This window comes from Trichosurus vulpecula, chromosome 6 (assembly GCF_011100635.1).
Source record: "Trichosurus vulpecula isolate mTriVul1 chromosome 6, mTriVul1.pri, whole genome shotgun sequence".
NCBI lineage: Eukaryota > Metazoa > Chordata > Mammalia > Diprotodontia > Phalangeridae > Trichosurus > Trichosurus vulpecula.
The window spans coordinates 203,871,770-204,160,127 of NC_050578.1; the positions used below are offsets into that span (position 1 = coordinate 203,871,770).

At 39.5% G+C, this 288,358-nt stretch overlaps 4 protein-coding genes across 5 annotated transcripts; 2 read left to right on the forward strand and 2 right to left on the reverse strand.

Moving 5' to 3' along the window:
- Positions 1-31,580: 31,580 nt before the first annotated feature.
- On the forward strand, positions 31,581-148,303 carry TBC1D14 (TBC1 domain family member 14). 2 transcript variants are annotated; one of them, XM_036763056.1, is made up of 14 exons: positions 31,582-31,927; positions 45,119-45,854; positions 79,208-79,328; positions 99,464-99,582; positions 101,055-101,137; positions 102,979-103,096; positions 105,118-105,224; positions 112,078-112,158; positions 113,574-113,668; positions 115,573-115,644; positions 116,401-116,529; positions 119,645-119,754; positions 139,894-140,152; positions 145,489-148,303. In XM_036763056.1, exons 1-14 carry the CDS (start codon positions 31,888-31,890, stop codon positions 145,552-145,554), a joined length of 2,136 nt encoding a protein of 711 aa, XP_036618951.1. In that variant the 5' UTR covers positions 31,582-31,887; the 3' UTR covers positions 145,555-148,303. The 2 variants fall into 2 exon arrangements, with proteins under 2 accessions (XP_036618952.1, XP_036618951.1); XM_036763057.1 differs by lacking the exon at positions 115,573-115,644 and having other exon boundaries at positions 31,581-31,927; positions 145,489-145,842.
- Positions 148,304-152,893: 4,590 nt separating this feature from the next.
- CCDC96 (coiled-coil domain containing 96) lies at positions 152,894-154,459 on the reverse strand. The gene has a single exon (XM_036765078.1). It carries the CDS (start codon positions 154,457-154,459, stop codon positions 152,894-152,896), a length of 1,566 nt encoding a protein of 521 aa, XP_036620973.1.
- Positions 154,460-154,692: 233 nt separating this feature from the next.
- Positions 154,693-174,096, forward strand: TADA2B (transcriptional adaptor 2B). Its single transcript, XM_036764530.1, has 2 exons — positions 154,693-155,477; positions 169,471-174,096. Exons 1-2 carry the CDS (start codon positions 154,947-154,949, stop codon positions 170,461-170,463), a joined length of 1,524 nt encoding a protein of 507 aa, XP_036620425.1. The 5' UTR covers positions 154,693-154,946; the 3' UTR covers positions 170,464-174,096.
- Positions 174,097-176,740: 2,644 nt separating this feature from the next.
- Positions 176,741-197,454, reverse strand: GRPEL1 (GrpE like 1, mitochondrial). The gene is made up of 4 exons (XM_036764818.1): positions 197,349-197,454; positions 192,086-192,248; positions 191,061-191,142; positions 176,741-178,134 (listed from the first exon to the last, which is right to left on the reverse strand). Exons 1-4 carry the CDS (start codon positions 197,408-197,410, stop codon positions 177,788-177,790), a joined length of 654 nt encoding a protein of 217 aa, XP_036620713.1. The 5' UTR covers positions 197,411-197,454; the 3' UTR covers positions 176,741-177,787.
- Positions 197,455-288,358: the final 90,904 nt, after the last annotated feature.

The window sequence follows — 288,358 nt, forward strand, 5'->3', positions numbered from 1 at the left end:
TGGGCTGGAAAAGACAGAGCATTCATCTTAATAGTATAGAGAATCATGTAGGGAATTGATACCCCAAATAAGGAATATAGTAAAAGTGCCTTGGTGCCCATGATAAATTCATATTATCAAGTCCAGACAAACTCTATAACAATGAAACCAGATATCTTTGAGATAACCAGATATGTTTGAGAGAACTTAAGGGTGTTATTCAGATATGACAGCATTGGAGAACGTAATGTCTCAGTTTTTAGTGCAAGGAAGAGACTGGAATCTACAAACTAGACCAGTGAATGTAGTAAAAATCCAGGAAAGGGAATGGCTGCCTCAGAGCAGAGCTTCAAGAACAGGTCCAACCAAAACGCTCTTTTGTTTTTTAACAGAATTACTATACTGGCAAATCAGGAAAAGGCTGTAGATAGTTTATCAAATGCTTCACCAAAATTTAAGTAGTCCATGCTATTCTTTTTTTTTCTTTTTTGGAGGGGGGAAGGCAGGGCAATTGGGATTAAGTGACTTGCCCAAGGTCACACAGCTAGTAAGTATTTCAAGTGTCTGAGGCTGGATTTGAACTCAGGTCCTCCTGACTCCAGGCCAGTGCTCTACTCACTGTGCCACCTAGCTGCCCCAGTCCATCCTATTCTTAAAGAAGAGGAGGGACAAGAATATAATTTAGGTGGATCTGGAACAGACTGGCCTGACCCAAAGAGTAATCATTACTCATGACTCCTCAAAAGGTCTCCTGTGTTGTGTTCTCAAGGATCCAAGTGTGACCCTTTATCATGGCCTCTAATACTAAAATCTTTTTAAGCTCTCCTATATCTCTTCCTTTTAATAGCCAGTCTCTTTGTTTAACATTTTTATCAATGTCTTAAGAAGGGATAAATGATATGCTTATCAGAGAGCATCCCTAGGAGGAGTTAAGCCACTCAGCCTTAGGACCATGCTTCTTTACTCACCACCTGCCATTTGCCCTACCATAGCGGCTGCAGCTCCTTCACTCTCTTAAACCAGACCTCCAGGGACCTTTCTTAGGATAAGCTAAGCCTGAGCTAAGCCTAAGGCTCTTGGCTTCTGTTCTGGGACCACTGCTTCTTCACTGACCTGCTGCTGCTTTACCCTCCAAATCTAACTTTCAGAGGCTGTGGGCCCACAAGAACTAAACCACTCAATTCTAAACTTCCCTCCCTGGCCACCATTCTTCTTTATGGCTTGGAATTCAGAAGACCTAAGTTCAAATCTGAACTCAGATACTTCCCAGCTGTGTGACTTTGGGCAAGTCCCTTAACCCTATTTGCCTCAGTTTCCTCATCTGTAAAATAAACTGGAAAGAGATATAGTAAAGCACTCCAGTATCTTTGCCCAAATGGGGTCATGAAGAGTCAGACATGATTGAAAGGACTGAACAACAAAAATTGAGATGACCATGTGGTTTCTTATATTTTGATTTTTAATATAATTAACTATATTGTTTCTCTAAAGCTGAACCATTTTTGCATCCCTGGAATAAACTTGGCCATAATAAATGATTTCTTTCCTAAATTATCTTAATCTGTTTCACAGTATTTTGCTTAAAACTTTTGATTCGATGTTCACTAATGATATTGGCCTATAGTTTTCTTTCTGTGTTTTACCTTTCCCTGATTTGGGTGTTAGGACTATATTGGTCTCATAAAAGGATACTGAAAACATGTTTTCTTTCTCAATTTTTTAAAACAATTTCTGAAGTATGGGTATTAACTGTTCTTTAAAAGTTTGGTAGAATTCTCCTCTGAATCCATCAGAACCAGGATTTTTATTTCCTTTGGTAGTCCTTTCACAGTTAGATGTGTTTCCTTTTCTCAGGTTGAGTTATTTAAGATTTCTATCTGGTCTTATGGTAATTTTAGTATTTTATGTTTTTAAAGGTCTATTTCTTTTGTGTTCTCAGTTTTGTTAGCATATAACTGTGATGTCCTGCTTATTATTTTTTTCATTTTTTGGTATCATTTCACATTGCTCATTTGCTATTTTATTGATCTGATTTTCTGTTCTTTTCTTTTTGATCAGATTAGCTAAGATTTTATTGATTTCATTAATATTTTCAAAGAACCAGCTTTTATTTTTGTCACTTCTATGGCTTTTTGTTTCCATCTATTTCCCTTCTTATTTTTAATATCTCTTCTTTTGTGCTTATTTTAGGGTTTTTTTGGCTTTCTAATTTTTTAAATTCAAATTCAGTTCATCAATATTTTTTCTATTTTAATGTGTTTGTAAAGATATGATTTCCCTCCTTAAGGACTGCTTTAGCCCCATCCCAAAAATTTTTCTATGTTGTTTGGTCATTATCATTTTGAATGGTTCTCTTCATTCTATTCATTCATTCTATGATTTATTTTTTGACCCACTCATTACTTAGGTTTTGAATGTTAAGTTCCCATTAGAGTCTGATCTTTTATTTGTGATCTCTGAACCAATTACTATTGTGTTGCGGTCTGTAAAGGATGTATTAATTATTTCTGACTTTTTACATTTATTTGTAATATGTCTATCCCCTGCTACATGGTCATTTTTTGTAAAAGTCCCATGTGGTAAAGTGATATATGTATATTCTTTTATTGTTCCATTTAGAAGACATAAGAAGTCTTTTAAACTCTAGTTTCTTTTTTAAGCATAATATAGTTTTATTTATTCCTTTTTTAAATTTTTTTGTTGTTTTTGCTTTCTCAGATAACATAATTTAAACACCTGCTTATTAGATTCATTTGATACATAGTAAATTTCTTTTCAACCTCTCAATTTCATTTTGTGTATAACTTTTAAAATATATATATATATATATACATATATATATATATATTTCTTGTAAGCCATAGATTGTAGGGTTTTGCTTTCTTATCCAATCTGTCACTTATTTTATTGCACTGTTTAATCCATTCACATTTAAAGTCATGAGTTAGGTTTATATTTTCCTCCATCTGTCTCTATTATTGTTTTATTTTTCAAGTTGTTTTTTCCTCTCTTTTGCTGTAAACACAGTAGTATGTTCCTTCATTTACTTTACATTAATCCTTTTTTAAGTTGGCCCTATTCCCACTGGCCTTCTTCCCCTCACCTCTGATATCCTCCTCTGGTTTGGTATCCCTTTCTTTTTGGAGTTTTGCTTATTAGTTCCTTTTTCTCTCCCGCTTTTATCTAGTTGTATGTCTTCCCTCTTTTTTTTCTCTAAGTCAAGTAGATTCCTCCTTTTCCTCCCCTTAGTTTTTTTTTTTTTTCTCATTTTTGTGCCTCTTTCCAAGATAACTATTCTAGGCTCTCCCCTCTAGGTGGTTTTTGCCACTGCCTTCTACAGCTTGCCCCATGAATATCCCTTTTCCATTGTGCCTCACTCTAAGAACAATTCCAATTCCAGTTATTGTAGGGGTAAGACACTGCCCTGTGGTAGTGCCCCTCCACCATCTCTGATCTATGCCTTTTTTTCCCCCTACATTTGCCTAGAAATCTCCTTCTGTCCATGCTTTCTTACTCCTCCAGGTACCAGTTGCCCCCAGGGGTTCCAATTCTCCTCTTCCAAAAACAAGTAGATTTTTCAAATACCAAATCTCCCTCCCCACCACACCCCCACCTCGCCTTCATCCCCCTACCCCATCCTCATTCAGAGTAAGATCCTATCTCTCTTCACTGAGCATCTTTCTTCACTCATAGGAGCATTCATCAATGGGATGCCCTCCCACCACTGAAACAAGACCTCCTTCCTTCTTTTTAATCTTTACTCCTGCCTCTTCCCTTACTCTCCCATAATCTCTTCTCCTTCTTAGATTTTAGGGGTTACCTTCCTCATTTGTAGCCCTTGATTTGACTGTGGCATATCACACATTCCTCTCTCTGCTTTCCTCTCCCTAACCCCGCCCCTTCATGTACCCTCCTATGTTGTGATGTAGTCCTATATAAAAACCTTAATTCACCTGTAGGCAGAGTATCACCAGATTCTGTCCATAATGCCCCAGACCTTTCTCTTCACTGTTACCTCAACCAAATTTCCACCTGCACCCTGTCTCCATATAAATATATGTATATATACATATATATATCTATATCTATATATATATATATTTAGAAAGCAGTTTCTTACTTCTTACTCTCTGTTGTCACTCTGTTGCTGTCCTTTAGCTGCTGCATTTATTTAATTCCTCTAGCCTTTCCTTTGTTTGGAATGTTGACGAAGCAAATCTCTTCAGTTCTGATTTTCTTCCTAAAAATGTTTCAAACACCTTTTTATTATTGAACATCCATCTTTTTATGCATGGTTAAGCTGAGATCTGCAGAGTTGATCACTCTGGGCTATATCCTGAGCACCATTGCTCTTTGGAATACTTTATTCCATTCCCTCCTATGTTTTATGGTGAGTGCAAAATAGTCTTCTATAATTTGAATTTCCTTTCCTATGAATATGAAGGTCTTCACTCAGTCACTTGTAGAACTTACTGTTTTTTAATTGAAGTATTAAATTTAACAACTATGTGTCTTGATGTTTGCAGCCTTGGGTTTCTTTGTGGAGGCGATCTATGAATTCTTTCCATTGGTCTTTCATTTTCTATGTTTAAAAGGTCTGGGCAGTTTTATTTTATTATTTCCTTCAATATGTTGTTAAGGTTTTTTGTCCTGTCATGTCCTGTCTCCTGGGAGACTTCTGATTCTTAGGATGTCTTTGTGCATCCTCAAGATCAATATTTTTTGCTTGCATAGTGAGCATATTTTCTTTCAATGTTGTTGGGTTTTTTTGGCTTCTGTTCTTCCAGATTGTCCTTTATTTCTGTATATTTGCATTACCAATATGTTTTTTTCTCTTCTTTGCTCCTTTGGTGAGATTTGTCATTGCAGATTTCAGTTTCTGTCTTCTACCCATTATTTTGCTGTACAGGACATAAATTCTGCTCTCACAATCTCATTCTTTTGAGCCACTCAGGAGTAGCCTATTGTGGTTCCATGTTCTCATGTCCCACAATGTCCTCTGTCTCATCAAGAATTAGATCATTTTTCTTTTTGTTTTTTTTTCAATATTCATAGATGCCTGAACTCATCATTTACTGCATCTGGAAGCCATATTTCCTTAGGTTGTTAATGTTTTTTCCTATTGATTTGTCTGCTTCTGTTCAAGGTCTCTTACTTTTCTTCTTCTGAAATCTTTGGTAATTTTAGGCTCTCCCCTCACATCCTCTGATGTTCCCATATTCACTTTCTGACTGTCCCCTTTGATTAGCCTCCTTGAACGCTAGGCAATTCCTGGTTCACCAACTTAGGTCTCTGCCTCAGGTGACCTTTGGGTGATCAGAACTGGCTCCAACTAGATGCTGGGCTCTTTTTCTTGGGTACCACACAGTCCTTCCCCACAAATTCACATACACACACACACACACACACACACACACGTCCCTCTGTTCCTCAGTTCTCTGGCCTGGCACTAGAAGTGCAGAGCTTTGCAGCACTGTTCACCCCAGTACTGGCAGTTCAAAGGTTGGCAGTGCTGATGCTGAAGGCTTTTGTTCCTAAAGGGCTGTGGCTAACATGGCTGGCCTGCAGCCAGCCTGGAGCTAGGGTCTCCACGGCTCTGGAAAAAGGGAGGTGGAGGGACCAGATTGGAGGGGTGAATTTTGTTGTAAGCCTGAGTCACATCCTTGGTTCTGCCAGTACAGCCTCACTACCTGTGTTGTGGAGGTGGGAGAGGTACTGAGTGAGCTCCAGGTCAGCGAGTATCAATTCATTGGTTTGAAGTTGTTGTTTTCTTTAACCTTATTTTGGCTTCTGGGGGTCCTAGACCATGGAGACAGCTGAAGTTACTTTATCCTTGGTACATAATTTCTGTTTTGCAGAGGTTTGAGAGGCCATGGGGGCTCAGAAAATGTCTAGTCCACCATTTTCTTGCTCATGTGACCTGGAAATCTGAAACTTCTTGTATGCAATATCTCTCTCCCATTGCAATGTGAGCTCCTTGAGAGAAGAGATTGCCTTCACAGTTCTATTTTTATCCCCAGCTCTTTCCACAAAGTAAGCACTTGGTAAATATTTTTACATTCATTCATTCATTTAATCCATCCCTTACAAAACTACCAAATCTACATTCCCAAAGCCCAGGTGTGACATGTCATTGCCCTGCCCACAAAGCCCCAGTGGCTCCTAAACTCCACTGTTCAACATTCACAGCCTTTCACAATCTGACTTTAGTCAGCCTCCTCAGACTCATTACAGATTATGCCCTCCATGAATTCTACCCTTCCTCACATGCAACATTCAGTCTCCCAACTCTTGCAGTCTCTCCTCACTTCCCCCTCTCAGACAACCCAGCTTCATTCAAAGTTAAGTTCCAATGCCATCTCCTACATGAAACTTTTCCCAATTCCCTCAGCGGCAGTTACATCCTTACAATTATTTTGTTGCCTTTTGTTCCAAACTTGTGACTTCATTGGTTTAGGAAATGTCTCATGAGAAGCTTCCAGTCTGAGAGAATTATGTTAGGCACTGAGGTTAAGTGACTTGCCCCTCATCACACATCAAATCCATGACAGGCGGGATGAACCCAGGCCTTCCTAACTAGGAGACCAGCTGTACATTATATTCACTTTGAATAAATCTTGTATTTTTTTATAAGCTTCTTGAGGGCAAGGCTTGTTTTGTTTCTGTCCTTAAACACCCTGACCCACAGAATATAATTAGGAATCATATTCAATCTCAGTAGCTAGTAGTTTCCAGGTTCACTCTCTTCCTCTTTTTGAAAATTGGGAGTGGCCTTTCCAGTAATTGTCAGAACCACTATTTGACACGGTACCAGAAAGGCTAGCTAGAGCAATAAGAAGAGAAAAAAAGAAATTGAGAGAATAAGCAGAGGCAAAGAAGAAACAAAATTATCACTTTTTGCAGATATGATGGTGTACTTAGAAAACCCTATAAAGTCAACTAAAAATGAATTTAATCCATAATTAGCAAAGTTGCAGGGTATAAAATAAACCCATGTGAATCATCAGCATTTTGATGTTACCAACAAAACTCAACACAAAGAGATAGAAGGGAAATGCCACTGAAGATAACTACAGAATGTATAAAATACTTGAGAGTCTATCCACTAAGACACACACAAGAACTATATAGATACAAGTCTAAAATACTTTTATAGAAATAAAGACAAACCTTAAATAATTGGAAGAAGAATAATTGCTCATGGATAGGCTGAGCTAACATAATAAAAATTACAATATTACCTAACCTAATTTACTCATTCAGTGCCATACCAAACAACCTACCAACAGATTACTTTGATAATATAGAGCCAGAAAAATAAATTCATCAAGAAGAGCAAAAAAATTAAGAATATCAAAGAAAATAAGTGGGGGGTGGGAAAGAAGAGGACCACGCAATTGTTGTTCCATCATTTCAGTCATGTCTGACTCTTTGTGACCTCCACTTGGGGTTTTCTTGGAAAAAATACTGGCATGGTTTGCCATTTCCTTCTCCAGCTCATTTTCCAGATGAGGAAACTGAGGTATACATGGTTAAGTGACTTGCCCAGGGTCACACAGCTACTAAGTATCTGAAACCAGATTTAAACTCACAAAGATGAGTCTTCCTGATTCCAAGCGAGGCCCTCTATCCACTGCACCACTTGGCTGCTTCTGGACCTAGCAGTACCAGCTATCAAACTATACAAACAAGGCAATAATCATCAAAATATTTTGGTACTGGTTAATAAATAGAGATCAATCAGTGGAACAAATAACATACACAACCTACAAAAGCAAATGAACCTAATAGTCTTGTATTTGATAAACTCAAAGATCCCAGTTACTGGGGTAAGAACTCACTACTTGACAAAAGCAGCTGGAGTAGGGAAAGATTGTTAGTAGGGAGAATAGTTAGGAGTTTAATACAGTAGTTGAGTAGATTGGAAACGAGGGCCTAAACTCAGATTTCCCCAAATACAAGTAATACCTTCCGTCCAGAACCTTCTGAGAAGGAAGGGGAAGGCGAACCTATAAGAACAAGATGTTCCCAGCAAAGAAGGCTCTAGAAAAAGGAGGAAATTTATAAGCAGTAGTTGGGTACTCAGAGGAAATGCCCAGCTTGATATTAGTTTTCTTTTTTATTAACTCCTAAGAAGAATAAAGCACAGTGAATTTATAAATGAGGGTGGAGGAGCATTCTGGTGAAAAAGTCCAGCAAATTTATAGGAGGCAGGGGACTCTGCAGTATAGAACCTGGGGGAAAAATGTATATAAACATCATAGATCACAGCACCAAAGCAGAAGTGGTATCTGGGAAGGAAGGAAATGAACTCTGAGGGGTGTGTAACATGATACAACAGCAAGGGCTATTTTGAGCTGTGTACCCAAAGGCCCCTTGTTACAGAGCCCTCCCTCCTATGAGGTCTGCCTCCTCTCTCCCTCTAATGGAGGACCAAAAAAGCTGTCTCTTCTTTTACACTCCATGAGGTTTTGGTGATAAAAAACACTACAAACCTTAGAGCACTGCAGAAATGTAAACCCTAACTTTTTTTTAATTTCCACTATATTCCTACCCTGTAAGACTTAAAAAAAATCCAGAAGGGACTTGTCTGCCAATGTGAACAGCAGACTCCCTTAAAAATTATCTCCCCTACTTCCATCAAATTTCTCCCTCCCTAGACTTTCCTGACCATGGGGGACAGTTTCCAGAAGCACTTTGAATTGGGTACTAGGAGGGAAGTATTAGCTTGATTCAGTTCTGAGAATATTTCCTTTTTATTCCAAACTCAACAAAAACCAAATTAAGTGAGCATTTCCATATACAAAGTAGAAAAGAAAAATGAAATTGTACATGAAACTATATTATGTGCAGTTTACTTTTTGTTTTAAGCATGTAATAAATTTATCATGTAACTGAAAGGTGTCCTGTGTCTTGACTTCTTTCTGGCCTTCCTTCTGTATGTCTTTTCCCCCTAAAAATGCTTCAGTGACCCTCTTTTCTTTCTTTTTGGATTGCTTTTTGTTTGTTTTTTGGACAATTCTCTATCTACTGGCTCTCCTCCCTCAAGCTCCCATGGGGAAGCTAGGAATAAAACCTTGTAAAACATAGTCATAGTCAACCAAAGCATATTCTAAAAGCTAAAACTAAGCACAAACTAAAAGCATAACAAAACACATTCCCACATTGGACACGTCCAAAATGTAGGTTTCATTCTGCACCATGAATCTACCACGCCTCTGTCAGGAGGTGGATGGCATGCTTCATCATGGTGCTTCTGGAATTGTGGTTGGTCATAATATTGATCAGAGATCTTAAATCTTTCAAAGTTCCTTTTCTTTACAATGTTGTTCTTAATATATAAGTTGTTCTCCTGGTTCTGCTGCCTTCATTCTGCATCAATTTATACAGTCTTATCAGGATTCTCTAAAACCATCCCTTTCATCATTTCTTATGTCCCACTAATACTCTATTACATTTATATACCATAATTTGTTCAGCCACTCTCCAGTTGATAGTCACCTTCTTAGTTTCAAGTTCCTTTCCATAACAAAAAGAGCTACTATAAATCTTTTTTTTGTACACATCGGTCCTTTTCCTCTTCCTAAAGTTGGTTTAATAAAATTGGTCTAATGTTCTTGAGGAAAAACAAGTGGACTTTGAGGACTTAATTTCAAATCCCAGCTCTTCCACTTACCAACTGTATAACTTTGGCAAGTCATTTCCTCTCTCTAAACCCATTTCCTCATCTGCAAAATGAGAATAACATTTTATTGCTTGTGTCACACAGAGCTATTGTGAAAGAAGTATTTTATGAGTCTTAAAGTGCAACTTAAATGATCATTACTATTCCTATATTAGATCCTATCTATGATACTGTGGTCCAATTTAAAAAATATATACAGCAGTGGTCTCATGGTCAATAATAACTTATATGTGTAATCCAAGTAAGACAAATTCCCACAGGGGTCCTGTCCAAAATAAAAGTCTCAGTCTATACTCTGAGTCTATCATCTCTCTTTGCCAGAAAGTGAATAGTATGTTTCATTATGAATCCTCTGTAATTGTGGTTGGTCATTGCATTGGTCAGAGTTCCTAAGTCTTTCACAGTTTTTTGTCTTTATACTACTGTTGCCATGTATAAATTATTCTGGTCCTGCTGACTTTGCTCTGCATAACCAGTCTTCCCAGATTTCTTTGAAGTCATACCCTTAATAATTTCTTACAGCATGATAGTATCCTTGTCCTCTTGCCCACATATGCCATAACTTGTTCAGATATTCCCCAGGTCTTGAGCACCACCTCCATTTCCAATTCTTTGCCACTACAAAAAGAGCTCCTGTGAATATTTTTTGCACATATAGGTCCTTATTATCTTTCTCTGATTTCTTTGGGGTATGGGCTGGTGCCACATTAATCATGAGCCACAAAGCAGATTGAAGAAAAGTGAAGCCTCCTTTCTGTCATTTGAGATTCTGAAGTGCACACGTTCTCCAATGTCTGATATTTGAAGGGCTATCTCATGAAGAGAGATTAGACTTGTCCTACTTAGCACCAGAGAGCAGTACTAGAAGCTACAGGGAGTCCAATTTTAGCTTAAAACACTGAAAAACTTCCAAACAGATTTGTCTAATAATGGAATGGGCTGTTTGTGGAGGCAACCAGCTCTGGAGGTCAAGATGACCCTTTTAACAAGGGTGCTTTGGAGGAGGTTCCTGTTTCCATCCTGGATTGGATTTGATCTTGAGCTCCCTTCTAATTCTGAGGTTCTATGATGCTGTCAGATGTATTTCCAGTTGAGAGATCAGGAAAGGCTTGGTAATTGAGAGAGGTGAGGGAGTGAGGGGGTGGCACAGAGCCAAGATGGTAGAGGTAGCTACCCAGCCAAACTCTCCCAATATTCCCCTCCAACTTTAAAAGAACACATCAAATCAAATTCTGGAGAAGAATAGCCAACAAAATATGGAGTAAGACATTTTTCAAGCCCAAGACAACTTAGGATGTCAACAGGAGAGATCTGCAACATTGGGGTAGGGGCTGGCCCAGACTGTATGTGGTGGTGGTGGTGGGCCTTGGAGGCTGAGACAGCAGCAGGTTTGGGAGCTCTCAGCCCAGAGAAGGTAAGGGCTCAGGAGGGGATCCTTTGCTGGTACTGGATGCAGGACCTGGCATGGATTGGCAGCTCCATTGCCCTTCTGGATCACAAGTTCCAGGGTGGAAAGCAGCACTTGTGGTCAGTCGCAAGGCAGCAAGAGAGTTGGTCATAGTTCTAGGGCCTAGTAGAGCACTAGCACTTGTGGCTGCAGGACAGCAAGGGCCCTTTATGGGTAAAGACCAAAGAGCAGACCAGGAGAAGCAGTGACCACACCCCTCCCCAGGTCACACACCTTAGAAGCACCAAAAACTTACAGACACTTCCCCAGAAGTAGTTGTGAAAACAGCTGCATGAAAGTGCCTGAATTTTGGGCAGTGCCATGCCACTCAAACTACCAAAAAATTATTTTATAAAAACAACAAAATTCATCTGGAAGAACAAAAGGTCCAGAATATCAAGAGAATTAATGAAAAGAAATTGTATTATAAAGCAGCAGTTATCAAAAGTACTTGGTACTGGCTAAAAAATAGAGTGGTGGATCAGTAGAATAGGTTAGGTACACAAGACACAATAGTCAATGACCATAGTAATCTACCGTTTGATAAATCCAAAGACTCCAGCTTCTGGGATAAGAACTCACTATTTAATAAAAACTGCTGGGAAAAATGGAAAATAGTATGGCAGAAACTAGGCATAGATCAACATCTTACACGCTACACCAAGATAAAGTCAAAATGGGTACATGGTTTAGATATTTAGATATAAAGGCTGATACTATAAGCAAACTAGGAGAGCAAGTTTACCTCTCAGATCTATGGATAAAGGAAGAATTTATGACCAAACAAGAGATAGAGAACATTATGAAATGCAAAACGGATGATTTTGATTACATTAAATTGAAAAGTTTTTGCACCAACAAAGCCAATGCAACTAAGATGAGAAGGGAAGCAGAAAGCTGAGAAACAATTTTTATAGCCAATGTCTCTGATAAAGGCCTCATTTCTAAAATATATAGAGAACTGAGTAAAATTTGTAAGAATACGAGTCATTCCCCAATTGATAAATGGTCAAAAGATATGAACAGACAGTTTTCAGATAAAGAAATTAATGCTATCCATAGTCATATGAAAAAATACTCTAAATTACTATTGATTAGAGAAATGCAAATCAAAACAACTCTGAGGTACTACATCACACCTATCAGATTGGCTAACATGACAAAACAGGTAAATGATAAATGTTGGAGAAGAGGTGGGAAAATCAGAACACTAATGCATTGCTGGTAGAGTTGTGAACTGATCCAACCATTCTGGAGGGCAATTTGGAACTATGCCCAAAGGGCTATAAAACTGTGCATATGTACCCTTTGACCCAGCAATTCTCCTTCTATATCTGTATCCCAAAGAGATCATAAAAATGGGAAAAGGACCCACATGTACAAAATATTTATAGCAACTCTTTTTGTGGTGGCCAAGAATTGGAAATTGAGGGGATGCCCATCAATTGGGGAATGGCTGAACAAGTTGTGGTATATAAATGTAATGTAATACTATTATGCTATAAGAAATGATGAGCAGGTGGACTTCAGAAAAATCTGGAAAGACTTATGTGAACTGATGCTGAGTGAAGTGAGCAGAACCAGGAAGACATTATACACAGTAAAAGCCACATTGTGCAATGACTGACTTTGATAGACTTGGCTCTTATCAGCAATGCAAGGATCTAAGACAACTCCAAAAGATTCATGATGGAAAATGCTGTCCACATCCAGAGAAAGAACTACGGAGTCTGAATGCAGATCAAAACATACTATTTCATCTCTTTTTTTCTTTTCTTGCTTTGTTTTGTTTCTTCTTTCTTATAGTTCCTCCCATTGGTTCTAATGCTTCTTTACAATATAACTAATATAAAAATATATTTTATATGAATGTATATAGAAAGCCTGTATCAGATTGCACACCCTCCTGGGGAGGGGAGGAGGAAGAGGGGAGGGAAGGGGAGAAAATTGAAAACTCAAAAGCTTATGGAAGTGAATATTGAAAACTAAAAATAATTAAAATTTTAAAAAAATAAAAGACCTATGAATGAAGGAATGAATGGAGCATTTATTAAGCACTTACTCTTTGCAAAGCACTATGCTGAGCACTAGGGATGTAAATAGACAAGTAAGACGGTCCCTAATCTCAAGGAGCTCACATCTAACGGAGGCAAGACAGTATGCATAGTAGAACCTATATGCCATCTTGTGGGGTAGGGGGAGGAAATTTGGGACTCAAAAACTTGTGGAATTGAGTGTTGTAAACTAAAAATAAAAATAAAAAATTTGGTTTCAAGTAAAATTAAGATGCAAAAGTTCCAAAGTCTTTAGGGTGCAGTGGCAAAGCAGATGTTAATGCTTCTTTGTTAACATCATTTCCACTAATAAAATCCTATCAGTCTCTGCTATAGCACCATTTGACTGTGCCAAGGGCTATGATGGCAGGAATTTTCCTTTTTTAATCTTTGGTAGGTGTGGCTGCAGCACCTTCAGGCACAGTTGCCAGGCTACATCTCTTCAGGGGTGGCTTTCCAGGATGATGGCTGGGGGCCCTTGGCTGCAAGCATCAATGTGCCTGAGCTCTTGGGTTCAGAGTTCAAGGTCTGTGTCTACAAAGGTGGTTGGACTTGCCCAATGCATGCTACCTCCTAACTCTCCCTCAGGGTGCTTTGAAAGCTTCAACTTTCCTATTTTTCTGAAGCTACTTTCAAAGTGCATGGGCACTGCCTTGATGATCTGGTCATGAGACAGGAAAAGGGTGACTGGGAGTTTTTTAAAATGTAGAATGGGAGATCAGCCAGAACAACTTTGCACTCTAAAAGCATGTCTTCTGATAACAGCCTGGCTATGGTATATGTGGTGATCTTTCACTGGACAAATGGGTTTGACCTTGTGCTGAGCAGAAAATTCTAGTGTTACTTTGAAAGACTTTTCCCATGTTAATCATAAGTCACAATATAGGATAAAGGGGATGAAAGCTGCCATACCCCTTCTCTGTCCTTTTGGCATTTCTAAAGTTTTTTCGCTTCATACCCCAGCCAAATTTCATCTCTTTATTCCATTAACTAAGAGAATGGACCATCTGTTATTCATGCCAGATAACTGCAGTGGCTGTGTGTGTGTGTGTGTGTGTGTGTGTGTGTGTGTGTGTATGTCTGTGTCTGTGTGTGTATGTGTCTGTGTGAAAGAGAGAGACAGAGACACAGAAACAGAGCATAGCATAACAGGTAGAGGGATGTTCTTAGAGTCAGGAAGACTGTGATTCAAGTTTTGCCTGTGACATATTCTAGCTTCGTGACCATGACAAGCCACTTCGTAGTACTCCAGGCAATCCCCTAAAAGTGTAAGTTGCAGATGGATGGTGTGTCTACAACTGGAAAACATAAGAGAACTGCTTCTGGGAGAACTGTGATGAGGTTTAAGAGAAGTGCTCCAGGAAGAAAAGAGATAAGTACTTATTAAGCATCTACTGTGTGCCTTTTTAAAAAATATTTTTAAATTTTGTAACTCAGTCATTCCTCTAAAATGAATACAGAGGAATATATAGTATAAATATAAATATAATATAATATAAATATAGAGGAATAAAATTCCTCTATAAAATAAATATTATCTTATTTGGTCTTTACAACATCCCTGGAAGGCAGATAGATGCTATTATTAGCCACATTTTACAACTGAGGAAACTAAGGCAGGCAGCAGGTAAGTGACTTGCCCAGGGTCACACAGCTAATGAGGGTCCAAGGCTGGATTTGAACTTAGGTCTTCTGAATCTAGGCCAAGCGCTCTATTCATTGTGCAACCCAGCCCTCTATCCATTATGCTATGGTCTGTCTGTCTTTCTCTCTGTATCTCTCTATCTGTCCATCTAGTTGCCTCCTTTGGGGAGATTATGGAACATGAGAGCATGCATGTTTGTAAAGGGTTCTGGTGGGCTAACTGCACAGTTGGGAAGAGGCTTTTTGATTAGATGTGTAGCCAGAATTATGGGCCTCTCCAAAGGGGCCCAAATCATCTTCAGCCATCTCTTCCCCTCATTGTCTTCAGGCATATTCTAAAGGTATGAAGATGTCCTGGGAGAGGTCACGCTGTTATAGAAAAGGCCATGGTGCCTTCTTGACTTTTTGGTTATGTTTTTTCCATTCTAGGTTCAGGGAGTGTGGAGATTGAGCATGAGAGTGAGCCACTAGAATCTTATGGTCGGAATTCAGACTGGGTGTTGCATCCAGCCCAGCATCAGTACCCTTAGAAGCAGGTAGCCCCACCTAGCCAAAGGTCTGGTATGATGCTGCCTTTGAACTTGAGCTTGGTGGGACCAAGACTATGTAGGCAATGAGTCTATTTCCCTAGAGACTAAGATGGTGTAAAGAAAAGTGTGCCTTCGAGGTATTAGGGCTAATACTGGTATATTTGCTTTTGCTATATCTTTGAAGTAAATATCCCTTTCCTAAAAAGCTAATTGATGTTAAATGGAATAGAGATGCTAATCATTTGGCCCCTAACAAATATGGGGAATATGGCCAGTGGGGCTCAAGCTGAATGCAGAAATAAGAGATACCTGCAAACACCTCAAGGAATCCTAGAACCCTGAAGGGTGACATAGCCTAGTTGGCTGTAAGATAGTGGGGTCAAGGCATTTTCTTCAGTTTCAGTTGTGTCCAACTCTTCATGACCCCATTTGGAATTTTCCTGGCAAAGACACTGGAGTGGTTTGTAATTTCCTTCTCCAGCTTGTTTTATAGATAAAGAAACTGAGGCAAACAGGGTTAAGTGACTTGCCTAGGATCACACAGCTAGTAGGTGTCAAGAGACCAGATTTGAACTCAGGAAGCTGAGTCTTCCTGATTTTAGGCCTGACTATCAATTGCACCACCTAGCTACCCCAAATAAAGGTGAATGTACAACAAAAAACAAAAATCAATTAAAAAATAAGCAAGTCTATCAAAACCCAGGTTTGTAACTAGTTACCTGTGCGACCTTGGGCAAATAGCTCCCCCTCCCCCACTCCAAGCCTCAGTTCTTTGGACCAAGTGATCTTTAGGGTCCCTTCTATCTCCATCATTCAGTGTCTTATCTTCTATGTTCTAATTCAATTCAAGAAACACAAAGCACAAACTGCATGCAAAGTACTGTAGCATACCTTTGGGAACAAAACCAAGAAAACAGTCTTTCCTCTCAAGATGAACTGGGGAATACAACATATTGTAAGTAAGCTAAAGATAAGTAAGTATAAACCAATTTGAAGAGGGAGAATACTCCCAACAGGACTAGTAAGGAAAAATTCCTGGAGTAGATGGATCTAGGCTGAACCTTGAAAGATGATAAGGATGAAGCAAGAGTAGGATAGCCTATAAGGGCATAGAGATGGAAGATAAGGTTGAACAAATGAAAAGCATTTGTTAAGTGCTTACTATGTGTCAGACACAGGGCTAAGTGTGGAGAATGAAAAAAAAGGTCCATGTCTTCAAAAAGCTTACATTTTAATAGCAAAAACAACCCCAACATAGGAATATTAGTCAGGGTTGGGATGTTTTGGTCAGGTGATCAGGGATGGTGAGTGGAATTCATTCATTCATTCATACTTTCTAGGAATGGTAGTGTTATTTACTTACTGTTTTTAGAGGTAGAGATGGTGCTAAGTCTGGGTTAGGCTACATATTGAGAACCCTTATCAATAAGTAGACCAGGGTCTTGGGACTGGAGCTCTGGATTTCTAATCGAGGCAGAAGGTGGAACAAAGTGGCATGGAATGAAGAAGCACAGAGCAGAAGGTCTGGCTCTGGCTATGTACCAAAAACCCTCAGCAACAGGAGCCAAGTTCAGGGGAAAGCAATAGTACAGTTTGGGTGAAACATGGAATGCATGTAGGGAAGTAATGTGCAATAAGGCTGAAAGGGTCTCATATTGCAGAGATTTTTAAGTGCCAAGCTGAGGAGTTTATATTTTAAGGTCCCTTCTATCTATAACACTGTATGTTCTAGGATCCCCTCCAATTCTTAATTCTGTGATCTAGGTTCTAAGGTCCCTTTTACTGACAACATTCCATGTTCTAGAACATACATAGAATCTATGATATTCTATATTCTATAGAATTCTATAGAATGTTGTCTCTTCTAACCCTGAAATTTTGGGGTCTGTGTTCTAAGGCCTTTTTTAGATGAGACATTCTATCTTCTAATGTCCTTTTCAGTTCTAACATTCTGTTATAAAGTTGCTTTTAGCTCTGATATTCTGTATTATAAGGTCTCTTTTGGCTCTGACATTCTATATTCTTTTTTTTTTTTTGCTTTTTGGCAGGGCAATTGGGGTTAAGTGACTTGCCCAAGGTCACACAGCTAGTACAAGTGTCAAGTGTCTGAGGCCGGATTTGAACTCAGGTCCTCCTGACTCCAGGGCCAGTGCTCTACTCACTGCGCCACCTAGCTGCCCCTCATTCTATATTCTAAGACACCTTCCAGTCCTAAGAATTTACATTCTAAGGTTCCTCTGACATTCTGCTCTAGAATCTCTGCTAGATCTGATATTGAATATTCTAAAGGTCCTTCTAGTCTGAACATGCTATGGTTCTATGATTCCATCTTAAAGTGCCATTCTGAATGGCAAAGGCAATCAATACATGCTACAGCAGCTCAGAAGTTCCCCTGAAATCAAAATATGTTGAGTGACATGCTCCCTTACCACACATGGGGCCTGAAGGATAATACTGGGGCAGGGGAGGGGGGAGTAGTTCTTTCTCCTCATAAAAGTTAACCTAAAGGAATTGATTCTTTTTAATAGTTTCTGTTTTAAGATTGCCTAATTTTTCCCTTGTCTCCCTTCCTTTCCCCATCCCAGAGAGCCATCTATAAAAAGAATATTTGATATTGATTCTTAAAGGTACAGAAGTAAATTATAGCGTTAAAGTCTGCCATACTTCTTTTGGAATGGCCTGGGTAGCAATAGCCCCAAGCTTGGTTTGAAGAGTGCAAGATACTTCCTTTGGAAGAACATCGTCTTTAGGAAATGAGTAAAGGCCTAGTAAAGGTTTGCAGTGACTCTGCAGAAATATAGTTCAGTAGCAGGGGAAACCTCTGGTGAAAGAGGTTTCCTGTGTGGCAGCCTCTGGCTTTCTAGATAGCCTAGGATCCAAGAAAGAGTAGATAAGAAGTATGTGGAGAGGAGGGCAGACTAGCAAGGGGTTACTTTTTAGAGCTAGACAAAGTAATATCAAAATTCATTTGTAGAAACAAAAGGTCTAGGATCTCAAAGGAAATCATGAGGGAAAAAAGTAGGAAGGAATAGCACTTCCAGACTTACAACAATATTATAAATCAATAGTGATAAAATTAATTTGGTACTAGTTTAAAGAAATAGAAAAGTACATCAGTGTAGCAGACTAAATAAATAAGGAACAGAAGAAATCAAAAAACTGTAAAAACAGTATTTGATAAATCCAGGACCATAAAATTAACAGGGGAAAAAACCTTTAAAAAAAAGTGCAAGAGATGCTAGGAAAACTGGAAAGGAGTTTGGCAGAAATTAGATGTAGATCAATATCTTACTTTATATATCACAATAAATTTAAAATAGATTTATAACCTGAAAATAAAAGGTAATATTAAAAACATTAGAAAAGAATGAGATTAGATTATGAGGGGTGGGGGTGAGGGAGGGTGGTAGAGAAGGCAATAAGCAATTAAGTGCCTACTATGTGCCAGGCATTGTGCTAAGAGCCTTATAAATATTTTTTCACTTAATTCTCATAACAACCCTTAGATAGAGCTTGAGGTGATAATTTGAGCCTGGAAAGGAAGGAATTTTGAGCTTGGGCAGACCCAAAGAAATTTGAGCCTGAAGGTAATGGGGAGCAACAGGATTTGATTGACCAAGACATTGACATATTTAGACTTGCACTTTGGGAAATTTAATTTGATATGGAGGATGCACTGGAGTGCAGTGATACTTGAAGTAGAGAGACCAACCTGCAGGGGTTGCAAGAGTCCTGGAGTGAGGTGATGAGGACCCATACCAGAGTGATGGCCAGATCAGAGGAGAGAAGGGGGAATATTGGAGAGATGTTACAAAGATAGAAACAATAGAACTTGGCAACGGACTAGATGTGAGGGGTGAGAGAGTGAGAAGTCAAGATGGCACCTAGGTTGGGAGTCTGGGTGACTGGGAGGATTGGTGGTACTCCAATAACAGTGAAGTTAGGAAGAGGGCAGGATTTGGGGTGAAAGAGAGTGAATTCAGTTTTGGACATGTTGAGTTTAAGATATCTACAGGACATCCAGTATGAAATGTCCAATAGGTAGTTGGAAATGAGAGCGTATGTCAGGAGAGAGATTAGACAAACTCTAGAAGCCTTAGCTGTTATTTAGATGAAGCGTTCTTAACTTTTAACATCTTGATAACTGTATCTCAACATAATTGGCTTCCTTTGTAACGAATGCTGTGTGTTTTATTTTATGCATTTAAAAACATCATTCTGGTCCATAGGTTTCACCAAGGTGACAAATGGGTACATGGGACATATAAAAATGGTTAACTTCTGACTTTTCTCTGCAAACACCAAGCGGAAGGAGGAGAGAGGGATTCTAATTTATAGTAGAGTGGAAATAAAATTGGAATCAGACTGCTTGTGTCATTTTAGTCAAGTCACTTCTCCCTCTGGGGAGAAAATATTCTAGTTTTCTTTTGTCTACAGGGTGCAGATAGCTAAAGGCAGATGGGGAGCACCCATGCCCATCCTCTGCACTGAGCTGGGCCCATCATACTTGGCAGAGACTAAAGAGCTGTCCAGGTGAGATTCACCCTAGAGTGTGTGTGTGTGTGTGTGTGTGTGTGTGTGTGTGTGTGTGTGTGTGTGTGTGTGTGTGTGGGGCGGGGGTCGGGGGGAGTGCTCACTCACTCACCTGGGCAGTGCTGAGGGCTGTGGGGGAGGGGAGAAGGTATACTGTGGTAATGAGATGGACACCAGGAATGCCCATGCCTTTCCTCTGCACTGGACTTGGCCCATCATACTTGGCTGAGGCTAAAGAATTGTCCAGGTGGTTCAGACTAAAGTATAATTGGTGCTTGTCAATATAGGAGCCCTGGCACGAGGGGTGCTCAGTCTTTCTCCTCATAGCTGAGCCTCCTTCAGCTTCGGACCACCTTCATGGGCTCCAGCTAGAGATCTATCTCTCCAGAAATCCTTCCTGGACACTGAGGCCCACATTGGTTTCTTCTTACCTACTCCTCTCCCTCAGAAGATGGCCCCTTGAGCCAAACTTGAAGAAATCTAGGGATTCCAAAAGGTGGAAGTGAGGAAGGAGAGCATTCCAGCCAGGGGGCACAACCAGGACAAAAGCATGGAGATGGGATACAGAGCATCCTGTGTAAAGAACAGCAAGAAAGCCTGGCCCTCAGAGTGCCGGGAGATAAGTAACTTGCATGATAATAACTTTCCATCTTTTATTTCATTTTGTTAATTCTTATTATTTAGGGCTATTTCTCCTAATTAGGAGGTTGTTGAGTTGGCTTAAATCTATCCCATGGGATGTGAAAATTTACTTAAGGCCTCAAACATTCCCCAGATAAGAAGCCAAAAAAAGAGTCAAGGTTTACCAAGTAATTTGACTGGTGGAGGATTTATGAACACAATTATGTAGGCATGTAAATCTCCTCTCTCAATCAGTCCATCACAAACTTTCTAAATGTAGCTTAATCAGTAACCTGACAGGCCTTGGGGACTTTTACTTCCACACCTCCCATAGCTTCAATATTTGTCAAGAGGCCAATCCCTTCCCACTTAGCCTTCTGTAGCCCTTGAGATTTGAAAATCTGAGAAGAATAAGAGAATGTGTCATTTAAAAAAACTTTCAGAACAGTACCAGCTCAGTAGAGAAGAGTCCTAAATTTGGAGTCCAAGGCCCTGGGTTCAAATCCTGTCATTGCTACTTACCACCTATGTGACCTTGGACAAATCCCTTCTCTCTGGGTTCCATTTTTCTCATCTGTAAAATTAGGTAGGTTGGTTTAAATGGCCTCTGAGGTCCCTTCCACTTCTAAATCTATGATCCCTCTGCATTGTCCTCTTGGTAATGGGTATTTCCTCTTTCTCCCTTACCATGCGTAGACTTAGGCTGGTAATTATGATATTGTATTCTTAAATCAAAACAATTTCAGAGACTACCATTTCAATTATATCCATACATTCCCTTGGCTGCTTTTTTTTAGTAGCTTGGCTGGTCCTTAGGCCTTTTTTCTAAGTCAGATGACCTCTAAACTCCTTCCAGCCTGAAATCTATGATTTACTATAACCAGGGGAAAGAGCAGGCTTTTGGCTCGGATCAGCCTTCAGGTGCCTCATTGCTACAGTAGGTTTTCTTTCTTTCTTTTTAAAAATACATCATATTGATATTTTTTGTTATTACATCTCCTAAATTTCTCCCTTCATTTCTCTCTCTTTCACTCCTTTTTCAGGGAGCCAACCTATAAAACAAGAATTCTTAAAAGAAAAAAGAGAAAGAAGAGAGAAAAACCAGCAAAACTAATCTGAATATGTATAAAATGTTCCATACTCATAGAACTGCCACCTCTGCAAAAGAATAGAAGGAGATGTCTTCTCATGCCCCTTCTTTGGGATGTATACACACATACAAACACATATACATTCTTCGTAATTTTCCAATATTATTTTTAAAATTATTTTGTGGATTTGGGTTTTCTTTTCCTATTTACCCTGTTGTTGTCCCCTTGCCTTTTCTGATTCTCCCAGTGCTTTCTCCTTCTACAAATTATTTTGTATTTACAGTACTTATCTGTGTAAATGTTGTAAAGACTCCACCCCTTAACACAATGTAAGCTCCTTGGGGACAGGTAATATTTTGAACCTGGCAGTGTAATCTACATATAGTAGGGGCTTAATAAATGTTTATTGAATTGAATTACAAGGCATTCTTAGGGAAAGTCATCTTCTGGAGCCTCCTGTTGGTATAGAATGAGCATATTTCATAAGATCTGCTTGATGGTATTCACTGCTACTGAGGTAACAGGTCTCTTGGCCCAGTTTCTTTTTTGTGCCTTAAAGAGGCCTGCTATCTCTTCAGTCCCGCTGGGCATCTCTAGAAAGAACCTTGAACATATGTAGCAAGAAACTAGTTTTTCCAGCACACTATACAATCATTGCTGTAACAGCCTGGGGGCTTCTTCTCTAAAATTACAATTTAACCACATCTTTTATTTTTCACCTTCTTGCCTGCCCCTTAGAATGCCCTTCAAAATCCTCCCTATATTCCCAGGCTCGCTTTAAATGCTTCTTCCTTCTTAAAGCTGATTCCCCGGAGCTGGAATTGATCTCAGCTACAGGTGAATTCCAAAATCCATTACCTGTACTTGTACCCAACTTTGGATTGACTCAGATTCACAGACTCAGTATTATTCTTTCCTCCCCGCCCCCTCCCCCACTTCACATAGACACTAAGTTGTCAAATCATGTCATTTCTACCTCCACAATATCTCTCTTAGATATTTCCTCTCCGCTCACAGAGCACCCACTCACTTCAGGACCTCATCAGATTTCATCTGGGCCCCTGCAATAGCCTTCTAACTGAGCTTCCTACTTCCGGTCTTTCCCACTCAATTCATCTTGTTTTGTCCTTCATTCTTGAAGAGGAAGGACCATGACATCAGGGAGATGATGCCACGATATGCAAATGAACTGGATTTAAGTGAGGGAGGGCTGTACAAAGTCAGAGCTGTGAAAGTGAGCTTCCTAAACATAGATCTGAGCATGTCACATACTTCCTCTTCAATAACCTTCACCAGTCCTATTATCTATAGGACCGAATATAAACTTTGGCAACGTGGCCTTCTCTTGTCTTTCCAGTCTTTCTACATGTGACTCTCCTCACCTAGGCGATCCAGGTAGATAGAAGGCTGGGCCTGGAGTCAGGAAGACCTGAGTTTACTAACTGTGAGACCTTGGGCAAACCACTTAACTTCTGTCTGCCTCAGTTCCCTTAACTGTAAAATGGGGATAAAAATAGCACCACTTCCCAGTGATGTTGTGAGGATCAAATTACATAATATTTGTAAAGTACTCAGCACAGTTCCTGGCACATAGTAGGTGCTTAATAAATGTTTCCTTACTTCTTCCTTTCCTCCCTCCCTCTCTTCCTTCCTTCCTATTTTTCCTTCCTTTCTTCCTTTTCGACTTCCTTCTCTCTCTTCTTCTCTCCCTTCCTTCCTGCCTTTTTTCCTTCCTTCCCTCCCCCCTCCTTCCTTCCTCCTTTCTTTCCTTCCTTCCTTCCCATTCACATACTCTATAATTCAGTTATATTGGCCTACTTTCCTTTTTTCTAACATTCCATCTCCAATGTCCATGCTTTTTCACTGGCTGTTACTAATACCTGCTCTTCCTTTATACCTCCACCCCCTAAAATTCCTAGCTTCCTTCATGCCTCAGGTCACATGCTGCTTGCAGCAGAAGGCATTTCCCAGTGCCTCCCACCCATTGGCCTTCATATGCCTTCCCCTCTAAAAGTTAGCTATATCTTGTATATTTCAATTTATGAACTTATTGTCTCCCTTGGTAGAACTTAAGATTCCTGAGATCATGGACTGTTTCTGCTTTTTCTTTGTATCTTCATTGTCTGGGATACAAAGCCTTGCACAGAGTAGGACTTAATAAATGCTTACTAACTGATTCATGTAATTACCTTCCCTAAGAGGGAAGTTACTCTCACCTACTCTCACTGGGAACTAGAGCCTTGATATCTTCTGGCAGAGTGACAGGTTCGTTCAGCCCAAGATTTTGTTTTTGTTTTTGCATGCTAGTGTGTGTGCTCTTATCTGGGTGCCCTTGAACCTTTCCTTACCTCACCCTGGGTTTCCTTCGGCCTTCTGTAGAAATAGGTCCTCTATCCCTAGATTCCTAGGAGTTGCCAGGCCTCAGTTTCCTCCAGTTAGGCCAGAGGGCACCTTATACAAATGATTTTTAAAGTCAACAACCATAAGTTAAATGCAGTGAGTGTATATTACTAAGGTACCTTTGTTTGATGTATATACATCACTTGGTATGATCCATAACTACAATGGAAAGAAATCTTGGTGCTGGTGGTCTTTCTGTGGTAAAATGGGATTTTAAAATGCTAGAAACCACGGGAAATTTAGTTTATAGATGTATAATAACGTAGAAGCTTGTACTTTGGTCTCGGGTACTAGATGACAGATTACTTGGTGGTTGGATAAAATCAGGCCAAGTTACAACAAAAAGGATTCTCAGTCAGCCTTGGAAAGGAGTGCTATAGCATAGTATTCATTTACCTGAAGTTTTTCCTATGTCTAGCAAAGGTCTTAGGAGAACTCTACAAGGTCATCCACATATTCTTATCTAGAATATAAAAAGCAAACTGTAATGATTTCCTGATGGTTTTCCAGTTAAAGGTCATTCCAGATTAAAACTGTCTACTACTCTGAATCACAGAATCTTAGACGTAGCAGGGACCTATTCTCCAAATGCCGCTAGCCTTTTAGTCAAAGTTCTTATATAGAACATGTTTAGCTCTATTTCCGTGGGCTGAAGTTAAAAATATAGTACAGCTGCTAACCAACATTTTATGTAGAAAAAACTTTAGCTTATGAAGATCAAAACCAGGGTGTGCTAGTAAATTTTAACAGTCAGCTCTCAAAAAACTCAACATACTTTTAATTTTAATCTACATTATCTCAGTTACTTTCTTAAGTCTAAACAATCAACAAAACAACAAATCAAGCACTGATAGAGCTTGCCGATTTCCTAGGTATAAATGCTTACGTTGAAAATTCAACAGTTTCTATGACAAGCTGGCTCCAGCATACAACTGGCAGAACACATTATTATTTACTCATAATGGCGAGGTGATCATATAGGTTGCATATTGCAAAGCATCCTCACATCACAGAACCTGCTCAATGAGATAGATAACATGGACAAGTAGAAAGAGCTTTGGAGTCACTTTCTATCTTGACCTTGGTTAAGTCCTTTAGCCTCCCTTGGCCTGATGAGATGTCTTCTGAGATCCTTTCCAGCTCTAATCCTGTGAACCGTCAAAGGAGTTTGGCATAAGTACCCACTGAGGAAAAACCAAGTGGCTGAAGAAGACCTGTTGTCCAGGCTATGAAATTTAGTTGTGTAGAGAGCCTAGAGAAGTTCCATCAAGCTTTATATGAAATAGAGGGCTGGCCAATGAGAGCCCAGCCCTAATACGTGCCTGGAAATAGGCTCACTAAACACCCATCAGACATATCCTGTACATTCTCTTAAGGACAATGCTTGCATTGGCCAGTTCTGCATTATCTATATATTTTGGCAGATGGAGAACAAAATGAAGCAATAATTGAATGGCAGGAGGATATTGTGAGCTAAATTGTCTTTGGGAAATTACGTGCTATTTTTAGTGACCCTTAGCTTCTTCCTGAAATGTCTTCGTTTTTAACATCAATTTTTTTTCCGGTGATGCTATATGTCTCTGATGCATGGTAGGCCACCATCTCTGAAGAATCAAAATCACAGATTAAAGGACAAAAAGAAGCCAAATGGGCAAGAGTGAGCTGCAGCACTTGGTCAACAAAAAACTGTGAGGAAAAGGTGATATAAATGATATCGTTGAAGAAATACACAGTAAGAGCAGAAAAGGAAATGAGCTGGTCATACAGTAAGAGTAAATGGTAACTAATGGACAGTCCTTGTGCTTCATTTCTACCAACCCAACATGAAGGTATCCAGAGGAATGGTCCTTCCTGCAGAGGATTCATGGGAGGATACACAGAATGAGGCTTGATAATTTCTCCTCCGGTGGCAGAAGAACCTATATCAAAGATCTCATTGGTCCATCTAAGTATGGAAATAATTATTAGCTATTTCCAAAAGTCTTCCTCTAATGGCTCACCATGGTACAGAAGTGACCCTGGCTTCTCAAAGGCCAGGCACTAACTTGGACAGAGGAGGGTTAGCAATAGACTGTGTCATGCCTGTCATCCATGAATGAAAATAGCTTTGTTAGAAGAGTTATCTCACCAGATGGTGGCCATCAAGTGATGAAATGTAGGTAATTAAGGCCACAGGAGCTCATCAAAATCAACTACTGTAGAATGCAGAGTTTGCATTCTATGACAGGGGAGGGAGAACTCACATCCTCAGAAATCATGGATTTTGGGGATATTGAAGTAGAGCTATTTGATTTTAAATTATGCAAATCAACAATATTTGTGAACTGTTAATGATTAAGTGGTACTTGAGTCTAACCATGACTGGCACCTGGAGGCTCTGGAGGGGATTGGATTGCAGAATGACAAAGCAGAAGCACCTTCCCACTGAGCTATCCTTGGAGGAGTAGAATTTATGGCAAAAATCACACTATGTGGTCTCTCTCTTTTCTTTTGGCTCAGCATCCGTAGTGAGCTCAGGATTAAATGCATACTATGATGTAGTGATAAGAATAATGGATCTGAAGTTAAAAGGACTTTTGAACCTGAGATCTGCCACACTCTGTGTGACTTTAGCTAAGTCATTTCAATTCTCTAGGCGTCTTTCTTCATCTGTAAAGGGAAAATAATGACGCTTACATTACTTCCCCTTATCTTTTATCTATTTGCATACAAGAACTTGGGATCACTGCTTCATTTTTTTCTTCCCCCCCTTTCCCAGTTCTCCACCTATCCCCATTATAGGTTTGCTGGGTTGGGTCCTCACATTGATATATACCTCTGGGACTCTCTTTAAGGAAGTTTGGGGCCTCCTCTTTCCAATGTCTCCCCACTGTTTCCTCATCTACAAAATTAGGAGGTTAGAGCAGATGATGTCTGAGGTCCCTTCCAGCTTCTAGACCTAGGATTTGGTTTTTATAGTGAATTGGTTGTTACCGGGATCAAATAAAAGTCTATGTAAAGCATTTTGCAAACATCGAAATCTCTCTATAAATGTCTTATCTTTTCTTGCTTCAACTCCAAATTATAAAGTCCATCAAGACTCCTAGGTAATTTTTTCCTTGTGTTTATCCTCCAGCTCCTATGAGCCAGGTTTGAAGCAGTGGTTATCTTCCCTAGCAAAACTTGGACCACACCCTTCTTTTCCCCACCCAGGTCTTTTTTCCCCCCCTCTGGCCCCATTAATTGTCTGAATCAACAGCAGGTGTCCTACAACTGAGGCTCATTGCTTTTGATGCCAAAGCTTTTGAACTGAACATAATTTAATTTTTCCCCTTGATTCAGATAATCTATATGAATAAGTATTATGTACACTTTGAGGCTCCTGAGGTATGCAGGTAATTATCTTGATGCTAGATGGCTCCTGAATGCTTTAAATTTTCTTTTGTACAAGCCTCACTTTTAGGAGTGACTTGGTTCTTTAAGAAATTGTTAACTTAATAATTATGAATGCAAATATCCAAAGAAAATAAAAATCACACGTAAAACAAAATCTGAACTGTCTGTAATTTGTTTTAAAAATGTTTAACTTTCTTAAATCAGAAAACATCTCTCAAAAACTCATTTATATACATTATCAGATTTTGCTGCTTTTTTACATAAATATAGTCGTGCATATTACTCTGATCCTAGAAGTCTTCATCAATTCATTTCTTTTCATATTTCCTCATGTGCTTCATATTTTTTTAATGGTACAATAATATTCCATTATGTTGATATCTTATTATCTGTATGACTGAGTGAGTCTCCTTCCCCTCTGTTGGTCTTCATTTCCTCATCTAAATGCGGGACTTGGACTGCATCTCACAGAAGCTCCTTCCCACACAAACATCCTGTGACTCTATACATACGACACTTTGCTTAGTTATTCCCCACATTTTGGACACATGAGTTTCTTTCACTTTTCTTGGTCCTCACCAATCAAGCTGCTATGACTTGTTAATATAAAGCCAGATTGTACCAGTTCACAGGGCTGCCAGCAGAGGAAGAATGTGCTGGTTTCCCCAGAATCTCACCAACGTTGAATTTTATAATCTTAAACCGTCATCTGACCAGGCTAGCTGATCCTGAGGAAGATCAGGGTGGTGGATTCTCTACTTCCCAACTTAGAGAAAATGTAACCTGTACCAGTGAAGGGAGTACCCACTACGAAGAAACCTCTAAGTGGCCAAGTACAGTAACTACCTCTGCTGCTTTGAATGGCTGTAAGGTTACGCCTCAGAGTTGTTTCACTTTGTGTTTCCTTTATTTTTTTTGAGGGGCAGGGGGTCTGGACCTGTAATTTCACCCAAGGTGAAAATTCTCTTCATGAAAACTCCCAGCATGAATGTCTGTAATGTATAATCTTGGGAAAGTTGCCTGGGGCAGCAAAAACAAGTAATTTGCCCAGGATCACAGAGCTAGAAGCATAACCTGATCTCATAGCTTCTTGACTCTCTCTTTCTCTCTGCCTGGTTTTCCTCTTATTATTGGAGAGCTTGAAGAATTTCAAATGCTCAGTAATAAATCATGTTTTTTTTGAGACAAATGTCACTTCTTGTCATCAGTGTATCTTCTTTTAGAATTCTTTTCCCCTGGATCCTCTCCACCCCTCAATAATCTGCTACAAATTTGGAAAACAGAATGCCTTGCTTGTTAGCATTGTAGATAAATTAAGAGTCAGTAAGTAGTGAGGGAGGGAAGAAAGATTCCTGCTGGAAATAAAGGCACATGGGTTTTATGACAGTAATTTTAGCCACTTTGAGGTTTTTCCTGCATCCTCTATGTGTGTGCATACACACATGCACATATACACTTAGTCTCTCTATATACATACATATATGTACACACACACACTTTATTAATTTAACTGCAAAAATGAAAATCTAAGTATCGTGTTCTAAAAATTAGGACTCTCCAGCCCATGACTAATGGGTGAGTTGGGGAATATACTAAAGTTTTTTTTTTAAACCATACCTGTGATTTTATTGGTTATAGGGAGCTGCTGGTGAAGAATTCCCTTTACCAATGCAGAGCAGCACTAGTTCTACAATTTGAGGGCTGAGAGAGTTTTCTGGGCACTAGGAGGTTAAATGACTTGCCAGGGTCCCTGAGTCCATGTCAGAGGAAGGACTTCAACCTAGGACTTCCTGACTCTCAGGCCATCTCTAACGACTACCCTAAAGTTGAGGCAGAAGAATTTCTCTTGCAGATAGACAGATAAAGCAATTACTGAGAACTGACTATATGCCAGGTGAGAACTGTGCTATGCATTGAGGATACAAATACAAGACAGTCAAAGACGTCAGAGAGCTTCTATTATTAATGGAGGGCAGACAACACATAAAGGGAGGTGGCAAGAGGTTGGGGCTTACTGAATGGTTTAGAGCCAGGGGCTGAGAAGTGTGGTGGATACCTAGTTCCAGGTAAGAAAAAAGAGAAAATTCAATGTTTAGTAGAAAGAAAACTCAAATTTCTATTGTACTATATGGTTTACAAAAAAACTTTTGTACAAGGACCTTGTGAGGTAAGGAATGTTTGTATAGGTCCCTCCCCACCGTTTTATAGATATGGAAGCTGAGGCTCTGAGCTAGGGAGTGACTTTTTAAAGTTCCTTTGGGCTTTAGGTTCGGGCATTTTTAATGTGGGACCCATCAACTTGTTTTTCAAAATTAAAAAAAAATTTTTTTGGTAACTGTAATTACAATTCGTTTACTTTGTAATTCTATGTGCTTTATTTTATGCATTTAAAAACATAATTCTGAGAAGGTCCATGGGTTTTACCACCCTGACAAGAGTCCATGACCAACTCCGCGCGTCCCCTCCCCCCCATCCATGATCTTTAAGGACTTTTTCAGCTCTAAGTCCTATAAAAGAGGTAATGATTGTATGACATTCCTATGCTCTCCAGTAACCTCAGCCCTTTTAAGTTTAGGAAACAGTTTCCTACCAAAAGCCGGGTGAATAGTGCAAGAATGAAAAAAAAACAAAACAAAAACTTAGGAGCCGAAGAACAGTGTCTTCAAATATTTAAAGGCTGTCATGTGGAAGGAATTGGGATTAGATTTATCCTGCTTGGACCTAGAGGGCAGAGCACTTTGTAAGGGGCCCGAGAAGTCGAAGGGATTTTTGTGTTGAGATAAAACTCTAGCTTTGTGATACAATGCGGGAACGTGGCGCTCCCTTAATAAATGTTCTTTCCTTTTATTTCTATCTGTCATCTATCTCTGTACCATTTACCTTCCTGTCTAGTTATGTGTCTTCATCTGTCCTCTATCTATCCGTCTCTCTCTCCATCTCTATGTCCATCTATGTACTATCCACCTACCTGTCCATCTCTTTCTATCCGTCTCTATCTCCATCTGTCCATCTCTATCAACTTATACCTACCTGCGCTGGCTTGTATATATCTTATTTGCGTGCTTTCTTCCCATTAGACCTGTAACTCTGTATACACTTACGATACTATAGACACTTGTTTTGTGGCTAACACTGTGAGCTCCCAGAGTGCAGGCGGCGATTAGCACAGCGCCGGGCACCTAGTAGGCGCTTAATAAATGCTTCCTGATTGATGGTGAATGGGTTTCTTCTGGAGGACGTGGAAGCCTTCAGTGGACGGCTGCATTACCATTTTGGGGGTGTTTGTGGAGATACAGTAGAAAGGATCCCTGGTTAGGGAAAGTTGGAAGAGGTCCTGTGATTCCATCATCATCCCTATTTTACAGAAAAGGACATTGAGGCTCAGGGAGATGAGCTATACAAATAATTATAGTAGCCAGCATTCAAAACCACAACCGCTGTGTCTCTCATCCACCTTCTCCTTCCCCAAGGGCCAGCAAATCACGCTTGGGACTGCACAGGCTCACGCTCCCCTAGCTTAGGTGAACACGATCGATGCACTCGGCGCTGCGACTCCCCTCGCCTGGGCTCGCGCTCCCCTCTCGCACACCTTCCCCTCCTTCCCCCTCCCCCGCCTCGGGCGCTCAAGATGGCTGCGGGTGGAAACGTTCAGGTAAGCAAGGGGGCGGGGAACGCGTCGTCGCCCGCCTCCTGCAGGCCCGGGCGGCGCAGGGGCTCAGCAAGGGGGGAGGGGCGGGTCAGCCGCACCGCCTTCTTCCGCGCGGGTTTTAGCGCTTCGCGGTTCCTAGAGGCGCAGTCGGCCTTCCGCGCCGCGCTGGCGCAGGATTCTGGGGGGCGGGGCGAGGGAGGAGAGAGGGTGGGGAAAAGGGAGGGAGAGGAAAAGTCACTGCCCGCGGCGTGTTAGGGCGGGGCCAGAGGCAGTCCTCGCCCCTAAGCTGGCGGACCAGTGAGAAACGTTCCCACCGAGCAGGGGCGGGGGAGAGGCGTTCTGGGAAGAGCCGCGGAGGGAGGAGTGCTTGGTTGAGGTAGCGGCTGCAGCTGCGGCCGCGGGGGTAGGAGGGAGCGGACGGAGCCGGAGAGCTCGGGGCTGTTCCTGGAACCCCCGCGGGCTGCGGGGAGGGCGCACCTGCCTAGGCGCTTCCTTCTCCTGCTCCGCGGAAGCCCGGCGGGCAGCTGCTCCTGCTCCACCCCTTCTTCCTCTTCCCCCCCACCCTCCCCCTCCCGCGTTCCCTCTCTCTCCCACTCTCTTTTAAAATTCCCTAAGAAGTTGCTCGGGGCTCGCCCCCAGCCCTTGGAGGATGGTGGCGGAGCAGCCTCGGGGTCCGGCCGGAGGGTGAGGGACGGGGGAGGCGGGCCGGCCGCCCCTAGCGGGCCCGGAGAGGGAGAAGAGAATGGCCTCACCTCCCGGCTTCAGCCGCTGCCTCTGCGGCCGCCTCCGCCACCTGCTGCCGCCACCGCCGCCGCCGCCGCCGCTTCCCGGCCCTGGTAGCCACAGCAACAGCCGCTAGAGGAGGGAGCCCGGAGGCTGATGGCCGAGCTGGAGGGCAGCGCGGGGCCCGGCTTCCCAGGTAAAGAGCCCCCGCGCCCGCCGGGACGCTGCCCCGGGACCCTTCGTTGATTCTTTTATCGAAAAAGTTTGTTTTCCCCCCAAACCGAGATGGGAGAGCGGGCTGCAGCGGCGGGCGCTGGAGTCAGACAAGCGTGGCATTGGAAGGTGGCATGGGCAGTAGACCAGGGATCCTCGATGCCTCCTCAGGAGGAATCCCCCATGAGCTGGATAGCTTGGAAAGTGGCTTGGTGAACAGACTCCCCCCCCCCACCCCCCCATAGAGATAGAAGGAATCACAAGATAAACAGGACGGTTTGGAAAGTAATATGTGCAGTAGAGCAGGGTAAAACGACATATTTAGCAGACTTCACCTCCTCCTTCCCCCCTTGATAGAGAGAGGGCCAGAAGCAATCCCAGACAGGCGGATCAGCCTGGAAAGTGACGCCTTGAGTAGACCAGGGTTCATAGATGGAACGCCAGGAAGAATCCCAGATGAGCAGGATAGCTTGAAAAGTGATGTGGTGAACAGATCCCCTTCCTCCTCCTCGAAAGGGATAGAAGGAATCCCAGATGATCAGGATAGCTTGGAAATTGACATGGTGAACAGATCTTTCCTTCCCTCTTCCTCCTTGACAAGAGAGATAGAAGGAATCCCAAATGAACAAGATAGCTCAAAAAATGACATGGTGAACGGATCTTTCCTTCCCCTTCTCCCCCCCCCCCCACCTCATAAAGAAAGAGGAATCTTAGATGGACAGGATAGCTTGGAAGGTGATATGGGCAATAGACCCCGCTGTTGACCACGAAGGAAGGCCAGAAGGAATCCTGGATAAGCAGGATAGCTTAATTAAATAAATTACTGCCATTCTTCCCCTTAGAGGGGAAAAACCCAAAGGAACCCTAGACAGGGAGGACAGCATGTGACATGTTGAATAGACCAAGGTTCATAGAAAGTAAGCCAGAAGAAAACCTAGCCCTAGACAAATAAGGTAGTTTGGAAAGTGATATGTTGAGTAGACAAGTTCATAGATAGAAGGCCAGAAGGAATCTCACATAAGCAGGATAGCTAGGAAAAAAATAACATGGTGAATAGACATCCCCACCCACCCACCACCTCCCTTGACAGAGAAAGAAGGCCAGAAGGAATCCCAGATAAGCAGGACAGCTTCTGATATGTTGATTAAACAAGGGTTCATAGAACCTAGACAAAAAGGGCAGCTTGCAAACTGGCATGTTGAATACAGTTTATCCTTGACCTGACAGAAAATGAAGGCCAGAAGGAAACCCAGACAGGCAGAACAGGGTGGAAATTGACATGATCAATTTATTATAATCTTAACAAGGAAAGCAAAAGCAAATCTAATAGAGATTCATTCTTTCCTGTACAGTCCTCTCCTTCTAATCTACATTGTGTATGTAGGTGCTCATTTTTATCTAGTATTTGTAAACCAGATAAAAATATGATTTATTTTCAAAGTAAAAAAATACATAAAATTGGAAGAAAAAGACCTTAATTCACATTCCACCCACGTACAAGCTGGGTGACCTTGGGCAAGTGGCAACATCCATGGGCCTCACATTTCTGTCTGTAAAATGATGTTATCAGACATAATGGTCTCTAAGGTCCTTTCCAGGTCTAAATCTCTAATGCTATAAAATGAGCAGTTTGTTAGAACCCTCTTTTATCCTGAAGCCCGCTCCAATGACTTGTGTTCCAGTTTCCCAAGTCTGCCCAAATGGAAGGGTTCATTAGCTACAATAAAACATTACTTTGGATTCTTCCCTCCTCCAATTTTAAGTCTCTAATAAAGTTGTGCCCTTCATTTGCATTACATTTTCATTATGCTAATAGGATTTGTTAAGCAAATGGTATAAATAGATTTGGGGAATATTTAGCCTTCTTTGGAAAATGTTGCTGAAACTTTAAAAGCTATTTGAGAACTTCCTCATTAACACATAATAGTTTCAGGAGCAAGGATTCTTATGTCACTCTTAACAGAGGTTCTTACCCTGTAGTCCGTGAACTTAAAAAAAAGTTACTTTGTTATCTGTATTTCAATATAATTGGTTTGTTTTGTAATCCTGTGTATTTTATGCATTTAAAACTATTACTGTGAGAAGGGTCCATGTGCATCAGACTGCCAGAGGGGCCACATAAAAGATTAAGAACTCTTCCTCTAGAACTTCAGCTTGGTAAATTAGCAAACTGCTTATCCAATAGAAAACAAGTAATCTACAACTTCCATTCTAAAATATAAATCCAAAGACAGCAGAACCGAAAAAAATCTATGTAGGAATTTACTTCTTAAATCTAGAAAGTGCATATTTGGATTAGAAAGCAGGTTTAGCATAGACGGTGGGGGCATTTCCATATCTAGACTGGGTAAAGGGAAGTTTTATGTGTTGAGTTTTTCTGTAATGTGAATTATCTGGATAATTATCTCAGTTTTTCATTTAATTGATTTGTACTTTGGTGGTAAGACTTGAATTTTCTTCGTGTTCTGTGTAAGGAAAAGATTGTAAAACATTTCCAGGGTTCTTAAGGCTTACAAAAATGTATGTGCGTTTTCAGAATAGTGTTAAAATCACAGAATTTGACAATTGGGAAGGAACTCAGTGGTCATTTCTCTCAACCCATACTCAAAAGGAATCCACAGTATAAACCAGTCAAGATCTTCCAGCCTGTACTTAAAAACCTTTCAGGAAGGAGAACCTCCTTTTTCAACCTTTGGCCCTTGAAACCCTATCCAGTGATTTCTCCTTCCCCGCCCCCACCAACTGATATCGGAGCTTGGCTTTGGTTTCAGAACTTTTATTTTACATATTTACCGAAATCTGGTTTATGGCATTTTATGGAGCTGGAAACTGAGATGTTACCTTTAGGTTAAATTATTTGTTTGGCACAGGAAACATACCAGGTCCAGGGTAGACCTGGGATTAATCCTTTGACTCTAGAGTCTTAGAATTGGCAGGGATCTCAGAGGCTCTTTCGTCTACTTCCTGCTTGAATAAGAATTCCCTCTATAACGTACTTGACAAGTATCCAGCCTTTATTTGGAGCTCTTTAGTAAGAGGAAAACCACTCTTCTGAGGCAACCTGCTCCACTTTGACATAGCTCTAATTGTTAGGAGGTTTTGCTCTCATATCAAACCTAAATTTGCTTCTTTGTAACTTAAAGCTAGTGCTCCTGGTTTACCTAGGGCAGAAATTCTTAAACTTGTTTGTGTCATGGTCCACTTTGACATTCTGGTGAATTCTCTTTAGAATAATTTTAAAAAATTCATAACTGAAGGAAATGCTAAACTAGAGGTTAGTAAAAATAAAGCTGTAGTTTTCCTATCCAAATTCACTGACCTCCTGAAATATGCATTAGAGCCAAGCAGAAGAAATGAAATTCCTTCTCCATATAAAAGCCCTTTGAATACTTGAAGACAGCTCCCAGTATGTCAATAATCACTTATTATGTGTCTCCTCTGTGCTAAGTTAGCCCCGTGCTAGGTGCTTGAGAGTCAAAACTAGGCAGTGCCTGATCTCTAAGGTGCTCACAGTCTTATGAGGAGAAAACATGATAATAACTATGTACAAACAAGGTACAGACAGGATAATTTGGAAATAATCAATGAAGGGAAAGCCCTAGACTTAGCAACTTGAAGGAGGTCCAGACATCAGGGTGCAGAGATGAGGAGAGAGAACATTACAGTCATGGTAGGCACCTAGGGGAAATGCCTGGAGTATTTGAGGAATGGCAAGGAGACCAGTGTGACTTCGTGGCAGAGTTCATGGGGGGCAGGGGGAGGAGGTGTGTGTATGAAAGTGTGGAAAGGTGGGAGAGAGCAGGTGATGAAGGGCTCTGAACATCAAGCAGAGGATTTTATATTTGATCTTGGAGGTCCTAGGGAGCTGCTGGGGTTTATTGAGTAGGGGGGTATATCTTGGTCAGACCTGCACTTTAGGAAGATCATTTTGACAACTCAGTACAAGTTGGACTGGAGTGGGGAGAGACTTATAGCAGGGAGACCAACCAGAAGGTTGTTTCAACAGTCCAGTTGTGAGGGGATCGAGGCCCTGGACTAGGATGGTGGCAGTGCCAGAGGAGAGAAGGGGGCATACCTGAGATGTTACCAGGGTGAAATTGACAGGCCTCGGCAACTATTGGATGTGGAGAGGAAGAGAGAGTGAGGGGTTAAGGATGACACCTAGATTGGGAGCCTGGGAAGATAGTAGTACAGTAATAGGTAAGTCAGGAAGAGGGTAGGGGTTTGGGGGACAGATCATGAGTTAATTTTGAACATACTGAGTTTAAGATGTTTCTAGATATCCAGTTTGAGATGTCTAATATGTTGTTGAAGATTCAAGATTGGAGGTCAGCAGAGAGGTTAGGGCTGGATAAAGAGAGTTCAGAATCATCAGCATAGAGATGATAATTTAATGGGAGCTGATGATATCACCAAGTGATTTAGTACAGTAAGAGAAGAGAGCTCAGGATAGAGCCCTGTGGGTATCCACTATCAATGGGCATGACCTGAATGAAGATCCAGCAAAAGAGTGGTCAAAGAGGGAAGAGAAGGGCTAGGAAAGAGGAGTGTCGAAAATGAAGAGAATATCAAGGAAGAGCAGATGATTGACAGTGTTAAAGGCTGCAGAGAGGACAAGAAGGATGAGGCTTGAGGAAAGTCAGCAGTTAAGAATTGATCATTAGTAACTTTGGACAGAGTAGATGTGTTTGAACAATGAGTTTGGAAGTCAGATTGTTGTAGTTAAGAAGAGAGTGAGAGGAAAGGAAGTGGAGGTAGCTATTATTCACCACCTTTTCAAGGAGGTTTGTCACAAAAGGAAGAAAACATGTAGGACAATAACTAGCTCAAATGGATGGGTGGATGGATGAGGGTTCTCTCAAGTCTTCACATCTCCAGGCTAAGCATTTCCAGTATCTTCTACTGATCTACTTGTGACATGTATCATCGGTTTAGGCCTAGGAAAAAGCCTTAGAGGCTGTGTAGTAGATTCTCTTTAAGCCACAAATATTTATTAAGCCACTATGTGCCAAGCACTATAGTAGGAGATGGTGATATAGTAATAGAAAAGTAACAGTTCTTGTTCTCAAGGAGCATATATTCTACCATCAAGATACATTTTCACAGAAAAGTAAGTGCAGTATTTATACAAAACAAATTTACAGTGATTTTGAGGTGGTACTGAGGACTGGAGAAACTTAAGAAAAGCCTCTTGAAGGAGGTGGCTCTTGAGCTGAGCCTTGCAGGGGTCTGGGAGCTCCAAAAGGACAGGTGAGGAGGGAGAAAATTCTAGGAATGGAGGACAGCTATGGGGGCAGCTAGATGCTGCAGTGAGTAGAGTTAGGAGGACCTGTGTTCAAATCTAGCCTCACACACTTACTAGTTGTGTGACTCTGGGCAAGTCACTTAACTCTGATTGCCTCTTTTAAGAAAAAAAGAAGAAAGAAAGGGGGAAAAAGCACAGTAATAAGAGATAGAATGTTGTATACTAGCAACACCAAGAAGTTCAATTTGACTGGAGTGTAGAATGAGAGGGAATAATAGGCTGGAGCCAGATTGTGAAAGAGCTCTAAAAATGCCAATTGTGGAGTTGGCATTTTATCCTAGAGGAAATGGTAAGCCCTGTAAGATTTTTTTTTAAAGCAAAGGCATGACATCATCAGATGGAGATATGAGGAAAATAAATTTGGCTGCTATGGGAAGGATGATTTGGAAAAGGGTGAGACTGGAGGTCTGGCAACCGATTAGGAGGCTATTGTAGTAGTTCTGGTGACAGGTGATGAGAGCCTGGATTGGTATAGTTGTGGTGTGAGTGAAGAGAAGGGAACAAATGTAAAAGATATTGAGAAAGTGGAATTGACAGACTCGGTAACTTATTAGATGTGGGCATTAGTGGGAATGAAGAATCGAAGATGACTCAGTTGAGATTGGATAAGAAATTTATCATGGAACCAGTGAGCATGCTTGTGTGATTTCATCTGTGTTAAGCAGGATATGAGTAGAAGCAGAGAAGACAAGGTTTAGGGAATAATCCACAGTTTTGGTCAGGAAAGACATGACCAGCCATTGGACAGAGAGGATTAAAGGGTCTAGCACAGTGTAAAGATGAGCTGGTTTAACTAAAGGGTTGAGATTTTGAAGATTTAAAAGACAGGACAGAGTTGATGATCTAGGAAAACAAGAGGAGGTGAAGTGGTTGGATGTTGCATTGAGGACAGGAGGGATCAGAAGGACAGGAGCTTATGGTCTGATGTAGGAATGTCAATTTCAGGGTTCTGGAGGTTAACCCCTTGTAGATTATGATGATGATGAGATCAGGTGTATGGTGATCCCTTTGTGTGGCTAGCATGGAGGAAAGGTGCAGATTGGGAGTTGAGTAAGTTAATAAATTGGGCAGGAAGGGAATTTTTATAGATTAGGAAACTAGGACTCAAAAAGATTGTTTTTGCTCATGGTCATGTAGTCAGTCAGTAAACATTACTAAGCACCTACCGTGTGCCACATACGGTGCTAGTAAGTACTGGGGGATACAAAGAAAGGCAAAGACAGTCCCTGCTCTTGAACTCACAGTCTAATGGGGGAGACAGCATGCTAACACAAACTATGTAAAGGATTAATTGGGAATAATTGACAGAGGAAAGGCAGTAAATACAGGGGTGGGGAACTTGCACCCTCGAGGACACGTGTGGTCTTCTAGGTCCTTGGATGCAACCTTTTGATTGAATCCAAGTTTTACAGAACAAATCCTTTTATTAAGGGGATTTGTTCTGTGAAGTTTGGATTCAGTAAAAGGGCCACACTTGAGGACCTAGAGGGCCACAAGTTCCCTACCTCTGTGTCTCTAGAATTAAGAGACATCAGGAACACAGGTAGTAAGTGAAAGGTAGGTTGCAAACTCATCTCCTTTGACTCTCAATCCAGTATTCTTTTTGCTATGCCGTGCTGTCTGTTCAGTAGTTTCATATTTTCGTTGCACTCTCTTGGATGTTTTCTGGCTTAGTAATGTCATTTCTAAAATAGAACCTCCACAGTTTAACACCATACTCAAGATGTGGTCTGATCAGGGTAGAATACAGGAAGAAAATCCCTCCATTAGTTCTGAGTAATTTACTTTTCCTAAAACAGTCCAAGATTGCATCGTGTTTCTTGGCTGCCATATCATGAAAAGAAGCATGGTGTAGTGCATGGCGAGCTGGCCTTGGAGTTCAAATGTTGTTTCTGGCATATACTGATTATATTTTGGGCAAGTGACTTAACCTCTGTGGGCTCTAGGTTTTCCTCTAAGAATAGAAGTTGAAAAGACAGTGATGGTGTGCATTGGTCAAGGAAATTTCCTCACCCTTAAATTCCTTATACCAGTGAAATCACAAGTCCAGTTTCTCTCCTATATCCCATAACGTTCTTCTAGTCTTAACCCACAAATCCCCTGGACAAGAGGTTCTTAACCTTTTTTGCTACATGGACCCCTCTGGCAATCTGGTGAAACCTGTGGACCCCTTCTCAGAATTATGTTTTTAAATTCATAAAATAAAATATACAGAGATTACAAAAGATATAAATGACATTGAAATTACAATGCAATTTCCTGCCCTGGCCTCCCTTCCCCCCCCCCCAAGGTTTATTGATGCCTTGAAATCTAACTTTACATTCTCTGGTTGAGGACTCTTTACTATGTCCACGAGAAGTCATTCAGCCTTTGCTTAAAGACTTTGAGCCATTAGGAAGTCACTGGGCTTGAAGAGCTGAGGGCCTAGCTGTTTTTCCTTAGGTTGAGCTGAAACCTGGTTGCTTCTAATTTCTGTTTACTGATCTTAGTTCTACCTTTTGGGGCCAAGAGGAAGTCTTATTTTTCTGGATTTGACTAAGGTTATTTACTTTTTTTCTGGCCATTAATTAGCAGTTTTGAAAGAAGATATCCTCTGAGTCAAGATGATGATTGACAGTTATGGAAAGAAATGCAGGTAGACATGCAGTATTTTGCCCTTTGAAGGCTTTGCTTTTATAGTCTTGTGTAGAAGCTTTTTTTAACCTGGAAATTTTTATTAACAGAAAATTAGGCATTGATATAATTTACATTTATCAAAGATTGATGTCTTATCTCCAATATTTACTTCGTTGACAGCATTGCTAGCTGCTGGGTAGACAGAAAGGTGATACACAGTAATTACTTTTGAGGAGCAAAGGAGTAAATAATAATTTTGAACTATAAGGTTTTTCATCATCATCTTGTGAGTAAAAACTCTGTTGGACATATAGGATTGTCAGGAGATAACTAGTTTAGGTACAATAGACTGTTTACATGTGTACAGTATGTCTTAAGCCAACTTGGCTGTAACTTCCTTGGAGCAGTCACTGAATCTTCTTCGTTTTCCATAAGGTATTCCTTATAGTAGGTAGAGCAGCATTTTGTTTGTAGTAGGTACTCAGTGAATGTTTCTTGAATGAATGGACATTTTCAAAGGATTGTCTATATTGCTGTTATCTGTAACATTGGAAATTGGTTTTGTTTTGAGAAGCACAGTTGTAGGGTGAAAAGAACATTGAACCTTAAGTCTGAAGACAAGGTTGTAAAGTCCTATCTTTTTTTGTTGTTGATTAGTCTTGTCCAACTCTTTGTGACCCCTTTTGGAGTTTTTTGGCAAAGATACTGGAGTGGTTTGTCATTTCCTTCTCCAGCTCATTTTACAGATAAGGAAACACAGAGCTAGTAAATGTCTGAGGTTGGATTTGAACTCAAGTCCTTCTCACTCCAGGCCAGGTACTCTATCCACTGTATTACTTAGATGCAGAGTTCTGACTTTGCCACTTATTTACCATGTGACTTGGGCCAGTGTCTCCTCTTCCATAGATCAGGGATAAAAATGCTTATATTACTTAGCTGATTTCAAATCAAGTCAACATATTTATTAAATGCTTATTGTATACAAAGTACAAGACAAAGTCAGATATGACATGAACCCTGTTAATGAGAAGCTTCCATCCTAACAATGAAGACAGATAACTATACAGGTATCTCAATCTCCCTCACGAGATATTTGTAAAGTGCTTAGCACATTGCCTGGCCCATAGCTGGCATTAAAAAGTTTTCATTTTCTTTCCTTCCATCTTTAAATCAAAGGTAAGATTTGGGGAAAAGTGCCCTGAGAAATCTTAGGAGGGAGAGATCTCCTTCGTTGAGGAATGAGGGAAGTAGAGAAAGGTCAGAGAAGGCTTTACAGAAGTGGCATCTGAGTTGAGACTTAAAGGAAAGGAGAGATTCTAATATCCTGAGATATGAGGAAGAGCCTTGAAAACCTAGGCAGAGGAGTATTTGGATTGATTGTGTTAGAAAATAGGGAGTCACTGTGAGTTCTTAGAAATATCAATACAGGTATAGCATTCAAGGCACTTAGGGTTGGGAAAGACTGAGTGTAAGGAGACTAGGCAGGAAGAACTCTATAAGGTAAGAGTGAGGTAATGAAGGGCTGAGTTGACGATATGTTGGTAGAAATGGAGAAGAGGGAATTAGAGAGGTATTTGAAGGTAAGAGATGACTGCAATCAGTGACAGAGTCAAAGGTAACTCCAAAATTTCAAACCTGGGAGTGCCTTCATTTGAACTCTTAGTACTTTGTACCTGTCTTAGGTACTTTTAGGTACTTAGGTACTTTTTACATGCTACTTACATGTCTACTATTTACTTTTCTGGTCTCCCTGTTCCTCTTCTGTACCCCTACCCGCTATTCTCACGTCACTGTGACCTACCCAGTGCACTTAGTAGGATACTGGTTCAAATTGTAGTTATGCATATCTTCTACTACAGTGGTTCTCCAAGTGTGGTGCAGGAAACCCTTTCAGGACTATTTTCATAATAATTCTAAGACATTTTAATTTCTAATACAATAAATATTGATAGCTGTAATATACATAAACAAAAGCTCTTTTGGTGATCCTCACTAATTCCTAAGAAGAGCATAAAGAGATTCCCCAAAATTTGAGAACTGCTGTTCTACTAGATTCTGATCCACTTCTGGAAGGTGGTACTATGTTTCAATGCCCTTCAGACTTCCCTCAGCCCTTCATCTGTAGTAGATGCTCAGTAAGTATATTTCAATGTTATATTGTTACTGTTCATCTTTATATCACAGTTTCTTGCCCTTCCCTTCCAGATTAAACTCTCCCTTATGACAAAGAAGAAACAATTAAACAAAACTATCTGACACAGTGTGTCTGACAGTGCCTAGGGTATTTTGTCTTCCTAGTTCCCCATCTCTGCCATTAAGGAGGAAGTCTATGTGAAGCCCTCACTGGTTTTTCTGTTACTTAGAATTCAGCTTCTACTTAAGTGGTCTTTTCATTTAGAGTGTAGACATAACATATTTTTCTCTTGATTCATTTTGTTTCACTTTATACTATTCCATACAGTTCTTTCCATGTTTCTACATATTTTTCATCACTTCTTATTGCATGGTAATATTCCATGACATTCATATACCATAGTTTTTTTGGTCATTCCTTAATCAGTGGACACTCATTTTGTTGCCAGTTCTCTATTACTGAATAGATTACTGCTATGATTATTTTGCATTTGTTAGACTTTTGTTTCTGTTTCTTATTTCGTTGTTGTACGTCTGGTAAAAGGGTATGGATAACTTAGTTACTTTTCTTGAATAGCTCAATAAATGTTGGTTGAATCATGAGCGATACTAAGAATGGTGATACAATTAATAGAAATAGGATAGTTGAAAAGTTAAATTAGCTTGGCAGAGGAAGATCAGTAATTTGTTTAGTTTCAGATGAAAGCATTGTTTCATTGTTTTTCATTTCATCTTAGCAGTCATTTTAAAAGCACCTCTATTATGTGCAAAACTAGCTAGTTGAGAAGATGTGGGGGCTTATGGAAAGATATCTAAGAGGTAGTGCCTTTCCTCATGAAATCTGTAATTTAGTAGGGGGAAAAATCAAATGCCTCAAATCAAATTGCCGTGACACAAATATTTTTATACCTTAATACTTAAAAGATCTGTGATCTTATCATTCCATCTTCTTTCATATTGTAACATCTCTATGGCTTAGTGGATGGGCTTCATGAGTTGGTGTGGTGACAAAAATTCATCATCACTCACTCAGCTTGTGGTGATTATTTGCCTCTCTCAGCTGTGGCCAGCTGGCTCTTGGAGGATAGACACAGGTCACTGGAAGTAAACTGGAAGTCTTTGTACCTTGGTGGAACTTGTACTCCATTGACTCAGTCTTTAAGCCCATATATCCATACCATAATGAAAGACTGGAGTAGGACTACAACCCCTTCTATAGAGGCATAATAGCTCCCTATTTCCTACCATGGCAGTACTCAAATCTCAGGTTATCAAGGACCTCTTGTATTGGATGCACCCCTGGATTGGGAGTCAGGAAGATGTGGGTTCCAGTGCTGCTTCTGACCCTTCCTACTAGGTGACCTTGGACAAATCATTTAATCTCTCTCAGCTTTAGTCTCCTTATCTATAAAGTAGTGACAGAAGAACACTTTTTCTCACAGGATTATTGTGAGGATCAAATGAGATAACATTATTCAATTTTAAAAGTGCTCTGCCCCATACCCAGTCTATAATTTCCCATTTCTACCAAACCTACGCTGATCAGACTGGTTTTCACACTATTCCATGAATACAAGATTGTTGAACTGGATGATTTCTAAGATCCCCTCTAGCCCTGAGTTGCTGATTTATGATCACATATCTTTATAATAATATTTTGTACTTATCAACTTTGAGTATTCTCTTGTGGGCTAAGCAGTGCTTATTACCGTGACTCATTCCTATAAGCTCTAATTTCTTTCACTCACTTTTTTCTCACTTTCCATATTTTTTATTTATTCCCTATCCCATAATTTCTCTCATATGAATCTCTCAAATTTCCCTGCATATACCATTATTTAAAAAATTATTTTCAATTCTAAGTTTTCTTTCTTTCTCCATCTCTCTATCCCTCAGCTTGAGAAGGCAGGAAATATGATGCCCATTATACACATCAAGTCACATAAAACATATTTTCCTTAGCCATGTTTGAAAAAAACAAAAAAATAAGGGGGAAAATGCTTCAATCTGCACTTTGAGACCATCAGTTCTTTATTTGGAGTTGGATAGCATTTTACATCATAAGTCATTTAGAGTTATGGTGGATTATTGTATTGATCAGGATTACTAATCTTTCACAGTTAATTATCTTTACAATATTTCTCTTCATTTTGTATCAGTTCATATAAGTTCTTCCAGGTGTTTTTTGAAACAATCCACCTCATTAATTCTTACAGCACAATAGTATACCCATCTCATTCATATACTACAACTTGTTAAGCCATTCCCCAGTTTAGCATCCTTTCACCTTTTTGTCACCATTAAAATAGCCTGTATATACCTTTAAAATATGACCTCCTGAATTGGAAATAGCTTTTCAGAAGTTATGACAAGGAATGATTGAAAAAACATTTATTAATTGCTTACTCTGTGCCCAGGACTGTGGTAAATGCTGGAGATGCAAGTACAAAAGTAGAGACAAGTTCTTGCTTCCAATCTGCTATTAATTTAATAGAAGTAGGCAGCACATATAGGAGAATGGTGGCTTGGGAGGGGTTTTTAATTTGAAAAGGTACAGAGATATCGATTGAAGCTGTAGATAGTAGGTTGACGCACTCTTTCCATTAGCAGTGACAGTATTTAATTGATTATGGTTCTAGAACTGGGAAGGGGGAGGAAGGTGGAGCATCTTAAAAGCAGCTAGAGAAAAGATAGTCTGGGAATCAAGTCCAATATGGCTGGAGCTGACCAGGAGAGGCCCTCACCAGTCAGGATGGTGGGGGCTGTAGAGTGAGAATTCCAAAACTTAACAAATTGAAATCATCTAGAATGTGTCTGGTCCAGCTGGCAAAGTGATTGCTAAGGAAATAGCCAGGGAGTAAAAACGTCTAATTTGACTAGTCTCAAATGTATTAGTAATGTGGTATTCTGTTGGTAATGCATTTCAGTCTGGCCATACATTTGGGGAGGAGGGGATATATGTTGGTGATTTATCTTGTAGTCCAAATCAAGGGGTTGGGTATGCAGGGTTTTGTGTGGAATAGGAATGATTAGGAGAGGAAGAAATGGGGTTTTGTAATTAGAGGGTAAGGTACTGTGTCTGTTCACATCTTATTTCTTTAACCTTACTCTTTTATCTAGTTACTTCTTGGACCAAGATGACCGACGGGAATCTTTCCACTTCAACAAATGGCTTCAGCTCGATGAAAGTTCTGGACGAGAGGTCAGGCAATCATGTTCAGAATCTTCAATGTTTGAATGTAAAGACCCCTAGATCCCTTTCATTGTCTGATTATAAACCTAAGTTGAAACTCAGTGATTTAGATGATAGACATAGCCTTAAATCAGTGGATTCAGGCATTCCAACCCTGGAAATAGGGGACCCAGAACCTGTCCACTGCAGCGTGTTAAATGTTAAAAGAAAACCATCTGAGCCAGAAATTGTCCCTGATCGAACTTTTCAGAGTGCAGGCACGCTCCCACCGTATGTACCTCCTCTTTCCACAAACACTGAGCAGGAACATCGTGTACGGAAGTCTTCTACTTTCCCAAGAACTGGATATGACACAGTGAAGCTCTACAGTCCCACCTCTAAGGTTCTGACTCGAAGTGATGATATCTCTGTATGCAGTGTATCAAGTCTCAGCACCGAACTGTCCACAACCTTATCTGTTAGTAATGAAGATATCTTAGACTTGGTGGTCACCAGTAATTCGAGTGCAATTGTGACTCTTGAGAATGATGAAGCTCATTTTTCAGATATTACATTAAACTCTTCAAAAGAAATCAGTGATCAAAACCTTCATGCCTGTGGCGTAGAAACAGAAGTGGATAGCAAATTGAAAATATTGGGACCATTGACTAACTTCTTTACAAGGTACTGTAACTTTGTGATACTTCATAGGTTTTTTCAAAACAAAGCTAGGGTTAGTAGTGAACTTAAGCTGCTTAAATATCATTCCTGAAAATAGATGAGTTTGTCCTTTTATGTCAGAAGAGGTAAACACCACTTTTACATGTCTGAGTTTTGCTTTGCTTGTACATAGCGATGCCTCAGTTATCAAGTGTTGGTAAAGAAGCTAATTAATGAAGTTTCTTCTTAGGTAAAGTTTATCACTTTAGGTAACAAAACAATTCTTAAGGAAATCTTTCTAAAATGCATTATATACTTCCTCACTTCATTAAAAGGGATAAATTGAACATAGGTTAACCTTCTTTATAGTCCAGTGTATTGAGAGTAGGTGGGCCTCTTGGTTACTGCACTAAGGGACCCATGGCTGCTAGTGGTACTGTGGATTTCTCTATTACTGTCTGCTATACCCACATCATGTATCATATTGTCCTTCACTGTCATGGCTTTCATCTTCTTTCTCATAGAATTAGGACAAATTTGAAGCTAGTTTAATCAATAACCTTAATTCTGCCAGCCAACCCCATGGCTGACCTGCTCCTGCAGTGTTAAACTTTTTGGCTATTTTTCCTCAGTGCTTAGAGGGCTTTTTCTTTTTTTCAATAGAATTATTGAATTTTATAGCTCAAAAGGACTTCAGAGATGTAATTCAACTCTCTTGTTTTACTGATGAAGGAAATGAGGCCCAAAGAAATTCAGTGATTCTGGGCTATATTCCATGAGATTCAGTTCAGTTAAAGCTTCATGATGGGTTGAATGGGGTTTGCTCTATTTTCTTTATTCTTATTTATAGAAGCAAACTATCACTGTGGTATCTTGGATACAAGAATGTCTGTTGTCTTAATTTTATTATTAGTTATTGCCATAAAATATAATTGAGCAAAGGAGAAACAGGTTTTGAAGTATTGGTTGTATATTTATCTTATTAAGATAATAAGTCACTTAATGTAAATTCTTCAATTAATATTTATACTGTTGTTACTTATAGAATTAAAAACACACAATAGTTTCACTGCTGGTTTTAGTCTGCATATTGCAAGGTTGAGATACTAACATTAGAGCAGTTCTCCCCTTTAAAAGGAAATGGCAGCAATAGGATCATATTACAGTAATAAAACAACAACCCAGTCTTTTTTTAAAATGTAATTTATTTATTTATTTTTAGTTTTCAACATTCACTTCCATAGGATTTTGAGTTTTAAATTTCCTCCCGCTCCCTCTCCTCCCCCCTCCCCAAGACAGTGTGAGGTCTAATATAGGCTTTACTTATACATTCATATTAAACATATTATCACATTGGTCATGATGTAAAGAAGAATTAGAACTAACGGGAGGAACCACGAGAAAGAAGAAGCAAAACAAAACAACAAAAGAAGAGGAGAGCAAATAGTCTGCTTTCATCTGCATTCAGACTCCATATTTCTTTCTCTGGATGTGGATGGCATTTTCCATCATAAGTCTTTTGGAGTTGTCTTAGATCCTTGCATTGCTGAGCAGAGTCTATCAAAGTCAGTCATTGCACAGTGTGGCTGTTACTATGTACGATGTTCTCCTGGTTCTGCTCACTTCACTCAGCATCAGTTCATATAAGTCTTTCCAGGTTTTTCTGGTCTGCCAGCTTATCGTTTCTTATAGCACAATAGTATTCCATTACATTCATATACCACAACTTGTTCAGCCATTCTTCAATTGTTGGGCATACCCTCAATTTTCCAATTCTTTGTCACCACAAAAAGCTACTATAAATATCTTTGTACATGTGGGTCCTTTTCTCTTTTTTATGATCTCTTTGGGATACAGCCCTAGAAATGGTATCGCTGCACCAAAGGGTATGCACAATTTTATAGCCCTTTGGGCATCGTTCCAGATTGCTCTCTAGAATGGTTGGATCAGTTCACAACTCCACCAGCAGTGCATTAGTGTTCCGATTTTCCTACTGCTTCTGCAACATTGATCATTTTCCTGTTTTGTCATGTTAGCCAATCTGATAGGTGTGATGTGGTACCACAGAATTGTTTTGATTTGCATTTCTCTAATCAATAGTGATTTAGAGCATTTTTTCATGAGACTATGGATAGCTTTAATTTCTTCCTCTGAAAACTGCCAGCCTTTTTTTTTTTAAGAAGGTTATTTCTTTTATTATCTATCTTGGAATCCTAGAGTGTTGAGATAGAAGGAGCTTCAAGAACATCTGTTCCAAATGTTTACAGACTTAAAATTGGAGGGCGATATAATTTTACCCCTCTTTTGACTTATGTGGAATCTGAAGCCCGGGGAGGGGCATAAGGTGACTTGCCTAAAGTCATACAAGTTGTAAGTATATGAGCTGGGACTTGAACCCACCTTCTTATTTTACGGAGGCCAGGACAAATTAAATGACTGGCCCAAGGGGTCACAGTTGATGGCGGGGCTGGAATTGTACTAAGATTTAAGAGTCTCAGGTGTGACTATTTTTTCTATTACATTATAAAGCATTCCTCTACTTAAAGGAGTCCTTTTCCAAACTCTTAGTCTTCAGACTTGTACACCTTGCCCTTGCAGGAATGTTCTACATTATTGGTGTACCTTATGATTACATTTCATGTTGAGAGGAAATCTACTAGTAACTTAAAAACAAAACAAACTATAACAACAAACCAGGCTTAGACTAGCCTAGGAGAAGAGAAGCTTGAAATGTAAAAAAAAAGTATAGAATTCAGGGGCTAGAAATTACACTTTTCTGTAGAGTTAGGGCTTGAGTAGTAGTGACTAACAAGGAGTGAGTGGACAACATGCACTGTCTAGGCTAAGAGTGGTGGGATAAAGGTAAGAAATGAGCATCGTTACAGCCCTGAACTGGCTTTTTCTGAACTATGCTGGAACTCCTACAATATTGCATTCACTACTTCAAGACTTAAAGCAGCGTTTCCCAAACAGTGTTCTTTGGAACCTGAGTATGATACGTATGGGGATCTGTCAGAATTTCGGTGCTGCTGATCATTTTTCCTTCTAAGACATTGCAGGCAGTGTTGTTGTTTGTCCTTAGTGCTCAGAGAGGATCAAAATGACATCATGATGTCAGGCTCCAGGTACAGTGTGTCTGATGCTGGCTGGTCAGATCAATATAGGCTTGGAAGGTTCTACCAAAGGTTGGGCATAGATAGTCCATATGAACATTTGGAGTGGAGATGTCTCTAAATTGGAGTGTCTCATGTTTCTTTTGACCTGCTGCAGTTTTGCTTTGCTCATAGAGCACACTGCCTTCTTTGATACAGGCACACCATGCTGGAGGGTCTTGTGCAAATGTCTCTCAGGTCTCACAATCAATTCCAAAGTTCTTCACAGAGACTTTGAGAGTGTCCTTGTGTCACTTCTTCTGACCACCGTATGAGCACCTGCCTTTTGTGAGTCCTCCATAAAATAATCTCTTGGCCAGTTTTTGGCATTTGAACAAAGTGGCCAGCCCATTGGAGTTGACCTCTCTGCAGTAGAGTTTTAATGTTTGGCAGTTCACCTTGAGAAAGGACCTTAGTGTCTGGAACCTTATCCTGCCATATAACCTGAAAGATTTCAATCAGCTTTTGTGTGATCATTTTCACAAAAGTTTTTGAACATGTTTTTGTGTTTCAACTGCAGGATGGGATCCCTGCTTGCTGTGGTAAGCAGGCTAGGGTTAGGTGAAGGAGACAATTTTTAGGGCACCTTTTCTAGCTCCTTCCTCAGGCCAGGAGGTAAGAAGTTTGATCCTTAAAAAGGCTACTCAGACATCCAGGGGGCTGCCAAATCCCATTGCTCCTTCAGTCCAGTGAAAAGAGGACTGAGTGGCCTGGGCCACCTTTGCCCAGGGTTGTAACTACAGTTCCTGGTGTATCTGCACCTGCTGCTTCCTCAGTAGCCCTTTGCCACAGGCCTTTGAGGCAGGTAAAATAAGACAGTAAAATAATAAAATGATAAAATGATTAAATAGTAAAATAATGTAGTAAAATAGAAAAAATGGTACGGGTGATCCCTTTTGACTCATATTTAAATTAGATTCAAGTGAGGCAGAATTGCTTGAAGTCATCAGCCTTACTCTCTTCTAGAGTCATCAGAGCCCAGAGCCAAGACAAAAGTGAAGACAATTGACAATGACTCTGGATGTGGACCTGGTTTCTTTGGTGTCTGACCAAACTCTAAGCGCTCCATGGCACCTGCTTCCTCTGCCTTCATGGCCTGTTGAAACATTTTGTTTGAAACATCTGCCTGTTCCACTAGGGAAATCTTCAGATGCTTGCGGTAGATACCCCAGTAACTCAGTGATGGGTTTGAGGTTCACTGGTTACTGTCAGCCTGGTTTGGCCCATCTGCCAAGATGGTTTACCAGGATGTAGCTGCTGTGTGGCCACTGCCCATGCCGCAGCTTCTTGGAGCCACACGAGAGAGCTGGGTGGCAGTAGACACCAGAGGTGGATGAGCAACCCCCCAACCAGAGATACAAGTCCTCTCTCGAACACCCCATACACCCCAGGGTTGGAATTATATAATCAAAAAAGATGTGTAATGATTTTTGGGCATAAGAATAGGTGTAATTGCCTCTATTTTGCTTCAAAGTGTCACAGCTATCCTTTTTATATTCTGGGGATCATGTGCTCCACGCCCCTAGGGCAGTTCAGTCTTTTTCCAAGTCCCAAAGTATCTCATGGCCAATTACTCTTGGAAACACTGACAAAGAGTGAGTGACTTAAAGCTGATTACATTGACTATAAATTTATACTATATAACTTTAGTTGGATCCTCACTGAGCTTGGCAGTCTTATGTTCCCATTGATTCGCTTTCTTAGTTCTTACAGTGACTGTTATAAACCTTTTCCTTTCTTCAAACCTCCAAGAACAACTGACCTAACTTCCTTGTTTCATTGAAAAGATTGAGAGCATTCAGAGGAACTACCTCACTGACCTTTGTACTTAGAACTTCTTGGCATCACCATTTCTAAATTCCCTCACATGTGCCCCTAATGCCATTTTCTTCCGCTTCCTTTAAGACCTTGCCATACATAGAAATCTGTCTTGCCCTACAAGAAAGTAAGGGGAAAAGGGAAAAGGCCAGGGGAGTGGGGTGACAGAAGGAAGGGCTGACAGGGGAATGAGGCGATCAGAATATATGCCATTTTGGAGTGGGGGGGAGGGTAGAAATGGGGAGAAAATTTGTAACTCATAATCTTATGGAAATCAGTGTTGAAAACTAAAATATTAAGTAATAAAATATGAAAAAAAATTAAAAAAAGACCTTGCCATAGCAATCATCCCTACTTTCTCATGTACTTTTAGTGTTTCTGCTCTTTTTCTTTTGCCTACAAATGTGCTTTGTTATCTTCAAGCCTACACAGTCCTTCCTTTGACTCTTTTATTCTATCTGGCTACCATCTCCCCCAATCCTTCCAACTATTAGACTGTCTTCTGGGAGCTTCCTCTCTTCCCTCCCCTGCCCCAACCAGATGAAAACATTTCTGGGTACAACTGTACTCCTACTATTGAATTCCTGTCCTACTTAAATGCCATTTTTAGGAAGATTTCCCATATAATTGACCATGCCAATGACCTTTTCTCCCTTTGGATGTTGTCATATAACACTTTGTCTGTACCTGCCTTCTACAGTTAGGTTTTATGGATATTTGAGTTTATCATTTCTCTCTTCTACACTGTAAGTTCTGTGAGGCAGGGACAATGTTTTATCTGAAATTTATATCTCCCTTGGCATTTAGTATAATGCTTAGCACATAGTAGACTTTGCATACTCCAAATTGCTTTCCAGAATAATCAGACCACTTTGTAGCTCCACTAACAGTGCATTGGTTTGCCTCTCTTTTTTACAACCCTTCCAACATTGACTATTTCTATTTTTTACTATCTTTGCCAACTTGCTGGATGTGAGGTAAAACCTCAGAGTAGTTTTGATTTATATGTTTCCCATTTGGATCATTCTTTAATATATTGTTTAATTTAATTAAATTTAATTAATTTAATTAGGTTAATTAATTAATTTAATATATTGTTAGTATTTGCAATTCTTATGAGAACTTGTCCTCTGTTTTAATTTGTATTTCTCTAGTCAATAGTGATTTAGAACATTTTTTCATATCACTATAGATAGCTTTGCTTTCTTTGTCTGAAAACTGCCTGTTTATATCCTTTGACCATTTATCAATTGGGGAATGACTTGTATTCTTACAAATTTGACTCAATTCTCTATATATTTGAGAAATTAGGCTTTTATCAAAAATACTTGCTGTAAAAACTCTTTTCCAGCTTTCTGCTTTCCTTCTAATCTTGGTTGCATTGGTTTTGTTTATACAAAGACTTTTTCATTTAATATAATCAAATTTATCAGTTTTACATCTCATAATTCTGTCTCTTGTTTGGTCATAAATTCTTCTATTATCCACAGATCTGACAGGTAAACTATTCCATGGTTTCCTGATTTGCTTATGGTATCACCTTTTACGTCTAAATCATGTACCCAATTTGACCATGTCTTGATGTATGGTGTGAGATGTTGGTCTATACCTAGGCTCTTTTCTTTTTTTAAATTCAATTTTATTTTATTTTCAGTTCTAAATTTTCTCCTTCTCCCCACTTCTTCACCCACTATGAAGGTAAGAAAAACAAAATTATATAGTTGTGCAACATCATGGACATTACCCATGTCCAAAAAAGAAAGAGAAGAAAATACCTTTCCCTCTGTGCTTTGAGTCTGTCAGCTCTCTATCTGGAGGTGGATCGCATATTTCTTGTTTTAAATGATATTCTATTATTGTTCTCAATTACATGTAAAAACCATTTTAACATTGCTTTTTAAAAACTTTGAGTTCTCAGTTCTTTCCCTCCCTCTTTTCCATCTTCTCCCTCCCTAAGATAGTAAGCAATTTTGATACAGGTTATATGTGTGTAAAGTCATGTAAACATATATATTTCCATATTAGCCATGTTGTGAAAGAAAACGCAAACCAAAAAAAAAAAGCCCTACCATAAAAAAGTGAAAAATAGTATACTTTGATCTGCATTCAGACTCCATCAGTTTTTCTCTGGATGTGAATAGCATTTTTCATCAGGAGTCCTTTGGAATTGTCTTGGATTATTGTATTGCTGAGAAGAGCTAAGTCATTCGCAGTTGATTATCATACTGTGTACAATGTTCTCCTGCTTCTGATCATTTCACTTTGCATCAGTTCATGTAAATCTCTCCAGACTTTTCTTTTTTTAAAACAATTTTAGCTTTTATTTGGTATTTTGTTTTTCCCCAGTTGCATGTAAAAACAATTTTTAACATTTGTTTTTAAAACTTTTGAGTTCCAGATTCTTTCCCCTCCACTCTCCCCACCTTCCCCTTCATTAAGAAGGCAAGCAATTCAATATATGTTATTATACCTAGTTTCTGCCAAATATTTTCAGTTTTCCTAGCAGTAAGTTCTTGTCTCAAACGCTTGGATCTTTGGGTTTATCAAACACTAGATTACTATGATTATTTAATGTTATGTCTTATGTACTTAATCTATTTCACTGATCCACCACTGTTTCTTAGCCAGTACCAGATGGTTTTGATGATTACCGCTTCTTTAATACAGCTTCAGATCTAGTATGGCTAGACCACCTTCCTTCACATTTTTTTCCATTAATTCACTTGATAATCTTGAGCTTTTGTTCTTCCAGATGAATTTTGTTATTATTTTTTCTAGCTCTGTAAGATAATTTTTTGGTAGTTTGGTACGGCAGAGCTATCAGTCTTAAAATCACTGCCCCTCATACACACTGGGACATACATGTAATCTTTTTTGTTTAAGGGCTTTTGTTTTCTAAGCTAAAAAGTAAACCAAGTTTAATATCTTTGAATATAACATTTACCTTTAGAATAAAAAGGGAAAATTGTACAAGGAAAAAAATATATATATATTTACATAAGCATTATTTATATACATATATAGAGATGCCTTCTGGTAATTTTTAAAAATATTAAGCTTTTAATTTTCTATGCCTCATCTTGTGTGATAATAGAAATGACATTGATACTGATTATAATCATTTTACAAAGATGTTTAAATAATATAAATTGTCAGAAAAAGAGCCCAGAAAGCACCTCGGCAAACATCTGAGTTGCTAAATGAAGAGATGACTGCCAAAGCAGCAGTAGATTAGAATACCTCATTCATAAAATCTTACAAAGAGGAACAACAGATAGCCATAAGCCATATGATCTCATAAGGAAAAAAAAGCAGTAGAGAATAAAACCGTTTTAAACAGCACTTGGGAAGAAATCAACTAAGCAACATCAGCCCAAGGGCATTTAAGAGTGAAGGAGACAACAAAAAGAATTTTTAAAAATAGTAAAAAATTATTATAGCACTGTTTATGCTGTCTAGGACAGTGGAATCATTACCTGTGAACCCTAACATTGTTTAAATTTGTTTAGGGGGAGGAAAAGACTATAAAGAGAAAAGAGGAAAGTGGCCAGTTTCACCAAAGTGCATATTGAGCTGATCCATGTAGGAGGTGACATAGTTCTGTGGGCATTGAAGGCTAGAGATACAAGGTACCTGAAAGAGAACAGAAATATATCAAAGGAATGGGAAAAAAAATTCAGGCCTTATTAATACCAAAATGAGTCAGCCAAGAGAACCTAGTAACTGTAGACCTTCCTATTCTTCAATTTTTACTAAATCTTAATAAGAATGATCTAAACATGTATCAAAGGCATCCCTAATTGAGGGTATAAAGGAACAAGCAGGCTTTCGCAAGCAATAAACAACAATAACCATGTTTTTAACAATTCACATTTGAAATAAAGCTATAGGGAATATAAAAACCCATTTGGCTAATTGTTTGTTGATTATGAAAAAGCATTTGATTGGGAAGAACAAAACTCACCTTAAAGGATCTCTTTTTAACAGGGTATCTCCCATTTGGGCAGCTAGGTGGTGCCCTGGGCTTGAAATCAGGAAGATTCATCTTTATGGGGCTCAAATCCATCCTCAGACACTAGTAGCTCTGTGATCTTGGGCATGTCACTTAACTATGTTTGTCCCAGTTTCTCAGCTGTAAAAATGAGCTGGAAAAGGAAATAGCAAAACATTCCATTATCTTTGCCCAGAAAACCCCAAATGGGGTTGTGAAGAATCACAAAGACTCGGGCATGACACCAACATCTCCCATTCATATATCACAATCATTCAAGATTTCCTTAAAAATAAAACTACAGACACAACCTAGTTCTATGACCCTCTGATGATAAACGCCAAGCAAAGCATAAAACAGGAAGATATGTTAGCCAGAGGTGTTTAGCCCTGTCATGTGGGTGATCTAGCAGAATCCATGTTGAAGAGATTTCCTGTTGATGGTGAGTTTCTTCATATGCTCCTGTTTGCAGATTTCATTAAGCCCCTAAACATTGCAGACCCTCCTGCAAGAGCTCTATAATAACTCAAAAGTTTGGCTTATCAGCATGGGAAAAATCAAAAGGATAAAGTTGTCTGTTGCCCAGACTGCAACATGTATCTGAATATGCAACCTTTGGAGCTTTTCTGTCTCTTATGGTATATGTCTGGGGCAGGCAGTAAGTACATCTTGAAAATAATTTGGGCCCAGAATTAAAGAAGGGGAGAGTCAGCTAGATTGCTTTCAGGAAAACTGAAATGTCACTTGAATGATCCTAAGCTTCCTGTGAAAGCAGGGGCCTGTCTTTTTAATATCAACATTCTACCAGTATTACTGTAAAAAGGAAAAAAAAATAGAACAAGTCAGCAAAACCATCCAAAACATCTACTTTGTATGGTGGCAGGCACAGCATTCTATGCCTGTAGTCTGCTTCTTTGACAAAAGAAAAGAGCTTCATTTTCTCTTCTCTGAGACCAGCTTAGGCCAGGAACATTACACTATATTCAGTTTAATCTGTTTCCTTTACATTGTTTTAGTATTGTGAATTTTATTTTACTCTACGTTTATTTGTATAAATCTCAGTGTGTTTCTCTGAATGCATTATAGTTATTTCTTGCTGCACAATAATATTCTTACATTTGTGTACTATGATTTGTTTAGCCATTCACCAAATGGGCGCCTATATTGTTTCTGGTTTTTTTTTGCTGTGACAAAAAAATGCTGCTATGAATACTTTCATACACACACACAACATATATATGTATGTGTGTATGTGTATATGTGTATGTATGTGTGTGTATATATGTATATACGTGTGTGTGTGTGTGTGTGTGTGTGTGTGTGTGTGTGTACAGCCTTTCTTCCTGCCTTTGATTTCCTTGAAATACATGGCTGCAGGGGCAGCTAGGTGGCGCAGTGAGTAGAGAGCGCTGGCCATGGAGTCAGGAGGACCTGAGTTCAAATGTGGCCTCAGACACTTGACACATTCACTAGCTCTGTGACCTTGGGCAAGTCACTTAACCCCAACTGCCCTGCCTTCCCCTCTCTAAAAATTAAAAAAAAAATTAGAAAAATACATGGCTGCCAGTGGTATTTCAGGGCAAAAGGATATGGACATTTTAGTCACTTGTTGCATAATTCCAAACAAGTGATTTACGCAACAATGTATTAGATTACTAGATGCCAGTGTTCTTCAAGCTCATTAAACATTGCCTCTTTTTAGCCTTTGTCATCTTTGCCAAATTTCTGGGTATGAGGTATAACCTAAGTTGTCTTGATTTGTTTTTCTATTATTAGACATGATATAGAGCAATATTTCATATAATTGTCCATAGTTGCAATTCTTTTGAGAACTGTTTTTTCATCTTTTGATCATTTGTCAAGTAATGAATGCCTCTTGGTCTTATAGTTAGTTGTACATATTCCCTCTATATCCTAGGTATCAGACCTTTCTCAGAAATAGTGCTAGGCTCTCTTTTCTCTTTTTGTCATAACTTTATTGATGTAAGCATTTTTCAATTTCTTGTCATTAAAATTGCCTATTTTATCATCGACTTCCTCTGTAAATTGTTTGGTTAAGAACTTTCCTCTTAGTCATAGCTACGAAAGGTGCCTCCTTTCATTTTCCTCCATTTTTTTAATGATATGATCTTTTACACATTCATCCATTTGGAATTCACTGTGGAATGTTGACCTAAATTGTTTTTCTTTTTCCTTTTCGGGTCTTTTCAATCATTCTTGTGAAATAGAGGGTTTTTACTCAAGTACTTTATATTCTTGGGTTATAATATTTTTTAAAATTTTTGCTTATCTAGTTTTTTTTTCGAATCTTCTTTTCCATATTTTAACTAGTACCAAATAGTTTTAATGGTTACTACTTTATAATATGGTTTGAATTCTGAAAGTGCTACCCTTCTGTCCTTCCTAATTTGTGTTCAGTTTCATTTCTAGACCTTTTGTTCCTCCAAATTATTGCTATTACTTTGAGAGAAAACCCTGTGTAGTGGGTAAAGAGGTGGACTTGGAGCCAGGAAAACCTGGATTCAAGTCCCACCTCTGACAGATACCGGCTTTGTTACCTTGGGCTAGTTACTTGACCTCTTGGTGCTCTAGGTAACTCTAAGCCAGTAAGGTGCAAAGAAGCTGTTCATCATTGGTAGGTGGAGTTTCCTGACTCGGGAGATCCTTGTTCCAGTAAAGTCATGCACAGGGCCATGCTGTAGGCCCTCTCTGTTTGCATAGTTCTATACAGTAACTGATTGCTATAGCACTAATTGTGTAAATTAATTAAGGTAATATAATTTTTATTATACTGGCCAAGTCTTTACTGTGAATAATGACCATACGTCTAATTGTTTATTTTTTTTCTAGAGTATTTTGTATTTATGTAACTCCTGAGTGTGTCTTAGTAGATCATCTCTGTTATTTTATACATTTTGAAGTTACTTTGAATGAAATTTCTCTTTTCTCTTATTTCTTAAGGGATATTTAAAATCTGTCCCTAGTCAGCAGGGCATTCTTGCTGTAATAGTACGGATATAATTTATTCAGCCATAGGCCCTAGGTTTTGTGAGAGAGTCCCAATTTCAACAAAAAAAGCTTTTGAAGAATATGGTTACCATAAATGTCGTAGATCTGGGAGATGGTTTTTAAATGTAGGTAGATCACTGACTCTTTCTATAGTTAGGAAATCTTGTGAGACTATGGAATGTATAATTTTATTTAAAAAACACTTTTCATACTGCTATTCTTGTCCAACTTTTTGTTCTGAATATAATAAAAACTTCAAAAAAAGAAAGAACATTCCACATACAGCGTAGAACAAGAGAAGATTATTTGTCAAACACAAATCTGTTTTTCTATATATATATATATATACACATACATGCATACATACATACATACATATGCACACACACTTGCCCAACTCTTGGCACATTTTCATCTATTCTGGGTTCTGTTACCCTTTGCAGTCAGATAATTATATATTATTAATTTTTAAACATTTTATCAATTTATCAACATGCTTTTGCCTCTGTAACTATAGGAACTTTTTCCTATTTTGGTGTCCTGTAGGTTTAATCATCTTAATGACTCTTTACTCTGCTCCTTACTATTTGTATGACCTTGAAGGAGTACCTTGACTTCACTGGGCTTCATTTTCCTCACCTGTAAACATGAAAGAGTCAGAGTAGATAACCTCTGAGGCCTCTGCTAGCCTTGATCTATCAGACTATGATACATTTGAGGCTTTACGGGATTTAGTTCTGGCCTTTGGTTTTCTCTCAAGATTTAGAAACACTTTAAAAAATATGTTGATGAAAGAAGAGAAATACCATTTTTATTCAATTCCTTTCCTCTCTCATGTTATTTGGAAACATATTGGTTGGCCTGGAAGTTGGACAAATATTTGTTATTTTGGTATTTTTTAAAGGAGAGCCCCCATTCAGGCTTTCAGTAAGAGCAGAATGCTGTGAGGTAACTAGCTTATGATATTTGGTGAGCTTCCTGGGATTTTTAAACTTCAGTTGTTTGTAGACTAGGAATCATATTCTCCTGTCTGAAGGCTGAGAATGGACGAGATGATCTGTTGTGGTTCATTCTAATTTTAGAATTGATGATTCTTTTGTCTTTCTTGAATATTTTTGATTTTAAACCCTGATCCTTAGATATTTAGCAAGATGAATATCTTCAGTAATATTTGCTAATCTCTGCTTTTAGTATACATACTTATAAATAATGTAGATTGCAACAACAAATGATCTACCTCCTGTGTACGTCAAGTAGGCTGGGTTTATATCTCAGAGCAGAGCCTTAGCTGTTCATTGTCTGAGTGGTTCTGAGTTTGCTGTGACTCAGTTTCCTCATCAGTAAAATGAAGGCTTTGAGAATACAAGTGTGGTACGAAGATTGGATCTGAAATCAGAGGTTTTGGTTTAAAATCTTGACTCTGACCTTATGTGCGACCTTGGGTAAATCAGCTAACATCTCTAGGCCTCATTTCTTCATCTGTAAAATGAGAGAATTTAATTTAGATGATCTCTAAGGGCTATTTCAACTCAAAGCCCATGATCCTGACTAGATGGTCTCTTAGCTCCCTTTCACCTCTAAATCTGTGACCTTAAAAAGAAGCTGGACTATATCCTTGGCTATTACACTTTTTATAGTGCTTTTTATTTTGACTAGAGAAAGTTTCTATCCCCTCCCTTCTTCACCCTCTAATAAATCTGCTTAGTTATAAGCATGTTTGACATCACTTGTAGAACTTCTTCCCCTTTTATTTTGATTTTTAAAATTTTTAAGCAGGGGAAAGGATGAATTGAGCATAGACACTTTCATTGTTCTTATCCATACTTAGGGAAGAATGAGTTCAGAAATGACACAATAATTGCATTTGGGTCTCCTCAGGGGTTTGCCATCCTGCAGCCATCTCTTCAGCTTACAGGAAGGCTGGTTTCAACCAGACTTTGTGTATAAGATAGCAAAGGAGGGAGTGAGAAGAGCCTGTGTGTGTATTGGAAGGGCACTGTTTACCTTTAGGATTTCCTTTCCTTTCAGATTTCAGAAGTTTTCATTGGATTTCCTTTGGTAGGAGAACTCAGCAGGTCCCTAAGTTCCAGCTCACTGCTTGAATCTCCCCACAGAGTAAGTGGTTCAAGAGCAGGTCAAGTATCTCTGCTTTGGTTGTTCAGAAGTTACAGGAAAGAGATAAGGGGGAAGAGTAGTGTTGATGAGCTATGCCGGTTTTCATTGTGAAAATGACAAAATGCAGTATACCAGGACCTAACTTTGGGCAGCATGCAGTGATGATCTGGGTTCTGTAACAGAATTCTGCTGTACTAATTTTTTCTCTCTCTGATTATGATGGGTTGACTACTTAGAAAAAAGTATCCTGAAACTGTGCTAAGGGAAAAGTTGCCCTGACTTAAAAATTGATTGGTTTCAATGTATCTGAATAGTTCCTATTGACATGAAAGGAAATAATTGTAATTGAATGTTGACTACATATGTCTATATGCATTTATATGTATTAGAAGTACTAGTATTTACATAAAATGAACTTTAATGATTTATTTGAAGATCTGGATAGTAATCAGAACATCTAAAATTTAAAGAGATTGTCAGAAGATTAACTATACTAGTCAACGTCTAGACTTCTTTCCTAGCAAGATAAACTGGTTTATTAAAGTAATTTTATTATCTTTTCTAATTATAGGTTTTATAGAAATTCCCAAAAAAGTTAATATTAAATCAGTATGAATTTATAGGGTCTATCAAAGAAATTAGAAGTAGATTAATATTTTACCCTTTTTTGTTTCTAGTATTGAGAGTATAGTATGCTATTCTTTTTTTCTTCTTCTAGGCAGTGTAACTTGGCTTCCCATTTGTATAGGATTATTCTGATTATTCACTTAACCATTAAAGAAGGTCATGTACTCACCAGCAATTTTGCTGCTTGTTTCCCCCTTGTCCAGTAGGACAAGAGCAATTGGAGAATAGCTAGCAATTACTTCTTTTTAGTAAAATGAGTGTGGTAAAATTATATAGCCATTTTCCTTCTCTCTCCTGTCTTTGATTTTCTTACAAAAACACCTTTAAATGTGAGTTTCTTAGGAGTTTGGGAACACAGGGAGAGAGCTTACTTAGTCAGTGCCCATCTCATTTCTTGGCAGACCTGTCAGATCATGTAGTAATGATTGAAATTTCAGTGACATGCCAGTTGAGGAAAAATTGAAGTCTTATTTCAGGATCAGTTAAATAATTACATTTTACCATTGTAAGACTCTCTACAAACAATCAAATTTTGCTGTTATTACTAGTGGAAAAGTTTTGTAACTTGCTATGGATTTAGAACAAATCAGTCAATTTAGTGATATACTTATGTTAAAGTTATGAATTGCTTTTATGAATGTGACTTAATGGACAAGAATTATTCTTCCTGTACACAGCACAATGTATTTTTTTGGAAATTGAAAATTTAAATACATCACTGTGGGTGTAATTTCCTCCATCAGATATCCCAGTTTCTTTCTGTTAAGTGCAAACAGCTTTCCTTTAAGTTTAGGTTGCATTTAACAACATATAAAATGTCAGATTTTTTTTTACTAATGTATAAAAATCCATATTGACATTGTTAAAGTTGTCCTACCAGATTTATCCCTAGAACTCTTTGAGTTTATATCCATGAGTTCAGAATGCATTTTTGTTTCTGACCAAAATGAACCTGTGTTTATGAGTAAGTTTCAGTGGGTGTGTACAGCCCTACCTGACTTTTGGCTCAACCCCTCCCTTTGATTAATGTAAAGTAAGCGCCAGTCCTCTCTATTTACGCTGAGGAAGAGGCTAGTTTAGTCAACTGTCAACAGTTTAACTTTCAGGCAGTTTTATGAAACGACAGCTTTAAACTCAAGCAGCTCATCTTTCTTTGGACGGTAATCCTGAAGGAGTTGGCAAGAATGTCTAACTCAGAGTGCAAGATTACAGGCAGCTGGCTTTTTATATCTGCGTTGTTACAGTAGAAACTATGGCTGTCTCACCTTTATTCCTGTTAATGGACAGGTTTGTTGTCTCAAACTTAAATACCGCTTTGGTTTTTTGAACTTCTTTGGTAATTGGTAATCTGTTTAGACAGAGGATTATAAAATAAGTTTTCAAATTTAGCTTAAGATCATGGGGAAAATGCTTGAATGGGTTGAATGTAACATTATTGTATGAACCTTTAAAAAAATCTTTTTTTTTAATAGGTATAACTGTTGTGTTGCTTGTGCTTAATAAAGGGTGTAAGGTCTTTTCGTTGTGAGCTGCTTACTTGCTAATTTTTAAAATAGATTTTTCTCCCCGGGGGACTTTCCAGCTCTTCAGTAGTTGTTTGTGAGAAACTGTGGATTCCTACAGATGTGATTGAATAGGGTAGTAAAACCTTTCTCTCCCTCATTGCTCCACGTTTCCCTTGGAAAAGGTAAACCTCATTACAGAAACTATTTATTTAGAGAATACTGGCTTCGATTTTCTCTTTTCCTGAAAGTAGATCTTTATTTCCTTCTTCCCCTCTCCAGGTAAGTGTGTAGGAAGATAGTAAGGATTACAAGTATCTCTGGGGACTGGATTCCAGATTCCAGAAGGTGCTGGGAAGTACCGGAGACTTATTACCCTTATTTTCCACCCCACCCCTGTCTCCCATAGACTTTATTTTTTACCTTGGGTGAAAGTTGGTAGCATTGATTTGGAAGCAGTCTGTCAAATAGGCTTCTTGGGAAATACTTTAAAAATATTGTATTTTGCCTTACCCCGCCAAAACAAATTGAAAAATTAAGCAGTTAAATCAGAAAAGAGGATTTTAATTTTTCCCTTAGAGAACAGAAGAGTTCTCAGGTGAGATTTGGAGTTAGATTTAAGGAACTAAGTTCTAAGGAATTTTAAGCTGTTTTTCACTTGTCCCACGTCTCATTTGCATGGACATTTTTTGCTGCCTTGAGTGCAAAGGAGAAAAGGTCAAAGGAATCTCAAGTCAATGATTAAAATATTATTATCAAGTGAGTTTAAATATGTCATATGTTTTAGAGTAGGCGTTTGGAGCATTTCTTTGTTAATGATCTTTGGAAACTATAACTTCTCAACTCCCCAAGTCACCGGCATTTTGGTGACTTGTGAAACCTGTTTATCCAGATATGGAGATTACTAATACTTTAGTTTAACCCTTCCTTCTGTGACTTCTTTATTTTGTTGTACTGTAGTGATAGTGAGAAAATCCTCAAACAAGTAGAAAGGCTGTAGCTTCACTGTTTAGAAGCACCTGAAGTTTTCAACTTTTTTTTACTTTTAATGATAGCAATACTTGGAGAATGTTCCTTAAGCCTCTGTTTCCTTACTTGTAAAAGGAGAGGATTGGAGACTTGATGACTTAATGTTCTTCCTCCCTCTAGATCTGGGATCCTAGGAATCTAGGAACTCCTGTGAGGATGTGTGTTTGATTTGGTTATTTTTTTTGTATTGATACTGAGCATCTGATAAAATAGTTGTGACTGATTTACTTTATGTGCAGCTTGTGATTTGCTTACAATGGATCAATCAGGGGACAAACAAATGCAGCAACTTTTTATTAGTCTGTTGGACTACTTAGATAGTTTGGTGATCTTGTGAATACAGTCACTTCCCTCAGTGGAACAGATCAGAACAAGCTCTAGCCTTCTCTGCTTGTGATTCTCATCCTGTCTTGCTACATATTCAACATGGAGGACTTTCCAGTGTGATGGAGGCCTGATGCAGCAGCACCCTCATGTTCAGACTCTGATGAGCCCTTGGTGCTCTTCCTGCATGGCACACTCTATCTTTCATTCTGCTTCTGATGTACAAATCATTGTTAATAATTGACAGTAGCATAATTATATTTGTATGCTATATTTTTTCCTTAAGGCTATCCCCAGAAATGGTGAGATATTTGGCAGTGCATTCTTTTGAGATCTGTTGTTGCTTCCCATTATGAGAGTGTAGCATATTTACTAACCAGAATTGACATTCTAGTACGTGTGGCTTTCATTTTTACCTAAACAACCAATGGTTTATCATGCCTCATGTTCACCTTCCTGATGGGTTGTTTGTGGTTTTATTTGATCCAGCATGTAAGTCATGTGGTCCAGCTGTGGTCTAGCATCCTGACTATGTGACCTCTCTCGTGTTATTCCCACAAGAGTGCCTCCAGCGCTTCATCCACTTCTGGCAAAACTAGAGAATATTTGTAAAGTGTCTTCTGTATTCCACTGGCTGGGCTAGGCCTGAGGATTCAGAGGAAAAAAGTGAGTCAGCTTTCTAAGAGCTAACATTCTACTGGGAAGAAATGACATATGCAAAGGTTAAGTACACAAAAAATCAATGCAAAACAAATGGGAGAGCATTACGACTTTGTTAATAAGGAAAGGCCTCTCCTGCTATGTGGCGCCTGAGCCGGGCCTGGAAGGGAACTAGGGATTCTAAGAGCCAGAGATGAGGAAGAAGAGTATTCTAGGAATGAGGTGTGGCCTTGGGCAAGTGCCAGTGGCGGACTTTGGGTAGACCAGTTGGATTGTAATGTAGAGAGCCTCTAAGGGGATTCATCTGAAATCAGCCTCAAAAGATAGGTTGGAATAGGTGGTGAAAGTCATTCAGTGCCAAATTGAAGGAAAGAAACAAGCATTTATTAAACACCTACTATGCTCTAGTCTCTGTGCTAAGTGCTTTATATCACATTTGAGCCTTACAATAACCCAGGAAGACAGGGGCTCTTATCTCTATTTTACAGAGCATGAAACTAAGGCAGATTAAGTCACTTGCCCAGGGTCACACAGTGTCTAAAGCTGGATTTTAATTTCGGGTCTTCCAGACTCTAGGCCCAGTGCTGTATCTGCTGTACGCCCTAATTGCCTCAGGTAGAGAAAGGCCATTACCTGGTAAGGTAGCCTGTTTTTCTTTCGGACATCTCTAATTGTTCAAAAGTTTCGCTGTTGCCCATCGAGCTTCAATCATCTCTTTTTCGTCTTCTACCCATTGTACCTAGTTTCGCTCTCTGAGTCTAAGGAAAACAAATATAATCTTTCTAGAGGCAGTTGGGTAGTGCAGTAGATAGAGTGCTAAGCCTGGGGTCAGAAAGCCCTGAGTTGGAATCTGGCCTCAGATACTTAGTAGCTGTGTGAACCTGGGCAGGTCACTTAGTCTCTGCCTCAGTTTTCCTCAACTGTAAAATGGGGTAATAACAGCATCTACCTTGCAGGGTTGTTGTGAGGATCAAATGAGATAATGTGTTTGTAAAGTGCTTACCACAGTGCCTGGCACATAGTAGGTGCTTAATAAATGCTCATTCTGATCCTCCTTTCCCCTCCTTCTGTGTAATAGCCCTTTAGATCCTGAAGATAGCTCTCATATTTTACCACCCACTTTTCTTTTCCAGGCCCCATATCCTCAGTTTCTTCAGCCATTCTTTACATGACATGAGCCCAAGACCCTTCACTATCCTGATTGCCTTCCCATAAGTACTCTCTGGCTTATCAGTGTTCTTCATAAAATGTTTTCCCTCCACCATAGGTCTTTGGTGGCTCCATAGGAAGATATTGGCCATTGTTATTTTCGTTGCATATGGAGTGACCGCATTCGGCTTCAGCTTCAGGTGAAAAATACCGTACTTTACTGCAGTTTCAGGATTTGTATGCTTGAATTTGAAGGACTGGAACTTGAAGGACTACTTCAACTTATTCTCCTTTACCCCACAGGACATCAATAGGAGCATTAAGTCAAGTCAAGTCAGTGACCATTAAGTGTCTCCTCTGTGCCAGGCACTGTGCTAAGTGCTGGGGATACAGAGAAAGGCAAAAACAGCCCCTGATCTTAAGGAGCTCAGAACCTACTGGGGGGAAGCAATGTGCAAGTAACTTCGTACAATCAAGTTACAAACGGGATAAATTGGAGATGATCTCAGAGGGAAGATTAAGGAGAGCTGAGAAAAGCTTCTTGCAGCAGGGGGGACTTACCAGAAACTCGAGGAAGCCAGAGAAGCCGGGAGGCAGACACGAGGAGAGAGAGTTCCAGACATGGGAGACAGCAAATGAAAGAGTGCCCAGTGTCAGGAAATGGACCGTGGTGTTTGTGGAACAGCAAGATGAAACAACATTTTCACTGGATCAGAGAGAGTATGTGGAGGGAAACAAGGTATAAGAAGATTGGAAAGGTAGGAAGGGGCCAGGTTATGAAGGGTGCTAAAAGCTAGAGGATAATGTATTTGATGCTGGATGGAAATAGGGAGCTGCAGTTGTTTATTGAGTTGGGTAGTGATATAGAAATGTGCTTTTTAGGAAAGTCATTGTGATAGCTGAGTGGAGAACGGACTGAAATGGGGAGAAGCTTGAGACAGGGAGATCAACCACCAAGGTATTGTAGTTGCTTGTGAGGTTTGAGGAGATAAGGGCCTGTACCAGGGTGATGGGTGTATCAGAGGAGAAGAAAAGGCATAAGGGAGAGGTGGTACAAAGATGGAAATGATAGGACTTGGGAACTGATTGGATGGGGAGGAGGGGGGACTCAGTGAGAGAGAGTTAGAAGTCAAGAATGACTCCTAGATTATAAACCTGGATGACTGGGAAGACGGTACTCTCAACAACACTAGGGATGTCAGGAAAATGGGAAGGTTTTGGGGAAAAGATAATGAGTTCCACCCATGGAGGGAAATTGGGAAAAGGAATATTCAAACTTGATGTTAGAAAAAAAACAGCCTAACAATTAGAGCTATCCCAAAATGGAATGGTCTGCCTCCAAAAGTAGTAGGTTCTGCCGAAGTTCTCTTAAGGCCTTCAAGCGAAGGCTGGATGATTGCTTGTGTGCTTTCTGGGGATGACTCTTCTTCAGATGCAGGTAGGTCTAGCCTCCGAGGTCCTTTCCAACTGAAATTCTGTGATTCTGTAGTTAGTGGCTAATAAGTGTAAATGTCTCCAAATTTCAAAGACAAATGTGAGTGTAGATTATTTATATGATTTTCTACAATATCAGGTAATTGTAAAGGACCACAGAGTAGTTCAACCTGTACCTTTTTTTTTAAAATAGTTCAGAGATTTTATTCTAATAGCTTTAATTATGGTGCTTGTTTGTCGAAATGAAAACTGAAAACAAGTATACAAAACAGTCGATTACTAATTTGTGTATTGAAAGCAGTAACAGTTTCCACAACACCAAACAAACCAGTTCTGAGTTTTTCCCGAGATAAAGTTTAACAGCTCCAGCTTCTTCAGTGTTTATCAAAATACAAAAGAAAAAAAAGTAAGGATCTTTTTTTTCAGATGGCACATCTGACCCTTGTACTAATGAGGGGTAGTAAAGGACATTTCACAAATATACAGATAGGGGGATTGTTCCAAAACAGGACCGAATACTTCTAGAATGGAATGACTCCCCAAGCTCTCATGCTCAATTTATTTTCTTTCAAAACCTAGACACAATGGAGAAATGCGTGGTGTTCCTGACTGTGTTTCTGAAACATCTCCAGCCAAGCTTTGGGGCTAACGCAGACTGTGCTTACTGTGGAGAGGTTTCAAACAGGAGCACCACACACACACTTGACCAAAATCAAAAGGCTGGTTTTCTGTTGTCCAAATATGTCAGAAAGCTCTTCTCAATGTTTGTGACCAGCCATGATTGTGTCCTTCCTTAGAGTTATTCGAGTGTGATGGAGAACTAATCACAGCCTGACCTGAACTGCAAGGGGGAAACATCTAGTTATAAATGGTTTATGATTGAAGGTCTAATGCTCTCAATGTGCAGCCTGCTCTGAACCACAGCCTTGAAGCTCTTTTCCTAATGAGTGTCCATGTGAGCACAAACTTCCCATTGCATTGGTTTCACAGCCTCCACAAAGATGACCTCTAGTGATGGGGAGAGCATCACCTCCCAGGGCAGCCCATTCCATTTTGGTAATCTTAATGGTTTTCCTTACATTGAACCAGAATCTGCCAGTCTACATCTTCTACCCACTCTTCCCGGCTTTGCCTTCTGAGGTCAAACAGAACAAGATGATGGCCTTTCAGATTCCTGAAGTCAGAGATCAAGTTCCCCACACTGAGTCTTCTATAGGTTAAGCATTTCTATTTCTTTCATATGACCTGCATATGATGTGATCTCTGTCTTCATTAACATCCTTGGTGACCCTCCCTTGCATTGTGCCTGTCATTGTACCAAAAATGTGCCTAGAATTGGAGAAAGACAAAGTAATAATAGTGATGGCTGACATTTATTTAGAGTTTGTAAGGCTTATAACATGATTTTATATGAATTTCTAATTTGAGTTTCATAATAATCTTATGAATTAGGTGCTGCTGTCACCCTCATTTTATAGTTGAAGAAAGTTAAGCATGGGGGGGGGGGGTTACGTGATTTACCAGGGTTGCATAGTTAGTGTTTAAAGCTGGATTCAAACCCAGGTCTTTCTGTTTCCAGATTCCATTCTATCTACTGTGCATATTGTTTCAGACATGATGTTCTTTCTTTTTTAAAAATTTTTTATTTATTCATTCATTCATTCATTTATTTGTTTATTTATTTATTTATTTGCAGGGGGAAAGGCAGGGCAATTGGGGTTAAGTGACTTGCCCAAGGTCACACAGCTAGTGAATGTGTTAAGTGTCGGAGGCTGGATTTGAACTCAGGTACTCCTGACTCTGCTGTACTCACTGTACTACCTAGCTGCCCCCCATGATGTTCTTTCAGTGTAACCACAGCTTTTAGTTAGTTTTCTTAGCACAAGCAATTGATCTAGTCATGTGTTTGGGATTAGCCACATGGGAAAGGTACAAGTAAAAGATATTTTTCTGGATCCCTTAAAATTGACTCAACATTTTGTACCTTCATCTGTCATTTATTAATTATCACAGTTATTTGACAAACACAAAGTGATTTCTTTTGTAACTAAATTTGCAAGTAAAATAAGATCTTGAAGTGCTGTTCAGTAATTTCAAATTCTTCATGGTGTCTAGTCTTCCTAGTTACTTTCTGGTGCAGTTCTTCAGCTTTTTCTTGTACTTCTATCACTATAGTGCCTGTATTCTTCATGAAAAGTATTTAAGAGTGGGACAGTGTGAAGATGGCGGCTAGAAAGCAGGGACTTGCGTGAACTCCCCACCACATCCCTCCAAAAACCTATAAAAAATGTCTCTGAACAAATTCTAGAACTGCAGAACCCACAAAATAGCAGAGGATCCAGCCCAGGACAGCCTGGATGGTCACTAGATGAGGTCTATCGTGCATGGAGTGGTGGGGAGCAGAGCTCAGCGTGGGAGGCAGCAGGACCAGCCAGACCAGGAGCCAGGCAGAACAGGCCCTAGCACCCTGAATCAGTGAGCTGTGGCAGTTACCAGACTTCTCAACCCACAAACACCAAAGACAACAGAGAAGGTTAGTGGGAAAAGCTGCGGGGGGTGGGGGAGGGGACAGAGTTCACAGTTTGGCCACTGCCCCATGGGCAGCGGGGGAGGTACAGCTACAGAATTACAGCTGCAGTTACTTCCGGCTCCAGGCCCACGTGGTTGGAGGAATTAAGTGGCAGATCAGAGCAGGAGTGCAGAGCCTGCTGAAGATTTGCGTCAGGTCCGGGTTGGTCGTTCTTGAGGAAGGAGGAGTGCTGGGGTGGCAGAGCTGGCTGTATAGAAATAGCTCTGAAATCAACGGCACATCCCCTCAAGCTTGGAACAAAGTACTCTTTGCTCTACAAGCAGTTATACTCCGATGAACAACTCAAGGGTCAAGTAAGTTGGCTGGGAACATGGCCAGGCAGCGAAAATGCACCCAGATTCAGTCTCAGACTTTGGAATCTTTCTTTGGTGACAAAGAAGACCAAAACATACAGCCTGAAGGAGTCAACAAAGTGCAAGAGCCTACAACAAAAGCCTCCAAGAAAAACATGAACTGGTCTGAGGCCATGGGAAGAGCTCAAAAAGGAGTTGGAAAAGCAAGTTAGAGAAGTAGAGGAAAAATTGGGAAGAGAAATGAGAATGATGCGAGAAAACCGTGAAAAACAAGTCAATGACTTGCTAAAGGAGACCCCCCCAAAAAACTGAAAAAAATATTGAAGAAAACAACACTTTAAAAAATAGACTAACTCAAATGGCAAAAGAGCTCCAAAAAGCCAACGAGGAGAAGAATGCCTTGAAAGGCAGAATTAGCTAAATGGAAAAGGAGGTCAAAAAGACCACTGAAGAAAATACTACCTTAAAAATGAGATTGGAGCAAGTGGAAGCTAGTGACTGTATGAGAAATCAAGATATTATAAAACAGAACCAAAGGGATGAAAAAATGGAAGACAATGTGAAATATCTCATTGGAAAAACCACTGACCTGGAAAATAGATCCAGGAGAGATAATTTAAAAATTATTGGACTACCTGAAAGCCATGATCAAAAAAAGAGCCTAGATATTATCTTTCAAGAAGTTATCAAGGAGAATTGCCCTGATATTCTAGAACCAGAGGGTAAAATAGAAATTGAAAGAATCCACCGATCGCCTCCTCAAATAGATCCCAAAAAGAAAACTCCTAGGAACATTGTCGCCAAATTCCAGAGCTCCCAGGTCAAGGAGAAAATACTGCAAGCAGCCAGACAGAAACAATTTGAATATTGTGGAAAAACAATCAGGATAACACAGGATCTGGCAGCTTCCACATTAAGGGACCAAAGGGCTTGGAATACGATATTCCGGAGATCAATGGAGTTAGGATTAAAACCAAGAATCACCTACCCAGCAAAACTGAGTATCATGCTCCAAGGTAAAATATGGATTTTCAATAAAATAGAGGACTTTCAAGCTTTCTCAGTGAAAAGACCAGAGCTGAATAGAAAATTTGAGTTTCAAACACAAGAATCAAGAGAAGCATGAAAAGGTAAACAAGAAAGAGAAATCATAAGGGACTTACTAGAGTTGAACTGTTTTGTTTACATTCCTACATAGAAAGATGATGTGTATGATTCATGAGACCTCAATATCATGGTAGCTGAAAGGAATATGCATATATATGTGTATACATATATATACACATATGTGTGTGTCTATGTATGTATATATGTAGGTATATATATGTGTATATATATATATATACGCAAAGGGCACAGGGTGAGTTGAATATGAAAGGATGATATCTAAAAAAATAAAATCAATTTAATGGATAAGAGAGGAATATATTGAGAGAGGGAGAAAGGGAGAGATAGAATGGGGTAAATTATCTCGCATAAAAGTGGCAAGAAAAAGTGGTTCTGTAGGAAGGGAAGAGGGGGCAGGTGAGGGGGAATGAGTAAATCTTACTCTCATCAGATTTGACCTGAGGAGGGAATACCATACACATTCAATTGGGTATCTTACCCCACAGGAAAGAAGGAGGAAGAAGATAAAAAAGTGGGGACGATAGAAGGGAGGGCAGACGGGGGAGGAGGTAATCAAAAACAAACACTTTCAAAAAGGGACAGGGTCAAGGGAGAAAATTTAATAAAGGGGGATAGGTTAGGAAGAAGCAAAACATAGTTAATCTTTCAGGACATGAGTATTGTGGAAGGGTTTTGCATAATGATATGCATGTGAATTGCTTGCCTTCTTAGGGAGGGTGGGTGGGGAGGGAAGAGGGGAGAGAATTTGGAACTCAAAGTTTTAAAAACAGAGGTTCAAAAACAACAACAACAAAAAAAGTTTTTGCATGCAACTAGCAAAGAAGATACACAGGCAATGGGGTATAGAAATTTATCTTGCCCTACAAGAGAAAAAGGGAAAGGGAGATGGGAGGGGAGTGGGGTGACAGAAGGGAGGGCTGACTGGGGAACAGAGCAACCAGAATATATGCCATCTTGGAGTGGGGGGAGGGTAGAAATGGGGAAAAATTTTGTAATTCAAACCTTTGTGAAAATCAATGCTGAAAACTAAATATATGAAATAAATTTTAAAAAAATTAAAAAATAATTTCTTGAAAGATGAAAAAAAAAGTGGAACAGTGAGAGAGCATTGGCTTTATACTAGATGGCTTCCCTATGTTATCATTGCTGCTAAGTTCAAGTATTCTACATTCTGTGGTCATAGAAGAAAATTGGTGCAAAATACCGGCTGTCCTTGACAGAATTTTTTTTTAAATCTAGAATTAGAGAAAGACAAAGTAATAATAGTAATGGCTGACATTTATTTAGAGTTTGTAAGGCTTATAACATGATTTTATATAAGTTTCTAATTTGATCTTCGTAATAATCTTATGTGAATTAGGTGCTGCTGTCATCCTCATTTTATAGTTGAAGAAAGTTAAGCTTGGTGGAGGGGGTTACATGATTTACCAGGGTTGCTTTGTGTTAACAGAAAATATCTTAATTTTGTATTTCCTTCAGCAGCACACTGTATGGCAATAAATGCTGAATATCATTACCCTGGCTCTTTTCAGGTATCAAGTCACTTTTAAAAAACATCACCACCTCCTCTTTCCATTTGTTTAGTTTTCAGATTTTCCATTTACTTACTGGTACCTTAATTTTGTCTAGCCATTATTACTATTGTTGGAGCCCAACAGCCTTATAAGCTTTCTGTTTGTACATATTCTTGATTTCCTTAGTCTCAGTGGTGACTTCTGTCCTGAAACAAAATTTAGGATTTACTATGGTGAGTTAGCTGCTATAGCTTTCATTTCTGGGTAGAAAACAGGCAAGAAAGATTCCTCAGGACTGGACTTTGACTTAAGATCATAACCTGTTGACACCATGGGCCCGATCTTGAACTGCACTGAACAATCATTTCAGAAAAATAGCTATCTTCTCTATTCTTACAAGATCCTCGGAGATTTCTCAATCTTCCCTTGACAAAAACCTTTCATTCTTTTACCTCCCAAAATTTTACACAATTCACTTGTGTACTCTGGATGCTTTTATTACCTTGCATTATCACATGACTTTTTCACAGATGTGTTCAGCCTTCCAAATTAAAACATAATCTTCTGAATGGCAGAAACTGTTATCTTAAATTTCTTATGTATCTCATTAAATAATCTAGCACATTTTATGCAGATAATTGGGTCCTAAGAAATGCATGTTAAATGCATGAATTTTGTTGTTGTTGCTTTTCTTTGAACTCTCAGGAATCTTTTTTAGATAGAGCCTTGTATGTTTTTCTGATGATTTGACCAATGAGTAAACTGGGAATATAACATAGTTTGGGAAGGCGGTTCTTTTGTTTTGTATGTTAGGGGAGATTTTCTTCCGCAAGGGTACTAGCTATTGAAATACTATTGAAGTTTATTGAGTGATTATAATCTGAGTTCTAGAGCACAGAATTTTTCCTGGCTTTCCTAGGATGAAATCCTCAGGAGGAGACATCAACTTTGACATTTTAAATTGTTTTTTGTGCAGAACCATTTTTCTATAGTAACTGGCATCGTTTATTTAAAAAATTTTAAAATAAATGATCTGGCATGTTTTAAGTGCCTATTCATTAAGATGGAAATATATTTAAAATACTTTTAATATCTATGTATTTTAAAATTTTTAGATATAAACTTTAAAGAAGTAAAATTTTAGTTTTTCTTCTTTCAACATGAGAGCATTGTTTATATGAGAAGTTATTTTAGGACTTTTCTTTATATTTGCTGTCTTTAATAGAAGAGTCAAATCTCATCAGAGGAATGTATATTAAAACAGCTCTGGAGTACTGTCTTACTTACATCCATCAGATTGTCAAAGTTGACAAAAGAAGGAAAATGACGGGTGCAGAGAGGCCTGTGGTAAAACGAACATTAATGCTGTGTTGATGAATTGCAAACTGGTCTAGTTGTTCTGGGAAATAATTAGGGATTATGCCCCCAGAGTATTAAACTCTGCATATACTTTGACCCAAAGATATTGCTACTAGGTCCAAACCCCAAAGAGATCAAAGAAAAGGGACCCACATGTACATTTTTGTGATTGCAAATAATTGAAACTGAGGGGGTGCCCATCACTTGGGGAGTGTCTGAATAAGTTAACATGTATGAGTGTAAGAGAATACAATTGCTCCTTAAGAAATGATGAAAGGGATACTTCGCGAGAAATCTAGGAATACTTTTGGTGACCCAGTGCACAATGAAGTGAACAAAACCAAGATGATTTTTTTTACAATAACAGTGACATTGTAAAGACAAAAAATTTTGAAAGATTGAGGTATTCTAATGAACAGAATGATCAACTGGGTTCTCAGTTCGGGGTACTCAGGATGAGACGAGGGCGAAGACTGAATCCCGTATGTCATTTGGGGCATGGCCAGTGTGGGAATTTGTCCTGCTTGACTGTACACATTTGTGAGGGATTTTGGTTTTTGTTTTTCTTTTTTCTTTTCATAGTGGAGGATGGGAGATAGAAGGGAAAGAATATGGGTTTGAATTAAAAAAAATATTTGCAGCAAATTCCTTGGATAAAACTTCCGTATTGGAGATATTTAAGGAAGTGATTCAAGCATAGAAAAACAAGAGCCATTCCCCAAAAGATAGTCAAAGGATATGAGCAAACATTTCCCAAAGGAAGAAATCTAAATTCTCAATAACCATGTGAAAAAAGCCTAACAACCTCAAAATAATTAATAAGAAATGCAAATTAACAGTTCTCAGGTTCTATTTCATGGTCATCAGATGGCAAAGATGACAAAAAGGGGAAGTGACAATCATCAAAGAGACTATAGGAGAACAGATACACCATTGCTTTTTTGGGGCAACTGTGAAGTGGTCCAGCCCTTCTGGAAATCAATTTGGATCTAAACTCCAAGTGATTAAATTGTGCTTCCTCTTAAACCCGGTGATATAACTACTAGTCCTGTTCCCCAAAGAGATCAGAGGAGGAGGAAAATGAATTATCTATCTATCTATCTATCTATCTATCTATCTATCTATCTATATACATGTATACTTGTATATATTTGTGTGTACACACACATATATATATAACACTTATACACATATATGTATACATACATGTGTTTATAAATATAGCGATACTGTGTTGTGGCTTAGAATTGGAAACTAAGGGGGTGTTCATCAGTTGGGGAATTCTTGAATATATGAATGTGATGGAATACTTTTGTGTCATGAAAAATGACAAGGGATGAATTTGGAGAAACCTGGGAAGACTTGTATGAATTGATCCAGCATGAAAAGAAAAAAAGAATAATTCATTTCACTAAAACATTGTAAAGTAAAACAACTTTGAAAAATGTGAGTATTCTGATCAATTCAGTGACCCATCATGACCACGGTGAATCACATAGGTTATCAGTAGCGTGGCAACTTCAGCAGCCTGAGACAGGGTTAAATGACTTGCGCGGGGTCACATAGCTACAAAGTGTCTGCGGTGATGTCTTCCTGACTGCAGGCCTAGCATTCTGTACCACCCCCAAAATACACAGATGAGAAGGAAAGAGAGGCAAGTGGGACATCTTTGAAACTTAACAAAGATTTATCGTTCTTTTAAAAAGTGTAAGCTCTGTTAATAGAGATTCGTAGTTCATGTACAACTCCCCCACCCCTTTTTTTTATTGTGTCTACAGAAGTGCTCATGCTTATGTCTGTCAAGTTCATAATAACAAAAACTTTTTTTTATTATCTTCAGTGACTCCATATTGCCTGTAGAGTCCCATCTAAAGCCCGCTGTTTGGTATTTCAGACTCTTTCTCACTTGGCTTCACGCTGCCTTTCTACATTTTTCACACGACTCTCATGCACTCTCTAACCCAGGCTTTCTTACCATTGCTCGTGCATCTTTGTGCCTTTGCATTGGCTATCCCTTGTGCTCAGAATGCTCATCTTTACCTTGTGAAATCCCTAATAGAAGCAATAATATCAACAGCCAGCACTCATGTAGCACTTTAAAGTTTGAAAAATGTATTACATGTTATCGCATCTCATCCCTTTCTTCCCTTCTCTCCTAAACAACCCTGTGAGGGTGGTGATATTATAATTATCCTTATTTTACAGATGAGGAAACTGAGGCCAAAAGTTTGTCATTTTCTCAGGGTTACAGAGCTGGTAGGTGTCTGAGGCAGAATTTGAACTCACGTCTTTATGACTCCATTCCAGTGTCCTATCTGCTGCATCATGTAGCTGTGTAGTGGGTTTCAAGATTGATTTAAAGCATCACTGTGTTACAGGCCTTTTCTGATTCCCTCTAGTACCATTAGTACCCTTCTCAAATCACCTAGTTTCTATTTTGTCTGTACTTTTATTTGCCTTTATATGTTTGGCTATAATAAAATGAAAGATACTTGAGGGCAAGGACTGTTTTATTTTTGTCTTTGTATTCCTGGCATCTAGTACAGTAACTGGCACTTAGTAGGCACTTAATAAATGTTTATTGATGTATGGTTACTATTCCCAAAACTTCCATTTAACCAGTATTTATTGGGCATGTGCAATGTATTGAACTAGGTGGAGTGGTATATAAAGTTGAATAAAACTCAGTTGGCATTTGACCAATCAAGTCTTCTCTGTGCCAGGCGCTCTGCTAGGGGCTGGGGACATAGATACCAAGAAAGAAACAATCCCTTCTAGCACGGAACTTCTATCTTAATGGGGAACACAGTAAGTGCATAATAAGATATGCAGAATAAGTATAATGAGGATACAAAGGCATAAAATACAGTGTTGTTTGGGAAGGGGGGAGCAGTAGAATTGGGGGTCATTAGGGAGAGCTTGAAAAGAATCTTGAAGATTGTGTGGATTCTGTGAGTCACTCAGGTTAGGAGCAGGCTCAGTCTTAGCATGGTGGATAGCCAATTCTTGAGGGCCTGGAGATAAGAAACTGGTGAGGAATAGCATGACAACAAACATACATTAAACACCTGCTCTGTGCTAGACACTGTGTCAAGTGATGGGGTTGCAGAGGAGAGTCAAAAAATAGGCCCTAACCTCAAGGTGTTCACAGTCTCACTGGGGAGATCATATACAAACAAGATATATGGGGCACCTCAAAAGTCTTAATGGGACTTAAGCTGATTAGAGTTCTTAAGTCTCTGAAGTTGTTTGTCCTTGGTATTTAATTATTACATAAATTATACTTCTGATTCTGCTCACTTCAGTCTGCATCAGGTCATAAAACTTTTCCAGGTTTCTCTGAAACCATCCCTTTTGTAATTTCTTACGGTACAATAGTATTATACCTTTACTCATATGCCATAATTTGTTCAGCCATTCTCAATTGATTGGGTACTCCCTTAGATTCTGGTTCTTGGCCAGTACAAAAAAAAAAGCAGCTACAAGCGTTTTTTGGTACATATAATAATTTTCCTTTCTTATTTCTGGGTCAAAGGGTATATACAGTTTAGCAACCTTTTGAGCATAGTTCCAAATTACTTTTGTTCATAGCTCCATCAAAAGTGCATTAACGAGTCTGTCTGTAGCCCTTCTAACTTTTGTCATTTTCCTTTCTTATCATCTTTTCTAATCTGATGGGTGTAGGTAAGAACCTCAGAATTGCTTTATTAGGCATTTTTCTAATAATTAGTGATTTGGAGCATTTTTTCATAAGGCCATTCTTGGCTGTCTTCTTCAGAGAACTGACTGTTCACATCCTTTGTCCATTTATCAATTAGGGAATGGTGTAAGAGTCGATTTTAACTTATCTCACTCTTCAAGCAACCCCTCTCTCTAGCAATTGTTAAGATTCAACAATTTCCTGAATATATTTTTAATGATTTGCAGTCTTTGTTACAACTGCTTTCTCTTTTCTTTTTCTCTTTGCTACCCCAATAATTCAGGCTCTCATTACATGTCTTCTGGACAATTAGCATAGCTTTCTAACCTATCTCCCCACCTCCATGTCTTCCCTCCCTCTCTCCTCTTACTACCAGATTTAATCTTCTTTTAAAGTCTTGTTTTATTCGCATCCCTCCACTGTTCAGCTTTCCTTGGGGAAGAGAATTAACATTGCCACCATATGAAGTTCTAACTAATTTCTTGTCCACTCTGTGGAATTGGCTTGTGATAGAGAGAATAGAGTGGAAGATGAAGCTTTCTATTTGATTGTTTTTTTTTAAATGAGTTGGAAGATAATTTAAAGGGCTTCTGTGTCAGCCTCCTCATTTTACAGGTAAGGACACAGGTAGTCTGGGTCTCTGTGTCCTTACCTGTAAAATGAGGAGGCTGACACAATCTATCTATCTATATATATATATATAATATATATAATATTATAATAATATTATATATAATGTACATTATATATAATATTATTATAATATTATATATTATATTATATATAATATATAATATTATTAATATATAATATGTATTAATTATATAGCAAGTGTTTGTGTTATGTTTACAAATAAGTTTTGCATAGTACCAGATGAACACTTTAAAAACTGCTTATTGGGATTGTTTCAATCCCTATAGGATTGAAGGGAAAAAATGGAACCAGAGCAAGGAAAAAAGGAGGTGGGCCTTTTATCTTCAGTAATTTTGAAAGTCTTCCTCAAGGCTTTTCCTCTTGTTTTCAACCTAGCCAGCCTCAAACTTATTCTAAGAATCATTTGAAGTTTTAAACTGAACTCCAGCATCTTTTAACTCTTAGAAGTCAACAAGTTGGGTTACTGGGGAAAAAAAAACCCCAACAAAACAAAGCCTCAGTTCATTTTTTTGTAAATTTAAATAGAAATTGCCTGCAGCAACTATTCCGGTAAATTATTTCTGGAATATATTCAAAGAGGTTGGGAAGATGAAGTGGATGCATTTGTTTTATTTTTCCATAGAAATTGTCAAAATAGGGCCACATATTATGGTAATTTTATATCGAGAGTGGAGATAATTTGTTTGTTTATTTAGGTATTTTGGTTATTTCTTATTTCCACTGAAGAAGATCTCATTTAGAAATACCCTTAGCAGTACCTCCCTCTTGTGCTTGAAAAATTGCCAAGAAATATGCATTAATCTTGCTAGAAGTGTTACTTATGATAAATTCCAGAGACAGAATTAACTAAGTATAACATTTTCCTAGAATAAATGATAGGGTAGTATAATTAATGCCCTAGAATTAAATAATGCTTATTTTTGTTTGAATATTACTTTTCTGTGCATACAACTACATTTAATTTTATATATATTTTATTATAAACTTAATAACTATCAGCCATAAAGATCAATTTTACAAAATAAGTGTACAAATCTTACATGACTGAGTATGGTAGAGTCTTATGAGTTAATAAAAAAGGAAAAAAAAAGCCTTTTCTTTGTCCTCTTCCCAGTGCATTTGCAGTTATACTTTTAGCTTTGTTTTTTCTGTTTTGTTTTTTTTGGGGGGGGGGTTGCATTTAAGTTTAAAAATTGATTTCAATGTATAGTAGTACTTGTATAATTCTGCATAGTATGCTGTCTTTATGATGGAGGAAAGAGAGCTGTCACTTCAGTGTTCGTAGTCAGTGCCTAATAATTTCCTACTCTTTATATTTTATTTTTGTAGGAATTTGTTTGCTAGAAAGCAAAATGCAAGACTTGACCCACATGGTGATTTGGGATGGAAGCTATTTGGGAAAGTACCACTTCGAGAGAATTCTCAGAAAGATTCTAGGAAAACACAACAGGTATGTCTGCTAGACTAAAACACAAAACTGCCTGTGATGAAGACAGTGTATTTATAAAGCTCGAACAAGTAATACAGCATTGCATAAATAATTGCATGCTAAGTTCTTTAAAAAATTAAATATATGTTTAGGGTGTGGGTGGCCTTACTTTAACTTCTTTTCCATTTCTCGTTATGGAAGCTTTCTATCATGAACTTCCTCTAGATACAAGCTTCTCTGTTTGTCATTTAAAGCTGCTCACAATCTAAACTGTCTTGCTAAACTCTGGAGATTCTCTGTTCAGTCAGAACTGTGTATTTGTTATACCTAGGCCATGATACTCCATCTCCTCCTGCCTTTGTGTCAGCAATGTTCTCTGTTCTCCCCCCTGCTTCATGGAGTCTTTCTCTATTGAAAGCTCATCTCGGGTTTCCCTTACTGCATGAAGCTTTTCTTGATTCCCCCAGTTTATGCTAAATTACTTTGAAATGCTTTTGAATTACTGTTGACTTACTTGAGGGCATGTTGTGCTCTCCTCTTTCCCACCTATCATGTACGCTCTTTGAGGGCAAGGACTTTTTTGTGTTTGTACCTACAAGTGGCTAGCTCAGTGCCTTGCACATAGAAGGTGTTTAACACTAGACAGACCAGAGCTTATGAATACCTCAGACAATATAGCTGCGTCAGTTGACACTACATTTGTTTTATTCATTAAGCCAAGAAAAGAGAGTAGGATTAAGATTTTATTTCAGAGTAAAATTATATCTTTGTATGATCTGACAAGCTTGGCCCTTCTACTGTTAATGAGTGTTTGTTAAATTGTGTTGAATTTTGTTACATTGTTAAATATAATTTATTTCGCCTTTCATCAACTATTGGATGTTTAGATTATTTCTAGGTCTTTGTATTTGCAAGATATGTTGGCATATCTCCCTCTATATGTTATACACACATGTGACATACATATATGTATCACTCTCTCTCTCTCTAGCTTTTTGTCTCTCTTTCTGTCTCTCTCTGCCACATGGCACAGGCATTGTATTGGGAATCAGAGGTCCTGGGTCTGAGGCCTCACTCAGTTATTCCTTGTATAAACTTTGATAAATCTCTTTACCTACCTAGGCCTCAGTTTTGTCAGTGGTTAAAAATGAAAGGAAGGGGTTGGATTAGACAACTCCTGTGCTCCACATCTCTCATCCTGTAATCTTTTTTTCTTTCTAACACCCAGGGTTATTGAAAATAATGGGACTCTTGGGTCAAAAGCATATTTTTCTTCAGGCTTCTTAATATTGCTTGAATTATTTTCTTTCCTATTTATCCTTTTTCTTCAAGACATGAAAATGAATTTCGATCTTTAACTTAAAGGTAACACACAACTGATGAAGATAGCTAATTACGTAGTAATACAGTATTGCAGTGAAAGAAGACCATCTGGTTTGAAGTGTTAGTAAGAACAGAATGTAATTATATACCTGCATTAGTCATACAATCCTGTTCATGACCTAGTTTGTCTTGCTTTGTTTCCTCTTTTGCCTTCTATGTCTTGAGTTAGTAGGGACAGAGGAAGAAAGTTAGTTTGGTGCTTTTAAATTTCAGCGGTACAGATGCATTTTCATCTACTATGAAAGCGTAACTTAAAAGCTTAGTAAACACATGTGCTTTTCTCCTTGCATTGTTCATGCTCATTATTCACAAAACTTTGGAGCCTTTTGTACTTCCGTGGAGCAGGTGGAAACCTATAAGAATAACAATTTGAACTAATTTGGTGACATTAGTTGGTGTGAATGCCTCTTGTAGAAAGTGTAGGAGACAGGGCGAAGTCTGCTTGTTAGCACGGGACCTTTGAGCCACAACTTATCCCCTCTTTGGAGTATTTCCTCCTCTGTAGGTCAGATGGTCACAGAGGTCTTTTCCATTGCCCCCATTGCACAGTAAGAGGGAAGAGAAGAACAACTTAGTTTGTCCCAAATGGTGATTGGAAGGAATAGGGCCAGTGAGTATTAAAGCCCCTCGCCTTTTAGCATACTCATCTGAGAATGTAGATAGCAGTTTTGTTTAATGATATGGTTGGAACCAATCATCGATGTTATAAGAAATAATCTCTTTTACATTGTAACTTAAGTTATTATAGAAATTGCAAGGTCACTCAGGGCACTGGAATTTCAAGTTGAGGTACGGTCTGAGGGCTAAAGGTCAACCCCGACCCCTTGTAGTTAGTCTCAAAACTTGGGCAAGTCTCTTCTCGACCTCTTTGGGCCTCAGTTTGCTCAATGGAAAAAAGAGGGGGTTGGACTCCTGGCCCTGAGGTCCCTTCCAGCTCTAGAGCCAAGATCCTATGGTGAAGGTAGAGATCATTTAGTAAAGTAGATTTTTATTGTCTGCGCCAAGCAGATGTCATTCATGCTGCTCACTTTGAATCATGAAAAATGCTCTTTTTCACTAATTTAGTAGTCATTTACTCTTTTGTAAGACCAAGGGTATAGCTAAAAAGCAAGGACACCTTGTTTTGAATCATGTTTTGTCTAGTTTTATAAAATTAATATAGCGAATTCTTTCAGGGTAAGTAATTTTTCTGATTTTTTAGAGTAATAGTTTCAAGAATATGAAGCCCACATACTGATAATGTTAATTATGCTCTTAACATGTGCAAACAGAAGTGAACCAGATACTTAATCAGACTTTTATCATGTATAATATATGTGTGTAGTTTTCTTAGAAATATGAGAATTTTTTAGTGCATGTTTAACTGTTTGGGGAAATATTTAATATAAATGAGAAATAAGTAGAACAGATTTTTTGTGGGATCCTCTTTGAAGATTCAGTTTATCATCTTCATTATGTAATAATGGATCTATTTAAGCTAATTTAAGCTGTAAATTGGGCAGTGTCTTGATGCCTGAAGAATTGTTTTGAGATGCTATATAGTGTTTAATTGACTTAATAACTCCCTTTAAGTTTTGTAAAGTTCTTTCCTTCCAACACTACTAAATAGAAATTATAAATGTGTTTTATCAACATAACAAAGATCAGTGCCTACCATCTTCTTAAATAAAATAAATGCTGAGGAAAGAGAGGTTTTTTTCTGGCTTGATTGAGAACAGGGAGGTAACATATGATATAGTGTAAAGAGTACCACCTTTGGAATTAGAAGCCTTGAGTTCATATCCTGAAGGTGCTTATTTTAAAAAAAGTGTGACCTTGGACAAAGTCATTTAACCCCTTCAAGTATGTTACTTCAACTGTAAAAGAAGGGTTTAAATTAGATGATCTCTAAGGTATCTCTAATGTGTCATCTGTGGAGGCTTTTCAGCTGGGGAGGGCAAATATTATGCTTCTTACCTGAAGCTCACAGAATGGTGCAGGGCCACTAGCCAAGAAAGTGGTAGAGCCAGAATTTGAAATTGGGCTTTCTAAATCTGATTCCAGGGTTCTCTCCATTACTCTGCCTTACCTTCCAGTGTTAGAATAGAATTAAAGAATTTTTGAATTGGAAGGGACCCTAAAGATCATATAGGCCAACCCTTTCAGCTCCAGAAAGCTTAAGTAACAATATTTAAGGTCATTAAGTAAAAATGGAGCTAGGGCTGAACTTTAGGTCTCCTGACTCCCAAGTTGATAGATTTGAGGAGATGGCCTTTTGTGCTGTCCTTAAGGACAGAGTAAATGTTCAGGGTCTTTCCTACAAGTATCTCCAGTGTCACCTAAATACATGCTGTTAATGAAACATAACTTTTATATACATGTTGGATCTGTGACCTAGAACTGGCTGAGTTTCAGCCAAAACTTAGAACATGACTTTTTCTCAAGTTAGAGACTCCTTATATTTTCTGTGCAGTTTCTAACTGGTCATGGCCTTAGATGGCAAGCCACATCGTTGAGACTGTAATTGATATGTGTAGTCTGAAACTGAACCTCGTGGTTTTATAATGGTAACTGTATTTATGCATCTTTCTAAGAAACAAAAAGGAAGTTTTCCTTCTTTTTGTTTCCTTTTGGCAATTTACTATATTTATTTACGCCCCCCCCCTCCAAAAAAAGAAGTCTTTCCCATATTAAATGCAGTGGAATCTTTTGGGATCTGAGTGATCTAATCTAACTAAATCATTCATGACTAATGATGCGTGGACATCCTGTAGCGTTTTGTTTTGTACCTCTCTGGTCCATTTATGGTGAAAGTGTTGAGTATTAAATCTGCGGTTTTAAACTCAATGAGAGCTGACAGATTTTCATCTAAATTTTGTATCTTTTTTAGTGATTGAATTGAATTGAATTTAACCCTTCTTAGGGTCTGTTGTAACATCGGAGCCCCGATGGCAGGATAGCATAGGATTAGCATAGAGTGATAGAATTTCAGAGTAGGAAGGGAGTGTGCAAGTCCTCCCGTACAGCTCCTCCTTGAAGCAGGGGCCCCCTCCTCCAACATGTGGAGATCCTTATTCCACTTGAAGAACTCTGCTGATTTGGAATGCCCTCCTAGATTTGCTCTGATATTTAAAGCTAGGTGGCTTTCAGCCTCAATATTTTTTTTTCCATTTGGCAAAATAGGCAGGATTGTTGTGAATGTCGGAATATGTATTATAAACCTTAACATATTTAGAGATGTGAGTCGTTCTTATGGAGCTTGGTGTAGTGAAAAGAACTCTCTACTTGAGTTTAGCGCCCTGGGTTCATATCCCAGCTCCAGCCCTTAAAAGATTTGTGACCCTGAGGAAGTGATTTCACTTCAGAACCCTGGTTTCACCAACTGGGAAATGAGAGTGCACTCACGTATTTACCTCATAGAGTTTACATGAGAATAGTGCTATATAATACCTCTCCAAGCAACTTTGTACTTTTGGACACTTCTAATTGTTGGGTTTTTTCTTAACTATTATCTTTGTAATTTTAGTTAGTGTGTGCGTAATGAACACTCCATGACTGAAAAACAAATTTGAGTTTGAAATGTATTTTTCTATTTTCTTGCTTCCTTTTGTATGAGTATATTATCTAGTATAAAGTCAGACCACTAGTTGGCTGTTGGCCAGTGTTTAGTTTGAGCACATTTAAAAAGTAGTTCATATTTGTATATTATTTTGCTGTTCGCTGAGTTCTCAAAAGCCTTGCATTCAAGATAGGGTGATGGTAAATACAATAGTGATCTGTATAGAGGCCAACAACCTAAAATGAAGTCTCTTTGAAAGGGAAAAAAATAGAAATATGTAGCAAAAATAATAGATTACATGCTGTACTCATGTTTTACACAGATCAGATCTGGAGAAATGGTTTATGTTCATACCAATATAGCAGTACTCCTGTTTTACAGATGAGAAAACTGAGGTTCAGAGAGGTTGTATCTTTCTCACAACTACAATGCTAAGTAATGATGAAACTGAGATTCATAATGAGGTATTCTGATTGCCAAGTCTAGTGTTCTTTCTGTTACACCCTACTGCTAAAGTTACTCTCAAGTGTGTTCTTCTCTGATCTTAATACTCTAAGGACGGAGAAAAGAGTATTCGATTTAGCAGTTAAGAGATTGTTGGTAACCTCGGAGCATACCTTCAGTTTGCTGAATGGCAGGTTGGGAAACCAGATGACAAGTGGTTGAGAAGTGAGCGGAAAGTCAGAAGGCTATTTGGATATTGGAAAATATTAGTTGAATGTGTTTTTAAAAATAGGGAGTGGACAGCTTTTTCTAGGGGTTTGATGCTGAAAGAGAAGATATAGAGGATGGTAGCTTGAGGGCCTGATTATGGAAAGATTTTTTTTTAAGAAAGGGGGTTGTAGGTGGTAGGAAATGAACTAGTGGATAAGGAAGAGTGAAGACTGGAACAGGGGAGGCATGCGTGAGATGTGAAGGAGCAGTATCACGGGCAGAGGTGTTGGCTTTTGCGAAAGAGAAGGGTCACCTCTTCTTCAGAGACTCTACCAAGGAAAGAGAGGGTGGGGGATGATGTTGAAGGGAGGGCTTGAGGTATGGTGTGGGGGAGAAGAGGACGTTCATTATGGATGACCTCTTATTTTATCAGCACAACAGGAGACAATGTCCTCTGCTGCCAGGGAAGGGGAAGAGGTAGCCTGAATGGGCTTGAGAAGGGAGAAGTTTGCAACAGCTGTTGTGCATGGTCCAATAAAGTGTTGGTCAGGGCGGCACAATGGAAGGGTAATAGTACAGCTGGGAGGGCCCTGCTGAGATGAATTAGTTGACTGGATCGATGTGATCTTGTGATTTCTCCTGGGAGTTTTTGGCCACACGTTAGTAGGACTTGCGAAGGCACAAGATGGAGGCAACGTAGGTTTGGTGTTTGGCAAGTCCTGAGTAGGGACAGGACAAAGGAACAAGTTACAATTGAACTGGCTCACTGTAGGAAGACACTTGGAAGGTAGGAGAGAGAGACCTGTCCAGGCATGATGGACTAAGAGAGCAAAGGAGGATTGGAGCGGCTGGAGGGCCTTGTGAGGAAGAAGAAGAAGAATAAATTTAGGAGGAGTGCGTCAGAGGGAGAGGTAGGTCTAACAATAGGAAGTCCAGCAGAGGAACCTCAGTCTTTCATTGTGAGGTCAAACAGTGGAAGGGAAGGGCAGAGCAGGTTAGGCGCTCAGTAGGCACAGGGCTGAGGTGGATGGGGAACAAGGATTTGAGAATAATTGTAGCAGGGACAGTTGGTGCCTAGGCTGCTTGCCATTCCGAGTCACTAGATAGAGAGGTGAGCGGAGCATTTGTTTAGCACTTACAATGTGCTAAGCCCAAGGATGAAGAGAAGAGGGGAGTTCACTAGTACTAAATCTTCTTGGCCTTCCCTGTAAGCTATGGCACCCTGGTTCATTGGTAACAGAGGGCTGATTTTCTTACTCTCCCTGGTGGTTCAGGCTCTAAGTAGGTTCTGGATGGTAAAAGGCCCAATATCTGGAGCCCTCAATGGCGGAGATTTTAGAAGTAATCTTGTTCCAATCTCTCATAGGTGAGGAATATAAGGCAAAGAGAGCCTGAGAGACTTACTAGACCTGTGGTCAGAAAGACCTGACTTCAAATGTGGCCTCAGACATATAGTAGCTGTGTGACCTTGGGCAAGTCACTTAATCTCTGACTGCCTCAGTTTCCTTCTTGGTAAAATAGGGATAATAACAGCACCTACCTCAAAGGTTGTTAAAAGGTTCAAATGATATAATATTTGTAAAAGCTTAGCATAGTGCCTGGCACATAGGAAATGCTATGGAAATCCTTATTCCATCATTCTACTTACTCAAGATCACAAATCCTTAGTTCTGGAGTTGGAATTCTAATGCAGGGCTTTTGATTCCAAATTCATTGTTCTTCCCACTACACTGTCCCCACTCTACAGTACTGTTAAAAGGTAAGAATTAATGACTATAGATCTTGCTTTCAACAATTCTTATGAGGTGCTTACTATGTGTTAGCCCCATGCCTGGCAAAGACATAGTAAGCACTTAATCAATGCTTGTTGACTGATTGTGAATCAAAAATTTTTAGTCCCTCTTAAAGAAGGTCTTGATTTCAGTTGGCCTACAAATGGTTTGTGGTTTGTAGTGGATTCTGAATGCAAAATGGGTCAGTAGTTCAATGATCGCCAAATTTAAAAAAAGCTAATGTGATTCTAGGCAATATTAGGAGAAGGAATAGTAGCACTAAAGGTGTAGGAAGGTGACACACATTTTCAGACAAGACCATTGTGTGTAGATTTGTTTGTTTTGTTATACTTATTTATTATAAGGAAAGGATTTTTTTTTGTAGAGGGAGAAGAGAGAGTTATGTGGAGGACTGGGGCAGGGGAATACCAAAAAAAAGAAGAGTGACTGAATCATTTTTAAAAAATACAGAGGAAAACAGATGGAGCTCTGAAGGGATCACTGACAAGTAAGGTAGTGTTGAGACTACTGTGTTAAAATGGATATACTGATGACGTACGCAAAGTATCACTGGAGGCTGGGGGAGAGATGGTATTCGTGGCAGTGTCTCCTCGATTTTTACTGGGTGGGTGACTGAGTCCAGCTGAATTGGGAATGGCAGAGCTCAAGGTTTTCACTGGTGTGAAATGACTGAAGACAGTCCTATGGTGGTTGGAGCTGGTGGTGTTGGGAAGAAGAGCTTGGTGATTCAGCTCATCTAGAATCATGTTGTAGATGAGCATGATCCCACACTAGAGGACTCTTGGAGAAAGCATGTAGTTATTCATGGTGAAGCCTGCTTCTTGGTGTGCTTGGGTGTACAGCTGGAATGGAGTAGTACAGTACCATGAGAGATCAGTATCTGAAGACAGATGAAGGCTTTCTCTGTAAGTTCTGCAAAGTATTTGCAGAATTCAAATGCAAATCATAACATTTAAGGTAGCAGATTAAATGAATGAAAGACCCAGGTGATGTGTCTGTGGTGCCAGTTGGAAATAGGTGTGATTTGCCAACAAGGACAAGTTGACACAAAATAGTTCATGAACTAGCCAAGAGCTATGAGATTCCCTTCATTGAAACCTAAGATACTTTTTACATGCTGGCAAGAAAAATACTGAATGAAAAAACTCAATGGTGATGCTTATGGGATTCAAGGTCCTGTTGGTCTTTCATAAGCATTAATGTAACAAGGTAGAGTTTGAAACTTCATTGTTAGAAAAGAGGCACTTTTTGAGCTGCACTGGAGCTCACCTGGCTTACCTGGAGAAGAAATATTAATACTCCCTTCTTTAGTCTCACCTTTCCAACTCTCAGTGGTAGATTAGTGTGACCTTCTTTGTCTTTACTCAGAATAACTACCTTCTCACTTTACACTTTGACCAGAGAAATGCACACCTCTCTCTGGGTCATAATCGACAGTTCAGAAATCAGGTGCGCATAATTCAGGTTATTTTTCATTTGAATGCATCTCTTTGTACTTAAATACGTTGAGACTTATCTACAATTTTTCTGCCCCTTTCAGTTGACCAAACATTTAGTTGGTTTCCATTTGGGCATTTGTCTGGATACAAGAGTTTACTCTTGTACACTGTACTCCTGAGCCACAGTTACCTCCTCTATCCCCCTTTTAATTGCTGGCTCTGAGTTTAAAAAAAATAGATTGTTAGTGACTTGTTTTTACATTGCTTAGATTTCCCCCATGACTCTTGTTCTTCTCCCTTCCAGATAATCATTACTTAAAGACTTTGAAAAAAAAGAAAGGAAGAAGAGAACAAATCAACACAATTGATCAGTACATTGAAAAAAATCTGAGGTTATATGCAGTGCTTCCCACTCATGGTACACCCCTTCCCCCACTGCCCTGCCACAGTCTCTGCAAAAGAGTAGTAGAGGGAGTCATCTTCTCATATCTCTTCTTTGGGGCCAACTTTATTCTTCATAATTTCATAGCATTCATCTTTTTCTTTGGGTGATTGTTCTTTGTATTTACAATGATGTCATGTATATTGTTTTGCTGCCTCTGACTTTGCATCAGTTCACGTAAGTCCATGCTTCTCTGTATTTGTCATGTTTATTAGTGATTCATTTCAGTAATATTCCATTAAATTCAAATACCACAATTTTGTTTTTTCCCAACTGATGGGCATTTACTTTGTTTCCAGTTCTTTACTGCCACTAAAAGTGCTACTATACATATTTTCACGTATATGCAGCCTTTCCTTTTGTTAGTGATGTCCTTGGGTCAAACTTTATTCGCATAATTCCAAATTACTTTCTACAGTGGTTATACAAATTCTGTATTTTAACCTGGAGTAATTAAATGCAGAGAGACAGTGTATTGTGGGCAAAATCACCAGTCTCATTTCTTCTTTCTCCCTAGTTGTATGACTTGAGTTAGGTTTTAGAATGTTAGCTGAAATGGGCTTTGAATATCAGTCATGCTTTTGAATACTAGACCCGAAAGAGACCTCAGAGGTCTTCTAGTTCACCTGCATCTTGAATAGTATATCCCCAACAAATGATCATTCTTTGCTTAAAAAGAGATTGTACCTCCTCAGTCTAAGTGCCTTATTTGTAGATGAGAAAATCCAGGCCTGGAGAGATTAGATGTTCAATCAAAGAGGGTTAATAAAGATATTAATCCAATGACAGTAAGAAAATGAGCAGTCACTATGAATGAGTATACCACAAGGCTGGATAGTATTTTTGCTGTGGAAAAATTAAAGATCTCTCTGTTGTTATTTTCCTGTTGGTTGCATGAGCATCCTTGTATCTAGTCCCAGGGTGAGGTGAATTTTCCTAGGTAGCTACGTTTGCTTTCCAGAAAATTGTCCAAGGTGGAAGCCCTAAGTTTCTGGGAGCCACATCTAGTGTTTTAGTACAAAATTGAAGCCATTCTAACCAAAATGTGGCTCTATTTCAGTAATTGTACTTTGCCTCAGTATAGTGACAATGAAGCTTTGTGAACAGTAGGGTCTGAAAACAAACTCCAGAGTGTGCTACTTCATCTTAAAGCAGGGCACAGGGTTATTGTGTTTTCCAGCATCGTTCTTCTGATTTATTACTGAGACTCAGCTCTGACATTTTTAATCATTAAGGAAAATTCCACTAATCACGTGGACATTTGTGTCATGACATTCTAAAGGTGACAACTCATCCTCAGGATGTGTCCTCCTCCTTTGTTCCCGGCTTGTCATGTTAAGGCATAACAGAAGAAAATAGAGAGAACTGATTGGATGTGTTGCCTCTGCAGATGATTAATGTGACTGCTATAGCTTGCCTGCTTTCTCCAGGCTGGAGAGCACATTCGGTTGCATGCAGACCGCTCTGATTCTGGGAGGAGAGTAGAGATCAGGGGCGGGAGGCCCGGCAGCCCAGACCTGGAGGGCTGGGGCTCGCCATTGCGTGAGTGAGTGCAGCTGGCCTGGTGAGGATGGTGTCCGGGTGAGCGCCTGACGTGATGCGGGGGGCCATGGAGGTACAGCCCCAGGGTTGCTGAGGACCCACAGCTTTCATGGTGAGCAGAGCTGCCAGCACGATGCCTCCAGCGTGGGTGTGCACAGGCTCCTGCCCAGGGCCACCTGCATGGGACATCGTCATCCATGCCCATTTGCTTACCTTGGAGACTGGCTGCAGAGTCCTTTGTGCAGAGCCAGAGGACATTTTCTCTTTGTACCCAGCTGGGCTATTCACTGATCTTTCTGCTACGGTGTGGAAGTATTCCGTGTGATCAGAAAGTGGGGGCTGTTTGATCAGAACTTTTGTTTTATACATCCTAAATAGAGTCTGGTTTCTGTTGACCCAGACTTACAGTTTCCACCTCCACCATAAAATATAAATTTTTTTAGAGACTTGGTACATTTTGCCATGCGCCTCCCCATAGCTCTGGTGACATTATTTAAAACCTAAGTTAAAGCTTGCATGTGTAGAGAATTGACAAAATGTGTTTGTTTTTCTATGAATTATTTGATTTTAAAACTAAGGGGCAGAGACTATTATTGGTACATTGAGTTTCATCTATAGAAATATTTTTCATGTTACTTTAAAATTTTAAATATTTCCATTCATAATTGGGTCATACATGTAATTATGGAGTGTGTCATAAGGCTTATATATCATTTGCATCATACAGACAGAACTAGCTTTATTAGTTGTATGTTGAATCGTTGAAGCCTTTGTGCTATTCTTGTATTTTTCCTTTTTGTTTTAGGCAAGATAAAGTATCTGGCTGACTTGTCATGGAAACCCAGGATTTATTTAAAAAATTAAAACAGTGTGAAAATATTTGATGCAGTGAGTGACCTGCGGTGTCCAAAGTTTAGCATATGCCTGTGTTCTTAAATAGTGTACTCTTTGTTTTGCCCAAGATTGCTCCTTGAGAGTGGGAATTGTTTCATTCTTTATATTTGGATCCTCAGTGCCTAGCACAATGCCTGGCACATAGTAGGCATTTTTAATGAATGCTTGTTGGTTTGATTGTATCTTAGACTAAAAAAGAATTTCATGAAAATTACTCCAAAACTCTCTTTCCTTTTCTCTTCCCCTCCAATTTTTTCCAGCCTAGTGAATACTCATTTGGAAATATTCATTGGTATATAAACACTGGCTGTTTATAGTCATATGAACATGCTAAAAAAAATTCTTGCAGCTTGAGCTACTTAACATTGAGCCACTCCCATGTTCTGGTGCTTGTTGCTTATTGTAAAATGAAGCCTCGGTAGTAATTCCAGTTGGCTTTTGAAGTGAAGTCATTCATTAGGGTTCTGTGGACTTTTTCGGCCAATAAAATGGAGAGAAAGAATACTGTGGATTCTGAAACCGCTTTTACCAGATAAATGTGATTTTTTAAAGATAAATGACAGAATGTTGAACTAGAAAGTGGGTTCTATTGAAGTAAAACATTCTGAAAAAATAATTCTTTAATATCAGATGACAAAAACTTCCCTCCTTCAGCATTGTAGCTCCAGGGTCAATGACTTTTTTCCAACTAAATCTTTTAATAGGTACCATGTGTACTTCCCCCATATTTTAGTACAGTTTATTCCAAAGCTATTTTTCTACCCCATTAAGGTACTTTAATATTCCAGTTTTTATATTATGGATGATTTAGCCAAAAATAAGCATTAATATAACTTTAGTCTAGATGCCATAGGTATTAATTAATGTTTCCTTTCTCTTTCCCTAAAACATATTCTTGCAAAAACTAGTGGTTTAAAAAGGAAACCAAAATTAACGTGATTAAAATAATCAGATTTTTAGTGCTCTTTTCACGTGTCACAGTTGGAACTCTAGTCTTTGTCAGCATAATTTTCCTTTATATCATGTTCTTCCTTCCCTTTTTCCTGTTTACCTCTGTCCTTTGGACAACATACTTTTTATCTTCTAGTTATACATTTAGCAGTTAATTTAGGAGCACAAGATACTTGTATCCTTGTTTTTAACACTGTACAGATAAATCATAAGACCCTTGCTCTTAAATGCTTACATTCTACAACAGCATGACACGCCCCAAGTAGTGTTGGGCCCTATAATATAGGATTATAGGATTCAGAAATGGAAAGTACCCCAGAAAAAATCAAGTCTGACCACTCTTTCTGCACAGAAAAAGAGACTGAGGCCCAGAGTTTTCATATAGGTGATAAGTAGCACCTTGTGTCCTGGGAACCCCAGATCCAGTCAGTATTCTTTCTGCCCTTCCCCCTCGTTCTTCCTCCCAAATCTGGGAAGATTCTTCTCATAGGTACTATTATGAAGCTGGATAAAAATACTTTCTGACTATTAGTATTATTTTAACTTTTAAATTTTGTGGAGTATTAAAGGTTTTTTTTCCCAGACCATTTACCTTTACTGTGAGTATTTCCATGCACTCACTCTCCATGTTCTTATCTGAAGGATCCTCCTTTCCATTGTCTCTGTCCAAATCTTGTTCATCTTTCTAGTTCTAGCATTAGTTCTAATCACTTTCTCTTTTTTTCTGAACTCTTACAACACTTAGAGAATGAATCATTTTATTTAATGCAACTTTTATTGTTGGTTTCCTTTTAATATATTAGCTTTGTCTTTTCAAATACGCCATAAACTTCTCGAGGACAGAAACTTTTTTCATTTTTTATTTTTAATATTATTCATTATCCACCACAACACCTAGTGTAATAGTGAACACATAATAAACGTTCAATTTCTTGTTTGTGGACTTATTAAACAAGCTATAGGATATTTTTTGTTAGCACAGAGGCAGATAGTCATATTTGCTATTTTTAATAAAGATCATTTACAACTGGAAGTCAATTGCTAGTGCTTAATCAGTGACTGATAGTTCATGTAGAAGGTTGGTAATTAGCAGAAACAATTCCATTTAACAAGTTAGTTTTAGGCTTATCAAGTTGACTTGGTGATACCCTTATTTATGAGAGGCAAATTTTGAGCAAGGTTAGTAATATTGGCATAAAATAACATATACACAGCAGTAGGAATTAGCCTTTGATTTAATTAAATTGTATTAGGATCTCAGGTACACATTAAGGGTCTCTGATTTTTGTTTAAAAAATTCTTTTGTGCTAAGTCCAGTGCTGTGACCTAAGAACTCAAAGTTCTAAGAAATCAGGTGGGGGATGAATCATAGTTGGCTTGGAGGAGGAGGTGGTGGTATCAGGGAAAGCTGTGGCATTTTAACTAGGTCTTTAAGGATGGACAAGATGTCAACACATGGAAATGCGGAAGAGGGAAAGTAGAGACCGTCCTGGTGTTAGAAATCTAATGAGCAGAAGCCCAGAGCATTTGATCTTGTACTTTTAAGAACTTTGCCATGTGTATTGTTAAATTACTAATAATTCTTTTTAGATTGTGTCACTGAGTTTGAGGAATGAATTGTGAATAATTGTTTAAAAAAACCAAACAACCTTCACTTGATCCTTCAGCTACTGTCTCACTTCTTTTTCCCTTTACTACTACACTTAGAAAAAGTTGCCTTTACCCAGTGATTCCACTTTCTAACTGTCCATTAAGCCCTTAACCACTTGTAATGTGGCTTCTTCCTTGCCTCATCCAATCTTAATCTTATTTTCTGCTGCTTGAGGAAATTGTAGTTGAGGTGGGCTCTGGAAAATGAGTAGGAATTCAAAAAGTGAGGAGGGAGAAGGTAGATACTCTGGAGTTATGGAACAGTACCAATGAAGGTACACAGGCAAGTGAGCCTGCCTAACCCCAGGACTTCCTGTTCTTAAACAAAACAGTAACAAACCTTCTTTTGACAATGCTACCCCCTGAAATGATCATCCTATGCCTTTTTTTTAACTTCACTGCTAAATTTCCAGAAAGGGCAGTGTCTACTTGCTATCTCCACTTGCAATTTGGCTTCCATCTTGACCATGTATTGAAACTGTTCTCTTTGAGGTCACAAATGATTTCTGAGCTGTCAGATCCAAGGTCCTCCTCTCAGGCCTTTCTACAGCATTTGACACAGTTGACTACCCCCTCTTCCTTCACACTGCATCTTCCCCTGGCTTCAGTGACACTGCCGCTGCCTGGTTCTCTGGAAGGGAGCTCAGAGATCTGGTCTAACTGTCCTATCCCCTAAATGTGGATGATCTCCAAGAGTATTGTTGTCAGCCTTCTCTTCCTGCCCTACTCTATCTATTGCTGAAGCTTTAACTATCATCTTTTTGTAGAGGCTACCACTCTTCTGGAGCCGCTAGGTGACACAATGGATAGAGAGCTGGGCTGGAGTCAGGAAGATTCCTCTACCTGAGTTCAAATATGGCCTCAGATGCTTCCTAGCTGTGTGACCCTGGGCAAGTCACTTAATCCTCTTGACCTCAGTTCCTCATCTGTAAAATAAGATGGAAAAGGAGATGCAAACCACTCCAATATCTTTGAAAGGAAAACCCTAAATGGAGTCACGGAGAGTCAGACATGACTAAAAACCAACTGAACAACAACCACCTCTGAGCTCCAGAGCTATGTCTTCACTCGATAAGGTCATTTTCACTTGGATTTTACCAGTACCTTAAATATCCCAAACCTAGCTCATTGGCTTTCTTCTTTTTTTTCTTACTAAAACTTAAATACACAGTAAGAAAAGAAAAAGAAACATAAACTTTAATATTGAAACTTAAATAAAAATAAGCAAAGAAAAAAGCATGTCATGCACACAGCAGAATGTAAGAGAGAATTCAAAATATATAGCAATAAATTTTCGAAGAGCTGGGCTCATTGTCTTTAGTTCCTTTAACTTTTTGTTCTACCAACTTTTTTATGTAAGTGATACCACCATCCACCCAGTGTTAAGGTGTTATCTTTGACTTTTCTTGCCTTTATTTCCCACATTCAATCAGGTTTTCCTTTAGTAGCGTCTTGCATACCTGTCTTTAAGCTACCTGTCCTACTACCTCCTCATTACTCTCGGCTAAGATGATTGCAGTAGGCCAGTTCCAGACAGGTCTTCAGGCTTCTATTCTACCTTCAGTCCATCATTAATAATGCTGCTGCCAGAGTGAGCTACCTTATGCAGATATTGGGCCATGTTACTTTTCTGCTCAGAATCCTTCACTTGCTTCCTGTTGTGTATTTAAGAAATTTGAATTTTTTAGTTTGATATTCAGGCTCCTCTACAAGCTTGGATATCTTACAACCCCATATTTTTAATCTTATTTTATGTTACTTCCCATCCATTTATTTTATACTATACTCAGACTACAGTGTTTGTGGTGCCTTATATAAGTTCTGTGCTTTCCCATCTTCCTGCTGGTGTTCTTATGCTTAGAATCTCTTTCCTTCTCCTTCCCCTTTCTTTGAGAGAGGGATTTCAGTGCAACATTGCACTATAAGGATTTCTTTCATTGATGTGTTCAAAAATCAACAAACAAGCATCTATCAAGTACCTGCTGTGGGTCCGGCACGATGCTAGACATTGAGGATGCAAAAACATAAATGAAATTTGAAATAATGAAATAGCTTGTCTTGAAGGAGCTTCTGTGCTAGAAGGGGTGGCAGCACATGCATGTTTAAGTATATATAAAATAAGTACAATCTTTGGGGGCAAGGGGGGCTCTAGCAGATGAGGGATCAGGAGAGGCCTCATGGAGGAGGTGGAGAGAATAAAGTACAAGTTCCAGACTCTGTGTGCTCCACAGAGAAATATATCCATTTCTGATATATCTGAACACTTGAAAACTCTGCCGTTCTTGCTAGAGGTAGAATGGATTTATTCCAGAGAAATTTAATAGAGCCCCAAACTGTGTCACAGAACCAGCAGAATACAAATTTGGGCAGAGAGAGGAAAGAGGTTGATTTGGTCATTTTCTTTTAAAGGGAATCCCAGTGATGATGAGGTTAAAGCAGAGCTTCAAGCTGGGTCAATGTCCCAGTGGATGAAGGGAATCTTGGGGATTATTTTCTATAATCAGGATCTCCCCCCACCCCCCCCCCCCAGTCAAATCTGACAGAATTGAGGGTTGTCTCCATAGGGAGTAGAAAAAATCCTAACAGATGGCTTAAGATGTTGCACAAATTGACTGACACCATTGGTTGAGTGGGTAAAGGGCTAGAATGAGCTGGATTGGAAATACTAAAGGGACCATCAAGGGGCTTCTACAAGATGGGGCTAGCCTCAAGGCAGATTTATATCTGGTAGCTGGCCAGCTTAGATTCCTTCAGGTACATCAGGGCCGAGTGGGTCAATAGATCTCATTTTCTGAGGGCAAAAGCAGGTATCACAAAGCCCTGAACTGACCATTATGTATGCAGGACAGCAGTCGAGCTCATCTGCAGCTGGCAGAGGCTCCAGGCCTTGATACAAAGTGCTCTGACTGGGCATTGCCCATGATGGGGATCCTTACTAACCAACATGACCTACCACTTTGGGTAGATATAAGATTAATTATATATGTGATGTAACCATCCTGAGATTTGCTTACAGTACTACAGTTCCACAGAATTTCAGCGATCACTTGACTGGTACCTCCCCCAACTGTCCACCACTGATAACCATAGGGTCCCAGTGCTGCAGACCACTCTTAGAAGTGTTTCACATGGTGGACCATGTTTGACAGGCTTACTCCTTCATGCCATACTTGATACCAGTTTTCCCTTTGAATAGCTAGCTCCAAGGCTGCTATGAACTGGCTTCTCTACTTTAAAGCTGTATTTCTCCATGTTGTGGTTGTGGTAGCCCTAATTGCTTAACCTCCTCCCCCACCACCTAGTGACCTACTTTTTAAATGTGTACTACATACTGTGAGATTTTAATTTATAGGACCTGTGATTCCATCAGTGTTGGGAGTTCCTGCTGAAGAGCTTCTTGGATCAGTGTGAAGACAAGAGTTGTGTGTGTGGAGCTGGGAGTTACATGAATGAGTTCAGGGTTACCCAGCTGTATTTGACAGGACTTGAACCAGGTCTTTGTAACTCTGAGGCTAGCTCTTTGTCCATTAGGCATCTCATATGAGAGAATCATGCTCAATTTGGCACGATCCTTGCCTTTCAGGAGTTCGGTCTAAGAGAATGAGAGAAACATGCACACAGAGAAGTATAACGAGTGGTTTTGTGTAAAGGCCATTGGATTTAGAGTCCGTAATAGGCTTTGCCACTCTGTGATTTTAGGGAAGTCACTTCATCTGTCTCAGACTATTTCCTCTGCTGAAATCCCCTCCAGCTCCAAACCCTGTGACCTAAGAACTCAAAGTTCTAAGAAATCAGGTGGGGGATGAATCATAGTTGGCTTGGAGGAGGAGATGGTGGTATCAGGGAAAGCTGTGGCATTTTAACTAGGTCTTTAAGGATGGACAAGATGTCAACACATGGAAATGAGGAAGAGGGAAAGTAGAGACCGTCCTGGTGTTAGGAATCTAATGAGCAGAAGCCCAGAGGCAGGAAGACTTGAGGGAGTGAAGGAGGTTTCAGTCATGTTAATTTGATCACTTTTAAAGGAGTGACTCCCTCAACTCCCCCCTCATACCTGAATATAGTCTGATCTGCTTTGTATGCTAATTTATTGTTACTGTGAGCAGAAGATGGCATGTTATGCTGATTTTGAATAATTAATGGCTCTAATTATTAGTATCTTAATTTTGATGGGACATTTACTTTACTGCAAATTACATAACTAAGCCCTAAGACGGTAAACTGAAAGGATGCTCGGGTTCTGTTTCTTGCTGTTCCATTGACTAGCTGTGTGACCTTGGGCTAGGTCACTTGGCCTGAATGTTCTAAATGAGGAAGTTGGCCCAAGTGATATTAAAGGTTTGATTTGCCTTTGTAATTCTAAGATCTGTGATTTAAATGCTTGAATTTAAACTAGATTGAGTTAGGGAATTGTAGATCTCAGAATCCTCTGATAATCAAAATTCAGCCTCTGGGGATTATATTTTAGGAATTTGCTATATTGAAAATGTATGGATAGGGGTAATTTTCATATTCCTATTGAATTCATTTCATTAAGTAAGCGCGTGCTGAATGCATCAAATCTGTTGCACTGTCCTTCTCAGTATTACTATTCTAGTACTTTGGAGGCGGAGGATGTAAGAGTGGTGGTAAAGGTACTTCTCATCTACTTGAATGCTACTCTGGTACTTTTTAAAGGTCTTTTGTCTTTGTCTGAGAGGCATCATGTAGTGGAAAGAGTGGTGCATTTGGAATCAGAAGGCCTGAATTTGGAATCTTATCTCTGGTATTTACTGCCTATTTGACCTTGGGCAAATCACCTTAAATCTCTGATCATGTTTCCCCATATGTAAAATAGGAGGTAAATGATATTTTCATGCCCTACCTCACAAGACTGCTGGAAAAGAGAGTTGAAAATGTGTGTGGTTGGTCTTCCTTTTTTGTTTTGACTCTTATTTTTTGTGCTTAAAAAGATCAATTCACAATCAAATTGATCAGAAAAATGTTTTGTCCACTGAATTGTATACTAATAAAATCTCAGAGGTCATTTATTTAAATCCTATCTTGTGACATCTATGCTATTGTTGTGAAAATCTTGGATTACTTAGTTTTCTTCATGTTTGACTTGCCTCTCCAACAAGGCTATAAGGGGCAGGTACCATGTCTCACCTCCCTCTTTTTTGGACTTTTCATGTTTCTGTGACTTAAGAATGCACAAAAGGTTTAGACTCTTCAGGCAGTTACTTAGTTCTAGCTCTTCTCCTTATTCGCATTCAAAATTCCACCTGGCTTTACCTTATGAAGACATTTGCTTTTTTGAACAATCCACTAATTTGATAACAGAGGCTCTTGTTATTTTACATATATGTTAGAATGTTTTGACTGCTTCAGTGAATCTGGGATGTTACTAATGTAGCCCCTTCTACTGTTGGAGTAGTCTGAACCCCAGCAACACCTTACCCGTCTTAACTCTTAGCCAGGGTCTCTGGGGGATGTGGCCTCTCAGGAGACTCTTTGGAATGTGCTCGAGGCCCTCCCCTCTGTCTCCTTCAGCAGTGCAGCCCTGGGACACAGCCAGTATGCCATGCTTGTTCCATGACTCTGTGTCTGATCCATTATAGTTTACAAAGACCATTCAGTGGTTTACAGATTTACAAATCAGAAAGAATTCTCCCACTTGATGGGCTTTCTTGGAAAACTTTAACTCTAGCGTTCTTATTTGTAAAGCATTTTAATTCTTGCTCAGCTATATCAAGAGCTTTCATTGTATTATGACTTGGTTGCTTTAAAAGGTTTTAGTAACAAATGATTTCAGTAAAAAATTAATTTACTTCATTGAGAATAATCATAGTGTACCTGTGTTTACCAGTATTCTTTAATTGCTCTTATAGGAATATGAAGAAGAAGCTGGACGACCTCACAAACCTCTTTCTCCTAAACAGAATGTGAGGAAAAATCTTGATTTTGAACCGCTTTCCACCACTGCTCTTATCCTAGAAGATAGACCAGCGTAAGTATTAATGAGATTTTGTGTTTCTCATTGTAAATAAGATAGATAGTATGCTTCATAAAGGAAAAGCCATTGGCAACCTCTCCCAAAGAAAGGTATAAAGTTCGCTCTTGCTTAAAAATGTGTTCTGTAAGTATAGAAAACCATGTAACAAAGAGGATTTTGAAAACTACCCTATACCATTTATGTTTACTACTACAAGGCATTTTTAGTAGTCAAAAGGCACATGATATGTGTCCTAGGACCTGGGCTTAAGTCCTAGCTCCAGCTCTGTGACACTGGGGAACAGAAATGTCACATGTTAGTGCTTCACCTTAGCTTCCATGGTGTAGTGGGAAGCACCCTTGTGTGTGGATTCTGCAGACTTAGGTTGTCTCTTTATGACTATAATTGATTGTTATCTTGAGTAAATTGCTGACATTTTCAAGCTTCAGTTTTCTTACCTACAAGATGAAAGGGTTGCATTAAATGATCCCTAACAACTATTCTATTTTGAAAATCCTTTGATCCAATGTCCTGTCTGATAAAGGCACTATATAAATGTGAGTAGTTGGTGGTGGCCAACAAATTCTATTCAAGCAGTTATTAGATATTTGAGCTTTACTATATTTCTCACTATGCATTTTTACTGATGGCTTGTCTTGACATATGCTTCCAGTTAAGGCATCCAAATTGTCTTTAAATATAACAAAAATAGAAATGTGTTAGTATGTGTGTTTTACATTAATAAATTTAATGGATTAATACTCTCATTGTGTTTTAGTGGATGATTTTTTTAAAACCTTAAAAACTTTAAATGATAACAATATGAACCATCAGTAAAAGTGAATTGTACCACTGCACACAATACATGTCATATTTCCTAGGGAGGATAAGTTGTTCTGTCCTACTCATGTAGCAGATTCTAATTCTTCTAAATTATTTAAACACTTGTAATAGAGAATGCCTTGAAGCAACCTAAGTGGTAGAGAACACATACCTGACAGACTGTTTTTTTTTCCTTCAATAAAATGAAATAATTTTTATGTCAGACTTTTCTTGACTGTTATTGTAGCATGCATTATGTAGTAATTATAAATAAATTATTTTAAAATTTACCTTTTAGATAAAGAGCTGGAAAGGTTTACCTTCGGATAAAAAAGATGCTTGCCTTTAATTTTTTTTAGCTCAGATATGTGAACTGTATAGTGTCAAACTTTACAGATTTAAAAACGATCAGTTAAGGTATTGGGATTAATGGCTGGCAGTAACTCAAAACACAAAACTTTTGCAGCAAGGCCAAATTAAGGATTCTCTATAAAACAGAAGTTACCGTCTTTGTTTTATAAATACAGTTAGATTGCAGCTTTTTAAGTTTTTTATCTTTTAAGTATTAATGCTTCTCAGTTCTGTACCCCTTCCCTCTCCTCCTGGCCTTCACAATTTGAATTGGCTATTTATAATGGTAGAAAATCCTTTTTTTTCCTCTCTAGAAACCTCCCCGCAAAACCAGCTGAAGAAGCTCAGAAACATAGACAGCAATACGAAGAAATGGTGGTTCAGGCCAAAAAAAGAGGTAGAGTTATTCATCATTGCGAATCTATTTAAAGTTTTAGGATTTAACAGCCCTTTTAGATCTTTCTTTTTTAAGTTTTAGAGTCTAGAAAGTTGAGCCTTGGTGATATGTGTATATTTTAACAGTTTTATTCTGTAAAATTCCAGATAGAAAATTTCCTCCTCACATGCCTTCCTTTAAAAAAGTGTTATGAGCCTAACTTTAAAGAATAACATATCCAGTTAAATAACTGATTAAAACAAACTTCAGCCAAAGATGTTTAAAACATTTTGTCATTTATTTCTTCTATGTCCCTTTGTATTTTTTGTCTATTTGCCTGTTTTTGTGTATGTAGTTTCTTTTTATGTGATTGAAGTCATATATTCATTCAGCAAGCATTTACTAAGATTTTACTGTGTGCAGAGCATGGTGTGGGGCCCTAAAGAAGATTGAAAGTTTAGAGTAGTGAATCTATATTCTTGTCTTGTTCTGTTCTTAACTTTAGTTATTTCCATACATCTGTTGAATACCTAGTACTTAATGTTTGTTGAATATTTATGTTCATCACAATTGTTATTCTCATTGTGTTATATTAAGGCCTCAGTTTTTTTGGCTTTGGATCTCCCTTACCTCTCAGTCAGTCATTTAGTAAATCCTGTAGATGCCAGCCACTCTTGGTTGGTATCTCTTTCTTTCTCCATTACCACTACATTGGTACAATCCTTTGTTACTGTATATGTGGGTTACTATAATAGCCTCCTGACAGGTCCTACTATCACTTTCATTTGTTTTTCCATTCTCTCCTTTTATGCCTAGGTTTAGCCATGTCACTACTGTACTAAAAATAATTGGTAATTACTTACTGCTTAGTGAATAAAATTCAAACTATTTCGTTTGGTTTTTGAGGCCATCCATAATTTGCTGCCACTCTTACCTCTACAGCTTTATTTCAGATTATCCCCAAAGTCTTTGGCCCAAATTGACTTCTTTTCATTTCCTTAAATATGTGCCAAGCTCTTTCACCTCTGTCCCTTGGTTCACATTGTTCTCTCCACTTGGAATAGCCGTGCTCTTTCTTTACCTATGTAGATCCCAATTTAAATGACCCTGCTTTAAAAAAAAATTCGCCCCTCATTTTCTCTCCAAGGGGCTTGTCAGTAGCAACTTTTCCCCAGAGAACTCATGTAGCACTCATATTTGCAACTCCAGTGAATTGAACATAAAATATTATGTATCATAATTATCATTCTTTTGTTTCTTATTCTCTATTACATTGTAAACTTCTTGAGAGCAGGCTTTGTATATCCCTGCAGTGTTATGTTGGTTGACTTAATCAGTATTAGCTGCATTATTTTCTAAATGCCTTTTCTCATTATGTTTGTTAATTAAGCACATCTTCTTGAATGGATACAACTCAGGAGACAAAGTGGTGTCATAGGAGGGTCTGGGATTGAAAACCGAGACGTGCCTTCTAGTTCTGGTGCTGCCGTCATTCAGTTGTGTGACTTTGAATATCACTTGGCCTCTCTGGACTAAAGTTTTTTTCCCGTTGTAAAATGAGGGATTTCAGCAGGATAACCGTCCATGGTCCCTCCTAGCACTAATGTCTATACAGAAAATGCTTTAAAGAAGTACTCCTAAGAGTCTGACATGAAAAAAGGATATCTTTCTAGACATTTCTTGTACAGTTTTTTTTATTAATATCGATTATCAGTACTGTTCAAGCATATTCATAGGATAGCTGTGGTCAACTCTGACTTTCTTGCTCATATTCATTTTATAGCAGTATAACTTGAAATTGTATTGTGTAAGTCTGATGGTTATCAATTAGTATTTATTTTTTTCTTTTTTAAAAAAATTAGAGCTTAAAGAAGCACAGAGGAGGAAAAAACAACAGGAAGAGAGGTGTCGTTTGGAAGAAAACATTGGGAATGCTGTCTTGGTCTGGAACAATGAAATTTTACCCAACTGGGAAACAATGTAAGAAAAGAAATTGCTGTTTAATTTAAAATCATTTCTTTGGAGATGAGCTGTTTTCATCGAGTCATATTTTTAATTGAAATTCTCTTCATTGTTACTTATTGAATGGAAGCTGTTTATATCCATTAATTTTTTTTATTTTTAGTTTTTGAGTTCCAAATTTTCTTCCCCTTCTTCCCCTCCCCTCAAGACAGCATGGAATCCGATATATGTTCTATATATACCTTCTCATTAAACATATTTACACAATAGTCACGTCATAAAGAAGAACCATGATCAATGGAGTGAGTCATGAGAACGAAGAAACAAAACCAAAAAAAAAGATATAGAAAAAAAGAGAGAGCAGATAGTTTCCTTCAATCTGCATTCATATTCCATAGTTCTTTATCTGGGTGTAGATAGCTCTTTCCATCATGAGACCTTTGGGGCTGTCTTTGAACCTTGTGTTGCTGAGAAGAGCCAAGTCTATCAAAGTTAGTCATCACAGAATCAATATATCTGTGGTTGTGTACAGTGTTCTCCTGGTTCTGCTCTTCTCACTCAGCATCATATCATGTAGTTCTTTCCAGGTTTTCTTCCCCATTTGTTGTGGCACAATAATATTCCATTACATTCATATACCACAACTTGTGTTTAGCCATTCCCCAGTTGATGGGCATCCCCTTGATTTCCAATTCTTTGCTATCACAAAAAGAGCTGCTATAAATATTTTTGTACATACAAGTCCCTTTCCCCCTTGTGTGATCTCTTTAGGATACAGCCCTAGAAGTGGTATTGCTGGGTCAAAGGGTATGCACATTTTTATAGCCCTTTGAGCATAGTTCCAAATTGCTCTCCAGAATGGCTGGATCAGTTCACAACTCCACCAACAATGTAACAATGTTCCAATTTTCCCACATCCTCTCCAGCACTTATCATTTTCCTGTTTTGTCATGTTAGCCAATCTGACAGTATATCCATTAATTTTTAATGGAATTGGTTTCTTTTTTTAGGTCATGTGTTATATTTAATGTATTGTTAGCTAGTCTGTTGCATTCATTCATGGCATAGTAGAAATAACATTGTATTTGGAGTTGGGAAACCTGGATTCAAGCACCAGTTTTGTTACTATTTGGGTTGCCTTGGCCAGGTGTGATTACCCTGAGATCTAATCATGCCTATTTCTACCTCCTTATCATAATAGTGACTGGTAGGGTATGATAATGGAAAGAGCAGTGTGCTAGGAGTCCAAATGCCAATGTTTTATTCCTGATTCCGCTACTTCCTAGTTGTATTATCTTGCACAAGTCATTTACCTTTACTGATCCCAAGTTTCTTTGTCTGCAAAGATGTAATAACCATAGGATCTTAGACGTTGAAGGCTAATCAGAGGCCGTCTTGTCCAACCCTTTCATTTTCCAGAGGAAGAAACCGAGGCCCTTGTGTGTTCTTCTTAGCTCTCTGTGTTGTTTTGCATTTCAAATGAGATCTTATGTGTGAAAGTGCTTGGAGATATTGTAAAGTATTTGCAAATGGGACTAAGAGTCTGAGCACTAAATACTTAATAATTAACAATGTCCCTCCTCTTAGAGTTCAAAAACATATTAGGCCATGTGATTTCTTGCATGCAGGTGGGAGAAGAGATTTTGTATACAACGCTCAGGTATTCTTGGTGGGTCATATTCATGCACAGCACTAGAAGCTACTGCAGAATTGTTCACTCAGTGACTTTGGGGTGAACTGATGTGCTATGTGTTCACGGGCTAGGTAGAGCAAATAATACTTTGAAGTCTCTGCTAACCACATCACTGGGTGAATGAATGCACAAAGGCTGATGAGTTGGGCTGAAAGCTACAGGTCAGATCAAAACAATCACAATCAGAATGGAGTTTTATTAATTTTGCCCTTATTTAGATGTATTAATCCCATTCCCATGCCCTACAGCTGATGTGTTTATCTTTGATAATAGCGCATGCATATATAAAGTACCACAAAAGCATTGAAGTAGTGCTGGTTTGAATTTATGCTTCATTTTTACCCAGGTGGTGTTCTCGAAAAGTTCGAGAATTGTGGTGGCAAGGTATTCCTCCAAGTGTGAGAGGTAAAGTCTGGAGCTTGGCAATAGGGAATGAGTTAAATATTACTCATGGTGAGTATCTTCTATTTTCCCTATGTACATGTCACTCATACTGCAAATAGTATTGCTTCCCTTTCCTCATCTAGTATATTGTTAGGAAGATTGTCAGTGATGTAAGTGATGACCCTGAGAATGCTAAGAGTCACCCAGAACAGTGGGCTGAGCTCCGAGACTGGGCTTGTAATGCTTTCAGCTTCTCATTGCTGTCTTTGTTCTTTGACATTTCAACAAAAACCACCTGCTCTCCACCTGTTGTCTGTTGCTTCTCTATATGTTGGTATAATGATTGCCTACATCTAGAAGTAAATTACAGTAGGATCAATTGTCACAGTCCTGTTAAAAGATTCCGAAGTCTTTTAAATATCTCATTATCATCTGGTGAGTGGAGGGAGAATGGAGGTAGCGGGATGGAATCAAGTCCAGTCAGCCAGCATTTATTAAGCACTTGTTATGTGCTGGTTCCTGGGTTAAGCCCTGGGAATACAAAGAAAGGTGAAAACAGTCCTTCCCTCAAGGAGCTCGCAATCTAGTAGGGAGACAACACGCAAACTATTATATACAAACAAAATAAATGCATGGCAACTTGGAGGTGAGCTCAGGTGTAAAGCATTAGCATTTCTTCTTCAAGAAAGGGCTTCTTGTAGACAATCTCATTTTAGCTGAGACTTAAAGGAAGCCAGGAGATAGAGATGAGGAGGGAGATCATTCTAGATGTGGGATACAGCCAGTGAAAATGGTGGGAGGTGGAATAAGAAGTGTCTTTTGAGCAGAAAAGCAAAGGGGCCAGAGACATTGGTGTCATAGAGTACGTGGAGGGAGTAAGGTGTAAGGAGATTGGAAAAGTAAGAAGGGTTTGGGGTTTGAAGGGCTTTAAAAGCCAAACAGAGGATCTTCTATCTGATTCTAGAGGAAATTGGGAGCCACTGGAATTTATTGAGTAATGTAGTCAGACTTCCTGCGCTTTAGGAAGATCACCTTTATGGCCAAGTGGAGGATGGACTGGAGTGAATGAATGAGTGAGCAGATAAAAATTCATTAAATACTTAGTCTGTACAAAGCTCTGTCCTGGCACTGGGAATACAGTAGAAGGGTATGACAGCCCCTGCTCTGAAGGAGCCCATATTCTAATGGCGAGACAGCACAGTCATGTGGGGACGTTCTCTTGCTCGTTAAAATGCAAACAGAACAGATGGTAATGCCTCTTCTTTAGTGTAATTTAAAGTGGGGACAGACTTGAGGCAGGCAGACCCACCAGCAGCTATTGCAGTAGTCCAGGTGTGAGGGGAGGAGGGTCTGCACCAGGGTCATGTCAGTGTCAGAGGAGAGAAGAGGGTGTGTATGAGACTTTACGAAGGTGGAGTCTACAGGGTTTGGCAACAGATTGGGGTGGTGGTGGTGGCAGCATGAGAATCTAGAAAACCCCAAGGTTGTGAGACTAGGTGTCTGGGACGATGGTGGTGCACTCGGCGGTAATGAGGAAGTTAGGAAGAGAGGAGGGTTTGGCGGGAAAGATAATGAGTTCATTTGGACATGCTGAATTTAAGATGTCTACATTGAATTCAGGGTGTTCAAAAAGGCGGTTGGAGATACAAAACTGTAAGTCAGAAGTTAAGGATGTATAAAAAGAACTGAGAATCTATAGAGATAATAATTGAATCCATGAGATCTGATGAAATTGCCAAGTGAAATAGTAGAGAGGAAGAAGAGAAGAGGACCCAGGGCAGACCCTTAGGATATAACCTTAGGGGAGATAGGGATAAATTTCTTCTAGTGGTGATACTGTGTTTGTAGCACTCATTTCCCAGATTTTTCCATTCCATAAATATGTGTCTGGGATTATAGGAGATAAGAAAATGAATACTATAAAGTTAGTGCACATAACTAGTTGTAATATAAGGCAGAATATGATAATGCTGTAAAATGGGTTCAAAGTCATATCAGGAATCAAGAAAGTAGGATCACTTTTGACAGAGGGTGTGGGATAAAAAACGCATTGTAGTTGGGTCTTGAAGAATCAGTGTGATTTCAGAATTAGATGGAGATAAGTCAGGAGCTAAAGAAGTTGGGGCACATGGAACAGCATAAACTCAGACACTGAGGTGTCCAAATAGTGGTCACATTTGTGGAATTCTGAGAAGTCATTTTGCTGGAGTATGGAGTGCGTGTCTGTATTTAGAGGAGGAGCAGGGAGAGAAGACTAGAGAGACGTACTGGAGCCAGGTGTGAAGGATCTTGAGTGGCAGATGAAACCCCACCTCCCACGTATGTATTGTTTGGTTGGCGGTAGTACTGTGATCAGCGCAACGCTTCCAGAAGATGAAACTGGAAGCACAGTCTAGAAATGTTTTAATAGGAAGAAGCTAGAGCTGGTAGATAAATCAGAAGTCTTTTGAAACAGTCCAAGAGAGAACTAGTGGGGCCTTGAACTGTGGTGGTGGCATTGGGAATGGAGAGCAAGGATATGGGGGATAGGCTTTGGGGAGAGTCTCTCTCTTCACTACCCTCTCCATGCAAAGATCGTTCTAACATTTTGAGCCTTTGTAACTGGGAAGATGATAGTGTCATTCACAGAATGGGAGGTTTGGAAGAGAAGCTGATTTTTAGTGATGATGCTTTAGTTCAGTTGTTAAATTGGATTTGAGTTGAGCAGTTAGGTTGAGTTTGAGCTTCCCCAATGAAAGATGGTGTGTATATTTTTCTTCTGATTCTGGTTGTATCAGTTCATACACATCATCTTCTGTTTCTCTGAATTCCTCCTATTCAGCATTTCTTTCTACTTAATAATACTCCATTATACAACTACTTTTAAGCTGTTTTGTTTCATAATTTTGAAATTTTGAGAGAATGTATTTTAGCAGGGGTTTCTTTTATGTGTTTGATTGTGTCAGGTATTACCCCTCTAGGCTTCATGCCATCTATAGATTTGATAAGCATGCTGTGTATGCTTTCATCCAAGGTATTGATGAAAACATTGAACGGCAGAGCACTAAAGACATATCTCTCAGCATGCTCCATAATGACTACCTTCCAAGTTGATGTCAACCCATTTGGGAATACTGTACTTTCTTGGTTCAATTATTCAACCAGTTCCAAATCTACTTAACATGCTATCATGTAGCCTATGTATTTTCATATTATTCACATTTATAACATTGTCAGATATTTTGATGAAATCCATATCCAAATCTACAGTGTTCTTCTGATTTGTCAGTATAGTTGCCCTGTCAGAAAAGAAAATGAAGTTATACTGGCATAACCTTTGCTTGACGAAGCCATATTGACTTTTTGGTAATCACTGCTTTCTTTTTTATGTACTTGGAAAACTTCTTTTTATTAGTTTCTTCTAAAACCCTGCTATGAATAAAGTAGACATCAGGTTCATCATTGGCTTATAGTTTTCAAATTCTACCATCTTTATTTTGAAAGTGGACTTTCTCCAGTTCTGCCTCCTGTTCTCCACAGTCTTTTGAAGATTATAGCAGCTTAGCAGTCACAAATGCCTGTTCCTTCAGCACTTTAGATAATAGTTCTTCTGGACCTGGTGACATGATATTGTAAAGGGCCTCCAGATGCTGTCTGGACATCTCTTTACTTGCCTTAGCTCTCCATTTTCTGCTACCTTTTTCTGTTCTCTCCCCGGGCCAGCCTTTCCCCTCTCCTTCCTTTTTAAAAAGAGAAAACATAAGCAACGTTGAGAAGTAGTTTATCATTTTCCCTGTCACCTGCTATCGTCCCCCAGTGAACTTAAAACCTTTGTTATCCTTGTTAGCATTCATTATTAGACTTGTCGCATTCTTATCTTTTATTCTCCTGACACAATCCTTAGAAGATCAGGCTGCTCTTTTGTATTTATGCCCTTTTACGATCTGAGTTGAATGTTGAATTCCTTGTGCATGCCCATTAGTGTTTTTAAGACTGTTATAATGGGCAACCTGGTGGTCCAGTGGATGGAGCATAAGACTTGGAGTTAGGAGGACCTGAATTGGAATTCTGCTTCAGACCATGATTAAATTACTCAACCTTTCTGTGTGCCTCAGTTTCCTCCTCTGTAAAATGGAGATAACACCTGTGTCACAGGATTCTTGCAAGAGTTAAAGTATGTAAAGTGCTGTGCAAACCTTAAAATGCAATATAAATGCTAGCTTTTATAATTCTTGCTCTCTTCCTTATCAGAGCAATTTCTGCTTCTGTCTAAGCAGTGTCATTCTTGAGAGATTTCCATCACATTTGTGCTAATTTTCCTTGTAAAAATATTAGGTCATTGGATCCTACCTATCCTGTCTCTGAAGCTTTTGAAAAAAAAAACTCTTCCAAAATCCAAGATGCATGTCAGTGTACACATGACCATTTCCTTCTCAATTGTGAACACTCCTTAACTCTTCTCCCTAAGATTTCTGCTCTTTCTGCTTTAGGAACTAGGTTCTTACCCTTCTGAGGCTTAGTTTCCTTAATCATAAAATCAAGGAAATTAAGGAAAACACAATTGCCTTAATTATAAAAAGGTAACAATAGCTAGAAATACTTACCTCATGGGGCTGGTGTAAAGAATCAAATGAGAGGATGTGTGTAAAGTGCTCCGCAAATCTGAAAGCACTCTAAAATGTTAACTCTTACTATAATTATTTATCCTTGGTCTGAATTGGTCAAGAGTAAAATTTCTCCTTCTTGCTTTGTCTTTCGAAGAAGGAAATGATCATTAAAATAAATGACAAATTTATAAGCTGTTCTGCTTTAGACACAGAGAAAAACTCATATATGTTTGGATCACTGAAGTTCCCATTACTTCATTATTATGCTTCTATGTTCAGTTTTTCCTCTATTTCTCAAATTATCTAATTCCTTCTCTATGTCCCCGACCTAAAATTGCTTCTCTCCATCATGGTTCTGCACTCTGAGTTGCTGGATTTTGTCATAGCAGTACATCTTCTCAATGTAGGATGCTACTTTAACTTTCCCTTTTGTATATTCTGTTCCTTTTTTAATAAAGCACTTTCAGAGCCATAATTCAGTTACGAATCTCATCTCCCCACGTTTTCATTGATATCTCTGAGTTCATTTGTCTTGTGTTGGAGTCTACTCTGATGATTCCTCATGCTTTGCTCATTGTGTATAAATATCTGGAACAACTGATATTTAAGAGTGTGGGTTTTCTTGCTGTGTCTCTTCTTGGATATTATCTCATATGTACAATTGATTTTCTTTTCCGCTGTTTCTCTGTTGTATTTGCTAGTCTACAAGGACCAGCTGGATTTGTCAGATCTGAGTAAGCATTTCTGCCTTCCCTTCCCTCTCTTCAATTTAAAGCTTTCTTGATTAGCATGGTCAGTCTTGTATATCTGTTCATGACAAACGAATTATGAAATACACCTAAGAAAGTGGGTGTATGTTAAACTAGAACTTGCAACATATTTTCATTTCTACTCCCAACCTTGGCATTGATTCATTCTTAAATTTACTGAAAAGTCATTCAGAGTAAAGAATGAATCCCTCATGTAATCTGACGTCCTTTAGCGTGGTCAGGGTCTTTCTTGTTCAGTTGTCTTACTAATTCCATTTGCAATAATCTTTGTCATTTACAGCCATTTTGCTTCTTTCTTTGACTTCCAGCCTCCACATAGTCGTCAGAATACTCTTGTTAACGCGCAAGTCTGACCCTGTCCCTTTAGTTTGTTTCTGCTGTCTGTGGGGTAAAATAAAATTTACTTAGCATTTAAAGCCCTCCTGCAGGCCATCTCTAACTTGCCTTATTTCATATTACTCCTCTTCACACAACCTGTTCCATTCAAACTCAACTACTACTTAGTCTCCGATTTCCTGCTGTCTCCCCCCTTTATTTGTTGGTGCTGGCTGGCCCTCTCCCCATCTCAAACTATTATCCTTCTCTTTCTTCAAGCCTCATCAGCTGCTACCTTCTTCATAAGGCCTTTTGAAATTTTCCTAGCTGAAACCATTTTTTGCCTATTAAAATTTTCCTAGAATATTTTTGTCTGAATCGTTACTTTTTTGTGTATCAACACTATGCCTTGTGATTTATACTTCTGTCTATGCCATTTACTCTGTCATGCTTCTAGCTCCATACTTTTGTGTAGTTGATATGTAGTATGTGCTTTTGGACATGGAATTCTTCTAGACCAGTAAGATGCAGGGTCTTAAATCTTCCTTATTTTTCTCTTCCCTTAATTTTATTTTTCTATTGGTATGGAACTAGGAGAAAGGAAGAAATGTGCAGTAGAAGACCAGTAAGTTCCCTTTATTCTCTTGTTAGGGTGAGGAGATTCATCATATGAGTATAATCTGAAAGCATGGAATACTTTGAGGCCATTTTTTTTAATAGTGTTTTAATAAATAGGCTTTAGCTTACTTTAAAAAGTAAACTTTAGCCTACTTACTAAAATGTTTTAAACACTGGACAGTATTTGTAAGTATTTTGACTTTTTTCCTCTCAAGTATTAGCAACTGATATAAAAAGTGGGGCTTTTTAAAATTAAATTTTCTTTTCTTTTCATTTGCAAAGTCTCTCCCTACTCTTCCTCTTCCCCACCCATTGAGAAAGCAAGAAAAACAAAACCCATTACAAAATCGCGTAGTCAAGCAAAACAAATTTTAACATTAGCCATATTCCAAAAAAAAAGAAAGATAAGAAAATGTGCTTCATTCTGTACTCTGAGTCCATTAGTTCTCTAAGTGGAAGTGGAGAGCATGTTTCATCATCATCATTGGAATTGTGGTTGGTAATTGTGTTGACCAGAAATACTAGGTCTTCCAAAGTTGATTATCTCTACTGTATTGCTGTTACTTTATAAATTGTTCTCCTGGTTTTGCTCACTTCATTAAGTGGTTTTAAAAATAATTTAATTTCTTTCAGAACTCTATGACATTTGCCTCGCTCGAGCCAAGGAAAAGTGGCGGTCCCTTAGTGCTGGGGCCTCTGAAACAGAGAATGAAGGTCTGTTTGTATGTGAATTTAGCACACAATGCTGCCATTAAGTGTGTGCATTAAAAAAATAAATTGGTGATTTATTTAATTGGATTTTAATATTTTTTTCTTAATTGGAAAGTAAAACTAAACTTTATGAAGATTATTTAGTGTTGCAGAAGAATGCATACAGTACTGTTTAGGAGCAAGGATTTTTAAACGGGAGAATAAAGCTTTTTAATAGTAAATATAGCATAGCCTTTCTGGTTCTAAGTGAAATTTTCAGGTATAAGTATGCAGACTCTTGCGTACAACCAACAATTTTCCCTTTTAAAGTTATTCACATTATTTACAACAGTTTCAACAATAGCATCGAGAGCTTCAGGATATAGAATTGATTTCTAGAGAATCGTGTTGTACTTCCCCAAAGGAAAGCTACACAGATGCTAAAATATTCTTAGAAATCTTTCAAGGCAATATGGCATTACCATTTTGCTGTTTTATAGGTATGTCTGTGTGGTATTTGAGCCCAGAGAGCAACAAAGTAAACTAGGAATATCCTGGATAACTTATTTCAAGTACTGGAAGTACAGCGTCATTTTGTTTGGGGACTGCTTTCTAACTAGCGGTAGTTTTAGGATCTGAAACTTGAGTTATATTAATATAGTATTTTTCATATAGAGTAATTTCCTGGCTTAGCACTTGAGCATTTCTTAGTGTTAAGATTTTACTACTGGTAAAAATAATAGGAAAGAAAATCTGAGATGAAAGTGAAAAAATTGCTAAACATTTGAGGTCCTAGTCACAAGTAGATTTGGGAAAATAGTTCCAGGTTAGAAAATATTTATTTTTTATTTTTAACTATAACTAGTATACAGTTTTGATTGTTAAAATACTAATATTGTTATATTCTTGTAACTTTGTAGTGAATGGTGTAACTCATGTAGCTAATCTGTCAAATCATTCAGTTTCTAAAGTGCTGGAAAATATCTCACAATGCTGCAATAATAAGTTGGTTTTTAAATTTCCTGATTTGGACAAAAGTAAAGTGTAAATCCAAATGGATCTTGGTTTAAAAATGTCATGTTGTGTTAAAAATAAATTCACTTTGTGCATATGGTTATGGTACTTGGTTTTATGTGCTGGTAGTAGGGTATATTAGAAAGATCTATATTCTTATTCTGGCCCACTGCCTCTCACTTTATGTCACTCAGTTCTTTATCCTCTTCTTTGTTTTGAAAGATGAAAAGAAAATAACTCTTGTTCTTCTTTAAAAAATTAGTCCTTACTACTTTTAAAGATAACTCCTACTTGATTTAAAATATTATTATGACAGTATACCCACTAAGGATCCATTAGTGACATACAATTATAAAACCCCCGATGCTTATAAATGTTAACATATCTGTTTCTTATATGCATTGTTATTCTTTATTTTTTGATAGATACAAGTTTTTCAGCAGCTGACAGAGAAGCCAGTCTGGAACTAATCAAACTGGACATTTCTAGAACATTTCCTAATCTCTGTATTTTCCAGCAAGTAAGTGGTGTATATTAGATATTTTTACACCAGTGGTTTCAGCTTAAAATTTGAAGATGATGAACTATACATTTTTATAAATGAAATGTCAGAATATACCACTTCCCAGTTTTAAATAGTCTATCCTTAATGATATAGAAACCCTTTACTTATACTACTTTAAACACTCATTTATTGACATGTTTAACTGCATGCTTTCACATTTTAGGCACATATCTCAGTGTGTATTGATTAATACTACCATGTATGTGCATCAGAGGTTTGCTTTGTCTGAGAGTAGATGAAATGGACAGCTTTGCGCGTCCTTTTGGGTCTGTAGAATGAAGCCATAGTATTTTGAAATGCACATGATCAGAGCAAGTTAATCAAACAACATTTAAGTGCTTACTCTGTGCCAGGCACTGCACTAAGCACCCGGGTTACAAAGAAGGTAAAAATAGTCCCTTTCTTCAAGCAGTTCACATAGGAGAAGCAACACGTCACTAACTAAGTGCCCGCATAGAGGGTACTGGGAGGTGCTTAAGTTCTCCTCAGACCTCGATAAGTGGTATTATGGGTTTGGTACAATGAAAGCCCCAAATAGGAAGCTCATTTTCTTATACAAATTGAACTTGTGGCTCTGAACCTAACTCATGACCCATGCTCTGAATCCATCCTTGGCTTTATTTCTTGTAGCACAGTTCCTGGCACCTAGTTGATATTTAATGAATGGTTGTTCTTTGAGAGCTAATTTAATGTATTTGTTCTTTCTTTTTTTTTTCATTTTTTAATGGACCTGTGATTTCACTAGTAATTTCTGTACCAGTGCAAATTGGTACTGTCTCTGCAACTTAGACTCTTAGTTGCTTGAGGTACTGAGAGGCCAAGTGATTTTTCCAAGATCATACAGCCAGTATGTTTTCATAATGTACTGAAAGTAGTAGCTTTAAAAACTGAAACTTGAACAGCTGAAACTGAAATGTAAACAAGGGAAGCTGGGGAAAACTTTTTCTATCACTAGAAAAGATATAAAGGGGAGTAGTTGCTAGATGGAATACCAGGGCGAAGTGAAATTTTTTAAGATTGGGACATCTGAGCATCTTTGAATGTATAAGTAAAGAGCCCTTAGAAAAAGAGAAACAGAAGATTCTATAAAGAGAGAAGTACTTGTAAAAGATATGTCCTAGAAGAGGTAGGGATAGAATCTAGAGTACAGGGAGGGAGAGATCAACATGATGGTCTCATTAATTGGTAGTTTCATCACTTTTTTGTTTTCCATATTTAATAAAATTTTGTGCTCCATACTGTTGATATTTATAAAAGCAAGTGGATTGAGCTTTTGATATCTCTCAGAGAAAACCTACTAAACTGTATTGCTTTTTGCTTGTGTATGGATCTTCCACCCCTGTTCTCAATGGTGAATGTGTGCCAGTAATACACAGTAGTTGAAGGGGAAGGGAACAAAACTGGTGACTTTGCCTATTTTGAAATAACAGGGGATTAGCCATAGGGCTAATTTGTGAGATTGTACTTCCTGCATGTGATAGTAGCTACATAGGAAGGTGAAACTGAGAGGGCAGAAAGGAAGGGGAAGCAGAAACTCATTGAGAGGTATAAGAAACAGAAAAGCTGAGAATGGTGAAGAAACAACCAAACACTTGTCTCTATCATATGTATGTTTTAGATACAGCTTATTTTTTCTGTTCTGAAAAAGTATGTAGGAGAAAACAAGCAAGGAGTGTAAGGCAAACACTCCAGCATTCAAACCTAACCTACTGCTTTTCTAAAGGCGCCAGGCTCTGAATTTTGTTAGTGAGATAACTTCATAGGATTAACCATGGATTGCTGGTAACCCATGTGAAAAGTTACTCCCAGTACTAACCATACTTATGCATGTATTGTTTTTGGTGTGTTGATTGTTATAGGGTGGTCCATATCATGACATGTTGCACAGTATTTTGGGCGCTTATACTTGTTACAGACCGGATGTTGGTTATGTAAGTGAAGTTATTCTTCAGTGTTTTGGGGTGGTTTAAGCTGAACAGAAATAGAACTTTTTTGTGTAGTATATTACAATAGAAAATCTCAGATCAAATTACATGGCTTCATCGTTTTTGATAAAGAGAGAAAATGAGAAGTCTGCTGATAAGTGGCCTGTCCCAAATTGCATAGTCAACAATGGATATAGAATTTCTGCTACAGACCCTTCTAAACATGGCACATTGTTAAAAATCTGATTGGTTGACATTTCTATTTTTGTGCCAACTGTACTAGTTAATTTCTTCGCCTTCATAAAGGCTTTTTTCTGAGATAGGATAAAGTACACACAGTGAAAGGAATTTTTTTTTCAAGCGTGCAGTGAAAATGAGTTTTGTTTGCTATTATATAGTTCATATAATTTGGGGTTAAAAAGACAAGCAGGCTGACAAACATACAGAGAATAACAGGGACTATGGACAGACATGAATGGGGGCTCGGGAAAAGAGCAAAGACAGATGAAGATCATGAATACAGTCCCTGGTCCAGCTTGTTACCTATTAAGTTCTAGACATTGAGTTTCAGTAGTGAGATTGGGGGCGGGGAAGTAGATGGAAAAGAGTTATTAATTTCCCTTGTAATATGTTGGAATGGAGAGTAATAGATATATTTTGAACCATAAGAACACCTAACTTTTAGTTTGCAAAATATAGTAAAAATGTGCACTGTGTATGTCCATTTTGGTTGATACTAGTTTAATATTTTTCTTCTTTTAGGTTCAGGGCATGTCATTTATAGCAGCAGTATTGATTCTGAACTTAGATACTGCAGATGCCTTTATTGCATTTTCTAATCTTTTGAATAAACCTTGTCAAATGGCTTTTTTTCGAGTGGACCATGGCCTTGTGAGTATTCTGTAGTTGCTATAGTCATTTTTATGAAATGTTCCCCCTTTATCAGTGGTGTGCAAAAAATTAATTTTTGTTGTCAATTACTCCATGCTCTATCTACTTTACTTTGATGTTCCAAGACTTTAAGTAATTCAGCTCATTGCTATTCCTTAAAAAAAGCCATTTTTAGTACCATTTATCAGAAGTGACACATAGCATAAGTAGATGCTAATTATTGGCAAAATCAGACTGAATGATGTTATCGTAGGCTGTCGCTGACCACCAAGTTTTGTTAAGAGGGCATAGTAGCATAGTGCTATTTCTTTTATGAGTAACTGTGACCTGAAGTGAACTCGATTACAAAATTTTCAACTTATCCAGAGTAATCACCCTATAATTGATTTGTGTCATCTTAGTAATTGTCGATTTCCAAACTTCATTTTGAGAAATGAAATTAACTCAGATTTGAAAAGGTAAAGTGTAGTTATTGGCTTATGTCATTTTTTTAAATACTGGGAAATATCCAATATTTCCAGTTATAAGTGATTATTAACTTTGTTGGCAGCATAGTGGATGGAGTGCTGGACTTAGAGTAGATTAAAGCACCTTAGTTGTGAGAATAAAATGTTAATATTTCTAAAGTGCTTTGTAAACCTTGAATCACTATTTAACTGTTATTATGAAGTAAATGTAAAAGGTATAAATTAGACTGTCAGTTATTTAATATTATGTATTAGAAAATCCAGAGGATTTGCAATCAGAAAACCTGAATTTCAGTATTTGCTTTGTTCTTTATTAGCTGTGTGACTTTACACAATAAACTTACTACTTATTTTCCTCACCCACAAAATGAGAGTGTGGGAATAACTTACCTCTCTCTTATTCTTCCCAACTTTAAATCATGTGCTATTAAGGAATTTTGTATTAAAGTTACTATTATTTAGTTTTAAAATTTATTTCTTATTTGCATAAACATTTCCAATGAAAAAAGTCTTCTTACAGATTGTTCATCACTACTAAGAATATTCCTTAATTAATTAGCTCATTTTGTTTGTTGTCAATTTTATAACATCTTTTAGAGTGTAAAATATTTTAATGTGTCTGGCCATTTGTTAGAGGTAGTAATGCAGAAGTGATTCTTGTAATTGGGGGTGGATAAATTAAATGATCTCTAAGTTTCCATCATACGCTGGTTCTTTGATGAGTTTTTCCTTTAGAGAAGAAAGAGAAGGATTCAGTTTTCTTAAATTCAAGAATTAATGTTGTAAATTGGAAAAACACATATTTGCAGGTACACATGTAACCAGTTCAGCTTCTGTGTCAAATTGAGTTTGTTGAAGAAAAATATCAATACTATTACTGTACTCAATGACTTAGGCTCCTCTGTCAGAAACTTCATTTAACATTAATCTGTGTATCCAGGCCATTTCTGGCAAACGGGTGTAGTCTTCCATTCCTTCTGATATGACTCTGTCAAGGAAGATGTGAGGTAAATTTATAGAAATTGTGAATAAGGAAAAGATATGTTAAAATGTAATCTGTGTTAATCTTCAAGCATTGTTGAGAAACCAAGTAGCCTGGACCACACCCCTTCCTCCTGAGCAAGCAAAGGAACTTCTTCCCTTCCATCCCATTTTAATCTTTTCTCTGTGGAGAATAAAGACAGGTTATAGCACCAGCTATTTCAAGTGGGTGGTGGGGAGGCAAAGATGTGAACAAAACCTGAGTTACGCCTCTTAAAAGGTTGGAAACCCTCCTCATCCACTTCCTAAGAAAAGCTTTTTTGTCATCAGCCTGTCACTCGCCTTTCCAAGGGGCTTTCCCTAAGGATTTCAGACAGAGTTTTACAGAACTATTCTTAATATTCTCAGTTTTTCTGAAAAGATAGTTTTTAAAAAAATATGCTTCTACAAGCTAAAATGAGGTGTAAGCATATTTTTTTCTTGAAAGATCAATTCAGGTATTTGAGTGCTGGGGCACTATGTTTTGGTGCTCTCTGGGATGCACAGATGAGAAGATGGAGTATGGCCTAATACAGGTTGATTTTGTTTTATATATATGTGCTTTCTGACCAAGATATGTAGAGTTAATATTTTTGTTTTTAATCAATTTCTACAGCCCTTTTTGTGGGAATACAAAATTAAGTTGCAACAAAAAAGTAATCATTTGTTTAAAGGACTATTTTACTTTCATAAAACTACATTTAGTTCTCTCATAATGCCTTCTTTAAGAAGTTGGTCACAGGAAGTTTGATCTTGCATGATTATTTAAAAACCATGCAGCACCTCCTCTCCCCTCTTTATTGAGGTGGGGAGTAGGGAGGCTGCTGGTGTAGAAAATTACTTGGTTTTGCTGAACTATCCTTTTCCCCCCACTTTAAAATATCCTTGTTGCAAGGGACAACTTGCTGGCTGTATAAGGGGGATTATATATTTGGAAATAAAATGATTTAAAAACAAAAGATATCAATAAAAATAGGATTAACAAATAAAAGTGGCATGATACAGCACAAGTTTTCTGCTTGATAGCTTTGCAACCTTGGACAGATCACGTAGTTCTCTGAACTTCTTTCCCTCTCTGTAAAATGAGGAGAATGTTTGCCCTACTTTCTTCCTCAGGTTGTTAAGTATATATGGAAGCTCCGCCCCCCCCCCCCCCCCCCCCCCCCCCCAGATACTAAAGGTCTATATAAGTGTAAGCAGGTACTTCTGTTATTAATTCTTGTGAAACAGGTGATGATGGTGGTGATGTTAAAAGTAACCCTCACAGTTAAGTTACCTTTGGGAATGCAGAGTTTTCTATTATACCAGCCAATATAAAGTTTAGCAGCCACATTGACTTGCCAATACTAGCATAACTCTTTCCCAGAAAGAGACCTAGGAGAATGCTCTTTCAGATAAGATAGTCTCTGAGTTTGTTTGTGTTTTGGTTTTTAACACAAAAAGTATTATTGTTACTCCAAGCTGTTTGCAATGAATCCATGTCACGACTCTAAAAAAGAATAGTTTGGAATAGTTCCTAAAGCCTCTGATTTTCTGTGATGATTGAATATGATAAATGAATATACATTAAACAAGGCTGACTTGTATCAAAAATTTGTTTAGTAGTGCATCTCACATTGTCTCCACAGATGTTGACATACTTTGCAGCATTTGAAGTATTCTTTGAAGAAAATCTGCCAAAATTATTTGCCCATTTCAAGAAACATAACCTAACTCCAGACATCTATCTAATTGACTGGTAAGACTTAGAGATTTATTCTATGTACATTTCCATACAAACTCCCCATTTTTTCTGGTTTATCTAAATTCTGTCTTCAAGGACCAGCTCTTAATATATCTTTTTCCATGAAACCTTCCCCAGCTGTCTCAGTCCTAGGTGATCCCTTTACAGAGGAAAGCCAATGATCTTTGTCATTGTAAATTTATACCTTGCTACTTGTTTCAAGCCATACATAACATCTGTGTTTTTAAAAGCACAATTTCTTGAATTGATGAAAGACTTTGCTTGTGGAGGGTGAAATGTTGCCTAGTAGATGAATGAATCATAAGGTAACCTTATTCATAGCAAAGTGTTCTCACCTGTCTTCTAGAATCACTTCTCTGCCAGTTGGCCTGGATAGATTTGTTGCTCTCATCCAGAGCCCATAGGCTCATTAGGTTCCGTGCGGTGTTTGTAAAGTGAAACAAAATTTTGAAGCTCATGTCAGAAACCACTAATGACCAGTCCCTGAGCTTGGAAGTAGCCACTGTGGCACAATTAATATGTGGTCACGGATCATTGACTGGAAAATGCTTATCTAGCTTAGTGGTCTCCGAAGTAGGAAGCCACAGCATGGCCCCATAGGGTACATAATTAGCCGACCAGAGAGTGGGCAACTGGGTTGCATCTCATCCTCCCCATTTTAGCCAGTCTCTAAGCTTTTCTTCATCACAGCCATGCTACATAGACCCTATGCCCTTCACCACCATTGTGACTGTGCAGGCTTCAAACCTCATTCTGTGTCCACCTAGCATCTTCCTTCCCACGGCCACAGGCACTAGCAACTACATGGGCAAAATCCCCCTCCCCACCAGTGTACCTAGACTTTGCCCCCAGATTACCGAGGACTTGCAGCAGGCAGTCTTGACAGTAGGACAGAGTTAGCTGCACAGCATGAGCATGCATGCATCTAGATTTTTTTCCCTTTTCTCTTTTCCGTCAAATCCACTTCTCTTCTCAACTTTCCATTTTCTATTCAGACACCACCATTCTTCTAGGGACCAGAACTGTCATCTTCACTCTCACCTCACATACACAATCACTTGCCAGATCTTGTTTTTATCACTCAAGCATTTGTCATAGCACATCTTCTCTCCACTCATAGGACCACCATGCTCATTCAGACCTATTTCTCACCATGAACCATGACAGTAGCTCCTCTTTGGTCTGCATTCTTCAGGCCTCTCCCCACTCCAGTCCACCCTCCATTATGCTGCCAAAGTGATTTTCCTAAAGCCAGATCAAAAGTCAGTCAGCATTTATTTATGAAATTGGCTTACTTTGTGCCAGGCAGTGTGCTAAGTGCTAGAGATACAAAGAAAGGTAAAGCTCCCTCCAGGAGCTCAAAATCTGATCAGGGAGACAATATGCAAACAATTATGTACAAACGATTTACATACAGGACAAACTAGCCTTTCTGGCAGAAGGTAGGACTTTAGCTGAGATGTGAAAGAAGCCATCAAAGCCAGGAGGCAGAAGTAGAGAATTCCAGGCATAGAGGACAGCTAGGAGTATGGTGTCAGGGGGTGGTAGGATCTGTGGAGGGCAGTGGTACAAGAAAAGGAGAAGGGGAGGATTTTGATATGTGATCCTAAAGGTAATAGCAAACCATTGTAGTCTGTCGAATAGGAAGGTAATATGGTAGAATGAAGACTTTGGACTTAAGTTGTGAGCCAGGGAGCCTGGAAATGGTGGTGCCCTGGGAAGGGTGTGGAGAGGAGGTGGAGATAATGGGTTCAGGTTTGAACTTGTATAGTCTTTGAGATACCCCGTAGGCAGTTGGAGAGTCAAATCTGGAGTTTAGGAAGAAGGTTAGGGGTGGATAAATGGATCTGAGAATCATTGATATAGAAATGGTCGTTAAGTCCATGGGAGCTGATGAGGACAGTGAAGGTCTGATCAGATCTCCCCTCCTTGGTAATCTCTAGTGGCTTCCTGTTACCTCTAGGATCCAATGTGAAGTCTTCTGTCTGGCATTCCCAGCTCTTCACAGCCCGGCCCTTGCTGTCTTGCCACTCTTCTTGCTCATTGTCCGCCTCTCTGTGCTCTGTGGTCCAGTCGCCCCAGCCTCCTGGCTGCTCCACAGTCTCCTATCTCTGTGCCTTATGCTGGACACCCCTCGTCCCTACAGTGCCCTCCCTACTCACTTCTGCTTCATGGAATCCCTGGCTTCCTTCAGGAATTTCCTCTACTGCCCCCTTCTGCCTGTCCTGCCCTCCCCTCCCCCAACCCTCCAAGGCTGCCTTTTATTCAGATTGTATATATTCTGCATATACTTATTTATATATAAGCTGTCTTCTCTGTTAGATTGTAGGCTCCTTGAGGATAGGGAATGTCCCACTTCTGTCTTGGTATCATCTACATGGCTTAGGAGAGTGCCTGGCATAAAGTAGGTGCTAAATAAATGCTTCTTGATTATTTGATAATGGCAAGGATTTTAATCTACTTGTCAGCTTGGGCAGTGGGGTGGCTCAGTGGGGAGAGTGCCAGGACTGAGTTCTAATGTGGGTGAGTCCGTTAACTTCTATTTGCCTCAGTTTCCTCATCTGTAAAATGAGTTGGACTAGAAAAAGGCGAAACCATTCCAGGATCTTTGCCAAGAAAACCCCTAAAAGGATCATGAATTGTTGTACACAACTCTAAATAACTGAACAACAGCAACACCAGGTCAGGGCCTTGAGTGAGAAGAGCCGGTCTGTCAGTGCTTTAATTTACATGGAGTGTCCCACGTTGAACATAGTGCTCGAGAGATGGTGTGTTAGGGAATACACAGGAGGAGGAATCCCTGAGGTGACATTGCTGGACAAGTCACTTAACTCCCATTCATCTCAGCTTCCTCATCTGTGAAATGGGGATAATCACAGCCCCTCCCTCCCGAGGCTTGTTGTGAGGGTCACGTGACATGATGTTTGTAAAGTGTTGGGCGCAGTGGCACCCCTAGGACACAGGGAGGGCCCTGTCAGTGGTAGCTGTTAGAATTGCTGTTCTTATTCCTTCATCCTGTCTTTGTTTTTTGAACCCAAGTTTAGGATTTGACATTTATTCCTCCACATTTTATTATTTGGCATATCATGGTAGACTATCAGGATCTCTTTGGCTCTGAACTCTGTCATCTGGCATGCTAGCTCTACCTTCTGCCTTCCTGTCATCTGCAGATTCGATTGACTGGGTACACATGCTTTCATCCAGGTCATTGATAAAAACACCTAGCAACATTGGGGTACAAGGACCTGTAGAAGGCAGAACCACACAATTCTTACTTGCTTCTGTTTGCTTTGCCAAGCTTGAGGTGGACAGCATGGCTCGTTGCAGAGAGTACTAGTCTAGAGGCCAGGAAGGCTGGAGCTCATGTCTGACCTCTGACACATACTGACTTTGTAATGCTGGGCAAGTCAGGGAAGTGCTCAGTGCTCCAGGCAGCTTCCTAGGACTATTAACTTGCATAAAAGGTGCTGATTTGCATTGCATTGGTAAAGTGAATTTCCTCACTCTTGTCAAATAAAAAAAAAAGTTAACATTCAGCTCTGTATTTTAGGCACAGTTCTTCCAGGAACAATTTTTATTAATTTAAAATTATTCTAGATTCAAGCATTGTTCTGTTTGGGGAAAAAATGTGTAAACTCTCATAGACTCCTCATGACTTCAGACAATTTGAAGTAATATTTATAGGAATCTTGAATAAGGAAAAGGTCCAATATGATAAAATACATCTGCTCTAATAGAATAATAGCCATTAATCTTATCTTAAAACCCCTCTTTTCCTTCTTTGACTGCCCTTAGGTTGGTCCTAGCTGTTAATCTTGTTGGGGGTGGGGGGAAAAGCAACTTAACTAATCAAGTAAATTATTTTAAACTTAGTTACTGTTCTTAGTCCATTTTCCCTGGGGATTTAGTTTTTGGTTTTGACCTTTTACATAATTTTGAAAAAGAAAAGCCTAGAAAGGGCTTTAGACTAGAGAAATAATTGTTTCTGAATACTTTCAGTTTAACTAAAAATGAAATTTTTAATAAGGTTCTACATACCAGAGTTCCCCAGATAGGACATTGCAGGTCTAATCCCTATCTTTTCTTTGCAAAGAACGGCCTTCCCTCCAGAAGATAGAACAAAAATGACTAACAGGGAGTCTGAACCCAAAGTAACTGAGAATGTAAAGGATGTAGTTGCTTTCAGTGAGTTCAGCTTACCAGACCCAGATGAACTTTTTCCTGGGATATTCAATTTACAGGTGAGATAACTGATTATCTTTGAAAAAATAGTGGAAAAATTGACATGTACGTATGTACTTCAAAAGTGAAAAGCAAATTGTTTCTCTTTTATCTGGAACCTCTGGGTTTTGGTTATAATATTCCTGGGAGTTTTCATTTTGGGTTTTCTTTCAGGAGATGACCAGTGTATTCCATTTTCCTTTGCTCTCTGATTCTAATAAGATATGGGCTGTTTTTTTTTTTTAGTGATTTCTTGAAATATTACAGATAGAGAGGCTGGAAAGCAGGGACTTGTGTGAGCTTGCCACCACGTCCCTCCAAAAACCTATAAAAAAATGACTCTGAACAAATTCTAGAACTGCAGAACCCACAAAATAGCAGAGGGAAGCAGGGATCCAGCCCAGGACAGCCTGGATGGTCACTAGATGAGGTCTATCGTGCATGGAGTGGTGGGGAGCAGAGCTCAGCGTGGGAGGCAGCAGGACCAGCCAGACCAGGAGCCAGGCAGAACAGGCCCTAGCACCCTGAATCAGTGAGCTGTGGCAGTTACCAGACTTCTCAACCCACAAACACCAAAGACAACAGAGAAGGTTGGTGGGAAAAGCTGGTTCATGGTTCAGCCACCACCCCAGGGGAAGCGGGGGAGGTGCAGCTACAGAACTATAGCTGCAGTTACTTCCGATCCCAGGCCCACGTGGTGGCAGGAATTAAGTGGAGGATCAGAGCAGGAGTGAAGAGCCTGCTGAAGATTTGCATCAGGTTTGGGTTGGTGGTTCTTGAGGAAGGAGGAGTGCTGGGGTGGAAGAGCTGGCTATATAGAAATAGCTCTGAAATCAACGGCACATCCCCTTAAGCTTGGAACAAAGTACTCTTTGCTCTACAAGCAGTCATACTCCGATGAACAACTCAAGAGTCAAGTAAGTTGGCTGGGAACATGGCCAGGCAGCGAAAATGCACCCAGATTCAGTCTCAGACTTTGGAATCTTTCTTTGGTGACAAAGAAGACCAAAACATACAGCCTGAAGAAGTCAACAAAGTGCAAGAGCCTACAACAAAAGCCTCCAAGAAAAACATGAACTGGTCTCAGGTCATGGAAGAGCTCAAAAAGGAGTTGGAAAAGCAAGTTAGAGAAGTAGAGGAAAAACTAGGACGAGAAATGAGAATGATGCGAGAAAACCATGAAAAACAAGTCAATGAATTGCTAAAGAAGACCCAAAAAAATACTGAAAAAAATATTGAAGAAAACAACACTTTAAAAAATAGACTAACTCAAATGGCAAAAGAGCTCCAAAAAGCCAATGAGGAGAAGAATGCCTTGAAAGGTAGAATTAGCCAAATGGAAAAGGAGGTCAAAAAGACCACTGAAGAAAATACTACCTTAAAAATGAGATTGGAGCAAGTGGAAGCTAGTGACTGTATGAGAAATCAAGATATTATAAAACAGAACCAAAGGGATGAAAAAATGGAAGACAATGTGAAATATCTCATTGGAAAAACCACTGACCTGGAAAATAGATCCAGGAGAGATAATTTAAAAATTATTGGACTACCTGAAAGCCACGATCAAAAAAAGAGCCTAGATATCATCTTTCAAGAAGTTATCAAGGAGAATTGCCCTGATATTCTAGAACCAGAGGGTAAAATAGAAATTGAAAGAGTCCACCGATCGCCTCCTCAAATAGATCCCAAAAAGAAAACTCCTAGGATTATTGTTGCCAAATTCCAGAGCTCCCAGATCAAGGAGAAAATACTGCAAGCAACCAGACAGAAACAATTTGAATATTGTGGAAAAACAATCAGGATAACACAGGATCTGGCAGCTTCCACATTAAGGGATCGAAGGGCTTGGAATATCATATTCCGGAGGTCAATGGAGCTAGGATTAAAACCAAGAATCACCTACCCAGCAAAACTGAGTATCATGCTCCAAGGTAAAATATGGATTTTCAATAAAATAGAGGACTTTCAAGCTTTCTTAGTGAAAAGACCAGAGCCAAATAGAAAATTTGACTTTCAAACACAAGAATCAAGAGAAGCATGAAAAAGTAAACAAGAAAGAGAAATCATAAGGGACTTACTAAAGTTGAACTGTTTTGTTTACATTCCTACATAGAAAGATAATGGGTATGATTCATGAGACCTCAGTATCATAGTAGCTGAAAGGAATATGCATATATATATATGTTTATGTATGTGTATATATATGTGTGTCTATGTATGTATATATGTATGTGTGTATATATATATATATATAGACAGAGGGCACAGGGTGAGTTGAATATGAAGGGATGATATCTAAAAAAATAAAATCAATTTAAGGGATAAGAGAGGAATATATTGAGAGAGGGAGAAAGGGAGAGATAGAATGGGGTAAATTATCTCACATAAAAGTGGCAAGAAAAAGTGGTTCTGTAGGAAGGGAAGAGGGGGCAGGTGAGGGGGAATAAGTAAATCTTGCTCTCATCAGATTTAACCTGAGGAGGGAATAACATACACACTCAATTGGGTATCTTACCCCACAGGAAAGAAGGAGGAAGAAGATAAAAAGGGGGGGATGATAGAAGGGAGGGCAGACGGGGGAAGGGGAGGAGGTAATCAAAAACAAACACTTTCGAAAAGGGACAGGGTCAAGGGAGAAAATTCAATAAAGGGGGATAGATTAGGAAGGAGCAAAACATAGTTAATCTTTCACAACATGAGTATTGTGGAAGGGTTTTACACAATGATAAGCATGTGGCCTATATTGAATTGCTTGCCTTCTTAGGGAGGGTGGGTGGGGAGGGAAGAAGGGAGAGAATTTGGAACTCAAAGTTTTTAAAAACAGACATTCAAAAACAACAACAACAACAAAAAAGTTTTTGCCTGCAACTAGGAAACAAGATACACAGGCAATGGGGCATAGAAATTTATCTTGCCCACGAGAGAAGAAGGGAAAGGGAGATGGGAGAGGAGTGGGGTAACAGATGGGAGGGCTGACTGGGGAACGGAGCAACCAGAATATAAGCCATCTTGAAGTGGGGGGAGGGTAGAAATGGGGAGAAAATTTGTAATTCAAACTTTTGTGAAAATCAATGCTGAAAACTAAATATATTAAATAAATTTTAAAAAAAAGAAAAAAAAGAAATATTACAGATAGGCTCTTTTTTTTGCTTATATCTTTCATGTAGTCCAAAGAGTCTTAAATTATTTCTCCAGATCAATTATTTGTGATATGAGATATCTTACATTTTCTTCTATTTTCTTTAGTCTTTTGACTTTGTTTTAACAATTTTTGTTTTTAATTTCTCTTTGGTTCATTCTAGTTTTTAAGGAGGTTGTTGCTTGGGTATGGTTTTGTACCTTTTATGCTAAGCTGTTAATTCTCTTTTTAAAGTTTTTCTTCCATAGCTCTTATTTCTTTTCCATCTTTTTTCCTTTACTGGTCTCACTTCTTCTAAGTTCAAGAATTCTAGGTGAACTTGCATCTAAGTTGTGTTTTTCCTTTAGGTTTTGTTTGTTGATGTTCTGGACTCATTACCTTCTTCTGAGTTTGTGTCTTGGATATCTCTATCACCAAAATGATTTTTAATGACATTATTATTATTATTATTACTCATTCTTCCAATTGTACTTGCTAAATGGAGAATTTATATTCAGGCTGGACTCTGTATACTTTTGAAGAGAATGTGTAAGCCTTGTTTGGGTTCAGATCTGTATTCTCTGGTGTCCAGATGCTCCTTCCTCTAGGTATTTAGTGTTCTTCAAGGATCTTGGGTGGCTTAGGCCAGGGATCTACAGATTCTTTGGGCCTGAAGCCTGGTCTAGGATGAAGTCTGATTAATGACTTCCTGGTTTGGGTTTTGCAGAGCTCCTGACCTGGGTTTGAATCTGAACAACAAAGGTGTAGGCTTACGGCATTTGGAGTTTCAGTAAGTTGCTTTTGGGCCAGAACACTGGAAAGCCTTGTAGAAGAATAGAACTCATGCTCAGTCACCTGGTCTGTTCTCCCTGCTTTTGTCATTCAGCTGCAGGCCTCTGACCAGGCTTCGAGCTGAATCTGAGACCTCGCTCCAGGGTATGAACTACTTAGCTGCTGTTTGCTCCTGTTGCTACTCTTTGCCCAGTACACAGCTTGAGGTGTCATTCAAGCCTAAGTGCAGGGCACATCCTCAGTTGAAGCTAGATCCATGATCTGACTCAGTGCTCCAAATGACACAGCTACTCAGTGCCTCCTGTTCCTGCCCCTTCTTGTTCTACTCCTAACTCTGGGTTTTTCCACCTTGGTGCCATGAATATATCCCTCCCCACTTCCCCAACTCCCCAATTTCCCAGCTTACTTTTATCTGTTGTCTTCCCCCATTAGAAAGTAAACTTCTTAGGAACTCTGATCAACACAATAACCCACCACAGTTCCTAAGGACTCATGATGAAACAGGCTTTCCTCTAGGTAGTGAAATGATGGATTCAGAGTGTAGATCAAAACAAATTTTTGCTTCTTTCCTTCCTTCCTTCCTCCCTCCCTCCCTCCCTCCCTCCCCCCCCCTTCCTCTCTTCCCTTTTTCCCCTGGACACACACACACACATATGTATGTATGTATTTAGTAGGGCAGCTAGGTGATGTAGTAGACAGAGTGCTAGGCTTGGAATTAGGAAGGCCAGAATTCTAAACTGGCCTCAGACATTTACTATGTGACCCTGGGCAGGTCACTTAATCCTGTTTGCTTCAACAACAACACCACCACAAATTTTTCTTTCTTTCTCAAGGGGTGAAAAGGAGGAGAGGAAGAGGGAGAGATTTTGGACCTGAAAACAAAATTGACTTAAAAAAAGAAAAGTAAGCTGTGGAAAATAGAAATTTGTAGTTTCATGTACAATCCTACTCTATACTGCACATGGAAATGCTTTATATGGTGTTTGTTAAATTTAGAATAACACTTAGTATAATGTGTGCCTGGCACGTTGCATGTGTCTACCTGCTGGAACCTTGATAGCTGCTTTCTTAATAGGTAAAAATTGGATGGGGAAGATTAAAGCTTTTAAAGAACGTTTCCTAATAATTAGATATAGAGATAAAGGACAAAGACTATACCAGTGATTTTCCTGAATGAGGAACCTCCTCTCTGCAGATAAGCACCTCTGCAGCTTGGTTTTGGAGAGTTGCTCAACAGGTTATTAAGGAAAAAAAAAAAACAAACACAACTTACTTCACTATTTTCCTTATGATACCAAGAGAAATTGAGGAAAGCCTCCAGTAAGTTGGGTAGACCTCTTGTTGAGAATGCAGGGGAGGATGTGGACAGGAGTCATGGAAGATGGGAAGGTCTGGATAGGTTGTGAGCAGTGTCATTGGAGGGACAGAGACCATTTAGCCCCTGGAGTTGTGCACTATCCATACTGAACCAAAACCCGACCGAGGTTGAGTTGCTGACACCGCCTTTCTGGCAGGGAATCTTGTTTTGCTTCATCGTTGACACTCCTTTACTTGATGTAGATTTGAGGGAACAGAATGTTTCATAACTGTCAATGCCCTCCTACGCTGATTTCAATGTTCAGACAACAAAGAATACGTATTTTGTGGGAGATATGAGATGAGGTCATTTAACTTGTCAAAATATTTCCAGTAATAATCAAATGAAGAATTTATAAGGAGACATAAGTGGATTTTTAGAGGGAAAAAAGTCTTGAATTAATGAAGGGATTTGGTAGCTCATTCCCTGCTTAGATCTTTCACAAAATTTCAGTTTTACCAATATTTTTGAAGCAATGATCTTATTATTATGATAAATGTTTACTTTTTGAAGAAAACTTTTAGGGTTGAATATACCCTGTTGACTGGCCAGTGCTCCTGCAGGGATAACATCCACAGCATCTAAAGACCCAGAAAAGAAAGTTCTTGTCACCAAAATCCTTGGCATTGTCAAATGATTCAACATCAGAAACAGATAAAATTTTATCAGCAGAAATGACACTAAAAAAGTGATACTCTCTACTTTGCTACTGTACCATAATGGTACCCTATGGGACCTTTCAATCTGACTTGGAGCTGAAGCCTTCCTCTCTATGGAAAACTAATCCAGTAGGGAATCATCATGTTCAGATGTTGATTTTGTACTTCTGATAGGTTTTGTTTTATACTTCTTACTTAAAAGACTGTAATTTTATTGGTGCAGATCTTTCATTGACAGGGATTGTGGCCCTTTCATAACTTAAATCATCATGGGGAATTGATATGGTCAATAACTTTATAACTTTGCATCCAGCCTCATAGTGTGAGTGTTTCGACAATCCAGCTAGCAGCTTCTGTGGGGGTGTAAGATCCACCCACAGCCAGCATCCAGAAAGCTGCCAACAGCACAGGTTCTTTTGATCTGCTTAACTAAGGAAAGCAAGGTGAAGGGGTTGACAAGCTTACTTTAATTCAGCGTACAAATATCATTCACTTAGTTCAGGGGAAAAAGCCAGCACCCTGAACTTCAGAGCAAATTACAAACAAAGTACAAACATCAACAAACAGACCCAATATAGTTCATAGTTACCAACATCTAGGTTCAGCCCGGGAGCTCAGAACAAGGGCTGGCCCGGAGTCACGCACCACCACTGCTGCAGCAAAGAGCTCCAAAGAACAGACAGCCAACCCTTAGTTTTTATATCTTTTTCAGTGTCAGGGGTGAGTCACACATGCGACTCACCCACGTGACCTAGAATCGTCACAAAGAGGCGGACTTAAACTCATGTGGTCTAAGAGCCTCTGCTCTCCCGGACATGTAAACAAGGCCCTCCCTGGAGTTAGCCCCACCTTAGTTGCCAGTCCACACCCACTATGGTTTTACACCTCATAAGGGTTTGGGCCTGGGGCTTAGCACCTAGTAAGGCTCAGTGAAATACACTAAATTACTCAAAAGGGAACAAAAGCCAAACTATTCAAGGGCAGTTGTTGAACCAAGTGCTAAGGAGACCATTTTGATTACCAACACAGTGAGTCTCTCCAATCTTAGCTAAAGTAGATCTTGGAGAGCAAATTTGGGTAGACCTGTGATCAGTCTTATTGACTTGGTCTAGGACTTGGCAGAATGGCTTAGACTTTCGTAAGCTCCAGAGTCACTATCATGAAGCATCTGAAGAATGTGTAATAACCTTGGATTCTTAAAGGTTATGCCAGTAGAGCACTAGCACTTGTACATTTTTTTATGCTGTGAAAAGTCTTCAGGTATCGTCCTGGTGATATCCTGTGGTTGCTTTTTGAGTAGTGACAGATGAATGATAGGATGCATTTTGAGCTGGAAGGAACTTCAGAGACCGTCTGGTCTGAATTCCTCATTTTCTACCTAAGGAAACTGGATTCAGGCAGATTAAAAAGCTCAACATCGGTAGACTGATCCATGAGTGATGTGGTTTTTGGCCTTGGGAACCCATGAAACAAAGAAAAACTTAAATTGAATCTCAGTTTGCAAAATGCCCTTTATCTGTAGTGACAGTGATTGGTTGGTAGGAGGCAGTGAGTTAGGGGGTGGGACAAAAGATGCCAAGAATCATATATAGATAAAAGTTATACAGTTTAATGCATTAACTGTTGATATTTTAAATGTGAGATTCTTATTAATTGAGGAGGAACCGATTCACATTATTGCTATGACATGCCAGCTGACAAAAGCAAGTTGCTACCTAGATGGAGGCTGACTCAAAGATTCCCTTTGGAGAGGAAGTAGTGGAACTGGCAGAGTTCTTTTTAGTGTGTGTCCAAAAGCAATAAGAAAGAGAATTGTTTGGCACTTTTGGCCATCTTCCTCTTACCATCTTCATTGGGAACATTTACAGAAAGACCACAGTGAAGATAATTCACTCCCTACATCCAGTCTGTTGCCAAGTGCTATCATTTCTACCTTCATAACCTCTCCATTATGTTCCTCTTCCTCTTCTCTCACATTGCCACCTTCCTGGTGCAGGGCCTCATTACCTCATTCCTGGACTATTAAAGTAGGCTGCTGATTGGCCTTTCCTTCCTTCAGACCATTTCTGACTCAGCTATGGAATCTTCCTAAAGTCCAGGTGTGACCATGTCACTACCTTCAGCCATTCAGCAAACTCCCATGCCTTGCTTTCACCCCTATAACCAAATATAACCCCCCCTTTTAGCTTTAATGCCCTTTCTACCCTTCTAGTCTTATTGTGTCTTACTCCCCTCCACATACTTTATAATCCAGGGGCAGTGTACCTTTTGTTGTTCCTTATACAAGACACTCCCATCATCCCAGCCTTGGCCATCCCTCTGGCCCAAAGCCCCTCTTACCTCTGCCTCTTGGCCTCCTTTAAGCCTCAAAGTCCTGCCTTCTGCGGAAAGCCTTTCCTTGGTGTTCCTTAACGTTGATGCCTTCCCTTTGAGATGGTCTCCATCTTATCTTTTTGAATATGGTTGTTTGCATATTGTCTTCCCCTCTAGACTGTGAGCTTCTTGAGGGTGGAGACTGCCTTTTGTCTTTTCATTGTATCCCCAGTGTTTAGTATAGTGACTGTCACAAAAGAGGTACTTAATGAAACTCTGAACCGGGAAGGTAGTTGATGCAGTTGGTGCTGAAGAGGTAAAAAAGATAGAATTTGACAATACATAGGATGAAGAGGATGAGGAAGAGGGAACTCATTTTAACCTAAGAGCTCTATTGGCCAGGAGCTCTCCAAGCCCTCACATTTGTGTAGTGCCACTTAGTCTGGAGTGCTGTTACTCGTCATTTTCATTGGCTTTCCCCCATGCCAAGAATTTTCTCTCTCTTCATTTCTTTCTCCTGGCTTCTCTGGCTTCCTTCAAGACCTGGCTAAACTCCCACCGTTTAGAAGAATCTTTTCCCAACTCCTTTTCATTCTTCTTCACTCTGTTGATTATTTCCAATTTATCCTGTATATAGCTTTTCTCCAAAGTTGTTAGCATGTTGTATGCCCCATTAAAGTGTGAGCTCCTTGAGAACAGGGACTGTCTCTTGCCTTTCCCTATATCGCCAGTGCTTAGCACAGGGCCTGCAGGTAGTATGTAGGTGCTTAGTATAGTTTGTTAACTTGACTTATGTGCCAGTATTCACTGAAGAAGATGTAGAAGCAGAGGAGTTTTATTAAGAACTCGATTAGACTGTCCAAATTAAATCCACATATTCTCAGTGACCTCAGTACAGAGGTAGATGTAGGGGAAAATGGCAAAACATTTGTTGGAAAATATGGCTTAGGATAATGAAACGAGTTCAAGGATGTATGTACTACACAAGGGCAGTGTGCAATATATCATGAATGCTTTCTTACATGTTTTTAAAGTTTTCTTTAAAATAAGCACAGAAGAAAATCAACCTTCCCCATCTAAATGAAATGGGCAGTATTTTCAGATAGAAAGGATCTGGATTCTAATATGTGAGTCAAGCTGTTAATGCTGAAGAATAGAAGAGGGATAACTTGAAAACAGATTGTCATCATTTCTTAAGGAAGTGTGGGTAATGTAAATCAGTTTCCACAATGAGGAAGACAAAGACTCTAGAAACGGTCCCAACCAACAAAATAGAGAGATGGGAGCCACGAGCACCATCTGTCAGCTTAGGATGGAAGATTGTTTGTAACATTTTACAGAGGAGGGGAGTAAACAACTGTTGGTTCTGTGGTATCAAGAAACAACGAGATGGAGTAGAGATAAGAGCAGGTTTACAGAAAACCTAGCACAAGACTTAATTAGGTCAGGCCACTCTGATGCACAGGATAATACTGTAAAGAGAACAGTAAGTAAACAGAAAAATTGGAAAAACTCTATTGAGATTTGTCTCCCAAGCTTCATCAGTGAGAGTGGGTGCCACAGTGTTTGAACTCTATATTATATTTAAAATCTTCCTATATGAAGTAGAAAGGTCACCAAAGAAAATGGACGTGGAAAGAGCACCTTGACCAGATCAAATGTGAACAGAAGAAGAGAGCCATGTGAGAGTGGAGTTGTGGGGAGCTTTTTGAAGTCATTAGGGGTTACCTCTCAAGATATCAGGAAGAGGGGAGGATGTCAAATACTTAGGGAAAATATCGAATGTTATAAATTCATTTCAGCAGGCATTATTAACAAGTAATTGTGCTAAAGACAAAAACAGTAATCTCAGCCCTCACGTAACTTACATTCAAGAAACATGAAAAGGGAAAAATAACTTGACAATTAATGTTGCTGTTTTCTCATCTCTACAAAATATCAGAAGTTACACATGTGAGTGACTGAAGAAGAAAAAGGCAGGCCTTTAATTTTTTAAAATGATATTCCGTAGCAGATCAGATCTTTATGGGCAAACAATTGCCTGAAGTGTGCAGAACACTACACACAAGATCCCCCTGGGCTTGCAGATTGTGCTTGAAAAAAAAAGCATTTAATTTGGGTCCAGTAAAATGCAGTTTTAAAGGCTCACCTGCAGCAAGGTATCTCGTGTGTGTGTGTGTGTGTGTGTGTGTGTGTGTGTGTGTGTGTGTTAAAATCACATCAAGATTTCTGCACAGATTAAACAGTAGGTAACTTTGTTAGGAAACTGTGCTTCCTAATATTAATCAAGGCATAGAATAGAATGGTGTATGCTTACCAACAGTGTTTGGCACTATCATAGAAGATGTTCAGTAAAGGATGATACATGTGAAAGAAGGATTTTCTGTAGGTGGCACATGGTCCTGTTTGAAGCAACATCATGTTGATTGAAGAAATGGGTTATTATTTGCAGAATTCAGTGTCTTTCACCCCAAACTACCCCCCTCCTGATGTCCTTATTACTGTTGACTTGGTATGCTCACTAGGTTGTTGAAACCAGTGTAGTGTAAATTTTCTTGCTGAAGAGCCAGGAGAACATTGTACACAACCACAGATATATGGATTCCGTGAGGACCAACCGTGACATACTTCACTCTTCTCAGCAACGTAAGGTGCAAGGACAACTCCAGGGGACTCACGATGGAGAATGCTATCTCCATCCAGAGAAAGAACTGTGAAGTTTGAATACAGATTGAGGCGCACTACATGCTCGCCTTTTTTGCTTCTCTTTTGTTTTTGTTTATGGGTTTTTTTTTGGTTCTGTTTCTTCTTTCTCCTGATTCATTCCATTGGTCATAATTCTTCTCCACAGCTTGGCTAGTGTATAAATTAATTCAATGCGAAGTTATACATGGTAGTTAAATGAGATTCCATGCCGTCTTGGGGAGGGAGGAGGGAGGGAGGGGAGAAATTCTGGAACTCAAAATTATGTAGAACCATGTGTGGTAAACTAAAAATAAAAAAAAAAGAAAAAAAATTTAAAAAAATTTTCTTGCTGAAATTTATCACCCTGGAGTTATTGTAATGCTAGGCTTAGAAAGTTGAGTGGCTTTTCATACAATGTAACCATAGTGCTTCACTAAATAAGCTCCACCATAGCCTTAGGGTTACATCTAAATATGGCATGTAAAATGATAGAAACTTGTGACAGCTTTGGAAGTGAACAAACCAGTGAGTCCCAAAGTAGATTGGGAAATAATTCAGTTTTCATAATTTTCTGTATGGAATAGATTCTAGAAAAACATATCAATTGTAGAGGAATTAACTATTAGTAGAAAATTGAATTTTTTGTAAAGCACTTGCTCTTTCCCGTAATTTTTGATCTCTCCAGTTGTACTCTTAGTATTCTTGAAGTAAGGCATGTGTGTTTACCAGTCAGCTTCTAGCAGTCACAGGTCAGCTTATTGGAAAAATTAACTTTGCTTCTTTGCTGACCCCTGCTGGGAAAAACTGCACTGCCTTTTCTTGGAATGTTATGTACGTGGAGTTAGAGGCAGTATGTAGCAATATATTTAAGTAACCTGTATCTCTTCAGTAATGCAAATACCGTTTAGTATGAAATTTGAAATGTATTTGAAAAGCAAAGTGCTTATGTAAGTACATTTATGTGTAAAATTTGAAAATGTAAGAAAATGTGTCATTGACTTTTTTTTTTCCCTTTTGTTGTTCAGTCACTGAATCATGTCTGACTGTGACCTTTTGGATTTTTATCCATGAGGTTTTCTTGGTAAAGATACTGGAATGGTGTGCCATTTCCTTCTCCAATGTGCCCCCATTTTACAGATGAGGAACTGAGGTAAATAGGGTTTAAGTGACTTGCCCAGGATCATACAGCTAATACATGTCCAGAGGCCAGATTTGAACTCAGGTCTCCCTGACTCCAAGCCTGGTGCTCTATCCACTGCACCATCTGGCTGCCCCATTTTTTTTATTAGCATCATGGAATGAATTGTTTTAGGACAAAGAATAATTTTTCAGTGTTAGTGACTTGGAATATGCTTAACTGCTCTTTGAAATTATTGCAGATCCTAAACAACTCATACCAAAGAAAGAAACCAGGGCTTCTGTTTTAGGTATACTTGTTTTTAAAAGTTTCAGACAATGACTATATTTAAGAATTTTCTTGGAGGCTATAGAAGGGTGTTTAGATTTATGAGAATGGGAGGATAAGGGAGAGATCCTTGAAGGTGGGTAGGCAAGTAATAGGAGGGTAAGGTACCAAGTAAAGTAGAGGAGGCAGGAGGGATAGGAAACAAGAGATATGCACAAACATAAAAACAAAGATCAGCAGTAGAATGTGTTTGGGAAAGTATATGTCTATATATGTATGTATCTCTGTGTGTATATATCTGTAACTATAGAGAAATATATCCACAGTTAATTGTAGCCTTCGGAGGACAGCAGGGAGAAGGGAAAAAGAACAAAGTAGAAAAGTGCACAGTAGAGAACAAGAGAAAACTTAAAAGGAAGCAAAGATAGATAGTTTTCAATACAACGTGTAGTATTAATCATACAGGCTTTCTTGAAATGAAAATTAATTGTTATGTATTTTGAATCCTCTCTTATGTTCTGCTGTGCACCTGGTAGGTTCGCTTTCTTACTTTGTATTAAGTTCCAATAATTAAGTTTATGGTATGTTTTTTGTTTCTTTTCTCTATTCTGTATTTGTGTTCTGGTGTTTCAGTCTAAATTAAATTATTTATTTATGTGATATTTTTAGTTTTCAGCATTGATTTCCACAAGAGTTTAAATTACAAATTTTCTCCCCATTTCTACCCTCCCCCCACTCCAAGATGACATATATTCTGATTGCCCCATTCCCCAGTCAGCCTTCCCTTCTGTCACTCCACTCCCCCCCACCCCCCAATCCCCTTTTCCCTTACTTTCTGGTAGGGCAAGATAGATTTCTATGCCCCATTGCCTGTGTATCTTATTTCCTAGTTGAATGTAAAAATTTTTTTTTTGAAAATCTACTTTTAAAACTTTGAGTTCCAAATTCTCTCCCCTGTTCCTTCCCCACCCACCCTCCCTAAGAAGGCAAGCAATTCAATATAGGCCACATGTGTATCATTATGCAAAACCCTTCCACAATACTCATGTTGGGAAAGACTAACTATATTTTGCTCCTTTCTATCCTATCCCCCTTTATTCATTTCTTTCCCATGACCCTGTCCCTTTTTGAAAGTGTTTGCTTTTGATTACCTCCTCCCCCATCTGCCCTCCCTTCTATTGCCCCCCTTTTTTACCTCTTCCTCCTTCTTTCCTGTGGGGTAAGATACCCAATTGAGTGTGTATGTTATTCCCTCCTCAGGTCAAATCCAGTGAGAGCAAGATTCACTCGTTCCCCCTCACCTGGCCCCTCTTCCTTTCCTTTTTCTTGCCACTTTTATGCAAGATAATTTACCCCATTCTGTCTCTCCCTTTCTTCTTCTCTCAGTATATTCCTCTCTCATCCCTTAATTTGATTTTATTTTTTTAGATATCATCCCTTTATATTCAACTCACCCTGTGCCCTCTGTCTATATATATATATATGTATATATATATACACACACACATACATATATACATACATACACACACATATATGTATGTACATATATATATATATATATTTACATACACACACATATATATGCATATTCCCTTCAGCTACCCTAATACTGAGGTCTCATGAATCATACACATCATCTTTCCATGTAGAAATGTAAGCAAAACAGTTCAGCTTTAGTAAGTCCCTTGCGATTTCTTTTTCTTGTTCTTTTTCTTGATTACCTTTTCATGCTTCTCTTGAATCTTGTGTTTGAAAGTCAAATTTTCTATTCAGCTCTGGTCTTTTCACTGAGAAAGCTTGAAAGTCCTCTATTTTATTGAAACTCCATATTTTGCCTTGGAGCATGATACTCAGTTTTGCTGGGTAGGTGATTCTAGGTTTTAATTCTAGCTCCACTGACTTCTGGAATATCATATTCCAAGCCCTTCGATCTCTTAATGTGGAAGCTGCTAGATCTTGGGTTATCCTGATTGTGTTTCCACAATACTCAAATGGTTTTTTTATGGCTGCTTGCAATATTTTCTCCTTGAACTGGGAGCTCTGGAATTTGGCGACAATATTCCTAGGAGTTTTCTTTTTGGGATCTATTTGAGGAGGCGATCTGTGGATTCTTTTAATTTCTATTTTACCCTGTGGCTCTAGAATATCAGGGCAGTTCTCCTTGGTAATTTCTTGAAAGATGATATCTAGGCTCTTTTTTTGATCATGGCTTTCAGGTAGTCCAATAATTTTTAAATTATCTCTCCTGGATCTGTTTTCCAGGTCAGTAGTTTTTCCAGTGAGATATTTTACATTGTCTTCCACTTTTTCATTCCTTTGATTCTGTTTTATAATATCTTGATTTCTCATAAAGTCATTAGCTTCCACTTGCTCCAATCTAATTTTTAAGGTAGTATTTTCTTCAGTGGTCTTTTGGACCTCCTTTTCCATTTCGGTAATTCTGCCTTTCAAGGCATTCTTCTCCTCATTGGCTTTTTGGAGCTCTTTTGCCATTTGAGATAGTCTATTTTTTAAGGTGTTGTTTTCTTCAGTATTTTTTGGGTCTCCTTTAGCAAGTCATTGACTTGTTTTTCATGGTTTTCTTGCATCCTTCTCATTTCTCTTCCCAATTTTTCCTCTACTTCTCTAACTTGCTTTTCCAAATCCTTTTTGAGCTCTTCCATGGCCTGGGATCAGTTCATGTTTTTCTTGGAGGCTTTTGATGTAGGCTCTTTGACTTTGTTGACTTCTTCTGTGTGTATGTTTTGGTCTTCTTTGTCACTAAAGAAAGATTCCAAAGTGTGAGTCTGAATCTAAGAGTGTTTTTGCTGCCTGGCCATGCTCCCAGCCAAGTGCTTGACCCTTGAGTTTTTCGTCGGGGTATGACTGCTTCTATAGTATAGAGTACTTTGTCCCAAGCTTGAGGGGCTGTGCTGTTGTCTTCTGAGCTATTTCTACACAGCAAGCTCTGCCACAGCAGCACTCCTCCTCCTCCCCCAAGAATCGCAAACCGGACTGTGACTCAGATCTAAGCAGGCTCTGCACTACTGCTCTGATGTGCCACTTAATTCCTCCCACCAGGTGGGCCTGGGGCCAAAAGCAACTGCAGCTGTAGCTCTGTAAGCAGCCTCAGAGCTGCACCACCTTGGCTGCTCCTGGTGTCCCCGCAGCTTTTCCCACTAACCTGCTCTGTTGTCTTTGGTGTTTGTGGGTTGAGAAGTCTGGTAACTGCCACAACTCACTGATTCAAGGCGCTACGGCCTGTTCTGCCGAGCTCCCACTCTGGTTGGTCCAGGTGGGGCCCATGCTGGGGTCTACTCTGCTCCGCTCCTGGCACAGTGCGATAGACCTTACCCAGTGACCATCCAGGCTGTTCTGGGCTGGAGCCCTGCTTCCCTCTGCTATTTCATGGGTTCTGCAGTTCTATAATTTGTTCAGAGCCATTTTTTATGGGTGTTTGGAAGGTCCTGTGGGAGAGCTTTAGCCAAGTCCCTGCTTTCCAGCTGCCATCTTGGCTCTGCCCCCGAGTCTAAAATAAATTTAAAAAGAGTTTTCTTTTTGCCTGATCCCAGACCTGAAAAACTTGTCCTCTCATTTCCAGGATTTTTACCTTGTACAGTAAATCTTTGCCACTTGATCTGGCATGTCGAATATGGGATGTATTCTGCCGTGATGGTGAAGAGTTTCTCTTCCGTACTGCCCTGGGAATACTCAAACTGTTTGAAGATATTTTGACCAAAATGGATTTTATTCACATAGCCCAGTTCCTCACTAAGTTACCAGAAGATTTGCCTTCAGAAGAGTTCTTTACATCCATTGCTGCAATTCAGATGCAAAGTAGAAACAAAAAGTGGGCTCAGGTAAATAATTCTCTACTATTTAAAAATTTTCCCTTTAAATATGTGACTTTACTAGGCAAAAAAATAGAATAATAACTCCAATTTTTAAAGTTTACATATCTCTCTCCTCACAACAACTTTGTGAGGCAGAGTTAAGTATTATATACATTTTGCAGTTGAGTAAACTGAAGGGAAGTGATTTTTGCTATGATCACACAGTATGTCAGTAAACATTTATTAAGCACCTACTATGTGCCAGATACTATGCTAAGCATTACGTGTCAGAATTGAAAATAAACTTAGCTCTTTGGACTCTCAAGTCTAGACTCTTTGCACTTTCTGATGCTATATAACAGAACAATGTAATTCAATTAATAAGTGGGTTTGAAATCTGTTTCATTTGAAATCTTGGAAGAGAAAATAGTAAAACTTGTAAGCAAATATTCACAACATGAGGAGTTAGGAAACCTTGGCCCTACTCCTCTGGAACTTTGCTCTGCAGTCTTTGAGAAGACATTGAACTCCTAGGGGCTTCCATTCCCATGTTAACTCATGTGCTCCTTACAGCCTTTCAAAATAGGTAGTTTCTGTATTATCTGCATTTTACACATGAAAGATTTAGGTGCATGCATGTCTCAGAGATATACATTGGCTTTCCCAAGGCCAAATGACTAAAAAGTAGCAGTGCTGGGCCTGGACAGGTATGTGTGGGGCTCCAAATTCATTTTCCGTTCTACAGTAATTTCTACATTGTGATCCTGTCATTCTGTTGAATATTTATACCTTTTAAAGAAAGTGTGCAAGGTTAAACATACCCATTTGCTATATCAAACCTGTGATTTGCTTCCCTTCTTTAAAAGGGAAAAAATCTCTGCCCCACCTTTCTTGAAAAGTAATTGTCAAGGATAAACAAAAGATAATGGTTATGAAAGTAGTTTTTAAAGCACAAACATTAAACATGTCAGGAAATTATTAACAAATTCAGTACTTTCTTACAGTGTGGGGCACATCATAAGCACCTAAATATATGTATTTATTGATTGAATGAATCTTGAATTCTTGGGTTTTTTTGCCTCTGCAACGATAATAATGCAGATAATTCATGTTAATATTTTAAGATGATCTTCCCAATTTCCTCTGCATAATTTTTTGGCCTGGCAGCTGAATGAAGGGAATAGGCTGTAGACTGCTATGGATAATTGGGAATTGTATGCCTCATTTTCGGTCAGTCAGTCATCGTTTAAGTGCCTACATGTGCCAGGCACTGTGCTAGGTACTGGGGATACAAAAAGAGGCAAAAGACAGTCCTTGCCCTCCAGGATCTTACAGTCTAATGTTAGTATTACAGTCTATTGTTAGTGTTAATTTTGTTTGAACGTTAATAACAACGCTAACTCTAACTTCTCCCTTTCTTTGAGACTCCTTACTTTGGTGTCATATGTGATTTGAGGTAGTGTATTTATATTTGGTGCTGGACTCCAAGCTCTTTGTCATATTATTCTGAGGCTCTTGGAAATAGCACTGCCACTGCCAACTCCATTTTTGAAATGATATAGGAATAGATCTTATAGTTTTTTCCCCTTCATAAAGTCATGATGTTTGCCACCATCACTAGTAATGGCAACATACCTTCTCTACTGTATGTGTTTCCTGGTAAATTTTTTTAAAAATAAATTTAAATGTACACAAAGTTTAGCTCCTTTATACATGACTCTTAGCATTTAGACTAAGTTATATAAATATTGTGTATATCCTTAATATACCCTCATTGTTTACCTCCCAAAAGAAAATCCAGAATGAGAACTCCCAGGAATATTATGGACAAAATGCAGAGCTTGTAGATCAAGGACAGTATACTGCAAGCAGATAGAAAAAAATAGTTCAGGTACTTTGGGGTAACAGGATCACACAAGATTTAATATGTACCATTTCAAAGAAACAGAGAGCATGGAATACGATATTCCAGAAAGTATACATCTAGGATTACAACCAAGAATAACCTGTCCAGCCCCTTCTGTCCCCCCAAAAAATCTGACGGGGAGAAAATGGATATTGAATAAAAAAAGAGGATTTTTAAGAATTTCTGATGAAAAGACCAGACCTGAATAGAAATTCTGACATTCAAATACTAGAATCAAGAAAAGCACAATAAGATAAGCATGAAGGAGCAATCTTAAGGGAATAAATAAGGTTTAACTATTTACAGGCTTATATGGGGAGATGATACATGTAACCCCTCAGAACCTTATCATCACCAGGGCTTTTAGAGTCTAATTAACCAGAGGCCCTGGGTGTGATTATACTTGGATGATCTCAAAAGAATAATGGAAGGGTGGGAAGAGGAATGCATCGGGAGAGGGGAGGAGGAGAGGTTGGCTGTTGAAAATTATCTTATATAAATGGAGTACACAGGGAAGAGTTCATACAATGAAGGAAGACAGTGAATTAAGTGGGCTACCTTTGAACCTGTTTTTCACCCAAACTGGTTCCGGGAGGGAAGAATACACATACCCATACAATTGGGGGCAGAAATTAATCTTACCCAACCAAGAGTAAGAAGGAAGGGGTTTAACAGAAAAGGATTGGGGGAAAAGGAGGGAGGGCAGATTAGGAAAGGCAGTGGTCAGAAGTAAAATAAACTCTTAAAGAGGGGAAGGGGTGAAAAAGAGGATAAGTATAATAGACTAGGATGGAGGCAAGTACACAGTTTGCAATCATAACTGTGAATGGAATAAGCTCACCTATAAAATGGAAGTGGATAGCAGAATGGATTAGAGACCACAATCCAAGAATATGTTATTTACAAGAAACACTCTTGAAACAGAAAGATACTCATAGAGTTAAAATAAGGAGTTGGAGCAGAATCTTATCATTCTTCAGCTGAAGTAAACTCTCAGACAAAGCAAAAGTAAAAACAGACCTAATTAAAAGTGTATAAACAGGGAAACTGCATTTTACTGAAAGGTGCTGTAGACAATGAATGAATATCAATGCTGAGCCATATATATACCAACTGGCATTGTTTCTAAATTCTTGAAGGAAAAGTTAAATGAATTATAGGAAGAAATAGTAAAACTGTAATAGTGGAAGAACTCTATTTACCTCTCTTTGACCTAGACCAGTCTAACCATAAAATAAATAAGAAGTTGAGGGGAAAGAATGGAAATTTTAGATAAGTTATTTATGCTAGACTTTTGGAGAGTATTGAATGGGAATAGAAAGGGAAATATGTGTTTCTCAACTGTGCGTGGCACTTCTCACAGAAATTGACCATATATTAGGGCATAAAAACCTCACAAACAAATGCAGAAAAGCAGAAATATTAAATGCACTTTTCTGACCATATTGCATAAACATTACATTCAATAAAGGCCTTTGAAGCATAGATTAATTAAAACCAGTGCAGCCAAAACTAGAGGAAAAGCAGCAGAGTGGGAAAACATTTGCAACAAGTTTCTCTGATAAAGATCTCATTTTTAAACAATATATGGAATGGAGTCTAATATAGAAGAATCAGAGCCATTTCTCAATTGATAAAAAGATATGAATTGACATTTTTCAGAAGAAGAAATCCAAGCTATCAGTGTTTAGTCATTTTTCAGTCGTATCCCAACTCTTTGTGACCCTATTTGGGGTTTTCATGGCAGAGATATTAGAGTGGTTTACCATTTCCTTCTCTAGTTCATTTTATGGATGAGAAAACAGGAAAACAGGGTTAAATGACTTGCCCAAGGTCACATAGCTAGTCAGTACCTGAGGTTAGATTTGAACACAGGAAGATGAGTTTTCCTGACTCTAGGTCCAGCACATTGCACCACCTAGCTGCCCAATTTTTTTTTGGATAGTCTAAATCACTAGTAATGAGAGAAATGCAAATTAAAACAACTCTGACATACCGCATGACACCCATCAGACTGGCTAAAATGACAAAAACAGATGACAAATTCTGGAGGAGCTCTGGGAAAACAGGTACTTCAGTGCATTGTGTTGGTGGAGCTGGAAACTAGTCCAACCATTCTGGAGAGCATTTAGAACCATGCCCATAAAAGTATTAAAATGTGTGTATGCTTTGATACAATAATACCACTATACTCTACAGGGATCAAAGACAAAGGAAAAAGACTCGAATGTAAAATAGTTATAGGAGCTCTTTTTGCGGTGGCAAAGAATGGGAAACTGAGGGGATGCCCTTCAACTGGGAAATAGTTATGGTATATGAATAGTATATTAATATGTTGGAAATACTATTGTCATAAGAAATGATGAAGAGATTGTTTCAATAAAACATGGGAAGACTCGCATGGACTGAGGCAAAGTGAAGTGAGAACCAGAAGAACAGTTTATACAGAACCAGCAATATTGTAAAAATAATCAACTTTTAAGACTGAGGGATTCTGGTCAACACGACTAATCACAGTTCCAAAGGACTCATGATGAAATAATGAGCTATTTACCTCCAGATAGAGAGCTGATATATTAAGAATGCAGACTGAAACACATTTTCTTTCTTTCTTTTTGGACATGGCTAATGTAGAAATTTGTTTTTTATTACTCTACATATTTGTAATGGATTTTGTTGTTCTTGCCTTCTCAGTGGGGTAGGGCAGTGGGAAAGGGGAGAATTTGGAAATGCCAAATTTAGAATTTGAAAATTAAACAAAATCAAATTAAAAACTAAGTGCCATCTAGCTTGTTTACAGATACATTTACTAGAAATTTTCTTTGTCGAGTGAACAGTATAGTGCTTTCTCAAAGTAAATGGGAAAAAGTTAATGTCTGACATAATTAATGGTTTATACTGTAGTTCACTTAACTTTTTATAGTTCCTGAGTTGATGCTTCTTTCTTTGTATTGCTTGTTTTTGTTTCCTCTCATTAATATAAAATCTTGTTACTCTGGGAGAAGAGGTTGAAATTAATGAATTCTAAGATTATTTGTGGATTTCATTGATGTATATCATCTTAATTCAGGGACAGTTACTGTCACTTCAGCTTTTAGCAGCAAATTGTTACAGTTATAGATATCACATGTTCTTATAGGCTTTATTTATTTGTGTCAGATGAGGTAATTTGCATAAAAACATTTGGCAGTTTTAAAGCTCTGTACTTGTCAGACATTAGGACTATTATTTCTCAGTGTCTTGCAGGTTAAAACTTGAGAAGTTTTTGAGGTGGCAAATTTTCTCATTTGAATTGTTTAATCATTGTGGGCCCTATAGCATGCCCTGTAAAACCCACTGTCAAACTCTCACATTTAACCCCTTTTATAACTGTCTTTATTGTCTTTCATGTGACTGTTTGTAGGTGCATGTATATTCCAGGTAGCCTTTGGTTAATTGTCTCCCATCTGATTTCTAGGTACTGCTTGCACTGCAGAAAGACAACCGGGACGTGGAAAGGGGAAGCCCTTCCCTCAGACACTGACACTTCGATGTATTGGGGCAAGAGATATCCAAGTGGCATGTGTCTTGCTTTCAAATGGATACAGGCATCTGAGAAACATCAACTCTGTTATTTTCAAGTTTTATTATACTGGAGTTGGCCTTAAAAACACACTCCCACACATCCAAGGCTTAGCCTTAAGCTTAGTGGCATGATGACCTGGTGTCGATTGTACACAGCCCTCACACTCTGTGCACGATTTTGAATAAGAGCAATGACTAAGTTTTTCCTTTCAGTTTCCATACAAGATAATTAAATCTTAGCAAGTCAATATGAAATGCTGGAAAGTACTTTATACACTCTTGTTGTAGCCAAAATGCTTAAGAAATGTGCTTTTGAAGATCTCTTAATCCATGACACCAGTTCATGTTTCCATATTTTTGTTAAGGAAGGTATTAATCTCATTAGCTGTTTTTCCCCCCAAAGCTCTGGGTCATGTTTTTAAAACACATTTACCAAAGATAACATTCAGTGAAAATGGGATTGTGTATTGATACCACCAAAAGAGCTACACATTATTGGGCAAGGGACCTGATGCTTGTTTTAGAGTTTTACCACGTTGCCTTTATAAAGTTTCTTAGCATATGTGTTTGTTTGAAATGACACATTTAATATCCAAAGAGTACCAACTTCTCCTAGAGACTGTACCCCTGCTCTATTGGCAATCATACTAAGACGAAATAAAACTTGGTGGATAGAAGAACATAAACAGCCTTTACTTGTTGAAAAAAAATAGAAGAAACACAACCATATGAGATATGACTATACAGTGTCTGTATGAATGCAAGTTACATGACAGACACACTCAGAAACAAACAAAAAGAAAACCCCACAACAGTGGGCCATGCATGAGGGAAAGGCCACTTCTTTCCCTGACTTCATCAGCTGAATGTCAGAATAAATCATAAGTGCCCATGGTTACCTCTATGTATGGCATCATGCGCTTTAGAATTTATCATCACAGAAGAATGAAGCAATATATACCTAATAGCTCTGAACTAGGATTTAAGAATCCCTTATGTCTCTTGTTACCCACAGACAGTTTTCCTAGTAATGTAATTAAGAACTTCAGTTATTCCACTTGTAGAAAATGGTCAGGGTTTTTTTGGACAAAAATTTTATAAATGGGTGATAATGTCTTTGTGAATCCATGACTCTTTCCCCCACCCCTCTTCCCAATGCTCAGTGATCCACCAACTTCTTGGTTTCTTAGAGTGCTGTTTTGACCAGTTCAGAGCATATTGTGATGTCACTTGACATTGCCATAAGTGCTTGAGGAGTATTATCACACCATGCAAGAAGGAGGAAGCATTTCTTATTTATACTTCTCATTCCCAGTTATATACTTCTCTGAGTAGATTGTTGCTGTTGGTGGGTTGATCTCTTTGAGTATCAGAAGTCTTAGGCCCATCCAAACCTGACTGTGGTCTTATTTCCATAGTTTTTGCAAATCTGCTACTTCTCTCTTTTGATCTGCCCAGTTGCAGTAGACAACTAGAAGGTCAATAGATCTTCAGGTTAAGGTATCCACTTCTGAAGTCATCAGTATGCCTAACATCGCATACTTGCACTAAGTGTGATTTGTTAACTTTTTAGGAATGAACTTTTTTAGATACGCGTTCAGCTATAAAATGCTGACTCTCCTCCAGTGAGATTTGTAATATGCTGTTGATGTCACTTTTTGCCCCAACCTTTAAAAAGATGACTTGCCTATTGTTAATTTTAATTTTTTGAGAAGGCATTCTTTTTCCATTGGATGCCCTACCAACCTTTCTAGCCCCTAACCTCTGCAGATGCCCATTTCCTAAAATCAAGATGTTGAATGTAACACAAGACTGAAAGTGCCATGGTTGTGACCAAGGGCCTGCCGCAGCACTTGTGCACTGTTAAGAACCCACAGATGTAATTATTTTTGTTCATGTACTTTCAAGGATTTCTGATCTCTGAGGATGTATATATTTTCTATCTTCTCTTGGTGTACATAAATATTTGTTGAGCAGAAAAGTGATGCAATAATGAGCTTTGCACAGTGTGTGAAATTTTTCACTTGTCTAAAAATTCATCTAACTTTTTTCATTAGACTAATTTGGAAAATACTCCTTTGGATAGAATTATTGATGCATGTGAAATTGGCATAGAAGTCCTTGACACCCTGTGATTGGACAACTTACCTAAAGTTCTGAAGAATAGTTTTCATAACCAATTCAGGAATCACCTAAGATTTTGCCAACTTAATTTTTACTGTTCAAGTGTTGGGAGGTTTAAACTAAAAGGCAGATGGACTTGCCCTCTTTTCAGTAGATGTTCCCATCCAAAAGAACTGGGCTTCTCCTTAAGAATAACTGGAAAACATTGAAATGCTGCACCATTTCAGAAGTCTGCATTTTTCACTTTATGTGCTACTCAATTACAGAATCTAAGACATCTCATGTTTGGGATTTTGTGCAACCTGCACTTTATAGTAGAGAACAAACTCAGCATCTTCAGTCGCTAGTCAGAATGTCTTATTTCGTTTTAAAAGTTCATTTTAAAAGTACTTTATAACTGCTTATATTTTTCGATGTCTTTAATTCAAATTGCTTATAGATAACTCTTGATACACTTGCTACATATTATGTTTTGATTGCTTATACAGTTATCCATTTGTTTTGTTTAGGTGAGTGTATCAAACAAACTTTTTGAATTGTAAATATGTGGTTTTATTAAATAAAAGTCATGTAAAATTGCTTTATATCTGTTGTTCATATACTTTAGCTGAAAGATTACATTTTTATCTTCTAGATTAGAAATAAGTTACTATATTTTGTCCAGATTTTATTACAGAGGTAGTTAAGGGCTTTCGTTTCATGGGTACAGGCAAATATTTCCCAGTATTTGGAGAAAACTAAACTGATTTTAAAGGGGTATCTGTATTGCCATATTAGTTTGAGACCTTTCCACCCCTTAAAATGAGCTCTCCCTGAAAGGAAAATACAGATAAATGCTGAAAAAGAACATATGCAATCTAGTGTTCCATAAAACATGAGATTTGGAGTTAAAATGGAGTATATATTGATTCCAATGTGGACATTTCATAAGTATGTAGCACCATTCCCAACTCCCAAAAGGAGAGCCCTACTAAACCATCCATCTAGAGGGCTACAGTTAACTTGTCTTTTGGGCAGTGTAACACAAGGGAAAGAATACTAAATTTGTAAATAGTGGAATGGGGGTCAAAGACTAGTTCTGCTCTTTTCTTACCTGTGTAACTGTGGGGAAATTGCTGAACTTCTCTGGGCTCATTCTCTACATTCTCCAAATGAAGAGGTTGAACTGAATGCTAAGGTCTTTTCCAACTGTTGTGTGATCATTTATCGCTCACCTGTTCTGGGCCAGATTTACTTTCGTTCCTCTAATATTATGGCCCCCATCAGTATGGAACTCAGTAAGGTGGCACTTGGTTAACATAAACACTATTCAGAAACCTGATCCCTTTGAAGTTTTCTAAGTGAGAAAGACCCTTTCTCACTTTGGACCATGTTTAGATAGGAAGAGGTAATACTTATACAAGGTGAGTTCCCGTGACAGTCTGTGGAAAACTGATGCATAGATAGTTCAAACTTAATATGACTAGATGCACAATTCCATTTAGAGATGTCATTGTACCTAAAAGGTGCTCCACTAATTGTTTTAGTCCTTTAAAATCCCAGAAAATTAAAACTTGACAAAACCTCAAAACATCTACTCCAGACCTCTCCTTTTACATATTTTAAATTATCTTTTTTCCCTTTTATTTCTAAATATATCTCCCCACCCACCTCTACTCAGTCATCCCATGTAGCAAATTAAAAAGGGAAAAAAGTAGCTAAACAGGGATAACACACATAAACCCAGTTATAGTACGTGAAGTGTTCCACACTTGTAGTCTGTCTTCCACCTCTTATTAAAGTGATGTTTCTTTTTTTTTTTTTTTTTTTTGGTTCTTGCCATTGATAGGGTTGTCATGTATTTTTACTAGTTTTGCTTATTTCACTCTGCATCCATTCCTATATGTCTTTCCATGCTTGTCCTCCTGGCAGTGCTTCTGACTTTCTGGATTAAAATACCATGCCTCATCTGCAGTCTTACCCTAAAACATTCTCTCTACAGCCTTCTCAGCTTGGAATATGCTTCTGTTCAGCCAGTTCTCTTTCTCCTGGTGAGTTCTTCCTGGGGCCTCCCTTTTTAGGAGAGGCTCAGCCTAGCCTTCTCTTCATTCCCCTCCCTAACTTTTCAGAATTCAACACCATGCCCCTGGCACCACCCTCTTAGAGATACACCTATCATCAAACATCTGTGTGTCAGTATATTACTGAATGGAATTTAAATGTTAAAATACTCAAACCAGGGTAAGGATAAATGAACTTTAACAAATCTGGACAGAGAAATCCAACACCAGCAGCACTTGTGACTGTTGAAGGAGCTTAGTAAATCAAATGACTATAGACAGTTGAGACAGTCCTTTTTTGCCTCTTAATATCTCTAATGCATTAGTTTTTATTTTCAATTGAAGTCAGTGTTTTCTATTTTTCATACCTATTTTCTGTCTAGACTCTGGGTTTACTCATGCCCTTTATCAGTGCTGTCAAAACTCCACTTACAGGCTAATAATAATGTATAGGGTATTTTTCACTTCCAGTTCTGTATCATAACAGTACATAAACTGTAGTGTTTTGTTACAGAATTTTATATAACAATCTTACATCCATTTATAGATCTTAAAATTTTCCCTTTCGCATTAGCAAGGTTGGTTCTCTACATAATATCCTAGTCAAGATACCTAAACACTTTGAAAATCTAGGCTTTGTTACATAGCCAGGTTCTTCAGGCATCTCTGTTGCCTTGCTTAACTACCAGCTCCTTTACCTTCCAGCAGTGTCTAACATGCGGGCTATTGTTAACAAGATGGGGTGGGGTAAAATGTATGAAGGATTAAAATAGTTTGTCATTATTGCTTACATGTATACACTTCTTTACCATTAAGAGTTTTCATATTCATTGCCTTACCTGACAATCACCTTCTGAGAGAATCCTGCCACTGGACCTTATTTTCTTAGTTCAGTAAATGCAGCGATCCGCTATGATCTTTGTGACTTCTTCACTGGCTGTCCCCCAAGCCTAGAACACTTTCCTGACTTGTCCTTCTGAGTTCCTTTAAATCCCACCTTCTTCAAGAGGCGCCAACCTTACACCCCTTCCCCCACCCCCTTTCCGATCCAGTGCTTTTCTTCTGAACTTAAATCCAATTTATCCGGTATTTATTTTTTCTGCACACACTTGTATGTTCTCTTCCCCATTAGAATGTGAGTTTCTTGAGGGAAAGAACTGTTTTTGCTCTTCTTTGTAGTCCCAGCACTTAGTACACAGTGCCTGGCACACAGTAAGAGTTCAATAAATGCTTGTTGACTTGAAAGAGTTTGCTCCCCATTTTGTACATGTCAGTCAGAGGGACTCAGAGAGATGAGGTGATTGTCCCACAATCACGCTTTTGTAGAGTTAGGGTTGAATTTAATCCAAGTTTTCTGACCTGGCTCAGTGTTCTATCTACAGCATTGTTCTTCCTGACAGCTAAGTACAACTGTTAATCAAAAATAAACTTAATGCTTTTGCATTTTCTCTGTAGATGGAGCCTTATTACCTGTACGAGCTGTGGTAGAGTGGGTCACTCTTGGCATTAAATGTAAGTTTCACTTTCTAGTATTCAGCACTGTGTGCCAGTCCACTTGCCTGGGTGTATCTTGATACCTTGAGGCAAAAAGAAAAAACGTTTGCAAATGAATAGCTTTCAGGAAAGGTTTTCACTTTTCTGGTCCACATGAACCTGAAAAGAAAGCAGGATTGTATGTGGGAAGCAATGGAAAGTAAGCTACCAATGAAATGAACTATTGGGCTTTGTATTAGTAATATGAGCATGATTACAAAATGTTTTTAAGGTATGGATGGAAAATCATCAGATGTTTCAATTCATCTTTATTAACTCCAAATAGAACATAAGAAAGTAAATACTACCAAGAGGGTGCTTCTGATATTACAAAAAGGAGTGTTCGAAAATTGCAAGACCAAAAAAGTCCAACTTTGAAGTAGGATTTTCCAAACCTCTACTTTGATACAATCCATTTAACATGGTCATGAGGGGGGAACCCATTCCATGACATCTCCAGTTCTTCAGAGAAGGTCTAAGACCCAAAATGTGCCATTGTAATCACTGTAATCTATTAAAAACTAAATTCAATCTCATTGATTCTAGATTGCTTAAAACATGCATACAATAATGTAACATAGAGAACAGGTTTTTAAAATAAGAAAGATTTTGGTGCAATCTGGCTCCTGCTGTCAAGATTTGAGAACCTTTACTTTTAAAAAGGGTTTTTTTTTGCCCTTTATAAATTTCTGGACAAGATGCAGGAGGTTTTACTAAATGTAGAGTGTAGTGAATTTATCCATTAAACTATGCCTCTTCTTGCCCATCTTTTCCACTGTAAATAACCTCCTTGATGAAATTGCTTGACAGACCAATAACTTTTTTTTTAATAGAATCTGAGACAGTCAGGAAAAGGAGCCCTACTTTAAGGCTGAGACTAATGCCAGTACTGTTTAGAGAAGTAGGCCTGACCAAGAAGAAAAAGTACATTTGAGAAAAATAGACTAATTTTTCTGCCAATTATTTCTCCTTTTTTGTGTCTGTAAACACAAACACTGTAAACACTAGTTAAATGAATGGTAGATCTAAAATAATTATTTGTGAATAATTTAAGAGGCATTCTATAAAGATAGTTACTTAACAGACTGGGTTAAATGACCCAAAAATTTTAGGAAAAATTTAATAATTTATACATAGGAAAAAAGTTAGTTTTCTCTTTTCTTCTATCCCCTTTGCCTCTTTTTTTCACAGGAGAGGCTTCTGGTCCTCTCTGTGTACTTCCTCTAAGTGAAATGAAACTTTTGTAGTGGCTGATGATTTGAAATGGTGGGATGGTTCAGAACTAAAAGGGTGCTTGTCCTTTATTTCTACACTTCAGACAAGAGATAATTTTTAGTCAAGCACAGTACTTGGCTTCTTTGACCCTGTTTTAAATTCATAAGATGTTCAACCCATTTAAGACAAGTTGTCTCAGCTTAGTGTCCGGCACTATTCTTAGCATTTGTAAACTACATATTTCAATAAATATATAGTTTTTTTTTCTAACTACCACAGGCCTTTCAAAAAAAATGGCACCTATTGAAAAATAAGTCCACTAAAGGTTAAGTTCTTTATGAAAACTGAAAAGGTTTTGCTGAAGGTTTACATCAGTTGTTTCTACGTTCAGGATGGTAGGAACGCTTTGGATTCCTTTATTTTCTGTTTGAGTCCTTTGCAAGAGAGTGTCAGCCCCGCATGCTGGCGTTTAAGTGTTTCTAGCCGCTGGCTGAGCAATTCGGTTTGTTCCACCTTTTGCTCCAGGTCCAGAAGGAGCATTTCTTTGCCCACAAGTCCACACTTCTGATGTAACTTGATATTATCAACTCGCAGGCTGTCTCTGGCCTTCTTAGTCTTGGTCAAGATGTCCCTCTTCTGGGCCACCTGAGCATCAATATCCATAAGCTCTGACTTGAGGCGCAAATTTCCCAATTCCACAAACTGTAATTTCTCCTTCACGTGGGTGATTATTTGGACGTTGCTGGTGACTTTGTAGTGCAGTTTTAGGAGCTCCTCGTTGCGTTCCTCCACCTTCTCATTGAAGGTCTGGTTCTCTATCTTGAGCTGCTCGAAGTCGATGAGGTGCAGTCCCTCTGTCATCTCCTCCTGTGCCTTCATCCTGGCCTCCAGGTGGGCCAGGCACTGCTTGAGCTGCACGTTCTCCAGGCGCACAGCACTCATCTCCTTCTCCTTGCGGTCCTCGTTGGCCTGGATCTGCTCCACCTCGCGCTGGGCCGCCGGCTTGCCGCCCGTCACACGGCAACTGCCCATGGCCTGCAGCATTACCTGCTTCTTGAGGGCCTGGAAGGTCTTCCACTCCTTCTCCACCTGGGCCAGCTTCTCCTGGCAGTGCTGCCGCAGCTGCTCGAGCTCGCGCTGGTACCACTCCACGTCCTCGCTGTGCTGCTTCTTGAGCTCCTCCAACGAGCTCAAGTAGCGCTGGTAGGCCTGCTCCTTCTCGGGGGTGTCCTGCTCCGAGGCGGTCTTCTCCGCCACCTCCACGCCGGGTTCAGCGCTCTTCTTCTTGCGCAGGGCGTGGGAGATCTTGTGCTGCAGGTGGATGTTGTACTGGTGGATCCGGTTGCGCTCCGAAAGCAGCCCGCGATACTGCTCCATGAGCTCGCTGCGCAGCTGCTGCTCCTGGAGCTTCAGCTCCTCCTCATCGAGAGCCTCCTCGGCCTCCTCTTCCTGTTCGTATAAGTCCTCGTCCCTCTCGTGGGAATCCAGGAACTCGTCGCTCTCCCGGCCCGGTACCCAGTCCTCGTGGCGGCCTTCAATTGACTCCGGAACTCCGCCCGTGCTGGTCTCTCCGGCGTCCGAGAGGGTCGACGGCATCTCCTCCTCCACAGCCTCCTCTTCATCCTCGTCGGCTTCTCCCTCGTACTGTTCGGCGCGTTCGACCTCCTCGGCCTCCTCGGCCTCTTCCGCCTCCTCCGCTTCCCCCGCCTCCTCCGCCTCCTCCGCTTCCTCCGCCTCCTCCGCCTCCCCCGCCTCCTCCATGCGTCCCGGCTCAGTCTCCGCGGCCTCGCCGCGCTCTGCGCCTTCCGACGGCTGGGCAGTCGAAGCCATATCCTCCTGCCCCACACCGTCTGGGTTCCCTGCCTCGGAGACATCGGGCACCTCCAAGCCCGTTTTCTCCTCAGTTTCCACAGGATCTTGGGCCCCTTCCGGCCTCTCTTCGGACAACTCCATTCCTTCCCCCGTACTCTCAGCCTCCTTCTCCCCCTTCTCACACACAGAACTCAGGGCTGGGGAATCGGCTTCTTCTCTTCTGTTTGGTCTCCCGGGGCAACCAGAGGCGCTGGTGGCGACGAGGGCGATTGGCTTTTCTCCTCCTTCGCCCGCCAATGGGAGGCCACGAAGGCGCGGGAGAGTGAGCTCCCTCGACTGGGCGGGGACGGAGACGGTAGGGCGGGGCGGGGCGTGACAAAAGAAGCGTAGTCGGCTCACACCTCACACTCTCCCTCCTCCCTCGCTCGGGGATTGGGAGCGACCAGGAGAAGGACGCAGGCGCAGGGAAGAAAAAAGTCGGGAAAGCGGTGGGGGGAAGAGGAGGGAAAAGGGAATGCGCAGACGCAGACGATAGAACTGTCTTTCCTCAACCAGGGCCGGAGGCCGGAGGGGGTTGTTAAAGGTTTCACGCTTGCGCCGGCGTTGTTTGGTTCTAAGCGCCTGCGCGATGCGGAGGAGGGAAGACGGAGGCCTGACGGGGTCGGATGGCGCCTGCGTACTGAGACGAGACATTCGGCTGGCTGGCTCCGGCGGCTCCTGGGCCTTGGCGGTAGCAGCAGCGGTGGCGGCTCCGGCAGCCGCGGCGGGCGGCGGTGGCGGCGGCGGCGGCGGCGGCGGTTGTTCATCGTACCCGCCCTCGTCCGCCGGGGGAAGTGGCGGCGTCTCGGTCGGCGGCGTCGGCGGGACAGTCGCGGGCGAGCGGGGGAAGATGGCGGAGCTGGGGAAGAAGTACTGTGTGTACTGTCTGGCCGAGGTGAGCCCGCTGCGCTTCCGCTGCACAGAGTGCCAGGACATCGAGCTGTGCCCCGAGTGCTTCTCGGCCGGCGCCGAGATCGGCCACCACCGGCGCTGGCACGGCTATCAGCTGGTGGACGGCGGCCGCTTCACGCTGTGGGGGCCCGAGGCCGAGGGCGGCTGGACCAGCCGGGAGGAGCAGCTCCTGCTCGATGCCATCGAGCAGTTCGGCTTCGGCAACTGGGTGAGCGCCGCGGCCCGGGGCAGGGGCCCAGTCCCTCCCCTCCCCGCACCCTGTCACCCCCCCCATCACTCTGTCACCCCTGGCATCCCTTCCCCCTCCCCGCACCTTGTCACCCCCCGCGTCCTTCCCCCTCCCCGCACCCTGTCACCCCTCCATCACTCTGTCACCCCTCGCATCCCTTCCCCCTCCCCGCACCTTGTCACTCCCCCGCGTCCTTTCTCCTCCCCGTACCGTGTTGCCCCCCGCGTCCCTCCCCCTCCCCGCACCCTGTCACCCCTCCATCACTCTGTCACCCCTCGCATCCCTTCCCCCTCCCCGCACCCTGTCACCCCCCGCGTCCTTCCCCGCACCCTGTCACCCCCCTGCGTCCTTCCCCCTCCCCGCAGCCTGTCACCCCCCCATCATCCTGTCACCCCCCACCCATGACCCTGTCACCTCCCTGCATCGCTCCCCCTACCTGGCACCTTATAATCCCCCACACCCCAATACCTTGTCACACCCCCTGCATCCCTCTCCCTCCTTAGCACCTTGTTATCCCCCATCTTTCCCAACACTTTGTCATCCATCCCTCCATCCCTCCCTATCCCCAGCACCTTCGCATCCTCCTTCCCTTTCCCAGCACCTTGTTACCGCCCCCCCCCCCCCCCACCATCTTGTCATCTCTCCTCCACACTTGCACCTTGTTATCCCCTTTTGTATCCCTCCCTTTCCCCAGGACCTTCTCATTCTCCTCCCTAGCACTTTGTCATCTTTCTCCCTCTCCAGTACCTTCTCATGAGAACCCTTCCCCTTCTTAGGACCTTCTCATCCCCATCTCTTTCTTCAGGACCTTCTCATCCCTCCTTCTCCCCAGGATCTTCTTCCCCTCCCCAGTACCTTCCCATCCCCTCCCTCTCCACAGGACCTTCTCCCTCCCCAGGACTTTCTTATCCTTCCCCCTTCTCATGACCTTGCCATCCTTTCACCTCCTCAGGACCTTCCCATCCTTCCTCCCCCGATTCCTTCTTCCTAGGACCTTTTACCCCAATTTCTACCTCCTTCTCATCTTTGTGACCTCCCATGCTGCTAGCATTTGAGTTGGCAGGACCCCAGAGTTCATCTAGTCCACTTGTACCTGAACAAGAATCTGTGACAGAATATCTTGGTCCTGAAGCCCCTGTGGGAAGAGCCCTGGTATTGAAAGACTCCCTCCCTCCTGTGGCAGCTCACTTTACCCAACAGTTTGATTGTGAGAGAGTGTTTCCATTATATTTAATGAAGATCTGATGTGACTTTCACCCTTTTGTTCCTAGTTTTCTCTTTTTCCTCTTTCATGCCACAATCTTTTGTATACTTGAAGATACATATCCTTGTATCTTCTCATGGAATTTTTCCCCTTCGAGTTAAAAGCGACCTTAGAAGTCATTTTCTCTAGGTGAGTCTATCTCTTCTTCCAGATGTGGCCTCTAGAAGAGAAATGAGGTGCTTAAGGCCACACAGGTAGTAAGTGGCAGAGCCCAAGTTCAAACCCAGATCCCTCTGCCTCCAAAATCCAGTGCTTTTTCAGTCCTACCGTATTCTTATTTAATTCCTGAGAGGCAGGAGGGACCGAATACTATCAGAGGGCACAGTGGGAACTGAGTTGGCTAGGCAGAATATTCATTTGCCTTGGTAAGTCCCATCTTCTGTATTCCCACAAAAGGAAACAGTATTCAGCCAAATAATTTAGCAGAGTGTATTTTTCACCAGTAAATTCACTCTTTCCTACTTAATCAAGAAAACCACGTCCTTAGGAATTGGAGGATTTTAGAAGAGAAAAGGGGCTTTGGAGGTCCTCTGGTCTAAAACTCACCCAGCCCCACCCACCTCCCTGACAAAGTCATTATCCAGCCTCTTGTGTCATTTGAACACCTCCAGGGACAGAGCCAGTTACTTCGTGGCCACCTTGATATAGTCTACAGAAAATTTGAACTAAGAGAATCTTACTCATAAAATACTTTGCGTTTTAGTCCTCTGCATTTCAAAATACTACTGATATCTTTTATCTTTAGAACATCACTTTCCATGGAGAGTGACCTGTGATAGAAACAAGAGTAGGATATATTTTCAAATTATAGATTGCAATTGAGAAATGCTTGAGCTCAATTGAGTAAATGTTTGTTAACTGCCTAGCTGTGTGCTAAGTAGAAGCAATACAAAGGTTGACAAATTCTAAGAGTCTTATGATTTAGTTGCATATTCCTTGACTTAATGAATTATTGACTCAATAATGGTCCTTTAGCTCTCAATGTCAAAAAGTTCCTTTAAAATAATTTGTCAGAAGAGACAATATATGAGAATCACCCTTTTATATTTATCAGAAAGTTTTAATTAGTGATACTTGAGAAAATCTTGGTTTAATAACAAGTGTCATTCTTTTCAGTTTACATACAAGTAGGCCCTTAATTGGTAAGGCCTCCTCCAAAAGACCTACTTATGATTCTCAGCAGAATTCCCTCAGCAAGATGAAAGGTTGTGCCAGTTTGTTATTTCTGCTTCTGTAAGTATGAATGATTCAAATCTGAAGTGTAGCTCCCTGTGCAGTTTGTTAGTCATGATGTTAGCCAGGTTTTGGTCATGGGTGGGAATGCAGAAGGGGTTAAGTACAGCTACAGGTATACCTCATATGACATCACTTGCTGCTGAAATTATGTCAGTTTCATAGGAACAATGGGTCAAAGGATCCTGATTATCAGTGACCGTCTCATTTGTATTAAAGGCACAATCTGTTAAATAATAATGTTACAATGGGTTTGTGCTAGGCTGCAAGTGGCCTTTGATTATATACCGTGTTATTAACATTTTCCTGAAGCTTTGCTAGTCCAGGCAACATAATAGTACTCTCTTTTATGCCTGTAGTGTTGCAGGTTTTAGTTAGGCTCTTTCGGACTGTTTGTTTGGGCTTCTGCCTCCAGCAGTCATTCTGCCCTTTGCCATTCACGTTTGGCTCCTCTCAGGTTGCATCTATTCAGAAGTTCCTTTTATATTTAGCATGTAAGTTAAAACCTTTTTGATACTTGTGGCATTCTCCAAAGTTCTTTGTGCTTCAGGTTGGATTACTTCACACAAAGGATAAGAGTCCACACAATCTTTCAACATTACTAAGCACCTACTACGCTCCCAGCTCTGGTTCCCAGCTTTGGTGATATAAAGACAAAATGAAAGAGCCCTTGTCCCAAAGGAGCATGTTTTATAATTGATGCCAGACTTCATTCTAGCTTTTCATTTGATTCAAAACAGTAACAGAAACCCTAATACTTGTTTTCATCACATGCTGCTTACTACTTTTTCTAGTGGCCCACAGTGAGGTAGCATAAGACTGGCAGGTGTGGACAAGCTGCAGGCCATTTTACAAAATCATTAAGTGCAATTCAACAAGGACTTGTTTTGTTTTGGGATTTTGGGTTAAAATCCTACTATGTGCAAGTGTTTGAGAAGAGTCAGAGATGAAAAATTTTACCTTTTAAGTTTATGATCCCAGTTGGATAATAGGACATACAGGTATGATTTAAAGTAGATTGTGATAAAGGCAAAGAAACAGTTTAAATGAAGTGTTCTGAGAGAAATATAAAGAGGAATATCTCTTGGGGATTTATTGGAGGTGATGGTACCCCCAAACTGTGCCTCAGAGGAAGGGAGGAAGCTCAGTTAAGGTGGGAAATGCAAAATCTATTTCACATATTGCAAGGGGGTGATTTAAGGAAGGTAACAGAGAGCCATTCAGTTGGAATGGGAATAGTGTGAGGTTGGAGCTAGGTTGCAGAGGACCTTGAATGTTTTAAGGATTCAGACTTTATTTGGTAGGAAGTGCAGAGCCATGAAAGGTTTTTAAAAGGAGATATGCAGAGTGCTATATGAGGAAGATGATTCTGATAGCTTATACAATGTATGAATCAGGGAATTGGCAGGAGACTCGCCAGCCTGTGTGAACAGAAGGATGATCTAGCATAGATCATAGAATGTTAGACTTGGGGGAAAAACCCAAAGAACCTTTAAGGCCATCTAATCTGACCGCTTTCTTTTACATTTGAAGACACTAAGGCCGAGGAAGGGGAAAGAGTTTACTCTGTAAGATCACAAGGGTAGTAAGCAGCAGATTTGTTATTCAAACCCAGGTTCTCTGACTCTAAAATCCATGCACTTTCCATCATGCCTCGCTGCTTCCAAAGGAGACCTTAAAGAAAGTTTACAACTTCAATTTAGCAACACTCATATGTTGATAACCTCAGAGGTCAGTGTGTGAATGTTTGAAGTGAAGAGGAGGCAACTGTGCAACAGGTAGAAGCCAAGGGCCTTTCCCTTTGGGGCCGGAGGCTACTCAGGAATAAAGATAGTTTAGCACTCTTGTTAGTGCTTGTAAGACTATCACGTACTCTCTAGATTGGGATTTTTGTTTTCCCTCCCATTCCTATTTCTGTTCAAAAAACATTACTAAACCGACTTTTTTCCACCTCCCACTTCATGTGAAAACTTATCCTTTGTTTTAGATTTTCATTCTAATCTTGAATCTGCTTCCATTTTTCTTCCCATTTAGTTTCTAGTTATTTTGTCTCAGTGTGCCTTGTTTCTTCACTTAGTTTAGTCTTTATTCTTTTTTTCCTGGTCAGTTCCCATTTCTCCTTTCAAATGCTACTGAGCCCACATTCTCTTGAAGATTCCAACTTTAATTTCTATCCAGTTACCAAATCCCTTTACAGAAAGAGAAAAGAAAGGAGAATTTTCAGAACTTCTTGAGTTTAGGATTCCCTCTCTTAGTTCAACTTTATATGTTAGATTTTGCAAGCAATTTGAACCATAAACCCTCAAGAATTGTCTCATCTCTCTTGACTTTGCACAGTACACATCACTATAGAGGAAAGAAATGAAATAAATACATCTAAACCAGAATATCATTGTTACAGGTTTAGTAGAGTAGAATTGTACAAAAACCATAAGCTGGAGATGTTAGTAGCTTTAATAAAAGCTTTGGGTTATTCAAAGACTAAGATAATTTCTCACAGAGTAACAAAGAAATAAACACTATAGTTCATCATTTTGTGAAAGATTGTTTTCAACACAATTGATCTATGCAGTTAAGTTACATAGCATCCATGGTAGTTTGTAGGATACTTAGGGAGAAGTGTAGAAGTCTTGGCTTTGCTTGGTAACACAAATATACACACGTACACATGCTGCAGGGTCAGGAAATACTCTGGCCTATGAATATTTTTAGACTCGAGTTTAACAGACTGGGGCAGCTAGGTGGTGCAGTGGATAGGCTGAGTGCAAGCCCTGGAGTCAGGAAAACATGAATTAGAATCTGTCATCAGACACTTACTGGGTGACCCTGGGCAAGTCACTTAACCCTGTTTGCCTCAGTTTCCTCATCAGTAAAATGAAATGGAGGAGAAAAAAAGCAAACCACTTAAATATCTTTGCCAAGAACCCTCCCTTCAAAAAAAAGCAGGGGGAAGGTCATGAAGAGTTGGACACTACTAAAAATGACTAAACAACTACCAGAAACAATTTGATTTAATATCCAAGCTATTTCTAGCTGAGACAGGACGAAGAGAATTAGAATTTCATGTAACATTTATAGAAATCTTAAAGCAGGAAAAGATCACTATGTAAAACTATAGTTTGGGTTTACATTCCAAAATTGTTTATTTTGTTCCATCCTGGGCTACTACCATCATTCCTAGAGTTAAACAATGGAACCTTTTTTCCATTTACCAGTTCTGATGAAGTTCTGTGCCTGCTTTGGAGAAGTTGAGGTCCTAATGTCAGTCGTTTTAGGTGTGGGGAGGGAATGATGTGAACCAGAACACATTTTATCTGTCTTTAGGTATTGACTTTTTAAAAGATAATGGAAAAAGCTTTAGAGGAAAATAATCATTGTTTCTTAAGAAACTAAGCAGGAGGCTTTTAATATGCTTTCACAAGCGGTAAATTCTCTTTTAAAACCATGCTTATCCTGGAAGGAGGATATATGGGTCATAGAATGGATACGTAGAATTCACAAGGAAAAGCTCTGTTTTTTCAACACATACATTTTGATAGGCATTTGAAGTTGGACATCGTCAAGGATTAAATTATGAGTGGAGATCACTCCAGGTTCATTTAGGAAATCAAACCCACTCACACTTTTTTCCTCTTGGTCTCATTTAGACTTGTCTTTATTATTCAAAAACTAAGATTAAGTTAGGAATTGTGCAAAGCTAGTAGAGTTCTTATCTGTTTCATAGATGGTATGTGTTTTAGAAGAGATAGTAGCCACTTTCATATTTGGCTTTGCTTTTGATTCAATGGAAAGATGTTCACTTGTGCTTATTATTTCTCAATCCTATAATCTTGCATAATATGCTGAAGATATGCTGGTAACCTAGGTGACAAGTGTAGTGTAAAAGACAGATGATTTGTAAATAGCACTTGTAGTAGTCGTCTTCCTTGCCGAGAAAGCAAACAAGCTTAAAGAAAGCTTTATATGGTGACCAATCAAATAAAACACAGATCATGGTTTTTTTTTTTAGTTCTAGCTAAATAATTACTCATGGAATTATTTGACTTAGTTGAGATAGCAGGACAGGATTCTAAGAGTTTCTTTGCTCCTGTGACTTACTTCTTCCAACCATCTATCAATTGGAAATGATTGATCTGTTAAGTCCTCTCAAAGAGTCAAAATAGAGAGTGAGGAACACTATAGGAACACTGAGGAAGACTGTAGGTCTGCTATCCAAGCTCATAATTAACGTCTGAATGATGCCTCTGGGTAGCTCTATGGTTGCTGGCTGTTAACTACCGACATCCTTGATGTGGGGGAGTGTAGGTCTTTACATCTTTTAGGGTGGAATCAGTTAAAGCATAACCACCTTTGCTCAATTCATGTTTCCTATAGCATAATGCTTCCAATTTCATAAACCTTCAGGAAGGTTGGACCCTCTGATGACTAAAGAAAAGCACTGTTGTCTTTTACATAAATTGTTGACTTTTAAAGAGATTTGTTGTATGTAACCACTTTATCCATTATCACTAGAAAGTGAATGGTCGCAACTACTAATACTTGTAGCTTTCTTTATTCCTTAAAGCACTTCAGGGCTTTAAAAGATAGATGATTTCAGCAGTATGGGAACTCCATCATTAATTTAATCATGTCACAACTTTTTCATGTCTTCATTGACGACAGTGCCATAGATGACAGATAGTGCCTGACATTGATGACATAGAATCCAGTGTTGGATGAGACCTTAAAGAGATCTGCTGTCTCAACCAGCCTTTCTTCCCCACACCATTACAGGAATCCCATTTATAGACTGATAGACAAATAGCCTTTCTTTCGTTCTTGTGCTAGGAAAAAAAACATACTCAAAACATTTTATTCATGGAAAATACTACTGATAGCCAGCCTAATAAAATGATCTAGAGCAGGGCTGTCCAACCTTAGGTTTTTATTGAAACAATAGACAATATATTTGATTTTCTGTTTTAGTGAGAGCTCTGCTCAGCTTCGTTTACTAAAGCATTTATGTAAGTTTCTGTGCTTGTAGGCGGGCTGCATTTTGGACAGCCCTGATCTAGAGCATATGCTCTTAAGGACAACCTGCATACAGTAAAACAAACAAACAAAACCCTTTTTGTTTGGAAATGTTTGCGTTAATGAAAAATATACAAAGGCTAATAACAGAAATTGAAGAAAAATTCTTTAATAATGCTATGGTTTAGTCAGATTTGGAGTTTTGTTGGGCAAATTTCTAATGATGAGCCTCTCCCAGCCTAGCTAGTTTGGTCCTTGGATGACTGACAGCAGACGCAGACAGTTCCCGAGTCTATACTTGAAGCCTTTCCAGCTTGAGTAGGACCATGACCTTTAGGAACTCAGGGTTGCCTCCATCACCTTTTATTTTTATTATTTTTTTTTAAATGCAATTTATTTATTTAACATATTTGGTTTTCAGCATTGATTTTCACAACAGTTTGAATTACAAATTTTCTCACCATTTCTACCCCCCCCCCCCCACTCCAAGATGGCTTATATTCTGGTTGCCCTGTTCCCCAGTCAGCCCTCCCCTCTATCACCCCCCTCCCCTCTCATCCCCTTTTCCCTTCCTTTCTTGTAGGGCAAGATAAATTTCTACCCCCCATTGCCTGTGTATCTTATTTTTTAGTTGCATACAAAAACTGTTTTTGTTTTTGAACATCTGATTTTAAAACTTTGAGTTCCAAATTCCCTTCCCTCTTCCCTTCCCACCCACCCTCCCTAAGAAGTTGAGCAATTCAACCTAGGCCACACATGTATTATTATGTATAACCCTTCCACAATACTCATGTTGTGAAAGGCTAACTACATTTTGCTCCTTCCCAACCCATCCCACTTTATTGAATTTTCTCCCTTGACCCTGTCCCCTTTCCAAAGTGTTTGTTTTGATTACCTCCATTCCCATCTGCCTTCCACTCCATCATCCCCCCACCTTTTATTTTTTTTTTTTTATCTTCCTCCCTCTTCTTTCCTGTGGGGTAAGATACCCAACTGAGTATGTATGGTATTCCCCCTCAGGCCAAATCTGATGAGAGCAAGGTTCACTCATTCCCCCCTTACCTGCCCTCTCCCCTCCTCCCATAGAACTGCTTCCTCTTGCCACCTTTATGCGAGATAATCCACCCCATTCTATATCTCCCTATCTCCCTCTCTCAGTATGTTACTCTCTCATCCCTTAATTTCATTTTATTTCTTTTAGCTATCTTCCCTTCATCCTCAACTCACCCTGTGTCTGCTCTCTCTCTTTTACATATATATATATATACATATATATATATAAACACATATATATATACACATACATACACATACATACATATACACATAGATATATACATACATACACATTCACTTATATATATACATAAACATATACATATATATATATGCATATTCCCTTCAACTACCCTAATACTGAGGTCTCATGAATCATACTCATCATCTTTCCATGTAGGAATGTAAACAAAACAGTTCAACTTTAGTAAGTCCCTTGCAATTTCCGTTTCTTGATTATCTTTTCATGCTTCTCTTGATTCTTGTGTTTGAAAGTCAAATTTTCTATTCAGTTCTGGTCTTTTCACTGAGAAAGCTTGAAAGTCCTCTATTTTATTGAAACTCCATATTTTGCCTTGGAACATGATACTCAGTTTTGCTGGGTAGGTGATTCTAGGTTTTAATCCTAGCTCCATTGACCTCCGGAATATCGCATTCCAAGCCCTTCGATCTCTTAATGTAGAAGCTGCCAGATCTTGGGTTATTCTGATTGGGTTTCCACAATACTCAAATTGTTTCTTTCTGGCTGCTTGCAGTATTTTCTCCTTGATCTGGGAGCTCTGGAATTTGGCAACAATATTCCTAGGAGATTTCTTTTTGGGATCTATTTGCAGAGGCGATCGATGGATTCTTTCAATTTCTATTTTGCCCTGTGGCTCTAGAATATCAGGGCAGTTCTCCTTGATAATTTCCTGAAAGATGGTATCTAGGCTCTTTTTTTGATCATGGCTTTCAGGTAGTCCAATAATTTTTAAATTATCTCTCCTGGATCTATTTTCCAGGTCAGTGGTTTTCCCAAGGAGATATTTCACATTGTCTTCCATTTTTTCATTCCTTTGGTTCTGTTTTATAATATCCTGATTTCTCATCAAGTCACTAGCTTCCACTTGCTCCAATCTAATTTTTAAAGTAGTATTTTCTTCAGTGGTCTTTTGGACCTCCTTTTCCATTTGGCTAATTCTGCCTTTCAAGGCATTCTTCTCCTCATTGGCTTTTTGGAGCTCTTTTGCCATTTGAGTTAGTCTATTTTTTAAGGTGTTGTTTTCTTCAGTGTATTTTTCAGTAATTTTTGGGTCTCCTTTAGCAGGTCATTGACTTGTTTTTCATGGTTTTCTCGCATCCTTCTCTTTTCTCTTCCCAATTTTTCCTCTACTTCTCTAACTTGCTTTTCCAAATCCTTTTTGAGCTCTTCCCATGGCCTGAGACCAGTTCATGTTTTTCTTGGAGGCTTTTGTTGTAGGCTCTATGACTTTGTTGTCTTCTGTAGGCTGTATGTTTTGGTCTTCTTTGTCACCAAAGAAAGAATCCAAAGTCTGAGACTGAATCTGGGCACGTTTTCGCTGCCTGGCCATATTCCCAACCAACTAACTTGACCCTTGAGTTTTTCAGTGGGGTATGACTGCTTGTAGACTAATGAGTTCTATGTTCTACGTTTGGGGGGGAGGTGCCAGCTCTGTCAGAGCCGCACTCCTCCTTCCCCAAGGGCCCCCAGTCCAGACCGGGCTTAGATCTGCAGCAGGCTGTTGCACTCCTGCTCTGATCTGCCACTTAATTCCTCCCACCAGGTGGGCCTGGAGCCGGAAGTAACAACAGCTGTAGCTGCCCCACCTCCGCTGCCCCCGGGGCTGGAAGCCGAACCGCGAACTCCTTCCACTCCAGCAGCTTTTCCCACTAACCTTCTCCGCAGTCTTTGGTGTTTGTGGGTTGAGAAGTCTCGTAGCTGCCGCAGCTCACATATTCAGGGCGCTAGGGCCCCCTCCGCCCGGCTTCTGGTCTGGATGGTCCACGCCGCTCAGGCTGGGCTCTGCTCCACTCTGTTCCCAGCTCCCAGCTCCGTGTGGAATAGACCTCACCCAGAGACCATCCAGGCTGTCCTGGGCTGGAGCCCTGCTTCCCTCTGCTGTTCTGTGGGTTTTGCCGTTCTAGAATTGGTTCAGAGCCATTTTTATAGGTTTTTGGAGGGACTCGGGTATGGAGCTCACTCTAGTCTGTGCTTACCAGCCGCCATCTTGGCTCCGCCCCCCATTCTCCTTCACCTTTTAGTAGCCAATCTTCAACCATCTTGAATCAGATCCTTCCAAAATATCGCAACACTTCTTTTTCTGCTTACGGCCTGAGCCTTTTCTCACTATGTCGAGTTATCTTTATATGGTAATCATCTATTGCAGGCAATGTAGTAATGTTGTGTGTCCTTTCTTTTGAGATTCTGTGCATTAACTTTGTGTATCATCGATTGTGATTGTTGAGGTGCGTTGTTTTTGCTTTATTCCATGTCCTTGTCTAAGTTCTAGATAATTGAGGTCACAGGGTAGGTAAAATATTACCATTTTTTAGTATCTTTAATGCCATGGCTGCATATGAAGTTTTTGAGTAACGGGTCTTCAGTTCAGTTTTAACCAACTGTTACAATGGAATTGCTAGATTAAAAAAATACATACATATGCATATCTATCTATCTATCTATCTATCCATCTATCTATCTGTCTGTCTATATTCTGCCCCATTCACCCCTCCAACCATACAGTTTCTGTCCATGATCCCTGACTTTGCCTGGATTATGTTCAGAAGGCACACAATAATGCATATATACTTATATATCTTTTTATATAAATGACAGTAAATAGTGTAGAAAGCTTTATGCAAACTTCCCCCTCCCCAACAAAAGTCTTTCTAAGTGGTTTTTAAGTATACATCCCACACTCTCACCTCTTCTCTTTTCATATTGTGCACTATATGTAGTTATTCCTAAGTCCCTACCCTCAAGTGCTGTATAATCTGTTCTATATTAACATCATTGTTGGTGGGTTATAAAGAGCATGAGTTTGGGAGCTGGGATAGCAGGGTGCCAGCCCAGCTTTGCCATTAGTTTTTTGTGATCTCGGGATTTAAAGCTATTTGTTCAGTCTCTTTCCAGCCCACCTTTCCAGGCTCATTTCCCTTCAGATACTTATGTGGTCCAACTATTGTATTTTCTGTTCTCTGAGCTTAATATTCTGTCTGTTGCCTCTGTCCTTTTTCTTGCATTGGTTGTCTTTTATGCCTTTTGTGATGCACACACTCATTCCACACTTCTACCTCTTAGAGTCCCTGATTTCCATCAGGATTTAACATTTGTGCCCCCTCAGACCCCCTTAGTTGTTGCTCTTTCTCTCTCACATTTGTCTGTTTCCATGTCCCTTCCAGTAGAACGTTGCTGGATGTGATATTTTTTTGTTGTCTCTGTATCTTTAGTGGGGCTGTACAGTGGCATGGACTGCCACAATACTTTGCTCATATTAGAAACTTTATGAATGCTTCATGGAGTAGATTGGGTGGTCATTGTACTTTTTAAATTTTCTGTTTCCTTATTTGTCATGAGGGGGCATTGGACGAGATAATTTCTAAATTCATTTCCAGCTATAACCTTCTAAGTTGTATGGTTTATGTTAGTTAAGAATAATTGGGGGGAGGGGATTGGGGTATGTTGCCAGTCATAAGTTTTTACTTACCTGAAGAAACTTGGCATTCACAAAAGTACTTTGGCTGTTGCTTATATACACTTATCATCATATATGCTATTAGACTTGGAAAAGACTTCAGGCCATAGAAAATTAGAACTGGAAAGAACTTAGAACACAGAATGTCATAGCAAGAAGGCATCATAGAATGCAGGATGAAGAAGCATAAATATTTAGACCTTAGATGCCATCTAGTGTGATCTCAATTTACAGACGGGAAAGCAGATATCTGAGAGGTTAAGTAAGTTGCCTGAAGGTCACACTTTAGAATATAAAAGCTCATAAAGATCATAGAACAGTGTCAGTAGGCACCTAAGAACATAGCATATAGAATGTCAGAGCTGAAATGAACCTTAAAGGTTTTCTAATTTGATTCTCTCATTTTATTGGTGAGGAAACTGAGACCCAGAGTAGGGGAATGACTTGTCACAAGGGGCTACGTAGGGCCACAAAGCTTATAAGTGGCATAGTTGGTCTGGGTCCCCTGACTTTGTATCATATCACTCACACTGATGTCTTCCGGTACAGAGAGCCAAGTAAAATAGCGTTTGGGTTTTGCCCTCCTTAGATAGTAGTTGGCCATGATGGCAGAGCAGGGCAGGCCCATCACCTAAATGGATATGCTGATGTGAGGTCTGTCCCTCTCCAAAGTTCAGTCATAATTATTGTCTAGTTTTGTGATTAGTTTTTTCCATGTTTTGTTTTTTACTTCCCCTGATTTACTTTTATGCTTGGGGTAACTGAATTTTAGGCCCTGCTTCTCTTTTCCATTGAAAGTTAAATTTGTGATTTCTTCTTGATGAGAATCTTATGAACATAAGTTGCATGACTTAAGAAAGTTGTTTGGAAAAGTGTAAATTCACCCTTAAAAATCTGGGTCTATTTTTAGCCAAATTCTATTAAAGTTTTGTGCATTTTTTTATTTTGTTTAAGGATCCTAAAAAAGCAACACTAAATCATGCATGTCTTAGTGTAAATTTTTTTAAAATGAAAGTATTGTTTTAACTAAGGTGTTCCAAAAGAACCATCTGTATTTGGGGTAGGAAGTGTGATAACAGTATGATTTGAGTTGTACACTTTTTTGAAAAAAAATATTAACTATTTTTAAATAGCTTTTTTAAAAATATCACATTTGTTTCCATGAATATTCCTCTCTACTTCCCTGCCTGGCAAATTATACCTTGTAACAGATTTAAAAATAGAAGGGAAAAAAGAATCAGTTTAGCAGAACTAGTTAACACATTGACCATGTCAGTAAGAATTTATTAAGAGCTGGCTTTATTCCAGGTACTATGTGAAGGTAACAAAGATTACATACAAGATGGGGGTATGGAGTCACCATAGCTGGGAGTCAGGAGACTAAGATTCTGGTCCTGACTTAGCTATTAAGTGGTTCTGTGATCAGGGGCTCAGTTTTTACTTTCATAAAATAAAGAAATTGCACTAAATGATTTCTAAGACCCCTTCCAGCTCCAGTATTCTTTTTGTTTTGTGACTAGGGCCTTGGTTTCTAGATTCTGAAACTATATATTTGGAACTGGTAGGGAAGCTACGATGAATATCTTTTGGGGAAAAACAGTGATGATGATAGGGTATTCCTTCTAAATGTTTGTAAAATGTTAAATAGTATTTGAGTAAAACCTGGGTCTAAAAAATTTGATTGTGAATTTAATTTTTGGTCTTGTTTTTACAGGAAGACATGGCTGCTCATGTTGGGGCTTCTCGGACGCCTCAAGAAGTGATGGAACACTATGTAAGCATGTACATCCATGGAAACCTGGGAAAAGCCTGTATCCCTGACACCATCCCTAATAGGGTGACAGATCACACGTGCCCCAGTGGAGGACCCTTGTCTCCCAGTTTGACGACACCTCTGCCTCCTTTAGATATAACTGTTGCTGAACAGCAGCAATTAGGGTACATGCCGCTTCGGGATGACTATGAGATTGAATATGACCAAGATGCTGAGACTTTGATTAGTGGACTTTCAGTAAACTATGATGATGATGATGTGGAAATAGAGCTCAAAAGAGCCCATGTGGACATGTATGTTAGAAAACTCAAGGAGCGACAAAGACGAAAGAATATTGCCCGAGACTATAACTTAGTGCCTGCCTTTCTAGGCAAAGATAAAAAAGATAAGGAAAAGTCAATGAAACGTAAAATTACAAAAGATGAAAAGGAGATACGGGTAAAACTGAGGCCTTTGTACCAGTTTATGTCTTGTAAAGAATTTGACGATTTCTTTGAAAACATTCACAAAGAAAAAATGCTCCGAACAAAAATCCGAGAACTACAGCGATATCGTCGAAATGGAATCACTAAAATGGAGGAGTCAGCAGAATATGAAGCTGCCAGGCACAAACGGGAGAAGAGGAAAGAAAACAAGAACATAGCCAACTCTAAAAGAGGAAAGGAAGATGGGAAAGATGGGGAGTTTGCTGCAATTGAAAACCTCCCTGGCTTTGAGCTCTTGTCTGACAGGGAAAAGGTGCTTTGTAGTTCTTTAAATCTGAGCCCAGCTCGTTATCTGACTGTGAAAACAATTATCATAAAAGACCACCTCCAGAAACGACAGGGCATACCATCCAAAAGTCGCCTCCCTAGTTATCTGGACAAAGTTCTGAAGAAAAGGATTTTAAATTTCCTCACAGAAAGTGGTTGGATATCTAGGGATGCTTCCTGAAACGGGAACGCTGGGAAAGCTAAAATGATATCCAAAAGCTCGTGAGCCAGAACGACTAGGGTCTGAAGGGAAGAGGGAGAAGAAGTTGTTAGGGCAACATTGGGGAAAAAAAAAACCTATTTAATATGACTTGAGGATTTCCTTTTTAAAGTGCAAACTCTCTTCATGGTTCTCTGAAAGAAGCAATAGTAGCAATCTTCTAGTGGATCATGAGGGAAAATAGATTTTCACTTCCTAGGTAGTCTTAAAGGTAAATACTTGGAAATGATTGTATTGCCCTTAAGCATTTAGTCAGGATTCTGATATTTGGCATATTATGAGATTGGATGATTTCCTGGGTTCTCCTGAGATCTTTGCCCACGGGGAAGAAAGAGAAACTATATGGATAAAAAGAATTATCATTATTTTTTTCTGTTGGTCCTGATACTTTAGTTCTGATGAACAGGGACTGATTTCAGGATGTGCTCTCGGCTTGCTCCTTCCATTTTAGTTTTTGATGTGCAGACAGTGCTGCTAGCTATCTGAAGTCCTTGCTCCATGTCAGCACTGGCACAAAGCACTTTAGAAAGGAGCAGTTTGGTCCACATTCACTGCCAGCATCCTGAAGCGATGGGGAATTAAATAGGAAATAGACTGTCTAAGATGTGAGTGGCCCAGGGATAGTGAGGTCACAGAGCAGCCAGGATGGCAAAGCACACTGGTGCCTTGGAGACCAAGAAGAAGTATATAGAAGGAATGTAGTCATTGACTGATGGCAGCCAACAGTGAGGTGTTTGTAGTTTATCCTGTGTCTCTAAGATGATTTTTAAGAGGTATCTTTTCCTCCTTCAAATTAAGGTATACAGATCACAACTGCTTCAGAGAAGCTGGAATTACTCCAGTCAAAATGATGCCTTCAGCCTACCCCATTGCTCTGGCCCGCATTGGTTCATTTGGGGACACCCCTGAATGGTTAACCTGAAACATAACGTTGCAAAAGGAGTTCAGATTAGACCTTTTAGCTTCCTTTTTTTCTGCTAAGCCTCTAAATTACCCTCCACAAGACTATCTGATTACTATTTTGCTCTCAATACTTACTGTCTCCTTGCATCTAACTTAGGAGCACATATATGAGTTAAGGATGAGACTACCCCTATCACATTCCAGTTCTTTTGCTGCTTTTATTCCTCATGTACACTATAGTTCATTGGAAATATGATTGGACCAGCCTGGCTCAAAGTATTACACTGTAATGTCACTTTGTCAAGATTCTAAGGGCTACAAACTCCCCGACTTACTAAAAAGTCAGAAAATTCTGATCCAACATGTTTACTAAGCAGATTCACAATGTAAGATTTAGCAGAGAGGAAGTTAAAATGGGATTGCTTTTCCAAAACTGTTGAAACAGCGTAGTGTACTAGACTTATTAGAAGCTTCATGGTAGTGCCCACACCGTTTAGTCTCTCATTCCACATTCTTCAGTTAAAGTAAAAAATAAATGCCTTCTGTCTCCAACTGCCCATTTGATAAGTTTGGGTTTCTTGTGGACTTCTTTACTTTGAAAACTTGACTGTGGGCTATCAAGTCTTTAGTTTTCTTGAATATCCAAGACCCATGTTTTAAATCATGGGACTAAATTTTAACTACTTCATACTTGAATGAATCTTCTTCCCTCTTTATCGCCAGCTTCCTTCCTGTTTGCCCCCCCGGCCAATCCCACCCTGTCCATATGTACTGACTTTTGTAGAAGGAATAGAAGTGAGATTGTTTATGTACTGGTATATTATTGGCTTGGGGTTTCAAGTGTAGCTTTGTTTGAAAGAAAAAAAAAATCCTTAGCATTTTCTAAGGTAAGGTGAATTATCTAATTAAGGTGCTTTATCTTCTTTTTGTGTATATTGCTTCCTTCTTCCCCTACTCCCCTCCTGAAAAGAGTAAATTTTCAACATTAAATAAAACATTTTCAAAATGTTATTTATGATCTTAGTTGTGAGGTACATTGTATATTGTTGGCAGATAAGCTTTGAATATTATTTAAGCTGATGATTTCTCCTTTGGCAATATAGATGCTTTCTCTAAGCAATAGTTACATATTGGTGTGTAAAAGGAACAGCTCTGAGGACCACATCTATCATTTGCCCTGTAGGCCAAATGCTAGGGACTGAAGCTGGTTGCTGTCCATTATTGAACATTGAAAAGAAGGTAGACGGTGCTAAGTTTTTACAATTGTCTTAGCCATTCTGGTGCCTTTAATTCATCCATCCTGAGTTCTAACTGCATCAGACACTGGCTTACTCATGTGGTTTTAAAATTAGTCTCATTTTTATATTTAGGATGACTACCAGACTTCTAGGAAGTTTGAGAAGCAATAGGTGTTCTGTGGGTAACCCAGGCAGGCAGCTGTCAAATGAAAAACTCTTATGCTTCAGGTTTTTTCATCTGTATATATTTTTGAAAGCATGAAGAATTTATATAGGTTTGACTATTGTTTTAAAACAACCATAATGAATGTATAATTAACAGTATGTGAAAGTATTAACACTTAGCTAAAAGGGAAGCTCTTTGGATTGGTTGTCTCTCACCCCTTAACCCTCCCCAGCTGGTAGTGTCATATCTATCCTTAACCTTGGCTGTTATTTCAGATCCACTTAGACATTTATATCAAATCAACTCATTGTAAAAAAAAAATTATTTACTAGAATCCCACTAAAGCTTGTTCTTCAAAACTTAAAGTTATACACTTTAAGTATATACACTTTAGTTACATGGGTCAATAGTTTTACAGCTAAAGAATGGTCTTGAAATTGCCCCACTTAGTTGCCAGTATTCAGTGGGTACAATTAAAATTTTTTTTCCCCTTTGGATAGTATCTTTCTGAGCTTTAAGTTTTTTTTTTAAATCACTTTTTTTATTAAAACCATCTTCCTTGGAAACTGAAGCCAAGATGACTACATCACCATAAAGGTGCTTCTTCCACACTCAGCTATTAGACATAGACATGTGTGAGAACTTGAATGTAGGTGAGATTGTAGTCTAGCCCCTCGTAAAAAATGAAGACAGGTTTTATTTGTGAAATAAGAGCATCTTCAAGTTTGTATCCTTTCCTCCTTCCCCCATCCCAGCCTTTTTAATTCTTCAGTTTTCGTGCATTTTTCAGAGTTGCATGTCCTGGGCCATGCCTGCAGATGGTAGACTCAAGAGTAATGCATGCACTGCTCCAGTCAAGAGGCAACAGCCCCAAATAGCAATTTTGACACTTGTTTAAATTTGAGAGATTAGTGCCAAACTGAAACTTAGTCCTTCAGTGAAGTGTTTCCGTTACTAGAAAACCCCTAGGTTGGGCTAGGTATCTCTGTAGGTACAGTCCAGAACTTCAGCCAGTGAAAGAAATGCTTCTCGCTGAGCCAGTCTGCAGTATTCCAAGATGGCCTATGAACGTTTCACACAACGTATTTGTGATAAGGCTGCGAGTCATGTTTTAATTGTTACGTTTCTGAAGTGTGCGATGTTTTGGCAGTATCCATACTGTACATCATCCATGATGCAATTATGCAAAATCCAAATAATTGTTGTTGTGAATAGAAAACAGCTGAAAGGGTCATTGTTTAATTTTTCAGTGTAAATATGTATATAATTAAAATGATTTGTTTTCATATTTGTAGTATGTGTATGATTAAAACGTCTTATCATCTTTGATGAAACAATGTTAGGCATATAAATATGTAACCAGAATTACCATAGCGGGGGTGAGTTAGAGTTATTAGTAAATAAGTATGAATAGAAATTAGAGTTGTTGGAAAGCCTTGGATGTCAGTTCACCTTTCTCGGTTTTGCTTTCCCAATCTTTAAAATGAGTGAGTTAGGACTGCAACTGATATCTGAGGTCTAACTCTAAATCCCATGAACCCCATATTACAGGAACAATGTCCCTGACCCATGTTACTTTTGGAAAGCAGTTCATAGCACTCCATTCCACCTTCCCAGCAAGTGGTGATCCAGCCTTCACTTGAAGACCTCATTGAGCTCCTTTTGGACAGATCCTTTTTCTTACAGCCTCTAAATGACAAGTGCTCCATAGGGGTTCTACCCAACACTAGGGCCCTTAGGATAATTTGTAGACAATTAGTGTTGCTCCAGTACAGTTCATTAAGCCTCTGCCCCTTCTTGTGTGCAAAGCACTGTTGGTAATATGCCATTGGCTACTTAAACCACTTGATAGCCCTACAAATAAAACCTCAGTTTCCACTAGGCAGAACCTGTAATTTTTGGATACACCAAGTGCCCATTAGACAGGATGCTTGCTTAACCTCATTAACAAGCTATGTTCTGATTTTTTTGTTGTTGAGTCATTTTAGTTACAGCCAACTCTTCGTGACCCCATTTAGTTTTCTTGGCAAAGATACTGGAGTAGTTTGCCATTTCCTTCTCCAGCTTGTTTTACACAATGAGGAACTGAGGCAAATAGGGTTAAGTGATTCACCCAGGGTCACCCAACTAGCCAGTTATGAACTTGGGAAGCTGTATCTTTCTGATTTCAGGTCTGGCACTTGTCTGAGCAGACAGGAGTCATTGTTTTCTGAATGCTGAAGCATTTTTACTCCATACCCCCTGCAGAGTTATTAACTCCTTGCATTTCTTTCTCATTTTGGCCACCTATCCTTGATCCAAGAGGTCAGCCACCTTTTGCAAGCTGCCCATACTTTCCCTAAACTAATTTTGTGACTGGGATAAGTGAGGGAAAAGGCAGGATTCCAAATCAATCCTGCTGGCAGAAGAGGAAGTGGATGAATTGTATGAAAGAAAACATTTGACCACTTTCTCCTAGATGTTGTCTAATTCCTTAGCTTCCCTAAAAGACCCTAAAACCTTGGCTTTAAGATCCTCCATCCTGGTCCACACATGTCCTCTGAAGCAGCTAGGTGCCACAGTGGATAACCTTGAGCCTCAAGTCAGCAAGGCAAGTTCAAAAACTGCTCTAAGACACTTATTAGCTATGTGACCCTGGACAGGTCACTTAACCTTCCTGCTTCAGTTTGAACTGTAAAAAAGGGATATCAGCACCTGCCCAGTGTTAGCAGTCTCCCAGTGTAATTGTGAGGATATGAGGTCTTTGTGAAGTGCAGATTGCATGTGTGTTGTTCCTTGTTTCTATTTTCACTCGACTTGATTCTAGGCCCTCTTTTCCACTTGATCTTACCACTCTTCCATGAAGATGACTCCCAAACTTACACACCCAGTCTTCACCTTTCTTGAACTCTGGTTCCCATCTACAGCTACTTGCTGGTGCCCTTCCTGAAAGTCCATAGTTAATCGTGTATACAGCTGAATTCACCTTGCTCACTAAACCTCTCCCCTTTCCCAACTTCCTGATTTACTTGGATATTACTACCTTCTCATTCAGGTTAGAAGTCTGACATTTTTAATGTCTCCATCCCTAGACATCTATGTGTCAATTCTAAATGTTTGTTCCTATAGCTTAGCTTTAGATTTGATACCAGACTCCTCCCAGTCCTCATATACTTAGACTATTTACTACCCTGTCATCACTGCTCATTTGGATTATTGTAATAGTAATACCTGGTTTCTCTTTCTAGTGGCAAGTCTAACAGTCCATCCTTCATATAGCTCCCAAAAGAATTTTCTTAATACACCTGACAGTCACAACCTTACCTTAACTCCTTAGAGCCTGCTATTTGACTGCCATTTATCTACTTTTCTGTTTGCATTTCCTATTACTCCTCTTCACCTGCTCCACTTTCCAGGCACACTGCCAGCCATTCCCTATTTTCACTTTATCTCTGCATGTTCATTCAAGCCTTGCCCAAGCCTAGAATGCAAGCCCACATATCTAGGGATACTAATGTCTTTTCTTTAGGGTTCAGCTCAAGGGCCACCTCCTCATGCAGTCTTCTCTGAAACCCTACAGCTCAAAGTATTTTAATGAAATTTTCTTAAAACATTCTAGGTATCTTCTGCTCCTATACACAAAACAAAGCAAGGCAGAGTTGTCATGTCTACCACTGTCAACTGTGAAGGTAGGAATTGTCATTTTTCATCTTTGTCCCGCAAGGATCACATAAAACGGTAGATGCACGATGTTTACCGAATGTAACTGAAAATAAGGTTCATGTAACTGGTACATCAATTGAAATATGTATGTAAAAAAGCTAAGAGTTAAATATAACGATTTTAGGGCTTTCAGTTTTGAAATGTCAAAGGCAGCAAATATGAGGGTCATTACTATTTTGACAAGAAGGTAACACAACAAATAGAAAATAAATGCCAGAAAGTAGGAAAATTAGCACAAATTAGGGCTTTAATCCTTTTAAATAATAAATTCAAACAATGTTTTAAAAAGCACACCCAGTACTTGGTTCCTAAACTCTGGGAAAGTAGAGCTTACTAAGGAATGTAAAGTTAAATACATTTGTTGAGATTATTTCAGACACTGATTTCAACATACTTCTACTTTTAAATGTAACACTCCAAAAGGCTGCAAAGTTTTCCAGATTTTGAGGACCAAATCAAATTGCCTAACTGGCAAAATGACAGCTGTAAAAATGAAAAGGACTACTAAAAATGGTTTATCATCTAAAGGTCTGAAATAAAATCCAAAACTTAGGAAAATTATTAGTGATAGTTGGATCATATATAGTACTTAGATATTACTTAAATATTTAGCTTCTTTTTGAAGTTCACATAATGGTTCAGAATAAAGAGCACTGTATACATACCAGTGTATCCCAAGGAAAAGCTAGAAGCCCACCAAAATTTTTGGCAACAAGACAGCAATATAAACAAGAAACTGAAGCACATTTCTCTCTCAAAAATTAGTATAAAATTTGTTGCAGAGAGGAAATCTGTTGGTTTCATCTAGTCATTTTTATAAATTTCAAGGAGCTTTTCTCATAACATTTTCATGGTACAAAACTCCGCCCCAAAATTCCAGGATGATAAAAGAAGTAAAAAAACAACAAACGAACCCATAAATCTGTCTGGAGAGTCGCACTGTAGAATTCCTGAAGACACTTTATTCACTGAACATACCTTTTAAGTAGCCAGGGTTATTAACAGATAAAACATTATTCAAGATACTATACAAGTACAAGAGTGCCTCAGAGGCCTGTTCTTTAAATATGCAATACTAAAATCAGTTTGCAGACTTTCCAAATTATTCAGTTCATTAAATAATGCAATTTCAAGACTGAGTGAGTTTTCTGTTGAGCCACTGGTTACTTTAGGCCTTCCATGAAGAGTGGGGAAATGTGAAGTGTTTGAAGGAAAAAATATCCATTTAATAGCTGTATGGCATTTGAGTGTGGGGAAGAATCAGAAAGTTAGACTGTTACGGTTCTTTAACAACGCCCACCAAAGCAGGTCTCAAGGTTCGCCCATGTAGCTTATACCCAACTTTGGTTACCAGTGCAATGGTGCCAGGCTCCTTCCCCTCTACTGGAGTATGGAACAAGGCTTCATGTTCATAGGGATCAAATTTGGTACCAACAGGATCTAGTTTGAGCAAACCATGCTTTTTGAACACTTTTTGAATCTGGACTTCAGTCATGACAAGACCCTCATATAAGTTCTTCAAATGAGGGTTTTCTTCCTTTATTTCCTCTTTTGGGACACTTGCTGTTGCCTTTTCCAAAATGTCAGCAACTTCCAATAAATCTTTACAAAAACCTTGAATACCTAAAGAAAAAAAATGCAATTGTTATTTTTAATGTCAACTCAAAACTTTCTAATTTTACACAGAAATCACAAATTCCATCTGTATAAGGATAAATCTGTCAGCTAAACAGCACTGAGGTAGCTTGGTATAGAGGGCAGGGCATAGGACTTGGCATTCAAGCCCTTGCTCTGGAACTTAACAGTTGTGTGACTTAGTAAGTCACACCACCGGGCCTGCATCTTTTTTCTCTATACAATGGGCAAAATACTTGCATTCCCCTATCTTCCTTCCCCTACCTGGGATGACGTGCTACAGAAACATGAGATGCCACAACTTTTCTAGGCCTGATTTCCACATATGTAAAAAAAAGGGGGGGGAAGGCAAAAACTAAATGATTATGAAGGTGCCTTCTGGCAATGGTATGTGAGATTCTATATATGAGGTATGGTTTATACAGGGGGAAAAAAGCATGAAAAAATTTAAATATGGCCCCAAATCAGGGAGATTTAGAAAAACAAAGCAACTCTGAGGTTCTTCTACCTAAATACTTGGATTGAAAAGATGACAACAAAAATACTGTAAAAATATATTACAGCAAAAAAGTAATGACAAATATCATGGGTGCTGTATGTAAACAGGCCCGTCTATATACCATTAGTTAGCTATGATCTGGTTTGGCCATTCTGAAAGTAATTTGGAATCATGCTTCCAAATCACTAAACTGTGGCCTATTATCCCAAGGAGATCAAAGAAAGAGGAAAAGCTCTTTATATGTACAGCACTTTTTAAAATGGTGGCAAAGAACTGAAACTAAGGGAGCATCAATTTATTAAATAAAGAATGGTTAAACAAATGATGGTATACGAATGTAATGGAATATTATTATGCCATAACATGACAAAATGGATGGTTTTTAGAGAAATCTAGGAAGACTTGTATAAAATGACGTCAAGGCAAATGAGCAGAACCAGGAGATCAATTTATACAATAATATTATCAAAAGAAACAACTTTGAAAGACCTGAGAACCAAGAAAGCTACTCACTTTATGACAAAAAGGTGATGGATTCAACATTCATCTATGAATTTCTAGATATAGCTAACATGGGAATCTGTTTTGACTACATGCATTTGTTACAAGGGCTTTGCTGTTCTTTTTGTTTTCAGTGGGAGGATAAAGTGGGACAAAAAAAGGGGACAAGAGTAAATGAGGCATCTTTTCTTTTTCTTTCTTAAATGAAAAGAGAACAGAAGCCAGAAAATTTTGCAGACAAGTACAAGGGTATTGAAAGTTACAGATCAAACTATTACAGATTTTCTTAAAAAGTAAGCTAGACAGAAGGCTATATAGAGACTTGCAGTTTCATGTACAATCCTCTTGTTCTGTTCTACTATGTATAGGAAAATGTCCATGGACAACTAATTCTTAAGAAATTTTTAGCTGCAGGCAGAAAAGTTCCCACTTGCCCTTCTCCCCACACTCCCAGAAGTGACATTTGTGAAAACAAAAGTATCGATAAGTATTTTCAAAAAGAAAAGCTTTCAGGAAGAGTTTGGAAAATAAGTCATACAAAATGAAAGGAAAAAAAATCAGCCCATTTCAATTCCATTAAAGGAATGAGAGAAAATACATTCTGAAATACTGAGTCTTAAAAACAGGAAGCTAACTCCTGAAAAAGATGCCAAAAAGGGGGGCAGAGCCAAGATGGCGGCTGGTAAGCAGGGACTAGAGTGAGCTTCGTACCCGAGTCCCTCCAAAAACCTATAAAAAATGGCTCTGAACCAATTCTAGAACGGCAGAACCCACAGAACAGCAGAGGGAAGCAGGGTTCCAGCCCAGGACAGCCTGGATGGTCTCTGGGTGAGGTCTATCCCACACGGAGCTGGGAACGGAGTGGAGCAGAGCCCAGCCTGAGCGGCGTGGACCATCCAGACCAGAAGCCGGGCGGAGGGGGCCCTAGCGCCCTGAATATGTGAGCTGCGGCAGCTACGAGACTTCTCAACCCACAAACACCAAAGACTGCGGAGAAGGTTAGTGGGAAAAGCTGCGGGAGTGGAAGGAGTTCGCGGTTCGGCTTCCAGCCCCAGGGGCAGCAGAGGTGAGGCAGCTACAGCTGTTGTTACTTCCGGCTCCAGGCCCACCTGGTGGGAGGAATTAAGTGGCAGATCAGAGCAGGAGTGCACAGCCTGCTGAAGATCTAAGCCCAGTCTGGACTGGGGGTTCTTGGGGAAGGAGGAGTGCAGGTCTGACAGGGCTGGCACCTCCCCGCAAACGTGGAACAAAGAACTCGTTAGTCTACAAGCAGTCATACCCCACTGAAAAACTCAAGGGTCAAGTTAGTTGGTTGGGAATATGGCCAGGCAGCGAAAACACGCCCAGATGCAGTCTCAGACTTTGGATTCTTTCTTTGGTGACAAAGACGACCAAAACATACAGCCTAAAGAAGACAACAAAGTCATAGAGCCTACAACCAAAGCCTCCAAGAAAAACATGAACTGGCCCCAGGCCATAGAAGAACTCAAAAAGGATTTGGAAAAGCAAGTTAAAGAAATAGAGGAAAAATTGGGAAGAGAAATAAGAAGGATGCGAGAAAACCATGAAAAACAAGTCAATGACTTGCTAAAGGAGACCCAAAAAAATACTGAAAAATACACTGAAGAAAACAACACCTTAAAAACAGACTAACTCAAATGGCAAAAGAGCTCCAAAAAGCCAATGAGGAGAAGAATGCCTTGAAAGGCAGAATTAGCCAAATGGAAAAGGAGGTCCAAAAGACCACTGAAGAAAATACTACTTTAAAAATTAGATTGGAGCAAGTGGAAGCTAGTGACTTGATGAGAAATCAGGATATTATAAAACAGAACCAAAGGAATGAAAAAATGGAAGACAATGTGAAATATCTCCTTGGAAAAACCACTGACCTGGAAAATAGATCCAGGAGAGATAATTTAAAAATTATTGGACTACCTGAAAGCCATGATCAAAAAAAGAGCCTAGATACCATCTTTCAAGAAATTATCAAGGAGAACTGCCCTGATATTCTAGAGCCACAGGGTAAAATAGAAATTGAAAGAATCCACCGATCGCCTCCTCAAATAGATCCCAAAAAGAAATCTCCTAGGAATATTGTTGCCAAATTCCAGAGCTCCCAGATCAAGGAGAAAATACTGCAAGCAGCCAGAAAGAAACAATTTGAGTATTGTGGAAACCCAATCAGAATAACCCAAGATCTGGCAGCTTCTACATTAAGAGATCGAAGGGCTTGGAATGCGATATTCTGGAGGTCAATGGAGCTAGGATTAAAACCTAGAATCACCTACCCAGCAAAACTGAGTATCATGTTCCAAGGCAAAATATGGAGTTTCAATAAAATAGAGGACTTTCAAGCTTTCTCAGTGAAAAGACCAGAACTGAATAGAAAATCTGACTTTCAAACACAAGAATCAAGAGAAGCATGAAAAGGTAATCAAGAGAAGCATGAAAAGGTAATCAAGAAACGGAAATTGCAAGGGACTTACTAAAGTTGAACTGTTATGTTTACATTCCTACATGGAAAGATGATGTGTATGATTCATGAGACCTCAGTATTAGGGTAGTTGAAGGGAATATGCATATATATGTATGTATATGTTTATGTATATATACAAGTGAATGTGTATGTATGTATATATCTATGTGTATATGTATGTGTATATATATATGTGTGTGTTTATATATATATGTATGTGTATGTGTATATATATATATATATGTAAAAGAGAGAGCAGACACAGGGTGAGTTGAAGATGAAGGGAAGATATCTAAAAGAAATAAAATGAAATTAAGGGATGAGAGAGCAACATACTGAGAGAGGGAGATAGGGAGAGATAGAATGGGGTGGATTATCTCGCATAAAGGTGGCAAGAGGAAGCAGTTCTGTGGGAGGAGGGGAGAGGGCAGGTGAGGGGGGAATGAGTGAACCTTGCTCTCATCAGATTTGGCCTGAGGGGGAATACCATACATACTCAGTTGGGTATCTTACCCCACAGGAAAGAAGAGGGAGGAAGATAAAAGGAAATAAAAGGGGGGGGGATGATGGAGGGGAGGGCAGATGGGGGTGGAGGTAATCAAAACAAACACTTTGGAAAGGGGACAGGGTCAAGGGAGAAAATTCAATAAAGCGGGATGGGTTGGGAAGGAGCAAAATGTAGTTAGCCTTTCACAACATGAGTATTGTGGAAGGGTTATACATAATGATACATGTGTGGCCTAGGTTGAATTGCTCGACTTCTTAGAGAGGGTGGGTGGGAAGGGAAGAGGGGAGAGAATTTGGAACTCAAAGTTTTAAAATCGGATGTTCAAAAACATAAAAAGTTTTTGCATGCAACTAAAAAATAAGATACACAGGCAATGGGGCGTAGAAATTTATCTTGCCCTATAAGAAAGGAAGGGAAAAGGGGATGAGAGGGGACGGGGGTGATAGAGAGGAGGGCTGACTGGGGAACAGGGCAACCAGAATATAAGCCATCTTGGAGTAGGGGGGAGGGTAGAAATGGGGAGAAAATTTGTAATTCAAACTGTTGTGTAAATCAATGCTGAAAACCAAATATGTTAAATAAATAAATTTAAATTAAAAAAAAAAGTGGCAAGAAAAAGCAGTTCACTGGAATGGAAGAGGGGGCAGGTGAGGGGGAATGAGTGACTCTTGCTCTCATTGGATTTGACCTGGGGAGAGAATAACATGCACACTCAATTGGGTATCTTACCCCACAGGAAAGAAGGAGGAAGGAGATAAAAAAGGGGGGGATGATAGAAGAGAGGGCAGATAGGAGGAGGAAGTAATCAAAAGCAAACACTTTTGAAAAGGGACAGGGTCAAGGGAGAAAACTGAATAAAGGGGGATAGGATAGGAAGGAGCAAAATATAGTTAGTCTTTCACAACATGAGTACTGTGGAAGGGTTTTACATAATGATACACATGTGGCCTATGTTGAATTGCTTGCCTTCTTAGGGAGGGTAGGTGGGGAGGGAAGAGGGGAGAGAATTTGGAACTCAAAGTTTTAAAAGTAGGTGTTCAAAAAAAAAATGTTTTTGCATTCAACTAGGAAATAAGATATATAGGCAATGGGGCATAGATCTATTTTCCCCTACAAGAAAGTAAGGTTTCAAAAAATAAAATGTTCAAATAGTAAAGTGATGATAAGTTAGGGAAGAAGAAAATAAGGGAATAAGCATTTCTGACTGCCTACTGTATACCAGGCACTGTGCTTTACAAGTATCTTCATTTGACCCTTCAAATTAGGTGCTGTTATTATCCTCATTTTACATTTGAAGAAACTGAGGTGAACAGTGGTTAAGTGACTTGCTGAAAGAGTGAAAGTGAACTGAAGGTTCCTGATTCTATCCACTGAGCCACCTAGCAAAGTGATCAAGTAATGTACTGCCGGTTCTCACCTAAAATTCTAAGTAAAGGTTATCATAATTCTTGATAATTTTAAAACATGTAACAGGCTTCCGGGGGCGGAGCCAAGATGGCGGCTGGAAAGCAGGGACTAGCGTGAGCTCCCCACCAAGTCCCTCCAAAAACCTATAAAAAATGGCTCTGAACCAATTCTAGAACTGCAGAACCCACAAAACAGCAGAGGGAAGCAGGGATCCAGCCCAGGACAGCCTGGATGGTCTCTGGGTGAGGTCTATCCTGCTGGGAGCGGAGCAGAGCAGAGCCCAGTGTGAGCGGCTCAGACCAACCAGACAAGGAGCCAGGCAGAGTGGGCCCTAGCGCCCTGAATCAGGGAACTGTGGCAGTTACCAGACTTCTCAACCCACAAACACCAAAGACAGCAGAGAAGGTTACTGGGAAAAGCTGCGGGAGTGGAAGGAGTTCAAGGTTTGGCCACTGCTAGTGGGGCAGCTACAGCTGCTGTTGCTTCCAGCACCAGGCCCACCTGGTGGGAGGAATTAAGTGGCAGATCAGAGCAGGAGTGCACAGCCTGCTGAAGATCTAAGCCCAGTCCGAGTTGGGGGTTCTTGGGGAAGGAGGAGTGCTGGTGTGGCAGAGCTGGTGCATCCCCTCCAAACGTGGAACACAGAACTCTTTAGTCTACAAGCAGTCACATCCTGCTGAAAAACTCAAGGGTCAAGTAGTTGGCTGGGAACATGGCCAGGCAGTGAAAACAGACTCAGATTCAGACTCAGACTTTGGATTCTTTCTCTGGTGAGAAAGAAGACCAAAACATACAGCCTAAAGAGTCAACAAAGTGCAAGAACCTACACCAAAAGCCTCCAAGAAAAACACGAACTGGTCCCAGGCCATGGAAGAGCTCAAAAAGGATTTGGAAAATTAAGTTAGAGAAGTAGAGGAAAAACTGGGAAGAGAAATGAGATGGATGCAAGAAAACTGTGAAAAACAAGTCAATGACCTGCTAAAGGAGACCCAAAAAAATACCGAAAAATACACTGAAGAAAACAACACCTTAAAAAATAGATTAACTCAAATGGCAAAAGAGCTCCAAAAAGCCAATGAGGAGAAGAATGCCTTGAAAGGCAGAATTAGCCAAATGGAAAAAGAGGTCCAAAAGACCACTGAAGAAAATACTACTTTAAAAATTAGATTGGAGCAAGTGGAAGCTAGTGACTTTATGAGAAATCAAGATATTATAAAACAGAACCAAAGGGATGAAAAAATGGAAGACAATGTGAAATATCTCCTTGGAAAAACCACTGACCTGGAAAATAGATCCAGGAGAGATAATTTAAAAATTATTGGACTACCTGAAAGCCACGATCAAAAAAAGAGCCTAGATACCATCTTTCAAGAAATTATCAAGGAGAACTGCCCTGATATTCTAGAGCCACAGGGCAAAATAGAAATTGAAAGAATCCATCGATCGCCTCCTCAAATAGATCCCAAAAAGAAATCTCCTAGGAATATTGTCGCCAAATTCCAGAGCTCCCAGATCAAGGAGAAAATACTGCAAGCAGCCAGAAAGAAACAATTTGAGTATTGTGGAAACCCAATCAGAATAACCCAAGATCTGGCAGCTTCTACATTAAGAGATTGAAGGGCTTGGAATACGATATTCTGGAGGTCAATGGAGCTAGGATTGAAACCTAGAATCACCTACCCAGCAAAACTGAGTATCATGCTCCAAGGCAAAATAAGGATTTTCAATAAAATAGAGGACTTTCAAGCTTTCTCAGTGAAAAGACCAGAGCTGAAGAGAAAATCTGACTTTCAAACCAAGAATCAAGAGAAGTATGAAAAGGCAATCAAGAAACGGAAATTGCAAGGGACTTATTAGGAGTTGAACTGTTATGTTTACATTCCTACATAGAAAGATGATGTGTATGATTCATGAGACCTCAGTATTAGGGTAGCTGAAAGGAATATGCATATATATATATGTATATATATATGTTTATGTGTGTATATATATATAACAGTGAATGTGCATGTATGTATATGTATGTGTGTATATATATATATGTATAGAGAGAGAGAGAGAGAGAGAGAGAGAGAGAGAGAGAGAGAGAGACAGCGCGGGCACAGGGTGAGTTGAAGATGAAGGGAAGATATCTAAAAGAAATAAAATGAAATTAAGGGATGAGAAAGGAATATATTGAGAGAGGGAGATAGGGAGAGATAGAATGGGGTGGATTATCTCGCATAAAGGTGGCAAGAGGAAGCAGTTCTGTGGGAGGAGGGGAGAGGGCAGGTGAGGGGGAATGAGTGAATCTTGCTCTCATCAAATTTGGCCTGAGGAGGAAATACCATACGTACTCAATTGGGTATCTTACCCCACAGGAAAGAAGAAGGAAGAAGATAAAAAAAAGGGGGGGGGGATGATGGAGGGGAGGGCAGATGGGGTGGAGGTAATTAAAAACAAACACTTTGGAAAGGGGACAGGGTCAAGGGAGTAAATTCAATAAAGGGGGATGGGTTGGGAAGGAGCAAAATATAGTTAGTCTTTCACAACATGAGTATTGTGGAAGGGTTATACATAATGATACACATGTGGCCTATGTTGAATTGCTTGACTTCTTAGGGGGGGTGGGTGGGAAGGGAAGAGGGGAGAGAATTTGGAACTCCGAGTTTTAAAAACAGATGTTCAAAAACAAACAAAAAAAAAGTTTTTGCATGAAACTAGAAAATAAGATACACAGGCAATGTGGCGTAGAAATTTATCTTGCCCTATAAGAAAGGAAGGGAAAAGGGGATGGGAGGGGAGTGGGGTAACAGAAGGGAGGGTGAATGGGGAACAGGGCAACCAGAATATACATCATCTTGGAGTGGGGGGGGGAGGGTAGAAGTGGGGAGAAAATTTGTAATTCAAACTCTTGTGAAAATCAATGCTGAAAACTAAATATGTTAAATAAATAAATTTTAAAAAAAGGAAAAAAAAACATGTAACAGGGAATGTATTTGAAAGAGGAAGTATAGTAGATCTGTAACAGTTCATATATATATATTCCCAGAAATTAACCTCCATTCACTATAGAATGGAGGTGACCGAACATTCACACAAAAGCTGTGCCAGTGGAGCACAGACTGGCAGGTCCTACCAAAATGGAAAAGGCTCAAGTGACCAGGCAGGTGATCACCTCTGCTGGTCATCGAATGATTAGGCTACCCAAGTTAAGGAAGGCTTATCAATAATGGAATTCTGAGCACTACAGTGACTTTGAAAGGCTATCTACTCAAGCCAAAGAGAAACTGTGAACCACATCAGTGGAAGTAGGATCCAAACTAAAAATCATTCAGTTAACATTTAGTCACTTAATACTCTTGGGCTAAAGTGATTTAGAGCTTACCTTATAACTTTTGGTTAGGTAGAGGAAGAAAAAGAAGTCTTTAACATCTGTACTATTTTTCTTTGAGTATACGAATTCAAGAAAAGGTCTTGACATTTTCAAATGTACACTAGCTGAAAAGTTGAATCCCTACTGGAATAACAAAATCTCCTTTTGTATCAACTTTTAAATTCAATTTAATAACTTAAGAATTAAATCTGATCCATTCCAAAGGCCACACAAAATAGCTCAGCTGCTTTCAGAAGGTTAGTAGTAGTAGATTGGCAAGTGCATTGGCCTAGGCACCTGAGCACCCTAGTTCTAAGTCTTACGACCTGGGTGATCTCAGGTCAGCTGCTCTCACCTCCCTCTCTGGGCCTGCAGAACAAGGGGATAAGACCCCATTTCAATGGTTCCTCTCAGTTTTGAATCCTATGATTCTAGATTTATTGGTTCCACCAACCAAAAGGTATAATGGTATATTCCAGCTAAAGTGATGGAAGACTGAGGCCACCTAAGGGCAAATCCCTTCTCTTCACTCTTCCATTTTGTCTCCTCTTTGTTGAAAATACTCCTCTCCTCCATTACTTTGCTCTATAAACCACATGCTCACTCACACATCTTCAATGTTTCCCCCAATCGGGTCATCCTCAACCTAAAAACCTTGTACTTCTGACTCTAATTTCCTTCCATTTCTCCCTGTGCCTCATTCTTCATGGGGAGTAAGTACTGGATGAGTATCTGCTATGCTGTGAGGCAATGTGCCAAGCACTTTACCAATATTCCCAAACCTAGTTTTTATCTTCAACACTACCTTCAATCATTTCACTCCATTCCTAGCCTATCACCCTTGCTGCTCTGGTCTCACTTTACTCCCTTCAAAAACCTTATGTAATATTTACAACCAGTTCAACTTTACCCTTTCCAAACTTCCCAACTCCACCTGCTGCCTACTCACTTCTGGAAGAAGCCACATAACTATGCTAATTGAGTCCAATACAAATTTCTTATCTATTTTCAAATGATTCCTCAACACTACATGGCAACATTTTCTCCACCTGACTATCTCCTCCAATAGACTGGTGTCACAGTCATCCCCTTTTCTAATTTTTAACTTCACCATATCCTCTGGCTCCTGTCCTGTTGCCAAACACACGAAATCTTTCCCATCACCTGACTCTGCTGTCTTCTCTCCTTCCTTCTTTCTAGTCATACTCCTAAAAAACAAAATAAAAATCTACACTCGACTGAACTTCGCCACTTCCCGCTTACTTCTGAACTCCCATTGTCTCTAACACTCAACAAACTGCTCTCTTCAACATCAATCATTTCTTTATCGCTAAATCCAATGGCCTTTGCCCAGTCTTTAGCCTGCGTCTGACAATGAAGAACAGCCTCCTCTCTAGGTTTTCACAACACTGCCCTCTCCTGGTTCTCCTGTCTGCCCAGCCTTCAGTCTCCTTTGGCAGCTCAATATCCATCTTACCCTTATGTGTGGGGTACATTACAAAGTTCTGACCTAGCCGCTTATTTCTCACTACTCTTTACTTTGATGATCTCAGCACCTCATGAGTTCACTGATCTTTATTCAGATAATTCCCAAATCTATATATCCAGCCTTCATCCATCTCCTACTACCATTAATAAATGCCTACTAGACATTCAAACTTGACACATCAAAAATTGAGCTGTCTTTCTCCTAAAATCCACCCCTTCTAAACCTCCCTATTTCTGGGGAGGGCACTCACTACTACTATTCCAGTCATCCAGGTTAGCAAGCCTGGAATCATCCTTGATTCTTCCCTGTCCTTCATAAACCGTTTATTTTGAGTCTATCTATATCAACACCTCTTGAATCTATTACCTTTTCTGCACTCACTTGGTCATCACTATACATTCCAGCCCTCCAACCATATGCCACTCCCTAAGCCAAGGCCTGCCTTCCTTCACTCTCCATAGTTGTGAGTGCTCTACTAGCCCCAAATTACCTTGTGTTTACGTTGTACTGCCCTCCTAAGGCAGTGGAGTTTATTTTCTTCAGCAGAACATAGGTTCCTCCAGGTAGGGACTCTACTTTTGTTTTGGCATCTCTAACAGTTCTGAGCACGTGCTTAATAACTGCTTTTTATTGGAATTTCAATTCAAACAGTACCCTTAAGCCGAAGAACGCAAATGTTTCTTGGTAGACACAGTCTTGCTTAAAAGAAGCCATTATGTAGAGATTCCCACTCAAGAAAATAATCAACAACTCACTGATTAAATAAGGGAAATTGTGAGGTTTATTTAAAATAACATACAACCCTCTAATTCAGTCATCAGTAATTTCCCTTTAAAGTAATACTAGTCTTAGATAAAATATTCTCCTAGGAAACGAAGCTACAACTATACTGGATTAAGCTGTTTCTCCACTGCATAAACTATTTGTAATTTGTGCTATCAGGAAAAATTCCCACACCAAGAAAAGCCCCTGCTGATAATCAAAAGGATTCTTTGCATGTATTTATATGACCTCCTGGAGGACAAAGACTCTATCATATTTATCACATTTCTACCATGCATTAAGGTTGAAATATTGTTATTCTCTTTATAGAAACCTTGTGAGGGCCTAAAAGCATTTCCTCATTTAATCAATAAAGATTCTGAAGTTAAACACCTGTTCAAGGTCCCAGAGTGAGGCTGTAGGGAAAGGGCTGGGATCCTCATGTTCGCCTCTTGACTCCCAAGACCAAAGCTTCTGCCCTCTGTAACACTATCTCTGAACAGCATCTTGCAAGGTGCTACTAAAAAACCACTCGAATAAATAATAAAATACTCCTTGGAACAAATAACCAGAAGGTGAAGAGCAGAAAATAATCCTACTCCAATGTTTCAAAGATATGATCGTCAGTGGGCAGATAGCCTTTTCGAGTTTCTGTGTACCAAAAAATGTTTCAAAAGCAGCCAGTGCAGACCTTCCTTCTGTGAACTACTGAGACTAGTCCTGAGGACACTGTCCCCAGGCTTGAAGCCTTTCAGGTCTGGCAGCAACACACCAAAGCTTGTGTCCCATTAGCAAAACCTTCAAGAATCCAGGGTCTGTGCTAAGTAAGAAGAGGCATCAAATGAGGAATATGAGAGAAACAGCAATGACAAACCTACCCTGAGCACTTAATGTTTGATTGTAATTATTTAATAACTAAAGCCCTACATAAAACATATTTGAAATCTTGGGTACAGTAAGCTCAAAAATCAGTACCACAAAACATTATATAACTTCTAATTATAAATGTCAGAAAATACATTCATGTATCTTCCAGAGTAATATGATGATGAGTAGCAGGTACACATTTTCTATTATTTTTGGAGAGACAAACACATAGTTTGAACAGTGAAATTAAGGATTCATTTGCTTGATGGGATCTTCTAGGCTGTAAGCATGAATTGATTTTATATTTTTCTTAAAGCTTAAACAATACTACAGAGAAAACTCTGAGACTGACAAAAAAAGGACATAAGCTTATATATTTGGTCAATCTATCTTTATAAATATATGCAATCCCTTGTCTCTAATTAAAAGCACAAAACTTTAAAATATATTGCATCCCTCCTAGTGCCTACCAGTTGAACTTAGCAGCTCTGCAGTATATTAGTTTAATGACAATGATGGGAGATACGTTAGTCCTATTATTTTCCATCATAGTAACACTAACTAGAAATGAAATGTGTACACACATTCTCTTGGGTATTTACCTATACTTATCCAGTGGAGTTAAGTGATTTGGCCAGTAAGCAGAATTAGGACTGAATCCAGGTTCTCAGCCTCTATAACCAATACTAATTGCTTAACATTTACATATAATTAGTAAGTAAAAATTATGCTTCAAGTGTTGGATTAATTTTGTTGTATACTTCATTTGACTCTAACACTTAACTCTATGTATATATAATCCTCATCAGGCACTCCCCAACTCAATCTAAATGCACCCCAGGGAGTGCTGTCTTGCATTTCCTCTGTTCCCCATTCTGCTCAATGCTGCACCTGCTTTGCTTCCCTTGGGTGTTCCCAACTACAAGTTTTCCAATCATATTTTCTCACATTAGAAAAAAATTGGAAGAATTTCTATGGAAAATAAACTCTATGATAAGTGCACTCTTGTGAATAAACATGATAATTTTTGTGATTTAGAGGATCACCCACCATATAATTTTGCCTCTTCTACCAATTTCTGGTTCCGCCGCCGTAAATTCTCTGTATCTGCTAAGGCTCGTTTGTACTTTTCCTAAGACAAAGAAAAAAGCAGATTACTACTTTTATCACTGCTCCTTTAGCAGCAATTAAGAATTGATGGAACTTTCAAACTAAAGATGGAACAGGATGGAACAAGATGCCAAACTACAAAAGCATTTTAATACTGCTACTGCCAAATCCCTCTTTATTAGAAAATAAACATACCCAGGGGGTAAGGATAAATAAGCAAGGATGAAAACCAAAACCCATTAAATAAAGTACTCACACTCTTTAACTGACAAACACAGGATATTACTCCACGGAGATTACATTACAAATTTTCTACTCAAAGTACCAGCAGAATAACTCATGATAAAAATGGGCATCATTTAATTTCCAGATTCTTTTTTGTGTGTGATGCCAAGGATTTAGGAAAGCTCCCCCGAATCTATCTCATCCCTTTACTCGACATACATTGATCCACAGAACTTTGGCTCTGAAAAGGAACTTAAAGGACCTCTAGTTCAATTCCTTCACCTTATGAGGAAAGTGAAAGGCCCAGACTTTTTCAATGTCATAGGGCAAAAATTACATGTCTAGAACCTAGACCTCCAGGAACACTCTCTAGTTTTTTTTTTTTAAATATGATATTTTGTTATTCTGAACTTGACCAACACCAAATATGAAAATTTCCATATAATAAGAACTAAAGAAACTAAATATGACATTAAATCTCATTACATATACTTTAAAAGTATATATATTCAATTAAACAAATTGGTTCTTAAGTTGTCTTCTTGGTGTTTCCCTCTAAACCTGGTTTTTGATCTCTTCTGTGTATTTTCTTTAAATACGTTACTAATACTTTTCTTTTTTTTGGCAGTAGGATTATAATCAGTAGATTATAATTATCTCACAAAGCAAGAGGCAGAACTGGAATGAGAATCTAACAGCCTGTGTTACCTTGCTCAATAAGTGCCCTTCAAATATCTTACCAAAGTTTCTTTCAGCTGTTCTTCTAATTTGACCTTCTCTTCAGTTAGTGTCTTTTCTGTAACGGTACTGTCTGTCTTCTGTTCATTTTGACTTGAGTCATCTTCTAAGTTCTGGCCATTATTTTTCTGTTTTGCTGCTGTACAGAGCAGCCTAGAAGAGGTCCTGAAGAAAATTCAACAAGGTTAATGATTTGCCCACTTTTATTTGCCAGAAACACGAGAGGGGAAAAAATTGTCTACTGACAGTTAAACTCTTGGATATATAGAAGATGCTATGATTAACTTGTAGACTTAGTCTAAAAAGTACAATGTTGTTGTTCAGTCATGTCCAACTCTTTATGAACCCACATGGGGTTTTCTTGGTAAAGAACATTTTACAGATAAGGAAACTGAGGCAAACAGGTTTAAGTGACTTGCCTGGGGTCACGTAGCTAACAAGTGTCCAAGGCCAGATCTGAACTTAGGAAGATGAATTCAAGTCTCTCTAGATCCCAGTTTGATAGGATAATGGCTTTGCCCCTCAGAGATAAAACAGTACCCTCCTTTCCTTGGATGCTGCAACCACCCAGGTGTAGACACTCACCCCCTCATGCTGGGGCTATTCTAACCCTACCTCAGGTCTCTCCATAATCCAATTTATTCTCTATTTAGCCACCAAAATACTCTTCCTAAAGTGCAAATCTGACCATGTCACCCCTTATTCAATCAGTTCCCTATTGCCCCTAGGATCAAATATGAAATCCTGTTTGGCTCACAAAGCCCTCCAAAACTTGGCCCTTTCCTATCTTTCTAGTCTTGTTATAGCTTATAACATCCTGCAAGCCTACTTTTTTTTTTGTAGTTTCACATGTAATCCTCTTTTTTCTGTTCTACTTTTTTTTTTTATTGATTTTTAGTTTACCACACACGGTTCTACATAATTTTGAGTTCCAGATTTTCTCCCCTCCCTCCTCAAGATGGCATGGAATCTCATATAACTACCATGTATAACTTCGCATTGAATTAATTTATACACTAGTCAAGTTGTGGAGAAGAATTATGACCAATGGAATGAATCAGGAGAAAGAAGAAACAGAACCAAAAAAAAAAAACAACCCAAAAACAAAAGAGAAGCAAAAAAGGCGAGCATGTAGTGCGCCTCAATCTGTATTCAAACTTCGCAGTTCTTTCTCTGGATGAAGATAGCATTCTCCATCGTGAGTCCCCTGGAGCTGTCCTTGCACCTTACGTTGCTGAGAAGAGCGAAGTATGTCAGGGTTGGTCCTCATGGAATCCATATATCTGTGGTTGTGTACAATGTTCTCCTGGCTCTGCTCCGCTCACTCAGCATTATGTCGTGTAGGTTTTTCCAGGTTGTTACGAAGTCCGTATCATCCCCATTTCTTATGGCACAATAGTATTCCATCACCTTCATATACCACAGCTTGTTCAGCCATTCCGCAAGCCTACTTTCTAATTCAGTGCTGTTCTTCACATATGGCACTCCATTTCCTCACTGTTTTCACTGGCTTACCGCCACACCCGGGACTCTCTCTCTTCTCATCCGTCTCCAAGTCCCTCCTTTTGCAAGAAGCCTTGATATTAGCACCTTCCTTCTTTTACCTCCGAGTTTTCCTAGTACATATTTTATTTGTACACGGTTGTTTGCATATTGTCTCCCCCATCAGACTGTCCTTTAGATTCTTTGGGTAAGTGATGAAGTGCTTAGTGAAGTATAGGCTGACCATACGATTCATTGGCAATTATACATCGTTCTTCTATTATTGCCTTGAACTATTACTTAAGAATGTTAAAGAGGAAAGGAACCTTAGGTCTTCTAGTCCAATTTCTCAGCTAATACAGGAATCTTTTCTCTAATATCCCTAACTGATGCTCACCCAGTCAACACCAGAACACTTCAAATCAGTTGGTAAGCATTTATTAAATACCTACCATGTGCCAGGCACTATGCAAAGCACTGGGGCTATGAAGGCAAAAGACAGTCCCTGTCCTGGAGAAGCTCATAATCTAATAAGGGAGACGACATTCCAACATATATGTACAAACAAGATATACAGGATAAAAAGTAAATAATCAACAAAGGGAAGGCTCTAGGATTAACAGGGATTGGGAATGGCTTCCTGTAGTAAACAGGATTTAAGTTGGTAAGGGAAGGAAGCCAGGGAAGCCAAGAGAAACAGATGAGAAGGGAAAGCATTCCAGGTCAGAGGGACAGCCAGAGAAAATGCCTGAAGCTGAGATGGAGGATCTTGTTCAAGGTATGGCAGGGAGGCTGGTGTCTGGATTAAAAAGTCTGGGGTAGGGTGGGGGAAGGTGTAAGAATGTAAACATAGGTGGGGTCTAGGTTATGAAGGGCTTTGAATGCTAAAAGATTTTGTGTCTGAGATGACAAGGAGCCACCAGAGCTTACTAGGAGAGGGAAAGGAGTAAGGAAGGGAAAAGCTAGGAGAGTCCAAGCCTGAGAATTGAGGGTGTGAACCTTGGGAGCCATATTTGAGAGATGTTAGAAATGTGAAATCAACAGGTCCGATGGGAGGGAGGGAGGGAGGGGGAGAGAGGGAGGGAGAGGGAGAGGGAGCGAGGGGGAGAGATGGGGGGAGGGAGAGGGAGAGGGGGAGAGAGAGAGAGAGAGAGAGAGAGAGAGAGAGAGAGAGAGAGAGAGAGAGAGAGACAGAGAGAGGGAGGGAGGGAGGGAGGGAGAGAAAGAGAATAAGGAATTGAGGATAAGATCTAGAATTTGAGCCTGGGTGACTGGGAGCATGGTGGTCTGAAGGAGGGAGGGTTTGAGGGGAAAGATAATGATAATGAGTTTAGTTTTGAACATGTTGAGTTTGAGATGTCCAATAGGCATATGAGGATGAGAAACCAGAGGTCAGACAACCTACTTCTATGATAGAGTCCTATTCATAACTTCCCAAGAGAAGCCCCATTCCATTTTGGGGCAGCTCAAATTAAAAAACAAAAAATATTCTGTGTATTAGTTAAAAGAAATCTGCCTCCCTCTAACATCTACCTACTGATTTAAGTTCTCCCTTCTGGAGCAAGCCATTTATTCTCTTTCATTTTAAGAGCCAGATTACATTTTTAAGGACAGTTTAAGGCCTATCACTGGCAGAAACAAGATTAGAAACTGTGGTATAAAGACTAAATTCAGAGCTCTTGGGGTTTCAAGTAGAGAAGGGAAAAATTACAGTAAAAGCTCGTCCAAAAACAACTTCCCAGCGATTTTCCCTAATGACTTTCTAGCTCAACCCATGAGACACTTGCTGAAAAAGATGTTTCCACTCAAGCATTAATGCTTTTCTTACTGAATTTTTCACATCAAAATAGTCATTACATATTCAACACTACTCACGGAGGTGGAAGATAGTTTTGTAAAGTTTTAGCTTAGGTAATGGACTGAAGCTGATGATAACAAAAGCCAAGAGTGCCTGACATGTCTTTGTATCCCCTACAGTAGCAGTGAACATGAAAGGTGTTCAATAAGTAACTACTGATCTGAATAAGCCCTTCCTGGGTTGGATCCGTAATATGCCTTCAGTAATTGCCAACTTAACTAGCTATCCTCTAACCAATCTAACTCTTGAGAGGTAAACAACTTTTAGCAAGGGCAGAGAAGGTCAGGGTGCTGGCCCTTATGACTTGGACTGTGAATGCCTAATTAGTGCATTTTTTAACTGTTACTAGATGTTAACCTCTATGTTAGTACAATACCTATGTCCTTGATTTCCCAGGGTGAAGGTGAACACAGTTCAGCATTTTCTGAGACAATTGTCTCAAAAAGCTCTCTCCCTTTCCCCATTTAGTGACTTCAGTTGAAATAACAGTAACTCAGCACTATAATAAAGTGTCAATCAGTTTCAGATGTACCAGAGAATTTCTGAGTATGATAGGTACTCTTACTAGATTTAAAGCCACATTGGGGAACAGATCCATTTTTAGTGCTCTCTGTATCTAATCAAGAAACTAGTTCTGTAGAGTAAAAAGTGTTACAATGTTGATTTGAATCACCCCTTCCAGGTCTGGATAGGGAGGAGGCTTGAAGTACATGGGAGCAAATGTTCACACAGAATGAAACTGAGTTGACCTAAAACTTTCTAACAAACCTAACTCCTTTCAACAGAGAGGTGAAGGGTGAAGACCTCTCTCTGATTCTGGGTTCTCGAAACTGCTCTACTACTCTACTGGACAGGAAGCTACACAAAGGCCAAGGGTCATGTCTTATTTATCTTTGGATTTTCCCTAGAACTGAACAGTTATTGGTGTAATTCCTATTTCACAACATCCTGCCCGTCCCTCCCCCCATCAGAACTTAAGGTCCTCGAAGACTGAGATGATTTCATCGTTATGTCTCCACCATCTAGCAGCGCCTTAAACGCTCTAGGTATTCAATAACTTCGTTGAATTAGCCGCGTGGGCTCCTCAGAGCCAGTTACTGTCAATTCCTCATTCGTTATTAAATGCCTATTACAGTCGAGTTAAGTTTCTGCCTTCAGGGAGCTTACGACCAAATGGGGTAAATGTAACATGCACAGATAGAGCTCGCATGGACTAACACCTCACAGTCCCGTTCCCCTTACGCAAGCACTATGATTCTCATTTCGCAGACGAGGAAAACGAAGCTGCAAAGTTTCCAGTTACTTGCCCAGGGTCACACTGCTAGTGTCAATCACGGGGCTTCCGCCTTCAAAAGCGGGTGCTCTTTCCACTACACCCTCGCTGCTGCTACCAGAGTGCCGGGAAGCAATCTGAGACCACTGCCCACTACGCAAGGAGCCCGTGCTTTTTCACTGGGGGACACGGCCAGAATTGGCTTCCTCTCCAAGTTCAGGGTCAGGAGGGAGGAGGGGTTGACCCACGGTGTGGGGAGGGTGGAGGAGCCCGGAGGGGTAGGGCGCTGGAAAGCAAGGGAATGGGGAGAAGCGGGCCAGGCCAGGGGCTGGGAGGCAAAAGGAGAAGGGGGCCCGGGTGAAACCAAACCCAGGGAGATCTTTGGTGCTGGTGCTGGCTGGAGCCAGGAAGGGGAGAGGAAGCCTGGGCCAACCCAGAGCCACTACTACCTCCGGGTAGAAAAGCCGGGCACGCAGCCCCGGGGTTCCCAAGGCCCCTCATGGTCCCGGTAGGCCCGCGGCGGCCACCTGCTCCTTCCCTCTTGGTCAGAGACCCAGGATTGCCTGTGTGCAGCGACGGCGCGCGAGAGGTTGGCGACAGGAAGACAAGAACCCCGTGCTTCCTTTCAATGGAGAAGCCTTCAGCCTCTTACCGGAGCGAGAGGGCGATCGCCGGGAAAGTCCGCCTCACCAAACCAGAGCACTGCGCCGCCATGGCCACCCCCTCAGCCCCGACTTGCCCCCGATACTGCCGATACTGCGCACGCGCAACGGCACGTACGTTCGCATCAGCGGAGTCTCGTCCTAGCGCGAGACGGACGCGAATCAACTCGGGCACGCAGCCACAGTCTTAACCAATTGGCGCGTGCCGATCCCTTTATAGACAGAAGTAATCTCACCAATCCTCGTGTGCTAGGGGCGGGGCTTCCTGGTTGTGGGCGGGGTGTGAGAATCTTCTCCGTCATTCCCCACCTCCCCTTAGTTAGGCTGTGAAAGAGGGGAAAGGTGACGGGAGGCGAGGGGAGAGTTTCCGGGTCTGGGCGGAAGAGAATCGAGAACCAATAGGAGAGGGATTAATGGGGAGAGGAAAAGAACGCCTAGCCTACTACACGTGCTTATTTGCTGGCGGGGGCGTAAGAGGGATGCCGTAGCCAGACGGGGACCTTTGGGGACGTTCAGCCCTACCCTCTTAGTTGTATTTTGGAGGAAACTGAAGAGAAACGCTCGAAACTAAAATGGAAAGCGCCAACAACCCACGTTCCCGTGGGACCCATTAGTCCCAACAACCCGAGGAGATAGGAAGGGTAGGTGCCACCACCTCCTTTTACATATAGAGAAACTGAGGTCCCATAGCTCTGCCACGGGCGTAGAGCTAGTAAATGTCCAAGCAAAGATCTCAAACCTAGCATTCGGTGGCCACTTCGCTTTTCAGCAGCCAAATACACGTATACACTTAGGTAATGCAAGGTAGGTGGGGGTGCGGAGGAGAGATCTACACCGTGTCCTCTACGACAATAGTCCTGGCTGGGAATCGGGGAAGGGAAGCTTCTTGAAAGAGGCGGATGGAGAAGGATTTCAACAACCAAAGACCAGGAGGGAGTGTATTCTAGGTTACTAATCATGGGAATGCACAGAGGCCAGAGGAGGGCAGTATGGGATTGGAAAACAAAGCACTGATTCTTCTAAACCTTCAAAACGGAAGAATTAAATAGAAAAGTTGTGTTTATATAGTAAAGGGCCCAAGTCTGCATTCACAGAGATTCTAGACACCATCTCGTCCTTCTAGCGGGAAATTGAATTGTACTTACCCAGATGGAACTTAGAAATTTGGGCTCCCTTATGTGTCTTTCCCAGCTAGAATGTAAACTCTCTGAGGGTAGGGACTCTCTTTTGTTTGTTTTTATTTCTAGTGCTTAGCACAGTGGGCACAGTAAAGCCTAATACATTCTTTTATTCTCTTCCACCCCACCAAAGATCAATCACTGATCATATTAAACATCGAAGTTTAAAACCTTCTAAACGGTTGAATGAAATGACAAGCTTTATTTACACAGTAAATGACTCAAATCTGAGTCCAAATTGTCTTGGAGACCGTCTCACCTCGTGTTCGATTGTTTGGCCAGACATCTATGTATAGATTTACAATTTTTCTTTGGATGGGGTCCCAGAAAGGCAGAAAGCTGCAATCTACTCCATGCTGTGCCCACTTGCTCTGAAGAGCTGGTAGCTGTCTTCCCATTCACGTTGCTGAATACACCAGTGCTATCACTGTTGTGTATTCCAGAAAAATTGAGTCTTCATTGTTGTGAGCATTTTGTTATTGGAAAACATCTTGGGTCTCTCTTGAGCAGCTTGAGTGATTATATCAGGAACTTAGCTGACAGTTTTGTGTCACTTTGCAGTCTCCAAAACAGTTAAGTGCTTCCAGCCTGGCACATATAGCAAGCATTATTATTAGAATACCTGGGTCCTACAGCTCTACCCTCCACAAAAAGGATTTCTTCAAATGACTTTCTTGGATTGTTCAAATAGATCTCTTTTTCTGTTCTAAGTTTGCTTGTGATGTGTTCACAGCCTTTTACCTCATCTCTCCACCAGCATTTGTGTGATTTGTCTCCAATTCACATAAGTACCTAGTATTGAATTTTTGGGGGGGGGGGTGGGGGGAATCTGGAGAGGTATTCATTATTCTTCTAAGGCAGCTGGGTTGGATTTATGGAAATTGCTCCTGGCTGCTCCTTGGAGATCTCCAAAAAGGGGAGAAGAAGAGACTAGAGCCATGGACTTAAAGTATCTGCTCCCAGAGTAAAAAAATACCAGTGACTCAGAGAGAGAAGGGGAGCCTGTTACTACTTAAGTACTTGCTATGTAGAAGGCTCTATGCTAGACTCTGCTACAGCTTCTGGGAGTCTAACCATCTTGGCAGGCAGGCTAAACCAGATTGAGGGTAACCAACAGGCCTCAAACCTGTCAGTGAGTTAGGGATATGAATGTCTCAAGTTTATGAAGATTTCCCCCTGATGAAAGCACAGATGAGAACAATTTGTTGTGGTAGCTGAAACAGGCACTGTGGGGCTCTTGGAGCATGGTCAGATATCAAAGATGCCAAGGTCATCCACTGCATCCTTCACAGTTGTCTTCACTTTTGTCTTGCCACTGGACTTTGATATCTCTGGAAGATTGAGTCTGACAACTTTGGGCAACTCAGCCTTACTTAAATCCAAGTTTCGGGCAAGTGACCACCTGGGAATGTCATTGGTCCTCCTCGAAAAGGGACAGACAACAACAACATGATAGTTTCTGGGAAGAAAGAGGGAAAAAAAGGAAATAATTTCTGGCATCAGGGAGTTTATGTTCTACTTTTGAAGTGAGGGAACAATAAATTAAATATAATCATGTGACGTGGGAAATGATGGAAGTAAAGGGAAAATTCAGAAAAAGTACTTGGGGACTCTTTAGGGATGGAGAGAATACTTCAAGCTGTGAAGGCTCCATGAATGAGGTAGCACCAGAAGTCAGAGTAGAAATAAGGATTCTGAAAGGATGAAAAGGGACTATTAGAGCAGGGGTGGCACTAGTGGCCCTCTAGATTCTCACGTGCTGCCCTTTGACTGAATCCAAATTTCACAGAACAAATCCCCTTAATAAAAGGATTTGTTCTATAAAACTTAGACTCAGTCAAAAGGCTGGACTCAAGGACCTAGAAGACCATGTGTGGTCTCAAGACTGTAGGTTCCCCACCCCAGGATTAGAATCTGGGCATGGAGGGCAGCCTGCGTGAAGGTGCAGAAACAGAAATATTGATTGCTAGTTGATCTTGGTGTGCCAGTGTTTAAAAAGGAATAATGTGAAATAAAGCGTGAATGGGAAGTTGGAGCCAAGTTAAGGAGTTTGTGTTTTATCATAGAGGGAAAAAAGAGCTACTTGTGATGAAGGCCAGTAAATCAGCCAGTATTCAAAGAGGGTGCCCCTTGGTACACTTATTGTGAAAACAGTTGAGTTTTGGTGTGGCCTGAATCATTTGCTAGCCTCATGACATCACCAGAATATTCATGATGAGTGAGCAATTCGGGGCTTCAAGAAATCTCAAAACTAATTTTAGAGGTACTTTGAAAGTGAGAAATTCTAGATCCTCATCCAGATCATGGTATCTTCTCAGCTTTTATTAATTAGTACTGTTTGCATACATCTCAGTACTTTAAAAGATTGATGATTTTATGAGTCTGGGTACACCTACCTATGCTAATCTTAATATTCCTAAGCTTTAGTTAACAGTCTTCATGGGTTTCTGTGGCCAAAAAAGTTTGTTCCCTAATGATCTGATAAATCTCCATGTACCTAGCTTTTTTAGACCAACATACAATCTGTCGCCAAGCTCATAGTTCCAGTGACTAAGTACTGTGCTCTGCACATTAGTAAGTACTTAAGTCTTTTGTATACCATCTAGAACTTGTACTTCATGGAAATAACCTTTGAAGAAAATAAGGTACCTTCTTGCCCTCCTTGAAGTATCAAAGGAGAACTTTAATGAAAGGGACATTATCAAATTTAACTCACCTTAATTTACAGATGGGGAAAATAGTTGGCAGAACAGAAAAGTGGCTTGCCAAAGGCTATGCAGCTTACTAGTAACAGCTTAGACCAGAACCCAGATGCTTTTAAAGGCCAGGCCAATGTATTTTCCACCACTACACACTGCCTGGCCATACTGTATAATAATTTAACCTGCTCATGGTAAAATACCACTGCTTCAGTTCACTCAGTGAAAAAGAACTGGATCCTAGAAAGGGAGATTTTTTTCTCCCTCTTTGTTCTCACACTCTTTCATCTTCATTTTTCTCTCCATTCTGTAATGTCAGTTCAACCTTCTCATTTGACAGACAGACCGAGAGAAGGGAAGGAACTTGATCAAGTCACATGACAAATAAATGGCAGAGCTGGATTTAGCACTCTACTTGGTGCTTTCTGCACACAGTGGGCATGCCATCTAATGAAATGATTCAAGTGATGGATAGACATGTTAAATAGCACAGGGCCAAGAATAGTTAGTTACCTTGGGCATCAGCTTCCAGTTAATCACTTAGATTTTGTTTTTTAATATAAAGATCCTTCTCCTAGGCAGAGAAAACAAAAGCAAAATAAAAATTGAACAGTTCAGTCTTCTCTCTGTTATCAGTTATCAGTGTCTCATCTCCCCAAGCAGAGGTCCTTTTATCCTTCTCATTTTCCCAATATTGTTTTAACAAGCAACGTTTTTAAAAAATCATAGTCCTTAGTTTCCCTCACAAGCCTAATTCTGAACTTTAATAGTGCTGACACTATGTTTTCCAAGATCAGTCTGCTCTTATGTTCGTCCTTTGTTATCTGCACTCGCTTGTGTCTTCTACGCATTTCTTAAAAAGAAAATCTAAATTGGTCGGTGGGGACCCTCTGCATTCACGTTGATATCTTCAAACAACTCTCATTTGTCTTCCTCACTGGAGTTATTTGCTTTTGTGTCTTCAGAACTTCACTGATGATTAGGGGAAAAGGAAGAGAAACTTATTTGTTCTAAAATATTTATAGCAGCTCTTTGTGGTAGCAAAGAACTGGAAACTGCAGAGATGCCCATCAATTGGGGAATGGCTCGACAAGTTGTGGCATATGATTGTGATGGAATACTACAGTGCTATAAGAAATGATGAGAGCAATGATCTTAGAAAAACATGGATAGACTTGCATGAAATAATGAAGAGTGAAATGAACAAAACCAAGAGAACATTGTATACAATAACAGCAACATTGTTTTAAGAACAACTTTGAGTGAATAAGTCCTTTTGACTATTATAAATACTCAAATTAACTACAAAGGACTTCTGAAGGTACTATCTGCCTCCAGAGAAACAACTGATAAATAAAAAGTATGTATAGAATGATTTTATATACATATCTGTATCAATACACATATTTGTGGCTAATGGTAGCCATCTCTAGTGTTGGAGGCCGGGGAAGAGGGAAGAAATAAGGAAAAAAAGTTACATGACTTTATTATATATTTAAAAGGAATAGCAAGTTGTACATAATAGATACGCAATTTCATGTGCAATCTTTTAAAAAATTATACTGTTATTGAAGTGCGTGTTTTGCTATGTAAATTATAAATAAAATGTTTTAAAAAGAAAAGAAAAACTTTTGTAATAAACATACACAGTTAAGCAAAACAAATTCCTGCACAGCTATATCAAAAAATATATGTCTCATTCTGCATTTTGAATCAATTACCTTCCTTTCAGGAAGGTAGATAGCATGGATCTTTATCAACACTTCATTCCTGTGCTTTCCATTGAAAGCTTCATGAGTGATTGTGGTTGGAAGCAGTTGGCCCATAGTGGGCAACCTTTGATGATGAATGTCTCTGACCTTAGTTAAATTGGTCCTCAGATGAGAGTTGCTTAGTCTCTCCCGTGACTTCGAGATGACTGGGAGCTACATTACAGTGAGGCATCAGAGGAGGAACTGGGGGAAGGAGCTGGTTGGTATGTTCCAGTTTTGCACAGAACATGATTTTGTTTTAAAGTAATGAAGACTAAATTCAAGCTCTCAACTGTCTACATGAACTGAAAGAAAAGTTTTTATGTGTAACATTTGGGGAATTCTTAAGCATTTAAATGAGGAGAGAGAGAGAGTTCTTTTCAGTAGTCAGAGCCCCCAAAACATTGTGGTTAATCTTCAAATTATATTTCATTAACAGGATTTAAGAGACCAAGAAAAACATCTATCATTGGAATATATGAACTTTCATTCACTCATTTTTTCCCAACAAATAATAGCTAATAAGAACTAGCATTAGGATAGCACTTTAAGATTTGCTTTTCTCATTTGAGCCTTACAACCCTTGTGAGGTAGGTATGCTTATCATCCCTATTCTATAGATGAGGGAAGGTTAAGAGACTTGTCCAGGGTCACTTATTTAGCATTTGCTTTGAACTCAGGTTTTTCCTGACTCCAAGTCCAGAACTCTATCCGCCATACCACCTAGCTGCCTTCTGTGTGTATTACTTTCTGTGTACTCCATGCCCAGTGGGGGACAAGATGTAAAGAATTTTGGTGAGGCATGGTCTCTGCCCTCAGAAAAGTTGGAGTCTTTTTTTCACTTTCCTATCACTTTTCTTTTTCTTTTTTTTAGTTTATTTTTTTTAACATAAATTAATTAATTTTTAGTTTACAACTCTCAGTTTCATAAGTTTTTGAGTTCCAAATTTTCTCCCTCTCCTTCCCAAGATGGCATGTGATCTGATATAGGTTCTACATATACCTTCACATTAAACTTATTTTCCCAATAATCAAGTTGTAAAGAAGAATTATAACCAATGAAATGAATCATGAGAAAGAACAAAACCAAAAATAAAATAATGATAATAAAAAAAGAGTGAATAGTTTGGCTCAATCTACCTACATTCAGATTCCATAATTCTTTCTCTGGATACGAATAGCCTAGAAAAGTTAGATTCTAGCAAAAGAAGAAGAGACAAACACAGATAAGTACAATTCCAGATATTCCTAAGCATATTAATAATAAGTTATTTTGGCTATTATAAGTACCCAAATGAACTATAAAGGACATATGAAGAAAGATGCTATCTGTATCCAGAGCACTGATAAATAGATATATAGAATAATTTCACGTATATATGTATATACCTATTTGTGTTTAATGGTAGCCATCTCTAAGGCTGGATGGGGGGAGGGTAAAAAAAAGAGGGAAAAAAGAAATTTACATAATCATTTCATTGTATATTTGAAAGGAATAGCAGGTTTTATATAGGAAAGTTTCAGTTTCATATACAATCACCATTATGGAAATGCTTGTTTTATTCCATAAATATGTATTAATGTAATAAAAAAATTAAAGTGAAAAAAGAGGTATAGACAGATCTGTAAGTAATAGTTTTGATATTAGGGCCAACCAACCCGGCCCACACACTTAAATCAACTTTGTAATTTATGATGTGAAAATAATATAAAAAGTAATTTATATAAGTTCAGTTGAGTAAGAAATGAATTGATTATTATAGTGTCTTTTATTCTACTGAAGGAGTATTTGTGTTAAATTTTTGGGTCCTCTAAATTTCAGTGCCATGGGAAAAGTCATTCTAGCCTTGCCATAGTTATAGCTCTTGTTGCAAACAAAGCGCTACGTGAAGTCTTTCTGAGAAGGTTGTTACCAATAGTAGGGCTTGCTGAAGGCTTCATGACGAAGGTGGCCAGTGTGTGGAGCTTTGAAGGATAAGAATTCAGTGGGCAAAGAAGAGAAAAAGGATATTCCAGGAATTGGCTACAAAGTCTGGAAGCCCGAGGTCTCGAGAACATGTTCAGGAGACAGGGTTGTCAGATTTGGCTTGAACACATATGTATGGAGAAAAATGTGAAGAGAGACTGGAAAAAGTAGGGAGACTTGAGATTGTGAGAGGCCTTTAATGTCATGGGAGGGAGTTAGAATATTACTGGGGACTAATTGGAACCCACTGTAGATATTTGAACAATGGACTGTTATAACTATATAGACCCTATGGGGGGTGGGGTGGGGTGGGGGTAGATATGATAGGAAGTATAGTTTTTACAGCTAGAAAAAGGGACTGAAGTATCATGGGAGGTGGAAGACTGGAACCTTTGGAGGCTCAGGGTTGAATATGCAGTCTAATTTCAAGTGAAGAGCTGGTTACACTGAACTGTTATATACAGTTATACATCGGATATACATCATGAGCACTAGAGCCTTGTCTAGTTCACTGACCCACTTAAGGAGTCACCTGCCTGGACAGAATTTGCTGTCTCACTGGGACCTGGTGAATTTATACACTTTCCCCTTCCTTCCATCTCCTCCCCACTCTTACCTGGTGGATGAGCACCATTTACCATGGGACCTTTCCTGCTCTCTTTAAATCTTGCTTATTTTCTGTGTCTAGTTTTATAATGGGTTTTGTCTCCTGATAAAACTGATTTATTGTATCCTGAATGAGTGTTTGATATAAATGAGTGAACTACACCATGAGGAAGCACAAAGGGAAACTCCTAGACAAATAACCTCAGGCATCTCTGTGTCTGTCTCTTCCCCCCCCACCCTCTCCCTCCTCTTCTCTCCCTCTCTCTCCCCTCCCCTCCCCCCTTTCCCTACTTTTGCCCTGCTTCCTCTCTCCACAAAGAAATGCTTCTCTGCAGAAGGAAGAGTAAGTAGTCTGACAGCTTTATGATAGATGGATTGGTGTGGGGAGTGGAAGCCAAGAAGACACATTAGGAGGCTATTGCAGTAGTCCAGTCAAATTAATAACCATTTATTAAGCCCCTACAATGTGCTAAACACTGCTGGGTAATCCGGGGGTTAGTAAAAGGCTCAGTACCTGGTCTATGTTTAGAGGTTTCTTATTTCAATAAGCGGAAACAATGACCCAGTGTCTATCAATGGCATTGCAAATATCCCATCACCCTCTTTCATCATCAGTTGTTTGCTATTGTGCTGCCATCTAGTGGGAATATTGGGTTCCAAAGTGGTACCAATATTTTCTGCTTGGCATCTCAAACCATTTACACTTGGTACAGAATATCAGGTTCCTTAGAAATTCACAGATCATGAGATTTGGGAGGGTCCTTAGTATGTAAAACACAGAACATCTCAGTGCTGAAAGGGCAGCTAGGTGGTACAGTGGATAGAGCACTGGCCCTGGAGTCAGGAAGATCCAAGTTCAGATCTGGCCTCTGACAATTACTAGATGTGTAAACCTAGGCAAGTTATTTCACCTTTGTTTTCCTCAGTTTTCTCTTCTGTAAATGGGGATAATAACAGCACCCACTTCACAGGGTGGTTGTGAGGACCAACTGGGGTAATAATTGTAAAGTGCTTGGCACAATGACTGGCACATAATAAGCACTATATAAATACTATTATATTTATTATTGGTGTCAAAAGGAACCCTAAAAGGTAAAATGTGTTTGCAGGAACTGTAGAGACCATCTAGCATAATACTCTCAAACTCACATTTCCCTCATTTCCGTTTTACAGTTGAAGAAACTGAGTTCCAAAGAGAAGTGGCTTTCCCAAGTTTAATAATAGCTAGCATTTTTATAGTATTTTAAGGTTTGCAAAGCACTTTACAAATATTATCTCATCATCATCACAACAATTTGTGGGGAGATGTGCTATTATATCCCCATTTTTATAGATGAAGAAACTGAGGCATATAGAGGTTGAATGACTTGCCTAGGATCATGCAACTAGTAAGTATCTGAGGCCACATTTGAATGCATGGCTTTCTGACTCCAAATCCAATGCTCTACGCACTGTGCCCCCTAGTTACGCACTATATATACACAGCTAATTCATCCACAGCCTATGTGAAAAACAAAAAACAAAAAACCCACGACATGAAAAACTGACCAGTTCAGGCAGGGGCTCTGCTGACTCATTCGAGGCTGATGCCTGCTATCTGGCATTTCTTACAATATTGAGCTGAAATCTAGTACCGTACACTGCTCTGAAGCTCAGCTGGAATTTCAGCAGCTTGTTTGACTGCATTCTTCAAGAGTCCTCATTTAAACACAGCGACGTGAGCATTCTGTTCCATCTCCCGTATCAAATGCAGGAACAAGTGCATAAGTGGCTGTGTGGCATTTCATGCCTCCAAACAGGGCTCTTTGTTATTTGTGAAATGTCTTTCAGGTGAAGGTCCTGCGGGTTGTTTAGTTAATCTGGTTATCCTGAATCATCGTATAAAGGTTCAGTGTCTTCATTCCACACTCAGTGAACAAAGATTGCTATGAATAGGACAGAATTAATCTATTACCTTTTCCTCCACAATGAATGGGACATTCCTTGTAACAAAAAAAATCACACCAGAAGGAGGCCATAGATGTCCTTGTGGAGAAAAAATGTTGCATAAATTGCTAACGCAGGCATCATGGTATACTGGATAGAGAAGTGGTCTTGGAGTTGGAGGACCTAGATTTCAGGTCCTACCTATGCATTCTAACTTTGTGACTTTGGTGTCAAACTCATATAGAAATGGGGGCTACCACACTTAGTTCTAAGGATCCCTACAGGAGCGCCTTGATTTAGAAAGCAACATATTAGCATTACCTATAGTTCCTTGTATTTCTTTTTATTTTGTTAATATTTCCCAGTTACATTTTAATTTGATTCAGCTGCACTCAGGAGTGTTAGGAGCCACATGAGGCTATTAATTGCTCAGCTGTTGCTGATCTGGATGGTTCAGGGAGTTTGCTCACCAGGGAGCTCCCTACCCTGATTAAGTCACAGATTAGAATTAAAAAAAAAAAACAAGGTAAAGATTTCAAGTAAGGTATTTTAATCCGATGATATTCACTAAAGGAAATGCACAGGGACACAATGAAATAATAGCATTTCCCTAAGAACAGTTTAAATGAAAAATATAACCTGCTGGGCATAAGGAAATTAAGGCTGGGAATCTGATCCATGGAACTGGTATAATGAACTTTCCCCTTTGTGGGAATCTGCTTTATGTTTTGATGATACTACCAGTACTACTTTGAGAGGACGAGAATAGGTATGGGCTACCAGTACTTACTACTGATTGTACAGGCTTACTCCAGAGGACAGGGAAGAAATGATAAACAGCTCTGAATATCTAATAGATATCTGAATCCCTAAGAGAATTTTAAACGTGAATATTGACACTGAAATATAATTTGAATTTGAGGACGATTAAATTGTTCATAGTAAATCTGTTATAGTTTAAATTTCATTGCCCCCTCTCCCTCACCATTGCCTACCAAATTAAAGCCAAATCTGGCATTAAAGGATTTTCATGCTCTGGCCCCAGCCTACTTTCCAGACTTCTCTCTCATTATTCCCCCCTACCCATGTCCTATGCTGTAGTCATATTAGACCACTCACTGTCCCCTGAATGTGTCCCATGCTGCCATCTCTCTGAGATAGTAGGAAAAAAAAAACCTTCCTCTTACCCCAAAGGCCTTTTTAATATCTTCAGATGCTGAAATTCTGGGCATTCTTCAAAGCTCAATCCAAGTGTTATACTGTTCCTTGACTACCCTGGTCCTAAACCAGATGTGATTTTTTTCCTTTTTCTGAACTCTTGCAGCATCTTGTACTTCCCTTTCACCCACTCTCTACTTTGTGTTATGATCTTTTTATATGCACGTTTTAGCTAGACTTCCCCTAGACCCTTTTCCAAGGGCATAGACTTCCTCAGACATTTCTTCTAGGAGGGAGCCTTGCATATAGTAGGCCCTCAATAAGTGTTTGTTTGACTAAATGAATAATTCTGCTCTGTTGGTAGAGTCTCTTGTTAGAGAGAAGAACTCATTGATCTGTGAGAGAAAATCTAGTGGTATAGAAAGAACACTGGATTTGTACTCAGAGGTTGTAGATTTGAATTCTGACTCTACTTGTGCGACCTTGGGCAGACAGGGGAGAGGAGAGAAGATTAGGATTGTGGGGTCTTAGATCTAGAGTTGGAAAGGACCCCGGAGGACATCTAGCTCCCCTGTGGATGAGGAACATGAGGTCACACGACACACAAAGGCAGGATTTGAGCTAAAGTCCTCCAACTCCAGAAACAATGCTCACTCTATGTTCCACAATGCCTTGAGGGCAGAAGTGCTTAATCTGAGGGACACGGACCCCAAGAAGTCCATGTATCTCTGGGGGGAATTTATGAACTTGTATGGGAAAAATGGCACCTTTATTTTCACTCACCTCTGTCTGAAATTTAGCATCTCTTCCTCTTCCTCTTCCTCTTCCTCTTCCTCTTCCTCTTCCTCTTCTTCTTCCTCTCCTTCTCCTTCTCTTTCTCTTTCTCCTTCTTCTCCTTCATCTTCACATTATTGTGAGAAAGGACACATTGGCTTCACCAGACTGTCAAAGGGATCCTCGGCATAACAAAGGTCAAGAACCTCTGCTCTAGGGCAAGGCATGGTTCTCATATGTGTAGTGTATATATTAAACACAACCACAGAATGTCTGTGCACACTCTGAAATCAGTGTTAGGGACTGCATCAGGCTGAGCATATGAGCATGCTCATAAAGACTGAGTTCTCACTGGCCAGTCATCTATTATGTTTCTTTTGTTTTTCAATAAGTGAAACTGGAGGTCTTTATTAGGAATAGCTTACTTTGGTTGATGTAGACTCATATACATATGCACATATTTTTAGATATATATATATATACATATATATATATATATATATATATATATATATATACATATATATATAAATATCAGCTAGGTGGCACAGTGGATAGAACACTGGGCTCGGAATCAGGAGAGCTTGTCTTCATTAGTTCAAATCTGGCCTCAGACACTTACTAGCTGTGTGATCCTGGGCAAGTCACATAACCCTGTTTGCCTTAGTTATTCATCTATAAAATGATCTGGAGAAGGAAATGGTAGACGTCTCCAGTGTCTCTGCCAACAAAACCTCACATGGGGTCATAGAGAGTTGGAAATGACTGAAAATGACTTAACAACAACATTTATATGTATATGTCTTTATATACACTATATATACACACATATAGACATATACACATATGAATGTGTAGTTATTTTCACAGCTGTTCTGCTTATCCGTGTTTACTTCTGAATTTCCTTCCTTTCTGTGCATTTAAACATGTTTTAATGACATTCTTTTGTTTCTTTTCTTTTACAAAAACACTACTGCTCCTTCTATTCTAAATCACCCTCCCCTCCATAAAAAGAGAAACACAATACTTATAGCAAATAAGCATAGAAAAGTACAAATACATGCATTTGTTATATCAAAAAAATGTATCTCATTCTGCACCTTCACCCCTCTGCCAGGAAGGACATCACAGGATCACAGATTTAATGCTGGAAAGGACTTTAGAGGTCTCCAAGTCCAATCTCCTCATTACAGATGAGGAAACTGAGGCTGAGCGAAGTTAGGTGACTTGACTAGTGTCACACAGTTAGTGTGTGAGGCAAGATCTGAATTCTGGTCTTCCTAACATGTCTTCCTAACTCCAAATTCAGAACTGTGTTAAATAAAACAAGTAGGGATTATGTTGGCTGACATTTTTATCATGTGTTAAAAGCTTAGAAACAAAAGTGCTCATCTGGAATAAAAGGAAACAGGGAGACTGAATGAAGTGAGTCCATAACCCAAATACATTTGCCTCAGACTGGAGACAGGGAAGGAGGAACTATATTAGTATCTTTTCCCTCTTGTTCAATGATTCAGATTTTGTGTAGGACAGAATTCACACTTGGATTGTCCATAGACCTGGTAGAGGCTCCAGGAGACCTTAACATTTATTTTTATGGCCCTGTTTGTGTATGTGTAGCCTTACCATATTTACAACACTGATTGCAAACAAAGTACTATGTGAAGTCTTTCTGAGAAGATTGTTACCAATAGTAAGGATTGCTGAAAGCTTCATGGAGAAGGTGGTCCGTGTGTGGAGCTTTGAAAGATAAGAATTCAATGGGCAAAGAGGAGAGAAAGGACCTTCTAAGAATCAGCAACAAAGCCTGGAAGCCACAGATCTCAAGAACATGTTCAGGAGACAGAGAGTTGTCAAATTTGGCTTAAACACATAGAGCATATGGAGAAAAACATGAAGAGAAGCTGGAAAAAGTAGAGAGACCTCAGATTGTGAGAGGCCTTTAATGCCACGGGAAGGAATTAGAGTAATACTTGGGAATTAATTGGAACCCACTGTAAATATTTGAGCAGTGGACTGTCATAACTGTTACAGAGGGTGGGAGGTGGGAAGTGGGGGGGGAAGGACTGGGGTTATTTGTCTAGAAGTTTCCTTTTGTCCTTCTTAGTACAGTCCCCCCATCTCTTTCCCCACCCCCTTTCTCTCTCCCTCTCCCTACCCCTTCTCTCTTTCCACCAGTCTTTCACAAATTTACTGAGCACCTACTATGGATCTGGTTCTGCACAAGATACTCAGTGGGACAGAGTTTTAACTCTGGTCCCTTTGTATGATTCTACTTTTCTAGCCTGATGTCCTCCACTCACAACAAAATGACCTTCTGTCTTTCCTTCCCTTCCATCCACTTTGTCACACAGCATGCCGAGACTGCTTTTAGGACCATAGTATTTAGAGCTGGGTGGGACCTTAGAAATTGTTTCATTTGGTACCTTTGTTTTACAGATGGGGAAGCTGTGATCAAGAGAGGGAAATGGACCTGCCCAAGAGTGCAGTGCTATAAATAGCAGGGTTGGGATTCAAATCTAGGTTCAAGATTTTTTTCTGACTTCTTGGATACAGAAAGATTTGCAGAACTTGGTCCAGGCGTAGTGACATAATTTTAAGTTGTTTCTTATTGCTTTTCTGCAACCAACTTCACAGTTGAGCTCAGTTAAGTGGTAATGTTTGTCTTGTTTTAAATTAAATGTGGTATTCCCCTCCAAAAAATAGCGTAGCCAGACTCAACACGCTTGTAGTATAGATGTGTATGCATCTAACTTGGAGTCAGCATTGGAGTGGCTAGATAGATCTCCCATCCAGGATCTGACCCAACTCTTCTGCAAGAGAGCTCAAAGTCTCTGCCTTTGTGGGAGCAGGAAAAAGAGGACTGTGAGGTACTTGTCCTTTAACCCTATTTCCAAGAGGGGCATGAGCTAGAATAATCTATCTAGCTAAAATATTAGTAGTCCACGAGTATGATGCTTTCCCAATTACGGGTTCAGAATAAAAGCTGCCTTCCTTGGTTATTTTAAAGGGGAGGGCAGCAAGTAACATATTTTTGGTTTGTATGGCTGACTCCTGCCAAATGCTGGTTACACAAATGATAATCATGGATTTCCAGCAAGGAGAGAAACATCTTACCACGGATATTTGTTCTTAGTCTTTGGGAGTGTGGGCTTTAGAGATTAAGGGAAGTGTTAAGGAGGCTGGCTCCCTCCCCCAACCCTCTCCCCCCACCCCCTCATGTCTTCCCTAGGGAGATCTCCTGTCTGCAATTTAAAAGTCCATGTCTTGCCTCTCTCCCTAGTCTTTTTTGAACTCTCTTTCTCTTCTCTCAGCATCTCTCTATTTCTAAATAAGTTTTTCTTCTTCACTTTGCAAGCATGCATCACAGGCTCAGGTATCTCTCAGTCAATCAGGAGTCAGATCACTCTTTTGAATATGTAGGAAGGCAGTTTGGTACTATTATTCTAGGAACCAACATTCTCACGTGGAGTGGGATTGGGGCTTCATATGTTTTGTGATTTGAATTATTTTTCTTTTAAATGTATAAAACAGTAAAAAAAAATGAAGGGCATTAGAAAAAAAAAGTTTTTACTTCAAAACATCTAAACCAAACCACAAATGGACTCTTTACTAATTTGATGTGGAGGAAAAAGAAAAAAAATCTGGAGAGTTCAAATGCATTCCAATAAATCACAATTACCAACTTGGGCAGCTCCATTGACCAAGAATAGGTACCCAATTAGGTGTCCATTTATGCTGACTTTGCTTATCTGTATGACCCTGCTTTCCTACTGCCTTGTTCCTTCTTCTCTCATTTCAGCACAAAAATGTTCTTTGCTTTAAATGGACCTTTTCTGGGAATATCTCAGTTGTCACTTTTAGAAATGCACTCTCTGAGATCATGCTTTATCATATCTGACTTTGAAATATTTTCTGTAATAAAAAAATACACCTGCAACTTAATGTTTTCTTAGTTGAAAATATTTCTCCAAGAAAGGGAAAATTTGCTATAAAGAAAAAAGGCCCTAAAAATTACTGCTATTGAATAGAGGAATGGGTTGCCTTCTGAAATAGGGAATTTGCCAACAGTGGAGGTTAATGTAATGTAGTGAACACTGGATTGGGATGTAAGACACCTGTGTTCAAGTTTGACTCTGCTGCTTATTAGCTTTGTGACTTTGGACCCATCGCTTCACCTCTATGGTCTCTGTTTCCTCATTGGTAAGATGAAGGGATTGAGCTGTGTGATTTCATAGTGACTCTACCATGGCCTATGATGTTCGTAGTCAACATGACCACTTATTGAGGATGTTGTTTGTTAAGGTCCTAGACTAGATGACCTTTGATGTCCCTCAAAATTCGGAGGTTTCATGATTTCAATTCCTTCAATCAGTACAAGTTGTAATCTATCCATAACTTCTTATGTTGGGCAATTCTTGTCTACACTTTTCTATATATTAGCCAAACCTAAGTGTTTCCTCTTAATATTTTTATGTTTGTGGCTACCACTGTAGCACTCCAGCTATCTACTTGTTACCTTTTTGCTTTTACCACACTTTTTTTTCCAAGTATGCATTTCATCAGTGTTATTCTTTACATTATTTCTTGCACATAAGCCATAACTGGTAACATTTTGGAGCCTACTCATGTCTGCCATGTTTCTCTTCATTGTCCTTTGGATCATATACAATTTTGATTCTTTAACAATTAGAGGATTCCAAGATTTATTGCCACATAGCATGTAGGAGAACGTTTGTGGATTGTGTATATGTGTTCATGTGTGCTGGGAACAGGTTGGATTGTTAAAAGAATTGCATGCTTTTCCAGCCCATTCACATCCTTCCATTCAATTCTGGACTCAGTTTACTGACCATCTGCAAATATATATGTATTCTCAGATATATGTACAAAGAGCCAAGAAGAGCAGCTGGATCAGAACTAGTAAATGCTAAGAAAAATTCTTGTTGGAGGTGACACAGTCTCGGATGCATTGGGGGTCATTTTACAAGATGTCTTGGGCAGAGGTATGTAATGAAAGAATGAAGGAAAATGTAGACAATCACAAGATCCTGATAGCTAGTACATATGAGAGGCAGTACTAGAACCCAAGTGTTTCTGGCTTTGCGATCATCTCCTGACCACTAAGTCGTGCTGCCTAAATGTTCATTAACTTCACTGACCCTTCAATCAATCAATCGTCAATCTCTGTCAATCTATGTCCTAGATGCTAGGATCAAAGTGCAAGGAATGAAATAATTTCTACTCTCAATGAGCTTACATTCAAATGAAAGATTCAAGTACCTATATATATATATATATATATGCATGTGTGTGTGTATATGTATGTATGTATATATATATATATATACACACACTGCATCATTATAAAGTTTTTAAGTATAGATACATTCAAAGTAGTTAAACAGGAAGTAATTTGGGTGGGAAAGCACTTAGAGTTGGGGGAATCAGGGAAGGCTTCAGGTAGAAGCTGGTGCCTAAGCGTTATCTTTAAGGGAAGGAGGGAGGCAGAAGTAAGGAGGGAGTGTATTCCAAGCAGGGGGGATGGCTGGTGAAAAGTAACTAAGACTAGAGATGGAGTGACCCAAGTGAGGAAGAGAGAAGGCCAATTTGGATGGACCACAGAGTGAAGGAAGCAGAGTAATGTCTACTAGGGCTGGAAAGATAGGATAGGGACAAGCTGTATCAGGGTTTAAAAGCTAAGCAGAGGGGTTCATATTTTATCCTAGAGGAAATAGGAAGCCACTGGAATTGGTTAAGCAAGATTACACCCATAATTAGGGGGAATGGTGTGGATAATGATCCAGCAAAAGAGACTGAGAAGGTGTGGTTAGATAGGTAGCAGGTGAATTAGGAGAGAGCGGCATACTGAAAAACCAGAGAAGAGAGCATTTGGGAGGAGAAAGTGATAAACAGTGTCAAATGAAGCATAAGTATGAAGAAGGATTAAGACTAAGGAAAGACCATTAAATCTGGCAATTAAGAGAACCACTGGTAGCATTGGAGAAAGACTTTTCAGTTGAGTGATGAGGTCAAAAGCCAAATTACAAAGGGTTAAGTAGCGAGTGAGAAGAGAGGAAATGTAGAGAGCAAATGTAGACAACTTTTTCAGGGAGTTTGACTGAGAAAAGGAGGCAAGGCATAGGATAATAGTTTAAAGGGATGGTAGGGCCTAGCGAGTTTTTTTTTAATTTTTAGGATGGGGATATGGGCATGTTTGAAGGCACTAGGGAAGGAACCAGTTCATAAGGAGAAGCTGAAGATTTGAGAGGTTGAGGAAATGATTGAGGATACAGTCTGCTGGAAAAGATAGGAGGGGTTGGGATCAATTGCACATGTAGGGATGTTGGCCTTAGCAAGGAGAAGGGCCACCTTTTTGTCAGAGAGAGGTAGATAGAAGGAGAAAGTGAGAGATGATGTCAAGTGATTTTGATATGATGAGAATGGGAGAAGAGGGAGCTTGCATTGAATGGCCTCAAATTATTTTCCTCATGGAATGTCAAAGTTCTGAGCTTAGAGAGGGTGGGGAGAAGATCTGAGGGGCCTGAGGAGTGAAGGAAAGGTTTGGGGATTTAGAAAGGGAATCAATTAGAGAGGAATAAAAGGGCTGCCTTGCTGTAATGAGAGCCCAGTTGAAGTTGAGTAGCATGAATTTGTAATGTACTCAACACAGTTGTGGGACATCCTCCAGCCTATTTCAGAGCCTAGTGAGTAGTTTTGGAGGAAGCACATGATGGGAGAAATCCAGGGCTGGAATTTGGCAAGAGAAGAGCAGGGATATGGCAAAGAGGCATGGGATTCAAACGAGACCATGGTGTAGGATTGAAATGATTAACTGTTGGGTTGGAGGAGGAGTAAAATGAAATGAGAGTAATAAACTCTCATTAGTAATACTTTCTCGACAACTCAGCTTCACAAAAGTGGTTTCACCATCATCAATAAGAAGCTTACCTCTATGTTTGAAAAATCTGGAATTACTCTAGGAGTAATGTCATATAGGAGACCACACAATATATATTCATATAATAGTAGATTACAGCCTCCCATTCTTCTATGCCTCAGTTTTCCAAAACTTGTTCTATATCCTTTCCTTGGCTTTTAGTCTCTCTATCCGTTCTTCATCTTTCATCTACCCTTGCTCAGGCATCATTTTGATTCCTTCACAATCTTGACCATGTAATTAAGCAGTTAAACTCTTCAGTGTTTTTTTTACTGCTAAATCCTTTGCCATGGGTGATTTCAGAAAAACCTGGAAAGACTTACATGTACTGATGCATAGTGAAGTGAACAGAACCAGGAGAACATTGTACACAGTAACAGCAATATTGTTCTATGAAGAACTGTGAATGACTTAGCTATTCTCAGTGATACAATGATCCAAGACAATCCCAAAGGACTAATGATGAAGTATACTATCTGCTTTCAGAGAAAGAACTGATTTTGTTTGAATACAGACTGAAGCATGCTAGTTTTCGCTTTCTTGCTTTCACTTTTTTTATTTTGAGTTTTCTTGTACAAAATGACCAATATGGAAATGTTTTACATAATTGCACATGTATATCCTATATCTGATTGCTTACCATCTCAGGGAAGGGGGAGGGTAGTGAGGGATAGAATTTGGAACTCAAAATTTCAAATACAAATGTTAATAAAAAAAAATTCCTTCACCACAACATCTTACCACTTTTCTTGTGCCTTGCCAAAATCCAGCTGTGCCTTTTCCACTTCCACACACATGCTATGAACATCATTGGAGGAAGTCACACAACAATACTGAATCTACAACAATTGTATGTTATTTAATTTCAACTGGACTACCACTGAGGCAAATTCTCCTTTTAATCTTCTGTAATCAGCTAACACACATTCCACAGAGCTGTTCCAAACATGTTCTTCTCAAGTCTTTTATATTGCCCTCTCCCCTCTATCTTAGCACAGAACTCTACCTCCTACTTAACTGAAAAATAAAATGCTCATCTGTCTTGAGCCTCCTCTTCTTTCCTCCCCCTCCCCATTATATCTCATCCTCCTCTTTGCTTTAGTCTCCAAGGAAGAGGTAATTCTTCTCACCTATGCCAGTCCTTCTGTTTGGGCCCTTGATTACATCTCCTCTCAGAGCCTGCCTCATTTATTATTCCCTCCCATGCCTCTCTTATCTTTAATTTCTTCCTTAGTATTGGCTCTTCTGCTGTCTACATTTAGGTTTTTTCATCCTTAAAATAACTTTCTCTTGACCCTACATCTCCTCAAACTAACCCTAAATCCTTTCTTTTACAATCCAATTCTTCATTGCTTCCAATTCCTCTCCCACTTACTTCTGACTCCCTTCCAATCTGACTTTCTATCTCATCACTCAATTGAAACTACACCCCCAAATCTTATAATTGTTAAATCTCAGGGCCCTTTCCCCATCCTTATCCCTGAACTCTCTGCAACATTTGACACTATTGGTCTATTCCCTGGGTTTTCATGACATTGCTCTCTCCTGGTTCTCCTCTTAATCTAGATTCCTCCTCAGTCTCCTTTGCTATATTATCATTCAGATTTCACCACTTAAAAGTGTATGTTCTTCAAGGCTCTGTCGAACTCAATATGTCCAAAATGGAGCCTATCATTTTCCCCAAAACCATCCATCTCCTAGGTAGCATATTTCTACTGAGGACACTGTTATTTTTCTAGACACTCCTATTAGGAGACACAGTCATTCATATTTTCCCTTTCCCTTTTCTTCATCCCCACTTAGTTGCCAAGTGTTTTTAATTCTACCTCTCCAAAATTTCTCACCTCTTCCCTCATTCCCTCAGCTGCCACCCTAGTTTATAACCTCATCATCTCTTACCTGCTCTATTTTTTAAAAATGATTTTATTGATGCCTCTAGATTTCATTTAAATCATTTCTGGAAAATGATTCCCCACTCTCATATTTCTTCCCTAGAGAAAATTCTCTTTTGAAACAACAACCAAAAATAAGCAAAAACATCTCATCTTACTCTATATATCTTTGTGCAATGTATTAAATATAATATGTATATACATATAAATATACATGAATATATATACACATATATACATATTGTGTATGTGTGTGTGTGTATATACCCCCATTGGTTTTTCAGTTACTCAGAGTTCTTGTACTGGCAGTTCCAAAACATTTTTTTTGTTTTCCTTTCCAAATTCCCTCTGTCCCTCCAGCTCCTCCCTTACCCATTGAGAAGGCAAGTAATGAGATGCACATTATACCTGTGAAATCATGCAAAACATATTTCTATATTAATCATGTTGCAAAAAATAAAGTTTAAAACATATGCTTCAATCTACACTCAGAGTTCATCAGTTCTTTCTATGGAGGTGGATAGCATTTAACATCATGAATCATGGAGAGTTTTAATAGCTTCCTAATTGGTCAGCAACTTTCGATCTCCCCTTTCTCTGTTCTTCACAGAGGTCTCCACAGAGTTGCCAAAATAATCACCCTACAGCATAGATCTGACCATATCACCCCTCTGCCCATGAACCTTTATAGGTCACTATTTCCTTTGTGTGGCACTTAAAGCTCTTCGTAGACTAGTTTGAGCCTACCTCTCTAGGATATTTTTTAAAGGTAGACCTTTTTATGGCTTCTGGAATTTTGATGGACAGATAGCTCTTTACGTGGGGTTTGGAGGGGGTTTGGGGGCAGGCACAGCAGGTCTGAAGTGAGATGGGGTTGTCTCATCATTTCATGCCTCACATAGTTGATTCTTTACCATCTTGCTGCTGATCGTGTAGTTCATACAATAATGTCCTTTCACAAATAGCTTGGGCAGCTAATAGGAGTTAAAGATCTTGACAGCGTTGTGGTTGATGAACTTCCTGAGGGCCTTTTCCTTAGGCAGGATATCAGTGTCGTTAGTGCAACAGATAAGTTGCATGTGATCATCTTGTCAGCAAGGAACCACAAAGGACCCAGGCTAATTTTTATCAATAAACATTTATTTTTTAACAATAGATTTTCATTGATATATTCTGTTCATGCTTCATCTAGATTTTCTTCCTATCCTTCTTCCTCCCCACCTCCCAGAGTTAACCCTTATAACCAAGAATAAACAAAAATAAATCAGCAAAACCAATCAAAACATTGAACAAAATCTGATGTCTTGTGCAATGTTTCACAACCACGGACCTCAACCTCTGCCAAAAAGATATCTTCTAATATCTCTTCTTTAGAGCCAAACTTGTTCTTTATAGTTTTACAACATTCAATTTCATTTATTTTGAGTTTTTTTTTTGATTTACACTGTTATGGTAATGGATGTGTTGTTTTTGTGACTTTGCCCACTTCACTTTGCCTAAATTCGTGTAATTCTTTCCATGTTCCTCTGTATACTTTATGTTTATTCTTAAAGTATATTGATATTCCATCCTATTAACATTCCATAATTTATTTAACCATTACCTAATTGATAGGCATCCATTTTGTTTATAGTTCTTTGCTAAGGTGAAAATTTCTGTTTTAATTATTTTGATGTGTATGGAGCCTTTCTTTCTTAGTGACCCTCTTGGGTTTACCCCTAACAATGGAATCTCTGAGTCAAAGAGTATGAATCTTTCAGTCACTTTATCTGCAGAATTCTAGATTGCTTTCCAGAATGCTCATTTAATTCATAGCTCTACCAACAATGTATCAGTGTGCCTATCTTTCCTCCTCCAACTCCTCCAATATTGACTGTTTCTGTTTTTTTGTCGTCTTTTCCAGTTTGCTGAGTATGAGATGGAACCTCAGGGTTTCAACAGGTATATATTAAGTACATATTCAACAGGTATGTGCCAGGCACTTCAGATACAAAGACCAAAGTGACAACAGTTCTTGTGCTCATAGCGCTTACATTTTATTGGGGATACAACACATGAATGTATAAGCACATAGAAAGTGACTTTGAGTAGAGGGGAATTGAAATCAGGAGCGGGCATCAGGAAAAGCCTCATAGAGGAGATGCCCCTTGAGCTGAGCTTTGGAAGAGAAATAGGGATTGCAAGAAGTGTCGATAAGGAAGGTAAGAAGTAAGAGACCATATGAAATAATATAGATAAAGTACTTAGCACAGGGCTTGGCACAGAGAAGGCGTTCTATAAATGTTAGCTATTATATTGTTACTAATAATGCATTCTAGGTATTCAGCCTTGCAGAGGCATGTAGAAGGGAGAGGGAACGTTGTAATGAAGAAGAGCAAGTCGGCCGGGTTGGATGAACCATCGAGTAGGTGAGGAGAGATAATGCATAGGAAACCTAGAAAGGTGGACTAGAGCTGGGATGTGAAGGCCTTCAAATGCCAGAGTTTTATATTTGACCCTCGAGGCAATAGGAATAGGCAGTACTTGAGGTTTTTTGAGCAGGAGAGTGATATGAGGACCTGCATTTTTGTAATACCACCTTGGCAGCTGAGAGGAGAGGACGGACTGAAGAGAGGACAGATTTCATGATGGAGAACCGATTTGGAGACTATTACAGTAGTCTACCAAGAGACTCGAACGCGGCTTCTGGTGGAGAAATGTCGCGGAAGTAGAACTGACATCACTCTCCTTGAGGTACTCAATACTCCATCCAAATTGGCCTCATTATTTGTGTGCCTCTACATGGGCTGTCTCTTTTCTGTCTCTTCTTCAGTCCCTTGTGTATAGCATGTACTCCCTCAGGGTCTCTGCCTCTTAAAATTCCAAACTTCCTTCAGGACCTAATGAGAAGATGTTCCTGATCTCCCCAGTTGTTAGTGTTCTCTTTCTCTTTCTCTCTGTCTGTGCTTGTCTCTCTGTCTCTGTCTCTGTGTCTCTTTGTCTCTTTCTCTCTCCTTAAACAATCATTTGTCCTTATCTGTTTACCTGACCATGCTTCCCAGTAGACTATAAGCCTTTTAAGGGCAGGGTTTTTTTTTTTTTTACCTTTGCATCTGTAGCACTCAGCCCAATGCCTTAGGAATAATAGTTGCTTAATAAATGTTTGTTGGATTGATTCAGATTGCTTAATGATCCTCATTGGAAAAACCAAATAGATGAAAAATGCCTAGTGTCCTTATTTTAATATGAACCGATGTTTATATAGCGCTTAAATGTTTGCGATGGGTTTTACAAACAGCCCTGTGAAGAAGGCACTATTACAGCCATCACTTTATGTATGAAGAAGCTGGGGCTCAGAGAGGGTAAGTGAATTGACTAGGATCACAGAGAATTTGTTAGGCTCTGAGGCAGAATTTTTGTCCTGGGTCATAATGGTACCAAGTCCAGCATTTTCTCTACTATGCCACACTCCCTTTATGATATACATTTGGAAATACAGTCCAAGCAGATTTCAGCTTGATCTAAGGAAAAGTTTTCTAACAATGAGAACTGTCCCAAACTGGAATGAACTGCTAAGGAAGAAGTAAGTTTAGCCTCCCTTCAAGCAAAAGACTAGATGACCCATCATTGGGTGTGGTGCAGAAGAAATTCTCGTCCAGGGACTAGATGGCAACTGAGATTAATTCCAATTCTAATATTCTGTGATTTGTCGATTTAATCTATTAGTGTGTACACACACACACACACACACACACACACACACACACACACACCCCTTGGTCAGATACTGCAGATGGGTAACGAGCTGGGGCAGAATTAAAGGACTGCCTGTAGCCACATGAATCGTACATGAGAAATTGTACAGAGTGACTTTGTTGTCGTTCAATTGCCTTTCAGTTGTGTCCAACTCTCTGAGACCCCGTTTGGGATTTTCTTGGCCAAGATAATGGAATTATCCTTCTTCAGATAATTTGACAGATGAGGAAACTGAGGCAAGCAGGGTTAAGTGACTCACCTAGGGTCACACAGCTAGTAAGTGTCTGAGGCTGGATTTGAACTCAGGAAGAGGAGCCTTCCTGACTCCAGGCCCAGTGCCCTATCCACTCCTCCACCTAGCTGGACATGCAGAGTGATCGTTGTGAGTTATGGTTTGATGTTGTAGCGTGATTAGACTCCAACATGGAGTCACTTAATGATCCTAATGACTATGAAACTATCACAGACAACCTGTGCTTTTCCACTGCCATAACTCATCCTGTCCCTATGTCAAACATGTCAACAGTCATGGCACCTGATTGTATGAGGCTCCCAACAGATTGCCACAGCCATACACCAATACCGGTTTCTGGGATACTTGATTAGCGATTCAGATCCTCCCCTAATTTTACTGCCCCACCCAAGTCTGGCATCCATGAGCAATCCAGGGGAATTCTCTTACCACATCTGAGTCTGATTAGGAATATTCCCTCTTGTATCTGCCATGGATTACTTGTTCTGAATGAAGCTTATCTTTAAGGTAAAAATCTCCCCTACTCTGACCCCTCTCTAAGTGTGTACTCTCACTGAGATTTTGCCACTGTACATGTCTCCCTCATATAAATGACTCTGTGCCAAATCTCTGTGTTGCTATTGTGTGTATGTGTGTGTGTGTGTGTGTGTGTGTGTGTATGTGTATGATTGTTTTTGCCTGCTTGCTGCACTGCATAATAATATAGTAATAAACCTCATGCTTTTACTAGCTTTCCAAGTACCAGTTTTCTGTAGAACCTTGATCCTGGGTCTTTGCTTTAACCTGAGCCACGAGGCCAAATAGAGCATTCAGCCTTTTCAAAAATACCACACTTTTCCTTGAACCAACCAACCAACAAACCACACCTGATCTTTGCAATATCAGTAGTTTTCTGGTGATATTACATGACATTATAGATCTATTTAAAATAGACGAGTATATTTCTTTGACTTTTTTATTTAAAAAGCCAAATCTCTTTACTAAGATCACAACTAAAAAAACTAGTAACTAGAAAAGTATATAGTTCTTATAAAGCAACTGAGGCAGTAGCAAAACATAGAATTTGGAATCAGAGGACCTAGGTTCAAATCTTGAGTCTCCTAACTTATTCTCTGTTTGACTTTGTTTTTCCTCTCTTCATCTTTGTTTCCTTATTTGTAAAATAAGGTGATTGGGTGAGCTTGTGAATTTTAATATAGCCAAATGTCTAAGATGAAATATGATGCTTTTCTTCATCACATTTTTCTTTTTCAAGTTATTCAGAATTTTTGCTTGGCATCAAGAGCCTTCCTAAGAGTTTGCACTTAATTTTTCAGCTTATTTGGTAGTGAAGCGCCTCAGGGCTTTTTATCTCCCAGGCTTCTACAATAATTTCTCTCCACCTCAGCCATCATCAGTGTATTCATCCCAGGTAGATTTCTCAAGTTAAATAAGGAGAGGGCACTTTTGAACCAAGTGCAGCAAGTCTGTTCCTCATCCATGAGACAACCTTACATGGAAGGGAAGATTTCTTTTCTTTAAACAAAGTATCCTCAGTTCCTCCAAGCAATCCTCACATGGAAATATTTTTTATTATCATAATTAGAGTAATTATTGTCATGATTTTCAATATCCTTTTCACTCTGACCATTTTCCTCTGGATACCTACTGCTTCTGAATGTCCTTTCTAATGTTGTCCAGGACTGAACACAGTATTCTAGATCAGGCATTCATTACCTTTTTTGTGTCATGGATACCTTTGGATGTCTGGCAAAGCCTATGAACCCTTTTTCAGGGTAAAGTTTTTAAATGTGTAAAATTTTAAAAAATCTGATGCTTAGCACAATACCTGGCACACAGTAGGCGTTTAGTAAATGTTTATTGATCGATCGACTAAAATATATAGGACTACAAAGGAAACCAAAGGTTAGTGAAAATAAAGGTGTATTTTTTCCCTATAGAAGTTGAGGGACTCCCTGAAATCTATCCATCTATCCCTTGCAGGTGTGAACCTCAAATTAAGAACCTTCACTAGAGGTGTTGTCTGACCATTGTAGATAAAAGCCTAATTATTGCCTCCATCATTCTGGATGGTTTCTGTGAGTGCAGCCTAAGATGGAATTTTACAGAGCATTAAATCCCCTAAGTCTTTTTTCATATCAACTGTTACCTAGTCACATGTCCTCACTCTTACACTTGTGAGGTCAGTTTTCATTTTTAATCCAAGTGTAGGACTCTGTACTTAACCCTTTTAAATTTCCTCCTGTTAGATTCAGCCAATGTGTTAACAATTCCTCCCTTCTTCATATAATCTATATATTTGATAAACATATCATCTATACCTCTATGCCAGTCAGTGATTAAAAAAATGTTAAGTAATTTAAGGCCAAGGGAGATTCCAGGGGCTTTCCACTAGAGACCTCTTTTTCAGGTTGAAATCAATCTGTCAAGCACTGTTTTTTGAATTTATTCATTCAAATAATTATAGAACTATCTAGCATACATCTTTTCATCTTGTTAAAAAAACAATCTTGAGAAACTTTGTCAAATGTTTTGCTGAAATCCAGATGTATTGTGTCTATATGCTTTCCCCCATTTTACAGTTCTAGTAATCTTGCCAAAAAAGTAAATACATGTTGATTGACACAACCTGTTCTTGATAAACTCATGTTGGCTTATTTTTCTAAACATTTAGAGGCCATGCCTTTAGTCATATATTCTAGAATTTTCTTAGGAATCAAAGTCAAACATTCCTGGCTGTTATCTGAAGACCTATACTCTTGCTTTTTTGAAAACTAGGAAATCATTTGGTTGTCTTCAGGCCTACAATGCCTTCCATATTCTTTAGGATTAAACAAAATCCTTGACAGTGGCTGAGCAACCACAAGCAGCACTTACAGTTTGTCAGTACCTTTACAGATCCTGGCTCTCTTGTCCAAAGCACTGGAGGCATCTTGCTCAGCTTTATATTTTCCACAAATTTGATCTGTATACCATCGATCCTTTCCTTTAAGTCATTGATAAAAATGTTGAGCATTTTCCCCGGAGCAGTCCATTAGCGAGCTCTGTACCGGCTTACATCCATCTATTAGTTACTGCTCTTTGAGTCTCGTCATTTAAACAGTTTTGAATCTGCCTCTCTTTACTGCCATCTGACCCACATGTCTTCATCTGGTCCACAAGAATAGCATGAGAGACTTTGCCCAAGGCCTTGCTGAAATCTAGCCATACTCCATCTACATCGTTACCCATATTGAAGGGTCTCAGCTTTCCACTTCATTTTGTTAGTGGAGTTCTGGTCTATAAATCCTCTTATTCTCCTATATCACTGTATCTATTTTAAAACCAAAAATAAAAAAAAATCATTAGTGAAAAAGCTAGTAGAGAGTAGAATGCAAAAATCAACATCTTGTAAAGATTCTAGGACTGACCTTTAAAACCAATTATCAGGATATGTGCATCAGGCTGAAAAAAGAAAACAGTAGCAGGAGCAGAACTGGACAAGCTTCTAAAAGCAAAGACAAAGCTCTTTCTTTCATCTCTGCCCTTTATGAATAATGTCTCCAGCAGGACTATTTCTCCTTAATATGGTTCATAAGGTTCCAGAAAACTGTCTACCTGGAAAAATCATTCTTGCCTGAACTTATTCACTAAAATATAAGTTAATGTAATAAAACCGATCTTTTATAAAGAAAATTTCAAGATTGAGAACTGCATTATGTCTTTGAGATTCACTTGTCCTTGTTCATTCTGTGAAGGGACCCACTTGGTAAATATCCCTTTGGGGGCAGTGCAATCTCCCCATTAGTATAATAGCATCACAGGAAGGAGAACTGGAAGGTGATTTAGAGATCATTCAGTCCAACTCCCATATTTTTACACCGGGAAACTGAGGTACAAAGAGATAGTGACTTGCCCAAGGTCACATAGCCAGTAAGTAGTAGAGCTGCAATTTAAGTGTGGAAACTCTTTCACTGTTCATGACATTCTTTTGTTGTGAGTTGAAAGTAACTCTGTTCTCATTTTACAGATGAAAGGACTGAGGCAAAAAGGAATGCAAAAACTTGATCAGGCTCACCGGCTAGGAAATGTCTGAGCTCAGTGCAGATCTCTCCTGGCTCCTTCTGCTATCGATGCCTTTCTAGTGACCCTTGCTGGATTATTGCAAAAGGTAGAATATTAACTAAAGGAAACATCTAGAATATGCTACTATTTTAAATAGCAAGGACGCAAGTCTGGAACTAACCATTCAAATGACCAGAGAGTCTATATCTTCATGGTTGATTGGATAAATTGTGCAGATTGATCACCAGGCAGTAGATTCAATTGCATTAAATGGCTGATCCAATTTAGGTTTTTGCAATAGCCCAAATAGCCAGGCAGCTGAACAGCTGATGCAATTTGTCTTTAAGATTGCAGAAAAAATTGGGAGCTTCACAGTCATCTCAAATGCCTTAGCAACTAAATCACAAAACATATAAGCTTGGGAGTCAGGAGACCTGGGTTCTGGTCCTATCTCTCCTACTAATTAATTGTGCAGCTCTGGGCAAGTCCTGTCACTGCTGGGCTTCAGAAAAAGATGGTGAACAAGATGATCTCAAAAGTCCCTGCCTCCTCGGACATTCAATTCAGTTCAGCTAAATAGGCATTTTACTAGAGAACAGATGAGATAATAGTTGTGAAACACTCAGCGCAGTGCCTCGCACATAGAAGGCACTTGATGCTTGTTCCCCTCTTTTCTAGAACCAGTCCCTGTGCTGGGAATACAAAGACATGATCAAAGCAGGCCTTGCCTCCAAGGAGCCAAAATAGATAAGTAAATTTAAAAATATATGTATATTATATATATACACAGACATACACACATATATGTGTATATATACGCATACATGTACACACACACATATATGTATATATATATATGTATATATATGTATTTGTAGGGGAACACTAATGACTGGGGAAATCAGGAATATATAAAATTTTGTAGGAAGTAACACTTGAGCTGAAATTTAAAGGGAATGCCAGGTTCTAAGAGACAGAGGTGAGGAGGGAGAACAATCCAGGCATGGGGGACAGATGGCCTGTGCAAAGGTGTGGAAGAGGGAATGTCATTACAGGGCTGGAATGTAGGCTGTAGGACCAGAGAAACATCATTTGGAGCCCGATCATGGAGGGCTTTAAATGCCAAATGTAGACCTTCGTATTTTATCTTAGAGGCAGATTGACACGGTCAGAACTGGGCTTTAGAGATATCAATTTGGCATTTGTGTGGACAATGAATTAGATAGGGGAGACACTGGATACACTAGAACACGAGCTCAATCAGGGGGCTATTGCTAGACCCTGGCAACAGGTGATATGAGCCTGCAGCAGAGTGCTTGCCATGTGATTAGAGAGAATGAGACGGATACTAAGATACGGTTTGGAGGAAGAATTGAGAAGACTTGAAAACTGATTAGACTCGGACAGATGATAAAAGAATTCTGTGTTCTAAAGTGCTTTTTAGCCCTGGGGATCTGAGACTACAAAAGTTAAAACCCTTTCCAATTTTGCATGATTCCTATTTTGATTCAGTGATTAGTTATTTGATGATTTAGTTCCTGAACATTATAATACTTGAGGAATCTGTCCTTTCATTGGTGTGGGTGCTTCCTCCATGGACGTACATCACTGCCTCCAACCTCCACACCTCAGGAAGCAATCTTCAGTGCATCCATCCCTGCGGCCCAAAGAATTCAGGGCAGAATGCCAGTCTCCAGGCCTGTGCTTGAAGTTTTTCCAGCCTGGCCAAAGCTCAGCACTCGACTGCTTTATCCTCTAAGGCCCCAAGGTCACCTCCACATTGCCATGAATGGTACTAGACAGACCTACTGATGCTGAGGATAGCTGGGGAAAAAAGAATCAAATAGATTCCAAAGTTTCTCGTCCTAATCTTCCATTTGGTGAGTAAGCCATATGCATGCATTGTATTTCTGTAGTACTTTTCACCACAAATCTAATTATAGTCAACATTTATATTATGTTTTAAGGCTGACAAAACACTTTATCTCGTTGGAATCTCACAATAACCCCCAAGGGGGAAGGAGTGGGGATGGTCTAGAGAAACTTGTGCAGAGTGACACAGCTAGTTTGTGTTAGAGGTGGGACTAGAACAGTTTTTCTGACTCTTGAGACTAGTGTGTTTTTTTCACTCACCCCTGAAAATACCCTTTTTAATTTTTGCCTTTTTTTAAAGGGGGGAGGGGAACAAGCATTTATTAAGCACCTGCTGTGGACCAGACACTGTGCTAAGGACTTTACAATTATTATCTTATTCAGTTCTCACTATAACCCTGAGAGATAGGTCCTTTTATTATCCCCACTTTACAGTTGAGAAAACTGAGTCAGACAAAAGTTAAATAACTTGTCTAGGGTCACTCAGCTGCTAAGTATCTGAGGCAGGATTTGAATTCAGGTGTTCCCAACTCTGGGCCCAGCACTCTATCCATTACTTCCTTCACCTGGCTTCCTATGTCTTTTGCTTTTTTACTAGAGTGAGTTTTTATACCCGAGTACTACCTCTGAACACCTCCTTCTATCTAGGAAGAATCCTTAAACAGGACCAACACGGTGCCAGTGTCTACAAGCACACATTCCATTCTGGAGCCGTGCTGCCTCCCCTTCTCTGCTCTTCAGTTCCCCAGTACCCAGTTCCCCTCTGCACTTTGGTGACGTTGGACTGCTTTTGATGATTACTGGTTATAGTATGGTAGCCACATTGTAGTTCTCAGTTTGATTATTTCACTCTCCATCATTGCATAGAACTTCTACTTTTTCTCTAAATTTCTCATCTTCATATTTTTTCTGGCATAATCATATTCCACTACATCCCAAATTGTTCGTATATTATTGTTCGTTTGGTGACTATCCATTTTATTTCAGTTTTTTTTAAATTCACATTTGAATTAAGAAGTATAATCCGTAGAGACAAGCTATCATAGAGACAAGCATATCATACAGTGCTAGTATCTTTCTTTTTAAATGTATGAACTCTTTGATCTTGAGCAGGTCTATACTTCTGGCAACCCTGAAACTTATCTGCTGAACCTTAGCACTTTGTGGTCTCGATCATTTTTTACATTCAGAGTTCCCCAGGGTGAGGACATCACACCACAGATGGACTAGTGGACTATAATTCTCATTTTCCAGCAGAGGATCTGCAGCAGGTGTCTATGCTGCCCTTATGAGTGGAAGCTGGGAGGCTACTTGGTCTTAACCCTCAAAGCCTATCACAATATCTCACAGTACCCTCTAGCTGACTTTACAACCTGTGAGGCAGGCTATGGAAGCATTATCATCCCTACTTTACAGATGGAGAAACTGAGGTTCAAAGAAGAGAAATGACTAACCCAAAGATCACATAGAGGGATGAGCCTTAGGCTCAGTTTTCTAACCCCAAGCTCAGCATCTTTTCTCAGCAGATTCCCTTGTAGCCACAGTGCCCTGGTTTTGCTGGTGCCGAAGACTTCTGCTTATCATATCCCCAAGACACAATCCTAGGGAATGCTGACAGCCAAATGTCATTCACTTTGGTCTCCAGAGAGATGTCTGGTTGCATACATTCACAAACCCCCTTTGTTCAAATGTGCAGGAGCTTTTCATGGTCTTGAAATGGCTTTCTGCTTTAAATGACTCAAAATTATCTTGAGAGGATAGAAAAAGCTTTAAACCAATAACACTCTGATCTGTAACTGTGTTTATTGCTCCCAGTTCCCTCAGCAGCTTATTAGGAACAATCTCTCTCTCTCTCCCCACCCCCCTCCTCTCTCTGTCTCTCTGTCTCTTCTCCCTCTTTTCCCATCTCCTACTCCTTTCCCCACTCTTTCTCCCTCCTCTCCTTTTTCTCCTCCTCCTTTCCTTTCCACCTCTTTTTCTTCCTCTCTCCTACCCTCTCTTTTACCTTCCTCTCTCTCTCCTCTCTTCTTTCATTCTATCCCCCCATCCCTTTTTCTCTCCCTTTGAATGCAAGTCCCCTGACTCCAAATCATATGCTCTTTCCAGTGTGCCTTGCAATTAGAAATCTTTCTGATTTACATCCTTATTTATTCCCTCTCAGATAACTCATGGGAACCAGCATGTTACACCCCCAACATTAGCTTCCACTACCTTACTGAAGTGCTTTGGAAAGAGCACCGGGTTTGGATTTTGAGGACCCGTGTTTGCATCCTAGCTCTGCTGCTCAATATCTGTATAATCCAGGGCCTTCTCCGGCCCTCATTCTCCACATTGGGAATGAGGAAGTTAGACGAGAGGACCTTTAAGGTCCCTTCTAGCTCAATTTCTATTATCCATTTTTAAGTAGCTTTCTGAGATAACATGTAGCTTTGAACCAAAAAGTTCAGTAATATACATATATGTACATATGTGTGTATAATTTTGTTGTTACTCTGCCATTTTAGTGTTATCTGACTCTTCGTGATCCCATTTGGGGTTTTCCTTGGCAAAGATACTGAAATGGTTTGCCATTTCCTTCTCTAGCTCATTTTACAGATGAGGATACTGAGGCAGAGTTAAGTGACTTGCCCATAGTCACACAGCTAGTAAGTGTCTCAGGCCAGATTTGAACTCACCGCAGAGGAATATTCCTGACTCCAGGCCCAGCACCCTATCCACTGTGCCACATAGCTGCCCAATATTAATCTCATCAAGAAAGGAAAATCATTCAGAGTGTGGTGGTGCACACTTCTAATCCCTGCTACTGGGGGAGGCAGATCTCTTTAGTATGAGAATTCTTCATGGGCTAAGGTTGATCCCATGTCTTCACTAAGTCTTGTACCACCATTATGGTGACCCTTCCCCTCCCTCCTCCCTTCTCTCAAGAGGAAGAGGAGCAGGGGCCATCAGGCTTCCTAAGTAGGAGTGTAGTAGCTATATCAGAAACAGAGCAGGTCGATGTTCTGTGGTAATCAGTAGTGAGTGGGATTGGACCGATGAGGGGGTCACTGAACTTTCAGCCTGAGTGAGATAGGAAGACTCTGTTTTTTAAAAAAATGCAAATTATGGCTAACTACCTAAGAATTATGATATTTCAAGTCTGGGACCACAATTATAAATATCATCAATGATATTTGTGGGAAATAGCCCTGTTGATACTTGGAATTCCTATGTCCTTTTAAAATAATAGGTCTCTTTTAGTTGGTAGTACCTATATAATGAATTTATTTTGGGCAATATGGTGGTATTTATTCCTTCTTTCTCTCTTTCTCCCTTCCTTCCTTCCTTCCTTCCTTCCTCCCTTCCTCCCTCCCTCCCTCCCTCTCTCTGTCTCTCTCTCTCTCTCTCTTTCTCTTTCTTTCTTTCTTTCTTTCTTTTTTTCTTTCTTTCTTTTTTTCTTTCTTTCTTTCTTTCTTTCTTTCTTTCTTTCTTTCTTTCTTTCTTTCTTTCTTTCTTTCTTTCTTTCTTCATAAGCCTACCTTATTTTAGGCAGTAGAAGTGTTCATTGAAAATTCAGTGTAACCATTTCCAGGCACTTATTCTATTGTTTTAATTTCCTCTATGCATAATGCCCTAAGTGAGGTGCTGAGGGATATACAAAGATGAGTAAGACACAGCCCCTGCTTGGTGTGTCTACTTTGCATCATAGTCGTGCTGTGGACCACCAATGCCAGGGGTGTAGCTATTGGAGGCTTTTCCCATTTCGGAATCTCAGAGCAGCTGGTTACCAATCACTCGTCATCCTAGTGAATGGTGCTAGCTAGATTCTCAGCCTGGGGGTGTGGATTTTTGTTTCCACCACAGCCCTTGGTAAGTTCATTTGCAATGTCACTGTTTGACAAAGCATTTAATGGAAGAAGAAAAAGGGTAATAGAAAACTGGTATTCTTTTTTTTTTTGCAAGTTCTAACCACCAGGTGGTGTTGCTGAGAAAGGCAGGTTGAGCTGTCAATCCTGCTTGGAACTAGGAAACTTCCCTCCCTTGGCCTTTCTAGTGGACACAACCTCCCTCGACTCTCCTTTTCCCTCTTAGTTTCAACTTTTCTTTCAAACCCTCTCCCCTCACTTTCAAATCTTCCTTGTTCTGCCTTCCAAATGGAAGAGAAAAATGGCTATTGCTTTCTCTTGTGGTTTTACAAGCTCTGTTTTTACCAGGAGTATCTTGTTCTTAGATTCTTTGCAAGGCATACAAAACCAATCACCCTACTTTGTCTTAATTGCTCAGATTCCAGTTCAGTTCCTGCTGCACAAATAGTCTTCTGTTTTTGATCCCAAGATCTACCACTTTGCAACTGGACAATTCCCTATTGTCTAAATTTTCTATTTGCCCCCCTCATATTATTTGTCATCTGCTCACACAGTTCTACATGCCTGGAATACCCTCTTTTTCATGTATGGCATTCAGATCTACTCTATAAAACCCAGTTCATTTCTAGCCCTATGATAAAGCCTTTCTAGATTTCTTAGTCAGCATGACCTTTGCCCTTGGACCTCTCATAGTACTTTATTTAGCACCTTGCTAATGCATTTATCACACAATATTGCATGTCATAGGTATCTGTGTATGTATTTTGTTACCCAATTATGTAAAATCTATGAGGTCAGGGGCTGAGTTTTATTTAAACATTGTACTTCACCTTGTGCCTAGGGCAGCGGTCTGCACAGAGCAAGCACTTAAGAAATGTTTCATATAATTTATAGTGAATAGAATATTGAGTTTGAAGTTAGGAAAACCTGGTTTCACATTTTGCCTATGACCCTGGGCAAGTCACTGCACCAAACTGAGTTTCGGTTTCTTCTTTTATAAAGAGGAGATAGTAATTCCTTTAGTACCAACCTCACAAATTTGTGATAAGCATCAAATGAGATAATCTATGGAAAGTACTTTGCAGATTGTAGCTCTATAGACCAGCTGGTTTTCCTCCTCCTCTGTTCCCCCTCACTCCTGCTTTAGCAAGCCCTCTTGGTTCCATATTATCTTTTGACTTGTGCTGCTGCTCCTTATCTCACCCCAAACCACCGCTTCCCTTTCTCAATCATTGACCATGGATGGTGGCAGTGCCCAGCTGGGTATCTACTTAGAAGAAGGAGCCATAAGAGTTGCCCAAGGCCTCCATAAATGCCTTTATTTAAACCACCTGCCTCTGACTGTGCTGCATTAGAATTATTGAATCTATGCTTGACTCTGTTCTGCCAAGTGGATTTCCCGTCTTGAATTTTTTCCCCACCATTTTGTAGACTTCAGACCCCCATTTTCCCCATCTCATAGTTTTGCCACCCATAGTTCACAAGAATGACTTGACTTATAGACTTTCCTGAACTTGGCCCCATATTGGCAGCTGATAATCAGACTTGTGCAGAATAACTTGTAGGTGAGAGGGCTTACGACTATGACCTTCCCTTGTCAATATCTGGGCTACAGATCTTTCCACCTCCTCCCCAAATATCCTCATCTATCTATTAGGGAAAGGCTGAACAAATTGTGGAATATGAATGTGATAGAAACCTATTGTACTATAAGAAATGAAGGAACAGATTATTTCAAAGAGGGAGCTGGACTAGATGGTATATAAGATCTGTTCAGACTTGAAAACCTTGTGATCCAGCTCATAGTCATCTCCCTCCACCACCTCTGGATTTCCATAACACTTATTATCTATGTCATTCATTTGGTATTGTTATGATGGTATAATAATTACAGGGTTGAAAGCTTAGAAGGACACTAAGACTTTTGGGACACCCTATTATAAAGTGACATGACTGCCTTCATATATATGAGTACTTTAGAGTCAGTCACATATATCGTATGCTATTTTAGGTCTTTCTAGTTGCCCATTTCCGATTGATTGATTAGGTCCATGAGAGTAGGTGCCCTTTTGTATGCTTCTTTGTACCTCCTATAGCACCTAGCATGGTGCCATACACACTTAGGCACCGACCGAATATTTGTTGCCTGTTTGATCATTATCACACGGCTTCTTGAGCCATTCCTTCCCTACAAACCCTAGAAGCAACGAGAATCATCATGACTGTTGGTGAACTATTCAACAGTTTAGTGGAGTGGAGGGAGCCTTGGATTTGGAATCAGAGGCCTTGGCTCCAAGCTCAGCTCTACTCCTTACTACCTGGGTGACTGTGGGCAAATCAATCTCTTCTCCTCTCTGAGCCCTCAATTTTCTCTTCACAAAGGTGAAGGTATTGGATTAAATAAATTCTCTCTAGGTTCCCTGCCAGCACTAATTTCCCTGAAACCAATAATCCCTACTGTGTGCTTTAGGTTAAGATTCTAGGAGTCAATCTTTTTAGTGTCCTTTGATTCCAGAATATTTGTGAGATGGGAATGTGATAAGGCCTGGTATGATAAAGAGATGATGGTGATAGTACTATTTCACCTTTCTTTGGTGCTTTAGAGGTTACAAAACTAACAAAAACTCTGCGACATGAGTAGTACAACTATTGTCTCTGTCTGTAGCACGTGGAACTTAACACATTGGGGGCCCTATTCAAGGTCACCCTGAGTTCAGGTTACTCTGTGGGTATATATTTGGTCTAGAAACTACCCTTTTCAAGTCCCCCTTGGTGTATTTGCCTTCTTTTTTTTTTTTAAGAAAGCCAAAGGATACAGTTATGTTATATGATTAGGCCTGGTGGTCTTGAGGCCACCATGAAAGTTTCTCCATAAAGGAGGTAGTAGCTTATAGAATCTATGCGTGGCAACTATTGCTGTAAGATTAGACCTGATGGTTTTGAGGCCATTGTGACAGTCTCCCGTTAAGGGAGCCTGTAGGTTTATAGAACAGAGTCATGGAAAAATACTGACAGTAATATTTTCCAAGGTTAGCACAACTGTGTCCTTCATATTTTGTCTACCATCAGCTTGTTTTTCTCCTTGATAACAAACCCCCCAAATAATATTTTGTCTACTGCCAGCTTGCATTTTTTTCTCTCTGATAGCAACCCCCCCCCAAAATAATATTTTGGCATTACCCTTAATATGCAACTTGTCCAGCTTCAGGAGGGCCACCCAAAATCAGAGCGTAAGAATCCCACCCTTGGAAGGGCACTTTGGAGCAGCCCCTTTCTGCTGAATGGTCGTTCCCCAATGCAGTGCTGTCCTTACATGAGTTATGCTCTATGTTAGTGTGTATGCCTGAGTTGTAATGTAGGTTTCCATTTCCTTTCCCTCCTTCTCCCTCTTCCCCATTGCTTGCAATAAAGCTCTGCATTGAACTGACTTCCATTGTTTTACATGTTCTTCTCAGCACCTGAACTCATTAAAGGGTAGTTTTCCCCTATGTCTCTGGCTGGCCCATGGATCTTTCCTTAGACATAAACTGGGTACTTGGCAAGGACTTAAGCTATTGACAGCCACACCTACACTGGGTGGGGGTAGTAAGACACTGTGAACCCAGTTGTAGAAAGCAAGGGTCACTAGGGGAACGCTATGTCCTCCCAGGGGGATGCCTTTATGCCAGAGGACTGTTTCAAAACAAGTTAATCAAAGCAGAGACATTTAATGAAAGAACATAGAAGGAAAAGAATCAATACAACACTTCCTCTATAAACCAGGGGTTTAGTCATCCACCAATATACAGACCATCATTGGGAAGAATGCACACATGCAGCAACATGTATGAAGGGACACACACAGAGGGTAAACTGATCCTGTTGTTAATCAGAAGCAGTATAAGAAATCAATCCCAAGACTCCTGTACTAAAATGGACCTTTGCTACATTAGAAGCAGGGGAGATCTTTTAGATAATCTCATTCGTGCCTAGCCAAAGCAAACTGTTTATGGAAATAGCTGTGGCATATTAGGAAGAGAATTAGACTTGGAAGTCCAAGTTTTGAAGATCTGAGTTTGGATCCCGTTTCTACTTCTTACTGCCTAGGTGATCTTGGACAAACCATCTCATGGTCTCCTTCTTCTATAAAATGAAGAGGCTGGCCTTGATGATCCCTAAGCACCCTACTAGCTCAAAGATCTTCTGATCCTATTTCCAAGGTTTGCTATTGGCTGGGAAGGCAGTATGCTTGAAGGGGTAGTGGTAGAGTGGACAGGCACTTGTTTTGGATTTCAACCTTCTCCATCACTACCTATGTGATTTTGGGAAGTCACTTAAGCTCTCCAGGCCTCAGTTTCTTCATCTATAAAATGGTACAGCTGGCTTGTAAAGTCTTCCAGCTCTATGGAACTGTGGTCCCTTCTCAAACTTTTATCTGGTTTTCTGGATGATTACAAAGGTGATGTTTGGATACCATTTCCAACATTTAGGAAGGAAATCTTCTGGAGGCCCAGACAGTCACAAGGGGAGATTGTTTTCCAAATCATAAAGTTCTGTAATAGTCATGCAGTAATGATGCTTCTAATGCCTCTGCCTCACTTGGTTTTCTTTCTCTCTCCTCACACTGGCATCACACACACACACACACACACACACACACACACACACACACACTCCTCTCTTTCTTTTCAGTTTTCTTCTATCCTGCTTGATTCTATTGATCCTCTGGCATGCTGGGATAATGACAGTTTTGCAAAGACGAGCCCTTGCAAAGCAGCTACATTTTCTCTTTCTCAGCCATGGCACATTTTCTGTGTTTCTTCTCCCTCTTTGATTTATCAGAGTTAATGCTGATTTACATGACATGTTGAAAGCATCCACCAGGTGCCTTGACTGTACTGCTGAGGGAAGAGGATCATGCTGGGGGGTCATAAATGTTGGTTTATGTGACTGGGGAGGAGGCCAGCCCATGCAGCTGAGGCTGGAGTCTGGTAGCTGTTTTCCCTGAGTTTGTAGAGAGTACAGCCAAGATAGATTATTTAAATAATTTCAAAAAAAATTTTTTATTACTGGAAATGTCTTGCACATGGTATTTATGTTTTAAAAATCAATACAACAAATTGCATTCAATATGCTCCCTGGTTTGAAAAGATTGAATTTTTTTTGGTCTCCATATTTTTATTCATGCTGGCAAGAAGACATTCTGTGGCAGATGAAAATCTACCATAAGAATAATCTTAGAGTAGTTTGGAATCTGTCTTCCTAAGCTAAAGAGGAACAGAAGGTACAGAAATGATTGGCTTTTGTTATTTAGTGAAACATTTTTACCCTTTGGCATGTAATTGGTTGTGAAAGCAGAAAAACTAATACAAACCATGTTGAAGTTGTCCCCCTGCAGAGTTCTCTCCACTCAGGAGAGACGAGGGACCAATCGTCATTCTCTAGTGAAGTGCCTTTTTTTTTGGGTCAGAGTAATATCTTTGTAGGTTACTGGTTTAGCTGATCTTGGGAAGTACTGAGTGGAGGTATCATTGCTTCCATTACACTTTTGGGTACATTCTGTCTCTATCTTCTTTTCCCTTGCTCAGCACCTCCTTTCTGTATTTGGCCAAAGACTCAGCCACCCAGGCTTAACCTCTTTCTAAAAGCATTCTGACATCACAAAACACAACTTTACCCCTACCAATCTCCATTTATCATTGTTTCTTCAATTCTATATTATGGTGTGGTAAAGAGAGCACTGGAATTGGATTAAGATTGAGCACCTGGATTTGAACCCCAGCGTGGCTAATTACTATCTCTTTGAGCAAATCTCCTCTCTGGTCCCCAATTTCATGACTTTGCCTGGCCCTCCTCACTTAAATCCAATTCACTTGCAAGTCATGACATCACCTTCCTGAAGTCACAGTCCTCTTTAAAAACAGGGACAAACAATGAAGGAATGATCCTTATCTGTATAATTAAGGGGTTGCACTAGTTGAATCCTTTTCAGCTCTTCTTGTTCCTTTTCCCAAGCAAGTTCAACTACAGTGAAAAGAAGATATTTTAAAAAAAAAGAAATCCAAAAATCTTTTAAACTTAATTGGCTTTCTTAGAATCATAGAATGTCAGAGAACTGAAGAGAGCTTATAGATTGTCTAAATCCAATCTTTGTTTATTGATATCGTTTATTTTAATCTCACAGTCATTTCTAGAAATATTCCATCTTCCTTTTCCTCCCATCCCCAGATCTCTCTTGTAGCAAGAAAACTAATTAAAGAAAGACATTCAATATAGTGACCTTGTTAGTGACAAGGTACACACCATTCTACTCCAGTAGTCCCTCACCCCTATGCTGAGAAAGAGAAATAGGTTTCGTTATCTCTTCTCGGAGACCTTTATTGCTTTTGGAGTTGCTCAGCTTGACTTCCTTTGATCTTTTCCTTTATGTTGTTATTGTTACATTATATATTATATATGTGTGTGTATATGTATGTATGTATATATATATCTATATACATACACACATATATATATCTATACACACACACACACACATATATATATCTATACACACACACATATATCTATACACACACACACACACACATATATATATCTATACACACACACACACACACACATATATATCTATACACACACACACACACACACACACACATATATATTTGCCACTTTCTTATTTTACAGATGAGGAAGCTAAGACCCAGAGAATGGGTTAGTGGCTGAATTGGAATCAGATACCAGGTTTCCTGACCCCCCCCCTTTCAGTACTCTTTACACTATGGGCAACTGACTCCTTTGTGATGATACATAGACACATTATTTCCCTTAATAAAAGTTGGTCATTTTCCAGTTATTTTTCTTTATGGTCATTAGCTGCTAAATTCATTTCCTGAATTCTCAATCTCTGAAATGAAATTTTGGTGTGGGCAGCAAAAAAGAAATGCCAGCTATCTTGGATATCCTGAAATGAGAGAAGTACACACATCAGTGTTTTCTTATAAACAAAAGGTTGGCTTTTTTTAAAAGTGCATTTGCCTTCCAATTAGGATGGTTATTGACAGCTGTCTAAGGTAATTTGCTGTTATGGTGATCAATTTTAATTGATAAAAATTAATTGTGCTCATTAGTTATAATTTCCAGTAAACACAGTTTTAGAAGAATTGAAAAACTGGTTTTCCTGCGCCCTCATGGTAAGAAGGGTTGTGGCAGCTGTGAATCCACCTGACTTAAGTTTCTTCTTCTTTCCATCTTTTTTAAGGACTGGACCCCACTTCAGAGAGGAATTTTGTCTCCAAGGAATAATGCCATAATTACATGGAGAAATTCAAGACCCTGGAAATCAAAAACCTCATCTCAGGGAATGAAAAATGTCAAGGAGGGGACTTGCTGGACTAGATGTGGAATCAGAAGACCAAGGTTTGCATCCCTGCTCAGTCTCGTGTCGGTTTTGTTAACCTTGGGCAATTTACTTTCTTTATTTTGGACTTAGATTTCTCAAAAAAGAAGGGGGAGATGGTGGTGGATTAGCTTGAAAATCAAATGATCAAATTCTTGCCTCCATAGACATAAATGAGGCATTTGCACGAAGTAGCCATGCTATGAGATGGCAATTTAAATTTTAAATTTATTTTTTTTAATTTACAAGAATCTCCCTTTCTCTTTCTTGTAACAACAACAACAAAAATCTTATAACAAATATATACATACACACACCCATATATTATATATACGTGTATGTGTATATACACATACATACATATACATACATATGCATATACATATACATATATGTGTGTGTGTGTGTGTATATATATATATATATATATATATGTATATATATATATATGTATATATATATATATATAATCCCCTCTTTGGCCAAGGTAAGAACTGTATGTTTCATCCTATACCCTGAGTTCATCATCTCTCAGGTGGGTAGCATGCTTTTATCATTCTTCTGGATTCATGGTTGGCTATTGCATGGACCAGAGTTCTTCCATCTTTCCAAGTTGTTGGTCCTTTCAATGTTTTTGTCATTGTCTAAGTTGTTCTGGCTCCATGACAGTGTCTCTTAGCGGAAATGAAATTGGCCATGGAGGGGTGTAGTTAGCCACTTGAGATGAAATTGTAGAATCAGTGAGGGTTTTCTTCAGCATCACTCATTTATCTGTTGTGGACTGTTCATTCCCAATTGCCACAGGGACCTCTTAAATACCTTATTTGCCTCTTGCTTTTTCCTGGCATTCTCCTATCAAAACCTCCTTTTGGAGACTCATTCATTTACACTTGAGGTACATGGAATATTGAACACAGAATCTCACAGCTAGAAGCCCTTAAGAACATGGACTTCCTGAGTCAAAAGGGATTTGAGATGATCCAGGCAGCCAAACTCATCTTTTCTTGAACGTAACCATCCCTTTATCTGTGCTTTTGCTCCTGCCAATCCAACACCCCCATTTGACAGATGAAAAAATGAAACTGAAAAGTTAAGTGACTTGCTTCAAATAGTGGATGGATGACCTGGAGTACTCTCATCTCTAGCTGCCAAAATCCTCAACTTCTTTCAAAGGCTGGCAAAAATGTCACTTCCTCCAAGGATCTTCTTTGATTCCTCCAGCCAGAGCTGGCTTCTCTTTTCTCTGAATTTCCGTGGCACTGCTATGCCTTTCTTATAAGCTTACGTATTCTACAGGGTGTCCCTAAAGTCAGGATGTATAGGAAAATTGATGGCAATGTGAAGTTATTGTATCAAGTTCACATGAATCTTGCAAAGTGCATCAACCTTTGCATCACAAATGATGGAAATCATATTGAAGGTGTTCTTTGTTAATATTCCAATTAAATAAAATATGGTTGAAAATTTCATTCATTTCATTTCTTGAAAATATATATTTTTGCCTATACGTCCAGACTTTAGGAACACCCTGTAATATTATTTCCTTGGGATATGTGAAACAAGGCCCATGGAAGCTCACTATTTTCTTGAGCAGGCGATGTACTTTCTCTAGACACCCTATTTGGAAATGAACTAATGAATTACAGGCAATTTCAGATCCCTCAGAGGGTCTTCACTGACAGATCATACCTTCAGGAAAGTTACTTGGGGGAAATCCTATAATGTACTCCGCTACAAATAGACCCTGCTCCTCTCTGTATTTGCTAGGAAACGTAAGTATTTATTGAGAACCTGTTATGGGCCTATGTGCTAGCTGCTGTGGGGAGTAAAGAAGTATGAGACATAGTTCCTGCCTTCAGGTAGTTTGTAATTTTCTGTTCTGGTCTATTCCCTTGAATTTTGCCCTGTTATTTTTTTTAAATTCAATTTCATTCTTATTTTAAAATTCTCTCCCTTCTCCTCTCACTCCTCCAGCTATTGAGAAGGTAGGAAAAACGAGGCCTATTCCAGATATACAAAACAAATTTCCACATTAGTCACATCCCCACCCCACCCCCCCCAAAAAAAAAGGAAAGAAGGGAAAAGAGAGGAAGAAAAGAAAATATGCTTCAATATTCTCTCTGAGTCCATTAACTCTCCATCTGGAAGTGGATATTATATTTCATCATGGATCCTTTGGAATTGTGGTTGGTCATTGTGGCGACCAGAATTCCTACGTTTTTCAAAGTTGATTATCTTTATAACATTTTGTTATTGTAAATTATTCTCCTGGCTCTGTTCATTTCCATCATTTCATACTAGACTACCCAGGTTTTTCTAAAACTACATCTTTCCTCATTTTTTTAGAATGATCATATTCTATCACATTCATATACCATAACTTGTTTAGCCGTTCCCCATTCCCTCAGTTTTCAATTAATGGGCATCCCCTCAGTTTCTAACTCTTTGCTATAAAAAAGCTGCTATAAATATTTTTGTGTGTTATGAGTCTTTTTCCTTTCTTTGATCTCTTTGAGATGTAGACCTTGTAATGGTATCACTGGGTCAAAGGATATGCACAGTTTAATAACTTTTGAGGCATAGTTCCAAATTGCTTTCAAGAATGGTTGGCCCAGTCCACAGCTTCACGTATAGTACATTAAAGTACCTGTTTTCCCACAGCCATTCCAGCATTTGTCATTTTCCTTTTCTGTCAACTTAGCCAATCTTCTAGGTTTGAGGTGGTACCTTATAGTTGTCTTAATTTATATTTCCATAATTATTAGTGATTTACAGTGTTTTTGAAAATGGCTATTGATAGCTTGAATTTCTCCCTCTGAAAACTGTCTGTTCACATCCTTTGACCATTTATCAATTGAAGAATGGCTTTTATTTTAACAAATTTGACTCAAATCTCTCTATATCTTAGAAATGCAACTTTCATCAGAGAAACTTACTGGTTCTGCTCACTTCCATTCTATTTTGTTTCATTCCATTCCATTCAATAAATATTCATTAAATGTTTCCTATGTGTAAGGCACTTGGCTTATTTGGTAAACAAGACTGATCACATTTGAAACTGTAAGTGACTAATGCGAGACCTTTTAGAACTGGGTGTTAGTACCGTTAATGCACAGGACCAGTACTAACTCCAGGCTCAGAGGTAAGAGGATCATGAACCCAAGATTGAGAGCATGTTCACTCCTCTGACATCTGCTACTAATTCCCCTCCCCAATCACATTGCGAGGAACTCTTCCTCTGATTTTATTCATGTAGTCTCTGTACCAAATAGGAAAGCTGAGGCCCAGAAGGATTCATTCTGGACCCAGACCCTGCTTACTTTGGTCGAGGTAGTGTTGGGCTCCTGGCTTCCCTTTGAATGATAAGATCATACATATAATGCTGAGAGGTCTGTCAGGGGCCATGCAGTCTAACTCTGTCAGTTGATAAGCATGTGCTAAGTTGCAGGATATAACAAAAAGTCACCCAAACTCCCAAACCAGTCCCTGACCTCTAATGGAGGAAATTCTTTTATTTTACAGATGAGGAAACTGAGGTCTAAAGAATTTAAGTGACTTGTCTAAGATTACACAGTAGGTAGTAGAGTTCAGATTTGAACTCACGTCTTTTGACTCCAAATCTAGTATTTTTTTCTCTTCTCCCATGCTTCCTCCATCTTTTGTCAGTATACTGTGTTCTAACACATTAGTCCCTTCCAGTTTGGCTCAATTTTGCTGCCCTTGGCTGTCCAGAAAGACACAACAACTTCCCAGGTGCTTCTCTTAGTTACTTGTCCAGGTGACTTTAGTATCTTCTTCTTTATCTGTCTTCTAGACCCACAATGAAAATATTCTATGTGCAAGAATGTGGTTCACAGGATTCCATTGCTAGAAAGTTCAATGAAGCCTGTCCTTGAGGTATGGGTCCTCATATGAAATGTAGTTGCTTCTATCACCTGGGCCCTGATTACATTTTTATGATCCTGATTTTATGATCACTAAGATATCATAATTGGTTAACGACAATGGCCCAGCCTGGATAAACTCCAAGAAAAGAACGTGAGCGGGAACATGGTGCATTTGATAGAGTACCCACTCATGATCAGGAATGCTTAGATCTTAGCCCTGGCCCTGCTTTACCTTGGCAAATTTACTTAATGTCTTTGGATCTCACTTTCCTTTTTATGTAAAATGAAATGGTTGGACTTATTGATCTCTAAGATTTGTTCTTTCTAAAGTTCTATGGCTCTACGTTGTGAGGGGGCCATGTTTATCTTCTTTGATGACAATCTAAGAGGTTAGTCACCTTCCTCCCAACATCCTAATTTCCTTTTATAGTCCACTATGGTGCTGTCATCATTGAGTTTATTTTTCTAAATGTTGCATTCTCAGCCTTTATTATCTCTTTGGGATAATATGTTCCACATGTTTACTAGCAATAGTAGATAAGGCTTTGTAGTGGAGAAAACAATACCAGGTTGTTGAAACCCTTTTCTATTACTTAACTACCTATCTAACCTTAGCAGATCATATCCTTTCTTGGGCCTTAGTTCTCTGATCTGTGGAATGAATAATTTGGACTCCATCTCTCATGTTGCATCCAGATCTAAACACTACATAAGCGATGCTCCAATCTCATGCTCAAATTTCAAGGGGGGACCCCCCCCTCACAAACTTTCCAAATTAGAAGAGCATGTTCTCCCCATGGGGTTATGAGACTCTTTCAAGAGGTCATAAACCAATGGCTAAAATTATTGGATATTTCCCAGTACACCCCCTGCAGAAACAATTTTTTTTTTAACAAAAGCAAAGTTCAAATCAAAGTCAAAACAAGCAAGACTTAATGCAGTGAATTGACACCAACTGCAATGACTTTAGCACAGTGATAGTTTAATATGCTGCACAGAGATGAGGCAAGATTTGAATCATGGGTGAAATCTCAGAATGTGTGTCTCTTGCCACTGTCACCTTCAGTTGCGGAAGGCTCGTGACACAAATGAGGTGTGTTGTCATGCAATTTGTTTCATTTGAACGAGACATGTATAAACCCAATGTTTAGAATTTTTTTTGGGGGGAAGCTTGATATGGTGGAAACCAAACTGACATTGGAGTCATAGGACCCAGGTGGACCCTAATAGCTATGTGATCTTAGGTAAGTCGTAATGTAATCTCCCTGTACCTCAGTTTCTTCATCTGTAAAAATAAAGGAGTTGGCCTAGATGGCTTCTGGTTGCTTTCACCTCTAGACCTATGATTCTTTGACCTGTTATACTTTTTGACATCCTAATTTTTTTTAAAAGAAGGATCAATACACAAGAGATTTGAAGAGAAATTGAAGGAGCAGTTGAACCTAGTATAAGTGAAGAGGACCATGACATCAGGGAAATGATGATGTGACTTGTAGTTGACTTGGCTTTGAGTGAGGGAGGGCTGTGCAAGGTCACCAGCCTCACTTTCTCTTCCAGAGCCATTTGGGTCCAGTGACCTGATATTCATCAGGATGACTGGAGATGCCCCAGGATGCAATAGGAGACCCTGGCCCTTTTAGGCTAAGGTCTTTTCAGGTTCTCACTTTGAGTGAGTTAATGCTCATTCAGTGAATAGGCTTCTTTAAGAAGTGAGTCAAAGGATGGCCCAGGTTGTGTTTGTCCTTTGTTCTCTAAGAGGACCATGACATCAGGGAAATGATGACATGACTTGCAGTTGACTTGGATTTGAGTGAGGGAGGGCTGTGCAAGGTTACCAGCCTCACTTTCTCCTCCCGAGTGAAGACAACAGAGATACTTTAAATACCAAAAAGGCAGACATGGAAAGTAAAAAGCCTTAAAATCCAGAAAATCAAATCGACTTTATCACTGGGGTTCACAAGTACTGTTGTTAATGTAGAGAAAAGACTGCTGTGTCTGCTTCATACCAATGCTTAGCAGATGGTAGCATGAAACGACGTTAAATGGTATCTAAAATGTACATGCAAAATATGTTGGCAAGGCAAGATCATTTTCTAGAGAAAATTAGGAGCTTTTAGTAAACAAAACAGAGCCCCCCTCCCCCAAATCATGTCCATGACATCAAAAGGATTTTTTGCATCATAGAAGACAATGTGGTACAGTGGAAAGTGCTTGATTTTGATTCAGAGCCTTTGGGTTCAAAACATGACTCTGCACATTATAAATGTGGGATCTTGGGCAAGTCATTTAAACTCTCTAGGTCTCAGTTTCCTTATCTTATCTGGGTAAAATTATAGGATTGGCTGGATGGTCTCCAAGGTCCCTTTTAGCTCACAACCTGTGATCTTCTGAATGTTGTTCACAGAATTAATGCAGAGTTGCTAACACCAAAAGCCTCATTCCACTAGACAAATGTCGGTGCTACTTGCAGCTGTTGTTAGAATTGAAATGACACTTGGCAAAATCATATGCAAAGCAGCTTCCAAAGGTTCCCCTTGCACATGGGAAGGCAAATTGCTCATATGTCTCAAGACCTTTGCAAACAATTGGTTGGAAAACTGAAGTCTTCCCATTTTGCATTGCAAGTAGATGAAGCAACAGATGTATTTTGGCATGCTCATTTGATGATACATGAATAATGTGTTTTTGAAACTGATCTTAGGGAAGATGGGTTACTTTGCAAATCTATTGAAGGCAATGTCACATTAAAAGAAAATTTCAGTATAATTGATTTTAAAAATGAGAATAATATAATGTGGGAGAATTGCATTAGACTCAGAACTGCTGGAGTTCAATTGATGTCAGGATAAACCTAGTTCTACAAGCAGTAGTTTAAAATATGACTTTTTAGTACTTTGAGCACATTTACATGCTTCATAGGCAATCACTTGATTGGAAAACATTAGTAAGGCGCTACAAATAGTTTTAAAATTTGTTACGAGTGTACTCAGATTTATAAAAAAATAGTCCACTGAAAGGAAGGCTCTTCACTGAATTTTGTGATGACATGTACTAGAACACAGGGAACTTCTAAATTATTGTGAAACAACAGTTCTCTAATGCCAAAGTACTTTGAAGGGTGTAGAAACTAAATGAAGGAACTTCTGTTTTCTTAATGATAACAAAGATAAAGCAAGTTCATCTTATAGGAACAATTTCCTTTAGAAATTTTTGTATTTGGTGAATTTTTCTAAAGAACTAAGTACTCTAAAAAAATCAATGCATGATTCTCAAATTCTTACTCTAATTTAGGAAACATTAAAGTAATTGCATTTAAGAGTAAATTAGAGATACAAATAATACATTTATAAATATAATATTTTGATAAATATCCCAATTTTAAAAAATGCCTGCCTTGAAAATGAAATAGAAGGGAATAAAGACTTATTAACTTACTGGTTTAAAAAAGCAATTCTCATTTTTATTTTAAGTAACTAGCCATTTTGGAAATGTTATTGTATAAGGAACCCACTTTCTATGGACAAATATGTTGCTTTTGATCTTATTCCACCTGAACAAGAATGGTTAATATACTTGTCTTATGATAGTACATTGAATACAGTTTCAAAACTGAAAAATTTATTATGGTTTGCCTATGGGTGAATGAAGAGTCCTCCGGTTTATGAAATAAAGCAAAACACATTTTACTACTATTCCTAAGATCTTATTTGTATGAAACAGAATTTTCTCTGGTTGCTTTTATCAATAGTTTTGTCATTTTTTTCTTGCATTTTGACTTTATAAGAAAGCCAAAATACTGATCTTTTTTAGTGGATGAAAGAGAATGACAACTATAGCATATTGAACAACTGGGTAACAACTTTCACACACCACTTAAGTGGTGGGAGAAATCTCCATATATAGCACAGGGTGAAGAGCTTGGTGTAGCCCATGCAGCACGATCTCTTTCCCGTATCCCTTTTTTGGTCCTGGGCTCATCTAGGAATAATAAGGCTAGGAAGAATTCAAATTCTGATTATAAATCACCTTCTCTGGCCATTATTTATTCCTCCTACTTATAAGGTTGGACCAGATTAAAAAAGCAGTAACTGATGATAGAGAGCTCAATTAGCTTTATATATGGATGGGTGAGGGGACAAATCAGAATAGAAAGAGGTTAATAAACAGAACATCGCGTGTGAGGGAGAAATTGATCAACCACACCTGTACAATCGTGATTCTCATAATCTTTTTGGATACAAAAGCTGAGTCGTTCCATGTGTCTCTCTCAAGATAATTGAGAACAGGTTGGTTCCTCTTGAACAGTCCTCCACCTTTCTCTTCCCAGAACTCTATATGAGTTAATCCCTGTTACCTACACATGTTAGCCTTCTAGTTTCTCTCAAAAAACAGAGATATTCAACAGATCTTGTAATACTATGAGTAATTTCCAGATTTTGTATAGCGATGCCCTCTCCACCTTTTAAAAAACAAATCATCTTTTCCCCTCCATACTTAAAATTTTTAATTTTTTTTACTCATTTAAATACAAAAAGACAAAAAAAGAACATTTCCATGTATTGAGCACAACATAAAAGAGGATGCAATATAAAACCATGAGTTTCCATTTCACACTGTTTACTTTTTTTTGAGAAACAATACAATAAATACGATACAACTTTTCAAAGCTACCCTGCCTTTCTGTGTGTCCTTCTACAAACCTTAAAATAATATTTAAATTCTATTTTTTATACAACTTCATACAAGAGACAACATGCAACACAAATGTGTTGTGAATCCTGGAACTGGTCCCAGTTTGACATCTCTGAAATGTCCCTCAATGATGTGGCATTAGGTTTGACTCTTTCAGAGTAGAGGGGCCAGTCTGCACAATCACCAGCATTTTATCCACTACCATCAATAACCAACCTAAGAACCATCATGGAAGGTAGGTAACTACAGACTGCTGGTCCACATTTCTCTAGCTCTTGACTGTAAACATTCTTCATGAAGAATTTCTTTGTTTCTGTGAGGGTTGTGATGGAGGGAGGCGGGGGCAGGGAGAGGTAAGTGTGTATGGTGAGAATAGGCTTTTCTACCAGGAGTGTTTTTGTTTTACCTTCATGTTTGACGCAATGAAAAATAGTTGGAGTGGGGATAGCAAAAAAAAAAAAAGTCTGAAGGGGTAACAGGCCTAGTTGTGAACCACTGGAAATACTTTCATGTTGATTATCTCACTTGAGCTACCCAGTAGCCCTGGAAAGGTAGGTTTGGTATAGAAGATAAAGATACTCCAACCTTCCATTTATTTAGACCTCTTGCAAAGGTATAAGTCCGTTTGCTGCCCAGTCCTTCATCACTCAGACCGACCTGGCTCTGTGATTCAAAGGGATTTTTTCCTCTTTCTTTCTCACATTCTTGTCTAAACTCTCTGCCTAACAATGTTAGTGTAGGGATGATAGGGGATTTAGATATATCCAGGCACATTCACGTTTTAAAGATTTAGTATCCACTATTTAGAGGTACTGTCAGTAAGTGAGAAATACCATCCATGAGTAACATTTTGAGAAGGAGCTCTCAGGATGAAGCATTATTTTCTTGATGTTATCCAAAGTTCAAAGTGGGAAGAAACATTAAGCAACTGACTTTAATTTCAGCTTTCATTTACTTGCTAGAGTGTTGATGTGGATGAGGAGGAAGAAAATGACTTGTCCTTTGGGGGACAGTAAATACGATTTTCTCTAGAGGAGACAGCTGGGAAGCATCAGTGCACGCTCTTGTTTCTCCTCTTATGTTTCAAATGGTCTTAGGATACATTTTGGATGTAAGGCAAGCATTGTTTTTTAATTGTAATTTGCTTCTCATTCAGTATTCTGTTTCCTTAATGTGGTGAGAAACCACATTAAAATAGGATGGTCATATTGCATTTTCTTTGTTTAGTTTTTTTTTCCTCCTTGTATGGACCTGTGATTTCATTGGCATAGGGGATTTCCAGTGAGGAAGCTTCCTTTACCAGTGCAGATAGGTACCTGCTATGCAATTTATGGTTTTAGAAAGTTGCCTGGGGACTCTAAGAGGTTAAGTGATTTGCTTAGTCACAAAGTCAATAGTGTATCAGAAGCAAGACTTAAACCTAGTTCTTCTGACTTTGACACCAGGTATATTCTCTACCATGTGATGCTTCATATTTTTGTTTAGGTGTTTTTTTTAAAGCATGTCAAGTTTTTTAAATGTCAAGGGAATTAGGGAAGGGGCCCCAACATATTAGGTGGACCCCTTACTGTATATGTATGGGAATACAGAGACAAGAATCATCCCGGATGGGTCACAATCTGAGTCATTGTCAGTAGTTCAGACATTGACAAAATCATAGATCCATCAAACTATGTCAGTCAAGTTGCTCCATCTTGTTCTGCTGTCCATTAGTACAAGATGGTAGAATCTAGATTCCTTATAGTAAAAAGATAAGGCTGATTTCTGTATCTGTTGAATCACAGGATAATGAAATTTCAGAATTGGAAGGGATTTCAGAGGTCATGTAGTCCAAACTATTCCTGAGCAAGAATTCCCTCTACAGCATAGCCAGACATATGGTTATTCAATCTCTACTTGAAGATTTCCAGCAATAGGAACTCGGTAACTCGTGGGGCATCCCATTTCATCCTTGAACTTTTGACACACTCCAGGCCCATATTTCCAACTGCTTACTAGGCACTTCTGCTTTTTTTCCCCAACTTAATATAACTAAGACCCACCCTCTTCTTCAAACTAATTCTCGATTTTGTTTTTCCTTTTTTCTGTTCATAGTATCATCCTTCTCCCAGGTACCCTGGCTCAAAATGTGGGAGTTACCCTTGGCTTCTCCTTCTCTTTCAACTACCTTCAACAATATCCAGTCACTGGATCCTGTGGATTTTTTTCTTCACCATCCATTTGTTTCCATTATTACTACTACTTCTGTAGTTCATTTAAGCTCTCATTGCTTTGGTCCTGGACTGGTACTGGCCTCCTAACCGGCCTCTCTATCTTTAGGCTTTCTCTTTTCCAGTTGAGCTTATATGCTGCTACCGTATTGCTCTTCCTAAAGCATTGTGTCAGGACTCAGCCTATGACTCCATGTTGCCTACTTAATAAAATGCCAGTTTTTTAGTTTGGCATTTAGGATCCTATACAATTTTGCCTCAACTTACCTTTCTAGCCTTAAACCATGCGCTGCCCTATAAGAGCCCTATGCTCCCACCCAATTGGTCTACCAACCCAATGGATCTTACCTGTAGAGCAAGGTCCTCTACTTACTAGCTGTAGAATTTATGAATATCACTTAACCTTCTGAAGTCTGAGTTTTCCTATCAGTAAAAATTAGGGTAATGGCATTTTTTTCTACTTAATTCACAGGGTTGTTGGGAGGATCAAGTGAGATAAAATTCTATATGGAAAAACATTTCACAAACCTTAATGCGCATAGAAACCTCAGCTATTATTTATTCTTACCCTCACATCTTTGTTCTTCTGTTCCTTCTATCTAGAATACCTGGTATCTCCTCTCCATGAATAGATATGCTGCTCTTTGATGAGCAATCTGTCTTTCTTATGAATAGTATTATCTATTTTATAATGCCTTGTATTATAATTATTTGTATGCAAGCCTTTTCTCTCCTACTAGATCATAAATGCCTTCGTACCACATCTTATAGATATTTGTAATCTCTACAAGGAACTAAGTACATCGCCTTGCACACTGTAGGCACTTACCAAATATTTGCTAGATGAATGGGTGATGAACTAGGGTGATAGTCATGGTCAGATTAGCCTGAAGGATGAAAATGTGTGGACAAATAGCCTTTAATAGCTGTAGAGTAGATTGGAATAAATTTCTGAAAGTAGGATGCCTTCCTTCATCTTCCAAGGCCATTGGGATTCTCTTTCTTGTATGAGCTCACATTGGACAATAACAACATCCCAGCTTGCCTGAGTAGTTTAGATGTGTATGTCACGTTACAGTGCATTACCATTCCCTCTTTTATAGATGAAGAAACTAAGGTTTAAGGATGGGTGGCTTCCATAAACCAAGGTCATTCAACATAAGGAAAGCTTGCCATCATTCAGAACTTTTAAAAAATGGAATGCATCAATTTGAGTGTTGGGGACTAAGGGAATGGTTAAGGAGAAAGAATTTCCTATCATTGAGGGCCTTCAGGAACAGCATAGATGGCCCCTTACTAATTAAAAAAAATTATTTTTGAGGCAGTTGGGGTTAAGTGACTTGCCTAGCGTCACACAGCTCATAAGTGTTAAGTGTCTGAGACTGGATTTGAACCCAGGTCCTCATGACTCCGTGGCCAGTGCTCTATCCACTGTGCTATCTAACTGCCCCTAGGGATGATTTGAAGGGGATTCCTAGTCAGCTATTGTAATAGCAAGCGAAGTGGGACGTTTTGCTATTTTTTCTTCTGGAGTACTTCTCAGCATTAAGGCAATCAGGTGCCTATGATTGAGTCTTGCCTTTGTTTGAATCAGAAGTCTTGGATTGAATTGAGAATCCTTGATTGGAAACAGTATGTATACTCTGAGGTTGGCATTTTGCTCATGTGATTTGGCCTGACAAGACTCTAGGTAGCAGTTAAGGAGCCCCCTGGCTCTGAAAGCCCAGCTGTTGGTGCTTCTCTCTCTGGTAACTGTGTATGTATGTAATGGTCGGACAGCTAGAAGCCCTGTCTGTTGATTTGTGTTATTTTCTTTGCTTGTAATTCTTGTTTCTAATTTCTGTTTGTATTTTCTCTGAAGTTCAGGGTGCTGACTTCCCCCCCCCGAATTAAGCAAATCATCTCTATGTTTAATTAAAGTGAGATTGTTGACCCCTGAAACAGCTATCTTTCCTTAGTAAAGCAGATCTTACAACCTGCGTTAGCAGCCATCCTGGGTATGCCAGTATGGTTGCTATTACAGCTATGAGTTGGACCAAATGTCCTCTGAGCTCCCTTACAACTTGGAGATTCTTTGAAGGAAAAACTGCCTAACAACCTGTCCAGAAATGTAACGGACATTCCCATGGTGGCAGTGATGGGACATTCCATAGAGGTTTTCAAGTGTAGATTGGATGCTATATGTTGTATCTTAAGTATTTTGTGTCACTTGGGGGTAGGAATAGAAGTCCTCTAAGGTAATATTGAACTCTTAGCCTTCTAGAAATATTATGTGAGTAAGAACAAGGTATTGTGGAAAACAGCGTTGTCAAACTTGAATGGAAACAGAGCCACAAAACTGTACGCGAGGATCCCTTCTGCCTCATATTAACCACATAGTAACATTATTTAAATTTTATTATAATTTTATTTCTATTGTTAAATGTTTCCCAGTTACATCTTAATCTGTTTTAGGAAGCATTCAGAGTTTTGAGGCTTGTGTTTGATGCATCTGATATAAAGAATGATGGATTTGGGGCCCTTGGTTCATACCCTGGATTTGCTACTAAGCTGCTACTTAACACTTCGGCAACCTCGGACAAGTAAGTACACCTCTGTGCCTCAGTCATTACTTTATAAAATTAAAGAGTTGGACTATCTGGCCTCTCAGTTCCCTTTTAGCTCTTTAAGATTCCTTTGAGCTTTGGTATATACGGCTCTGCCTTGTTCAAGGATTCATAGCTAATAAGTGGCTGAGCTGGGCTCAAACCCAGATCTCATGACTCTTAGACAGGTGCCCTTTCCACCATGTTCATGGCCTTCTGGGAGAAAATATCTACATTTAGTACTTTCATTTTCTTAAATGAACACAGAAGGAGAAATTATATTAAAATGCCCCCTATACCAAGGAGATAAGACCTGAAAAATGGAAATGCCTTTATGGGGAAGTGGTAGGTTAACCTTTCTTTCCCCCCTTAAAAGGTCATGAAATGCATAGAAATTGATATGCTCTGTTGGTCTTTGCCCTTCCAACATGAATTTTTTTGTTGGCAGTTTTGTGTAGACCATGTGATGTGAGGGTTGCCATGGTAAGCGTGGATTTTTTACTGAATGACATAGTAAATACCAATCATGTAAAACATAGAAAACTGTGTGACTGATAAGTTACAGCAGCCCTGGGGCTTAGTTGACTCCCCGGGAGAATGATGGGAATCATCAAAGAGCTGAAAGTGGTTGGAAGGACAATTGCTTCAGAAGACAGGGGAAGAAAAAAGAAAGAGGGCGACAAAGATTTTAGGGGAGAAAAGAGAAGGAAAAGACTGAAGATGATTAGGGATATGTTTTTACTACCTAAAGAAGCTAGAATAGGCATTCGGTGTTTTAAAGAAATGGCTCTAGGTTCATGTTCCTGAAATGATCGACTGGGGTTCATTTCCTGGTGCCATCTCCTTGTAATCATCAGCAGTCAACAACAGTTGGCCACCAGCTGGTTCGAACAACTACAGAAAAATTTCCAGGATTCTAGTAAAGATTTACAGGAAAATACAGAAGAAAATCAAACAGAATAAGGATGTATTGAGGGGTTGTGGTGTGCCCGAGTGAAAGGAATACAATACTCTCACTGCTGAGATAATGATTTCACCAAGTGTGGAAGAAGCAGTGTGGTATTTTCATAGCATTTAGAACTGAAAAGGACCTGCAACCTAGGAAGTGAGTACTGGAGATGTTGGAATATATTAGAGCTAAATATTAGAGCTAGAGACTGTAGAACACAGTGCGCAGGATGTTAGAACTGGAAGAGACCCCAGAAATTATCCCTGCTGTTCACACTGGCTTTCCCTACAGAGAAGGAAAGTGCCTTGCCCAAAGTAGCGTGAACAGTGGTTAGTGCAGCTAGAGCTGAAACTGCTTTCTTCTGATGCCAAATCCAGAGCTCTTTCCACAAGACCACACAGTCTCCTAGTAGTACCAAGGACACTGGATTTGGAGTCAGAAGACTTGGGTTTGAGTCTCTTGGCTCTGCCAGCTCTCAGCTCTGTGACCTTTGATCACTTCCCCACTCGGAGTTTCATTTTCCTTTTTAGCTCCCCACTAATGTATACTCTTCACCAAGCTGTTATGATGCAACTGTCTTCTAAGCCTTAAATTACTATAGTAATGAAAGTTGCTGCAGTTGTTGCCAGTATCAAATGAGACTATGTAAATAAAACACTATGAAAATATTAGTAATTTTTTATTCCCAGCAGTTGACTAGGTACTACAGATGTTATATATAAAGTACTTTTAAAACATTAAATTGCTATATAAATGTCAGCTATTATTATTAGTTTAATGAAATTATATTTTAGTAGGGATAATGAGAGAGTTAATATGCTGCATACATAAATATCTCTTCTTATATACAGTGTACACGTGAACTCATATGCAAAATTGTGGATGCTGTGCTATTTATGTAGAGAATAACTGAATTAGTAATCTGCTGAGGGGAGGTCTAGTCCTAATTTCACTTGATGCTGCTATGTGACCTCAGACAAGTCCATTTCCTTCTCTGGACCTCAGTTTCCTCATCCGTATAAATGAGGAGTTTGGACTCTGTGATCTCTAAAAATCCTTTCTTAAATTCAACAATTTCCTGTGAGTCAGAGTGGGGAAAGGGGAGAATATGACAGTTTCATTGAGAAACTACATTGTCAAATGATTTATTAATGACTTAAATGATTGAGATGAGTATGTAGGAAAGGAAAATCTCTACCTTCATATACAAGGCTACAAAGAGAGGATAGTATTTTCCCAAAATCAATGTCCTTTACTTATCAGTTTCATATTTAAAATCGTAGAGTCTTAGAGGTATGTCAAAGGACATTTAATCCAGCCCATATGTGAAGTAGAATATTTTCTATAATCTCCCCTTAAGTGATTATTTAGTCTTCCATCGAAAACTTCCAATACCAAGGAGCTTGCTACCTTAACAGGCAGCCCATTGCATTTTTGGATAGAACTTATTATTGAGATTCAGGATGGCATAATAGATATAGACAAAGCTTCAGAACCAGTAAGACCTGGATTCTGTCTCATACTGGCTCCACCATGCTGGACAAGTCACTTAACCTCTCAATGCTACAGACAAACTCTCTAAGATTTTTAAATTGTAGAGAAGGTACAGGTCTTCAATAGTAGAGGCAGTTCCTCACTAGGAACTTCCATGAACACCAATGAAATTATTGGTCCACTCTCTGTCTTTAGTTATTACCAAGATCTTCCTTTTGGTGAGCTGAAATCTGCCTCCTTGTGACTCTCACCTCTGATTTTTCCATCCATTTCCAAAGCATTCTTTCTCCATGACCTGCTTTGGACTACAGATGATTAGTTTAGAGAGCATGGTGCAAATCATACTTTTGACCTTATTACTGGAGAAGGGAATTGTATTCAACTCTTGCCCATCATATTCCTTCACTTAGCTCTAATGCTCTGGAGCTCCACTGTATTCTGAAGATAAAAGTGGGTATATTTAATAAATCAAATATTTAATAGAGCAAAGGCAGCTGAGTCGGAATCGGGAAGACCTGGGTCCAAATCCTATCTCTGACCCTTACTAGGTGTATGCCCTTGGCCAAGTCACCTGACATTTTTAGCCTTAGTTTCCTCTTTTGCAAATGGGGATGGTAATGGTGCCTGCAACCTTGCAGTGCTGTTATTAGGATCAAATGAGATGATGGCTGCAAAGTGCTTTGCAAACCTTAAAGCACTGTGTAAATGTTAGCTATTATGAATAGGCATACTAGCCAGAACTAGATGGACTTTAGGACTGAGAAGTCACTAAAAAAAAAAGAAAAGAAAAAGCCATTGTGAACCCTTATGAATCAGGTTCTCCATAAAATCAATATCACATTTATGAGCATTGAGCTTTATTCTTGGCCCTACACCAAAAGAAATGATGGTGCACCTTTGAAAGACCTTATTTCTGAAACATGAAGACGTGGATATTAAAATGATCATTTAACCTCTGGGTGTCTCTTGGTTTCAGAACACTGGAGACGCCCAATTTTGAATTCCTAGAACTGCTTTGTTCTAAATGATTAGTCTTAATGCATCCTAAAGCTTATACCATCAAGAATTTGAAGTTGTTGGGTGACAGAGTCTGCTGACGAAGTGCCTTATTACAATTTAGCTGAATCAGATGTCACTTTTATCCCATTAGAAGAATCCTGGGATTTAGAGCTGGAAAGGGCCTTAGGAATCATTTAGTCTGAGCCTACAATTTTAAAGATGGAAAAACTGAAGCCCAGAGAGTTTATATAAGTTGTTCAAGGTCAAACTAGTTGTTTATAGGAGCAGTTAGTGGTGCAGTGAATAGGACGCTGGACAGGAAGTCAGAAAGAGCTGAGTTCAAATGTGACCTCAGATGTTTCCTAGTTGTGTGGCCTTGGTCAAGTCACTTTAGCAGTCTACCTCAGTTTCTCATTTATAAAATGGAGATAATAATAGTACCTATCTACCAGGTTGTTGTGAAGATAAACTGATAATATTTTAAAAGGGATTTGCAAACCTTAAAATGCTATGATAATAATAATAATAATAATAATAATAATAATAATAATAATAATAATAATAATAATTGTTTAGGAATGGGGCTTGAACACAGGTCTTTTGATTCCAAATTCATGGCATTCTACTGTACTGTGTGCTATGGGAGTAGAAATCTGGGAGCTGTGAATATGAAGTCAAGGAGCTCCCAGGTAGGGAAGAAATACCTGTGTTTTGGGGAAGAGCAGCAATGGAACAGGGTGTGGTATCCCTTGCAGATGGGGAGAAACTCTTAATTGGGAAAGTGTGGTCCTAAAGTCCAAGCAGATAATCCTCCAAGACTCCAAAATATACTAAGGACATGACCCATCCCCTGAATTCCATCTTCATGAATAATTTTCAGTGATTAATCAGGGTGGTGGTATAGTTTTGTTAGAATATGTCTGTAATTTCATAATGAAAGGCAATGGGTCAATAGGATTTCTTGAAGCAGCTCATGCCAATTCTCTGGCTCCTTCCTGACACCCACAGGCAAAACTAGATTAGCGGGTATATTACTACGGAATCTCTACTCTTCCAGTAACACAAGACGAAAGGACATGATCGAACTCATAGGCTCAGAATGTTGGTGGTGGAGCAGCCCATTAGAGCTCATCTAATCCAATCCCCTTATTTGAACACGTGTACTCCATTCTCTGGATGGAAGCCTGTGCAGCCATGTATCCCCTTCAGGGAAACATGCAAATGGGGGTGGTGGTGGTGGGGTAAAGCCATGTGCTCTAGGATCATAGATTTAGAACTGGAAAGCACTTTAGAGGTCATTGAGTCCAACCCTTTCAATTTAGAAATAAACTGAACCCCAGAGAAGTGCCATGTTTAGCACAGTGCCTGGCATATAGTAGGAGCCTAATAAATGTTTGTTGATTTGAAGTGACTTGCTCAAATTGTACTAGTAATAAATGATCAAGCCAGGAGTTGAACCCAGGCCCTCTAACTGTAAATTAATTGTTTTTCCCTCTGTACCAGGCTTCCTTTAAAGAAAGCCATGTGTATCTGGACCCCATGTGAACCAGTAAACCTATGCCAGGAATCCATGTACAACTGGGAGCCATAAACATTGAGGAACTTGACAAGGGGCAATAGAGGTAGGTGTTCTTGGAATCAACGTTTTGGACCCATTGAAAATGTTCTTGGACCACACTGAGTACCTGGACCATGTTGGGGAGCTCCTGAATGAAGCAAGAATCAGAGCTAAGGAATGTAAGATCTTAGGATCATGAACCTGGAGCTAAAGTGAACCTCCAAGGCCATCTAGTCCAACCCTTTTTATTTACAGATGAGGAAACAGGAACAAAACTGTTGAGTAATTTGCCCAAGGACACAGTAACTGGAAGCTTTGAGATTTCAACCTATGTTCAGTAATACCAAGTTGAGTTTAGTTCTTCCAAGTTCAGTATTCCTTACGGTATCTTACACTCTGTCCCAGCAGGTGATGTGGAGGAGCAAAACTGGACCTTGTCCTTTTATGGATACTGTGAGTTATATGGATTGTGCTTGTCCAGGAGAAAGAGGGGTTAACTTTCTATGGACTCCGAGTCCTTTCTCTGTTTGAAGAGGTCTCACAGCCAGAGTTTTACCATAAGTTTGGAGGACTATATAGATAGAGCTCACTGGAGAGGTGAGTTGCTTGAGTCTCTGGATCTCCTGGGTGATTGAGATGATACTCATAGAAAGGCAATTATGGTCTTTGGAAGAAGGCTCACTGGAGAGGGAAAGAGAATTGTATTGATTTTTCATAGGCTCAAGTTTGAGTCCTTTGTATTTTATGTCAGGTTTAATAAAGATACTCCTATAGTTAATGTCTTGTTAGCCTGAGTACTTGCTCAGGGAACAGTCCTTTACCAACAAAGATCTGTGTAGTCAAAGCTATGGTTTTTCCAGTAGTGATATATGGCTATGAGAGATAGATTGTAAGGAAGTTGAGTGCCACGGAATCAATGCTTTCAAATTGTGGTGCTAGAGAAGACTTTTGAGAGTCCCTTGGACAGCAAAGAGATCATATCAATCAATACTTAAAGAAATTAGTTCCGACTCTTTATTGGAAAGACAAATACTGAAGCTTCAATACTTTGGCTACATATAAGAAGACAGCACTCATTGAAAAAGACCCTGATGTTGGGAACGATTGAAAGCAAAAGGAGAAGGAGGTGACAGAGGATGAGATGGATAGATAGTGTCATGGAAACGATGAACGTGAGCTTGGATAGACTTTGGGAGATAGTAGAGGATGGAAGGGCCTGACATGCAATGGTTCTTGGGGTCATGAAGAGTCAGACATAACTGAACAACTGAACAACAATATCTTTTATTGGGAAGACCTAGATGCAAACCAAATCCTGATATTTGAAGGGAAAAGTCTGGATGAGGGCAAAAGTCAAAAGAGAATTGTGAGAGATACTCCTGAGACTGAACTGAGGTAGGGTAAATGCAGAGCTTTGATGTGGGCTATTGGGACCCAATTTAATGGTTTAAAATGTCCAAAGAGGGTTCACAGACATTAACTCACCTGAGCCTCATATCAACTCTTTGAAAGAGGGAAGTATTGGGAGTAATATTCTCTCTATTTTGTGGATGGGGGTGCTGATGCTCACTGAGGTGAAAGAATCATAGGATTTTAGAGCTGGGAGGAAATTTAGAGGTCATTTGATTTGAGTCCTTCATTTTACAGAGCTGGAAACATGCTTAGAAATGGCAGCTGGTTTGCTCCAGGTCACGAAAATAGTGGCTGAGTCAGAACACAGATTCTGGTCTCCTAAATCTAAGCTTGGTGCATTTTCTATTGCACTGCTTGCTGCATTGGCCAGAAGTTTTTCTAAACCCTATGAGAGCTTCAGAAGAGGCACATTTTTTTCCTAGGGGGAAAAGGGAAAATTGAAATAGTATTCAGTGCTAATGCCAAATCAAATTGGTCATCTTTTCCAGACCCCCTGCCAATACAGTACTGTTCCTTACAGTCCAATCTTCAGTGCTATGAATAGCATTTAATATGCTGAGGAAATTACTCAGGAGGTGTGCAGATGTATCACAGGATGTCAGAAAAAAGCTGATGGTGCCTTTGACTGGGCTATGACGACAGGAATCTGATTAAATGTAGACGAAAGCTTTAGGCTGGAAAACATTGCTCATGTTTTTGGGCTTTAGGGAGGCTGTGTGCTGACTCTTCATTTAGAGTCTTTTATTTAGAGCAATGGCAGGTGGGGGTCATTCTTCTTCCTCTCTCCAACTTTGTGTCCAGGGGAAAAACATGGGAAGGGTGTGTGTGTGTTTGTGTGTGTGTGTGTTTGTGTGCGTACATGTGTACATGTGTGTATGTCCACATGCATGCACAAAACTAGTAGCCATATTCATTTTTGCTCTTTCAGTGCATGAAATATTTTCTTTATAATCTACCTTTAATTTTCCATGGGCAGAAATGGCCAAATTTTCCTCTTTAAAAAAATAATCAAACAATTATTGTTCATTAGCAAAATTTGTTTTTTCTTCCTTCCACCTCCCTTCCCTTCACATCAGAAAAACAAAGCAAAACAAAAGAAAATGTCAAAACACTTGTACCAAATGTGAGCTCTGGATTGGGGATCAGGAAATCTGGGTAATATTCCGAACTTTGACATGAACTTATTTTTGTGACTTTGGGCAAATTATTTCTACGTGAGGCTTTTCTGTTTTCCTATGCGCTGTTGCTTTCCTCTCTAAGATGTCTTTCCTTCTCCTCTGTGTATATCTTGTATGTGCCTAGTTATTTTCATTCATTCACCTAGCTATTTTATTTCCCCCATTAGAATGTAAGTTCCTTGAGGCCAGGGATTCTTTTAGCCTTTCTTTGTATCCCCAGCACATAGCATAGTACCTTAGCAGCTAGTAATCACATAATAAATGCTTGTTGACTGACTTTTTTCTAAATTTTACTTTTTTTGTAAAATGAAGAGGTTAAAATAGAAGTAGGTATCTCCTTTTTTGGGGATGAGTTACACATTTTTAAGACCAAATTTCACACTTTGGTCTCATCTTATCAAGTCTCGAGGAGTATAGGAGTGTGTTGGAGTCAGCTGAAACTAGCTTGAGAAAGTTGATGGGTAAATTTCCACTATCCTTCTAGTAGGGGGTAGATTAGATGGCTTCTATTGTTCCTCCTAGATCTAGGACTAATGATTCTATAATCCTATAATCTCCAAGGGCTCTTGTAACTAACTTGCTATTTTTAAAAATTTCACTTATTTAATTTTTAGAAAAATAAGATTAACTTGGATACTAAAGCAACAGTGGGGAAAAAATCCTGAAATGGGAGTTGAGAGCTCAGCTCTGATTCTGGCTTTGCTGTGCAATCTTAGGTTTGCTTCTTCCCCATTTGCCTCATATATAAAAAAGAAGGACCTGGACTACAAGATAATTGATTCTCAAAGTTTTGGTCCAGGGACCTCGGGGGTGGGGTCCCTAAAACCCTTTCAGGGGGGTCAGCAAGGTCAAAACTATTTTCATAATAATATTGTTTTAGCTTTAAATATGGCAAACATTGATAGCTATAACCCATATAAGCAAAAGATCTTTTGGGGTCCTCAATAATTTTTAAGAGTATAAAGGGGGCTAAGACCAAAAGATTTGAGAATCAATAGACTTAACTGATAACAAAGATTCCTTCCAGCTCTAAAATTTGATGATTTGACTCTGTTGTCCTTAGGCGCTTAATCCATCCTCCATGACTGTTTCCTCCAGCCCCCTTGCAGAAAAATGGCTCAGTTTAGCTTCATCCTTGCTCTAAAAGCTCATATCCGTTTCCTGCATTGAAAGAAAAGAACAGTTGTCATTATGATCAGGGATCAGACATTTGGATCTCATAGTCAAGACAGAGCCACCTATAACCTCCTAAAGCCAACTAGTCCTGGGGAATTCTTCTACATGTATTAGTGTTATGTTCTTTGTGGTTTTGGCCCTAAAGTGAATTCGGTGATTATGTCAGATGTGGGCATCCCTTCTTCTTTTCTTTCTTCTATCAACCACTAGTGTGCCTCTTATTAATTTATGTACAGTCTCCATTTATTCTTGTTCCCTATGCCAATGGGGAGTAGAGGATAATTTTCTACATTTTAGTGATTTGCTACAGTGTAATCATGATCATAATAATGATAATCATTATTACTTTCATATCTAGAGTGCTTTCTATTTCACAAAACAATTGTCTCAAAACAATCCTGTCAGCTATGTCGTACAAATATCATTCTCCCCATTCTGCAAATGGGGAAATTGTAAAGGATAGGGATGCAGATCATTTGGACATAGCTATATAACTATTAGGTGTTCAAGGTGGAATTTAAATGCTAGTCTCCTTACTCTAAGTATGAAAAACAAATAATATCTGGAAAACTATCAACCAAAAATGGTTAATAAACATTTATTAAGCACCTACTATGTGGCAGGTGCTGTGTTAGGCCCTGGTGATACAAAGACAAAAAAATGACATAGAACCTGCCCTCAAAGAACCTCCATTTTGTTGGGGAAGACAACATGTCCATACATACAGTTGTGACACTAATTATCCTGGGTCCCCCACTGCCAGAAGACCAGGCAGGTTAGATGTGATTCTTCTCTCCAGGGTTCTCTGGTACCCTTAAGGGGATTTGGAAGGTGTCTAGGCTCTCTGCAAATGGCTTTAGCCCATACCAAAGATGTTCCCTCAATTGTAGGGGTGGCCCCCTGTACTTCATGTCCATTAGCCTCTAACAGTAGGATTAACTTTTATACAGACATACTTACTTCAAAAGGTGTAATAACAATTATGTGAAGTGACTAACCCCACACCAGGCATCCTCCTTCTCCTAGCACCACCTCAGTCTCTGACAAGAACTGGATTAGGTTTATAGTTTGTCTCAGTTCCTACAGAGCACAGTCCCAGTTCCAAGTTCAAAACTCCACTCAGGCTCAAGTCCCTGGCACCTTGGCTTATCAGGGCTTCCATGCTGGGCTGGGTGGCTGTACCACCTTGTCTACAATCCTGGCTCAAAATCACCATGTGGGGTCCTGTGGGGATCCACTCTAGCACCTGAAACTGAGAAAGACAAAAAAATCACAGAACAGGAACAAACACCTCCAGGCCCATTTCTGGGAGCCAGAGTAAAAGATAGAGAGCAGGGGAAGGAAAGTCCTTCTTTTCTTACTGGTTCAGTTCATGGAATACTCACTGTAGGTGAACTGGGATCTTCACCCTCTGGACACATAAGATAAGAGTGGCTAAAAAGCACACTAGAAAAAAGCAATGGAAAAAGAGTCAATGGCTCTTACCACTTTTAAAGCTTCAGATAACCAATCAAAGGAGGCTACCCCACTCACGTAGCCGAGGACACAGTGGGTTCCATGTTAGGGGAACTGGGCATGCCAAGACATCCAGGTTATAGATAATATATACAAAATAAATACAGGGTAATTTTTTTGGGGGGAAGGCATCAGTAGCTGTGGGGATCAGGAAAGGTGTTCACATAGGAGCTGACATTGAGCTAGAATTTCTAGGGTCATCTCAAAGTATTTAAAGGTAGTCTAATTTTAAAATAAATGGCGGTGGGGGGGGGGGAGAATAACTGCCATCTTGTTCTCATGATGGTTCTAGGAGATAGTTATTACAAATGTTATCATCCCAGTTTTACAGATGTGGAAACTGAGGTTCTAAGTGACTTGTTAAAAGTCACGCAGCTAGCAGCTGTCAGGAATGGGATTGGAACTCTGTTCTCTCTTGCTTCCAAACATAGTGCACTGTCTACTAGCTTGGTGGCCTCTAACATTCATGTGGTAGGATGCCTCCAGTTCAATCTGATTCCACAAACATTTACCAAGTGCCTACTATGTGATAGATCTGCTTGGAGCTCTGACCTATCTGCCTTTCCTCCTCTCACTGCCTCTCTTGTAGATCCAGCCGAGCTTTGCCAAAGGGTTCCTTCCACAGGGAAGTTCCGCACTTTCTTCTTTCCATCATTGGCACTTTGCAAAGGTGGCAGCCAATATCTGCCAACTAAGATTGGATTCTTTGGAACTACAAAAGGGATGGGGATAGAAACTTCATGAGGCTGGCCAGTCAGGGTTCGAGATGTTCAACACAGAAATGAGCGTGGGATCATCGACTCTGGTGTTTGGTGGGTCTGTGTCTCTCATCATGACCAGCAATGACAGAGCTAAGTGTGAACATGCCAGACTCTTGTATCTTTTATCATCCATGGTGATAATTTCTTCCTGAACCTTCATATCTCTCCCCACATCTTCTTTGTTTTCTCTTTTTTGTTTCTAGTTAGCAATTTCAACATCTTTAACATGATATAGTGAAAAAAATGTAGACATTGGGCTAAGAATCAAGAGACCTAGGTTTGAGTTACAGGTGCAACATTAAATAGATGCTCCATCCTGGGCAAGGTCACTTCTGAGCCTCATCAATAAAATGATTATAATGATACTTATGCTGAGTACTGCACAGGACTATGGGACAGGAAGTGGTTTGTAAACCTTTAAGTGCTATAGAAGCATGAGACAGTATTATTTTAATTTCCTGTTCTGTTTTCCTCTCTTTTAATTTATTCAGTTGTTTTTCCATTCCCTAAAATCTCCATTCAATGTACATTTTGCCTGCTTTCTTTTGTTGTGGGAATTTCCCAGCTTGGGGTTCCATGACCATCTAGGGAACATCTCGCCTGCCTACAATGAGGTCTGCTAGACTAGAGGGCAAAAAAGGAGTAGCCAAATTGAAAGGAAAAGAAATTTATTAGAGCACTAAGGAAGACTGCCAGGGCTGGGAGCAGCTTCCACTTCTTAGGGTACAGATTAGGTTTCTATAGCTTTTTTGGCTTCCCTAGAGTATACAGTCAATCATTGGCATTCCGAAGCAGAAAGGAAATGGGGGAAAATGAGAAAGCCTGGAGCCACAGGAGTTGATAAAGATCAGGTGGGATCTTCCTGTGGGGAAAACCATTTCTCTGTAGCAGTAATCTCTAAGATAGTGGAGGCCTCCTTCCGATAGAATCAGTCTGACTCATTTTTGTTGTTGTGAGAGTAAGAAGGAGAATAAAGGATAGCTTGAGGGCCTCTTATTGACACAATCCCTTGGGTCTTCTCCCTTGGTCCCGTAGGTTACTTTATCTGGGGAGAAGATGTTTTTTTTTCCCCAAAATCACAGTATTCATGTTGATCTCCTCCACCCTTTCTATTTTTCCTATTTTTTTTTAAATAGGTAGGTAAGGACACACACACACACACACACACACACACACACACACAGAGACATACATAGAGAGAAAGGGACAGAGAGAGACAGAGACAGTGAAACAGAGAGACAGAGAGTACATTTATAAATGCTCTGTCATTACTGTGTGACAGACACTGTGCCAAGAAGTGGGGATACAAAAACAAGTAAGCATGACAGCGCCCTGCCCACAGGGAGCTGATATTCAAATGGAAGAAAGATGATAACACATAGGGAGGAGTTGAAAAGGGTGGGGGCATTCTGTAGCTTGGGGTACAGATGGATTGGATATGGCTTGGAGATCTAGTTGTAGGAAAGATAAGAAGAAAGTTTACCTGTCAGAGGCCAGTGTAGCAGTTCCAGGGGCAGAGTCCAAGGTTCCTTTGGGAAAGAGGTATGGATGATGGCCAGTGTGAAAGTGATGTGTAGAGATGGCCAAGAAGTGTACATTCTCTCAGAATGTGATACAATGGAAAAGTTCTAGATTAGGAGTCAGGAGACCTGGGTTCTAGGTCTTCCTGTGTGGCCATAGACAAGTCAATTCTACTTTCTGGGCTCAAGTTTTCCCTACTGTAAGATTAGGGAAATAAAGGGTTGGATTAGACAATGTTCTACGGTCTCTTCCAGTTTTAACTTTCTGTGAGTTACTTGACTCTTGTGTATTCTCCCACCCCATAGGGAATCATTCCTGATGGCTCATCTCCTTCATATGCCTCATCATGGAAGTGATCCATGAACAGTTTAAAATAGGGCCATTAAGAAAACTGAATAACTTTAATTAGAGTATTAGTTACCCTTATTACTGTAAAACATTAAGGGGCTGATCCTACGCAAAATGGAGCATTGCCCCAAGGAAAAGAGCAGTATGAGACTCTTTTATAGTTCTGTCCTTTACAATTTTAAAAATGAAAGCTCTCCTATCTCTTCAAAGATCCTTAGCAGAGAAAAAGGGCTTTTGTCTTCTGACTGTGCTCTGGAACATTCATGTTTGGTTCTCTGACATGGCAGAGCATGGATTTTTCTATCCCTGATGTCCGGGTGAGATGTTGGATCCTCAGAAAAGCTGCTGGAAACTGCTTGTGGATGGATGAGGAAGAGGTCAGTGAGCACCGTACTTGGCTCTTTAAGGACCCATGGAGTCATCAGCCAAACTAGCCCAGAAGTTGTTTAGCTTTTGTCAGACTAAAGTGGGCATTGGTTTTTCTAATGTTGCATCACAATATGCACACACTGCTTAGGGCCCAAACAAATCCATTGGTGCTCTAAGAAAAACCAGGCCGAAGCCCTGAATAACACAGATGTGTGACAGAGCCCAGCGATATTCATTTAGAGCTGGAACAGACTTTTTAAGGCCGTTTAGTCCAAAACTCTCATTTTACAGATGAGGAAATTGAGGCCCACAAAAGTTAAGCGATTTGCTCTGGCTCATACCCTTAGTGAAGGAAGCAGGACCTGAACCCAAAGGCAGAAGAGGTATTGACTTCCTCCCAGATCGGGCTTTTATAAAAGTTTAAAGAGCCCTGTAATCGGTTACTTTTCATTGTATACCAGTAAATTATCTTCCTTTTGAAGAGATTTTGTTTTGGTAATGTGGTCTACTTACTTTGGGGGGAGGATTACCCACCAACCAGAAATGCCCTTCCTCTAAAAATGCCTTATCTTTAACCACTACTTGTATATATTTGTATTGATTTACTTTGTGTTTGCGATGGATATATTTTTATATGTACTTGTCTAATCTCCCCATTAGCACGTCAGCTCTTTGTTAGTAGCAATTGTTTCATACGTCATACTTCTATCCCTGGCCCCTAGCATGATGCCTGGCACAGAGGAAAAACTTCATATGTACTTGTTGATTGGTTGGTTGTATCAGCAAGCATTTATTAGGCAGTTACTATGTATGTATGTACTAAGTTTTTTACATTCAAAGACAGGCTAAACCAGTTCCTACCCTTACAGAGATTATGTTCTGATGGAAGACAAAATGTAAATAACATTCAATATAAGTCAAATAAGTCTGTCTCTCTCTCCCTCTCTCCCTCTGTCTCTCTCTGTCTCTCTGTCTCTGTGTCTCTCTCTCTTTTTCTGTCTCTCTCTCTGTCTTTTTCTCTTGTCTCTCTTTCTCTGCGTATGATTGTGTTTCTTCTTTATTAGCTATAATGAGTGAGCAATGGGAGTTTGGGAAAGAATAGGTGTTTTATATTGCACTTGGTGCCAGGCACTGTGCTAAGTACTTTGCAAATATTATGTCATTTGAAGACATCAGGCCCTCAAGGAGAGATGGCTCTACAAATTCGTGGGCAAGATTAGAAAATATCTGCCTTTGTGACCGAAGCCAATAAGAGTTCACTTACCATGGGAGGGAATCCTCTGAAGAACCTTTGCAGATGGTCATTAGCAAAAACAGGTCGTCTTGGGTGGCATTAGGAAAAGTGCTGAGTGCAGAGCAAGAGAAGCAGCTGTTTTGCTGTACTCTGCTCTGATCAGACCCCCTTCTTGTCACTGTTCAGCTTTGGGCACCATATTTCATGAAGGACATTAACAAACATGTACAGAGGAGCATGACTAGCATGACTGACTGAATGAAATATTAAAGTGTCAGGCACTGGGGATACAAATATAACAATTAAGATATCTGCTGTCAGGGAAAACAATCCATATGTGGTGGTCGGGGAGGAATATTTTGGTCAGGGACATTACAGCAATGGTGAGTGGAATCATGAGGGTGATTGATTGACATCTTCCCAGGAATATTAGTATTAATTTAATGATTGTTATCAGAGTAAGGAGTAGAAAGTGGGGTGGGAAGCCAGGGCGGAGTTTAGCAAGATGGCAAGAAGAAGGTAGGAGTACATCATGGTAGACCTGGAAGTGCTCATACATAAAGAACTCTCATCAGGAGTACAGCACCCCAGGGTGGGAGCTGGAGTTGCTAAGTTGGAGGCTGAGGGTAGAAGGTAGAGAGACAAGAAGATGGCTAGAGTATGGATTTTAAAGGTACTGGAGACCACATGAGGACCAGTGGAAAGAACTAGGGATTTTTAGGTTGGAGAAGACAAGATTTTGGGGGGTTAGGGTGGAACAGAACAGTTGTTTCACATCTTGAAGGGACAAGGAATTTGATTTGTCCTACTTAGCTCCCAAGGGCAGAACTATGACCAGTGAGTGACAGCACTGGCAGAGAGGCAGATTTAAATTAATTATTAAGAAAAACTTGGTAAGCATGAGAATGGTCCCCAAATAGAACAACCTACCTAAGACGTAGCGGATTCCCCAATTCAAGGGGTCTTTAAGTTAACTTTGAAGGACCATTCATTGGGAATATTATAGATAGGATTTCTGACCTCATGGGAATTGGAGAAGGCGACTTCTGAAACCTTTTCCAATTGTAAGGTTGTATAAGTAGGGCTCTCTGATGGCAGGTAATAAGAATCTACATACCAGATGAACAACATCAACAAATGGAAATGATTGACTGCATACAGAGCACCCTACAAGGCTCTAGGGGAGACTCGGATATCACAAAGATACAGGTCCTGTCTTTCTGGAGCTCTAGTAGGGACACCATTAATGAAATTAATCATCTATGGGGACCTTCTTTAAAGTAAGTACATACTAAAGTATGGTTTAGAGATCAATACTGTTAAGATTATATTGCCTCTTTATGTCAGCAGGAAGTAGCTTCCTAAAGTGTAACTAAAGTAGGATAAACTATATTTTGGGAAATTATGTCATAAGGAGTTGTATGTGTAGTTTATGCATTATATTGCATTATACTCCTCTGTGAATGTGTTCCCTGTTCCTTCTAAACTGTAAGCTCAGGGCAGGATCCATGTCTCATGTATCTTTTGTAACTCCCCAGTTGGTAGAACAGTGCTTTGCATGTAGTAATTTCTTAGTAAATGTTTTCTGGGTGAATTTTGCAATAAATATAAACAGAAGAATTCATAATCTTTGTGAAGTCTAAAAAAAGAGGAAAGAGAAAGCATTTGTCAGTGTGTCTTCTGCACTGCTGAGGGAAGAGGAATTCTGTGATGGGTCTGAGTTATTTAGATAGGAATACCATTAGAATGGAGAAGGGCACTTTATCAGATAACACACTGCTATACTTCAGGGATGAATGAATGAGAAAGCATTAAGTAAGCATTTACTGTGTGCCAAGCATGACAAATCTATTAGTTTGTTTGTATCAGTGTGGCTTCTAAGGAGGCAGATCATGGCTTCTCCCCATCTTGGTGGATGGAAACCCTCTTTGTCTTCCATCCACCCCTGTATTATGGTTGTCTCTCTTTCCATTTACACAATTGTCATTGTGTATGTCATTTTCCTAACTCATTTTATTTTGCATCAGTTCATGTGAATTGTTTCATACTTATCTGTAGTCATTATGCTCATCGTTTCTTGGAGAACAATAATAATCCAGGACCCTTTATAGGTCAACCTTGCCTGGGATTTCGATTTGCCTGCCTCTGAAAACAGGACAAACTAGTACCCCTCACCAAATGGTGTTCAGTCTTCTTAGGCATGACACTTACTTATATCTTACCCATGCTTCAGTGCTTATCCCAAGGATCATCATCTCTGCCATGGGGCCTTTCTTTCCTACCCCAGTCCACATGGATCTCTTCTTCCTTGCAAATGCAATAGCAGTTATCTTTGTTTATAGACTCATTCAGAACTTTCCCTACTCTGCCTTACATTGGGACTTTATGTATCTATTCTGTCTCATCAACTGGGAAGAAAAGCTCTTTAGGAGAAGGGCCTAGGTCTCATGTTTTTCAGTGCCAACCCAGCATAGTGCCCTAGATCTAGGAAGCATTTAATAAAGTTTATTGTTGTTTCTATTTTTGCTGGTAATATGATGACTTCCCCTCAGTAGGAGGGTTGTGGGATGAGAAGGCCATGAAGTCATATAAAGTTAGAAAATAGAAAGGGATTTAGAAATCATTTAGCCCACAAGTTCTTAACCTTGATCCATGAATTTGTTTTTTTTTATTTTGGTAATGACATGATATTATTGGTTTCCTTTGTAAACCTGTGAATTTTATTTTATACATTTAATACCATTATTCTGAGAAGGGGTCCATAGGCTTCACTAAACTGTTGAAGGGTCCATGATACAAAAAGAGGTTACCTGGCCTAGTTCAGACTCTTGTTTGATGACAAAATTGAGGCCCAAATCAATAAATACTTGCACTCTGTATAAAAGGTTTAGAGGGAGACAAAGATGAAAAAATAGACAATACCTTTCACCATAGATCTTATATCGAATGGGAGGGATATGACACGTACAGAAATAAGTTATAATATGAGGTGGCGTGTAATAGAAACAGAGGAGAAATACAGAATAATACACAAGAAGTGCTTGAAGGAGAGAGAACGAGAAAGAGGGAGAGAGAAAGAGAGAGAGAGAGACAGACTGAAACAGACTGAGAGAGACTGAGACAGACTGAGAGACAGAGAGAGAGAGAGAGAGAGAGAGAGAGAGAGAGAGAGAGTTTTATAAGGGAGGAATCAGACAAAGCTTTATGGAGGAGATGCCACATGAACCCTACCTTTAAGGAAAAGAAGTATTTCAATAGGCAGAGATCAGGAGGGATCTCTTGGAATGGGGACTGACCTACATGAGTGCATATAGATAGAAGAATGGACAAGATTTGTAACCACCTAGTTCAGTTTGGCTAGAATGAAGAGTGTATGAAATGGAATAATATGGAAAGATGGTTTGGGGCCAGACTGCTAAGGGGTCCAAATGCCAAGCTAAGGAGTTTATATTTTATCCTATAGCCAATAGGGAGCCATAGTAGGTTTTTATAGTAGGGGAACAGCATGGTCAGACAGCATTTTTTTTTGGTAGCTATAGGAAGGATGGATTAGAAAAAATTTAGGAGTCCATTATAATAGAATACACAAAAGGAAAATAATTTTCCCAAGGTCAATCAGGTGTTCAGCTCCTCTGGGATTAGAACCCTAGTCTCCTGTCTACCATTTTAGCTCTTGTTTCAATATGCCGTGCTATCCTGAAGGCAGGAGAGTAGGTCAGATGGTTTCTCGACATCCCTTCTGGCTGTAAGATGTACACAGACTTTCTTGTGGGTTAAATAGCAGCCTATTGAGCTTGCAATATAGTTTTAATGCCATAGACATGTGCTCCCCAGCAATACAGACAAGTGGGTGGCAGGCTGATTTTCAACCACTAAAAGGCTCTCAAGCTAATGAAAAGAAACTATTCCATTTTAATGCCTGTGACTCTGATTCTGAGATCTGGCATGTGCTGTACTTTGACACCAAAGCAGAAAAGTGCAGGAAGGGGGCACTAATTACTTAAAGTCATTTGTCTTAGAGTCAGAAAGGACCTTAAGCAGTCATCTGCCCTAGTCTTCTACCTTTACCTATCATTCCCATTTTACAGAAGAGAACCTGGCACTTTGAGAGCCTAGGAAACTTAGAAACATGGAATTTTAGAGCTGGAAGATACGTTGGTAGATAAATGAATGAATGGATAGACAGATGATAGGTGAATAGCTAGATAGCTGGGTAGGTAGATAGATTGACAGAACATACTAAATAAATGCTCTGTGTACCAGATACTGTGATAAGCAATAGTGATACATAGACAAGCAAGCAAGACAGTCCCTGCCCTCAAGTTCCTTAACATTTCGATGAAGAAGATGACACACAAAGAGGTCCTAGAAAACAATGGTGTAGGGGAATGGTACCTAAAGGGTTAAGGCATGGTAAGGAGACTGTGGGAATCTATATGGAGGCCTGGGCTCCCACAAGGTAAGGAAGAAACTTTAGATAGCACTAGAGTCAAATAAATCTCACAGAGATCCTTTCTGAAATGAGCATGATGAGTGAGAAATTTCTTAGACTCTCAGAGTTGCAAGGGCTCTTAGAAATCACCTAGTTAAAATGGTACCCGAGGCGAGAATTCCTCTATAGCATCTCTGTCAAATGTTCCTCCAGGCTCTGTTTGGAGACCTCTCATAAAGGAGAACCCACCACCTCCCTACATAGCTTATTCTGCTTTTTGACAGCATCAATTGTTAGGAAAAGATATTAGCCCAAGAAAATGTTAAAATAGTTTTTAGCTTTCAAAATATTCACTTTACATCCACTGGGGCTTTCATTGGAAATAGTTTTGGAAAAAATGTATTTATATTAAATAGCATATTTAATTCATTGAGCCAAATACCACTCTGTTACCAAGTATTTTTCTACAGCTCAGCTTAATTGTCATTTTAGTAATGCAGCCTGCTTGATTTCTGAGGATTCAGTCATTAACTGTGAATTCTGGGATGCCTTCCAGGCAAATTTATTATTCAGATTCCACTCATAATTGGCAATAACAGGATCTGGCATTCGCCTTTACGCATCCTATTTTCTCACCTCCTTCCCTTATTTTCAGTGGCTTTCCTGTCTGGTTGTAGTGTTTTTCTTTGCCATGAGTGTAGGATTTCACAGTGAACTTGATCATCCAGTGTGGCAGGGCTGTGGAATTGTCAGTCAGTTCACCCTGGGATCGTGGGATCGCAAGATCCTAAGGTTGGAGCTGGAAGGGACCATAGAGAACTCCCTTCTTTATGGAAGAGGAACCCTAGTCTCACAGCTGTTAAGCGTCTTGCCTGGCCAAGTGAAAACCAGGCTTGCATAGAGCTGTTCCTTGCAAGTGAGCTCTGAAGGGCTTGGGGCTTTACAAAAGTCTCACTCAAAGGGTTTAGTTCCCTGGTCACCAAAAAAATACATCCTGGGAGGAAACCTGGCAAAACAGGTATTATTTTGCAACACTCATGGTTGGGTGTGAGAGTGAGTTTGTGTGAAAGAAAAACGTTGTCTGGCCTGTGGGCAGATGGCTTTTTGGGTCTTTAATTTTTTTTTTTAATCGGGTGTCTCATCCTTGGGGATTCTTCTGTGTGACTTGTGTGCCAAAGAGAATACATTCCCTCCTTCCTTGTCTGTAACCATCTGGTTGTCACCTGTACTCCAGAGCAGAGGATCTGGGCTTTGGGCCTTTTGGAGGCTTAGAGCACCCCTCCTGAGTTAATCAAGAGGTTTCCTGAGCAGCTATTCAAAATGGCATTGCCCTATCAAGGTCGTAGCCATGATCCGAGGTTTTGTTGGTTTGTTTTGTTATTCTCTGGAAGTGGAGATGCCAAAAATAGTAACATTTGGACTCAGAAACTCATAGAAAGTCAAAGATGAAAGGAACTGAGTACATAAAATGTTAGAGCTGGAAGGGACCTGGAAAGAAAGAACAGTTTTGCCCTCAGGGACCTTGGAACATAGAATATTAGAGCAGGGATGGATATTAAAGCAGGAAATGTTAGAGCTAGAAGGGCTGTGAGAACATAGGAAAAAGTGTGTCAGAACTAGAAGGGACCTAAGGGTTCATCTGACTGTACCCCTGCATTTTACCTCTGATGTCCAGGGAGAGGCCAGGACTTGCTCTCATTTGCTTGGGGAGGACTTGCCAGAAATAAAACCAGAGCCTGTTTCCTGACTCTGTATCTGTGAGTTTGGTTTCTTTTCCCATCCTATTTAGCAAAAGTGATTAGTAAAGAAGTAGTTGGTTTTTTTTCTTCTCCTTTTCTTTCTCCCTTTTTATCCTTCCCCTCATGGGGTCAGCGTGTCAAAGCAGTTTGAGTTTTCTGGAACCAAAAGAAGTATACTCACAGGCAAAGTTCAGTAAACGTTTGGGCCTAGTTCTCCCAGCTGATATAGGATTGTCAAGGCTCTTTCCTTCTTTGGGCCTCAGTTCCCTCATTTGTAGAAGGAAGGGGCTGGATGAAGGGCTATTTAAACTCTAAAATCCCATTCTCCTAAGTTATAACCTTCCTGAGCCTATTTCCTCATTTGTATAAAGGGGTTAATAATGCTTCCTACCTCACAGAGCTGTTATGTGCTACAGTGATTTTGTAAACCTTAAAGGGCTCTAGAAATATTATTGATAAACGCGAGAGCCAACCTTAGGGTAGGGGGACCTGGGTTTGAATACTGTCTGACACATATTAGTTCTGTGGCCTTGGGTAAGTCATTTACCATCTTAGGGCCTTAGGCAACTCTTTAAGACTATGTTAGCCAGCTGGGTAGTGAAGGGGTGTTGGACCTGGAGTCAAGAAGACTTGAGTTCAAATCCAGCCTTAGACACTTGCTAGTTGTGTGACCCTTGGGCAAGTCACTTAACCGTAATCTGCCTTAGTTTCACAGTCTGTAAAATGGGGATAATAATCACATCTACCTCCCAGGGCTGAGGATCAAATCAGCTATTTGTAACATGTTTTGTAAACCTAAAGTGCTACATAAATACTAGCTATTATTATTGCTGATCTCCATGGATGGATGGAGAGAATTTCCATTCTGATAAAATCACAAGCACACATTACAAAGAAAGTCATGAGGGAATAGCAGTCCTCAGGGAAGATGTATGGGAGGAAGCATTTCTTGGGCCAAGGGTGCTTGTATGGCCCAGCACTCCTGGAGCCTTTGACTGGCCTTAAGAGGTGTAGCTGAGATTATCCCTATTATGTAATTTGTGCATTGATATGAAAATAGAACTTTTAAAACCACTCTTTACCACTGAACCCATGGGGTGGGGCGGGGGGGGGAGACTTTGCCTAACTTAACCTGCCCAGCTTTGAAAGGAGTTCCCTCTTCGAAAGGAACGCCGCCCTGTGAGAGAATAGTGAGCTCTGGAGAGAAGGGCAAGTTTGTGAAGTGGTACCAGGCCTGCCCTTATGAACCCTCTGTGAAGACAGCTGCTCTGAGAATTTCCATGAGCACCTCAAAGGGGGCAAAGGACCAGAGGCTTAGAGTTGCAAGAAAACTTAGCAATCATCTAATTAGGTTTTCACTATATAGAGGAGATACAGAAAGCCATATAGGTAAAGCAATTTGCCCAAGAACACAGTTAGTAGAAGAGCTGGAATTGGAACCTAGGAACCCTAGGCAACCTATGTCCCTGTGTGTGGGGGTGTGTGGCACTAAACTGTACATAAGGATCCCTATGGCTGCATATTAACTGAGAAAACTGCATATTAACATCATCTATATTCTATTCTACTTTTATTTATTGTTAAATATTTGTTAAATTGTTAAATATTACTACTAAATTTATCATTAAATACTCTTAAATTTATTGTTAAGTATTTTCCAACTACATTTTTATCTGGTTCCTGTGGCACTCAAGTGTTGCAAAGTCCCGTGCTGCTAGCAGGCCCCATGCTTTTTTTTTCCCTTAACATTTTTTTATTGTATAACTTTTTAAAATTCATCTTAAAATTTTTGAGTTTTAGATTTTCTCCATCCCTTCTGCCCCTCCCCACCTATTGAGAAGGCAAGCATTATGCATATGAAGTCATATAAAATGTATTTCCATATTAGGTATTTTGCAAAAAAAATAAGAAAAATAAAAAGAAAGAAAATGAAAAACAATATGTTTCAATCTGCACTCGGAGTTCATCAGTTATTTCTCTGGAGGTAGATAGTATTTTCATCATGAGTCATTTTGAATCATTGTAGATCATTATATTTATCAGCGTAGTTAAGTTTTTCTCAGGTTATCATTGTTACAATATTGTTTTTACTGTGTACGATGTTCTCCTGGTTTGCTCACTTCACTTTGCATCAATTCATATAAACCTTCCCAGATTTTTCTGAAATCAACCTCCTTATCATTTCTTGCAGCACCATAGCGTTCCATCACCATCGCATACCATAAATTGTTAAGCCATTCCCCAGTTGTTGGGCATTCCCTCGATTTCCAATTATTTGCCAACGCAAAAAGAGTCGCTATAAATATTTTTGTACATATGAGTTCTTTTCCTTTTTCTTTGGTCTCTTTGGGATATAAATCTTATAGTGGCATTGCTGGATCAAAGGGTATGTTCAGTTTTATAGCCCTTTGGGCATAGTTCCAAATTATTCTCCAGAACGGTTGGACCAATTCATAACTCCACCCACAATGCATTAGTGTGCCCATTTTTCCATATCCCCTCCATCATTTGTCATTTTCCTTTTCTGTCATGTTAGCCAATCTGATAAATGTGAGGTGGTACCTCAGGTTGTTTTAATTTGCATTTCTCTAATCCATAGTGATTTAGAGCATTTTTCATATGACTATAGATAGCTTTGATTTCTTATTCTGAAAACTACCTGTTCATATCCTTTGACCATTTATCAATTGGAGAATGGCTCTTATTTTTATAAATTTGGCTCAGCTTCCTATATATTTGAGAAATTAGGACTTTATGACAGAAACCCACTGTAAATTATTTCCCCTAATTTTTCTACTTTCCTTTTAATTTTGGCTGCATTTATGTTGTTTGTATAAAACATTTTTAATTTCATGTAATCAAAATTATGAGCAGCTAGTTGGCACAGTGGTTAGAGGCCTGGGCCTGGAGTCAGGAAAATTTATCTTCCTGAGTTCAAATCCAGCTTCAGACACTTACTAGCTGTCTGACCCTGGGCAAGTCACTTAACCCTGTTTGCCTCAGTTTCCTCATTTGTGAGATGAGCTAGAGAAGGAAATGGCTTGCCAAGAAAACCCCAAATAGGCTCATGAAAGTTGGACATGACTGAAAGCACTAAAGAACAGCAAATCAAAATTTACCATTTTATTTCCCATGATTCTCTCTATCTCTTGTTTGGTCGTAGACTCTCCTTTTATCCATGGATCTGACAGTTGAAATTTTCCATGCTCCTCTAATTTGCTTATGATATCTAATTTGTTTATAATATTTGCTTATGTCTAAATCATGTACTCATTTTGATCTTATCTTGGTATACAGTGGGAGATGTTGGTCTATGCTTAGTTCCTTTCAGACTGTTCTCTAGTTTTCTCAGCAGTTTTTGTCAAATACTGAATTCTTGTCCCCCAAGCTTGGATCTTTGGTTCTATCAAACACCAGATGGCTCCATGTTTGACACCTCTGATTTAGAAGATTGGAAGCTGGATTTCTAATTCTCTTCTCAGCTGCTCCTCTTCAGCATCCTCCCTTTTTTTAGAATAGACCCAAATGGAAAGCCAACAGCATTGGCAAATTGACTACTGCACCACTTAGGTATAGGCTTAGTGATAGACCATTGCCTGAAGGCTAATCTTGCTAAGTGTAGAGGGTTGATTACTAGGTGGTAAGAATCTTCAGCACATCAGTTCATTAAAATGCCTTCTATGTGTTGGAAGGATTGTAGTCACCTCCAATGGGAGCATTTACTATGAATGAAATCACAGACCCTTGAGTACTAGGGTAGTTGGATGGACCCATGATTTCAGGGGTCCTACTTATTGACTCTGTGATGACAGGCAAGTTGTTTTTTATCTCTGGGACTCAGTTTCCTTATCCTTGAAATGAAGGAGTTGGACCATACGATATATCTCTTCCAACTCTAAATCTATGATTACATAAGTATCCTCTACACAGGTACACATTACAGCTCCTCCAGACCTTATCCTGTGTGATACTTGGTCACATCCTCCCGAAAGTCTTCCATAAATCATCTTCCATGTTAATGCTGGAGAGCATCCTCTGATTTCTTTACCGTTCTGCAAGTAGGTACCACTGCAGGAATCAGGCCATCCAGCTGTTTCCTCTCATTCTCACTCATTTACTATTCTACCTCCTTTTCTGGGAGAGGGAGGATAATATAGGGTAAAGAGCACTAGATTTGGAGGCAGAGGACCTGGGTTCAAATTCTGGCTTGGCTACTTTCCATTTGATCATGGGCAAGTCACTTAAGCTCTCTAGACATCAAGTTCCTCATCTGGGAAATGAGATCTCTAAGGTCCCTTCTAACTAGGTGGTGGAGTGGCTAGAGAGCTGGACCTGGAGTTAGGAAGACCAAAGTTTATATCTAGCCTCAGATTCTTCCTTAGTGGTGTGACCTCGGGAAAGTCACTTAACCTCTGTCTGCTTCAGTTTCCTCATCTGTAAAATGGAGGTGATAATAATAACACCTACCTCTAGGGACGTGGTGATCAAATGAGATATTTGTAAAGTGCTTTTCAAACCTTAATATGCTTTATAAATGCTAGGTGCATCTTATTCAGCATCTTATGACCTGATGACCTATAAGGTTACTCTTGGTTTAAAATCCTCTGATCAAAGCAATGATAATTTGCATTTTTATGGCATTTTTTTGGTTACAAAATGCTCTACAAGAATTCTTGATCCCATTTGATTTTCATTCATCCCTATGAGGTAGGCAGAGCAAGTCAAGGCAACATTATCATCTCTGTTTTGCAGATGAAGAAAGTTAGACATGAAGAAATAAAGTGATGGCCCAGGGTGCCAAAGCTAGGAACCGTTTTAATCCAAAGTCAAATCCAGATCTTCTTGTATGCTCTAAATCAGAGCGCCGGTGAACATTAGAAATGAACTTGGCCAAGTCCTCTGAGAATGGGGCGTGCTCTGTCCTTTCCTGAGCAGAGTTAACCTTGGAGTACAGACTCAGGTTTAAACAGCTGGAGCTGAATATGTTGATCAATCAATCAGCACACATTTATTTAATTGAAGATTATATGTCAGGCACAGTGCTAAGTGCTGGGGATACAAAGAAAGACAAAAACAATCCTTGCCTTCAAGGAGCTGACATTCTAATGGGTACATAGAGGGGGTCCCCAAGGAGGGGGTGTGGCTGGCAGAACAAGGGCTTCTGAAAACAGAAAGTCAGTGGTTGCTAGAGAATCTAAAATAGTAACCATTCTCAATTATAATGTTTCATTGACTCTTCATCTCAGTAAAGGAGTCAATGATAGCAGAAACATTTGCATTGGGTCAAATTGGTGCTAGTAACAAACTTGCTTTCCTTTCTACCTGTATTTTGACTCATTTCCATTCCATTTTCTCCAGCAGATTGCTCCCTCCATTATCCCCATTCTCTCACTTCAGTTACTGCCTGTCTACTGGCAGCTTCCCTACTGCCCACAAACAAGCCCATGCCTTCCCAATCTTCAGACCCTTCCCTCCTCCCCTCCTCCCCAAACTGATCCATCCCCACTACCCATCATTCCACATCTCTCTTCCTTTTTGTGGCTAAGCTTGGTGGCTGCTAGGTGGAATAATAGACAGATTGCTGGGCCTGGAGTCAAGAAGATTTGAACCCAAATTCAGTCTGTTTGCCTCAGTTTTCTCAAATGTAAAATGGGAATAATAGAACCTACCTTGGAGGGTTGTTGTAAGGACCAAATGAGATATTTGTAAAGTGCTTTGCAAACTAAGCTCTAAGTAAATGGTAGCTATTATCGAAAGAGTTTTACATTATGCGATGAACTTTTAGGGGAACCTCAGGTAATGACCAAGATATAGAGGAAGGAAAATGATACAGTAATTTCATTATGTGAGCTTTCTGAAATTGTTGGGCATTCCTGGATCCCCAAAGAGATAACTACTGAGGAAATGGTATTTTACAAAGCTTATCATCTTCAGGGCATTATTATTATTATTTGTAAATAGTATTTTATTTTTCCAATTACATGTAAAGATAATTTTTGACATTTATTTTTATAAGATTTGAGTTCCAAATTTTTGTCACTCCTTCCCCAAGATGGCAAACAATCTGATATAGGTTATACATGTGCAATCATGAAAACATATTTCCACATTGGTCATGTCGTGAAAGAAGAAACAGAACTAGAGGGAAAATCCACAACCCCTCCCCACAAAAAAAACAAAGAAAAAGTGAAAATAATATGCTTTGATCGGCATTCAGACTCCATAGTTCTTTCTCTGGATGTGGATAGCATTTTTTGTCATGAGTCTTTTAGGATTGTCTTAGATCATTGTATTGCTGAGAAGAGCTAAGTCTTGATCATTGCACAATGTTGCTGTTACTGTGTAAAATGTTCTGGTTCTGCTAATTTCACTCAGCATCAGTTCCTGTAAATCTTTCCAGGTTTTTCTGAAATCCACCTGTTCATCATTTCTTATAGCACAATATTATTCCATTACATTCATATGCCACAACTTGTTCAGCCATTGTCCAATTGATGGGTAGCCACTCAATTTTCAATTCTTTGCCATCACAAAAAAAGCTGCTATAAATATTTTTGTACATATAGGTCCTTTTCCATTTTTTACAATCTCTTTCGAATACAGACCTAGAAGGGTATTGCTGGATCAAAGGGTATGCACAGTTTGATTGCAGGGCATAATTCTTAAAGATCCAGATGATATTCATATTTTTTACTAGTTGCTAGAGGCTGTTAGATAGCATACTTAGAGTTGAATGTGATACATATTACATTTATAGGGCTCATCCAGAAGAAGGGATATTTAAAGATATTAATAGAATTTGGTGGTTAAACTAAGACCAATCTGCACTCACACTTAGGTGAATTTTTTTTCAAGGTCTAGACTGTAATTCGGCCCCTAATTTTTTTTCCTGGTGCAAACGGTATTGCTCTGGAACCTCGAGGAGCCAGTGTTTAATTGTGTTAAAGTGGTATTGCATACTTACTCCTTGCCCCCCATTGAGATATGCATTCAGAAGCATGGTCAGACAGATGGCAGTCATCGAATGCAAGGATCTAATACATGAACATATAATCATCTGGAGTTCCTCTTCTTTTCCCTCAGCTCAGCCTTGGGCAGTGGATAGAGTGCTGGTCTGGAGTCAGAAAGATCTGAGTTCAAATCCAACTTAAGACACTTACTAGCTGTGTGACTGTGGGCAAGTCACTTAACTCTGTTTGCCTCAGTTTCCTCATCTTTAAAATGAGCTGGAGAAAGAAACGGCAAACCATTCCAGTATCTTTGCCAAGAAAACTCCAGATGGAGTCACAAAGAGTCAGATATGACTGAAATGACTGAACAACAACAAAAATTTAACCATAAGGTCAGCCACAGCTCTGATCTACTCCTGACAACTAAGGCCAGATGTTTTAGAACAGTTCAAACTCAGGCTGATTTGGTGGCTCAAGTTCCAGTTGAGAACTGGAATAAAATGAGATATTCAGAATCCATATAGCATTAAATAAAAGGTGGTTCACTTAACAATACAGTGGAAAGGATGCAGCAAGGACACAGACTTGCTCCAGTTACTGTATGCTTCTCTACTTCCATATTTGTCATGGTGGCATCTTTAGTCAGAAGCAAGAGTTAGACTTTTGTAGTTAGGTAACCAGAAAAATTGAATCTTTGAGTCTTGGTCCCCTAGGCCAAACATGTTTGTAGAACAGCTTCTTTGCTTTGGAGAAGAAAAACAAGAAGCAAGCTGTCCGTATTTATGTGGCAAGGGACTTTAGTGGATGTTGTTCCTATCACAGGGTGGCATCTGAAAATTAGTTATCAAGCCACCCACTGATGAACAGGGGCTGGTAAAGGAGGTTAAAGTCCACAAAATGAATGAGTGACTGAGTAAAGATTTTAACTGAGAATTGATTCTGTTGCTTGATTATTCCTTGCTATTTGCCTTGCTGTTTTGTTTCAATTCATTACTATGTTAGTCAGTTTGTTTACTTCGTATTTAGATCTGGATGTGCTGAGGGTGATGGGAAAGGCCTACTGAGAGGAGTCACACCGTCATCAATAACCAGTGATACAGTGACAATCATTTCCTCAGGAGCTAGGAACCCTGCGGCAAAGGCGGTGATAGTAGTCTCGGGTGTAGACTGTCAGTCAACCAACTACTTAGGACCAATATGGAAAGTTGTGGTATCTTAAAACATGCACACACATATGCACACACACACACACATACACCCATACACTTATACAAAGGGCTATATTTCAAAGATATAGCAATAACAAAGATTAAAAAAAAACCCCACCTCCTCCTATCCTACCTTTGTCTCTGGGGAGAGTGGGCTTAAATTGAACTAGTCCTCCATAGCATTGGTCTGTCACATGGCACTGCCAGAAAGGTAGTCAAACAAAGAATAGGCAGTCTAAGAGAAAGATAGCCAAGATTCTGGTTGCTGGTTCTTTTTGAATGTCTTCACAGCTAATCAAAGTGCTTCCCATTCACCACATTGTTAGTTGACTAATACCAGCCACAGAATGTCTACATATGTTCCAATGTCTCTCCAAGTGATTCCTATTATACCTTATCCCAATACTCCTGGAAGAAGGCTCTCCAGGCCCCTCCGTGTTGGAAAATAGAGTCAGAGTTATCCGGTGCATATACCATCCAAATGAGGTCTGGGCAAATTTTTCTAGCTGTCCATTTCTACACAGGGCCCAGCAAAATTTCTTAGGGGTCCCTGTATTAAAGGCAATCTCCTTAGATAACCAGGCAAATTTCTTCTGGGTTCTTATTCCAAAGCCATCCAAAATAAAATTCCCCTGATGGATCCCTGAAGTTGTAAGAGAAATCCTGCCAGAATTCCAGACTCACTCAATATTGAACATGTTGGCTTTGAGACAATGGAAAACAAGATCAAACCATGTCAAATGAGCCCTGAAGACAGGTGAGGCTCCCAAGAAAATCATTAAATACACAGAGTTGATTGAGGGTTACCAGGTACACAGGCAAATATTACCCTATGGATTCATAGGAATAAGAATCTCATAATAAAGCAAGCAGTCTAGGTCAGTTTAAATGTAAGAAAGAAAAAAGAGAAAAGAAAGAAAAAATGAACATTTTAAAATTAGTGATACAAACTCCATGCTTCTAAGATTAGTCTTGTCAGTATTTGCATAGGATTAAGCAATGCAGGTGGTATTAATATTTAAAATTCAACAAATCAAGAAATGCAAAAATTTTAACATAACAGCTCAAGTAGAATCGACTTGTAAGGGAAAAAACATGCAATATATAAATGTACATATCTATATTAATAAATCTGTAAAATTATAATCTAAAACAAATTGAAAAAAATTTCCAATTGCTTTAGGATCCCACAAACTAGGGTATCCAAAAATGAGAGTCCTAGGTAGAGAATCTTTCCAGGTGTTCCTACAAATTTGAAGGGCATGGTATGATCCCAGACAAGGCCCTACATGTAGTGATTATGCACTAGGCTTACTATCCCAGAGTGATGTTGCTAGAGGCAGTGACTATTACCCTCCTTCCATTTGACCCCTTAATAACAACTAGTTTTTATAAATTGATATTTACTTTGAACATATAGCAACAAACATTTCTTTCCAATACCACAGGGACACACTTTCCTCTAGCCCACTTTGGTCTCTGGTGACAGTGGGCTCAAACAACCCAATTCCTATATGTTGGTCCTACTTAAGTTTATGTCCAGGTATGCAAGGCTTCTGGATGAGTGCTTGTCTCTTATTAGATTCCACCAGTGAAAGAATTAAAAACAAATTGAGCAGCCAAAGTGGGGAACCTATAATATTTCTCAAAGGAGCATCTTTGTGCACCAGGAGAGGAACCCTTGAAGTGGTGACTTGGACATGCCATGGAGGCAATATGGACTGGCAGGAGACTGAGATTAAGAAACCTAGGCATTCGGGAAACTAATGGAGAGCTTTAGGGTACCTCATATTTTTCCTGAAGCTGCAATAGCCCAGGGTTCTTGTACTCAAATATTTGCAAAAGCTAGGCAATTAATTTGGTGGCACTCAGAGAAGTTCATTGGTACCCTTCAGCAGGAAGAAGAGGCCTTTGACATGATGGTGAAGTTGGAGGGCCTGTTTTAGAAAGCAGTAACTGAAGGATGGTACCTTTGGAACATGTAGGCCTCACCAGACATTTATATAAGCCTATTCATCCTGTACAACTCTTGCTCACCCAACATTTTAACATCACATGATTGATAGTGGAGTATATTGACTATCGCTGATTTCCTTGCTCTTGATACATGATCAGCCCATTTTTTTAAAAAAAATATTTTTTTGTCTGAACTTAATGAATACAAGAAGAGAACATTTCCATATAAAAAGTAGAATAGAAAAAGGAGATTAGATGTAAGAGCACAGATATTTATTATATACAGCTTGGTTTAAAAAACTCTATATATACTAAATTCAATGTGACTTTCAAAACTGTACTGCTTGTCTGTATTTCATCTGAATTTCCTTCTGTTCTTTCCAGGTGTCTTAAAAAATGCTCCAGTGATCCTCTTTTGTTTCTTTTCTTGTTTTTTCAACACTATCACTGGTTCTTCCTTCTCATTTCTCCCCCGTTAATTAAAAAAGAAAAAAGAAACACAATCTTTACAACAAAGCAAAACAAATTCCCACACTGGACACCTCCAAAAAATGTTTGCCTCATTTTGCACCTTGAATCTATCACCCTTCTGCAAGAAGGTGGGTAGCGTGCTTCACTACTGGTCCTCTACAATTGTGGTTGTTCATTGCATTGATCAAAGTTCTTAAGTCTTTGAAAGTTGCTTTTCTTTACAATGTTGTCACTGTATAAATTGTTCTCCTGGTACTGATTACTTCACTATGTTCCAGTTCCTACATATCTTCACCGATTTCTCTGAAACCATACCCTCCTTCATTTCTTACAACCCAATAACATTCCATTCTATTCATATATTACAATTTATTTAATAATTCCACAGCTGGTAGGCTTCTTCTTCTTCTAAAACCTGCTACTATAAATATTTTTGTGCATATGAATCTTTACCTTTTCCTTTGATCTCTTTAGGATGTAGGCCTAAAATTCTTATTACACAGTTCAGTGACTTTTTTGGTTATAGTTCCAGACTGCTTTCCAGAAGGGCTTAGACCAAACCACAGAAGGGCATAAACGTGCCTCTAGCATTTGTGATTTTACATTTTTGTCGTCTTTGTTAGTCTTATCTCAGGTGGAACCTTAGAGTTGCTTTAGTTTGAATTTCTTTAATTATTCATGATTTGGAGTATTTTTTTTCATGTGGCTGTTGGTTGCTTAGATTTTTTTCCTTTAAGAAATGCCTGTTCATACCCTCTGAGGTTTGATTTATTGGGAAATGACTTCTTCTTAAAAATTAGAATGATCCTTATCAGATAAACCTCATGTGAAGCTGTTTTCCCATTCAAAGTTTGCCTTCTATCTTTAGTGGCATCAGGTTTATTTGCACAAAATATTTTCAATTTTATGTAATCAAAATTGCCCATTTTATCTTTTCCTTTCTATCCTTTATCCGTCATGAACTCTTCTATCTGTAGTTATGAAAGATAGATTTTTCCCTTGCTCCTCTAATTTGTTTATGATGTGATCTTTTAAATCTGGCCAAATATCCATTTGGAGCTTATTATGTTATATGGTGAGAGGTATTGGTCTAAACCTAATTTCTGCCAGACGGCTTCCAGGTTTCCCAGGATTTTTTGTGATATAATGAATACTTACCCTAGTAGTTGAGTTTATCAAACACTATGTCGCTATGTTCCTTTACTTCTCTGTGTTGTATATTTCATCTCTTCCATTGATCAACTTTTTTTCCCTTTTAGTCAGTACCAAATAGTTTTGATAATTACTGCTTTGTAGTATAGTTTGAGATCTGGTACAGTTAAAAGCCTTCCTTTACACTTTTTTCTCCATCATTTCCCTTGAGAATCCCGACTTTTTCTACCTCTAGATTAATTTTATCATTTTCTTCTGGCTCTCTAAAGTCATACTTTAATAGTTTTATTGGCACGTGTGAAAATTGGCCAGTTTCTTGGCTCTAGCTGACAGAAGTGACTCCATGATTGACGATGGATTGAGCTGCTTACATATTGGAAAGTTACTGTGTACCCAACAACTGGCTTGGTCAGCTACTTTTAGGGTTGGTAATGCAACGTTATTAAATGTCAGCTTAGGAAACTTCATCTAATCTAAGTATGCAAGGTTAGCAAACTTAGCTAATCACAATGTTCTTGTGCTTTAAAAGGGAAGAGCCACAGTCCACACCACTCACTGACTGATTACCTCTAAGGTCTCCCTTCCACACAAACACTATGAATCTGCTTAGTAACAACAATCACATGCAAGGGCAGAGCCTTAGGAGAACTGGGCTCTTGATTAGGGTACATATCCCACTTGTGCCTGTTGGACTCTAGGGTGAGGTAGCTACATGCTTTCATGCCTGTTGGTAATAAATAGCTGAACTCGTGATCTTTTGACTGTTTATGTTTCTTCTTGGGACCTCCTCACCCATGATCCTTTTCCAGCATGACACTGAATAACTAAATTAATTTATATAGTATTGCCATTTTTATTTTTGAATAACCCAACCATGAATAACAAACATCTCTCCTCTTATTTAGGTCTGTATTTCTTTGTTTTTAAAATTCTTATTTTATTATTTAATATTTTTTATTTTTAACATTGATTTTCACAAGAGTTTGAGTTACAAATTTTCTCCCCATTTCTACCCACCCCCACTCCAAGATGGCATATATTCTGATTGCCCCTTTCCCCAGGTAGCCCTCCCTTCTGTTACCTCCCTCCTCTCCCCCATCCCCTTCCCCCTTACTTTCTTGTAGGGCAAGATAGATTTCTATACCCCATTGTCTGTATATCTTATTTCCCAGCTGCACGCAAAACCAACTTTTTTGTTTCTGAGCATCGGCTTTTAGAACTTTGAGTTCCAAATTCTCTCCCCTCTTCCCTCCCCACCCACCCTTCCTAAGAAGGCAAGCGATTCAACATAGGCCACACATGTATCATTATGCAAACACTTCCATAATAGTCATGTTGTGAAAGACTAACTATATTTCCCTCTATCTTATCTTGTTCCCCTTTATTCACTTTTCTCCCTTGTCCCTGTCCCTTTTGAAAAGTGCTTGCCTGCAAGATGGCAGCTGGTAAGCAGGAACTAGTATGAGCTCCGCACCGAGTCCCTCCAAAAACCTATAAAAATGGCTCTGAACCAATTCTAGAATGGCAGAACCCACAAAACAGCAGAGGGAAGCAGGGCTCCAGCCCAGGACAGCCTGGATGGTCTCTGGGTGAAGTCTATCCCACACAGAGCTGGGAGCTGGGAGCTGGGAGCTGGGAGCTGGGAGCTGGGAACGGAGTGGAGCAGAGTCCAGTGTGGGCTGCGTGGACCATCCAGACCAGAAGCCGGGCGGAGGGGGCCCTAGCGCCCTGAATCAGTGAGCTGTGGCAGTTACCAGATTCCTTAACCCACAAACACCAAAGACTGCGGAGAAGGTTAGTGGGAAAAGCTGCGGGAGTAGAAAGAGTTCGCGGTTCGGCTTCCAGCCCCAGGGGCAGCGGAGGTGGGGCAGCTACAGCTGTTGTTACTTCTGGCTCCAGGCCCACCTGGTGGGAGGAATTAAGTGGGGGATCAGAGCAGGAGGGCACGGGCCTGCTGAAGATCTAAGCCTAGTCCAGGTTGGGGGTTCTTGGGGAAGGAGCAGTGCTGGTGTGGCAGAGCTGGCACCTCCCCCCCAAACGTGGAACATAGAACTCTGTAGTCTACAAGCAGTCATACCCCGCTGAAAAACTCAAAGGTCAAGTTAGTTGGCTGGGAATATGACCAGGCAGCAAAAACGCACCGAGATTCAGTCTCAGATTTTACATTCTTTCTTTGCTGACAAAGAAGACCAAAACATACAGCCTAAAGAAGTCAATAAAGTGCAAGAGCCTACACCAACAGACTCCAAGAAAAACATGAACTGGTCCCAGGCCATGGAAGAGCTCAAAAAGGATTTGGAAAAGCAAGTTAGAGAAGTAGAGGAAAAATTGGGAAGAGAAACGAGAAGGATGCGAGAAAACCATGAAAAACAAGTCAATGACTTGCTAAAGGAGACCCAAAATATAATGAAAAATATACTGAAGAAAACAACACCTTAAAAAATAGTCTAACTCAAATGGCAAAGGAGCTCCAAAAAGCCAATGAGGAGAAGAATGTCTTGAAAGGCAGAATTACCCAAATGGAAAAGGAGGTCCAAAAGACCACTGAAGAAAATTCCACTGTAAAAATTAGATTGGAGTAAGTGGAAGCTAGTGATTTTATGAGAAATCAAGATATTATAAAACAGAACCAAAGGAATGAAAAAATGGAAGATAATGTGAAATATCTCATTGGAAAAACCACTGACCTGGAAAATAGATCCAGGAGAGATAATTTAAAAATTATTGGACTACCTGAAAGCCATGATCAAAAAAAGAGCCTAGATATCATCTTTCAAGAAATTATCAAGGAGAACTGCCCTGATATTCTAGAGCCACAGGGCAAAATAGAAATTGAAAGAATCCATTGATCGCCTCCTCAAGTAGATCCCAAAAAGAAATCTCCCAGGAATATTGTCGCCAAACTCCAGAGCTCCCAGATCAAGGAGAAAATACTGCAAGCAGCCAGAAAGAAACAATTTGAGTATTGTGGAAACCCAATCAGAATAACCCAAGATCTGGTAGCCTCTACATTAAGAGATCGAAGGGCTTGGAATACAATATTCCGGAGGTCAATGGAGCTAGGATTAAAACCTAGAATCACCTACCCAGCAAAACTGAGTATCATGTTCCAAGGCAAAATATGGATTTTCAATAAAATAGAGGACTTTCAAGCTTTCCCAGTGAAAAGACCAGAACTGAATA

What these genes read in the sequence shown, in the direction of transcription:
- CCDC96 (XM_036765078.1), bottom strand. Translation starts at nt 154,459, where the DNA reads ATGGAGTTGTCCGAAGAGAGGCCGGAAGGGGCCCAAGATCCTGTGGAA.
- TBC1D14 (XM_036763056.1), top strand. Translation starts at nt 31,888, where the DNA reads ATGGCCGAGCTGGAGGGCAGCGCGGGGCCCGGCTTCCCAG. An exon ending in CGCGGGGCCCGGCTTCCCAG is followed by an intron (nt 31,928 to 45,118) that starts GTAAAGAGCCCC and finishes TCTTTTATCTAG; the next exon opens with TTACTTCTTGGACCAAGATG. An exon ending in TTCGAGTGGACCATGGCCTT is followed by an intron (nt 116,530 to 119,644) that starts GTGAGTATTCTG and finishes TTGTCTCCACAG; the next exon opens with ATGTTGACATACTTTGCAGC.
- GRPEL1 (XM_036764818.1), bottom strand. Translation starts at nt 197,410, where the DNA reads ATGGCGGCGCAGTGCTCTGGTTTGGTGAGGCGGACTTTCCCGGCGATC. An exon ending in GCGATCGCCCTCTCGCTCCG is followed by an intron (nt 192,249 to 197,348) that starts GTAAGAGGCTGA and finishes AATTTTCTTCAG; the next exon opens with GACCTCTTCTAGGCTGCTCT. An exon ending in AGAAGAGGCAAAATTATATG is followed by an intron (nt 178,135 to 191,060) that starts GTGGGTGATCCT and finishes TTTTTTCTTTAG; the next exon opens with GTATTCAAGGTTTTTGTAAA.
- TADA2B (XM_036764530.1), top strand. Translation starts at nt 154,947, where the DNA reads ATGCGGAGGAGGGAAGACGGAGGCCTGACGGGGTCGGATGGCGCCTGC. An exon ending in AGTTCGGCTTCGGCAACTGG is followed by an intron (nt 155,478 to 169,470) that starts GTGAGCGCCGCG and finishes TTGTTTTTACAG; the next exon opens with GAAGACATGGCTGCTCATGT.